General features: G+C 36.3%; 54 protein-coding genes and 3 non-coding genes across 57 annotated transcripts; 29 read left to right on the forward strand and 28 right to left on the reverse strand.

Moving 5' to 3' along the window:
- Positions 1–423: 423 nt before the first annotated feature.
- Positions 424–2,757, reverse strand: BP01DRAFT_354168 (ER oxidoreductin). The gene is made up of 3 exons (XM_025574366.1): positions 2,305–2,757; positions 633–2,197; positions 424–563 (listed from the first exon to the last, which is right to left on the reverse strand). The coding sequence occupies exons 1-3, from the start codon at positions 2,416–2,418 to the stop codon at positions 440–442; spliced, it is 1,803 nt and encodes a 600-aa protein (XP_025433635.1). The 5' UTR covers positions 2,419–2,757; the 3' UTR covers positions 424–439.
- A 1,355-nt stretch (positions 2,758–4,112) lies between these two features.
- Positions 4,113–4,846, reverse strand: BP01DRAFT_290986 (uncharacterized protein; the record flags this gene model as incomplete). Its single annotated transcript, XM_025571629.1, has 2 exons — positions 4,113–4,232; positions 4,295–4,846. 2 exons carry the CDS (start codon positions 4,844–4,846, stop codon positions 4,113–4,115), a joined length of 672 nt encoding a protein of 223 aa, XP_025433636.1.
- Positions 4,847–5,067: 221 nt separating this feature from the next.
- Positions 5,068–6,230, reverse strand: BP01DRAFT_193570 (uncharacterized protein). Its single transcript, XM_025570973.1, has one exon. It carries the CDS (start codon positions 5,806–5,808, stop codon positions 5,191–5,193), a length of 618 nt encoding a protein of 205 aa, XP_025433637.1. The 5' UTR covers positions 5,809–6,230; the 3' UTR covers positions 5,068–5,190.
- A 763-nt stretch (positions 6,231–6,993) lies between these two features.
- On the forward strand, positions 6,994–8,248 carry BP01DRAFT_354170 (HVSL domain-containing protein). Its single transcript, XM_025574367.1, has 3 exons — positions 6,994–7,347; positions 7,491–7,719; positions 7,819–8,248. Exons 1-3 carry the CDS (start codon positions 7,068–7,070, stop codon positions 8,240–8,242), a joined length of 933 nt encoding a protein of 310 aa, XP_025433638.1. The 5' UTR covers positions 6,994–7,067; the 3' UTR covers positions 8,243–8,248.
- A 59-nt stretch (positions 8,249–8,307) lies between these two features.
- Positions 8,308–9,871, forward strand: BP01DRAFT_193683 (uncharacterized protein). Its single transcript, XM_025570974.1, has 3 exons — positions 8,308–8,566; positions 8,686–9,560; positions 9,785–9,871. The coding sequence occupies exons 1-2, from the start codon at positions 8,534–8,536 to the stop codon at positions 9,442–9,444; spliced, it is 792 nt and encodes a 263-aa protein (XP_025433639.1). The 5' UTR covers positions 8,308–8,533; the 3' UTR covers positions 9,445–9,560; positions 9,785–9,871.
- Positions 9,872–10,077: 206 nt separating this feature from the next.
- Positions 10,078–11,682, reverse strand: BP01DRAFT_313596 (putative MFS transporter; the record flags this gene model as incomplete). The annotated part of the gene is made up of 5 exons (XM_025572508.1): positions 11,428–11,682; positions 10,735–11,349; positions 10,429–10,665; positions 10,279–10,362; positions 10,078–10,229 (listed from the first exon to the last, which is right to left on the reverse strand). Coding segments are annotated over exons 1-5 (1,284 nt in total), but the record flags the coding sequence as incomplete, so codon positions are not given.
- A 914-nt stretch (positions 11,683–12,596) lies between these two features.
- Positions 12,597–14,547, forward strand: BP01DRAFT_413998 (neutral amino acid permease; the record flags this gene model as incomplete). The annotated part of the gene is made up of 10 exons (XM_025579029.1): positions 12,597–12,820; positions 12,887–12,949; positions 13,015–13,101; positions 13,153–13,484; positions 13,536–13,676; positions 13,728–13,942; positions 14,008–14,205; positions 14,269–14,310; positions 14,349–14,402; positions 14,461–14,547. The coding sequence occupies exons 1-10, from the start codon at positions 12,777–12,779 to the stop codon at positions 14,545–14,547; spliced, it is 1,263 nt and encodes a 420-aa protein (XP_025433641.1). The 5' UTR covers positions 12,597–12,776.
- A 902-nt stretch (positions 14,548–15,449) lies between these two features.
- Positions 15,450–17,355, reverse strand: BP01DRAFT_380223 (acetyltransferase SAS4-like domain-containing protein; the record flags this gene model as incomplete). The annotated part of the gene is made up of 2 exons (XM_025577211.1): positions 15,450–16,534; positions 16,599–17,355. The coding sequence occupies 2 exons, from the start codon at positions 17,353–17,355 to the stop codon at positions 15,450–15,452; spliced, it is 1,842 nt and encodes a 613-aa protein (XP_025433642.1).
- Positions 17,356–18,092: 737 nt separating this feature from the next.
- On the forward strand, positions 18,093–19,339 carry BP01DRAFT_354177 (dihydrodipicolinate synthase family protein). Its single transcript, XM_025574368.1, has one exon. It carries the CDS (start codon positions 18,333–18,335, stop codon positions 19,269–19,271), a length of 939 nt encoding a protein of 312 aa, XP_025433643.1. The 5' UTR covers positions 18,093–18,332; the 3' UTR covers positions 19,272–19,339.
- Positions 19,340–20,173: 834 nt separating this feature from the next.
- zfpA (putative C2H2 finger domain protein) lies at positions 20,174–22,614 on the reverse strand. The gene is made up of 3 exons (XM_025570975.1): positions 22,605–22,614; positions 21,811–22,478; positions 20,174–21,753 (listed from the first exon to the last, which is right to left on the reverse strand). Exons 2-3 carry the CDS (start codon positions 22,376–22,378, stop codon positions 20,285–20,287), a joined length of 2,037 nt encoding a protein of 678 aa, XP_025433644.1. The 5' UTR covers positions 22,379–22,478; positions 22,605–22,614; the 3' UTR covers positions 20,174–20,284.
- Positions 22,615–25,765: 3,151 nt separating this feature from the next.
- BP01DRAFT_408923 (uncharacterized protein) lies at positions 25,766–26,536 on the reverse strand (the record flags this gene model as incomplete). The annotated part of the gene is made up of 3 exons (XM_025578838.1): positions 25,766–25,795; positions 25,965–26,078; positions 26,153–26,536. Coding segments are annotated over 3 exons (528 nt in total), but the record flags the coding sequence as incomplete, so codon positions are not given.
- Positions 26,537–36,151: 9,615 nt separating this feature from the next.
- On the forward strand, positions 36,152–37,295 carry BP01DRAFT_291183 (putative bis(5'-nucleosyl)-tetraphosphatase; the record flags this gene model as incomplete). The annotated part of the gene is made up of 2 exons (XM_025571638.1): positions 36,152–36,277; positions 36,351–37,295. The coding sequence occupies 2 exons, from the start codon at positions 36,152–36,154 to the stop codon at positions 37,293–37,295; spliced, it is 1,071 nt and encodes a 356-aa protein (XP_025433646.1).
- Positions 37,296–38,613: 1,318 nt separating this feature from the next.
- On the reverse strand, positions 38,614–39,311 carry BP01DRAFT_389586 (uncharacterized protein; the record flags this gene model as incomplete). The annotated part of the gene is made up of 2 exons (XM_025577932.1): positions 38,614–38,634; positions 38,697–39,311. The coding sequence occupies 2 exons, from the start codon at positions 39,309–39,311 to the stop codon at positions 38,614–38,616; spliced, it is 636 nt and encodes a 211-aa protein (XP_025433647.1).
- Positions 39,312–42,987: 3,676 nt separating this feature from the next.
- Positions 42,988–46,710, reverse strand: BP01DRAFT_421403 (uncharacterized protein). The gene is made up of 8 exons (XM_025579512.1): positions 46,547–46,710; positions 45,419–46,474; positions 45,033–45,144; positions 44,805–44,977; positions 44,393–44,745; positions 44,056–44,337; positions 43,235–43,988; positions 42,988–43,178 (listed from the first exon to the last, which is right to left on the reverse strand). Exons 1-8 carry the CDS (start codon positions 46,623–46,625, stop codon positions 43,090–43,092), a joined length of 2,898 nt encoding a protein of 965 aa, XP_025433648.1. The 5' UTR covers positions 46,626–46,710; the 3' UTR covers positions 42,988–43,089.
- A 125-nt stretch (positions 46,711–46,835) lies between these two features.
- On the forward strand, positions 46,836–47,762 carry BP01DRAFT_354183 (putative small nuclear ribonucleoprotein SmG). The gene is made up of 5 exons (XM_025574369.1): positions 46,836–46,909; positions 47,005–47,076; positions 47,282–47,356; positions 47,423–47,455; positions 47,528–47,762. The coding sequence occupies exons 1-5, from the start codon at positions 46,880–46,882 to the stop codon at positions 47,552–47,554; spliced, it is 237 nt and encodes a 78-aa protein (XP_025433649.1). The 5' UTR covers positions 46,836–46,879; the 3' UTR covers positions 47,555–47,762.
- On the reverse strand, positions 47,685–52,174 carry BP01DRAFT_194224 (transcription initiation factor TFIID subunit TAF2). Its single transcript, XM_025570978.1, has 4 exons — positions 49,724–52,174; positions 49,302–49,670; positions 48,461–49,252; positions 47,685–48,391 (listed from the first exon to the last, which is right to left on the reverse strand). The coding sequence occupies exons 1-4, from the start codon at positions 52,040–52,042 to the stop codon at positions 48,062–48,064; spliced, it is 3,810 nt and encodes a 1,269-aa protein (XP_025433650.1). The 5' UTR covers positions 52,043–52,174; the 3' UTR covers positions 47,685–48,061.
- Positions 52,175–52,655: 481 nt separating this feature from the next.
- BP01DRAFT_194068 (sn-1,2-diacylglycerol cholinephosphotransferase) lies at positions 52,656–54,568 on the forward strand. The gene is made up of 6 exons (XM_025570977.1): positions 52,656–52,827; positions 52,910–53,013; positions 53,076–53,201; positions 53,259–53,302; positions 53,355–53,432; positions 53,491–54,568. Exons 1-6 carry the CDS (start codon positions 52,800–52,802, stop codon positions 54,401–54,403), a joined length of 1,293 nt encoding a protein of 430 aa, XP_025433651.1. The 5' UTR covers positions 52,656–52,799; the 3' UTR covers positions 54,404–54,568.
- A 368-nt stretch (positions 54,569–54,936) lies between these two features.
- BP01DRAFT_313625 (putative choline transporter Hnm1) lies at positions 54,937–58,120 on the forward strand. The gene is made up of 13 exons (XM_025572509.1): positions 54,937–55,348; positions 55,444–55,524; positions 55,644–55,694; positions 55,807–55,983; positions 56,105–56,293; positions 56,391–56,578; positions 56,647–56,670; positions 56,736–56,763; positions 56,849–57,061; positions 57,133–57,190; positions 57,258–57,389; positions 57,492–57,676; positions 57,774–58,120. Exons 1-13 carry the CDS (start codon positions 55,237–55,239, stop codon positions 57,941–57,943), a joined length of 1,608 nt encoding a protein of 535 aa, XP_025433652.1. The 5' UTR covers positions 54,937–55,236; the 3' UTR covers positions 57,944–58,120.
- A 429-nt stretch (positions 58,121–58,549) lies between these two features.
- BP01DRAFT_291085 (uncharacterized protein) lies at positions 58,550–59,485 on the reverse strand (the record flags this gene model as incomplete). The annotated part of the gene is made up of 5 exons (XM_025571633.1): positions 58,550–58,622; positions 58,691–58,748; positions 58,807–58,901; positions 58,963–58,988; positions 59,069–59,485. The coding sequence occupies 5 exons, from the start codon at positions 59,483–59,485 to the stop codon at positions 58,550–58,552; spliced, it is 669 nt and encodes a 222-aa protein (XP_025433653.1).
- A 2,488-nt stretch (positions 59,486–61,973) lies between these two features.
- Positions 61,974–63,414, forward strand: BP01DRAFT_354189 (uncharacterized protein). Its single transcript, XM_025574370.1, has 3 exons — positions 61,974–62,405; positions 62,478–62,572; positions 62,642–63,414. The coding sequence occupies exons 1-3, from the start codon at positions 62,297–62,299 to the stop codon at positions 63,017–63,019; spliced, it is 582 nt and encodes a 193-aa protein (XP_025433654.1). The 5' UTR covers positions 61,974–62,296; the 3' UTR covers positions 63,020–63,414.
- A 740-nt stretch (positions 63,415–64,154) lies between these two features.
- BP01DRAFT_290743 (COP9 signalosome complex subunit 1) lies at positions 64,155–65,680 on the forward strand (the record flags this gene model as incomplete). Its single annotated transcript, XM_025571621.1, has 3 exons — positions 64,155–64,218; positions 64,283–64,563; positions 64,640–65,680. 3 exons carry the CDS (start codon positions 64,155–64,157, stop codon positions 65,678–65,680), a joined length of 1,386 nt encoding a protein of 461 aa, XP_025433655.1.
- A 475-nt stretch (positions 65,681–66,155) lies between these two features.
- On the reverse strand, positions 66,156–67,148 carry BP01DRAFT_194326 (putative GPI anchored glycoprotein). The gene is made up of 3 exons (XM_025570979.1): positions 66,872–67,148; positions 66,609–66,796; positions 66,156–66,556 (listed from the first exon to the last, which is right to left on the reverse strand). The coding sequence occupies exons 1-3, from the start codon at positions 67,001–67,003 to the stop codon at positions 66,184–66,186; spliced, it is 693 nt and encodes a 230-aa protein (XP_025433656.1). The 5' UTR covers positions 67,004–67,148; the 3' UTR covers positions 66,156–66,183.
- Positions 67,149–67,711: 563 nt separating this feature from the next.
- On the reverse strand, positions 67,712–69,998 carry BP01DRAFT_421411 (putative MFS transporter). The gene is made up of 2 exons (XM_025579513.1): positions 69,540–69,998; positions 67,712–69,450 (listed from the first exon to the last, which is right to left on the reverse strand). The coding sequence occupies exons 1-2, from the start codon at positions 69,795–69,797 to the stop codon at positions 68,053–68,055; spliced, it is 1,656 nt and encodes a 551-aa protein (XP_025433657.1). The 5' UTR covers positions 69,798–69,998; the 3' UTR covers positions 67,712–68,052.
- A 474-nt stretch (positions 69,999–70,472) lies between these two features.
- hrdA (E3 ubiquitin-protein ligase HRD1) lies at positions 70,473–73,120 on the forward strand. Its single transcript, XM_025570980.1, has 3 exons — positions 70,473–70,595; positions 70,674–70,778; positions 70,858–73,120. The coding sequence occupies exons 1-3, from the start codon at positions 70,572–70,574 to the stop codon at positions 72,982–72,984; spliced, it is 2,256 nt and encodes a 751-aa protein (XP_025433658.1). The 5' UTR covers positions 70,473–70,571; the 3' UTR covers positions 72,985–73,120.
- A 1,211-nt stretch (positions 73,121–74,331) lies between these two features.
- Positions 74,332–78,740, forward strand: BP01DRAFT_291136 (DUF3431 domain-containing protein; the record flags this gene model as incomplete). The annotated part of the gene is made up of 3 exons (XM_025571634.1): positions 74,332–75,551; positions 76,705–78,156; positions 78,218–78,740. 3 exons carry the CDS (start codon positions 74,332–74,334, stop codon positions 78,738–78,740), a joined length of 3,195 nt encoding a protein of 1,064 aa, XP_025433659.1.
- Positions 78,741–80,477: 1,737 nt separating this feature from the next.
- Positions 80,478–81,324, forward strand: BP01DRAFT_414015 (uncharacterized protein; the record flags this gene model as incomplete). Its single annotated transcript, XM_025579030.1, has 2 exons — positions 80,478–81,084; positions 81,119–81,324. 2 exons carry the CDS (start codon positions 80,478–80,480, stop codon positions 81,322–81,324), a joined length of 813 nt encoding a protein of 270 aa, XP_025433660.1.
- A 594-nt stretch (positions 81,325–81,918) lies between these two features.
- BP01DRAFT_291186 (ribonuclease P subunit p30 family protein) lies at positions 81,919–82,935 on the reverse strand (the record flags this gene model as incomplete). The annotated part of the gene is made up of 2 exons (XM_025571639.1): positions 81,919–82,769; positions 82,860–82,935. The coding sequence occupies 2 exons, from the start codon at positions 82,933–82,935 to the stop codon at positions 81,919–81,921; spliced, it is 927 nt and encodes a 308-aa protein (XP_025433661.1).
- A 454-nt stretch (positions 82,936–83,389) lies between these two features.
- BP01DRAFT_371890 (casein kinase II subunit alpha/alpha') lies at positions 83,390–84,602 on the forward strand (the record flags this gene model as incomplete). The annotated part of the gene is made up of 4 exons (XM_025576696.1): positions 83,390–83,504; positions 83,605–83,978; positions 84,031–84,450; positions 84,507–84,602. The coding sequence occupies 4 exons, from the start codon at positions 83,390–83,392 to the stop codon at positions 84,600–84,602; spliced, it is 1,005 nt and encodes a 334-aa protein (XP_025433662.1).
- A 917-nt stretch (positions 84,603–85,519) lies between these two features.
- On the forward strand, positions 85,520–89,387 carry BP01DRAFT_354199 (valine--tRNA ligase). Its single transcript, XM_025574371.1, has 4 exons — positions 85,520–85,946; positions 86,036–86,173; positions 86,259–88,262; positions 88,322–89,387. Exons 1-4 carry the CDS (start codon positions 85,916–85,918, stop codon positions 89,326–89,328), a joined length of 3,180 nt encoding a protein of 1,059 aa, XP_025433663.1. The 5' UTR covers positions 85,520–85,915; the 3' UTR covers positions 89,329–89,387.
- A 198-nt stretch (positions 89,388–89,585) lies between these two features.
- On the forward strand, positions 89,586–90,915 carry BP01DRAFT_313658 (rRNA-binding ribosome biosynthesis protein RPF2). Its single transcript, XM_025572510.1, has 2 exons — positions 89,586–89,660; positions 89,746–90,915. Exons 1-2 carry the CDS (start codon positions 89,647–89,649, stop codon positions 90,719–90,721), a joined length of 990 nt encoding a protein of 329 aa, XP_025433664.1. The 5' UTR covers positions 89,586–89,646; the 3' UTR covers positions 90,722–90,915.
- Positions 90,916–91,175: 260 nt separating this feature from the next.
- Positions 91,176–92,462, forward strand: BP01DRAFT_194615 (Tim17/Tim22/Tim23/Pmp24 family protein). Its single transcript, XM_025570981.1, has 6 exons — positions 91,176–91,288; positions 91,351–91,466; positions 91,544–91,570; positions 91,629–91,842; positions 91,898–92,121; positions 92,181–92,462. The coding sequence occupies exons 1-6, from the start codon at positions 91,274–91,276 to the stop codon at positions 92,236–92,238; spliced, it is 654 nt and encodes a 217-aa protein (XP_025433665.1). The 5' UTR covers positions 91,176–91,273; the 3' UTR covers positions 92,239–92,462.
- A 549-nt stretch (positions 92,463–93,011) lies between these two features.
- Positions 93,012–93,494, reverse strand: BP01DRAFT_290551 (DUF1763-domain-containing protein; the record flags this gene model as incomplete). Its single annotated transcript, XM_025571613.1, has 2 exons — positions 93,012–93,126; positions 93,184–93,494. The coding sequence occupies 2 exons, from the start codon at positions 93,492–93,494 to the stop codon at positions 93,012–93,014; spliced, it is 426 nt and encodes a 141-aa protein (XP_025433666.1).
- A 299-nt stretch (positions 93,495–93,793) lies between these two features.
- Positions 93,794–97,473, forward strand: BP01DRAFT_313665 (DUF2293 domain-containing protein). The gene is made up of 6 exons (XM_025572511.1): positions 93,794–94,372; positions 94,426–94,545; positions 94,632–94,922; positions 95,013–95,765; positions 95,821–97,184; positions 97,253–97,473. The coding sequence occupies exons 1-6, from the start codon at positions 94,238–94,240 to the stop codon at positions 97,377–97,379; spliced, it is 2,790 nt and encodes a 929-aa protein (XP_025433667.1). The 5' UTR covers positions 93,794–94,237; the 3' UTR covers positions 97,380–97,473.
- Positions 97,474–97,475: 2 nt separating this feature from the next.
- On the reverse strand, positions 97,476–98,528 carry BP01DRAFT_354207 (copper metallochaperone ATX1). Its single transcript, XM_025574372.1, has 2 exons — positions 98,002–98,528; positions 97,476–97,853 (listed from the first exon to the last, which is right to left on the reverse strand). Exons 1-2 carry the CDS (start codon positions 98,087–98,089, stop codon positions 97,702–97,704), a joined length of 240 nt encoding a protein of 79 aa, XP_025433668.1. The 5' UTR covers positions 98,090–98,528; the 3' UTR covers positions 97,476–97,701.
- A 110-nt stretch (positions 98,529–98,638) lies between these two features.
- BP01DRAFT_313672 (uncharacterized protein) lies at positions 98,639–102,090 on the reverse strand. The gene is made up of 4 exons (XM_025572512.1): positions 101,767–102,090; positions 100,510–101,703; positions 99,769–100,444; positions 98,639–99,704 (listed from the first exon to the last, which is right to left on the reverse strand). The coding sequence occupies exons 1-4, from the start codon at positions 101,894–101,896 to the stop codon at positions 98,738–98,740; spliced, it is 2,967 nt and encodes a 988-aa protein (XP_025433669.1). The 5' UTR covers positions 101,897–102,090; the 3' UTR covers positions 98,639–98,737.
- Positions 102,091–102,245: 155 nt separating this feature from the next.
- BP01DRAFT_313673 (kinetochore Spc25 family protein) lies at positions 102,246–103,547 on the forward strand. Its single transcript, XM_025572513.1, has 2 exons — positions 102,246–102,539; positions 102,602–103,547. The coding sequence occupies exons 1-2, from the start codon at positions 102,308–102,310 to the stop codon at positions 103,144–103,146; spliced, it is 777 nt and encodes a 258-aa protein (XP_025433670.1). The 5' UTR covers positions 102,246–102,307; the 3' UTR covers positions 103,147–103,547.
- On the reverse strand, positions 102,939–104,815 carry BP01DRAFT_335106 (SKI complex subunit WD repeat protein SKI8). The gene is made up of 7 exons (XM_025573182.1): positions 104,671–104,815; positions 104,564–104,600; positions 104,243–104,503; positions 104,005–104,174; positions 103,858–103,951; positions 103,597–103,783; positions 102,939–103,546 (listed from the first exon to the last, which is right to left on the reverse strand). The coding sequence occupies exons 1-7, from the start codon at positions 104,671–104,673 to the stop codon at positions 103,363–103,365; spliced, it is 936 nt and encodes a 311-aa protein (XP_025433671.1). The 5' UTR covers positions 104,674–104,815; the 3' UTR covers positions 102,939–103,362.
- A 62-nt stretch (positions 104,816–104,877) lies between these two features.
- Positions 104,878–105,709, reverse strand: BP01DRAFT_354210 (mitochondrial 54S ribosomal protein bL32m). Its single transcript, XM_025574373.1, has 2 exons — positions 105,241–105,709; positions 104,878–105,177 (listed from the first exon to the last, which is right to left on the reverse strand). The coding sequence occupies exons 1-2, from the start codon at positions 105,470–105,472 to the stop codon at positions 105,140–105,142; spliced, it is 270 nt and encodes an 89-aa protein (XP_025433672.1). The 5' UTR covers positions 105,473–105,709; the 3' UTR covers positions 104,878–105,139.
- A 141-nt stretch (positions 105,710–105,850) lies between these two features.
- Positions 105,851–107,863, forward strand: aspD (septin aspD). Its single transcript, XM_025574374.1, has 6 exons — positions 105,851–106,281; positions 106,350–106,478; positions 106,538–106,619; positions 106,678–106,815; positions 106,872–107,085; positions 107,138–107,863. The coding sequence occupies exons 1-6, from the start codon at positions 106,152–106,154 to the stop codon at positions 107,474–107,476; spliced, it is 1,032 nt and encodes a 343-aa protein (XP_025433673.1). The 5' UTR covers positions 105,851–106,151; the 3' UTR covers positions 107,477–107,863.
- Positions 107,864–107,974: 111 nt separating this feature from the next.
- Positions 107,975–111,012, reverse strand: BP01DRAFT_371900 (guanylate kinase; the record flags this gene model as incomplete). Its single annotated transcript, XM_025576698.1, has 8 exons — positions 107,975–108,229; positions 108,307–108,509; positions 108,640–108,822; positions 109,445–109,551; positions 109,615–109,894; positions 109,947–110,382; positions 110,450–110,705; positions 110,939–111,012. The coding sequence occupies 8 exons, from the start codon at positions 111,010–111,012 to the stop codon at positions 107,975–107,977; spliced, it is 1,794 nt and encodes a 597-aa protein (XP_025433674.1).
- Positions 111,013–111,412: 400 nt separating this feature from the next.
- BP01DRAFT_335117 (putative DUF814 domain protein) lies at positions 111,413–112,764 on the reverse strand (the record flags this gene model as incomplete). Its single annotated transcript, XM_025573183.1, has 4 exons — positions 111,413–112,239; positions 112,318–112,444; positions 112,594–112,628; positions 112,692–112,764. The coding sequence occupies 4 exons, from the start codon at positions 112,762–112,764 to the stop codon at positions 111,839–111,841; spliced, it is 636 nt and encodes a 211-aa protein (XP_025433675.1). The 3' UTR covers positions 111,413–111,838.
- A 3,604-nt stretch (positions 112,765–116,368) lies between these two features.
- BP01DRAFT_408977 (uncharacterized protein) lies at positions 116,369–117,260 on the forward strand (the record flags this gene model as incomplete). Its single annotated transcript, XM_025578839.1, has 1 exon — positions 116,369–117,260. A coding segment is annotated over one exon (585 nt), but the record flags the coding sequence as incomplete, so codon positions are not given.
- On the forward strand, positions 116,982–117,260 carry BP01DRAFT_290547 (uncharacterized protein; the record flags this gene model as incomplete). Its single annotated transcript, XM_025571612.1, has 1 exon — positions 116,982–117,260. The coding sequence occupies one exon, from the start codon at positions 116,982–116,984 to the stop codon at positions 117,258–117,260; it is 279 nt and encodes a 92-aa protein (XP_025433677.1).
- A 1,246-nt stretch (positions 117,261–118,506) lies between these two features.
- Positions 118,507–121,590, reverse strand: BP01DRAFT_354215 (glycerol-3-phosphate dehydrogenase GUT2). Its single transcript, XM_025574375.1, has 5 exons — positions 121,404–121,590; positions 120,715–121,320; positions 120,394–120,653; positions 118,992–120,320; positions 118,507–118,932 (listed from the first exon to the last, which is right to left on the reverse strand). The coding sequence occupies exons 2-5, from the start codon at positions 121,149–121,151 to the stop codon at positions 118,847–118,849; spliced, it is 2,112 nt and encodes a 703-aa protein (XP_025433678.1). The 5' UTR covers positions 121,152–121,320; positions 121,404–121,590; the 3' UTR covers positions 118,507–118,846.
- Positions 121,591–124,298: 2,708 nt separating this feature from the next.
- BP01DRAFT_290637 (putative cytochrome P450 phenylacetate hydroxylase) lies at positions 124,299–126,070 on the forward strand (the record flags this gene model as incomplete). Its single annotated transcript, XM_025571617.1, has 4 exons — positions 124,299–124,667; positions 124,754–125,511; positions 125,573–125,691; positions 125,763–126,070. The coding sequence occupies 4 exons, from the start codon at positions 124,299–124,301 to the stop codon at positions 126,068–126,070; spliced, it is 1,554 nt and encodes a 517-aa protein (XP_025433679.1).
- Positions 126,071–126,849: 779 nt separating this feature from the next.
- On the forward strand, positions 126,850–126,921 carry BP01DRAFT_t67. The gene has a single exon. It is a non-coding gene; the product is annotated as a tRNA-Ala (tRNA).
- Positions 126,922–128,575: 1,654 nt separating this feature from the next.
- Positions 128,576–128,647, forward strand: BP01DRAFT_t68. The gene has a single exon. It is a non-coding gene; the product is annotated as a tRNA-Ala (tRNA).
- Positions 128,648–129,506: 859 nt separating this feature from the next.
- BP01DRAFT_195094 (uncharacterized protein) lies at positions 129,507–129,954 on the reverse strand. The gene is made up of 2 exons (XM_025570982.1): positions 129,783–129,954; positions 129,507–129,726 (listed from the first exon to the last, which is right to left on the reverse strand). The coding sequence occupies exons 1-2, from the start codon at positions 129,826–129,828 to the stop codon at positions 129,566–129,568; spliced, it is 207 nt and encodes a 68-aa protein (XP_025433680.1). The 5' UTR covers positions 129,829–129,954; the 3' UTR covers positions 129,507–129,565.
- A 501-nt stretch (positions 129,955–130,455) lies between these two features.
- BP01DRAFT_t72 lies at positions 130,456–130,527 on the reverse strand. The gene has a single exon. It is a non-coding gene; the product is annotated as a tRNA-Ala (tRNA).
- Positions 130,528–131,595: 1,068 nt separating this feature from the next.
- BP01DRAFT_380259 (DASH complex subunit DAD2) lies at positions 131,596–132,115 on the reverse strand (the record flags this gene model as incomplete). The annotated part of the gene is made up of 3 exons (XM_025577212.1): positions 131,596–131,708; positions 131,778–131,837; positions 131,899–132,115. 3 exons carry the CDS (start codon positions 132,113–132,115, stop codon positions 131,596–131,598), a joined length of 390 nt encoding a protein of 129 aa, XP_025433681.1.
- A 293-nt stretch (positions 132,116–132,408) lies between these two features.
- BP01DRAFT_195130 (shugoshin family protein) lies at positions 132,409–135,039 on the forward strand. The gene is made up of 4 exons (XM_025570983.1): positions 132,409–132,572; positions 132,635–133,070; positions 133,125–133,636; positions 133,694–135,039. Exons 1-4 carry the CDS (start codon positions 132,524–132,526, stop codon positions 134,851–134,853), a joined length of 2,157 nt encoding a protein of 718 aa, XP_025433682.1. The 5' UTR covers positions 132,409–132,523; the 3' UTR covers positions 134,854–135,039.
- Positions 134,845–135,975, reverse strand: BP01DRAFT_313702 (PPP1R11/YPI1 family protein). The gene is made up of 2 exons (XM_025572514.1): positions 135,628–135,975; positions 134,845–135,548 (listed from the first exon to the last, which is right to left on the reverse strand). Exons 1-2 carry the CDS (start codon positions 135,866–135,868, stop codon positions 135,274–135,276), a joined length of 516 nt encoding a protein of 171 aa, XP_025433683.1. The 5' UTR covers positions 135,869–135,975; the 3' UTR covers positions 134,845–135,273.
- A 294-nt stretch (positions 135,976–136,269) lies between these two features.
- BP01DRAFT_354219 (exportin CRM1) lies at positions 136,270–140,833 on the reverse strand. Its single transcript, XM_025574376.1, has 11 exons — positions 140,401–140,833; positions 140,295–140,324; positions 140,158–140,230; positions 140,031–140,102; positions 139,267–139,979; positions 138,435–139,206; positions 137,917–138,387; positions 137,581–137,810; positions 137,139–137,517; positions 136,915–137,086; positions 136,270–136,863 (listed from the first exon to the last, which is right to left on the reverse strand). The coding sequence occupies exons 1-11, from the start codon at positions 140,464–140,466 to the stop codon at positions 136,623–136,625; spliced, it is 3,219 nt and encodes a 1,072-aa protein (XP_025433684.1). The 5' UTR covers positions 140,467–140,833; the 3' UTR covers positions 136,270–136,622.
- A 2,724-nt stretch (positions 140,834–143,557) lies between these two features.
- BP01DRAFT_371906 (acetyltransferase) lies at positions 143,558–145,751 on the forward strand (the record flags this gene model as incomplete). Its single annotated transcript, XM_025576699.1, has 2 exons — positions 143,558–144,455; positions 144,535–145,751. The coding sequence occupies 2 exons, from the start codon at positions 143,558–143,560 to the stop codon at positions 145,749–145,751; spliced, it is 2,115 nt and encodes a 704-aa protein (XP_025433685.1).
- A 148-nt stretch (positions 145,752–145,899) lies between these two features.
- On the reverse strand, positions 145,900–147,642 carry BP01DRAFT_313712 (porphobilinogen synthase HEM2). Its single transcript, XM_025572515.1, has 2 exons — positions 147,188–147,642; positions 145,900–147,140 (listed from the first exon to the last, which is right to left on the reverse strand). Exons 1-2 carry the CDS (start codon positions 147,404–147,406, stop codon positions 146,238–146,240), a joined length of 1,122 nt encoding a protein of 373 aa, XP_025433686.1. The 5' UTR covers positions 147,407–147,642; the 3' UTR covers positions 145,900–146,237.
- Positions 147,643–219,572: 71,930 nt separating this feature from the next.
- BP01DRAFT_389622 (uncharacterized protein) lies at positions 219,573–220,050 on the forward strand (the record flags this gene model as incomplete). The annotated part of the gene is made up of 2 exons (XM_025577933.1): positions 219,573–219,847; positions 219,899–220,050. A coding segment is annotated over one exon (209 nt), but the record flags the coding sequence as incomplete, so codon positions are not given.
- BP01DRAFT_371908 (replication factor A subunit protein RFA1) lies at positions 219,804–221,924 on the forward strand (the record flags this gene model as incomplete). Its single annotated transcript, XM_025576700.1, has 6 exons — positions 219,804–219,847; positions 219,899–220,050; positions 220,135–220,225; positions 220,274–220,814; positions 220,866–221,761; positions 221,831–221,924. The coding sequence occupies 6 exons, from the start codon at positions 219,804–219,806 to the stop codon at positions 221,922–221,924; spliced, it is 1,818 nt and encodes a 605-aa protein (XP_025433688.1).
- Between the last annotated feature and the right edge of the window lie 61,206 nt (positions 221,925–283,130).

Consider the following 283,130-nt stretch of genomic DNA (forward strand, 5'->3'; position numbering starts at 1 on the left):
AGGAAGAGGAGGAGGAGGAGGAGGAGGAGGAAAGTTGAGAGTGAGAGTGAGTCGAGAGATAACCAGCCAAGCGTGATGGATGGAGTTGGGAGGCGGTGGAGTCATCGTCAAAGAGGAGAAAAAGTCGGCATGTGGTCTTCGGTCGGTCGTTCCGTCGGTCCCTGGGCCGAGGTTGATTGCACCAACTGGTCAACTGGTCAACTGATCTTCCAAAGACTCTCCACACTTTATCTTCCATACGCAGTAACCACTACTCACTCAATCTTTGTATCTCATGGTGCACAGAGCAAGCGGGGATATCTTATTCTAAATCTGCAAATGACAAAATGGCTCCATCCCAGTCAATTATAATACAGCAAGTGGCAAATCTTCAGCCAGCCAGAAACTCCAAAGATGCAAGGATTGTCTACAGCAGGAAACACGACAAATACGTCAGAACCTACAACTCATCGCGGCTTTGCATAGCCTGTCGAGGAGTTTGGACTTTCCATGCTCGTGGCGGTACTGGAAGTCCCAGCCAGTAATTCCACACCCGAGCAATCTCAATCACAATGATTTCAACCCTGGGAGCAATCGTGAGGTTAGTAAAATCCCCTAAGGCGGTTCGCACGAAAGGCACGCTCGCGACTTACAGTGTCTTCGGGACATTTGCCCAACTCTTCAGCACATAAACATATGTATCCCAGACAAGAGAGAATTCGGCCTTAATATCATCCCAAAGGGTGTCGTCGTCCCGACGTTCGCGGACCCGTTCCCAAGGAAGCTTTTCGGCGAGGTACACGAAATCCTCATCGTCGTTCTCGTAGTAGAACGTGGATCCTCCATCCTTCAGCAGGCGCCGGGTTTTCTTATCCCCACGTTCTTTGGAGGAAATGCTGGCGGGGATTGAGAACACTTCGCCGTCTCCTACTTCCATGGCACGGTGAAAGCTCCGAACCGCGGCCACAGCGTGGGAGATGCGACCAAGAGTGTTGACAAGCGCCACTAACTCGGTCCGGCGTAGCAACGGATTTTCGCCGTTCTTGGTCTCGTCGTACTCAAAGAGCACCTTCAAGGCGGTTCCGTATCCGTTGACTTGAAGCTTGCCCCAGAGGCGGCACTTGTCGCATCCAACGCAGTCCATCAATCGGCTAACGTTGCGGAAGCGGTTGCGGAAATCTTCTTTCAGACCGCTGGCGCTTGGGTCCTGAAACATGATGTTCTCATCAAAGATCTGCGGGCGTTCAGCAAGGGTGGCTGTCAACAACGACACCTTATCACGGGTTTGAGTATCCTGTTCCGGATCGCTGGTACAGTAATTGTAGCTCTTGAGATGCTTCTGCAGCTTCGCCACAGCCCGGGAAACCAGGGCATAATTAAAGTAAAGGTTAGAGATGCGCTCCGGATGGTTATGCAAACGCTCCTTGAAACATTGCAGGTTGGGATGCCATTGGCCGGTCGTTTGGTTGAGGTAGTCCCAGCACAGGTGCGTCGAGATAGAGGCATGCATTCCACTGATGAGCCGATGGAAGACCCGCTTCTCAAGGCACTCATTATCTAAGGAAAGGCGGTCCGGACGCTTCAACTCATGCTGCAGTACACTGCGGAAGTCGTTCATGGCCTCGAGGTTGCCAAGTTGGGGATTGGGCGACAGCTCCAGCTGGGTAGCTGGCTTGAGAAAACAGTTCTCACGATAAATTGCGTCCCAGACCTGGTGGGCTCCCATGCCGGCATACCCTGTGAACCGCTCCGGGTTGTCCACCAGACTGACGTAGTCTCCTTTGCTGCTGGCGCCCTCATCCTCGGGGACACAGTAGTCGCGCTCGTCGCATTCGTCGTCGTACTCGACGACACAGCTTTCCCCTACGTTCTCACCCAGCATTCCTTGAAGCGGACGATCCCTGGGTCGCTCTTTTTGCTGCCTGCGACCCGGATGGCCGGCTTTCGGTCCCTCGAGTTTACTCAACTCCTCCGCCCGCCACGTTAAGGGAATGTCTTCCTCGGACTCAATCGTATTCACGGAACATGCGATGTTCCCACACATACTGTTGGCGTCCGACCAGAACGGGCAGACCTTGTTGAAGAGGTTCAGGCGGTAGTATGAGAAGAAATCGGTTTCTTGCGTGATGGATTGGAGGAGAGGGTAGACTTGGTCGTTCAGAGCATCGATGGTTCCATAAGAAACACAGGCGTCAGACACCATTGCGGTAGGGTCGAGCTGGAAGATCAGAGCATCATGCAATCAGTCCTATCGTTCTCTTGGTTGCCGGCAATGAACAATTGCGGAGGAAGCACAAGCTACCTCATGGAGTGAGTGCAACTTACCGCGCATTTGTCATGATGATATTGTAGACCGACTTTGCTCTCGGGGCTCTCAGCATTGGTGCGCGCAGAGAGGGCAAATACTGCCAGATAGAAAAATTTGGCCGCAGCGCGCATCTTTGTTGCGGGCAAACCAAACAGGAGGGGGAGAATGGAGGCGTTGACCACGAGCACTTCGTAGCGACAGACAAAGGCGATAATTCTAGTCAATCAAATGCAGGGCCGCTCCAAAGTATGATGTTTGTGTAGACTGTAGTTGAAGCAAGAATCGTCGAACCGGGGATTGATTGACATTCACATGAAGATCAACAACAGCAAGGGAAAGTCGAGCCGCAGTACTCCGGAGAGTAGTTAGTAATGAACAGACAGAGGCAGGCTCAAGGAACGCTTTGAGGGGCCCGAGCCACCAAATAATTGTAATCGGTGTCACCACAAAAAAAAACACAAGTCAAAACACAACGAAGGATGTGAAGTTGGCGCAGTCAATTCAAGTGAAAGAATGTGTTGTAGATGTTGCGAAGTGGACAAGTTGTCCTTGGGTGGCGCGCGGAGTTGCATGACCCGCAAAGTAGTCATCAATAAGTTGTTAACTTAACTAATAATAATAAGCAAGAATTCAGTCCCCTTCCGACGGTTCAATTAGTTACCACTTATCACTCGCTTTATCTCCCTCTGCCTTGCGCTTCGAACCTCCTGCCTCCGAATCTCTCTGTTGTTCTGATTAGCTTCATCCTTGTCATCCTTATGAGAAAGAAAAGTAATTACTCCTACATAATACCAGTAGATGATAAGCCATTCGTCTCGTAAGGGCACGACTGTCAACTCCATCCGGATCCTGCGTCAGCCCATCCCAAGCATGCCACCATCGCAGAGATCGGCCTGAGACTCGCTGACAAAGAGAAAGGAGGGCTAACTAGGAGGGAGAACAGAACAAAGGAGGTCGTTTCTTATTCATTATTTATTGATACTTGCTTCCGTTGTTCAACACAAGGAAGGGATGCATGCGATCAGGGCCAAGAGGGAAGATCCGCCCCGCCCCCACCACAGCCAATGTTTCGTCCGATCATTGACTGTCATGTGCGAGGAGAGAAAAAGAGAGAGAGAGAGATTGAGAGAGATGGAGGAGAGGACAGAGCTGCAGAAATAGTAATATCAATGACCGACGCAGGATCCGGCACGGAAGATCATCGACCTCAATGCATGTATCGGTACGACCCGCCCCCATTGTTCACATTACAAGGGGACTAGAGGTGCTGGACTCGTACAAGGAGCGTTCCGGAGTACAAGCTTTATGAGGGGTCAGGCTAGTATACTTGATACGTACAGCAAGTACTACTACTCAGTAGATGGTTCCACATATACATGTTCACCAGGTACAAAAACTTCTCCCGCATGAATGAGCGGTGTCCTTGGGCAACGATACGTCGTTCAATTGTAAACTGTCAAGTAACCAGACCGACACAGAAAAATACACAAAAAAAAGGAGGCCACCCAATGTAAACCAGAAAAGTCCCAGATCATAAGAGGACCGGCCCAAGATGCCCCCGAAGACCCCCTTACTCCGTACCTAACCCCTCAGATTAAAAAGCATAAGATTGTCACCGACCTTGTTCACCGGAACCATAGCCGGTAAATAGGGGACAAAGCGGTATATATAACTACAGGAAAAAGGAAATAGACCGCCAAGTTTCCTCTTGGCATCATGTCACCAGACACTTGCGCCTTGACGACTCTGCCCCGGAATCGACTGAAGGAGCACGGTTGTTCGCAGCCGTAACTAATAGTCCGGCGGGTAGTGACTCGTACTTGTTTTAATTCGTTCCTCGACGGTTACGACGCCGAAGACTGAATCTCTTTCGCAGACTGGCAAACGGATTCGGATGAGGGGTATTGTAAAAAGGGTCGTTTTTGAAGTCCTCATCCTTGAATTTCTGCCCGAATGGTTAGACAGGGGATTCGGCAACATTGTAGGAGAAACCAGACAGTGACTTACCATGCCGGGACAGCGCATAAAGTTCCCGTAGTCGTTCATCATGTTACTGCCCTCCTCGTATTCGTATGTATGGCCCTGAGGGTCCGTGTGACCTGGAGGATAGTGAGCCACACCATCGAGTGGGCGATGACTATCGAGGCAGTCGACAATTTTGTCGTGTGGGGTAGCTTTCAGGGCCTCTGCGTTGGAGTCGCGCAGGGCAGCCACTGGACTGAGTTTGTCGATCACATTGCGCTCGGGATAGACCGCATCGTATGGCCCTTCATGGTGGTACTGATACACCCCGGCGTCGTCCAAGCGATCGATAATATCCGGGTTCACCAACTGAGAGTGTCGAGAGAACCTCGGTTGATGGGACTGAGTGCGAGCGTGACGTTGTGAGTGGTGGTGACGACCGGGGCTCGCTTTTTTACGTCGTGGCTCAACAGGCTGATGTTCTGGAGAACCTGCGTAGTGGACCGAAGGAAAGGAAGTAGAACGCTGACGGTTCAAAGTCCGGGTGGGAGTTGGGGAGGAAGACAGAAATTGTTGATAGGGGTTAAGGTTTCCCATCTCCACTTCCGCATCACCCAGCGGATTCATTGAATGCCTGTGGGAGAGGAAGGAGGACTGATATGGATTTGGGAACGATGGGGCGATGACCGCTGCCATAGTGAAGGATAGTGAGAAGCAGGGAGAGAAGGAAAGAGTTGAGGGGCGTAATAGCTTTTTCTCTCGAGATCTCGGACCGGCGTGCTCGAGAGTAATATATAACGATCAATATTCCCAAGAGAGCCTATAAATGTATGTAGGCACCTAATAGTATGGAATACTAGTGACTACCTGCGTTATAGTATGTAACCCACAACTCAAAATGGATGTGGGGCAAGCGGTGAAGTCGTGGCCGTTCGTATAGTTCAATAGACTGTGAACCTTGAATTGATTTGTTTTAACCCGCAGTCACAGGAGTCGAGTAACCAGGAGCAGTGGGTGGTAGGAGTGACAGGGATAGGTGATCTATAGCCAAGCGATGTTTGTGTCAGGCGAGGAGTAATACTGGTAGTAGAATGTAGTAATGTGGGAGTCGTGATCGTGGATTGTGAGTAGTAAAAAGTAATACCAAAAGACAATAAATTTTGGGGGGAGGGCATGCATGAAATAAAGGACAAGATCTGATGCAGTAGAGAGTCATCCATACGAGTCAGTTCACTTGCATTGCTTATCAGTCTCCTCACCATCTTCATCATCCTCTCGTTTTGCCGTTCATGACGTGACAAGTTGCGTATGCTCGGTATGATCCTTTGCGGTGCTCCCGCGGATCCACGCGATCCTGGGGGGCACCTTGAGGGGGGAAGAGCCTTAGAAGGAGTGGTGCTTATCGATAAGCCTTCCCCTTCCAGTCTAGTGGCAGGATAGGGCCGGAAGACTAGACCCGTTCTGTTGCATCGGACCCTCTTCGATGATGAAAAGAAATCCACCGAGGAACAGAGGCGAATATTCGAATCCTCGCCGCACGTCTCCGGTCTAGACTTCATGAACCACTCAGAGTGGTCGATGCTGCCTTAGTGACTTTACGGGACTGCCGGAGGAATCTGGTGGCTCCAAGTGGCTCATGTGGTACCTTGGTGGCAATGCTGCTCGCTTCATCACGATCTTCACGTGTCGTCACGTCCGTATGCTGTGACTGGCATTTGCTGGCTGACTAAAGGCTGACCCTCGTCTGACGTTCCAGTTTTCCTTGACATCATCGCCAGCTATCTTGGGCGCAACACACATGAGAAAAATTTTCGATTTCTAACCGAGCCATGATGTTACCTTCCAGTCGGGACAGTTTGACGTCAGTCAGAGGAAAAGGGTCTTCTGGGTTGAGTTGATCCGAGCTCACGTCCTTTCAGGGTCTTTCAACCTTAAGCTTATCGTTAGTATGCCGGCTCCTGTCAAACCATACTCAAGTAGGACAAGTATAGTCCGGCTTGAAACAAGTTTTGGACTCTGGGAACTCGCCCTGACCGTAGCTCAGTTCAGACTGTTCAGAGGCTAACTAGAGCATGGATGCACGTTCCATCCCGATCTCTCCGCTAAGCCTGTCCTGCCTGCACTGAAAGATGCATGGAAGCCGCTGTTACACCGGGCTCAGGGCCGGCCCAATGAATCATACATATTTCCAGGTACCAGGAACAGGACAGAGTTTTCTTGATGAATTCACTGCACGTATGGCATATTCTCTACGCATCATCTAGTATGACACCTACATTGCTCGATTAAAGACTATCGTTGAACCGTTTGGAGCCTTTCCACGGCTACCAGATTGGCGATGAGAGTCTGGACTCGGGAAGGCTCTGCAGTTGCAACAACAGATATACTAGTTATAAGTTAAGACTATTTGGGTATCCAATCGTATTGCCCTTCAGTCATGCTGCATCTGAGCCACAGTTTGCGATGTGTCGCAGTGGGACAGAAATGTATCGACATGGTTGAAGAGACGGTGCTCGGTGGCTGGGACAAAGTAGGCTTATACGTGATGGTCAGACATCAGATCATAACTACCTCTCTAAAGACGATCATGCACGATAAATAGCATGCTATTCTTAACTCAAGGCTAATTGAAAGAGCACGTTGGTTCTTGACATGGCATTACTGGAAATACACGTATCATTACCGATCCCGCCTCTTTTCGCTCCCGTACTTTAGTTAGTTACTAGCAACATGACAACGTCCCCCGAATGCCCGGTGATAAAGCCAAGCAGATCAACTCTGTCTTCCCATCTAGGGAGGACCGTGGACTCTGCTGGAAATGGTTCTAGTACAGTACTCGGAGTCGGAGTCGGAGTCGGAGTCAGAGTCGGATTCTGAGCCCGTCCACGCTTCTCAACCACCCGCCAAAAGGCTCTGTACCACCAAACCATCGCCGACGCAACAATCCCTTCCTCTACCCCCGCTACCAGCAGCCTTCCATGACCTGTATGCCTCAAGCACTCGTGTTAGTGTCAGGGATGATCCAAGTCTTCACGGGGGTCGTAAACGGGTTATCCCTCATGTTGAGGGCAACTGGCCGACGCACCTGTATCTGGAATGTAAGTCTTCCCATCTGCAGGACACCCAACAACAACTTCCATCGCCCTATCGGAGATCACGAATACGAGAGAGATAGACACACTACAGAGACGGAGCCAAAGCTAATTACAGAAACCATCCCCCCCGGCGCCACGATGATCAGGGTACGCGTCCAAAACAGAGCTTACTCTTCTGAGCGATGTGATACTGCAGATCCAACAAAAGCTGCTCCACGGGAGCAAAACAGAGCTTCACAGCCTGCTTCATAGTGATCTTGGCGCCCAACTGCCTCTGCACATCAGTTTATCGAGGCCGGTGGTGCTCCGGACTGAGCAGCGTCAGCCCTTCCTGGAGGCTTTTCAGTCTGCGATGGAGCAATCCCATTGTGCGCCGTGAGTTGCTGTTGCCGTGAATTTTCTACATTTGTTGGACTGTCCTAAAATCGGCACCCGGTATCTCGGAAACTAGCTGACCGGCCCCTCTTTGTTCAGGTTCGACACCACAGCAGATAGTGTGGACTGTGTATCCAACTACGAAAAGACGCGGTGGTTCTATGTCTTGCGGGTGCGCAGCCCCGAACATGATGAGCTGAACCGTCTGCTGAAGTTATCCAACCGTGCGCTGGCTCGCTTTGGCCAACCGCCTCTTTACGAGGTCGCCGTGCCGCCGTCGTTGTCCCCCCGATTGGGAAATGACTCTGCGGCGAAGAAAACGCGAGTCACGAAGCCGGCCGAGGAAAATGACTACTCGCATTGCTTTCACGTCTCCCTTGCCTGGAGTCTAACGGAGCCATCAGCGGCAGAGAAGGAACAGCTTGCGACCACCGATCTGCACAAGCTGCGCGATCTGAAAATCGGCTTTGATTGTGTCAAGGTGAAAATAGGCAACCAGATATTCAGCAATTCCCTAGCATAATTCTGGGAGGATAGAGTATATATAGATAGAGCCCTGATCATTGGTTCCGAGGGAGTGACTACTGTATTCTAGTACTCTGCACCGTACTCCGTATACCACAGTCACCCAAAGGGTGGGTAACAAACAAAACAGTAAGGTACATTTCGTTATATACCACCCTCAGAAAGCGGTAATAACCTCCCCCGCGAAACCACGCTAAGCCAAACACGCTCCAATACTACCGCTGAGTCTCTCAGTTCATCTACCTCTCTCCCTTCACCCCCAAACACCTTAAACACTCATCAACGCAAAATGCCAAACATTCAGCCACCGCCCATAACACTGGTAAGCTCTAACCTTCAACCTGCATTCAACACGTATCTCTGCGCTCCTCTTCCCAGATGCCCAGGGAGAAAAAAAAAAGAAAAAAAAAAGAGAAAGAAAAACTAATCTCTACAGCACAGCAAGACCTCCAAGCCTTCCAGGCCAAACACTTCCCAGCACATGCTCTTATAGCCCCAACACCAGCGCATTACCTCTCTCGGTTTCAGGCGCAGCAAGAACCCCTCACGAAGCAAGGCCACGCTCCTCAAGAAGGAGACCTCACGGCCAACACCCACGAACACGAGTCCGAGTACGATGGATACGACTACGACGACGACGACGATGGGCTAGGCTACTATCCCGATGGGGTCAAGCGGACGCTCACGGACGAGCAGATTCGAATCTTTAGGCATAGTGAGATTCATGCCTTGTTGAGACAGAAGGAGTTGCGGGAGGAGGCAGAGCGGGAACGGAGGGAGGAAGAGGAAGCAGAGGAGGAGGCGCGGCGCGCCGAAAAGAGCCTTGGTGATGACTGTAGTGCTGAGGCTGAGGCTGAGGCTGAGACTGGGGGCGTTGCAGACTCGGAGGTACTGGGTGCCGTCGATGCTAGTGCTGGTGCTGATGCTGTTGGCTCTGCTGATACTACCGTCCAAGAAGCTGATACCACGACGGAACATCCGCCTACGCATGAAAATCGGTCAAGCGGGCGGAAAAGACCGCGAGACGATGATGCTTCACCGATGGATTATGGGGATAGTGGCAGTGGTGGACAGCAGCAGCAGCAGCATGCTCTTTCTTATTCCGCAGGGAGGAATGGGCCCTCTTCCGATCCTTATGTGGATCCCTCAAGGCGGGCGGCTTTGTTTACAAAGAGGAAAATCATCTCGTATGATGATTGATCTTGTGGATCTGGTTTGAACGGTGCTGCGAGAGCTCTGTCAGTCCACCTGCAAGTGGTCGTCTCTCCGAGTGATTCAGTACACCCTGACCAGTACGTTTGGGTTGTCATAACACGGTAAGTTTCTACATTGTGTTCTGTCAATGGGTTCAATGTTGCCATGCACTCTACCTCTGTCCACTCTATGATGAAAACATCGTATCAGTCATCCTTAGTCGGAACGCCATACCATCTGCGAATGTGTGAGGCCATGACGACTGAAATCTTCTCTCTGAAATTTTCTTCATTCTATATGCTTTTTAGGTCTCGATATGTGGTCTTATGCTAAACAATTTACTTAGGTCACAAACTACTGAGTCGCTTTATACTGATCTCACACTCCACGCGTTCTGCGCAAGCAGCATATACCACCAACTTCTGGTTTTTTCCCTGGCTAAACCGCCATCGCTCGGCCCCATTTGTCCTTCTCCGGGCGCATTCGAGTGAGCATGATGTTGGACTCTGGATAGAGCTCGCACCGCAATAATGCTTCTCGCGATTTTTAAACGCCGGTGCGGCTGATTCATCTTAGGCAGAACGGGCGGTATTCAAGATCCCCAATCTGCCTGGTGACTCAACGAATTCTGGAACTATGCCTGGGGACCAAGGTCCAGAATGTGACAACTCCCACGAGCAACCCCACCATGATCGGTTGCAAGACTTGGACCCCGGCTCGCGAGGCTATGGCGCCCGTCATGAAAGGGAAAGCGGCGGATCCAGCTTGTCCAAAACTCGCGGTAAAACCTGCTGCTTATCAGCATCCTACCAGCGCATTCTCCCAGGTGATGGCCCTTACCCATGGCTCCCACGTGCATTTCTTGGGGTATCACCTTGGTAAGAACGTAGAGCCCAACCGGATAGCATGGCCCGATGAAGAACCCTGGGGTTCGTCATAACTTTGCGTCAGTATCATTCTGTATGCTTCTTGACTTAATATAATGCTCACCCAGGAAGCACACCGTAACAGCATTGACCGTAATGATGGGTACTAGCCAAAACAGCAACTGCAGCGCGATAGCCAATATCATATAGACAAAGACCATCCGTCGCTCCCCAAACTTGTGTGTGATATCTGTTAGAGCGACTCGGCCGATGGTGAAGCCCCCCCAGAATGCCGAGGCTATGTAGCCCACTTTTTCAGGATCACCATGTCTGATTGAAACGAGAAATTGAACGAGCCATCCTAGATGATCGGGGTGTGTTAACCCTCGTTTCCTTTTTTTCCGAATCCATGGGGGAAGGAAGAACATACCACCAGCTGTGACCTCCGCACCCACGTATAAGAAAAAAAACCCGTTCAGAAGCCACACCGTCCGGTTCGTCAACGTAGCTTTCAGGTCACGAGCGGCACTACTGTTGGCACTATTGGTATTGGGCTTGAATAGTCCCTTTCGGAACGTCCACGCCAGGAACGAGATGTTCACTGCCCCAACCACCATCGTGGCAAGGTAGTAATGCTGCCAATAGGGGGTGCGCGCAGCGATGGTGTTCGCTATCAAGGGGCCGAGGATGGTACCAACCCCATACACGGCATGCAAGATCCCTAGCCATCGGTGCGCGTCTTGGACGGTGATCGTGTAGGTGTTCATCTGCGCGTCCTGCAGAGCCACGCCGCAGCCGGTGAAAAAGAAGGCGGCCGCGAAGAGGGGGAACGGTGGGCCCCAGAACATCAGCGCATAGCCGATGCACTGAATGGTGGCCCCGAGGACCAGTGTACCCCCGGTCCCGTAGTGCGAACAAATGTGAATGTTGGCGATGGAGGCCAGGAGCCAGCCGGTGAAGTTGACCAGGTAGATCATGGAGACCTGAAGCAGGCCGACGTGGTAGGTTGGCCGTATGTAGGGAATCAGGACGCCTAGAACGGCGTCTTACCAAGAAACATATTAGCATCCATGGTATGTATAAACTTGGATTTTCGAAACGGAGATAGCATGTGCAACTATACCATTGAATCCGGCCGTCAGCGCACTGAAATTGGTGCTCAGGATCCTGCCCATATCATCCTGTGCTCTTTTAGAGCCGAGGAGAGGCGTCTGAGACGTTGCATAATCCTCTTCATTGGGATACACTTTACCGCGTTCCTCGTCTCTGTTGCTGGCCATTTGGGGTCCTTGCCTCAATTGCTGACTATGTAGCATCATACAGTCAAGGTTCTCCGATAGATCAGGGTCCGCTCATATAAATGTCCAGTGCCTACGAGGTTACAGGGTCGGCAGGAGAGTGCTACAGTGGGCTCAGCAAGTGGGTTAACGCGGCTAGAGGATGAAACAAACGAGCTGAGGGGTAGGAACCCCTCTTTGCTGAGTTCACGCGAGGGATAGTAAGAGGATTGGATCATCGGGGATGTCGGTGAAGCATGATAAGCGTGGTCAAGGGATGGTAGGTGTGGAGCATTAGGCTGACTTGATAAATGGGAGGGTGAGCTGCGTGCGCTCGAGCGGAATAGCGCCGAGTCATTGAAGTCTTGCCTTATGGTCTTTGCAGAGGATCTCAACCTGGTTTTCCTGCCTGTTTTACCTCAAAAGGGTTAACATGCATCACAGCGCAACCCTGACCCACTACTGCATTGGGGGGGTACATACGCAGCTGGAAGTGGGTTGTCCATCAGAGCGCAGGGAAGTTGGGGGACTTTCCCAATGGCCGGGTGACTTTTCGATGCAGCTGCACTGCATCGAGCACTCTTATTCGCATATGCCCATGGAAAGGTCATCCGACAGTGTTACGAATAATGACCGAACCGCCCGCAGAGGCCGGGAAAACGGTCCGACAAGGATGAATCTAGATTCGAGATCGGCCTTGAGCTGCAGATGAGCCGATGTTGTGGAAACCAAGAGGTCAATTCATGCTGTCCTATTTGGAATTATCGCCCTTTAAGTTATGATCAATTCATATCGGTATATATTGCCAAGGGCAGCCGGTCGCATTGTAGTGGTTTGCAGTACCTGCAGGCCCCTCGTGGTGGTAGAGTTAGCTGTATGTACGTTGTAGTATAACAAAGTCGGATATGGTCGAGGTCTAACACCGAGATGAAGAAGAAGAAGAAGAAGAAGAAGAAGAAGAAGAAGAAGAATGCTGGAACTGGAGCGGACTCTTTCTTCCTCCGGAGTCTTACTGGCCAATTCCTTCGTTCCTTCCATACTCCATACTCCTCTTACTCCAGACTCTTCTTCCTCTTCTTCTTTTTCTTATTCCCTCGCCTTCAGTCCCTCTGCCAGACACGTCAACTCTCTCATTGCTTTGCTGAGCCCCCTTGAGATAAGTTACTTCGGATCCTTTCCGTATCCACTGATCAATATGAGCGGCTCTCCAGGTACCCCGAGTCGGCAAGACCAAGCGAAGTTAGTGGCAGACAATGGCACACCACTGGAAGCAGATGAAAGATCCAAGTGCTCTGCGTTTCCCAGGGTACAGGATGCCTTTGGCGATGAAGAGTTTGCCGAGGTCAAATACAAAGTTCTCAAATGGTGGTATGTGATGCCATGTTCGCGGCGACTCAGTTCTGGCCCGTCTAATCAACGCTGGTGCATACTAGGCAATGCGGTGTCCTCATGGTGGCCCAAACCGTTTCTCTGGGTGTACTATCTCTGCCCGCTGCTGTTGCTTCCTTGGGCTTAGTTCCGTATGTCGGTCTCAGGACTGGAGCAGCAGCAATGCAACTAACAGTCACCAGGGCCATGATTGCACTGGTTCTCTTGGGCATGCTGGCTACTTATACTGGCTATGTGATCGGGCAGTTCAAGTGGAGGTATCCCCAGGTCTGCAACATGGCAGATGCAGGGGAGGTGATCGCCGGCAGGATCGGTCGGGAAGTCCTAGGCGTAGACCAGGTCCTGTTCCTGGTATTTATAATGGCTAGTCATCTGCTCACCTTCATCATTGCTATAAATGCCATTACAGGCCACGGGGCATGTTCTATTGTCTTTGGCGTGATAGGCCTGATCATCTCATTCGTCTGCTCATTACCTCGCACGCTGGTCAAGATGTCCTGGCTTTCGTACGTTTGTAGGATTTCATGCCCTCTACACGTTTGGTCACACAGCTGATCTGCAACAGCTTTTGCTAGCATCTTGTCAGCGGTGGTCATCACTATGTTTGGTGTGGGCTTTCTGCACCCCGGAAAAGGCGTCGAAGCCACTGTACCTACCGACCTGATTCATGGGTTTGGGGCCGTGACTAATATCGTCTTCGCCTTCTGTATGTTCAAGCTCACTTGGCACTACCTGTGGCACTAACTGAGATTTCCAGCCGGACATGTCGCATTCTTTGGCCTTGCCGCGGAATTGAAGGACACTCATGATTTTACCAAGGCGCTATGCTTACTGCAAGGCTTTGACATCTCGTTGTACATGATTGCAGCGGTCGTGATCTACAGATACGGTGGCGCAGAGGTGGCTTCACCTGCTTTGAGCTCCGCTAGCCCCATGGTTTCCAAGGTCGCATACGGCATTGCCCTCCCCACTGTGAGTGACTATTATGTCCCTTTAGACTAGTGACAACATCGAGGTGGTGACAAATCGCAAAACAGATCATTATTGCAGGCGTGATCAACGGGCACGTGGCCTTCAAGTACATATACTTGCGCGTTTTCAGTGGCACTGATCGAATCCACAAGCGCGATTGGATTGCAATCGGCTCTTGGGTCGGTATCGCCCTGGGCTTGTGGTTGCTTGCCTGGATCATAGCAGAAGCCATTCCGGTGTTCAGCAACTTGCTTGGCCTAGTCGTATGGCCCCAACCTGCCCTGCATCCACGCTCATTTCTCATGAAGAACTAAGTAGCAATACAGACTGCCCTCTTCGCTAGTTGGTTCACTTTCGACTTCAGTGGTGTCTTTTGAATCGCGGCCAGTGGTTTTCATCACCCCAGAAAGTCGCCCTGACCATGCTCAATATTCTTAGCTTTATTGTCGCCGCTTGCTTGGTACGCACATCCTGTTTCATATCTGATGAGGATAATCCACAATGATACGCATCGGTAGTGCGGTCTGGGCCTCTATGTCTCCGGCAAAGCGATCCATGACCATCCCAGCAGCATGAGCTTCTCGTGTGCAGACAATTCGACCTGAAGGACTAGTGCGTCAATATTGTGTCCTTCGTTCGATTGCATACGACATCCATGATGAGATGAAACACCCTTTCTAACTCTCAGATACTAGGATCTAACTACTTTGGGTGCGTGGTTCCTTTGCTTTTTCCTTTTCCAAACATCCAATACCTGTCGGGACGGAGGACGATTACGCGGAGCTTGTACAAGATATAATCGTCCGCCGTGAGGACTAGGACCAACTCAATGAATGTCTCCGCACCTGGCAGCAAGTGCAATGTAGTCTGCAGCTGACACGAGGCACATGAAAGCCATGGAGCGGCCGGCAAGATAGCTGATCTCAATGGTCCCGAGGCAGCAGACCGCTCTGTAGTTCTGCGATAGGCAGGTGTTATGATTGGTCTATCTCATTAATAAGATCAATAATGCACAGGTGCACAACGCACATCTCGGTGAAGGCCCGTTCCCAGGTCCCAGTGTTGGCTGGCGGGCTATACTTGCAGGGGATTCAGGTGTCGGCTAGTCGTGTCTTCCGCCGTTGTTCGGTTGGAGCTGATGCTCCTTCGAACGGTTACGCGTGTTCGCCCAGGCGCAGGCTCTTTCAGCTAGTGAAGGACGAAATGAAGGAGCGTAGAACAAGACTTCCCTCAGTATACTATGCGGTATTAAGAACTCCCCGAGTGGCAACACCTCGTAATGTGCACCTGGGTTTGAAAGGGCAACGGCGCAGCATCGTTGCTGGATCTCAGCGGCTGGCCGCATAGCAGCTGCAGATTCCATTGTATTTAGGACCGCATTCCCACTCCAAAGCTCCCAATGCCTGCGGGGAAATGCATATATTGGGGCCGCCCTATGCAGGCTTCCAAGATAGGACAAGTCATTATGTTCGTATGCAACACAGCCGTCCCCTCTATAGTTTAAAAATTACAAATCATTCGATCCCCGACTTGCCCGTTTCATCCGCCGCCTCTGCCGGCGACACGAGTCGATGGCCTCTGGTGTTAAGATATCCGGCGGTAACTCAAAGTCATGCACCTGCAAATCAGGGATGCGATGGCCAAAGGCGTACGGCGTCCGGTGGCCCTTCCTATTGGCGGATAGGGCTGCCTCACGGGCATCGGGGTCGGTGAAGAAAGAGGTAAAAGGCTTTTCGGGATCGAGTGGCGGCGGTGGAGGAGAGGTCTTGGTGGACGAGTCCGCTTTCGGCTTGAAGTATGCGGTGATGGTGGTTCGCTTAGGCGCTGTGAGAGTGGTTTTGGGTCTCTTGCCCGTCGGTCCCGTCATGGTCGTAGTGGTTGCAGACCGAGCCTCTTGCAGAAGTTGGCGTGCCGCCCAGGCATCGACGTCGTTAGGGTCCGGCGGGTCACCTGAATATCTTTGGGCGTTCCCCGTTGCGCCGGGATGGCCAGCGCCTGCACCTGCCTCTGAAGGCGCCGTCATTCCGTCATCATCGTCTGCCGTCGCGGAAGTGGTAGTCAACGCTGTTGTTTCTTTCGCATCGGAGTGGACTAGATCGGCGGCTTTATCCTTATCTAGCTTACGGCGCTTTTCTTCTTCCTTCCAAATCTTGAATTTTTGAAGGACGGCAGAGATCTCTCGGATGAAATAGTCGCGTTTGGGCTCGTAAAGCTTCTTATCTTGCTCGGTGTGACTACTGATACCCATTATCCGAAGCCAGTCGTGGCCTTGGAGCTCATCAAGAAGACGGTCAAGGTGTTGCTTCTCATGTTGCGCCCGATCGCGCTCGATATTCCGGAGCTGCTTCTCCTGGCGCTCGTTACGACGATGAGCGCGGAAGAAAATGCTCTCGTCGAGGGGATCTTCGGGGTCTGATGGAGGAGACGGAGAGGAAGGTTCTGGTAGAGAAATCACCTCACAGTTGTTAAGGTTGACAAGCGGGTTTTTGAAAGGACGTTCCAGATCTAGCTCTAGATTCGAGGTTGTCTGCGCAAGAGGAGGAACAGGAAGGTCATCGATGAGTTTGATGGTGGTGCTACCAGCTAGGAATTCTAAAGCAGGTATTGTGAGCTATTGTATGCGCGATGATGTTGATGACGATTAATCACTGCATACCTGTTTTCGGAGGCTCCAAGCTGAGAAGCTCTTCATAGTTTGGGAAATAGGCCGCTAACTCGCTGCGGGCGCGGGAGCCGGTGTCATTGGAGCGGAGGGAGCGCCGCGACTCGCTCGCATTGGGAGGAGATTCGGTAGCTGGCTGGGCAGCAGCCAAGCGAGTGGAGCGGACTGATTTTTGGGCAGCGGCTGGTGATTCTTCCTGAGTAGGTATTGCGTCTGGCGCTGGGGGCGGAGCTGGACGGCGCGAACGACGGGCTGAAGAGCTGGGGGCGGCGGCGGCGGAGAAGGAAAGAGCGGAGGAGCGACCGGCGGGTGAAATTCGACGGGAGACGGAAGGGGAGATGGTATCTAAGGGATCCGGCGATTCACGCTCCTGGTGGAGATAGAATGATGGCAGAGTATTGACGGGTGTCTCATTGCGCAGAATGCGACGCCGGTCGGAGTGGCGCGAAGTAGCCGGGGAAATTTGTGACGTGGTCGTGTTTGAGGAGACCAGCGGACGGCGCGTCGAGATCCGGCGGGATTGCGCTCCAGAAACACCTTTGGCGTGCGGGGAAGGGGCCGACGAAGGGGCGAGCGACGGTGAGGAAATGTGCAATGGTCGAGAGTGCGAGTGAGAGTGTGAGGGCGAGTTGGTGGCGTCGAGCAAATCCGGGGAGCTCTTGCGACGCCGGGATGACGACGATTCGTGCAATCGAGCTCGTTTGGCCGGCGGCGGATCGAGGGTTCGAGGCAGTGAGACACGGGCGGACATATCAGGAGGAGCAGCTCTGAAGGAGGAGAAAGAGGAGGAATAGGCTATGCGACAGGAGCATGTTCTGGTCGGAGGACCAGATTCCCGGGGAATTTTGACAGACTTAAGCTTAGATAGAAGGGATGAGAGCGATAAAGAAGAAAAGATAAAGTGAGAGAGAGAGAGAGTACGAGGGAGAGAGAAAGTCAGAGACTCAAGTCTCAATTGAGTCGGAATGTTTGTCTGTTTCGGTCTCAATTTGTCTCAGACGTGACCATACGTGACCTGTGTTGGTGTATTAATTCTGCTACTACTGCTGCTGCTACTGCTTTATCTTCTGTATCTTCAAAGCTCCTCCTTCATAGTCATTCACTTTTTCCACGGCTCCATTCACATTCATTCATCTGGCTCAAGGACAACAATTTCCTCACAAGAATACAGGAATGGAAGCTTAGTATGCGACCCCCTCATCACCGACATGGATCCTCCTCACATCTGCTTCTCCGCTCCCAGCTGCGGGCGTAGGAACTGCTCGCACATGTTTCCGAGGATGAACGTGGGGGAGATTCTCCAGTGGCTTATATACGGAGTAGGTGAAGCCTCTTTTCCGCCCTGATTGCCCTCGTTTCCTTCATTCGATCATAATTGTGCAAACCTTACAGGAGGAAATCCACTCCCCCCCCCCCCGCGCTGTAGCCTCTTCGAGTGGGGGAGAACGTGGGGGTGGATGGAGAAGCAGAGGGCGATCAGAGCTTCATTCAATCCAATGATCCTCAAGTCAGTGAGTTCTTCCCCTCCACCCCTCATTTACTTATATATGCTCTTTTGTCCCTCTCTCTTTCTCTCTCTCTGTCCCTCCCTCTCTCTTTCCCAACATATTTGCCACACTAGCGGTAGTCTACTGCTTCATCCCCTTATTCCCTGCAATCCACCATTTCACCTAGCTTATAGAACAAAAGATATCAACCAAGCTTCGTCCTCGTCCATCACAGTCCATCATGGCCCGCACTTCTCGCCCACTCACGCCTGGAATTTATGTCCCAACCGTCGCCTTCTTTGGCCCTGACGAAGACCTAGATATTCCCACCGTCGAGCAGCACGCCGCCTACCTCGCTCAATCCGGCGTCACCGGTCTTGTCGTGCAAGGCAGCAATGGCGAAGCGGTTCATCTCTCACGTGAAGAACGAAACGAGATCACAGCGGCCACCCGTAGAGCGCTCGATGCCAATGGCGCCTCCTCCAAGCCCCTAATCGTCGGCACCGGCGCCGCATCCACCCGGGAAACTATTCAACTGTGCAAGGACGCTGCGGCCGCTGGCGGTGACTACGTTCTTGTTCTTCCGCCCTCCTATTACAAATCACTCCTCACGACTGAGACCCTTCGCGAGCACTTCCGACTGGTGGCCGCGGCCTCGCCGATCCCCGTTCTTATCTACAACTTCCCCGGTGCCTCGTCGGGGCTCGACCTGACCTCGGACGACATTCTTGCCCTAGCGGACCATCCCAATATCGTCGGCGTCAAGCTCACTTGCGGTAACACGGGCAAGCTGGCTCGCATCGCCGCGCAGGCTAAGCCAGGCTTTCTGACCTTTGGGGGCTCCGCCGACTTCACCCTTCAGACCCTCGTAGCCGGCGGCGACGGCATCATCGGCGGTGTCGCCAACCTGATCCCCCGCGCCTGCGTTCGCGTCTTCGACCTGTACCGCGCCGGACAAGTTGAGGAGGCCCAGCATCTCCAGGCCGTCGTCGCCCGTGCGGACTGGCATGCTATCCAGGGCGGATTCGTGGCCGTCAAGAGCGCCCTGCAGACCTACCGCGGGTATGGTGCCCTGCCCCGCCGGCCGTGTGTCGTGCCGAACGAAGACCAGGTGACGGCACTGAAAGAGTCGTTTGCCGAGAGTATGGAACTGGAGAGGCAGTTGGAGAAACATGCTTAGGCAAAGAGCATGCTAGCTAGTCAAACAAAGGTTTTACTCCGTAGTATGTTTCATGAATTCACGCAAAGCAATCCTTCTTCCTTCTCACCCTCTTAGTCTCTGAACCTCAGGGTACTATATATCACTTCATATCTGAAGTAGGGTTGGAAGTCGCTTGACTTTCTCGGCCAAAACACTTATAATAATGGGCGACCAGCCAGAACTTTCGTCCGGTTCCCCTGCGTAGATCCGACCCAATTAATGATCACTCAGCGGGATCTCGAAATATTCCCCTCCCCCAACAAGACGAAACAGATGAATGAAGGCGAAAAGGAAAAAGGGAAAGCTCCACGGTTGTCGAAACCTCAGCTAGGACTGTCACGCCCCCGACAGGGACTGTACTAAATGTCTTCGCCAATTGTCGCCATGACTCAAGAACTACGATGCATCATTTCTTTAGTGTCCGGGCTCGCATTACGGTCCGATGCACTGACTTTGATTATTTGCCTGACTCAAAAAAGAAATACCATATGTAGAATCTCCTATCTTTTGTGGGGGGGGGGAGGGCGGTGCATACGATAATGCACACTTGGACTGCGCTCATTTCACTAAACAAACAAACAGTGGTATATCTAGAACGACCGAAGTGTCCGGGTTGGCCCTTGAATAGATTGAGATTGGGACACCGATTTTTTTGTTTTTCCTTTTTTCCGCATTTCAGGGTTCCTCAAAAAGACCCTCGGGCCAGCCTTGGGTTGCTGCTATTCAGCCATCGGCATATATATAAATATGAAAGTAGTAGTACAACATGATTGAAAACATGGAGCCGGCGCTTGAGAATTGGGGCTCAAAGAATCATCGTGCAGATCAATGGTATCAGTCAAGGGAATTTTCCAGAATCACTTAGGTGGAACAACAAATATCAATCCGATCGCTTTCCGAAAGACACAGGTACGCAATGCTGAGACTGTAACAAGAAACGAAAAAGAAACAGAATACAGGACAGAAGGGCATACAGAATATATCCAAGCATTTCAGGGCATTAACTCGTCGAGGTCGAAATAATGGTCCTCATGCGCATAGGCAACATCGGGCAAGGGAATGGCTGGTTGACCGATCAATTGCGTTGAGGGGCCGCTGAGCCACGGCCCGCGCTCTTCGTCGTTGGCACTCAGCACGCCCTCAGCGCGCTTCAAAGTCTCGACGTCTAGGTCGGTCACGTATGCCTCCCGGTTGGTGCCGTCCCCGGCACCACCCGGGAGCTTGAGTCTGACTTCGAACTCGTTATCAAGCATCATCTCATCCTTCCATAGACGGCGTTGGCCGTCGAAGACACAGAGGACGCGCTTCTTGGTTTTAATACTGCTGCTAGGACAGCCCCACGATTGGGGGTATCGGTCCCGGTTGTTCCGCCGCTTGGTCGCCGTTGCACGCATCTTATTGCTGACCGAGGGTTTACTGACAGCATTGCCGCTGCCCAGAATGACGCGAGCAGTACCGACAACGGGATTGCTTCGGGGGACCTTGAGGAGGTTCTTCGCCAATTGCTGATTGGTGCTCTCGTAGAAGTCTTCGTCGTCATCATTTTCATCGCTGTATCGAACTACGGTGCCAGCCGTGTCGAGCAGCATGTGTTTCTCCATAGTCTTCTGCACCTCTTCATCGGCCTCAACCTCGGCAAGCCGCTTCTGGTTGATGGCTTCGCTAGGCTCCTCTTGTTGCACCACACGAAGCACACAGTCATCCAGGTGCTCGTAGAAGTCTTGTGCGTTGCTGAAGGTGATAGAACATGTGGAACACTTGCCCGTAGCCTCTTGGCTATGCATTGACGCGTTCTTGGTGGTCAATGCCACAGGGGTTCGCTTGCGGCAGTTTGGTGGCGTCTGCTCAACCCCGTGCACTGAAGTGAGGTGACGTTTGAAGACATCGGCCCGGTTAAAACTTTTTTCGGCGGGTGATCCGGATCCAGGGCAGAATCCGCAGACCATCGTACCCTTATAGTGGGTGAGGGTGTGTCGGTTCTTGTCGTACTTGCGTGCAAAGCCCTTAATGTGGTACTCGCATGTTGCAATTGGACACTTCTCGGGTCTCTCGGATTTGTGGGTAAGCATGTGGGCCTTGAGGTCCTTAAAAACTCGTCCACAATCAGGCTGCGGGCATCGACCCTTCTCCTTCGTGTCGTCATCCAACTCGGAGTGGCTTGATGCCGGGCTTGACTGGGACTGGCGAGACTGAATTGAAGTCACAGATGACCTTCGCTGATAAGCAGGGACAGGGAGGGAACGAGGAGCGGAGGAAAATGGTGAAGCAGCCGAGAATTCAGCTTGCTGTTGTGTAAGCGGCTGCGTCGTGGGGTAGGTCTCCTCAAGCTGGTAGTGAGATGGATTGGGAGATAGAGGGAAGAAGCTGTCCTGGACGACCATGTAGTCGGACGGCTCAGAGAAGGAGATGGCGGGGGGCGAAAGATGGCATTGTTGGGAAGTAGGCTGAATTACTGAAGGATCTGTCCAGGACTCATAGTCAGCACAAGCATACCCTTGATCTGGGCATAGGCACTGACCGACGCAGCCTCCGAGCCACTTCTTTGGGGAGAAAGCATCCGTGTCCGTGACTCCACCATAATAGTCGCTAGGAAAGAATTCGCCCATAACAGCATCGGCAAGTCCCAAGCCGTTAGTAGTGTGAATCCAGTCCTCTTGAAAGGGAAGGGCTGTTCCTGAGTGAGGCGATCCTGCGGCTGAGGATGAAGCACTCGCAATTGAGGGTCCAGAGGCAGTAGAGAGACCGGGGATGAAGAGGTCAGCGGAGAGAGGGAGGGAAGGAGGCGTGAGGGGCATCAGAGGGAAGTTTGCAGTCTTGGGCAGAGGAGCGAAAGCGTCCGAGTACATGGAAGAAGCATCATAATAGGTTGGTTGCAACGAGGTGGAAGCATCAAGTGTCTGTCCATAATCACACATGCCATCCATCGGGAAGGCGAAAGGGTCAATCAGAGCGGTCTCCATTGTGAGATTTGGGACATAGGCCGTCTGCCGTTGTCTGGAAGCATCAAGTGTCAACATCTTCTTGTTGTCGGTGAATTGGGCCGGGCAAAGAAGCACAAAATCGGTAAAATCTCCTTGGTTCTGCATGTCGTGTCGGCAAGTTCGACAAGGGTGCGCAGTAGCCGGTGTGGCGTGCAGGCCGTAGATGCGGCAGCTAGAATGAAGTAACGAAGAGCGGACAATAAACCTGCAGGCAGATTGAATCAGTTTGAGGATCATGATATTGCGGGTCTCATTCTGAATGACGGTTGGGTTTCAGGGTGAAAGAGGTATATGCTATGGGGCCGGACCGCGGCCGGGCGGGGGGACCTACGATTCTTGATGGTGTTTCCTTGAATGCGACAGAATGTAGACCTGTGTGGGTGCAATGCGCAAATTTGGTCCGAGGATGCACGACAACAGGCAAGGTGGCTGGTGCTCAGGAAGGAGGTGTCTATGCCCGGACTATGCCAACAGATTCTGAGAGAGAGAGAGAGAGAGAGAGAGAGCCAAAGGTAGATCCGGAAGGGAGGGAGTATTTGTGCGTGTGTGATCGTGTGTGTGAGAGGGTGAGAGGGAGAGAAAGAAAAAAGTAAACAATGATATAGTTTACAAAAGAAAGTTGACGAGGGATGGAGGGAGTCAAAGCATTGTTAAATGTTATGTGATTGCTGGCCCTACGAAAAAGGTCGAATGCTACTATTTAGTATTTACACTCATAGTGGATAAGCCTTGTTGGGGGGGGAGGAAAAGGAACTAGGATTGACCAACTACTGCGCACAAACTGAGGAACCACGCTAAAAAAGACCACGACCTTTCATAGTATACACTATACACGATAGGACAGGGAAGTCATTTTTTAGCGCGCATCGAAAATGACTGGGGTGGGTGTGGGTTTGGGGGTGGTGGGTGTGGGTGTGCATGTCTAGACGATGATGATACCGCCGATGATGATGATGGTGATGGTGGGGTGGATGATGGATGAGGGAGGGTGGAGACAAAAAGAAAAGGAAAGGAAAGGAAAAAAAAGGGAAATGAAAATAAAAATAAAAAGAGAAAATAAAAAAGAAAAAGAATAAGAAAAAAGGACACCGAATAGGCCAAGCAAACCGTGTAGTAAACTGTAAAGTAAAGTAAACTAAAGTAAAGTTGGTTCTGTGTGCTGTATATAATACATTCCTTCATATTACATAGTCAAGTCACTAAAGTAACAGGGGTAATTGACAAGAAGGGTGGGTGGAGATCGCCGGGCAGCAAAAGCAAAGCAGCGAAAAGCAGGGGCAGGGCAGCCAGTGAACCGAGCCTGGTATTTTTGGCTCGATACTCGATACGCCCTAGTTACCGCTAAGCCTGCACTGCACTGCACTGCCTGACTAGAACATTGGGCTAGGTTTGGCGATCGACTGCACCAAGAAGATGTCATTGAGGATCCTATGAGATTTGTTTGATTTTGTCAAGTTTCAAAGCAGTCATTCTCGACTTCCCTCTCCCCTTTACCAACCCTGACCCGTGCCTGTTACCTGGTTGTGTGTAGATCATTGCTTCCTTCAAGTTAGTTGTTCTGTGGATAGGGTCGGGAAATCTCGATTGATAATCGGGGGATCTGAACAAGTTTCGTAAGCGGGTTAGGGAGATTTCTTTTCCGGGGTTCCAGGCATCAAGAACGAAGTGACAAAAGAAAGAAGAGGAAAGAGAAAAGGAGAGGGAAAAAACTTCCATATTGAAAGGGAATGAGACCCACCAAGATGGAGATAAAATCGACTTGTCCAAAACCTCCAATCTTGTCTCTCCCCTTTCACCACCACTCCGTATTACAGAGTGGTCTTGGGTCATTTCCCAAGCCAGTCCCCCATGCAATCTATATTTTATGCTTAATTGGAGATCTTATTATTTACCTATTGTTTCGACCGTGAATTCTTGACTCACCTCTTTTTCTAGCTTGGGGTCCGAACCAGTTTCGAGATGTTATTGGCGCTATAATCAATTCAACCAACAAGCATATCAGGAGGGAGAAAAATGACATAGACATGAGTCGGTGAGAGCCATTTTTTTTTTGCCTGTAGACAGTACGGAGAGACACACGGGGTCGCCGGACTTGGGTGCGGGTTTGACATTCGTATCCGCATTTTTCTGTCGGTAAGTCCGTGAGTGGCACAGATCCATGAGAGTTTTAGTCTCGTTCCTTCACAAGAGCTTGGCTAAGCCGATGGCCCGTTTAGCTCGAGGGACACAGCCTTTGAGCGACTGCGCCATTGGCTGGATTTAAACTATTTCTGACATCTCCGCGCTCTGGTCGGCTCTGGATTTAAATGTTATTCTATGATGGTGAGGAGAGAGGGAGAGAGACAAAGAAAGCATCTTCATCGTACTGGTAAACCGTATGGTACGGCCCGTCCGACGTCCACGTCCATTTCATACACACTTCTTGCTCAACTTCCAGAGCACGGAGTAGATTGGCAAGGACTCCCGTCATACAAGACTCTGGTGTCATCTATCTGAATCTGTTATTCTCCCCCGTGATTGACCTGTCAATCCTTATTTTTACATCCCAGATTTGCGGAACACAGCGCAGGCACATCGTCCCGTCAATTCGGGTCAGACTGTCAGATCATCCTCACTCCACTACTCCTTATTAGGATAAGTACTGAGGCATGACTGCAGTCCAAGGGATGATCCAGAAATGGGCTAGCCGCAGCACTAGGGCAAAAGATCTCGGCCTTGGCCGTCAAGTCCGAGTACAATTCGCCAAACTCATGGCCCTGTTGACGATCTTAGTTTCAGCTCCACCCCGTCACAAAGAAAACGTGCATCTCGGATCCTGGACGGTCCATTGGTTGACCGGGAAGGATGCTGAAATGTAGCGTCATTAGCTTGACCTGACGAGGAAACCAATCAGCATTCGGTGAGTGAGTGCGCTTCCGAAATCCGGGACGTGGGACGGCGGAGATCAATCGCTTGAGCCCAATATGGATGATTGATTCATTACTAGGTACGTACTCTCTTCCTCAGAGCCGCAACAAGCTCTCTGTATTGGTATTGGTCTGACAGTGAGTCGAAGGATCCTCCGTCACAGTCATGGGGTCACATGCTCATCCGGATTCTTCTGGGCGGGGCTCAACCCGACTCATTTGGTGAGAACTCGATATGACTACTACTACTACTACAACTACTACTACAATGCAGTCTCCCCAAGGTACAGCCTCCTTGTCAATATCACTGAGTCTGGGCAAAATAGAATCAACAAAAGAATGATATCATTGAAATGACATCATGCTGGCAAGCATGGCGCATGTTACTGTGTACGGAGTAGATACGGAGTTCTAAGAGTTGGGGATGCGGGCCTAGTGTGGCTCAGCTGGAGTGCTGCAGACTGACAGTCCGGAAAGCGGCACCCAAACAGTGACCTCTGGGAAACGCTATGATGATGCAATTGACAATAGTAGAATCCTAGTATGAGGAGCCAAACAACAATAACCAGGAATCACCCTGTAGCCCTTAGGGGTACCATAGCCCTGGGACCTGATCCTGCAAGATAAAACTTAGGTATTGTCCAGAGAGCGACCGAAGGGAATGGACTGGTATTGCCTATAGCAGGTACACTACGGAGACGGAGTGAACAGTCTGCACTCTGCACTCTGCAGAGCTGCCAAGCATGCATGTGCAGGAAGCCACACACATGCTTTGTAGTACCTACATCACCAGCATCGTCACTATCATATTCGTGATCCCAAACCGAGCGGATGTGTTGCCGACGCTCTCCTCCGAGAGTGCAGGGACGGTCGGTGAAGATCGTGCCATTGATACCGAACTAGCGCCACATACAGAGTTGAGCCACACCCCTAGAGCCTATAGCGTGGCAGTCGGCGGATCTCCCCGCCTTACCATTGGAAGATCCCCGTGCATGACGGGCTCTGGGATCCCAACTTGAGGCGCAGCCAGCATGTTTCTCACCGCTTGATCGCGAATGGACCCATCGCTCCCCGGGAAAAGGGGGGCACTTTTCCAGGAAATCTGAAACCGTAGGGGAGAATCCGTAGCCCAGTAAGATTCACCACAAGACGACGCACCAGCCCCCAGAGCCAGCAGAAAGGCCCAAAAAAAAAGCATGCCCCATCCATGCATCTCGAGCCTGTCAAGGTAGGACGCTAGAACACCATCGACGTTTCTATACGAGGTTGTTGAGCAGAGAATCCTTGTCTTTACGTTATTAACCCCCTTTATTATTAATGACAACAAACAGTCTAGCAGTACGGGATAGATACTGTGTCTTTCGAACCATACGATGGTCTCTCGTCTCGGTCTTGCCCGAAGTTCAGACTTGACTACTGTAACCACCAGGGACCGCCAAGCGTCTTGGTAGACAGTCTAGACACCATCACTAACTACAGTTGACCACCTGTTGACCACCATCTCTCTTCTAATTCTCAACCCTATCGCTCGTAAATTTTGGTTGACCCAAAAATACAGAAAGAGGATGACATTGCGGGGCGGGAATCTCAGCCTGCCTTCCAGGCTAATTTTGTGCTTGTTGAGCCCCTTCTCTCTCCCCTATCAGCCATGTCGAACCTGAAACATTCCAGAAATCGCTCGTTGCAGTCTCTGTACTCGGCGTGCATGTCAAATTTCCTGAGCTGCAGATCTGAAACGTAAGTTTAGTGGGCTTGCTTGAGCATCGCCTGATCTGCCTCCAGAGTATCATCGCAATCATTGATAGCCGAGAGACCAAAAATAGTCATCTCTGAATAACTAACTAGTTAGACCCCTAAAGGTTTAGTAATCGCCTAGGTGAGTAGACCCGAGCTCTGAGATGAGTGGACCACAACGGATGTGTCCGTGAACATCGACACGAGGTCCACGGTCACTCAGGCACTGTCCGAGAGTATGACAGCTGCCAACTCGGACAATTCTTATCCAGCACGTGGCATTGACGCCTTGCTAACCGCAGTGGTAACTTAAATGATCCACGGGCAGGTCTGAAATTTATGCTGTCAGATACCGACCGTCCCCCTGTCCTCATACTCAGTGAGATGCTTAAGGGTATGACGAGGGGCCCGGAAATGCATCACCTCGCTTCGTTTGTACAGAAGGAGCCTAGCAGCTGTTTTTCTGCTGGATAGCATTTGACTCTATAATCCCTGGTGATATTTTCTGGGCAATCTTATATTGGAGCCCGACATTTTTCGCGCAAGGGAGGCTGTGTGTCTCATGTATATTTGCCCATGATTTTGAGGTGATCTATCAATCTGTGGGCAGAATATGGGGCCCTAATCACCCGGTAGATCACCATTGCCCTTGAGAGAGACTAGCCTTTGCTCTACAGACATTATATTACAGCAGTAAATGCCAAATTTGTCAAAAGAAGGTAACTCATCCCTGTCTTTCATGTGTTTGAGCACCCAGCAAACCACTATTTACAATACCACGAGTCTAGATCTAAGATGGTTGAGAATGGATAGAGTGTCTTATCTCACCTTATCCTTCTTCGCAAGCATGCATGCATGATGCTAGGAGTCAAAGGGCTTCTAGAAAGAAAAGGCTGCAAGTACTGTACCTGAGATTGACAAGGTACAGGTGATTTTCAGAGTATCACCTTTTCACTTATCAATCGCTGGTTGCATACGAGGAAACACCAACAGCGGAGCATTGTGTTGCCTGTACACTGGCCATGTATGGACTGAAACATGGGCAATAAGAAAAGCAATAGCAGCCTAGTCTACGGAGTACCCATGCCAGATCTCCTCACCCACTTAAACGCCTACTTCTTCAATATAGCAGGACAAGGACAATCCGGCCTTCCCGACCGTGCTCGAACCGTCTCCTTCGATTGCTGTCATTATGACAGATAGTCCCATTCAACTGTACTGTGAATCCCGGCCCCCAATTACCATTACGGTAACCCATCTTATCACTGAATATAGTTAGGGGTAATATAAGTTATAGGGGGTTGGTTAGTGTCGAAGGGACAGCACAAAACACAGGGATTCTGGATTATTAATGATGGCGGAATCCGACCCGACACAACCAAACCAAATCTGACAGACGGACAAGCGCCAGAGCGCAAGGCTATTTTTACTAGTTGGTGTTACATGGACTAGTAGCCCGGGCTAAAGATAGCATAATTGTGATCGAGAAATGAAGAGACTAGAGTCGGTAAGTTAGCAGCTGTTTTGTCTCACGCGCTTGTGTGATACTTCTTTGCTTTCGTTGTTGGGAATCCGCGTCAAACGACATCTAGTCAAGCGCTGGGATGCTGACCCCTCAGGCATCAATGTGGACTCGCGCGTCGAATCGTTCAAGGAAGGCTTCCAGAATATCTGTCTTACCGCTGTTGAAACTGGCGTGAAACGTCAAAGGAATGTGTTGATCTCTGGAGAATAGAGCTAATCTTGGCTTCTTGAGGTTCACTAATAGATACGATTGAAAGGGCGTGCGAAATGGGGAATCTGGCCAGACACTACTGTGTCATTTACAACAATTGAGTCTCCCCAAATCTCTCTCCTGGCAAAAGATTTGTCAGGCCGATACAGTTCGATCATTGGATCCGGTTGCGGGTGAGAAGAATCCCCCCCGTCCATACTCAGACTGACGATCGCTTAATTTTAAGTGTCGGATTAGTCGAAAGGAATAGATTGAGGGGAGGGCCACCATATAGACTTTTAAGTGGGCATTTTGACAGCTGCTCAACTAGAGTCGGGGAGATGCTGTAAGTGGGCCGCGATGCCATGGATCAGGCTTGCCCCACGTTCCCCCGTCACATTGTGTAAGTGTGTACTCCGTATACCTCACCTATTCGTACTCGTAGTACCACCCCGTCCTGATCTTCCCTCTATTCCGGGTTCCTAATCATTCAAATGAAATGAATGATATAATCAAACTGGACTGAAAGAAGCTCCACCATCTTTGCTGCTAACACAGTCTAAAATTCGCCCTGGGATCATAGTGCTCACTGCTCGGAAGGTCCGGAGTCGAGCGGGGAGACCTCGCTGGAGCAATTGGCGGATCATAATTGGCAGCCTGGAATACCACTCTGGAAGAATGATCGCGTCTACTAGTGCTGCCCACTCGCTGGGGTCGAGGCAATCTATTTTAGATTGTCCTTTATTAAAATGGATCGGGTCGTAATTAGGATTGGCAGCTAGTAGGATCACAGGGGAACTTCATTCGTCTGCGCGGAATCTGATTGGCACGACAATATTCCTAAAAGGGGCAAAAGGTAAATAAATAGTATATACTTGCTCGTGAGGAGATTGTCCGTAGCGCGAACTGATTCTGGTCGTTGTCTGGAGGAGGAGGGTCATCGATACATCTGTGCTACAGCTACAGGTTTACCTGTCAGATGTCGGGGGTGGAAGCGGGGACCCATGATCGGGCTTCAACTTAACCAAATTTGCTATGACTTAGTGTCTCCGACACTTTGCACTTCATCTTACTCGTCGTGATCTCCTAGTAAGTGGGTTTTCTACCTTATCTCCATGTTGTTCCTTGGGTGCCTGGCTAGTTAAGGACAAACCCCGGCCTTTGGTTGCCTTGAAAGCTCCTTCAGGGGAAATTTCGCCTATAAATCCTCTTCTGGGTAAGATGGCGAACATGATGATATTACATGATTTTGCCCGCTGCATGAGCTTCTGACACCATCTCCACCTTAATTCTGCGGATATCGCGCAGCCCCGTGTGAAAAGTGGCTCTGTTATCTCGTCCGGCAGGATTTTGTCTTTCTCATTTGTGTTCTAGCCAGATCACATCATCGAAGACTTATTCGGATGCCTCAGAGATACTGTAGTCTTTAGGTGCATGATTTGCAGCTCATGTCCCAATCTAGGGAATTACGTGCACAAACTACCCCGTAATGATACGCTGTATGTTCACAGCTCCGCATTGATATCACCCAAAGTAATGCAGCTTGTTTGGCGATCGTCCCATCGATTTGGGACTCTCCGTACAAACACTTACTGGCCTACCAAGGCATGCATACGACTGTGCTTTCTATTTGCTCACGGGGATCGGTGACCACGGGCTTTACTCCTTGGGCGCGGCCCGATCGATCGCCTCCTCACTGGGTCTTGCCGTATTTCTGGTGACGAGGATTACTACTGGCCCTGCACATCATGCACAGACCGTGACCTGGCCAATGAGTAAGTACCTACCGTAGCCGTAGCTTCCCCTCCCCCCAAACGCCTGAGCAAACCTGTACTTAGGTATCGGCAGATCGGCCGCCGCGGGCAGCTATTGATCTTACCGGATATAGATAGCGGCCTGATTAGGCCTGGTGCTGTATCTTCACTCGCCACTCTCATGAGTACTGACAAAGACGTCTTGTTTGTCTGTGTTCTTGCTGTCGTCGCACTTGATTGACTTTCGCTACAACCTGTGTAAGGTATGGAAAAGTGTGTTGGTTTCTCCTTCATTCCGTCCAGAGCAAGAGGGAATATGTGTGACTACTGCGTGGTTTTCGAGACTCGTTACGCGCATCGATAATGTCATTGTGGCACTTGCCGGCCTCAGAGTCAGTGTCACCCACCCACCGCCATGTATGCCATTCAAAGATTGCCATGCATCGCATCTGGCAGATTCTAGATGGGACTCATGGCGACACTATAAAAACCTGATCCGACCATTTTAGTAGTAGGGTAAAAATTGAATCCTAGATTCTCATTGCTTCAGCCCGCGGAAACACTGGATCTCGTTCATAGGTCGAATATTTCTCCTATCGTTGTACAGCCTGAGAAGACAAATCAATAGGGCGTTAGTGGATATGTTACTCAAAGTAAGCAAGATATCTCTGTACATCATTACTCCGTACAATGATCTGATTCGGTAGGACAATCGGCTCCCAAACATTTCCGTCTGTGTGGTCATGCTGATGTGATCCCCTCTGTACATGTCTCCCTCCCCTCCAACGCCCTGCAGGCGCGGATTGCGTAGATCGTTGTACCAAATACCAGGGCCTTGCACAAGCTAGTGAGACTGACTATAGTTATACCATTACGACATGCTCTTCCGATCGCCGATGAGGATCATGCTTTGCGACGGTGCTACCTACATACTTGTCCTAGGGAGAAGTGTCTCACTTCTAATGGTGTACAGTACAGGTATGTGCTCTTCTGTAGGTGTTGTGCCTGATCAGATATTCTCCATCTAGTACCCGGTCGCGCGTCTCCCATAGGTTCTGGTATGCCATGTTGACTCAATTGAAGTGACACGCCGCGTTGTCCAGGGCCACCACGTCAGGGCTGCTGGGACGGATCATTTCCGGTGTCAGTGGAGCAGACTCGACACCAAGTACAGGCAGCGACGAAGCTTAAAACTCTCCCACAGACAGCGGGCGGCAGGAGCCTACAAAGCTCAGATCCAATCTGTTGATACAGGTACCATCTACTATACGTCTGGCTCTTTCGACTCGAGGACCGAGGCCTACGTACGGTAAGACACCCAAGGCACCATACCCGATTGCTTCAGGCTCCCCAGCTACTCTTCTGGACCCTCCAGGCTTAAGCCCCTCCTTCCCGTCTCGCATGTCGATTTCGAGGTCAACTTCGTTCCCAGAGATCTCTACGAGGGTGCAATTTTTCGGCATACGAGGTTAGAGTCTCACAACCATGGCCTGGGCTATAGTGCAATCCTTGATAGGGCAAGGTCTGACTTCGAGATAGAGTTGTTTCGTATCGCGCGAGGGTATAGATAGCTAGTCGTTGGTAATGAGCAATAGTTACAGCACTCGAGGGCCCTGAAAAGGAGGGTGAGGCGCAGCATATTGAATCCACCTAGTAAGTTATTTGATTGCTACTTCCATATGTTCCATGGTAATGCTTCCGTCTTCTAATTTCGGCCGACTCGACCCATGGTCAGGCTTCGAAGTGACATCTTGCCTTTCCACGTCTTCTGGTCATGCTTATCAAACTCAATGCGCACTACACAGGGCCACTGTATGTTGCTATCAGAACCTCGTCTCTAGTGCAAGTTTCTTCAGGGGAGAGAGGCCTATCTAAGCACAGAGCATGCATGCATGAATGCATGCATGACGATTGGTCTCACGTACTATGTATTTTCTGTCGACCCACACCAGTTACGATACTGGTACTGTACGGAGTACAGTACGTGATGCAGAAACACGGGCGCATGCCTTCGCAAAGCTTTTCCAGTGCCTTACGATATGACTGCCGATGAGGTGTGGCTTGAATGGGAATCTACGATTGACTCTGCGGTCTGAACAACCTACAAGATCAGTCACCCAATCCAAGAAAGGGGAAAATAAATAAGCCGAGCCTCGAGTTCGGGCAATGGGATAAAAATCATGCGGCGGGCTAGACCGCTAAACAAAGGTGGATGGAAAAGTGGGACGAATCCTATAAGGAAGAAAATAGAGAAGAACCCCTTCGGTGTCCACTGTCCAGTCCACTGCCCACGAGTCTGGCGAACTCCGATTGTGGATGCCGAGATAGACTGGAGAGGTTCTCGGAACACACAGAGGGCAAGCGAGCGCGGGAGAGGCAGAGCAACTGCTTTAGTACGGCGTACTAAGGTATTACTTGAGTTAACTAGCGTGTTTTCGTCAAAGTACTGTACTTTACAGCATGGGGGTGGGCGGTGTCACCCGGGTGTATTTAACTAAAGAACCCCTGCCCTGTGGAACGGATGGAGTCCCTTTCCCCTCCTTCTCTCTCTTCCTCTCTCTTTTAATCGCTCCCCGCTTGGACTGTTATGAAGGCTTTGATTTGAACACTGTGGGAGAATCAAACTAAACCCTGGCCGAGGAGAGACTAGCTAGGCGTTCTGTTCTATTTACTCTTAGGTCAACTCGTGGTAATTGAAGGGTAGCGAATCTGAAGGATCTGCCGTTGCGGGCCTATGTAAGATACCTTACCTTGGTTGTCTTTCGGCATCCCCGAACCATAAGTTGGCTAAGAAGAAGCTAACCACAAGTCCGGAGATCATCCCCCTGGCCGGGCCCCATTTGATATCAACCAATATTGTAATTAGCTTAGGAGTCAAGATCATGGGCCAGTAAAGCATAGAAAAAAGGTTCATAGCAACCGGTCAGCGGGTGAGCCTCGAAGCGAGGACATACAACCTTATTACTGACGTGAGTTTTGTCCTTGAAGGGGGCTCTTCTAATTCTGTCCTGATTTTCGCGATTCAGCACCGGCCATCGCGTAGTCTGAATCCAAGAACAAATACAAAAGGTCCCGTAAACAAGATTTTCTTGTCTGCTAACAGTTTTGGCAGGCACTAGGGTCAGATACCAATGCTGTCAACGGGACAATGGGAGTTAGTCTATAGGACTCTGTTTCCCCTTATCGTTCAATACATGCAATCCCTTCTAATGCATACTTATTGTTAGTCTCAACAGTAGAAGGTTAAAAGGAAACAGAAAGATACAGCGAGGAAAGCATTAAAGGGATCATGGATATTTTACGGCGCAATGAACAGTTTCTGCGATAAGGTACTGTCAAAGCTTGGCTAAATTTAAGGTCAAATAAATAGGACGAATTCGGAAGATCCAGCTACCAGCATTAGGTGAAGATAAGAAGCGATGGAGGGTCTGGGGTCTAGGGATGAAGAGCATCGAGGGGGAATGTGGGCGTATCGTTTGCCACAATGGATCCGGGCACTGCGCAGCGAACGACCTGAATACCCCAGGGACTCGGCTCGCTTAGCTTTGAAATGAAGAGACTTATCATTATGTTCAGTCGTCGGCCGAAAGTAACTTAATCTGTTCACTTTGCCCCCAAACGTCCCGGGACCGAGTTTCCCCTTCCTGCACTGACTTCTGGGCCCCGGGGCCCCGATGCTAGGTGGAAATCACGACCGACTGGCTGGGTGGCCCTCCTCCATCCGTTTAAGCCACGCAGCTGTCAACACCACGAGGTCTTTTAGACTCGCGAAGTTGGGGAGCGAATGGGGATTCAGGGGAAGCGAGCCTGAAGCGGCAGAACAAACATTGTATCTTGTGGTTTTTTTCCCCTTTGGTTCTCACGCTTTCCCTGGGCCGATGGTACTCAATTAAATTCAACGATTGGAATACCTACTGTCACTGCTTTACGACTTTGAAATTACTGTTTCCGAGATTGTGGTGGGCAAGGGGGTAGACAAACTCGCATCACCCTCCTTAGTTATCAATAAGGATAAACCATAACTCCTCCCATGATGTCGGCTGCACCGATCGGACATGATAGGCATGGGGGGTAAGGAGGAGAAAGGCTTGATCATACTCCACGAGGGCGATTCGTTTGTGGGGAGAGGGGAAAGTGTTGCGTTTTCTCTGCACTTGCTCTGCAAGAGAAAGTGGCGCTAGATGGTTGAGCACAATGTTTTTGACGATTTCACGAAGTCAGATCACGAACTTTCAAGAGGACAAGGTAGAGTAACTCCCCAGGGAAACATCATCAAGTGTCAAGGTCTCTGTACTGTACCTCATGCATTGGTGGGCTCGTATACCACAGATGGTGGGTTGGAGCAATGTTGCGTTAGCATCAAAGTCATACAAAGAGCCTCATACAGAACAACTTAACATTGATGCAGACCACGTCACTTCCAGCTGGGGAAGACATGACTGAGCTTACCCTATCCTTGCACTGCAACACTGGTTGTTGCATGCAACGGCAGATGCCGAACCACGGCTCTCATTTCACGGCGCAGAACATGCAAGCCCCGGCGCATATATTCAAGGCTCAATTGATCGAAGAAGAGTATCGAGAATCAGCATCCTTTTTGTTTTCCTTGCAAGTTGGTTACCTAAATACGGATGATGATGAAAACAAAATAGAGAAAAAGAATTTAAGAATGGGATTTGCGGGGTCCACTTGTCACATCCGGAGGTGTCAGTCTAACAGTCGTCTACACATAGTTTGGGTAACACATGGCCAAAGGATTAACCCCGGTAAACGTGGCCTGGCATGAAAATTCCTAAGTGGGAACCCACCTCCCCCCCTCCCCTGGCCGCGCCGACAGGCAGAAAAGGATCAAGGAATGCACGAGCCATACTTGTTAGGGTAAAGTGCACTGGGGAGGTGGGCAGAGGCTGGCTGAACAATTCCAAATTCATGGTTCGGCAGTGCCGGATTGGACCTGCATTGATTCCCTGGGTTTAGTGGCTCTATGCATCATTGCTCGAGGCTTATCTGCAGAGTGAAGACGAAAAAGTGGTGGCTGATAAGGTGGCTGAGGGGGCCATTACTGAGAACCAGTTACAAGAACAAAAGTATTCAGGACAGTCTGGATCCTGCACTGAGTAAGGCCTTTCAAGATAATTGAATGAGCATGGTAGGACGACTAGGCCATAAGCACCAAGCATGGGGAGCTGGAGTTTGCTGCCGTACATACAATGTCAACGTCTTTCAATATCAGAGAGAAGAGGCTGGTGACGTCATGGAATCTCATGTTTAGTTTCTCGATCAATGCATGCAATAACATGGCTGGTGTTGGGATTTTATACAGCCCAGGAGATAAGTGCCCCTACTACTAGCTTGATTATTGTCTCCAATTGTGTCCATTACTATTCTGTCCAGGCTCATATCTCCTCTGCTGCTCTCCTGTGAAAGAAGTATAATGAGTATATCATTGACTTGACTTTTTTTAAGTGTATCAGAGGTAGATTAGGTTTGTTGTACACCACATGGCCAGAGACAATAGCGTTTCTGAGTTCAAAAGTTGCAGGCTAACTATTCATTCTATCCTGATAAGCAATAACTGAAAGCATTTCCAGTCTCCAACTCTCTTCTTGCGGCTAGTGGTTCCTGCCCCGCATTGTTGCCTCCTCCCGCCGCCGCGCTGGACCAAGTCGTCTTTTCCCTCTCCAATTCCGCTCTCCGACCGGTCTGTACCGGCACCAGCACCCAGCACCAACACCAACAGCACATTACCCGACACAGCACGCTCAAAACTATGCAACTAGGTCTCTCGGAGAGTCTCCCGACTCTGGTGAGTCGGCGATTCTCAGCTGCCAAAGATGCGGGTCATCTTCTCTTCTCTCCGACTCACCTCACCACACTCCATGCTTCAGGGATGCCGGTAAATCATGCTCTCATGCCTCCCGATCCCAGGCTAAGACCTGCTTGCTAATATCCTCCATTCCACTCCACAGTACCAATTACGTTACTGTCCAGCTCTCGCGAAGAAGTCATCGAGTACACCGAAAAGTGAAAGCCCCAGCGGACCCAAGTTCGACCCCTTCGAGAATCCGTCGCCGGAGCTTTTGATAGCTCAGATTCCCCGCGAGAATCCAACCCATTTCCTGGTCCTCAACAAATTCCCCGTAATACCCAACCATTTCATACTTGCCACCAAAGCTTGGAAGTCCCAGACGGATCTGTTAGAGAAGGAAGATCTCGCAGCCGCATATGCATGTGTCAAAGCGTGGGTCGAAGCAGAGGTTAGCGGCATTCAGGCCACACCCTCGGCGACTAGCAGGAAGCTGTTCGCCTTCTTCAACTCGGGTGATGAGAGCGGCGCGAGCCAACCTCACCGGCACTTGCAGTTTCTTCCTGTGGAAGCAATGGCGCAGCAAGAGCAACACCAAGAAAATCCGAATGACTGGCAGCCCTTAATTGATATCGTGGCCGCCTCACAGCCGGCCACTGGCGGCGGGGCTGGCTACCGGCGGCTGGATCAGGTTCCTTTTGCGCACTATGCGCTTCCATTACCACCAAATCCTTCGAGCGAAGTCCTCTTCGCGACTTACCTTTCCCTGTACAGAGCGGCAGTCGCCGCCGCCAGCAGCAGCACCCACCGGGTTCAGGAAACGACCGGTCCCGCTGCTGTCAGCTATAACCTCGCCATGACCGAGTCTACGATGATTATCTGCCCCAGGAGAAGGGAAAGTGCGCACGTCCCCGTTGAACCGGGCGCAAGTGCGGATGTTGCCGAGGCGGGTGTCGTTGCCTTGAACGGCACCATCCTGGCTGGAACTCTCATGGTGAAAGCAGAGGCCGAGTGGAATGAGCTGCGCCGCAATCCGCAGTCGTTGGGCAATGTTCTTGCGACAATTGGATTTCCGCATTCCCATGTCCCGGAAATCTCCTTACTGTAAGGCCAGGTTCAGTGTCGCAAGAGTACTATGGTAATAATCCCTTGCTCATCCGATAACGGCAACACCATTGCGAACACACCTTTCTACCGGGTCAATTATTGTTTGTATGTTTAGGCCGGTCAATTAAGCGGTCGTTGAAGCTACACTTACATATATTGCATTCAGTCACTGCTTGATAGATAGACTATTAATGCAACAGACTTCTTCTGAGGGCGAGGGGGGCCATAGGAAAGAGAGGACTTGTAGTCTTACAACCTACTGAATGGTAGTTCCCAGTCCTCGTATTCGAGTATTTCCTCACTCAACTACCTACACGAGTATCTTCTTCTACTTCCATCAATCCCACTCATATACGGAACAGGACAAACAAGACACAATGCTCTGACAGTGATCCTCCTCTCCTGTTCTCTCTTCTATTCCTGTTTGTGTTCACCCTTAGCAACAAGTCAAGGCTTCATGTTATGCACCTCACACCATTTCTTCTTGCAAGTCGCATTTCCAAAAAAGTAGGAACCCCCATTCTCGTAAATATAGAGCGCCACACTCTTCCAGGACACCTTGGGCGGTTGAACGGAGGGACCTCGAGACTGATAATCGAATAGGTAAGGGCATGACGACGGCGACAGCAACGGTACTACCTGCCGACCGTGTTTCAACTGGCGTACCGCTTCACAGAGAAGTTGGATCTGCGCAATCAACATGCATACAATCATTATATCTGCACTCCAGCATCCGCCATTTGCCAAGGGAGACGGACAGCGAAACAGGGGAAGGGAAGAGCCTTACATCTTTTTCCAGCCATTGTGGCTTTCGCACACGAGAGCCCTTAGGCTTGGTCAGAGTTCGGTATCGGCCTCGAAGCGTTGATTCGGCCTCGGTGAATTTGCATAATTCCTTGATGGTCTTGTAGGAAAAACCTCGCTGTTTGTACTCAACCAGAAGCCGGTTCCTCCGCTCGGAAACGCATGAAACGGATCGTGTATCTCCTACTTCAGAGACAGACCCGTAGAGGGTCGAGTGTTGCGGGGGAAAGGAAGCAGAAGTCGAAGGTTGGGGCAGAGAAGATAAGGCGGCGTAAACTGATGAGTATCCTTGATGAGAGTGGCTCAAAGAAGGCTGGAAGCAGGTTACATCCTGACTAATTATTTGTCGCTCCGGGTCCAACACTAGGTCAGAATGTCCTGTCCGTCTGCTACAAACACCCGCCAACGAGCTGGAAGTGTCCGACCATCCATCGTGGCTGGATTGAAAACTATCGATGGAAGGTGAGTGATTTGGCACAGTTATCATCTGCTCGAAAGCGCCACGCAGGTCATCATCACTTGAATGGGCTGAGGTGCTGAGCAGACATGGTGTATTGCGCGCGACTGCACTATGTCTGATCTCTTTGCAGTGATATACAGCTTGATAGGCTTCAGGTCCGGACCAGGTGGTTAGACTGGTAGTATCCATCAAGTTCCTCGCATCTCTGGAGCCGGTGTCAAAGCTATAATCCCATGGCACTTCAGCTTTTGGCAGCAGATCTTCAGCAAGGTGATTGCTGAGCGACTCAGGCTCTTGAGCCAAGAGGCTCACGCGATGATTGTCGTGCAAGTGGTCACCGGCCGGATCGTCATATAGAGCAAGGCCGTCTCTAGGGCCCAAGTCTCTGTAGGGACTGGCGAACGGCTCGTCGGCAAGGATGTTGGCTTGGATCTTGACATATGGAGGAGTCTCAGCGGTGGAACTGTTGTCTGGGCATGAGGCCAGGGAGTAGGTCACGGCTGTCTTGTGTGGTAGTTCTGTGGACGGAAAAAGCTGGTCGAAGGAATTGTAGTCTGTTGGCACGGGGCTCCGTTTGGTGAGAGGCACGGATGAACAGAAGGCTTCCGCTAGTGTCGGAAGAGGAAGACCATGAATGAGATATGGCGCCTCTTCATCCTTTCTCAAATCATGCTCAGAAGGATAAACTGGCCAGTAGGAGACGTCTCTCTCTTTGTCCGAGCTTTCTGAGATCATCGTATAGGTGTTTGTCATCTCGCTGGTTTCTGGACGAGGTTGGTCAACCTTTATTGTAAGCCGCATGCTTTTGATAACAGGGCTGATCAGGCTGACCAGGTCAAGGTTTCAAGCTGAGTTGGCGAAGTAGATATCTGACAAAGCACAGGTGTGAGTGTTACTGGGTCTCAGCCCACTTCTTAGGGCCCCAAAGATGAAAAGAAGATGCTGACCAAAGGGTTTAATCTCTTAACTGCAGATCTTCCTCGCTAACAAAGGTAGACAGTGTTTTTTTGTGGATGCCACCCTTCACTTTCTTGCTCAGCTCACCGCTTCGATCTCTTACTACTCGTATAGCCTCCTGGAGCAGCGGACATTGGACCTTGACGTCGGATCATGCGCGTTGTCAGTTGGATCAGGACACCTGCAGGGAGCAATGCGGTCATTCAGTACATCAGATTCTAGACGGAAAGGTTTCACTTGTTGGTGAAGAGTTGCGGTCAACTTACCTAGATGATAGACCAGGCGATTGGTCTGTTGCGCTCGAGGGGCGAGATCCAGTCGGATTGCCTTGATCTTCAATGAGTCCCAATTGACAGACCAGCCCCTACTCTGTCTCGGCCTGAAAGAAACGAGAATGCACGCTGGAAGATGGTGATGAGAGTGACTGATGACAGACAGGACAAGGAAGAGCCCACTATCCGAGGCTGGTCGCTTGACGCCACTCGGTCCAACAGCGAACAATGTCTCAGTGACTGTCAACGCCCTTTGCGGCAAGCAACCTGGCTCCAGCACTACTGAAATTAAAGTGCGCTCTGCTTAAACAATGTCTCTCGTTTCAGAGGCAGACATTGGCATCAGAAGAGAAACGATACCAGCTTCCGGGCCGTTCTTATGCCGAATCCTCTAAGAGATGATGACAACCAGCGATGCGTCCCTTAAGTTGTCTTCTAGACTCCGTATCCCTGACGTCTGCTGTGGTCCTGCGATATGGAAATTGGAATCTTTGCACATTTCCAGCTTTCCGGGAACCACGCGTGTTCCTTGTCCTGTACAGAAAGAACAATATATTTTGCCATTTTGCCCCTCGTCCTCCACTACCCCGGCCTAGTCGATGAAAATTGAGGCATGTTCCCTACAGATGCTTGTCGAAAAAGGGGTTGAGACTCCCCGGAAAGGTCTAAAATCTCGACGACCAAGCTCTAATCCCAGCTGCTCATTACATCAAGTTCCAACCCGGAAGGATCACCCATGGCCTGTACGAAGTACTGGGAAGAAAATCCACAGGTTGTGTGGGGAGCTCATCTCGTGGCGTTCGGCGACGAAAGAACCAGATGGACAAGGATTGGCTTCTCGATTGCTCAGATGCGAATCCAAAATCTTCGTCCGTCGAAGGCTCAGGGTTTTTCTTTCTGACACGTCGGGTGAGTCGCCGCTGAGATTAACCTGGAATTGATTCATGATTGGGTGTGGTTTTTCTGACTGTGCTGGCCATGGATCAATTCGGATACGTACATATAGGGCTTTGTCCGCCGCCCTTACTTCCACCGCGACGTATGATCGGAGAATTCACCACAATTCCCCGGTGGCAGTTCCTCTTTTCTTTCTGCTCCTTTCATGGGTAAACCTTTCAACCTCCCCTCTTGTCTTGTGGCTTGCCGACCAAAAATGCCCTAAACCACCACCACCACCTTTTTTGCTTCGGACCACGGAACGTTCCTGCGTCTGCAAGCTCCTTCCGATCTCTGATCGTCTGCCCATGGCTATTGACAGGGGGAGGGAGGAATGAGAAAAGAGAATATTGATCCCGAAGCACTACACACATGAGAGCACTCGAGAAATAAGATTCTTTTCTGGCACTCGCATTGGGATTTGCGCAACCTGGATCGAAACAACCAGGATTTATCCTATATGTAGGAGGTATCCCCATCGCTCCAATTGAGTACACCTTCAACCGTCCCTGCGTTACCCGACCCAATTAGCAAATAGTCAATGGTGATACGCACAATGGAAGCGGGCAACCCAGTTGGTAGACAGGCAGGCCGATTACGCACGGAAAGACTGAATCCGAGCCCGCATCAAAGAAGCCAGATGAGCTGATGTAGACCGACCTACCCATCCATCGGTCTGTGAGTACGATTTCCAGTTTCTTTTTCCCGCCCCTGGCTCGAAAGTAACGGTCTAGATAGAGGTTCTGATGTCTGGAGTTGTGGCTTGCTTGCTTAGCCAGCTTGCTTAGCTGTACGTGACCTTATTCAGAAGTATACCTTACCTTGCTCCATCTTCCCGCACTGCATATCCGCCGTTAGTTACCTTAGAATTACTGCTGCTGCTTCTGCTGACGCGACGGCACGACATCTGCCGGTAGGCGTTATTTCTCCCCTTCCTGCCTTTCTTCCATCAGAGATGCATCCACCCCCAAGCAGCCCTCCCTCAGTAATTTGCTCTCCAATTATAGAATTCATCCCGGTACCCCCCTCCTTCCTCCTGATCCCTGTCTCGGTGATTCGGACCCAAGGGTGAAGCTAGCGCGTGTTTATCAATCGATCTTTCTGCCTGTACCTATTCATCATCCAACCCCAAACCCATCCTCGGATGCAGGTAATGCGCGATCCGCTGATTGGACCCTGGTAGATACCCATCTGAAACAAGGAAAGAGCCGGAAGATAGAGAGAGAGAGAGAGAGAGAGAGAGGGAGGGAGAGAGTAGCAAAGTAGAACCCCCCATAGCAATGACCACGTGTCTCAGGTAATAGATAGAGGCTTTTTGTACTATTCGCCGTTCTTTTGTATTATTCCTACTCCATACTCATTTCTATTCTTCTCTCCTTTGATACGACTCCTTAATTCCTTAATTATTCGAGACTTTGGGTACCAATGGTGACACTACTAGGGTATCTGTACATAGCTTACTGTACACAATACCTAGTCAATCTGAGCCCGGAGGCCAAGAGTCTTCTATTGATACGTGAGAAATGAGTAGCCAGTCAACTACGTAGGAACTGTACAGGCCCGACCAGATAGTATAGTACATTTCCCTAGCCATGTTTGATGACTTTATCTGAGCCCTTGTAGTCCATATTTTCCGTACTTTTTTCTCTCCCCCTCTTCTTCCAACCCCAAAGTCTGGGTACCCCTGTTTCCCTTTCCTTTTCTCGCCTTTCCCTGCTGTTACTCCCGTGTATGTACTGCACAGTCCATTTGGACCAGTGCTTCTCAGGTCATTCAATGTTCCCTCCACGGCTCGCGCGTTTTCTCCCAGTCTACTTGCCTAGCATGATGTTCCGCCGAAATTCGCAGGGGATAGAAGTGAAATGGACGGAGCTGTTTGTTGGTATCTTCTTTTATGTCTACCCTTTTCGTCATTGTTCGATTATTCGCTTCGAAAAGGAATGGAATGAAAACAGAGAAGAGATACAAACGACACTGTTTTGTTTTTCATGTCTGTTCCCGTCGCTGAGCGCCCGGTTTGCCAACAGACCATCCATCCATCCTAGCCGTCGCAGCCATTGCGACGGTGGCGTATTGTCCATCTGGGAGGGGTTTTTTTTTCTTGTATAGACAAGGACTACGACGGGTTGAGGGGCTATGGCATATTTGCGCAGTCACTACGGGTCGAGCGTGGAAAGTCCTAGAACATGGCGTGCTCTACCCGTGGCCCTTGCCAGCGATATCCCGCAAAGAGAGTGATAGAAACGATCTCGCGCAAACAAAGCGGCGACAGCCGGGGTTGGAATGTATTTGTCACTGCCGTCTTTATGGATAATGTAGAAATGATGGTCCCAAAAACCCTCTTCATGGAACCATGATGAAAACTTCTACCAAAGAGCTCCGAATGAGTGCTTCCATCCCCACTTCGGATTGATGCGCTGTCCATGACGGTCCAGAAATCGGTCGACGAGAAGCACTGAGATCCCACTTTGTCAGTCCATTGAACAGCAAGACAGATAGTGATAGTCTTACCGGTCAGCAGAATCAGCGTGAATGCATAAAGAATAGCCGGAGATGTCATGAAAGAATAGACCAGTGAAAAGTGCCGCGAAAAGCTGATCGAACCGGCTAGAAATATGCCAAAACAGACACGAACTGCCACACTGATAGCGGCGCAGACACCACGGGCATGGCGACGTGTTAATAAGACGAACGCGGCGAAGAGGAACATCGCGAGCGTCGCAACCACAAAATAATAAACATAAACAAAACTTAGGAGCTCCATGTACATCCTCAGTAACCGGTCACTGCCCATTGAGCCGATATGGGCATTTTTAGAGGGCATGATCCCCATACTGGAGAATAAAGCCGCAGTGACATTTCCGACCAGGTTGCTAAGAAGGTCACTAGTGACAGGGAATTCATCAGGTCCATCCGAAGGGCATAGCGGCTGGTAGGAAAGATCATCCAAGATTCGAGAAATTGAGATCTGCTCGTTCACTGCACCCCGGCCATAGTTGATCTCCATATCGGCAATGGTTGTCTGCAGCAGACGAATGGCCTCTTCCGCCCTAGGTCTTGGCTCTTCGCAGGTCCACAGGATCGTCTCAGTCAAGTACTTAAGTTTAAGCGTGATGTCAAGAGTCAAAGCAAGGATCTGGGAGCCTTCGAGCAAGAGGATAAGCACAACATGAAACGGGAAATGAAGCTGACCCCAGATCTGCTGAGCGAATTTACCCATGGGGCGCTGTGGGGAGAGATCGAAGTACACTTGCCACAGGAAATACTAAACCTAAGAGGTCAGTATGTCTCATATTTGACGGTGACGGAGAAGCACATGGCTGGACCCATACCACACTAGTCGTGACCCCCAGGATATGAGCAAACGACCACTTAGTCCATCCTCCCGGCCCGACTGTCTTGTTGACAATCCTAGTAATAGCGATGACGCCCTCGCCAAGGATGATCAGGGTCAGCAGCCCCATCCTTACATTCAAATGAGTGTCTTGAAGACCGATCCCGGCTCTCGCGGAAGACGCCCCCATGACTACCCACATCTCGATGACGAAGAGCACAAACCAGACAATCCATGCATAGGTACCGCTCACGCCTGGACTGCGGAAAGCGAAGTACATCTGGATACTAGTCAGATGACCAATGCAACTTCATGTCTTCACGTCAAGGACTTACCCATAAGTATATGAATCCCGTGATAAATAACGTTGCGACAATGAAATAGACCCTCTTAGCCGCAGACCTCATGCGTTTGCTTAGAAACACGGCGTTGACAGTGTATTGTATAGAAAGCAAAAGCCGACTCACGCCGAGAATCAGGCTCAAAGATTGAAAAGCCCAAACATTCTCTTCTCGCACCCGGGTGGTAAATCGAGTTCCGGCCGATGCAAATCCCACCATCACCGCCAATTGGATAGCCTTGCAGATCCGCTCAAAGATGGAGTCGCGAGCGAATCGAATATCAAACAAGGTCACTTGAAGCCAGGTGAACCAGACCACCCCAAGGAAACCCACATATGCTCCCAGCGCTGCCATAAGTCGTTAGACAGGGTCAAATGAGCTGTCAAGGAAGGGTCCCTAGACCTACCTTCAACGTTGTTGATCTCATGCGTAGCCGTAAACGTTGAGAGATTGGCGACGAAGAATAGGTCGAAGAATAGTTCAATTGCAGTTGCATCCGAGTGATGATAAAGGTGAGGTGGATCTCCATATTTCTCGTCGATAGGCGACTCAATGAAAGGAATCACACTCCGATGACACCTGGGATTTTATTGTCAGTTCGAAGCATAGTCGAGCTGCAGGTTAATTGGCCTACTGGCTAGTTTCTTCTTCGGCACGCTCGGTCTTACGCGACGGCTGATGGGACCAAGAGACAAAGGGTGGCGAACTCATGTTTGAGAGGGCCAACAAGACGTCAAATATTGCTCCTGCAGGCGCGTATCATAAATGGATAAGTATGCAGTCGTGATGCAGCGGTCAATGGGAACATTCAAACACTGGCGTGACAATGAAAATCGCCATCAGGGTCCCGTCCGTCTACCACGGCAGGAACAACAGACGATGTCCGCCAGCAGTGGGCGTCAAGGAGGCAGTTACGCTGTCAAGACTCCTGTTCCGATTCATTTGTCGAAGGTGCTATTGACGCGCCAAGTCCCTCGAGACCGCGAGAGTTCGCAAAATCATTTGCTGCTGTTTGGTTACCATCGACACCGGACGATGCTTCTGCTTCCTGCTTGAGCTTTTCGTACGTATCTCCCGCCTCTTTGATCAAAACCTGGATTTCCACCTCGCGAACAGCTATGTCTGCTTTTTCTTTTCGCAATTCCTCCATGCGATCGATCATCCGGGCTTTGGATTTCTCCAGTATTGCGAGGTTCATACGTAGTCGCTCAAGGGAATGAGCGAGACGTGGAAGGGAGGTCACCTTAGGTGGAGTTCTGGGTCGATCGGTACTGCCGCGATGACTTTGACCCATCGCAGCTCGTGTTTGCTTAGCTTCGTAGGCTGCCTTTTCTTCGAGGTCCGAATCATCCTCTCCAGAAAGTGCCTCGGCATCGTCAATGAGTTCTCGCATTTCTTCGCGTTGCCGTCTCTGCTGTTCGCGCTCTGCCTTCCTCCCGAGAGAGATGCGACCGTCTTCCACAAATTCGTCGAACCCCTCGGCAAAATCCTCGTCATCGCGAATTAATCTGGTATCTTCAGGTTGTTCCCGTCCGCCCTGCAAATCCCACTCGTCATCGTCACCATCGACATTAAGAGAGATAAAGTCCTTCTCCGTGGTCGAGAGACTCCCGTTTTCTTTCGCGAGACGTGCTCTCCGAGCTTTCTTCTCACTAATCTCCGCTTCGCTGGGAATAGCCGTTGGCGCTGATGCCTTTATCACTTCACCGAACTTGGCAGCAACATCGATAATCTTCTCCTTCTCCTCCTCAGTGCTTGTCGCCTTCGGGGTTGATGGTGTCGACTCGCGCAACTGCTTCAAATAGTCCTGACTATAGCTCGGCCGATCTTGTTCAGGTCCCACCCTCAAATAAGGAGGAATACCAGTCCCAGAAGGTGCCAAAGACCTCTGAAAGGCGCTCTTTTCCAGTGCCCGTCTGCCCAGGCCATGCCGCTTCGGCATCACCACCTCACTTTCGTTTTCGCCATCACCACTATGATCCGTCATCGACGTCTCGCCTGGGCCGAAGGAGAGACGCAATTTCGACTTCTGTTTTGCTTTCAAGTTTGTCGGGCGCTTGACCACGGGTCCAGAGTCTGTGATGTAGTTAGGCCTCATTTTTCATATTCTCGGATTAAGGGCGAGATCTCAGTAATGCAACAACATACCTTGCTCCCCACTGTCGCTATCTTCGTCATCTCCTCCAATCCTGCGGGGTTTCCGTCGATTGGCAGATTTTGAGCTCATTGTGAGGATATAACACAAAGTAGAGATTAGAGCACGCCTCGTTCTCTCCTTTTTCCTGAATAATCGAAATAACAATCCAGAAAAGGCGCCCCGACTTGTTGCGAGCTCCGCCGCCCGCCCTCCGCTTTGAAGCTCTCTTGGGAAGAACCTTTCTCCGGGCCAGCTTATCCCTCCGCGCCCGCTACTGTACGTCAAAAGTCCGCAACGCGACAAGCGGGACATAATCGACCACACCTCGATCAAATCCACCCAAAATGCCTCAAGCACAGCCAGAATTGAAGAAGGTATGTACACTCTCTTGGTACCGTTCAATCGCCTCGATTGATCTGTGAATAAAGAAGTTTGCTGACGAAGGGATCCCTTTTTACCTCCAATCTAGTACATGGAGAAGCGGGTATTCTGCCAACTGAACGGCAACCGCAAAGTCATTGGTATCCTACGTGGCTACGATGTACGTCCATTTCTTTGCTGGTGAATCTTTGCTCTCTGTTCGATGGCAATCTTGGTAGTTTGGCAGCGTCATCTCAAACCTACAAGGCCTGGGCCTCGGGCTAGGATGCGGAGCTCGGCAGGCCTCCGTCTTTCGTTCTATCAATTTATCTACCCATTATTCGTAAGGAAAATGGTTTCTGACAATGCCCCTTCGAATGGTACAGGTATTCATGAACATTGTGCTCGATGAGGCGTTCGAAGAGAAGCAGGGTGGAGAGAAGGTTGCCATCGGCATGGTGGTATGTGACTATGTGACTTCAAGGCGCAAACGCAAGGTCAACCGGCTGATGTGGGTTTGTTTCTAGGTCATTCGCGGCAATTCGGTTGTTATGCTTGAGGTCGGTTCTCCTTCCAAGTCCCACTGCCTGTTATCGACGTTGGCGTCGGCTAAATAAGCGTGTTTCATCTAGGCTCTGGAGCGTATAAGCGACAAATGAGAGAAGTCACCAGGCGGTGTTGAAACTGAACATTTTTTATACCTTCACCATGGGATTGTTTTTGAAATACGACAAGGAGTTCACGGTTTGGCTTTGCTCACATGGCATGATCGAGAGCATTTCATGTACTTGACTCTCTGGCTACGAGAATCTCAATACAAATCAAAAAAAAAAAAAAAAAAAACACTGGAAACCTTTGTGGTTGGAACTTCGTGAGGATGAGATTCGCTGGAAGAATAGATCCTCGACAGCTGCGTGATCGTCACTTTCCCAGGCACAACCTGGACCCCAAGTCAAATAGGTAGGCGCGTGAATAAGCTGTTCCTCAAAAAATAATCCAGAATAGAGGATCGGCTCTTCTAAAATATAGAACACATCCATGATCAAAAATAGAATAATGACTCCATGCAACCCCCCCGCCATGCGTCTCCTAACCTGACCCCTTTCCGAAGTCCCAATATGATAAAGAATTAGGCAAATAATGGTATCAAGTTTGATTGGGTATGACTATTTCGGCTTTTGGCCGAATTTCAATTTCAGTTTGAAACCCCCGCCACTAGGTGTAGATGGGGTTGAGGGAGCGGTAGTTGTCTTCGTTGGCGGCGCTTGAGGCGCAGGGGAGGGCATATTGGAGATGTGCAGCTTGGGTGTCGGTTGTGAGCTCGGTTTCGGGCTGTATGGGGTCACACTGGGACCCAGTTTAGAGTTCTTGAATGTTATGCGTGGGGCAGGCGCTGCCATTGCCTGGTCTTCGCGCTTGCGCTTCGCGGTTGCAGAATCTTTGGATGCAGGGGTTGCTGTCCGGATTTTGCTTGATCGGAAGAAGTGTAAACGACCCTGTGTGGTGTTAGCGGGGAATCGCAATCGACTGTACGTGATATGCACAGTTAGGCTGGGGCAACTCACTTTTCCAAGGTGCTTGACGGCCCAATAGCGGGGGTACTTCAGAACGACCATGCGGGACGTGACAGCGTCATATAAGACTCGACAAAGATCATTGAACTCAGAGAGCTCAAGCGCCCCGATGTAAGGAGAGTTGCATGCGGCCCAGAGGGATTCTTTCAGTACCTGGTCGCCGGATAACTCATTCTTTAAAGCCCCCAAGGCTCCGGTAACGGTCTGCCTTCGTGCAAGATCTGCTTGACGGACTTCAGTCGAGGATTCTTGCTCTATAATCAAATTATCGGCGTTGGCTGCTTGTTCTTGGTTCATATCACGGCCAAAGGCGACAGGGGCCAGGGCCTTGCCAAACAGGCCGTGAAGTCGTCGCCGGATCAAAGCCGAGGAATCGTTCGACATAGTAAATATGAACCATCGCAAGAGTTCGGGGCTTCGAAAGAGATCGAGCTCAACAAGACATTCAAATGCATCGAGACGGAGAAGGTCGTAAGTTGCAGCTCGTGTGTAAGGCAAAAACTGCATCAAGTCGAGACTCAGTATGTTGGCTTTCATGAGTTGCACTTGGCAACGTAATGCGGCGCGAGAATAGATGTTCTGGAAGGAACTGGACCATTCATCCATTCTTCTGTATCGATCAATCTCTGCAATGGCGTCTTTCTCCAGTTGGTCCTCTGCTTGGGTCTCAAGCACACGGTCCATATCAAAATCATCCATATCATCCATCCGAGACTCGGCTTTTCCTAACATCGCATGGCAGAGCGATTCCATCAATGTCGCGACGTAAAAATTGTCGGAGTACTGTGATGGTGAGCATAGCTACACGGATGACGAGCATTGGGAAGCTCACCTCGTTATTGGAATTATCGTTGAATTTCAACTTGTCATACAAGAAGCGTTTCACTCTCATCGGCGTCTTGCCATTGTTGTCACGCACTTTCGATATAGCTTCTGGGATGACTAATTGAAGAACATATGCGGCTCTATCGGCGAAGTCGTTCGAGCGAGTCATCGGAGATCCTGGGAGACAGAAAAGTTCCTGAAATGCTCTCTCGAGATGGAACAGCCCTAGCCAGTTGATTTCTTCCTTGGCATGCTTGACTAGAGCCTGGGCCGCAGCCACACGGATGCCGTAAAAGTATCTCCGGTCCATAAGAGTTCTGACAAAGATAGACGAGATCAGCGGATGCTCCCGCTGGACTGCCATATATTGTAACGACTGGTGCAAATATTAGCATACGCGTATATGTGATAGATAAGGGACTAACTGACCTCCAATTGAGCAATGACATCTCGATCTTGCTGAAGTTGTGACAGGTACATGTACCCCGGCATTGCCAATGATAACTTGCACACCCATTCAAAGTCTGCGTCCATGCGGATCCACTCGTATGACTCTTGTCCCATCCGCTCCTCATCCTCTTTGCTCCAATCGGCAAGCTTCCATTCCTGGATCTCTTCTTCGCTCTGCAGTACATCGCCCAGACAATAGAGCAGAACGTCTTCCTGTGTTTCAACATTTGGGTCACCGCCCGATGCCGCAGCTGCACGCTCCTTCTGCCTCTTATTCCTCTTGAGCCGCTTGTACTTTGTGTTGTATGGAATGTCGAACTTGGTGACACCTTCTTTAATTTCCACAATGTGTTCGTAAGGCGTGCCGTCAGCTTCGTGAATTCTGATAGTCATGGACCCGGTAAACACAGGCTGGACGACCCCAGCATAAACATTTCGTATTTCTTCTTTGACATCACGCATGAATGCATTCTTGTCCAAATCACGTGTACTTGAGGGGTCTGCTTGGACTTGTCTTATCATCATTTCAACGACAAGTTTCTTCTTGTTAAATCTCTGCGTAGCTTGAAATCTGGGGCATCCAGCGCCATAGACCCACTGCTGGAAAAACGCATCCAGCTTCGCGTGACCAAGTCGTTCGCAGGTCTTCTGGAATAGAGAACTGGTGACGGCTCCATTCGGTATGTCGCCCATTCGAGAGTTCAAGAATAATCGAGATATGATGCGGGACATTGTTGCCTTTCCACTGGCCTTCGTGAGCCGTCGGTCAAGGATGAATAAAACAAGGGGGGCCTTGAGCGCAATGAAATCGATCTCGGAAGGGTCTATGTGCAAGATGTTCCCCATGTCATGAATTGATGGCCTTTCATAGTCGAGGTCACAAACTCTATCAGACATCTGTTTCAAACGAAAACGATATTCGTTATTACCACAGAGCTTGCGCATAAATGTATCCGTGATATACCACGAGACGCCGACCGTGACCCAGGTATCTGCAGGCTCCTTCGGAACAATATTGACGCCAATCCACTGAGAAGCCAGAGCATGAACCAGAGTACGAGTCGAATCATACATCGGATCAATAACCTCTTCAGGAAACAAGAGGTGACTAGTGCAGATAGAAAGACAGGCTGTTGGCAGTGTGCCTTCAGGCAAGTCATCTACGAAGCAGACCTTGTAACTTGAAAATGGATACGAACCGTATGACAGGGAGAAGAAGTCTATAGCCTTGGCCATAGGAAAGCATGTATTGCGAACCTCGTCCGCTCTCCCTGGGAGACAGAACGCATGCAAAGGAATCGCATTCTGGCCAAGCTGTTCATCTTGATCACTCTCGCGAAAATCGGCGAGATTGACGTATTCGAAAGGACCAACTGCAAACCCGACTTGCTGGGCTGAGAGAGGAGAATAACAAGCGAAGGAGACCGTCTTCTTGCTTGAGTCCGTCGGATCGATGATTTCGTCCGTCAAATCGCCAGAACAAACGACTGCTACATCCAACGCCTCATCATCCGAGGCAATATATGGTCCAGGGGCGTTCGACCGATTTGAACTAGTTGCATTTGACTGATCCTGTAACTTGCGATCGAACATATCGCCCAGCGTGCATGGACATTTTATCGATATCTCCCATGTACAACGTGCAGCCGGGTCATCGACACAGGGGAAAAGAGGACATCCAACTCCGTATCCAAGCGAGTTAGTTGTATAAGCATGAGGATAGCGTCTGTCGCCGCTTTCGACCCCAACAAACTGTAGCCCGTCTCGTATGTTGTCGGTGACGAATTCGATGTACATTGTCAGTGCCGTAAAGCGTGGAAGTGAGGTCTCCGCGGCCTTAGAGCTCAAAGGCCCTTCCGCCTCATCCACCGCACCCGTAGCGCGCAGCGTCATCTGATCCTGGGCTTCAACGGAGAAAGGGTCAAGCTCATCAATTCGAACACTTTTCGGGACCGACACGACCAGATCGGGCTCCGGCGGCGTTTTCAGCAGCCGGTCTATCTTGGCTGAAAGACGCTGGTGATAATGCGGCCCGTATAATTGAAGCGTCTCATATTGGTCCACATAAAGAGGGGGTTTCGGTATCTTCCCACTAAGAAATGTTTGTGTCACCTTGCCTTGCCGGAAATTCAATCGTATTTCGCGAAGATCCTTGTGATGCGGGTGAATTGTGATCTCGGTTTTTCCCTTGAGGCTCTTGGTCGCAAAATCGATTTCAAGTTCAACCTTCTGGTGCGCGACAGTAAAGCCTAGCTCCGGCCTAGGAGCCCCGGCTGGGGGCTCGACGACGCCTGGCATGGCGCAGGGTATACTCAGTCGTGCACTGCGCCGCGAGCGCCACACTGACCATCAACCGTCATGTCCAGGCTCAAAGAGCGACGAGACCAAAACCTGATATCAGTTTCCTTTCACCTCTATCGCGAGTGCGGGATAGTTTTCGGCGGCGGAGTCGAAGAGTATTTTATCGGGTGAAGAGGTAGGACGAGCCCCAACAGCGGGGAAATGAGACGAATAAGGCGGAGTGAGGCGAGTTCAGCTTGAGTTATACTCTTCGTCGCGAGATCAGGAGAAGAATGCACTCTCCAACGGCGGGACCCGGTAAGGGCGTCGAGAAAGAACAACACAGAACACCGAAGACTGAGGTAGGTTCACTTCACTCTCTCTTTCATGTCGCGTTTCCAGCGTCGAAAGCTTGCGGAGCACGGAAGGCAAACACGTGATTCTGTTCCCGTTCCTCTCTTCATCTTCCTTGTGCCCCGGGATCATCCAACTTGGAACCCGAGCCTTCTCCTTTCTTTTTTTGCTTCTGTCCCACTCTGAAATTGTTCTTGCTTCCCAGCAGACTCAAGATAGGACTTCCTGCTTGCCGTTCTGTTTGTGGCTATTATTTTCAGCGTTCAGCACTGCGTAATACAGGCGCTCAATCGGTTATTACGGAGGATCCGTGACTATTTTCGAACAATTTCCTCCTTTCATCCCGCGCAATGCGCCTTATCTGATTATTCTAAGTCCTTTTTTTTTGAAACATTATTCACCATACAAATAACAATCCAGAATGAGCGTAATTTTCAGAAGGATCCAAGGTGTGTCTAAGCAATTCTACCTCAAGTACTTTTGCCCAGCACCGCGCTTGTATAGAGCTAATTGGCCTCGCGCATGTTGTAGCGATCCAAGAGTCGCTTTCCGATGATATCTTAATGCCTCTCAAGAGCTACAAGTATCAGAGCGTCGATAAATCCTTTATCTCGAACTATATACTTAGACATTATGTACAGTTGCCCCTAGACATTGTCCTCGCTCGCTTTTCTGACCCTAACTCTCCCCGAACTAGTGGAACGCATTTGTTGAATTTTTACCGCTCTCGCTGGCGCCGAACATGGTCACACTACTGGGTTTCCTGTTCATTGTTGGCAACGTGATGCTTATAGAGATCTTTGTGCCAGATCTTGTGGGCCCGGTAAGATCACCATCCATCCGGACCTGACTATTCGAAGCTGAACAATTTTGCGTGAAGGGTCCTTCTTGGTTATATTACAGCTTCGCTTTTGGCATGTGGATGTGAGCTTGCATCTCGCTATGAATGTCGCCGACGTCAACTGACCAGATCCAGGTACTCTACTTTGGATAATGTCGATGGAAAACAAGCGCGCAGGACTGGAACCTCTAGTGGCTTAGGAGAGCTCTTTGAGTACGTATCTCTGCCGTTTACAATATATTTTGAGGGAGTCAAAATTAATCTTGGGCAGTCATGGCATTGATTCGTTGAACTGCACCTTAGCTAGTTTGCTGGAGACAGCCGCGATGGGCTACGGTTCGTCAAGATTGGGTGCTTACACAGCTCTGGTTCCGTGCCTGGCGATGTATTTCTCGACTTGGGAAACCTATCATACGCACACGCTTTACCTCGGTTACTTCAATGGTCCCACCGAGGGCCTGCTCATTGCGATTGCAATCATGATCGCGTCAGGTATCTACGGTCCTCAGATCTGGTCCCGACCAATTGTCGAGTTTTTGAATTATCCCCAACTGTTCGGGAATAACTCCATGAAGGACCTCTGGATTCCCATTCTTCTCGGATCGTTCTTCCTCGGTCACCTTCCTGGTTGCGTTCTCAATGTTGCGGCTGCGCGCCGGAAACAAGGTCTGCCCCTTACACCCATTTTCAAAGAATGGGTGCCCATGATCGTGTTCACCGGCTGCAACCTTGCCTGGCTCTTCTCTCCGTATTCGAGTCTACTGGCCCAGAACCGACTGGTTCTATACTGCTGGACTATGTCTTTTGTCTTTGGACGCATGACGACTAAGATTATTCTTGCTCATTTGCTGAGACAACCTTTTCCATATTGGACGGTGCTGCAGACACCACTCATCGGAGGAGCTATCCTTGCGAATTTACCACGTCTGGGCCTCCCACCGGTGAGCGCGTCTTTCGAGCTTTTTTACTTGCGTGTTTACCTTCTGTTTGCGTTTGTCGCATACATGCACTGGGCATTCCTTGTGATTAACAGGATCACCACTTTCCTGGGTATCAACTGCTTGACTATTCGGCGCGATAAGTCCATTGCGAGAGAGCAAGCCTATCGCGAGTTTGGCGAGAACACTCTTGCTCCTCTCAATCCGAGCGCTGACCCCAGCAAAGGCGGTTACAAGAGCCACTGAATGCGTCAACCCGGTGGTTTGGAGTTGACGTGGCTCATCCTTTTCTTCAATAAGCCATTGCTGCCAATGCACAAGCGAACTTTTGGTGGGCTTGTTGGCGACGCTCAATCCACGAGAATGCTTGATCCGACCGACGGGAGACGTATAGAGACGTATGATAAGTCCAGGCTCGATTATCATTCATGTCTTCTTTTCACGTAATGTCCTGCTATACCGATTGATGAACTTATGACTGCGATAACTGGGACACGTGAGCCAGGGCTGAGGATGGACAATCGTCGGTATATATAGATCATAGACAGCATAATAGTAACTAATGATTTTGCAAAATGTCTTCCTCGCATCCTCTGATTGAGATTCAGACCTTTTTACAGAATGAACGCGGTATGGGTTTCAGAACCTCGGTTAGATTCTGGTCCAATGCGACAATGGTCCCATCCTGTAGGCTACTAAGTACTACCTTACTAACTACCTTGAGACACCATAGATACTAACTACTACTTAGTCCAGTCTCCACACCCATCATCCATGAGGCCCCCTCGCCGGACTTCTACTCGGCCAACCGGCAATTGCCCGCCAGAAGACCGGTGTCACCGTCCGATAAGCTCCTCCTCTCAATTATTCGGATAAGAATGATAAGGGGAAATCAATGGCTACTTACCCAGTTATACTCCTTACTCGCTCTCTCTTTCTCTTTGCCCCTCGCGCATGCGTCCCATGTATAACGCATTCTCGCCTCCCTCTTCTCCTTCCTTCTTCCAAAGCCCCAGGGGCAGTCTCTTCCTTCTATAGTATCTCAATCTCTCACCCCTTCAAAGATCCAGGGATACAAAATGGGTGAACTCAAGCGGGGTTCGCCGCCTGCAGCGGCACGACAAATCGACGACTATGGCTCCGGCAGCGTTCAAGATCAAGATGCCGATGAGCTGCGTCTGGCGCAGATGGGTGCGTTTGAAATAGAAACATAATTACCCCCGTGACTTGTGCAGACAATTGAACAGCAGACTGACTGAACTTACGCGGTGCTATCTCCCTCATAGGACATAGACAGGAACTGAAACGCCATTTCTCTGTCTGGAGTCTCATCGGCTTAGCTGCCAATTGTACCATCTCGTGGACAGGTGGGTTGATTTGTTCAACGCTCTGGCACTGAGCGGCTTCGTCCCGTCTACTTTTTTTCAATCTGAATGCGGGGAATGCGTCGATCGGCAAACATGATAATGACTTCTCTTGTCACTAGGCCTTGGGCTAGGATTGATTACCTCTATCAACGCGGGAGGACCCGGTGCATGTATGCAACATCCCCGTCCCTCATCCCAATCCCATGCCTTGAGCCCGGAAGAATAAAGGAGGGAGATGACCTTCTATGTGCCGTGACTGACTGATATCAACTTCCTGTGCAGTGATATACGGGTTCATTCTTGTCTTCATCCTACAATGTTTCTTAGGTACATCATTAGCAGAATTCGTCTCCGCATATCCTGTGGAAGGTGGAATGTACCACTGGATTGCAGCGATAGCTCCGGATCGCTATAGCGATGTATTAAGTTTCGCGACCGGCTGGAGCACCGTTTTTGGATGTATGCACAAGGAGCAAGCAGGACTCCCTTCCTCCCGCAAACCAAAATTCACTACACAGAACCAAAGAGAGGCAGAGAAATAGAACCCGTGAGAAGAAACTGACTCCTTCACATCACATAGGGATCTTTACCACGGCTTCGACGAACCTAGTCTATGCCTCCAACTTCATGGCCCTCATTGCTCTATATGGAACCGATTTCGTGCTGCAGCCCTGGATGACTTTTGTGGCATACCAGGGTTTTAATCTCCTTACATGCGCTATTGTCATGTTTGGGAACAGGTGGATGCCGGTCATCAACAAGTTCTCTTGTGAGCAAGTGTATTCCTTTGAATCGGTTCAAAATATTCTCGTTAGTGAAGCTCTAGTCAGACTAACCTTTCTCGGTTGCATTTTATGATTGATAAGTGTGCTATCTTCAATTAGCTTGGCTTGTCATCCTCGTGACCGTCGTTGCTGCTGCTCCGAAACACAACGATGCTGAGTTTGTTTTCCGCACATGGATCAATGAGACTGGCTGGAAGAACAACGTTATCTGCTTCATTACTGGCTTAGTGAATCCTCTATATTCGCTCGGGGGTCTGGATGGGATTACGGTACGGCCCACACCCTGTGCGCGACATTGAAGTTGAGAATATGCTTCTGACTGACATCCCATACGCAGCATATCACAGAGGAGATGCCGAACGTTTGTATCCTCACTCCATTAGAGGATGCAGAACGTGGTAACTGACTAGAATCATAATCTGGCAGCCTGGAAGAAACGCTCCGTTGGCGCTAGGTAAGTGAACAATCACCATATATCTACCGGAATATGCGTGGTCAATGTCTCGCTAATTGTATGGTGTGTGGCTCTTTTTGATAAGCTTGCACTCTTGGCATAGCATTTGTGACTGGCCTGACCTACCTCCTGGCTCTGATGTTTTCAGTCCAAGACTACTCGAGTCTCGCCAATTCACCCACGGGCCTGCCGCTGGCGGAGATCTTTCGCCAGGCAACCCAAAGCCGAGGCGGTGCTTTCGCGCTTGTTTTCCTCCTGTGGATGGCGGTAGGCCCGTGTATGATTGGCTCTCAATTGAGTATGCTCCCTGTCAATTTTAGACCCCAGTATGGTGTAGGTCCGTGTTAATCTTGCTTTCCGTTCCAACAGGCACAGGACGAATGTTCTGGGCGTTTGCCAGAGATGGTGGTCTTCCATTCTCGAGATTGTGAGTCTTTCCCATTTCAGTCATACGAATGCCAAATACCGAACATAGATTCTGATGGCCTTTCCAGCTGTTCGAGAGTTAACCCAAAGTATGGAGTTCCTGTCAACGCCCAATTATGTGTGGGCATCATCATCGCTCTCCTGGGTTGTATCTATCTGGGATCTAGTACTGCTTTCAACTCCATGATGAGTTCTGCCGTGTACGTGATCTCTTCTCTGTCCTAAGATGGATAAATGCACAGGCCTTAATTTGAGAGTCTCGGGCTGAGGGTTTCAATTCTGACGTAATCACAAAATTGCAGAACAATCAACAATTTCGCTTATCTAGTACCGATTTTCACAAATGTCCTGCTTCGTCGACGAACAATGCACCATGGGCCCTTCACGTTAAGTTTTGCCACTGGGATGACGGTCAACATTGTCACGGTGGCTTGGCTGCTCTTCGCTATTATTTTCTTCTCGTTTCCTTACGAGATGCCTGTGACAAGTAAGTGAATGACCTCGTTGGATTCGGACAAGAGCGTGGTCGTCTGCAGCAGCCTGCTTCGACTAAGAAACCTGAGCTGACAATTGAACTGGAAAAGCATCGAATATGAACTACACGTGTGTTTGTGTCGGTGGGTTCTTATTTCTCGAGCTGCTGTGGTGGCTAATTGCGGGAAAGAAGTATTCAGAACATATGCGGAAGGTAAAGGGACATGATAGCCAAACAGCGCATAACTCAGTAATTGTTGCTGCTGGCGAGAAAAGCTAGCTGTGCTAGCTAAAAGACTGTATAAGATACGACATTAAAAGGGGCTCTGAATTCACCCCCTATGATATGATAAGTCATGAGCACATGTATATGATTAAAGAGACCTTCGACCCTCGGTGATAGAGTTTAGAGACCGAAATTGATGATGTGTTGGGGGCGCATGAAGGCATAGACTCGGGAGGGCATAGTAATTCTCAGAACACGGGGAATTTTTCCTCGAAATTTCCAGAAAGTCACTCCGACATCCGAGTAAGGACAATTGAAATCGGCTCTTTGAAACACTTTTTCAGGTATGGTCGGCGTCCCTTGGCAAAAATCAATATTATTTCAGCGGGAACGCATGGCCATGGTGCAGTTCCACAGAGGCTGTGGAAGTAATAGATTATGCCCAAAATAAAGGCGTGCAGGCTCTTTTGCAATGGCCGCAAAGAACTTCTCGATAGACTTTATTGAGTGTGTAAGCGTCGCCCAATGCAACATATACATGTAAAGAAGATATCAGCTTCATTACTCCGTGCACATGGGTACTTTTATATTCGTTGACGTCGTTATTTCAGAGATGGCGAATGTATAAGAAAGGTCAAAGAGCGATCATTGAAGTTTCGGCTAGCAAGCCCTGCCAAAAAGAAACTCCTTCACTATCGGAGAGCTAGAGAATTCGGGGTTTAATAGGACGCAACTTTAGACTACCATGTTAGTTCTTTCTTCGCATCCGCGGATTTATCTAGCAACCATGATGCAACTCACTTCAAAAAATATTCCAACCCGACGCGGCGCGATTCGAGAAATTTCGGACGAAATTTGACTATAGTAATCAATCAGTAACCCAATGGACTGACCTGTGAAGTTCCCTCAACACATACAGATTACACTCTTAGGTGGCAAAGGAGGTAGGGCATTTTTGGCGTGCGGAAATGATATTATGAGGCGTTGTCGCAAGTCATCGAACTCAGAATACCTAGACATAACAGTTAATATCGAAGACAAGTTCGATTTAGACGAGAGCACCGGAAGCCTACCTCAAGCGAACTGTTATAGGACCACCCTAAAGCGGCTATTAGTACTTAACTGACGTCTCGCCGAGTTAAGAGTGGTGGCGGATCTCCATTGCATGCCAGAACTCACATCAAGTGTTTGTACTTTGCAATTCCAGACTACATACGATCCGATCCCGGTCTTCCCTTGAACAACGACGTAATCATCCACGGAGACGCTCTTAGCCCACAGACCACGGCTGGTTTCACATTCTGGATCTTCCGTGTGATCTTCCAGGGTTATTGCGGGACCAGCGTCAAGAGATATTTGCGAGACTCTAGAGGCAGCTCTATGATGAGTCCAATACGGAGGAACAATGCCAGAAACTGGACGCTCATTGTTCAGTATATTCCCAGCGTAAACAGAGGTAGTCTCTTCACTATTGGTGGAGGCTGTATTTGTGTTGGGGGTGGATTTGTCTATGCTGGAGATGGCCGGCGATGCCGAGGAGGGTGGGATTGCATGCCCCGAAGGCACGAGGCCAGTATCCTCATTCGCTGACTCCATCCATTTAATTATAAATCGACAGATCTAGCAGAGGCAATCCTGACTGCCACTAAGAATAGATCTAGTCAGTCACAACGCAAGCCGAACGCAAAAATGACCAGTAGCGAAGCTTGGCCCGAATTCAGTGAACCGTCCAGTAAGACCAAACAGAACAGCCATCGAAGCATTCCTGGGACTTAGTAGAACAAACAAAAGAAGGAAGGAGAGGATCTGTGTCCGTCCGGTTATGTGAATACAGCTAGATGCATGCCAGATCCACCGATGACTGATCACAATTGGCCACCATGTCCGAAAGTTTTATCGAACAGGATGAATTGGGGGAGGAGGGGGTGGAAGGGGGGGGGAGGGGCAAAAAAGTGCGGGGAGAGGGGGTGGGAGGTGCCCATACCCAGTATAATAGGAACGTGGAAGAATAATTTCACATACATGAATCAAAAAATCCGCTTGGACATATACACTGTAGGTCCTATGAAATTAGCATCAGCGTACCGTAGGGTAAAGTTTTTCTTTGTTGCTGGACATGATTGAAGCAGACGATCATCCTCGGCAGCCTCCGACCAACTCTGGCACCACGGCAGCTCCGGGCAAATCCAAGCAAGCCATCTCTAGGTCACGGGACTACTGTCCGAGAAAGCGCGGCGAGTCATGTGAGCCGAGAACCACAACTACTAGTTAGTCCACAGACTCCACAGTGTGTTAGACTGCATAAACTGAGAATAGTACTCTAGTACAGAGTACTAGGTCCATACACAAAACTCGGCAACTACATTTTCTCATTCATGCCAAGCTCCTATACATCTTTTCTTATCAGACTATCATCTTCTCCGCCTCTACTCCTCTTTTAGCTGACGAGCCAAATAAGTTGACCACAGTAACCGGTAGTAAACTTACACAGTACTCCGTAGTACACTCAGACACTGCAGACTGTCGGCGAGTCGGAAGCAAGAGGACACCTTGAAACTGAAGGAAATTACGGCAAGCTACTCGTGCCAATTTGCAATAACTTCCACTGCTGCTTGAGACCCTGACTGCCTAGTATACTGCTTTCTTAACCTTGCTTGCTTACTTACTAGAATCACGAAGACTGTCTTACTTGCTTATATATATGTAGGAACTGTGAGGGCTGCTTGTTACAGCTGCGGCGACTATAACTTAAGTAATAATTACTATAGTCTATTCTACTATATAGAGCTACTTCAGCTGGAACTTAGATAAGTATATAACTGTAGTCTAGTGGTTAAGATCTTATACTAAAATCATAATATAGTACAATATAATATATAGACAGCTTAGGACCCTATCTACAGAGCTGGATTCCAGTACTAATTAATAAGAGCTTATAATTGGTCTATAGTAGATCTGATTTCTTGCAATTGGAGTAATCTGATTGGCCTTGGCTAAGCTAAGCCTAATCTGGGTCGCTGACGGTTCGACCCCTGCCAGTTCCATGTGATCATTTTATTGCCGGCAGAAGGAGGGTTATTGCAAATTGGCATGAGTAGCCCACCGTAGGAAATTGCCACATTGGGACTAGGCTGCAATCAGGGTCCAGGCTAGAAGAAGCCAAGAGGGTCCAGTCCCAATCAACTCTCGTATGACTGAGACATTTTGTCCGGATGATGGATGAGGAAGACACCGTCCGGCAAAAACCCCTTAGTAAGAGGCAATATTACTACGAAAACTTCGTACATCTATCTTATTGAGACAGTCTCCCACCACCCATTGCGTATATTATCTATCTTGTCCTCAAGAACAGTCAGGATTGCCATAGACGCAACTGCAATGCATTCGAGTGCCAGCCACTGGAAAGGGGACACACATCTAAACATAGAAACGATAAAGGGTGTCTCAATCTACAAAATACACAGTAGTCCCACGCTGTACCGAGTAGACTACGGTATCGGCTAGTGGCCCCCGGATCGACATACTACCAGCTTCTCTCCAGATCCTCACTCCAACTCTCTTCCCTCTCCTCCCCTTGTCTACTTTTCCCACTCCCTAAATGTTGAGGCTGGATGGGAATGCTTGTGAACCTCACTTCACCTCAAAACATAGCCAAATATAACACAGCTTATCTTAGCATGGTCACTGTCCGCCTTCAGCTTCTTTCCAGCCCGGTTTGCCTTCAAACATGACCGCTGCCATGGCAGGCAGCCGGTTAACCAGCTAGTCTGCTTGCCACGGACCGACCTCGGGGTATTGTTGTTGGTGTACTGATTTCCGCCAATTTACGACTAGCAAAATACGACCATCCAGCACTATACACCATCGACATTCTTGGATGGCTGGCTCCATTCGTAGTCCGTCTGGAGCTTAATCAACACATAGCGTCGCCACCTTGACCTCGCTTCGCGTAACAAACGGAAGTGGTACGAGGCAAGATGTTGGACAAACTACATATACTAAGCCTACAGCAGCATTTTCAATCCCCACCCCCCTCCCCCAACCTTCTTCATTCACCCTTTGATCTCTCATAAATCTAAATCTTGGACCCCTGGACCCTTCCCCCCCCTTCCCCTCTTTCGCACCCTTTCATTCTCCAGAATTCGCTTCAAAGTGCCTTCGATTTTAAGACCTCCCACATTCGACCGTGACCCTGAATTGACATATCATCCTTGACCCATCCACTACTGTAAGCACCGCTGCTCTTTCGCTCTTGCACCTGGTCCTCTGGGACCCATCATCTGGCATTTCCCTCCGAAGATCTCCTTCAAGATTCAGGAGATCACCGCTGGAACCCTGCAGCCTCAGGGTTTCTATTCCGACAAGCATCGCTCACCGATTGACAGTCTCCAATTTGAAGCCGTCACTATGCATTTGCTGCGTTCTGTAATCGCTGTTACCTCCTGGGCTTTGCTTGTCAGCGGGCAGAATTCTTCTTACACTGTCAATGTGAATGACATTCCGATCAAGACAAGAGGTATGTTGTCACCTAGATGAAGAAAGAGAGCAGCACAATTGGCCCCAATGCTGATGTTTTTACTTGTGTAAGACCAGTGGTGTGAAGCTCAGACCTCGCAATGCCCGCTTATCTGTCTCCAATTGCCTGGAACCACCAGCCAGCCCAAACAGAACACTTGTGATCCCGTGAGTGATCCCCAATTTCCGTGACGATGCCGGCCAAGCATGTCTAACCATTCGCGTCGCCTTTCTCAGCAAACGTTGTATTATAATTGTGTATGCAGTAATGGCCTCAGTCCAAATGCCTCTCAATACTCTCAGACGATCCCGTACTTCTTGTGCACTGAAGAGAATAATGAGTGTGTCAGCAAGTGCAACGGCAATTCCCTCTGTCAATCAGATTGCCGCAGCCAGCACCCTTGTGGTGCGCAGGATCCCAAGCGAGTCAACGCCACTTCAACATCCAATTCCACTCCTGCCGCCACTGCTGCTTCTACTACCACCTCCTTGGCACCTTTCACTGGTGTGCCTGACGAGGGCGTAGCGCCCCGGTCATTGGCAGACATGGCTCAGCTTTACGGACTGGTGACTGTTGTGGGCGCATTCCTTGCCGGATTCACAACCTTGATCTAGTTTCAACCGGCGCCGCAAGGGTGCCTGATACAGCCGCCTCCACCCGTCGCATTTTTGATAATAGGTGAAACCCTTTTGGCATCCCAGCTTAATATCTAATATGTGTTTATTTTTCTGTCTTGTCGGGAATTAGCTAGTGCTTTGATGTTTTCCTTGGGCCACGATGAAGTGACGCTTTCCTTTTCTCTTGTATCATGGTTACCTTACCTTTAATGATTTAGTTCTTCACCTGAAAGATCTTGATGACCAGCTGTCGATTTCCATCCTTAACTAATAATGAGGGCTATCAGGACAAGTAGACGTTCATGTATAATTCCAGTATGGATCAAGAGGTATACAAAGCTATACGCCCAGGCACATTGATGTACTTTGGGAAAACAAAACCCCAGTTGAGTGTCAATGGAAGGCAGCACCACATAGTCAATCGACAAAGAAGTACTAGGACATCAGTCTATGATTTCTCGGAATATTCCCCGAAGGGTTATGATTGCAGGGCGGTGTTTGAGGCGGTGTATCTGCATCGGAGAAGCGGTGCCGATAAGTCGGGCGGAATGATGCCCCCATAGTGATGACCTGGTGGGAAAGAGAGAAAGAGGTCATCTCACCTGCAACCACCTTTTCCCACCGGGCTTAAAATTTCATATACCCATCGAAAGACTTCTCTTTTGCCACTTGGCGCTAATATCAAATTTGACATACCGTTTGTTCGAACCTAGCAACAAGGGCTTACACCAATGATCTCGAGCCAACCTCCGCTCTAGGAACTTAAACCGACCCAGCTCGTTCTCCACCTCACCTATTGTTGTGCGACGTGCGCTGCCTCACTCGCCCTGCCCCTATTCTTGTAGCGCTGCATCTAAGCACATCAAAATCGCTTGGATCAATTCTGTGGATCTTGTTGCATATTATCTTCACAGTCGGCAGTAGTGCTGACAGTGTGCCGACGACGTGCCGGCGGGATGGATTACCTACCGGAAGGGCACATCGAACCCTCGGCCGCGTATCAGAGCCAAGCGTCAGCTGGTGGTAACGTCGACATGGATTACATGAACCGAGGCCTATCGGGGGTGAATGTAAGAATTGAAGGTAAGGTTTTCAAGTTTTGATTGCCGACATGCTCGTCTGCAAACTGACCATGAGCGTCCATGCCCAAGATCCTCCGAAGTTTGAATTGGAATCTTACATCGCGAATTATACTGGTAAGCAGGATCCCACTTCACTTAATTGTATAACAGCAACAGGCTTATGAAAGTTTCGCCCCAGGCCGGACCAGATACAATCGTCTATATGTCATTGGGACATGTTCGTCATATCTTGCCGTCGAGGCACTCAAAGCCGCAGTAGCCGAAGCCAAAAGTGGCAAAGATGTCATCAGATACGAAAGAGCAGTGCGAGCACTTGCAGAGGTTGCGCCAAATGACCCCGAGGCTACACTTGATACGCACTGGGTAGACCACATGCAGAAAGTCGTCAAGGCCGAAACGGACAGATTAGAGCATGAGCTTAAGGGCTACAAGAATAATTTGATCAAAGAAAGCATCCGGGTGAGAATAAGTCCCTTTTGTTGTTTTCGTCACTACTTGCTGGCTTTGTAAATCTTATACTAACTTTGTACAATAGATGGGCAATGAAGATTTGGGCCAGCACTACCATCTCATTGGCGATCTTACGTCGGCGTCCAAAGCCTATTCTCGTATGCGAGACTACTGCACAACCCCAACTCATATCGTATCCATGCTGTTCAAGATAATCAATGTGGCGATCGAGCGGGGTGACTGGTTGAGTGTCCAATCCAATGTCCACCGATTACGCCATCTGCAAACGAAACAGGACGAACAAGCCAAAGTTCAGCCGAAGCTTTCCACCGCGATGGGCCTCTCACAGCTGCACTCAGGATCCTACCTAGATGCCGCCAACAGCTTCTTGAACACAGATCCGGGCCTCGGTGACTCATACACGGAGGTACTCACTTCCAACGACGTGGCCGTCTACGGCGGGATCTGCGCGTTGGCGTCGATGGACCGCGACGAGCTCCAGCGGCGCGTCCTCGACAATAACTCCTTCCGCAACTTCCTGGAATTGGAGCCACACATCCGCCGCGCCATTGCTTTCTTCTGCAACTCCAAGTTCCGCTCTTGCCTGGAGATCCTCGAGGCCTACAAGGCGGATTACCTGCTCGACATCCACCTGCAGCGCCATGTTCATACCCTCTTCACCCGCATCCGCACTAAATCCATCCAGCAATACCTCATTCCGTTTAGCCGCGTTACCCTGGATTCCATGTCGAAGATGTTCGCTCCCGGGACCGGGACAGGCACTGGAACCGATAGCGGCCAGCAAAGCCCCCCGATCGACCTCACCTCGCCCTTTGTGCAGGAACTGATAGCTCTAATTCAGGATGGCACGCTGGACGCTCGCATTGATCTGGAGCACAAGGTGCTGATTGCCAATCAGGTCGACCTCCGGACAGAGGTACAGGAGGCCGTCTTGGACAGCCTGGCGGACTACGTGCGCGAGGCGCACATCCGCATGCTACGCACAAACATCGTTCGGGCGGGGCTGGAGGTACGCGTCGATGATAAACCTAGGGAGATGCGAAGTAAGAGGTCGGATGGACATGGGTCCGCCACTCTGTCGCGCGGCTCGGGCTTGTTCCAATAAAATTATCTCTATTATGTGGCGCCGGACCAGCAACGACAGGCAAATCAAATTCCGTCCTATATCATTTCTTATCCCTTCATCATTCGAATTCTCCATTGCAAGAAGACTTATTCCTCGTAAACGTTCATTGGACTATCTTTGATAAATATTATATACTCATCTTTATCCGTATATCCAAGATTACGATCCTGCATCTTCGGCAATGATCCCTTGCTTTGAATTCCTCTCTTTTCGACCTTGTCTCGGGAAAGTACGGCAAATAGCTGGGATTGACATTATTCTAAACAGCAGTAGGCATAAAAAACGGGCCTTGTATGTACATGGACCATGCTCTTCCCCTCCATCTCCTTTTTTTCGTTACAGCAAGCACAGCCCATCGCAGGTGGCAGGGTACTTCTCGAAACAATGCAGGGATTTCTCTCTCCCTCTTCTAGACATACAGGCTTAAGAATGTTATATTGGGCCGGTAAGGCCTTGACCGAAAAGTAGAGTGAAGCCGTTGACTAAGCCATGGCCAAGGCCAGCATCATGGCGGCACCTCCCGCAACCCAGCTACCAGTGGCCAAGGGCAGGGCCCCGTTGTCGGTGCTGCTGGCACTAGCGGCAGCGGTGCTGGAGCCGGAGCCGGAGGCGCTGGAACCGGAAGTAGATTTAGCGGAAGAAGAGTCGGTGGACTTGCTTGAGGCAGAGCCGGTGCCTGAGGCGGAAGCGGAGCCGGTGGCGGAGGCAGAGGCATAGCCGGTGATGGTGACGGGAACAGCGGTTAGAGGGGTGGTGTAGACGTCGGAGGAGGTGCTTGGGCCATCGGAATCGCTGGCGCTGGTAGTGCAGCTCAGGTAGGTCGTGCCAGTGCGGGTGCAGCCTTCGGAGAATGTACTAGAAACAAATTGAGTAAAAGTCACTAAATAAAGCGACAAGAGTAACATACGTTCCGCGGTAGGACAGCCCCAAGCCATAGGTGGAGCTACCCACTGTGAGAGTGTAGGTGTCATCTTGCAAGTTGCAGGTTTCATCGTCATCAGCAGAAGCAGCATCAGAAGAGGTGGCAGTAGCAGAGCTGACAGATGAGGTCGTTGAAGCACAGCCCAGAATAAGAGTGGTAAGGCTACCACCAGTCTGTTCGAAAGCAGTTAGATACATATGGGTGGTCGAAATGAACGGAATAGATCAAAGGAGGATCTGGCAACGAACAGTTCCAACCACTTTGCCTGCAAGATTGGCAAGGTCAGCGTCGGGCGGCAGATAGATATCAACAGTGTCAACGGCAGCTGCGGCCGTGACAGAAGCCAAAATGGCTAGCGAGGAAGCGATCTGGAAACGCATGGCGATTGTGTGTAGATGCTGGGATCCGGATGTTATGTTCTGAAAAAGCAGCAAGGGGACGAAGGAACAATTTATAGGCAAGCAAGAGTGTGGAAGATTTCCTTGGAGTGCAGGCTTCAGGAAGAACGAGATTGTCGCTGTATGCAGTTGGAATGCTGAGGATGAAATGGGGTTGTTGGGGGCCAGATGATGCGCGAGGGCCGTTTCTTATAGATTTGTCCCAACTAGTTCCCTCTTGCTGGTGCGACAAAAGCTGAGCCTCGTCGAGGATTGCGCTGGACTGGTTGGGGATGCCATGCGATGCATGCAAGAGGACAAAGACCCTCTCATTTGGGGGCGCAATCTTCGTAGGAGGTTCAGCTCACTGGTCGTTCCTTGACCGATCGTGGTTTTTGGCGATGAGCCATGTCATGGAAGCCATAAACCCATTAGAGTTGGTCCGAGGTGGACCGACGTTTAATTGTCAATGTCACCACGATTTAGCCGCATGGGGACTTGGAGACGAGCAAACGAATGATCGATTGGGGAAGACGGAGCATGTAAAAAACGCGAGTGAGGAGCTCCATGCTAGACAAAAAGACAAACGATGTCAGAAGCCGACCAGGAACTAAAGTGTGCACTAAGTGTGCACTAACACCGGGCGCGCTCTTGGGGGCCGGAACCATCACTTCGCGTATGAAGCAGACCCTTGCTGTGTTCGAGTGGGCTAAGGCGCTCAGCCTTCATGTTTGCAGGTTGGTGGTTTGCCAATAAGCACTAGAGGGTCAGAATCAATCAATTCTTCGAAGTATCCATAGTAAACAAAGAGAGTCCTCCCAACTCCTAATTAAAAACAGGGCCTGTAGGTCGCTGGCAGCGGCACTGCTGGGTATCGGTTTCTCCACGACTTCAGCTCCACCGAACAGACAGAAAAGAGAGAATAAGATCGTCGCAGCCCCATACTTTCACCAACCTAAGCTCCATCTAGAGCATCGCCATGGCGCCGCCATCACCGCCAATCTACCACGAGCCATCCACTATAGCCAGCCATCATAGCTGCTGGCCAGAGCCTAGCAGTAGCGGGTCTTTGAGTGTCTAATGACTCCACAGGCTATTCCCGCTAAGAGCAATACTCCATTGAAGCTTGCCAGGATGTAAAACGGAGCCCCCGATGAAAGGACATCGAATAGCAACCCTCCGACCTTGGTCAGGACCAAAATGCCTGCGCCGCCGTACAGGGAATATACCCCAGCAATAGAACCTTTCAGGTGCGCCAGGGGTTGCTGTGTTCGATTCGGAGCCGAAGACAATAGTGCCTGTTCCTCCTGGTTGCCTCCAGTCCCATCGGCCGACAGTCGGTCGTCGTCGGCCTCCTCACAATAGAGAGTGGATGGCGACGAGTCAAACTCATTCCCTACCGAGCACTGAGCTCCCATACGTAGTACGCCGTTGCTGAGGACGGACAAGCTGCAAACAATGGCCCCAATCTGACCGAGTCCAACTAGCCCCATCACAACGAAAATGCCAGCACTGCCGTCGGCCCCTTTAAAATCTGGACTGGGCAGCAGTGCAAATGTGATATAGCCGACCACGCCTGCCATACATGCTCCTAATAAGGGAATGGGATATCGTTGTGACCGCTCTGACATGTATCCAAAGACTGGCGCTGCCAGCAATGCAATAAGCTGGGAAACTCCGGTAAGGATTGAGGCCAACACATAAGCCTTGCGGCATGATTGCTTGACAGCGTCGGAGCCAACTTTGTTTCCATCGTTATCTTGGCATAGACCTGAATGCCGGTAGTAGTGGTTGACCGCTAGGGGAATGAATAGCGAGATTCCGACTGATGAGGCCCGAGCCACAAAGCCGCCCAAATAACCAAGGAAGATGTCACTGTTGCGGAACCCTATCATGAGTGCAACGCCAAGCTGATGAAAATAAGGCAAGCATAGTTTGCTATAATCGGTGCTTTGCTCTTCATCTGCACCGGAGACCTCCAGCCTTCCATGGGAACCCCGGGCCCATAGGGAGCTCCAGGCTTTCTTGTTCTCGCCGGGAAGGTTCCTCAGCCCTATGGAACAGAAGACAGCAATCAACAGAGACACAAGCGCAACGATATAATAGCTGTATCGAATAGACTCTGGAGGTGACATTCCCCACTGCTGAAGTCGAGATGGTAGGGGCAGGAAGACAACGAGGGCAACTAGTGCGCCGCTTCCAGCGCACATTCCAACATATCCAGCTAGCTTGGAAGACGGTGTTTTTTCCGCGGCACGATTCAAAGCAACAGACCGCAGCCGTGATGAAGACCCTGCTACGGCTGGAAGAACAGCCGTGACCATGGTCGACACCGCCGCACCTCCAAGACTGAAGAGCAAACGCCCTAGGAGAAGCTGGGGATAAACGTTCGTCGCCTGAACAAATAAGATCAGCGCGATAGCGATGATTCCATATCCAGCCACGCAAACCTAGAGATGATTTACGTAAGTAATCATAGTAAGTTAAAGCTCGCGAGTAAATTCTTGGAAGTAAAGCAAGACCATGGAAGGGCTCTCACATTACGAACTCCAATATGATCTGAAAGTACTCCCCAGAGGGGACAGCCAACTAAAGCGAGAAGCTCGTCTGCGAAACCCAGAGTACCGACAGCATCGCCCTCTCCCTCAGCCAGGCCAAGTAGTTCCGTGACCACGAAGGAAACGGATGAATTGAGGAAAACTAGAAATGCAATAGAGAAGGGGCAGACCCCGAGCAAGTAGGTACATATTTGCAACCGATTAGCAGTAAACGTTGATGTTTGTTGGGGGGGCATCATGGTGATGGTGTCGAGGGCATGTCTCGGCGAACAGAGCGGTGACTTAATAACTTGAGTTGCTCGTAGTCCTAACTACGTACTCGGTAGGGCATCCAGGAACGATCTGCGTCTCTTCCTTCTCCTTCACTCTTCCCATCAGAGTTGCTTCAATGTTCGCTGGTTTACCGTCAGCTTTGAGGCTGTGGTTTGTGAAGAAGCTTTCTAGTTTTTTGTGAATTACTGGGATTCTAGACTCGACTTGATAGATCAGTCTGGTGTTACTCCGGAAGCTCCGCAACCGGTCACATGATCCCTATCGAACTGGTGGAGCGCGGGCCAGAATCGTGGAGGTCAGAGACCAGTCAGTAGTAACTTTCATACTCACCTAGGTACGAAATACTCCGTTGTTAATTTCTTACCATTAGTTCCCATTCAGGTGGCTTCGGATTGGCCTCTTGAGAAGTCTTGCACATATATAGCATGAGCCTGTCCTGATACCCATGCAGAGGAGGTAGAATAATCAGAGTACCCTGTGGATTAGTAAGTTGTAATGGTAATGAGGAATAAGGCGGTGACGGCAAGTTGGCAACTGGCATCACCGACTCCGGGGCGGGATGAAGGCCGATTGCTCCAGCTGTCCAGAACTAAGTACGGAGTACTCTCTCACCTGCCAGTCCCCTCCCACGTTTTCCCCTCCTTCGTTCTATACATACATGTTTCGGTCAATGTCCTTCTGAACATTGCGTTTATACCAATGACTTAGAGTTTCTCGCGTGACTCTGTCAATCATTGGCCATGAGGTTCGCCGTCTACGCCGGGGTAAGTTAGCTCTGCTCTTCAAAGAAAGGTTGGCCGTGTGTGCTCGGGCTGACCTGATTCCATCGCAACCACAAATAGGCTTCAACCGCCCTGGCTACTGGTGTATTTCTAAAAGCACTACATCAACGAGCCAACTTCTATGCGGCATGTGTATATCTCTCTCAAAGCAGTGCAAACCTTATGGTATAACTTGTTCCGTCCTTCGCTCCTTGGCTTCATAACGACCCTGTGTAGACTGAGTGAGCTAATCAATCTTGCCTAGATCTTGATGAACGTATGCCTTCTGGCCGTCGGGTTCTTCCTTTTCTGGCTCCAACGTCTACTCTATGGACCACTTCGACCCATCGAGACGGAACAGCTATATGAGAAAGCATGGTTCGCAGTTACTGAGACGTGTTTGGCCATGACAATATTCCGCGGAGAACTCGGAGGCTGGTTTCTAGTTATGTTCGTCTCTCTGCTTGTTGGCAAGGTCTGGGGTTGGATCGGGGAGGGTCGCGTAGAATACCTCGAACAGCAGCCGCCCGCGAATCCGCGCCTCTTCCATTTTCGACTCGCTATATCCTTACTCGTTTCAGTTTTATTCAACGTGTTCATGTTGAGATATTGTGTTCAGACGGTACTAGAACAGGCACGGCCCGATATGATGGTCATGTTCGGCTTCGAGTTTGCTGTCCTGACGATTCTATCAAGCTCAACTGCCGCTCGGTATTCCATCTCTTTGGTCGAGATTTACGTCACCCACCGGCAGTTGAAGGCCAGATTAGAAGAACGCCGTCAAGAGGTCCGAGCTGCGCGGGATGAAGCTCTGCAACAGCAGGTCGACTCCGCAGAGCCAACCACCTTACCTAACTTACCGGCTGAAAACGACGTCAACGAAATGGAGTTAGATGTGCCGGGGTGGGAAGAAAAAGGCCGATGGATCTTCTATCTCGACCTCTTGACAGACTTCCTCAAACTCACGGTATATTTGACATTTTTCGCCATCCTATTCACCTTCTACGGTCTGCCTATTCACATATTACGTGACGTCGTTGTCACGATTCGCTCATTCGGACGCCGCATTATGGACTTTGTCCGGTATCGCAATGCGACACGCGACATGAACGAGCGCTATTCCGATGCTACCGCTGAGGAGGTTGCCCGCGAGGAGGTATGCATTATTTGTCGCGAGGAAATGACCCAGTGGTACAGAGCCGGGCAAGGAGGACAACCTGCACAACAGCAGGGTCGGGCATCCGACAGACTCCGTCCAAAGAAGCTTCCTTGTGGTCATATCTTGCATTTTGCTTGCCTTCGAAGCTGGCTCGAGAGGCAGCAGAATTGTCCGACGTGCCGACGCCCAGTCGTGGCTCCACTTCAAGCACGAGAGCAGGGCCACGCAGACAACCGCAACCCAGGAGCCAATGCTGGCGTGCAGCAGAATCAGCCCTTTGGTAACCAGCCGTTCGGTCGAAATGGTCCAGCAGAGGGATTGCCCCGAGCCCGAATTTATCAATTCGGACCCTTCCGTATCGGCTTCGGCGCGGGAAGAGGCGACCTCTTCCGTAATCTTCAGCAGCAGATTCAGCAGGAAAACATCCCAATGCAGCAGCCAAACGATGCTATTGCGCCTAACGCTCGGCAGATCGGTTTCGGACTCGGGTTTGGGCGACCGCCAGCAACTCCATCAATTCCTACCCCGGCTTCAAGTGTGGCTCACGTACAGAACCAATTGCAGCAAATGGAACAGCAAATCATGCATGAGATCAGTAGCCTTCGGGTCACAGCTGGTCAGCTTCAAGTCGTGCGAATGTTGCAAACAGAACTTCAGCGACTCCGCAGCCTTTCCGCTGATTCTATTGAACCCCAGCAAGGTCTTCCAACTTCCACATTGCCAAGCTCTGTAGCGAATGCAGCTGAGCGCCAACGATTCATGGCAAATCCTGGGACCCTTACCTTGAGGTCTGGCGATGCTCGACTACCCGAGGGGCTGAATCTTCCTGAAGGCTGGTCTCTGATCCCTCTCCATTCACTTGGCCATGGTTCCAGGCAAGAGGGCAATGGCCCCATATTTGCTACTGTCTCGGAGACGATCACGCATGCTGCCCCATTGTCAACCGAGAATGGCGCCAGCAGCCAAAATCCAATTCATGAAGTTGCGGCAGCTGCGGGCTCTCCTGCACCCCGAGACCCTCCACATTGGCATTCTGACGCGACTCCAGCAGTACCTCAAACGGGCATCGAGTCGCTATCTCAGCAGTGGACCGACCTGGCCTCCCAGACACAGCCCGCCGACAAGGAGCGTTCGGAGCGCGAAGAGGAGCCGGATTCACCGTCGGGGTCTCTGTCCAATGGAAAGTCACGAGTCGCAACAGTAGAAGATGCGCTCGATGATGACGAGGTGTGATAGATAGATGTTTACTTTCTTCTTCCATCTCATCTCTTCCTTGTTACCCAGTACATTTCCATCCTACCAATTTTATTTTTGTTCTTGGCTAATGGATCATTACGATGGTGTTGTCAACTTCCCAAGCCCTTCCCTTAGGATGTCTTTTTCTGGCGTTTCCGAAGCGACTCATATTCATACCCAGCTGCCTCTTAAAGTCCGAAGCTTTGCCATGTGCCTCTTCGTGGCTTCTTTCTCATGTTTCACTCCTGGTACCCTGGCACAAAGCAGGGCTAGTTTTCTATTTGTATGTACAGATGCGAAATGAAGCGTTCATGCAGTTGACACCAACTCCTGCTCGTTGGCACCATCAAGTGTGAAAGGTATGCGTTCTTCAGACTCTCCTCAGGCAAAAGTATTTGTTCGTAGAAATATAAGGCGGAGAATATGACTGAAACGGGCCATGGCCCATAGATCAGGGGATATTTAGCCTCTTCGCAGGTAAGCGGAATTGAGCAGAGTATGAGTAAAGTTGAGGTGCCAATACTATGTAGTATACAGCTCAATGGGTGTGGAAATGGGAGCATACTGTGTAGTTAGACATATAGCCTAAAATAGGCCTGGTCTCCCGGGAGAGAAAGTGGGAAAGAGGGTTCAGTTACGGGACGGTCTCATCGTCAGCCCCAGTTGCTGACGCCAGCTCCGCCTCCGCCCGCCCGCTCTTCTGCGCCATCATTTCGCATTCGCGTATGCGCCGATTTTTCCAGCCCAGTTTCATGATCCATTCTGTCTCTCCCTGACCAATCCTTGTCCATGCATGTAGTAACCACTGCACGGTCACTTTGGTGTCTTGGTGTCGTCTTACGGAGTACATTACGGAGTACTTGATTATTCTTAGACTACCCTAGTGGTCTTATTTCGTCCTTCCTTGTGCATGGGCTACTATTTCTGTTGAAGTACGGAGAACTTTGTGCGAAAGGTCCTCCCACCCTCCTACCTCCTCCCCCGAAATTATAGCAACCTACTACTCCGTTGCTCTCGTCGCCATCTCCGATCGCGGGGAGCATTGTCTACAGTATTCCAGCTTTCTGACCGTGTCAGGAAGTTGCACACTTACCAGACCTTCACCCATGGCTGTTATCTTCGTTGTGTAGCCGTCTGGCCTTACATTGTGAGCATTTAGTGCTTTGCCCCCTCCCCGGTGCCTGTCTGCATGTTCTGGAACCAAACTCAGAGGCACCCGAAGCTTAAACTTGTCCGTCCGCGGCAAAGCATTTCTTCTAAATCCATGACAAGATATCGATAGCCTTGCGGTATCGCATTGTCCTACCACTTCTCTCAACGACTCTCCACCTCATTCTGTGCTCGATGATCTCCTCACGCCGGCTTGTGCCCCTTCTCGGCTTCGCCTTCATCCTTTCGGTCCTGTTCACCGTCTACACCCTCTCCTCACAATGGGAGCCGCTGCCGCCTCCCGTTGAACTGAGCAGACCGGTCGCAACACCCTCTCCCACGCCATCGCTGCGCTATAATCTCACCCGAACGCAGGAGGAATCTCCCTCTCGGACGCCATACGCTGCCAAACCACGCTTTCTCCCCGGCGTTCCAAAGGCTCCTGGCGCAATATACAGCAAGATACTCGTTGTACCTCAAGCCGATGGAGAGGACACTAGCTGGATTGAATTTGAACTACCCGAATGGCAGTCGGCCGTTTATGCCGTCAATGATCCGTCAGCACCTCTGCATCCGCCCAAAAACAAGGGACATGAAGTGATGGTCTATCTAAGCTATATCATCGAGCACTACGACCAATTGCCGGACATCATTGCATTCATGCATTCGCACCAATTTGCATGGCACAACGACGACCTCTTCAACGGCGATGCAGCCGAGTTGCTGCGACGTCTGAACCCGGCTTGGGTCATCAGGCAGGGATATGTGAATCTGCGCTGCACTTGGAGCCCTGGTTGCCCTGATTGGTTGCACCCGGGCACCTTAGTTGAGGATCAAACAAAGCAGGAAGAGGTCATGCTTGCTCGCGCCTGGGGTGAAATCTTTCCCGATGATCCGATTCCCGAAGTCCTATCCCAGCCGTGCTGTGCCCAGTTCGCAGTTTCACGCGAGCGCATCCTAGCCATTCCCCGAGCTCGCTTCGTATATTTCCGCGACTGGATGCTCCGGACAGAACTGAGCGATTACATCTCCGGTCGCATTTGGGAGTATCTATGGCAGGTCGTGTTCACCGGTGAGAATGTGGTTTGTGTCAAAGAACATATGTGTTATTGCGATGGCTTTGGAATCTGCTTCGGTGGTGATGACGAGTACAATGAGTTTCGCGACCATAACACTGTTAAATCCGAGTTGGAGGAGGCACTTCAGGGATGGACTGTAAGGGCAGATCTGATTGAGCTCACTCGAATGCATGGACACCTGGGCGAAGAAAGCCGTCTGACCTTTCCCGAGCCCGGAAAGGATATCACCTTGGAAGAACAACTGGAGTTTGAAGAAGCGTTAATCCTTGAACTATTTGTCAATGCCACCGAGCGAGGGCAGGATCCCAAAGCCCGGGCTGCGGAGGTAGGGAGAATGTGGAAAGATGGGGACGGATTTTAATTTGTAATTCATCAGGCGCCGCATGTGCTCTTTAACGCCGTTCCAAATGTGCAATTCTCAAACTTGTTATGCTGGAGTGGATACGAAAATGTGTTACTCATTTGTTTTCAATTCGACTAGTGTTCAGAAATCGGCCATTCATGTTTGATAATTATGGCGAGCGTGTGATTCCTATACTGGGAGATTTACTTGATCTGTGCAGCTTGGCTGGTTCCAACATGGCAGGTCTGTGAAGAGAAGGCTTTGGCTATCAAAATGGAGAATGCCATCATTGTATCACACAATGACCAAGTGTGGGCAATATGGTTTAGTCATTAGCGAAGTATAAGTTAATTACTCGAAGTCGCCGTACTTCACCTAACATGGTACATAGTATGAGTGTGTCAAGGTTCAAGATCAGGTGATCCTCAAGCCCGGCGCTAACTCAAAGGCGGCAGTCGCGACGGGGGAGCTCCCGTCCGTCGTTTCCTGCAGAGTTTGCACTGTCTGTCCTTCCTTCAAACCAGCCAAACAGCGTCATCCTTTCGGATAGCTTCATTGATCGTTGCGAATCGCGCACGCTTCATATTGATCGAGTGGGAGCTGAGCTTCCCGATCAGTCGACGGACCTCCGGGTTGCAGGGAGCCATTCGGCCACCGTCACTGTTCCAAAAGCAAAGCTTGCCCGTAAGTGATCTCTCGATTTCAGGTTCTGCGTCTAGATCCTGCGTGTACACGCTTCCGGTTGTATGAGATTCCTTTGATTCTGCGCCCATAATCCTCCAATTCGACGATATCGCGACCCGATTTTTTCGAAGCAAGCTGCGAAAAGGGCGTAACAGGCTGCGCGTATACCACCATCTTCATCATCTTTACTCAATTGATCCACCAGCGCACGTCTTTCGCTTTTACCTATAGAGACACGCGCCTTTCGTCGAGGATAAGTCTTCGCCAAGGCTTTGCAACAGTACAATTTTATCGGTCAGGGCTTGCGCACGCATAGTTACACATATAATTCGGCTGGCTGTATGCCATCATGACGTCCACATCCACCCCGAATCATCATCAGCCGTCGACACCGGCGGCCGATTTTGCAGGAAACTCTACCACAACCTCAAATGTCGACCCCAACACGCACCTCGCGACAAGTGGATATGCACCTAGCGAAAACCAGCTAGCTGGACTTGTTGAGGCTGCTACAGCAGCTGCCGGTCAAGACGTCTCAGAATGGGCTGCGGCTGCTGCAGTCGCTGCTGCCGCCGGGGCAGCTGGCAATGCACATCACCTAGAAGGCTATGGACCGGACATACACATGGATGATGACAGCTTCGCAGATACGAGTTTCACCACTGGGCTCAATGGCGGGCGATCCCTGCGAGGACCCGGATCAGCTGCGGCGAACGAGCACAATCAAACAACTGGGTTGACAAGAGTTGGCACGAAAAAGAGGAAGAGAAACGAGGACGCTCTTGATCCCGCGTTGACAGGCGGTGCGCATGTTGGCTTAGCGGGTGACCAGCAACCACATCATCACAGTCATCACCCACAACATCAGCAGCCGCAGCAGCAGCAACAACAACATCCGCATCACTATAGTGGTGAGGGCCTAGATCTTCGAGGTACCCCACCACAGTCACTATCTGAAGCTCGTGCCGTAGGCTTACACTCTGCGGCTGCGCTCTTTCGCCAACCTTCTAGTAACAAAAAGTACACTCGTCCCCCCATGTCCAAATTGTTCGCCTCCCTCGAGCTCTCCCCAGAAAACTTCTTGCATCTTCAGGCAGCAGCTAAAGCATACATGCTCGATGATCTCCACCCTGAGCGACGTGACTGTGTAGGCCAGCGCGGGAAGGGAGACACAGAGATGGTCAAGCTACGGCTTTGGAATTGTGTACGTCATTTTCTTGAGGGCGAGGGTCATGGCGAGCGCTTCTTTGGGGAGGATGTCGTCAACGAAGGCATGGGGCCCAGAACATACATCTGGCCTCGGGACCAACAGAAAATCATTGCATTGGTCATACCTCTACTACGGCGGATGGTGACCAATGAGCGACAGCGTCAGTATGCCGTCGAAACTAGAAAAGGTGGCGGGGCAGAGGAGCGACGGCGACGGAAGACGGAGGAGGGTCTTCAAAATCTCAATGCACACACGCCAACCGAAGACCACTTACAATTGCATCCTCAGCCCCAACATCAACATCACCATCATCAGCTTCATGATGACTACACTGCAGTCCAGACCCCGATGTCAGCGTCGCAGCCGCCCCTGGGCTCCACCTCGCAAACCGCGGATCTGGGTTTGACGGAGCTCCTGCTTGACGGCTATTCCACCGATTGGAATGCATTCGCGAAATCTTATGACATGTATAATCAAAACTGTGAACTCGATAATCTCTGGTATTTGTCGGGCTTGCAGCAGCCGGACTGGCGAGGCTTGGTTGCTGCAATCGATAGCCATTACCAGGTCATCCACAATGGTGGATACGATTGTCCCCCGCAGTGTGAAGATGCGAATATACAACGGATACTAGATGCTAATGCTACATCTGACCTACGGTGGCGAATTGGGGGAAACATTCGACAGCCCTCCAGGAACGAGTTGTACGTTGCCCTGCGCTGGTCGCTTTTTTCTTCATCGTACCATGCTAATAGGCGTCTACAGTGCAAGCAGCGTTACTCGCGACATCTCACGCGTGATTCGCGACACTCTTGCTGTCAAGCATGAGCCGCACGGCACATCACACGATCCGGCGTCAGCGCCACAACCTCAGCACTTTCCGCCCCCCAGTAACCCTCCGATGACCGGATCTGCTGCGGTCGGCAATGCCAGACAATCCACGTCGTCTATGTCTGTTTCTCTCCGTATCAATCTTATTCAAGACGGCAAACGTACTCATTCTCGGCTTGATGTGCCCGGTAGCCAGTGCCCTGACCTGGAGACCTTGAAGCAAGTGATCTCTCGCCGTTTTGTAGGGCAGTTGCCAGGGTTTTCAACCGAGTCCGGCTTAGACTCGGCTAGCGGTTGGGCTTCAGGAATCAATTGGAAGCTCAAGGTATGGCTTCCGGACGGATTAACGTCGGTGCAGAACGACGACGACTGGGCCATCGCCCTCCTGTCCGCGGGTAACGTGGACTGGATGGACGATGAACTGAGAGTTTTAGTTGAGTTCGAGGAAGCATCTTGAGAGCGGTTAAGTGTATGTGCCTGTCTGACGACTTCTTATGACTTGATTGTTACCGGAGGAGGTTTTCTTTTCATGTTCTCGCATTCATACCCTTTTGTTCTACTGTCACGAAATGACCATCCATGATTCTCGCTCTCAATCCTAGTAGGTGAATACTGTACAACTATAGTGGTCTCTATAATCATAATATTGATGACATTTAAAGTGTGTGAGGCTTAAACACCTCTAAGGAATAGGTTCTATGGGGTGTCCCAACTTAATCTTGAAATCAACGAAAGTATTATATAATGCGACTTTAACAGTCAATTTAAGGCATGATGAAGCGCCTTTTGCTCACTCACCCATCTACTTATTCTGATAGAGGGTCATTGCACATAAACAAGCGGTGCCGCTAGTGCCAAACATCTAAATCTTATTCTCCAGCACCCACAGCATTAGTTGGTACTACTAGTAGTAGTACCTTGAACGTTGCAATCACCACCACCAGAATTGCACCGGGTGAAACTGATTTCAAAACACTTCTCTCCGACCTCAAGTCGCTTCTCCTGTTTTGCTCACGATCCCCAGGCCGCCTGCATTGAAAGCGAGCTTAGACCTACACACGCTTCAGCCACAACTTGTCTTCCAGGAATTAGAAGGCATCACGCTCATCCTCACTCGCAACAGAGCCATCGCGCACGGCTTCACCGACTACATTCTCCCCTGTCGGATGATCTCTCTCAGCGTGCACTCAAGTCTTGAGGCATTAGGGCTGACTGCTGCCCACCAGCGCACGACTCCGTGATGCCGGGGTCAGTTCCAATGTGGTCAGTGGGTTTTATCACGATCATGTTTTCGTGCCGGAGGGGAAGGAGCAGCTTGCGATGCAGGCGATTGAAGGAATGACGCGGAGTGATTGATTAAGGAACGGGCCAAACCGATTTGGCTGCTTCGAATTTGGATAGAGAAGTGAGGAAAGGTGCGGCTTGTCAGCTCTGAATCCGTTTCTGTTCATTTCAGTGAGTCTTTAGTTGCTGACAAAAGATAGCAGGGGAACAGTGCCAGCTTTAAGGCAATGCGATCGTGCCACTCGAGTAATCTTGGTGCGAGCTATTCCAGGTAAACATGCGTCGGGACCAGCTCGACGTGTCTGCTCATAACTTGAAGTGGTCCAGATTCTGCTACCTGTCCTACCACTTTGTTAACCCACGTTGAGGGTATACTAAGCTAAAGCTCAAAGTACGCCAAGATCATTATCCGAACCTTTAAATTCAATTGAGTTAGATTGACTGACGTCAACCATTCAAGTTTAGTCAGTTCTTAGAAGTCTTACGCTGGCTACTCCCCGAAGGCCTTTAGCTACATAGTTACCCACCCGAGACCTTTTGGCTAGTTAGCTGCTTCCGGGGGTCCTTTAGTATAGACTAGCTTCTTTTCAAGGGTTATAGTTCTGAGATCAAGACGAACGTGGTTTGAAACTCATAGTGAGCTTTGAACAATTTACTAGTTCTTTTAAAAAGCTAATAAGTTTTTTAGCTTTATTTTTTCAGCGGACCACGCTGAGATAAACGTTCAACATGTGTAACTCATGTACGGAGTATATGTTGGTCGTGCTTTAGTCATTAGTAGTGCTTTCGGCCTATCCACAGGAGGAAGAATACACAGAAGCATATACTTAGAGATTTGTTTGACTTGAGCAAGTGAATAAACCCTTTTTGATTACTTGCGAGCGAATACGGAGTATATAGTTTTCGAACAATGAGGCTGACCACTCCGCCACCCGAACAGACGGAGGAAATCCATGTCATCCGACAAGCCGAGATACTCAAAGCGTGGTATTCAGCCTACGACATCTGCATTCAGCACCAAGAGGTAGCCGGTGGTGTCGCTATCCGCTCCCTCCCCCAGCTTCAAGGCAAACTGACTCGCGTCGTCGGGCTAGAACTCCAGGGACCGTTCATGCCACAGGACCTTCGCGAACTTGAGGCAATCTACGCCGGAATACACCTACAGCCGGAAGTCCATTCATGCGAATATGCAGATTCTTCCGTAACACAGGTCCTCGCTGTCGCCGGGTACTTCTCCAGGGGGAGCCTGAGTGTGTACTGCATGGACCTGGAGGATTCGGATGAGCAGCCTATGGCCGAGAGTTCGAAAGAAACGACGACTGTGAGGGTTGGGGAGGTGACTTCGGATGCTGACCGAAAACGATTTATCGCTGCTTCTATCGCAGGGTTCGCAGATGGAGGACGCTCCGAGGAGTTACTGAGCGCGTTGGCGCGTATTGCAACCCTGAGAGCTGACACACGACTCTATATCGCAACGAACAACGCGGGGGAAGATCATTGGGACTGCAGCGTTGGCGGTCTTAGTTCCATATATACCCCGGAAGAGTATAGGATATTTATACTTGGACAGTACTGTACCAGAGTATCGCGCCATGGGCATACATGCCGCACTCATTCATGCGCGTTTGAGGGTCGCTAGAGACATGGGCTTCTGGCTGGTGACGCTGAGTACAAGGCAGGGTAGCGGCAGCGCTAAAAACGCAGAAAAGGTTGGGGTTGAGATGGCATACCGAAAGGAGGTCTATATAAAGACATGACGCGGGGTCACATCGGAGCCTTTCCCACTCGGCTAAATACTAATTGACGAGGCCTGATACTATTGCACCATTATCATCTAATCTTGCAATTATGTGGTTGATTTGGGTTTGCATGACATCGATCTGGAGAGTGCACTTCTTGCACTGGTTCCAAACTTTCACCACAAGTCCAATGACATCCTTGGCGTCATTACCACAGTACACAAATGACTACAATAGACTGATAAGATGCGATCATTATCCTTGTGACCCGACTGAGTCGCTGCGCTGCCCGCCCAGAGCATTCATACTCGGCGGACGGCGAATCGGGGCGGCTCACTCCAGGTACCCGTGCACTGCTTATCTCAAATCTCAGCGCAGAGCTTGCGGCTATCAACGCCACATGACGACTCAAGTATGACCGCTGTGCATGGCCGGCATACTTGCGGACTCAAGAACCTATTTGTGGCAAGGTAGTACCCGCTACGCGCTGCCGATCTGCATCGAAGCTCGTAGATTAGAAAGTTCGGATGCGACAGGGCTCTCGGCAGACGTCTGTATCCCCGCGCAACACGCATGCGGAACAAAGTAAGAGAAAGGCCAGTGCCTTCCTGCTCAAGTGGTTGTCGTGCCGTTCGCATTGTTTTGGCCGCCAACCGCCTCTAGGCGAGCCTTCTTGGCCCTGCGCTTCATTTCGCGTTTTGATAGTGGCTTCTCGATTTCCTCTGTTGCTGCCTCAGAGCCGAGTGATGCTTTTCTTTTTAATCCATCAGATTTGGTCTCTGCGACTTCCCTCGGTTTAGACGACAACCCTGTAACTTTGGCAACAGATTTGTTCCCCCCATCAAGAATGTCGACAATTCCGCGCCAGCTGGTTCGCTTCAGCTTGGCTAAGGCGGTGACCTTTCTAGCCTCTTCGCATACTGCCTCTTTGCCGCGCTCCTGCGACAAGCCCCAGATGCAGGTAAGATTAATCACATCCCATGGAGCTCTCACGCTCAGAGCCTTTCGCGCCTCACTTGACACAATAATTCCTCGACCACGGGTTGCGCGTATCAATCCCATAGCATTTCCGATTAGATTGCGTCGAGCGTCGAGTCCACTGCCCGTCACACCCGGGCTGTAACAGATCTCAAAACGAACTCCACGCGAGATAGCAGCGGAGACCATTTTGAATTTGAAGTGGAAAGGCAGCCGAACGGAGAAATCGAGGGAGATGATATCACACTCCAGGTTGGTGCACGCATTGAGAAGAGCCTTCTCATTCGTTGGACGGAGCGCAACCAGATCGTAGGCCTGAGTCAGGCTCGCAAGGCGTTGGTTTTGCGCAGGGTCGGAGAGGGTCAAATTCAGCCGGCTAAGAAGCGTCAGGTTCCGGGGAATATCTTTGGGTGCAGGTGAGGCAGTCAGGCTGGGAGGTAATTTTCCGTTGATTGTCTCTGACAAGGCGACCGTGGTGTAGCCGACTGGACGTCAGGTCAGCTCTTCATGTGGCTCTGTCAAATGCGCTGTATGCTGCGCCGGTCTCGTGCCTTGGGAGGGGGAACATGACGCACGCTCTGCAAGGAAGTTCAAAGTGTGGGCAATTTCGGAGTCACCCGGGTTATAAGGTATATTCAGATCGAAGAACATAATGGTAACAGAATGGCAATCTGCTGTCCAGTGTCAATAGTCTCAATGTCCCGCGAAGTTGGGTTTGCGAGCTGTCTCAAAATGGACATCTGAGAATCATCCCGCATCAACATTTCGCCGAGGCCCGGGCAGGTGGTTAAGTCTCCATAGGACAAGTCCCGTGACCCGCGAAGGCGGAGCGAAACGCTCTCGGCCTACCTGATCAAACCATTCATAATATTACTATACTCCCTTCTGCTTCGGTTTCTCTGGACGATAGCACGGCTGCGCAGTTTAGACGGGTTTTTTTTCTCCTAGTCTCGCGGCTGCTGTTGTCTGTCCTTCCGATCTCAACTTTGTCGCCGCGCCCCCATCATTCCTCTTTCCTCGGTCCCCTCTCTACCCCGCCGCATTTTATCACTGCTATCCGATTGTGGGCTGACCTCGAGAAGCTGATCGCCCAGCCGCCATCACAATGGCGCGCGTTTACGCTGATGTCAATGAGCATATGCCCCGGTCATACTGGGACTATGACAGTGTGAACATCTCTTGGGGTGTTCTGGAGAATTACGAGGTGGTTCGTAAGATCGGTAAGGGCAAATTTACCCTCCAATTATATTATCATCGCCGACATGGCCATCCTAGCGAGGTTCTTTCGGGCTATATGGACTAACAGCTGCTTTCTGTAAGGCCGGGGCAAGTACTCCGAGGTGTTTGAAGGCATCAATGTTGTCAACTACCAGAAGTGTGTCATCAAGGTTCTCAAACCAGTCAAGAAGAAGAAGATCAAACGTGAGATTAAGATTCTCCAAAATCTGGCAGGGGGCCCCAACGTGGTAGCACTCCTAGACGTCGTCCGTGACAGCCAGAGTAAGACACCGAGTCTGGTCTTCGAGAATGTCAACAACACCGACTTTCGGACTCTCTATCCACGATTTTCCGACTACGATGTCCGCTTCTACGTTTACGAACTCTTGAAAGCCCTAGATTTCTGCCATAGCAAGGGTATCATGCACCGGGACGTTAAGCCTCACAATGTCATGATTGATCATGAAAAGCGCAAGGTTAGTGGATTCCTGATGCTTTGCGATTCTTTCCTCTGTTGACCATAGCTAGCTCCGCCTCATTGATTGGGGTCTAGCTGAATTTTATCACAAGGGCACGGAATATAACGTCCGCGTTGCTTCTCGATACTTCAAGGGCCCCGAGCTGCTTGTCGATTTCCAGGAATATGACTACTCTCTGGATATGTGGTCTCTGGGCGCCATGTTTGCATCCATGATCTTTCGCAAGGAGCCCTTTTTCCACGGAAACAGCAACTCTGACCAGCTGGTGAAGATCGCCAAGGTGCTTGGAACTGAGGAGCTCTTTGAATATCTTGACAAGTATGAAATTGAGCTGGACCCCCAGTATGACGACCTCCTCTCTCGCTTCCCTCGGAAGCCATGGCACTCCTTTGTCAACGCCGAGAACCAGCGCTTCGTAAGCGACGAAGCGATCGACTTTTTGGACAAGTTGCTCCGATACGATCATGCGGTATGTGCTATTCTATGTGCAACATATATGGCAAAAGGCTGATAATGTTTGCCTAGGAACGCCTCACTGCTCAAGAAGCCATGGCTCATCCGTACTTCGCTCCCGTTCGGGCTGCCGAGTCCCAGGCTGCTCGGAACAACAACACCGCATGATCCCAGCATCAGGGTCTTGAACGCGCCTGGTTTTTATCTACCCTGACTTTCTTCTTTCCACCTGATGCTCGCTCTGCCGGTACATCCTACATTGATAGGACGACAACCTCACCAGTGCTAAAACAAGTCTATACCCTGTTTCTCAGAGGATTGGTGGAATTGATTCGGAAAGAGTCATTTCTGAAAGGCCTTGCAGCTTTGGACTGATGCGTTACGCCTGCATGAACTGAAGCGCTGCGGTTGCAATGAGTTATTGAATTTGGAGACGACGACGATGAACAGATGACATACACCTAATATATCTCTGCTTGATCCTCTTGGCATACCCAGTGAGTGATATCTGTCGAATGGTGTTTAGAGAATGGCCTTTACTTCTGATGTTGTCTTTGCGTAAACTTTCCCACCAACCCCTCGCGCCGGTTTACTGGAGCCTCATCGCTTCAGTCGATTATCCTTGTGGTTACTTGGACCGGTGTTTCTGGGAATCTTGTTTGTTGGTTTGCCTTGGCATATTTTCTTTCCCAATTGTGATCCCTTGCCATGCTTCAGCTTCCTTTACCATATGCATGTCAATCCTAGTCTGAATATGTCATTGAAGGAGTATGGTCTAGTTCATGCGTTTGAGATGCTCAACAGGGTGTTTGCCTCGTATAGCATTACCGAGTGGAGGAAGGCGAAGCTTCGAATTAGAGAGGCTGAGTCCGGTTAGATAAGATGATGTACGTAGCAGTAAACCTTGGGAAAGTACCTTATCACCGAATTTGCCCAAATCAAGACTCCACAGGAGGCACTTGCTCGAGTCATTGCTGGGCTATAGTTGATGAATACTAGATCGTAGGTGACTTGCCGTCTCACGTGACGTGACTCACTCTCACAAGAAATGACTCCTACAGTTGTTAAAGCTGCTAGATGTAGATCTGAGACATAACTAACACGAAATCTCTATTGCATCTCGAAAATCCCAGTTAGTTCTGAAAGCTTTGATAGTGAAGGATATCACTTTCCAGTTGGGGATGCTTGGAACTGCCCGATCTCGACTCCACCGCCCGTCAATTGAAATCCACTCAGGTTTCAACTGAAGCCCCGCCAGTCCCGGGCATCCTCTGATTCGTTCTGTTCTTTTGCTCAGAGCCAGGAAATTTGATTGCCCGCATTCGCACAACGACCCTCCCCTCCCCCTCCTTGTCTTCTTTTCTATCACCGTGTCTTGCGTGAGTCACCCGGTGGTCAAGATACTTATCCGTCAGTTAGCGGCGCGAGTGGCGCCTCGGAGATCACCTCCTCTCCCTCAATCTTTACGACCGTTTTCCAGGATGGCTCAACCTTCCGCTTCCCAGAACTCGAGTATGTCGCGACCATCCTATACCATCCCGCCTAGTCGAGCTTCCAGATTGCTCTCTGAATAATGGCTGACCATTTTTGTGGTGATCTAGCTGGTGAGCCTAAAGCTCCCGTTATCGACGTCCCTCCCCAGGCCGACGATGAATTGAGAAACCAGAATGCCGCCGCTGCCTCCAAGCCTGTCGAAGGAGACTCGTCTGCACCTCCCAAGGTGAAGACCGAGAAGGAATGTATGTACGGCATGAGAGCCACCGCACGCAAAGCGCTTGATTCGTCTGCTTGATCTTGTTCTATGCTCACTGGAAATGCTTACAGTGGAACGCGAACGCCGTAAGGCCGAAAAAGCTAAGAAGTTCGCAGAGAAACAGGCTAAAGCCGCGGCTAAGCCTGCTGCGCCAAAGGCTGAGAAGAAAGCCAAGGTTGAGAAGGAGAAGACAACAGACGCGTACGATCCTAAAGTGATTGAGGAAGGCCGCTATGAATGGTGGGAGGAGCGTGGCCTGTTCCTGCCTGAATTTGGCCCTGACGGCAAGGTCAAGCCGGAAGGCTACTTTGTCATCCCGATCCCTCCTCCTAACGTTACAGGCGCTCTTCATATGGGTCACGCCCTGACCAACGCGCTCCAGGACACCATGATTCGCTGGCAGCGAATGAAGGGCAAGACTACCTTGTGGCTTCCGGGTATGGATCATGCAGGTATCTCCACTCAGAGCGTGGTCGAGAAAATGCTTTGGAAGCTAGAGAAGAAGACTCGCCATGACCTGGGCCGCGAGGCAATGATCGAGCGCGTCTGGGCTTGGAAGGATCAATACCACGCCAACATCAAGAATGCGCTGCGAAGAGTTGGCGGCTCTTTCGACTGGACTCGTGAGGCGTTCACGATGGATCCCAACCTGTCGGCAGCTGTCACCGAGACATTTGTTCGGCTTCACGAGGAAGGCATTATTTACCGTGCTAACCGTCTGGTCAACTGGTGTGTGGCCATGAACACCTCTCTCTCTAATCTTGAGGTCGAGAACAAGGAGGTCGAAGGTCGTACCCTTCTCGACGTTCCTGGTTACGAAAAGAAGGTTGAGTTCGGTGTGCTGACCCACTTCTGCTACGAGATTGATGGTACGGACGAACGAATTCAGATTGCGACCACTCGTCCCGAGACCATGATCGGTGATAGCGGTATCGCTGTTCACCCGGATGACAAGCGCTATCAACACTTGATCGGTAAATTCGCCCGCCACCCCTTCGTGGATCGCTTGATGCCTATCGTCGCCGACACAGACGTCGACCCTGAATTTGGTACTGGAGCTGTCAAGATTACTCCCGCTCACGACTTCAATGACTTCAACCGCGGCAAGGCACACAACCTTGAATTCATCTCCGTTCTGAATGATGACGGTACCTTTAACAGCAAGGGTGGACCTTTTGCTGGAATGAAACGTTTCGATGCCCGCTACAAGGTTATTGAGATGTTGAAAGAGAAAGGTCTTTATGTCAAGTGGGAGCACAACCCCATGAAAATCCCTCGGTGCGCCAAATCCAATGATGTCATTGAGCCTATTCTCAAGCCTCAGTGGTGGATGAGGATGAAGGACCTTGCAGAGCCTGCCATCAAGGCTGTCGAAAGCGGTGAAATTATTATCAGACCGGAGTCCGCCGAAAAGAGCTATTTCCGCTGGTTGAACAACATCAACGATTGGTGTCTGTCTAGACAGCTCTGGTGGGGTCATCAGGCTCCCGCCTATTTCGTCAAGGTCGAAGGCGAAGAAGGCGATGACAGTGACGAGAATCTCTGGGTTACAGGTCGCACAGAAGAAGCGGCTCGGGAGAAGGCGGCGGCTAAATTCCCCGGTAAGAGCTTCACCTTGGTCAGAGATCCCGATGTTCTTGACACTTGGTTTTCCTCTGGATTATGGCCGTTCTCCACCCTGGGCTGGCCTCGCCAGACACATGACTTCGAGCATTTGTACCCAACGTCCGTTCTGGAAACCGGGTGGGACATTCTCTTCTTCTGGGTGGCTCGAATGATCATGCTGGGTCTCAAAATGACCGGCAAGGTTCCCTTCAAGGAGGTGTACTGCCACTCGTTGATCAGAGATTCTGAGGGTCGCAAGATGTCCAAATCTCTGGGTAACGTAATCGATCCCCTTGACGTTATGGAGGGTATCAAGTTGGATGACCTTCATGCCAAACTGCTCACCGGCAATCTTGCGGAGAAGGAGGTGGCCACTGCAACCAAGTACCAGAAGAAGGCTTTCCCCAAGGGTATCCCCGAATGTGGTGCCGATGCTTTGCGTTTCGCTCTTGTATCCTATACTACTGGTGGTTAGTGAACCCTACCCTCAATTGGTTTATTATTTCCTTTACTGACGGTGCCTTACTAGGTGGCGATATTGCCTTCGACATCCAGGTCATTCATGGCTACCGCCGATTCTGTAACAAGATTTATCAGGCGACGAAATTTGTGCTTGGCAAGCTGGGCGATGATTTCAAGCCTCGGCCGGCCCCTACAAAGACTGGCAAGGAATCCCTTGCAGAACGCTGGATCTTGCATAAGTTCAACGCTGCCGCTAAAGAGATGAACGAGGCTCTCGAGCAGCGTGAGTTCTCTGCTTCGGCATCCATTGCTTACCAATACTGGTACGGTCAGCTTTGTGATGTCTTTATTGAAAACTCCAAGTTCCTGCTTGCGCCTGAAGTTCCGGCTGAAATTCAGCAGTCAGCCAAGGAGACGCTTTACACCGCTCTTGAGGGTGCATTGACCTTGATTCACCCAATGATGCCCTTCGTCACCGAACATCTGTGGCAGCGCCTTCCTCGTCGTCCTGAGGACAGCACAATTTCCATCATGAAGGCGAAGTACCCCGATTATAGACCCGAATTCGAAGACCCCGAGGCTGAGACCGCTTACGAGTTGATTCTGAACGCCTCAAAGTCTATCCGCTCGATCCTTGCCCAATATGAGATTAAGACAAAGGGTGACATTATCATCCAGACCTACGATGCCACCAGCTACAAGACCGTCTCAGACGAGCTCACAAGCATTAAGTCCCTGGGTGGAAAAACCTTAGGCGAGCTCAGCGTGCTCGGCCCGGAGAACACCAACCCCCCTTCAGGCTGTGTAGTCGCTCCCGTGAGCTCAGAAGCTGCTGTCTATCTCCGTGTCTCGAAGGAAGTCGCCTTGGAACAGGAAGAAAAGGCTAAGGCTAGTCTCGAAAAGGCGCGTGAGACAGTGCGTCGCCAGCAGAAGCTCATCAGCGGTGCTGGATGGAAGGAGAAGGTTAAGCCTGAAGTCCGCGATGCTGAAGAGAAGAAAATGCGTGATGCTGAGAGCGAAATGGCTCGCCTAGAGGAACAGATCCGTGAGTTTGAGAAGCTGCGGCTAGAGTAGACCTCGCAGTCCGAATTCATGACATAGTGGTGTATTGAATCAATGTCGTCTTTTGTGCGTTTCATGCAATAACAGTACTGTCAAGAAGTACATTTGTAGATCATTTCTTTTAGCCAGTCCACGAAAGTTGGAAGTTCGTGACGGTACGTCCTACGGAGGGGTCAGCCTAAGTCTTGACATTAAGCTTATCGATAAGCGATGCCAAGAAGCTTTCCGCCAAAAGTTTTCACTCCGCCTTTTTCATTTTGTTCTCACAGCCCAGTCAGTGACCCCCTTATCACCTCAAAATAAGTCATTCGGTGTTCAGCATTGGTCAAAATGCTTAGAGAAGTGTGAGTGCAGTCTATTGGCTTTTTGTCGTCAACGCTATAAAGTGCCTAAGTCAGCATACTTACATTTAAATCTCTAACACACTAGAAAACCAAAAAATGCGCGCACAGCGCGCATCTTGAAGGCCAAAGAACCTCAGCTCATTGAACCCCCCAAGCGCACGCTATTGTTGCATGGCTCCAAATGCCCGCAAGCACTACACACTGTTTTGAAGACCTTTCACTCCCTGACAAGGCCCAACTCAGTCCTATTTCACAAGAAGAACGAGAATATCCACCCGTTTGAGAGCGTGGAAAGTCTTGAATTTTTGGCCAACAAAAACGAATGTGGTCTTGTGGTATTCGGTAGCAGCAACAAAAAGCGACCCAACTGCGTCACTTTGGCACGTGTATTCGATTCCAAGATCCTTGACATGTGCGAGTTGATGCTACTGCCGCACCCTGATGCGGATCAACACACTGATCTGGCTATGCACATCGGCATCGGATTGCGGCCCATGATCCTCTTCTCAGGCAGCGCTTGGGACGACTCGACCTCAGTGGCACACGTTATGCTGAAGAGCATGTTCCTGGACCTGTTCAAGGGTGAGACAAATGATAAGATTGATGTGGAAGGGTTGCAATATATTTTGATGATTGGTGCCGAGGAATCCACTGAAGGGTTGGCCCCTGTTGTCCATCTGCGGTGGTACAAGCTTCGCACTAAGCGCAGTGGTCACAAGCTTCCTCGGGTGGAGCTAGATGAGATTGGACCTAAGTTTGACTTCAAGATCGGACGTCTACAGGAGGCTCCTCGGGACGCGATGAAGGAGGCTATGAAGCAGGGCAAGAGACCCAACGAGGAGATCAAGATGAAGAAGAACATCAGCATGGACTCAATCGGTGATAAGATCGGTCGCGTCCACTTGGGCAAGCAGGATCTCAGCGGCTTGCAAACCCGGAAGATGAAGGGATTGAAGCGCCGCGCAGGGGTGGAGTCGGATGAGGATGACGAGGATCAGGACATGATAGACGTGAGCGAGATCTCGGAGGATGAAGGACGCAAGCGAACCAAAACGGCATGAAGGTCTTGTTGAAATGCATTGTATTGCGAATTGATTTATTCGACTTACTATATCTATCTAACCTTGCGCACGAGGCGTTTCTGGGGGGGGTTCGGTTTTCACTCTGGCCATGGTCCAGCACCTACCTCATATTTGAACCTGTTCGATACGTGCTTATTTCATATAAACTCGCAAATGAAAAAAGTATTATCAGCCTCACTTCAACTTATCTGAATCTGATCGTCAAGCTGTCCTTCGTATTAGGTTTCAACGGAGGCATAAAAGATGCACCACGTGACCATGACGTTGCGCTCGGCTCGTCTCTCACATGCCGAGGATCTCGTCTCTGGCCTCGCGGATCATCACAGCTCCCATAAATGCCGTACTCCCCCACTCAACCCGAACTGCTCCTTTGGATGTCTTCTAGGTTTGGAGCAGCGTTCTTTGTTGCTCAACAACCCTGAAGTCTCCATGTTCTGCAGCTTCTATCTTGGATTTTGCCGGTAAAAGCAAGTCTGATCGCTACATGCGGTTCGTTTAGTCGGCCGAGGTCCAGTTTTCAAAATAAGCACGATGGATGCTCTTACAGTAAGGTCGCACTCTTTCAAACCCAACCCCGCCAAAACTACGCCGTGCTAAACACTCTTCAGGCTTCTATGGACGCTCTGGTCACCAATCCTGAGCTTGCACCGCTTCTGTCCCTCCTCAAGGGCATTCGCAATGGTGCTGTCTACGGGGCCAAGGTCCGCTTTCCGCATGCTCTGGTGTATGTTCCCTTGATACCCGGCTAGTCGAGTAACTTCTATGAGAAGCGTGGCTGACCCAATATTTTATCCTCCATAGGATGATTTTACTTTTTCGTTCGGGAACGTATGGCAGCCCAGTCTTCTTTCGAGCAAATACAGTCCAGTCATACTAATTATTACAGCTTCCGCGAGAAAGCTAATCTTGTCTTCAAAGCCACACGTCAACATGCTCGGAATTTAGCCACCTTTGCGCTGATATATAAGGGCTCAATGATCCTGTTGCGCAATGTCAACCCAGTTGCTGCTGGGAAGGAAGGGCGATATGACAGTTTCTTTGCTGGATTACTAGGAGGCTATGCAGTATTTGGTCGGCACAAAACCAGCATCACCCAACAGGTACGTGGCTGGCTACTCTACGCTGGAATCGAATATGCACTAACAATGTCTTCAGATTGTGATCTATATCTTTGCTCGTGTGGTGCTTGCTTTAGCCAAACTTGCCATTCGTCCGGGGATGCACCCGCTTTCCTCTCTCATCACCCCAGAAACACGAATTCAGATAGAAAGCAATGCCTGGCCGGTATTTGCCAGTTTGTCCTGGGCATCGGTTATGTATATCTTCCGCTGGCATCCAGATACTTTGATGTCAAGTCTTAGGAGTAGCATGGTGTACATGTATGCTATAACATTCGTTGTCTCGCCTGCCTATTGCAATGCTAATCTTTCTCTTTCAGTTACTCCGATTCCGATCACTGGGACTCGTTCCGCAATTTTTTGATCCACAACAAATGACCTCACTATGAAAACCTGCGTTGTTTTTACCTATGACCACTTCCATTATCTGGGATACCTCTCATGATGGCATATAGATATGGTGCGTTTAGAGTGTTGTTATCTCTTGCACTGAATATCCCTCTACCTTCGTGACTTATTGCTTGGGCAAGCGGAAGCGTGCAGCGGCCGTATCCCTGATGCCCTACTGCAGGCGGTTTGGGAAGTCAAGCACACAATAGAAACTGGGTGCTACATAAAATGGGCCCGCTGCATGCAGAAATGAATCTCAGACCGTTAAGACAATCTGCTCGGGAGACAATCTTCCGATTCATGTGGTGCTCAAGGTTTGTTGACAAACCTCCGCGCGGAACAAGCGAGAAGGGTAGCAAAATGAAACGTCGGCTTCATAAAATCATGTATATCCAACCCAGAAATCTTGGCCTTGACATATGTGAAACTGGGCCTTTAAACTCCAACTCGTATGAGACCAGAGGTCATTTTGACCTCATGCTGGAAATATAAGTCATCATGATCATGTCTCAGAGCAATCCTATGAGCTAACCATTGATCTCCATTGACTTTATGAGGTAGCCCATGATTATGGACTAATGCCTGTGTTGTCGGATAACGCATAAGTGGTAGCGCCCATAGAACGTTTGCATCAAGGCGGTGCCAGGGATGTCGAAGCCTCTGATCGCAGTTCACTGGCATGTTGTTGGTCGAGATTTCAAAGATTTCCATGATTCAGACCCAGTGTGCTGTCTGCCGTCTACGGCCACTGGATGAGGTGTTCATTCCAAACAGGTTCCCAAGCTCTCGTTGAGAAGCTTCAGAGTCAAACTGAACTGTTGCCAGGCGTCCTCTTTAAGTTTAGGATCATGGGGGTCCACGCCTAGACCTTTGATACTAGATGATGTCAGAGACAACACTCTTAGATCTTAACTGGATACAGATAAAACTCACGGTCGGGGATCCCGCCTGACTTTGGGATGTTGCCAGTACTTCATGAACATCAAGTTCCTCATAATCCTGTGCTCCAGGCCTGCAGATTCGGATGCTCTCTGGAGAAATCGAACAGTATTGGCTACTCTCTGTAGATCCAGGTTTCCTAGAGTGGATGAACGGAAAGAGCAGCGCAGGGTGTGGAGAAGGACGTATCGAGCCGGCGTCGAGTAATTCACAGCTTTGAGCCCGTGGCGATACAATTGGCGATAGGCATCAACGACACATTTCGAGTCTCCTAAAGATTTGAAGGGGTGCACTGGAGAAACCATCTCGCTTCAAGTTCGAGTTGGTGCCGCGTACCTGCGTCGACGTACGGAATAGAACTAGCCAAACGGATAGGCAAAATTAGACTACTCGTAGTACAGTAACTAACAGCACCGTACGAAGTACGGAGTACATATATCAATTGCTGCAAGCCGCGCGGGGCGGCGTCGGCGGTTATTGACACTAGCCAGATCCGACAGGCATCATGAGCACCCGCGCGTTAGGCCGCAAAGGGTTTAAGTTGGGTCGGGCTTCTTTAGCTTACTACTATCGTACTGCTCTCCCACCTGTCTGTCTGTCTGTCTGTCTGTCTGCCCATCTGTCTATCTGCATGCTCCGCCCAGCCTGCTTGCTCACTCTTCTTCCTTATACTCGAGTATCACCTACGTGCTATTTCACTTGGCCTCATTTCAAGCTGGTCTTTCTTTCGATATTTCTGGCTCCTCGTGCCGCGTGCATCGGACTTTCTTTTGGGGGACCAGCCGTTATTGCTGCTGCGGAGTACCACCGCGCGTGCCTTGTTGCGTAGAAATATGTGATTTGGCTAACCAGTCTCATCACCTTCTCTCCTTTCATTCAACAACAGGGCATTATCCCACCTTGGACCCCCCTCCGTCTGATGATAGTCCTGTCAAGTTTCCCTCGCTGGGCTGTCAATTAATGCAGTTGGTGCGCGAACGAATTAAACTGATGCAGGTAAAATGAAGGATTGTCTCCTGTAGAGACGTGAGAAGACTCCTTCAGCATCATGGCCAGAGTATCAGGGAGAGCCACATCGGTCTTTGCCAGGCGTGCACCGAGCAGAAATGTCAAAAAAACAGCGCGCAAACATAAAGTGATTCTGGAATCTGTCACACAGGAGAAGAAAAAACTTCGAAGTGTCGTATGTTCTTGGTCTTGCTCACATCTCACGGGCATTTTTGACAATCAAGTTAGATATCGTTCGAAGCAAAAGCCCCTCCCGGTTACACCTTCATTCCGGCAGGAAATCCTCAGCTCACAACTGCCTGTAAGGAAGTCTGTCGAAAGGACAGTTTGAAGGTGTTTGCTGTTTCGGTATGCCGACTGACAGCCATGTTGTTCTATTTATCATCTTCTTTGCCATCAGCCCACGCTTCGTTGTTCTAATTTTCACTTGATAGACAACACCGCATATGCACACACACAACCTCTCTCAGCATGTTCATCGGATAGGATATCACTTTCCCAGTGCAGTTGTCGCAAGAGTCTGCATGGATCTGGGACTCCATCTTACAACAACAGGGAAAGCAATGCCATTTCAGACCGTGGGTATCGACAAGTCTCGCAAACGTGCTAACTCGGATGCGTCTCAGACGACCATCAACACTGAGGCGAGGGATGTAATCAAGGATCTCTTTCCTAATATCCCAGATAATGACCTGAATCAAATCATAAAAACTGCTTTCCAGAAGGTATGTAGATCACAACCTCAATCGAATCTTTCCACCTTCAAAGCAGGAAAGTAGACGTTACAGGGCGAAGATTACTAAGTTAATGTCCAGGGTCAGCGGAAGGTGGGCACGGCGGTAGAGTTGCCTTTGGCCCGCCGCGCCCAGCTAGCAGTCGTAGCCCATATACGTCATATTTACACCGAGTACGATCATTTATTGAAAGCAACGTCGTTTCACGAGGCGAGAAGCGTCGTCGAAGAGCCTACTTTAGCCAAGTTGGTTGAATGGAGGGGTGACGATGAGAATGGAAAGATCGTTCTTGAGGATGTCTTCCGTGAGGTCATTGTGATATCCGATGACGAAGACAGTGACACGGAGGAAGAGGCAATGCAGTCCTTCAATCGTGGACAAAGTGTGGTAGTTGTCTCTAGCCATCCGCGGGCTGAAGAACTACATACAAATCCAGTCACATATGTCGCGTCTACCCTACGCGAAGCTCGGCTGGATATATCGGATGAGGAAGCACCGCCTGGATTCCGTTTCGTTCCTAAAATCCCTAGGAATGACAGGCTTGATCGTCGTGGATTCAGCCGGTATCAAGCGTGGGACCGTGCTATTAACAGGTATAGAAATGTAACAGACGGTGCTAATCCACGCAAACCCGCGGGAAACTCACCCGCCATCCAACAACCATTGATTAGTCGACGGTCGTTACAAGAGACAGCCGGCCTTGGTTCAGAGTCGATGTTCTACCATGTTGAGGATAGACAAATGTTATCTGTCCCATCCCAGATGACGAATGATGTGGAAATATCTAGCACTGCGCCGAGAAGAACACTGGCGAATAATGCATTAGATCATCATGTGAGTCAATTCTGCCAACGCAGCGACCTGAACAATCATTATGCTGACTCTTAAGCTGCCGTATGCATTGCTTCAGGCAACCGAGAGACCATACCAGGTAAACAGATTCTCACCCCAGTCCAGTGGACCCCCCCTGGATCGAGCACAGCTTCCACAGGGAGTAAATCGGATTATTCCCAATGATGAACCAGCGAATGGCCCTGTCTTTGTGAGTAGCCATAGAATCGTATCTGGACACCCGATTGGACAGCAGAGGCGTCTGGAACACCCACACAGCAGGACTATCTCACACCCGGAGGATCGCGCCTTGCCCTCTATAGAGAACCCGTTTCCCGTGGAACCAGGACGCTCCAATTGTGGCCTGGTGGAGAAGCTTACCAAGAGGATGTCTGGAGGATTTGCAATACGCTCTGTAACTCCCACTCGTTTACCTCTTCGGGAAGCCCCTCGTCGTGGAATTGATGAGACCGTCCAATATCAAACAGCAAAGCGCAGACGAACCGCAGTCTATGACCTGACACAAACAGAGAATTCCCGCCAGAGTTTCCCTTCTGCTATTGTGGGGAGTGCTCATCCAGGGGAGCAGTCGGCTCTTTCGACATATATTTCCCCGGGAAGAGGTTCGGTTCAAGAAAATCCTTCTCTCCGTAGGAACTATGCAGCCCCAGTTGTTTCCATTTATACTACTGATCGTCAGCCCGAGGATAAGTTATATCCACCCCATACCCACCGGGTTAACTTCAGGGAAGATGCGATCCCACGTCGCATGTCGTTCCACAACATTGGTAGTGCCGCATGCAATACATTTTCAAGTGAGATACCCACTCACTACAGATCTCCGGCCGAATCCCGTGCTGCGCCATCCTTGCGGTATGCCATCGTCGAGAGTAGAAAGAATGAAGGGCTAGCGCCCATTCAGACCATTGGCATGGCAGAAAACAATCGTGGCCCGCGGGTGCTCAGGCGCGATAATAATCGCCTCAGGCTGCCCGAGGTGGAAGAAACACAGCCAGATGCTTGGAGTGACAAAAACCAACTTTATGCTCCTGCTTCGCAAGAGATGTCTCAGAGAAAGGGCCATTATGCTGAAGACTTTGTTCGTGCCATTGATCTGAGTAATTCCGAACCATTGGAGTATGTGCCGGAACGTCGTCTTCAGGCAATCCACGCTTTAGATACCCGCCCTGGACCTGGCAGGGTTGACCTTGCCCGCGGTAGTCAGCATGTTAACCAACAGGCTGAGCCAGGATTACGAGTCCTCCCCGACCTTGTTCAAGCGAACCCCAGGGGGAGTTCCACTTTTCAGAGATACGGCGTAGTCGATGACGGAAGTCAGCGCTATCGCGGAATGCAAGAAGCTTCGATATCCGCAATGCGCTACACCGACGGACGTTATGAAGGAGCACCAGTGCTTCCACGGTATGGGCAGCCCTCGACTCGTCAAAGTCTACTAAATGATCATAAGCTAACCGAAACAATTGCGACAGAGACTTACCTGAGCTTCAGCGCTACGGCCTACGAACCCAGGAACCATCCTATCCTACATATTTAAGAGAGTCTGAACGACCTCGCCCCTCAATCCCGGATGGTAGAGCCATTGTTATCGTGGATTGATACTTGTTCGTTCTCATTCACAGTGTAAATTTCATTGGTGATGTACATACATATATATTCTTACAGATGCAGCATGCATGATACCCAATTCTACAACAATACAAGTAATAGGTCGAGAAGGCCTACTGCCCTCCATGACGTTATTGGCGTGTATGACTAGTTCATAAAACAGATCTTGTTCGCAGGTGTTGACCCGGGAAAAGAGAACGTCTAAGATGAAAAGCAAGCCGAGAAAAAAATGAAAGTGCAGTCCGTCCCAATCAAGACCATTCCCGAGAACCACTGTCACCTATTGACCTCTATTTCTCGCTAAATGACACGTTCAGACACTCTGGGGCTGCCCATCCGCATTACCACCGGTGACTGCTTTCCCGGTCTTCTTGATCGTCGCTAACACGGTCTCGTAGGACACGGAGGAGTCCGTCACAACAGTCGCAGTTTGCGACTCCAGGCTCACATCGAAAGACTTGACACCTATTGCGTCCTTAGTTTTTGAAAGCGTGCCCAGGGAGGGGAGAGAGAAAGAGCACATGGACCCGAAAGGAAAAAAGCAAGGAGAGACACAGGGAAAAGAGAGAGAAAAAGAAGGCGGAAGCAGAAACAGGAACAAGGCTGGATATACCTTCAAGTCTCTTAAGGACTCGTTCCACGGCTCCGGAGCAGCCACCGCAGCTCATGGTGACGTCGAATTTGTATTGGTGGTCCGACATGATGGCCTGGGTAAAGGCGTGTCAAATCAATAGAGATAAGAGGGAGAATGGCGGTGAGGGTATGATTCAATGATTGATTCTTCTTTTCGTCCCGGCTGGCCTCTTCTTTAGTTCAGTGATGCTCAGAGACTAAATTAAGCAGCCTGTACGGAGTAGAAGCTCCGGCTCTTTGGGAAAGCAGAATTCGCAATGCTGTAAATAAGGATAGATAATGATGGCGGGGCCCAAGTTGGAGACGCAAGGTGGAGGGGTAAATTATCTTGTGGGGCAAAAGGCAATTTTTGTACTCCGTATGGTACCTGAGTTCTGCTCGTACAGGTTGACAGCTCACCGAATAAGAAGAGGGAGAAAGAGGCAAGGTGGATATTTTTACCGTCGACTTTCTTCCCCTTTTCTTTTTGTCTTTGATTCGGGTCGAAAAAAACAGGTAGGAGGGGGAATATTGAGATAGATTGACAAAGAATAGACTCGGAGTACAGCTCCGTCAGTCTATTTATATACGGGAGTCGATGCACAAAAAGAGAAAACGCAATAAGCGCTCATCTTGTCAGTGCGAGTATTTATCGCGGCGGATATCGTGACCGGCTTAAAAGAACTACATGAATACTGTACATGCTTAAAAAACACATATGGCAGATTCATTGGCACCTAGAAGCCCGCTGCCCGCTTCTTCTTCCTTGCCTTCACCGAATTCTTTTGCCCAGTCTCGCGACCACCAAACATACCGCGTTCGATTTGCGTCATCGATACGCTCTCGTCTACCATTTGACTGCTATGCAATCGCAAACTAGGAGGCTGAAGGTTTTCTGGCTGGCTACCCCATGTCCGAGTTGTGTCAGTGGCGACGACAGGTGTGGGAAGAGCGATTGAGCCATCTTGTTGACTGCCATGCAGCGAGACCGTCCTTCGTGATCGCCGACGCTTGGGAGTAGTGGCTATTGTTGCCTGAGTTCCTGCTACATTTCGCTGCCAGCTGTATTCGGCTGGGTTGGCTCCAGGTTGCCAATGCTGCAGGATGTCTGATATGCCTGGATTCATTGCCTGCTCAGATTTGAAGGTGGTGATAGCCGATAAACCGGTGGATGCTAGCGACAAGTCTTCTTGCTCACTCTCGTCTAGCTCGCACGCTAGCCTGCTCGCCATGCTGCTGGGAAATGCGCTTTCGTCGCTATGCTCAGATATAGCAGCTGATAGGCTTTCCTCATTTTCATTTGAGCTTCTTGCAGGTAAGGATGACACTTGTGAACCAACTTGTTCAAAATCCCTGAAACCATGTCCTGGTACCGCGCACCTTATACTGAATTGTGCTAGAATCAAATCCGCTACCACACTCCGGATGATCTGTTCTTTCATGAATCGTGTGCGCCCAGGTGTGTTGGGCGGTAAATACCCAAGCCATTCCCCGACCAATTCCTCATATAGTGTGGTGGGACTCAAGGGTCGATTGACATCAGCTAAAGTGATCGATGTGAAGATATAGGAGACTTGGTTCGCGAAATAGACGAGGTTGAGTAGACCTGGACGGCTCTTGACCGTTCGTGACCAGAATGCTGTCCATTCGTGCGCATTTCGATCGATATCATTCAACACTGAGTGCTCACCAAGAATCTCGAGCCTTGCGTATGGTAAGCCTCTTTTTGCAAAGTAAAGGTTCAAGGAGAGCGAACTCTTAAACTTACCCAGTCTGATTTCTGAATTGGCCACTAGCTTCAGCATCTGCAAGCAATACCTCCAGCTGCTGGATCACCTTGTCAAGGCTATTGCTAACATGTTTCCCTGCACCTCCCCTACTCGATGATAGTCCCAGCCTGCTGGTTGCAACAGCGTAGACCCGTGTATAATCCAGGGTCCACTGCGGAATTGTAAGTGGTGTGATATTAGACATTGCGGCATCTGAAGTTAAGACGCCACTCCGTGAAGTCGACTCGTCCCAGTCATGCGTCACGAAGTCATCTCCAAAGGCAACTGATTGAGTCCCTGGAGCCCGCCTTTTGGCTTTCAAAACACCCAGTGGAAGTGGGTCTCCATCTGCGGCACTGTCACGAGCAAATCCGATATACACAGATTCTTGCACAGAGAGATGTGAATCCAATGCAAAGAGCTTTAGAATGCTGGCTCTAACGCTGGATTCGTTGCTGATTGGTAGTGGCAGACGGCCAGTTGCTCTGAAAATGAGCGTTGAGAATTGCGTACCGTTCGGCGACAGCTGGTGATCTGAAGGGATATCAGACGGTGGAATGTCTAGTATAAAAGGGTCATGTAGGGTTATGGTTTCTGCCTCAGTGTCATGTACATAAGAACAAGGAAAGACAAGTGTGAATGGATTAAGCCGTGAATAGAGCATGAGATGAAGGTCTGATAATCAGTTGTCAGCATGAAGTTAAGCCCGAGTAAAAGCCTGCCGTGCTGGTGAGTATTACCTTCATGTATAAGGAAAGAATGAAGTCGCATTGTCGTGTCTCCCGAGTCTCGAAAATGGCGCCATGACAGTTGAGGAAACACCGCAGGCCTCGAGTCGCCGGTGGCTAGATCTGACGCGGATGCAACAGCCAGCCAAAATATTCGGGATGTTGTCAGAATGAAGACATGGGACACGTTGCTGGCGCTGCGTTTGATGTCTAGGATCCATTCGGACTTTCTCTTCAAACCGAGTTCGATTGGATATGGGCAGACCTGACCGTTTTGCGTTCGATATAACATCAGGCAGCGCCGATCACATACAATAAAGCTGTTGACATCTCTCACCCATTCGATAGCCGCCCATCCGTCGTGATGAGGGCGGTCATCACTGTCTTGGCTATCGTCGAAATCTAGCCATGGCAATGAGCCAGTCTTCACACATGCGGCCATCCAACTACTCCTGTTTTTACTATGTCGACCAGACAGGTCCCATATACTCCATCCTCCTCGCACGTCGACAATACCAATTTGCTTCTGATACCAAGGATTAAAGGTGACGTCTGCATGCGCATACCCTCCGGTTTGTGAGATGGAGATTTCCACCACAGGATTAGCATCAAGGCGAGACATGCAGCACTCAAATGACAGCTTATGATCGCGCATCCGGGCAACCGGTGAAGGGATGGGATTCCGATGGTACTGTGGCCTGAAGATAGTCGTAAATTGAGGTAAACGAGCCGCCATCCATGTCGCTTGCTCCTCGACTGGGCGAGCGAAACAGATCTGGCGAACAGCAGCACCTCTTACAGACCAGTCGGTCCTTTCAGTATTTCCGATGGAGGAAACACGCGCCTTCTGTGTTGTTTCGCATTTTAACTCAATTGTATTTTCCTCGAGTTTTCGGAAAGAAACGACATTTCCGCATTCTCCTGATGCGATGATCGCGATGGGTACTCCACGGGCACCTGACTCGCTATTCTCCAAATCTACGGCGTAACCGAAGTCGAGCAGGGAGGAGACCGAGGGATCACATAATTCACTGGATGTCGTGATGACGTGCGAAGCATTCTCTTCAGACGCAAGAGGCCAACAGGCTGCTAACTCGGGGAAAACGTGAGGTAGAAGGCCCTTGTTTTCAATCAGGGATGACTGGGGTGCGGTCAAAGGCGATTTGACGGCATGCTTATTGACACCGGCGTAAGCAATGGGGAAAGCTTTGAATAGGAGAGGGTCAGTCTTCGCCTAGAGAGGCATATCTTTGGCCCGGGGCGGCTTACTTGGGGCCAATGTCCGTGGAAACAGCCAAGTCTGGGTCTCTGAAATGTATTTCGGTCGTCCCAAGTGCCCATATTGTAGCGCACCTAAGAGTTGTTCATCCATCTGGTCCGTTCTTGCTCCAGGTAACATGTTCTACCTGGGGCTGTCTAGTCGTGAGCATATCGAGCAACACTGATCCCAATTATTTGTTCAAAGTGAGATAAACACGAGTGCATGGGTGAGTACGAATGAGAATCGAAAGCGGCTTCAAGCAGCCGGCAAGTCAATAACCATGCGTCAGTGACATAAAAAAGAAGGTCTCTTATGCAACTCTACGAGATGGTTCGGCCTTGCAAGATACCGCAAGGCTAGGGAAAAAAAGATAGTAGGTACTAGGCTCATCAATGCCAAGCTTGTGACCCGGCGGTTGCGCCGCAACAAGTGCCGACATCCTAGTGTCCGTCCGTGGATATCCTGGTGAAAACAACTACGTTGCCCGATTTCATATCGTGATCATCCCCCCGCTCGCTCTTGGCTCGCTCGTCAATTTCCTTACAAACAATGAATACCACGTTCGATCCCTCGCTGTCGACAAGTGGCATGCGCCCGCCTCTCACGTCGGCTGATGCGCCGTCGATGGCCGACTCATTGCCTAGCATCAACTTCGGATTTGAGGACCTACGGAATCGCATGGCTCAATTTACAGCTCGTTTCGATGCCTTCATCGAGCGGGGCCGTAAACAAGTTCTGGAGGAGAGAAATCAATTCAAAAGCGGATTAGCAGAACTTCAGGGTAAGTACGCCAATCTGACGCGTTGGAACGCGAACATCCTTTTGCTAAATCGCGGCTCCCAGAGGATCAGCGCATGAGACACAGGGATATCGAGATCCTTGACTTGAAAGCACAAACCCATCAGCAGACTCTACAGAAGGAGGCCGCCGAAGCCGCGGAAATGCACGCGGCCATCTCCTCCGTCACCTTGGAACGCGACTCTCGGCTTGCTAAGCGCGATCGCTTGAAGCAGCAAATCGACGAGACTCAGAAAACGATTAACCAAAGACTGGAAGCGCAGAAGTCCCACGCTAAATATCTAGATACACAGGCTCGACTCAACATACCTGAATTGGTTTTCTGGCAAGATTATCTCTGCTTACGAATTGAGGGAGCGGGCCGCGAGGATCGGTTGAAGTTCGTTTACACGCACTTATTGGAGAAAGACTGGGACGCTGAGGCTTGGTTTGAGCTTGGAACCGCGAGCCGGGACTATGATGTCTTCCACACGCGACCCAAGATCAATCGAGAAGCCCTAGAACGGGAACTGGATATCGTAAATGAAGATCGCGATTTTGGGGGTTTCCTGAAGAGGATGCGGAAGTTGTTCGTCGAAACAATGAAATAACGAGCTACTGGACAAGACAGAAATGCTTGATGATACATGCTTATGAATACGACTCGGATGATGCTGCAGGAAAACTAACTGTATGCGGGAAGATGGACTCCCAGCGAAGCCGCATCACCCCCGGGCATTTGGCAAGCGATTTGGAAAATCGGGCGGCTGAAGGACACTTTCCATAAGTTAGAGCCACTTAGTTAGCTTTAGTCAATTTTCTAAAGATCAGCCACCCGTGGCCTCGCGGTAGAACGATATGCTTCTACTTGCTCCCGCAGTGGCAAATCCTTCCGAGCGGCCGATTTTCGGCAGCCATCTCACACTCCAGATAGACTTCTCGGTTTCGGAGTGAGTGGCTACACATGCCCTGGTGTCAATTGACCACACCTTGACTTTTCCATCGAAAGAGCTGTCCGCTGTAAGTATCACTGCTAGCAGGCGTACTACGGGTGTACCTACCCGCTAAGAAGATATTCTCCCGTATTGCTCCACGAGAGAGACATAATCCACGCTGCATGACCTGATAGATTGGCCACTTGTTCACCAGACGATGTGTCATATAACACGATAACCTTCGAATCTCCCGCAGCAGCAAGGAACTTCCCTCCTGGAGAGAAAGCAACTGCTCTGACAGGTTTCACTAGGCCTATTGAGTGTTAATATAATGAGTCGTTAATATATTTGCACCTTGGAGTGATAAAAGTGAGTCGAGTCTCTTACCAGATAAGCTGAATGGCATGCGACCCGTTTCTGTACTGAAGATGTACACGCTACCATTTTCATGTCCACTTGCAAGGAATCGACCATCTGCGGACTATGGGGTAATATGAGCTTCCATCAGCGACAAAGGATAATTTCGCGTGTTACCAGGTCTATGCAGGTGCCGAAACTACCCTTAGTTTCGTAGTCTCGAATCTCTTCACCATTTGCGTTCAGGTCCCAGACTTTGACGTGTCCATCTTGGCTCACACCAGCAAGATATTGCCCGTCCGCGGACAAGGCAATTGCCCAGATGCCCGCAGACCCAGTCGGGTTTACTAAGGCTAGGTTAATAGGGCTTTCGCATTTGTCTAAGCAAGCTAGGCAGACAGCAAGAGTTACTTGCCTGAGGCGGTACGATCTTTAGACCAGACATTGTCGTGGCAGGACCAGATCGCGATCTCCCCCGCAAACCCAATGCTAGCTGCTCGTGATCCCCTGAGATTGGTGACGACATGGTGACAGCCAAGCTTATGGGCGTCATCAATGGACTGGATTAACGGGAATTCGGGATCGAGGGTCGAATGGACTTTGAGAGAAGAGGATCCAGAGGCTGAGAAGCAGAACTTGTCAGTCACGGCCAGCCCGTAGATGTCGGTAGGGTGTGCTATGCAGAAGTGTTAGCACGATTATTGCACAAGTGGCATATGTACTCGGATATATGAACCATTGTCTGCAGAACCGCAGGAAAGGTATTGTTTCGACTAGAACCTCCAGTTTTCGTGTTAGAATCAAGGCTCGCAAAGAAATGTCGGTTTTCAATATGCACATTACCATGACAGATTGTGTAGTCAATGCATCGGTTCTTGACAGGCAGGGACCGATAGAAGCAGGTTGCGAGAAGGGGGATGGGCGCTAGCTGCAAGAGCTGGGTACTGATGAAAATGCAAGACTAAACTACAGTCATTGCGGGACAATCTCACAGGACGGTTGGATAAGATCATGAATAGCGGGTACGCGGAACATCAAGTCACTTCTACCATTACCTTATGTCATAAGGTTTCCCCATCATTTTGAAGGACAGGTGCATAATACGATCCTTTAGATACACGGTAACAATAAAAAGGGTAATCAAGATAAATCGGACAAGAACTTGAAGTGAAACATGAACCCTTAATTTGACCAAACGCCGAATGCCATGCAGCATTTATCCTACATATCATATGGACCCGATAGTTATACAAGCCCAGCCAAACATAAATCAAACATCTATCGTCACTCTGAGCTTCCTCGTCTTGTCGCTTCACTCGGCATTTTTGCGGCCCCATTCCTTCTTGATACCTGAAGATGAGATTAGCTGATGAGACGGACCCTTCAGCCACACTTCACGATAATCAAACTTACTCGAAACACAGTGCGGGCACAGAACATGTGCGCGCTTGATCTGACCACAGCCGGAGCAGGTGCTAAGACTCCTGACATCCTTCAATGCTTTGCCAGCCATCTGCCTATGACGTTTCTTCATATGGGAGGTTTTCTTCTTCGGGACGGCACGGAGGACAGACTCCCAGAGGTCGGTCAGAATCCCAGGGAAGGTTAGCGAAAAGGCAGCCGGCCTCAGGAGAGACTGCGCCATTGCAGAGGCATTGATTGTGAATTGAGACCAGCGATCGGCTGCGGCGTTGGCGAGAGCTGGAGAAAAGAACTGAGCCTGGGATACTGGCCCCTGGGCGGAGAGACGGGAGGAGAGTAGTCGTAAGGTCATTGGGAGGCTGCGGACGATCTCGACGGGGAAGTGTTGGAAAGGCGCACACTGGACGAGGGGAGGTGCGTCAGGACTGATAGGCAAAATGAATTCAATGCGGAAACAAATAAATCTTCAGTTGAAGCTTCAAATTGGCGGCGGATGGCCCGATTGGGGTCTGGAGAGCCACTAATCTGTGTTGGGACTAGCGGTTCCCCTGAGTCGCGACAACAACGGCAATTCAGAGGGAACACTGGAACTTAAGGGGAATGCATCCATCAGTCCATTAGTCCATCTTTCCCTCTCTTCCTCTCTTTCTCCCCTTGTTCGTTTCATCAGTCTCGTTCCTTCCTCCAATTCTTCCTCCCACCTTGTCCTCTCGTTGGAGAACTGCTGTTCGCCTCTCTTTTTCACCTCGGCCTCGCTCCCTGCTTCTTCCCTGTCCTCCCCCACCGACACTTTGTTGGAGGCTGCTACTCCTGCTATCTAGATACCAATCTACTATCTACGACCACTATCAACCTATTCTCCACACCCCACTCCTTTTCCATCTTCTCTCCATTCCAGCGCAATGGCTGCCGCGGCGAACTCTACCCCTGCGTCCGTCTTCCCCCGTAGTCATGTCGGTTTCGACAGTATCACTTCTCAGATTGAGCGGAAGCTCTTGAAGCGTGGATTTCAATTTAATGTGATGTGCGTCGGTGAGTTTCTGCATGCCCGGGGACAGCCGTACCTCCTATGTGCGGCGTACACTGATATACATGCATAGGACAAACCGGCTTAGGAAAGTCGACCTTGATCAACACTATCTTCGCGTCTCACCTGATGGACTCCAAGGGTCGCCTGGCCCCCAACGAACCCGTTCGTTCGACTACTGAGATCCAGACCGTCTCGCATAGTATGTCCTCTGCCCATTGCTGATCTGCCTGGTCATCAGACTAATGATTGGCACTTCAGTCATTGAGGAGAATGGCGTACGTCTCAGGCTAAACATCGTCGACACCCCGGGTTATGGCGATCAGGTCAACAATGACAGATGGTAACCGGGCCAATTGATCCCAGTCACAGAAGTCAAACTAACAGGTCGTATTGGTTAGCTGGGATCCCATTGTCAAGTACATCAAGGATCAACACTCCGCATACCTCCGAAAGGAGCTCACTGCTCAGCGTGATCGCTATATTCAAGATACCCGCATTCACTGCTGTCTCTTCTTCATCCAGCCATCTGGTCATGCGTGAGTCTCATAATCTTGACGTTAACCGCCTGGAAACTAATAGATTCTTGAAATAGCCTCAAGCCAATCGACATCGTCGTCCTGAAGAAGCTTTCCGATGTTGTCAACGTGGTTCCTGTCATCGCTAAAGCCGACTCGCTTACCCTTGAGGAACGCCAGGCATTCAAGGAAAGAATCAAAGAGGAGTTTACCTTTCACAATCTGAAAATGTACCCCTACGACAACGATGAGCTTGATGATGAAGAACGTGCAGTCAATGCTCAAATCAAGGTCAGCCGCCGTCTCAGATCCCGTGGTATCTCTCCCTCTAATGTCAGAATAGGACATTATTCCATTCGCTGTAGTCGGCAGTGAACGCACGATCGTTGTCAACGGCCAGCAGGTTCGTGGCCGCCAAAATCGTTGGGGTGTTATCAACGTTGAGGATGAGAATCACTGCGAATTCGTCTATCTCCGGAACTTCCTTACCCGCACCCACCTTCAGGATCTTATCGAGACAACAAGCCAGATTCACTACGAGACATTCCGTGCTAAGCAACTTCTGGCTCTCAAGGAGAGCAGTGCTGCTGGCGGCCATCCTGGTAGCAGCAGGCCCATTAGTCCCTCCGCGGACAGGGAGCTTAGCCGCAACTCGCAACGCATGACCATGAATGGCTATTAATAGGGTTTAGAAGATTGCTAGGCCTTGCTGCTTTGTGAATCAGTCGTGGGCCTTGAGCCAATTAGGGTGAATTTTTTTTTTCTTTTATTTCCTTAATGTTTTAATCTCATAGCACCAACTTCTTCTCGGCATACTTCTACAGATATCCTGTTTAACTTGACAATTCCTTCATCGTACACCTTGTCATGCAACATCTTTTGTGAGGGTTGGGTGACCTGACTAATCGTCTATTCCTTACGGAGTCGCCATTGCAAATTAAGTTAAAGCTTGCAACGAAGCGCTAAGCGTCTATTGCCGTTTTCATGTATTTAGTTTTCTTGCCTCCAGTGAGATGGATAGTGTGGACCAGTGGTCAATGCATGAGATAGGTAGCACTGTAATCATTCCGTATGCCCTGATCTATATCAACAAGAACATCCAAGTATGCTATATAATCGTTATGAGCGTCTATCAGATAGATAGTAGACGTGCCCGTCACACCAAAGCTAGGCACCGAATCTATTCCCTTTTGACAATGAAGTCCCTCAGTTCAGCATAAGCCTTTTCCAGGTCGTCATTAACGACTATCTTATCATGAGCACCAGGCTCCTTTGCATACTCGAGCTCGTTCTTCGCCTGGGTAAGACGCTTGTTTAAGCTTTCTTCCGTCTCAGTTCCTCGCCCTCGCAACCTCCTCTCCAGTTCCTCCACCGAGGGAGGGGCCAGGAACAGAAAGCGCGCATTGAGGTCAGTGCGTTTCACCTGCTTCACGCCCTATTACGAAAACGATGTAATGTCAGCAACGTTCGTCTGAGGTGCCCGATCCAGCGCTTGTGGGAGGAGCAACATACCTCCATCTCAATATCAAGAATACAGATTCGACCCTGCTCCGCAATATTCTTCACAGCTTGAACACTGGTGCCATAGTAGTTGCCGCCAAATTGCGCATGTTCAATGAATCCATTCTTGCTGACCAGGTCGAGAAAATCTTCCTTTGTTGTGAAATAATATTCGCGTCCATCTTGCTCACCGGCACGGGGGCTTCGCGTGGTATCTGAAGGGGAGATGCGTCAGAGCTCTAGACCTTCTGCCTCCGAAGCGGGGGGGGAGGTGTGAGGTTGGGCGGAAAAGTCGGACACAGTGTGGTGTATAGGAATGAACAGGAGGCAAGGTAATTTACATACGCGAGATCGAGAAGCCGAATGTGTCCGGAAATTCGGCAAAAAGCCTCTTCAGGAGAGTCGACTTTCCGGTTCCTGACGGTCCTGAGACTACAACAGGGCGGAATTTGTGCACTGCACTCGGGGTCAGTAGAAGGAAGCCTCGCTTCGATAGAACCGACGATCTTACCAGCGCTGGAAGCCATTCTTGAGGAGTAGTAGAATTTGCGCGAGAGAATTCTATTCTTGAAGGGGAGATGTACACGCGGTGTCGCTAAGCAATTCATGGTATGCAAGGAACCTTGATCGTCGGATTGACAATTCGGTGAATAGTTGCGGCAGAATATTTGGCGGTGAGTATCACTGAGGGGCTTGTGCTATCAGAAAGGGGCAGCAGCCTTAACTATGATATGGCATAGCTTATCTCATGCTAGCACGCGGTACAAGATCCAGCAACAAGCAGGGTATGCCAAAGACCCAATTCATATACACAGGAACAGTAATCAGGCCAGGGGTCATAGACCATTAGTCCTAAATGCCGACCTAGTTTCACTTCGAATGTGCCATCTCCGCTGACTGTGACTCCTGTTCCAAGAAATTGGACCACAACTCCGCCAATGATTCTTTACTTGCATTTCCGTTGTCAAGTAATTCTGATGCCAAGGTTTGACTGCTTGGTGTACGATGCATTGTTGTACTTGGGACTCTCAATTTGCCGGACATGCTCGATGTTCCTGGACGCGCCAGTCCGGCCTGCTCACGCTGCTCTATGCAGATCGTCAGTCATAATGATAAAAGTGAGACCACATTGTAATGATAATCTACTTACCATCGGTCCATCCGAGGAGCGCAGCAATGAGTTGCAAAATTTGGAATTTCTTGGGGTCCGACCGGTCAAGAGCAAGGAAATGTAGAAGATGATTTGTCACGATATGTCTAGAGATAAATTAGTTCATGCTAAAGCATCTCGACGAACAGCATTAGAATACAAGGACACACCTGTCCACGTTGTCTTCCGGTTTGCCTTTCTTGAGGAACCGCAAAGCTTTTGTCAGGTGGTCGTTGAGCGTCACCGCTTCGTGCCTTAGCTTTCCTATCAATAAATTCTTTTCTTTGACCTCCTTCTCAAATGGCCGCACTCTTTCGAGCTCAGATCGAGCGTCTTGAAATGATTTCTCGGCCTCAGACGCTTTTCTGCTTGCTTCCTGAAGGCTCTGCTTCAGTTCCTCGAGCTGAGCATCAGAGTTCTCTACCAACTCACGAAGCTCTTGCTTCCGTGCTGTTGATCATTAGTATTGTTGTGTTCTTTCAAAAATGATTGACATGCTCACCTGTCTGAATTTCCTGCAAAGCTCGCTGCAGTCCGTCTACCGCAGCCACTTGAGAGTCACGTTCTGTAGATGCTTTCTCATAGGCATCTTTGACGCTTCCAAGTTCTTCCTCCAGATCAACCATCCTCTGTTCGAGAGTTTCTCTGATAGACCGCTCTTCCATAGCGAGAACTTCCCAGTTGTGCATGGCCTCCTTTGCTTGCTCGAACTCTGATTGAAGATAGTTTCCATGTTCCAGGAGCTCTTCCTTCTCTTTCAGCCAGTTCTGCTGGGACAGATTTGTGCGATCTCGCAGAGTCGAAAGCTCTTGGAACATTTTTTTATTATCCTCAGACAACAGCTCGAGCTCACCACACCTAGCTTGGTATTCATCCTTGATGCTTGAAATTTCCTCCTCCAACTCCTCGATCTTCGATTTAGCTTGAGCGAGTTCTTCCTGCCATGAGTTACTATTTGTTAGCATGCCGTAACAGCCGATCGGGACACGAGGGTGTAGGTCATACAGCATCTTCCCTCAGTCTCTCGCCAAGTTGAGATTTGATTGTGTTCACTCTTTCCAGCAGTTTCTGGAATTGCAACTCTGCATGGTCTTTTTTGCTTTCGGCGTCATTTAGCTTCTCTTGCAGAGCTTCCATCTCCGCATGATGTTTCGACTGGATTTCCTCCAATGACTTGCGCATGTCTGTCACTTCCGCACGCAGAGTGTCCCGGTCCCGAACAAGCGCATCAAACCGTTCATTGGACTGAAAAGTCTCAGAGCTAGTAGCATGGCTTTCATAACCTGTAAGCTTAGTCGAGTGGCTAGCAGAGGTAATTGTTCCATCATCAGTCGTCTCAGTCGGTAAATCAGGGGTTGGCTTGTCTTCGCCTATGTTGTCTTCGTTCGTCCGAGAGTCGATACTATCAGGCTCATCGTTGTAAACTCCCTATCTCGCCGATAATTAGCTCAAGTGGACATTGAGGGTAGGGAGAGTAGAGGTGCCCGGGCTTACGCTTGTTTGCGCGGTTTCTTGGGTGTCCTTGAGAGCTCTATCATGAATACTGCCTTGGCATTCACTAGAAGCATTGCCTCCTATATCCTTGGGTCCGACAGCACTCTTGGCCTTCTTTTTGTTCTTTGACTTTGTGCCTGGGGTGGGGGTTTTAGCGTAAAGGGTCGGGAGTGAAGAGGGTTGCGTATCTGCACAATTGAAGACAAACCTTCAGGCATTTTCTTTTTTCTGAGAGTAAGTACTCAAATGAGTCGAGCTTGTATTTGCGGCAGGTGTTTTAGACAATGTACTTGTTGCGCAGGGGTGCTGTGATGAAGGACTGACCATAGCTGTCAACATCGCTAGCGCAGGGAGGCTGCTTCCGCAGTCCGCAGCGCTCGCTTAGCTACGCCGAGTTACCACACCCGACAGTATGGTCCAGTTCTACGAAAGTACCTAATGTGGGTCTTGGGTTTCCCTTTAATGTATATGGTGGCCCATGCTACATTTATACTAAAACCCATTTTCTCTCTATGATATCCCGAGTTCCACGCGATGTACAGCTTGTATGCACATCGGGGTGTCCCTTAAGTGAAATCCACATTTACCCCACTGTAATTTGCGAAACGGCGACAGAAAACATGGGAGTTTCCAGCCATTCTTCAATACCAGCGCCATAGCTCTATTTCTGATATGCGAACCTTGAGTGTTTTCACCAGTTCTAGGCCTCGTACTTCCCAGTCAGTTGGTGTAGGGTTTCGTGACCACGAAATAAGAAACTTCTATATCCCGCTGATGTACCCTGAAGGGGCGTCGACAATGAGCAGGGGGTGTGGTTGCATTGCCCGAAGGTAGAGCATGCGACAAGCGATAGTAGAGTTCCAGAGACGAGTCCACAGTCCACTGCCCAAGCCCTCTGCTTCACATGAAGTCATCATAGAAGTCAGAGTCCCGATCTTGGTTGCTGCTTGCTTGAACGTTCTCTTCGCTCATTAGGTCATCATAGGCATGCTCTTTCTGCCATTTCAGCTGATCACGTTCTCTCCTTTCCTGTTTCTCTTTGATCCGTTGTTCCTCTCTCACTTTGCGTTCCTCTTTGTTTTTCTTTTTCAGGAATTCGTCTTTCTCGGCTTTGAGATCGGGAAATTTTTCAACACGGGTTTTGTTTAGACGATTGACAATGGGGTTTTCTCGCTGCCGAACGAACACCTTGCGGACCAATTTATGGTTGTGGAAAGAGACCTGGCCAGCTGCCATGGATCCATCCTTCATCAAATTGGACCAAGGTGTATATATCACAGTGATGTTGTCCTTCTTGTTCCCTATAAGCTTGTTCAGTGCCCACCGTTGATTCGCTTGTTGTTCTCATCGGTATCTGCCTATAACGACTCAAGTCTGACCTTCGATTGAATTCGCCTTCGTTAGCTGGGCGCAATCTTCTAGAAGCGCCTGAGGAATCTGCTCCCAAGATTCTCCGTCACGGAGACGGAGATACACATGTGCACTTGATAAATTATCCACGTGGAACTAGAGACTGAGTTAGGCAGTCTTCAGGAACTATATTGCGGCGCGATGAGGGAAGACAAACCCTAACAGAGACGCCAAGATAAACACTACCATTAGCACCCACTTCGTGCGCCTTTCTGGCAGAATAGGACAAGGCTGTATTACCAGACATCGCTCTCTAAGCCGAATCTGATTAAGTCCTCATCTGTCCGAGCATTATGTTAGCTTTTCAGCACAACATATTTCACATGGGATGGCCACCGCGTACTTTCAAATTTATCCTTGCCAACATAGATGAAAGCTGACGGCTGGATCACATTCGATGTGAAATAATAAACCATTATGACATTGACCGCTTTGATTCTTGAAGCTCAAGCGATTTTGTTTAAATGCAAGGGTTTAGCGGGGCGAAAGATTGAACTTCGGTTCCCGGGAGCGATTAACTTACCGCCTGCGGAACTAGGAGGTACGGGTAATCACGCTCGGCTAATTTACGATTTTAGTAGGTACGTAGTTTGAACTGACAGCCAGGTGGATTAGTCACTGGTATGGAACGGCAACTAATTGGGCCACCAAGCAAGTCGATGGATAGATGACAGGTTCAGGTCATATTGAAATGTTTGCACATGCCTGCCCGAGCAGGTATCTACCAGTTGACGAAGAAAATAAAATAAATAGGTCGCGCAATTGTGGCGGTGTACAATCTTTTGATATAGCTATTGACAGGCTTATCTGTATAGTGTATAACACGTTCCCTTTCTGATAATGGTCTCAAGGGACAATGTATCATCCTGCCTGGGAATGAATGAGCTTCCAAGTACTCTCACCAGGCTTTTCCAGTCGACCATACTGTATACATCTTACGCTGATATCTATCTTGGCCGCCAAAACTCGAATGGCGTTCCGACTACGGCTCCGTACCTCAAAGTAGCTCCTGGATCAACCTCCGATGTTAAACTGACCCCTCAATGGCAGAGACAAGTCCGGCATCCGTCAAATTACTTTCGCGGTTTCTGTCGTCGAAGCCCATGATCAGATGATATCTACCATGCACTTATTCTGGGTTTGGATAGATTCGTCTAATGGAGGCTGGAAAGCTTGGGTTAGAGCATGGCAATTGTATTACATGGAAACAAGCCAAATTCCCCAACCTCGAGGCAGAAACCAAGCTTGCTACACCAGAGCAGTTTAAGTTCAAATGACTGCAATGCTACTAATTGAGATTGTAGTGGGGCCTGTCGGTCTCGAGGCGACGACGACATAGCGCGACGTGTTCGATTTTGCATGGAAGCAAGAAGGCAACAAAGGGGGGCAGTAAGTAACTTAGAGAAGAAAGACAAAACCACAAAGATCAGGAAGTACGCATACAGGGCAGTTGAACACATGTGGCACGGTTAACGGCAGAGCAAACAGTATTTAACTGCACCGGTATGGGACAATCAGTGGTTCAGCGACTTTGAACGGCGATACGTAACACCTAAGTTCTACGGAGTAAGTAGTAGGACTCAGAGCTCTGACTACCCTGGGTACTTCTGGGGTTTAGCCAGCATTAGCATAACGCCGTGCACCCTTTCCGACCTGGTGCAAGCCCGTTGAAGAAAGAGAGAGAGAGAGAACTTAAAAGGGAGATAAGAGCCACACACTAGCCAAGACCCATAACAGCAAATTGCCAGGGTTCTGATTGCCTGCATCCGGCCGGTACGGGGTCGCTTGGGAACACAGGACCCCTGATCATACGAGTAAACGGGGTTTGATTATTAGATTATACACTACTCCGTAGGTTGCTGCCGGTTACATCCACGAGTACTTGCAGGTTTGTTGCTTGTCGGCACAGTTTAGACTTTGCGCGTCTGTGATTCACTGTCAATGCTGACCTATCACTCGGAGGGCGAAAAACATGAATAGCGGAGAGAAACTGAACCTGATAGTGGACTGAGGAAATATTCCAGTCATGCCCAGTTCCCATAACTACTTAGCGGTTGGTAGTAGTAATTGAATACTGAGACACTACAACTAAATGTCTGTAGCTGTTTGGCTATCTGCAACATTAGCGACCAAAACAATGTAGCTTTGCCTGTCAGCAATGTAAGGATTATTGGTCATCACTGCGGCATTGATGCCATGGAGATGCGAGTCATTTTCACCAAAGCGCCCGTCCAGCCTGCCGCCGGCCAAATCGCCTCGCAGCAAACTGCCTGATCCCCACTCAACTCATGCACCGGACCGGGCGGGTCTGTGGGCGAATTTTACGTTTCCACAGTCCTGATTCAGAAGACGTGGTAACCAAGACCCCAGAAGCTCCGAACCGCCCGACAGCAGCAGTCTCTCCCAGTCTCACTCTGGCCTCCACTGTTCCTCGAACTTCCCTGAAGGAAACCCGCGCATAGCAAGCCACTACATGAGAAGGCTACTCTGGAAGAATGTTTCCTGTTCAGAAACCTCAGAAAAAAGAAAAGAGAAAAGAAAAAGACAAGATAGTAAAGAAAAAGAAGAAGAAGAAGAAGAAAAGAAAACAAACCATACATAAGAATGATACTGTGCGGCAGTCCATAGTAAGTGATGGAAGTATATACTGTATACTGAATTTTTATGAATAACTTGAGATCCTGGGAGCAGAAAGGTTAAGGATAGACTCTCTCCTCTCCATCGGCCCATGCAGGTCCATCAGGTTGTTCAACTCTCCGTGTTTAGGGCGTTACGTAGTTCATTCTCCGATAAAGTTTTCCTGAGTTCCTAGGTTCCCGAACGCTTCAGAGTTTGGAATTTGTCTTTTCTCCTTTCCCCTTTTTCGATTTTCCTATCTCCGTTTTCAATTTCCCTCGCCCCCCCATCACTTTACGGTATGTACTCCGGCCGAATTCGCCGGGCAAAAAGAAAGTCAGTCAGTCGGTCAATCAAGAACAAACCAAATCAGCAACCGTCGGGGCGTCACTTTCAAGGACGGAAAACGGAACCTGGACTTACTTAATTCGTACAAGCGCCGGCTGTGCCTAGGCGGATTACCCGTAGTTACCGGACGTCCACCGATCGGTGGTGATGAGACTGTAAATACGTAACCACTACCAAGTTACCAACATCCAACTAATCATCACTACGCGGCTTGTTTCGGCCCAGATTCTGAAGTTCACAACCCTCGGTAGGTACCTATTGTACTCCGAAGTGGTGTCGAGTTCCACCTTTGACCGGACACCTTTCCCAACTCGAGAAAAACCGAGGTCAGGACAAAAAAAAAAGCCGTTACGCCAAGGGTTAGGTCTTGATGCTGCTACAGCGGGTGAGCCCGTACGAAACCCCACCTGCCACATGGCCAGACAACAAAAAAGAAAACCAGATCTGGCTTTTTCCTCCTCCTCGACGAGTCAACATGAGCAATTGAGTGATTTCCAGGAAGAATCAGTTCACAGTCCCAGCAAAAAAGGTGATGGGCAATAGAACAAGCAAGAAAAACCAAATGCGTGCATGGTAGCAATCAATCTATTGCCACGAAACGTTCGTGGTTCGAGCATCGGCAGCTGCTAATAGTAGTTAGTAGTCTAGTAAGTAGTAGAGTACATGTGGTCCAACGCCGCCTCTTTCACAACGGTCACAAACTCTAATCTAAAGAATGACCAGGGGAGGAAGAGACACCCACAGCTTCTCCATATGCAATCTCCGAATGCCTTAACCCCAAGATTATACAGCCGAAATGTCGCCTAGATTACGTGCAGACAAAAAAACATGAACAATGTCTGGCTTATGCAGCCTTCTAAAAAAAGAAAAAGAAGGATGAAGTAAGTAGGAAGGAGAAAGGAGGGCTCCGGGGAGCGTAGAGCCACTCTCCCATGCCAGGATGTCAACTAATCAAGAAGGCAAGTAATTATGCAGGTGCAGATACTTTGCTGAATAATACAAGGCTTTTCCTGTCAAGGGGTCCTAATGATTGAGACCTGTACATCTTCCCATGTCTATGACGTCCCTTTATTCTTAAACCGACACAACAAGTCCAGTGGTTTTTCGTGTGAAATTGGGAATGGTAGGTATGGAATAACAATAGCTTCTTGGCTGATCAGGATTTATTTTCAGACCCATCCTTTTTATTACTTTTATTTTATTTCTTCCTGCTACGGACGGCTCCAAGATTCCGATTTCAGTACTGCTGAACTACTACTACTTAGTACTGGTTACCACCACCATGGCCTTGTCAGAGATACGATCCATGATTGCCCACCTTTTGCACAATGCAATTTCCCCCCTTCTCCTCTCTGGCCCTCCACAACAACCCCCCCTCCCACCCTCCCACCCTCCCACTTGCCCCCCTGCTCCACCTGCTTTGTTAAATTGGGAGGGTCGGAGCTTGCCAAAGATAGTCCAGTCCGTCCAAAAAAATTTTCCCTCATCTGTTATCAAAGGACCCAGGAACATATTTCTACTTCCTGTCTCCCTCCCGCAGTCAATCTGCGCGCCACTAATGCACAATTTTGCACCACTCATATACACCATTATTATTTTCTTTCCTCCGCACCTAAAGTTTGCGAGCCGATAAACTGTTGAATCCGGAATTCCGGTCTCCTAGTCATCAATGGCCGATTCAGCGTCTTCTCCCGAAGTGCGGCAGGCCTTGGAACGGGGTCGGGACGGTCATACCGATAAGGCAACGAATGACATCTTAGAAGCAGCCATTACAAGCCTCTGGAAGAAGATAAATGCACAGAAGGATTATGTGCTCGACCGCGACGAGTTTGCTCTATTCAATTATTTCATATATCGCTACAAGGGCAATGTTGTTGCACAACGGACCGTCGCACGGTTCTGGGACCATTACCGAGGCGATCCGAACGCGACTGGAAGCAAGACATAGTGTGTGCGCAATTTGCCTCTCTTTTCTTTTGGGTCTCTTATCGGGTGCAACCATTTTCGTCTTGAGGAGGCATCGCATCGAGGAGTTCCCCGCTCATCTTTGAAGGCATCATTGATTTTCTCGGACTCGGATGTTCTGGCCAGAGGGCTTGAATAAGATCATGTCTCAAGCATATGAATACGCATCCCGGGCTCGACAACACCACTTGAATCTTCAAAATCGCTCGAGGGGTAGAGGTTGAGCATTTCTGCAGACATGGGAGGGCATGAACAAAGTCTTCAGGGACAAGTGCGACCATTTACGAGAGATTGCCCATGCGGAGTCGTAATGCTCTGAACTTCTGGCGCGTTTGACGAAAAGCTGGTTGATGACTATTCCAGACATGCCCGGCAAACGCCGAGCTGCCTTCCTCTACATTCATTCGCTATAAGCGGTCTTGAACCCAATATGCGTACGAACAAACCAATTTCTCGGGTACGGCCGATGCCGGTCTACTTAACCACAACCAAGTACTCCTTCTACCTGCACACATGTGCGTGGTCGCGGACACTCCAATGTTTCAGCGACCGGGTACGCGCTCTTCACCTCTTGGTGCTCAATACCCATCGCTCCCTGATCTCCTACTTTCGAGCAGTAATCACCGGGCCTTACCTTCTCCTTGTCTCCCGTTTGCGCGAGTAGCGGTATGATCTTGTCCTCGGGTGGGAAATGGGTAATGCTGCGCACATCTTGGAGCCTGATTCATTCTTGATCAACTCATATCATCATCCTCGCGTGACTTGATCACCGTGTCTCTTTATCGCTTCCGCTGTCACGATCATGTGAGGACAGTCGATCAATGAATTATTTTAAGTCTAATTTGTGCAGCTTTTGCTACATATCCTATCACCATGTCCGATGTCTAATCATCATACATATATTTGAGCATATCTGGCTGTTGTGATCTAGGCCATGATCTGCGATAATCAGCTATTAATGGACTACCCTACATACCGAATCCATCATATACGTTTCTCGTACCCATTATCAGAAACTTGTTCCGCGCGGGGCAACCTTCATGCGGAAATGTAATACCGGTTTCTCCGGCGTTCAACACAGAGAAAACAACATTTTGGCCTGTAGTGGTCTTGCCGGGCTCAAAACCAGACGAAATGGTTAAATAACACATCTACTCCCTCAAGTGGTGTGTCCAAACGCCGAATGAAGAGCATCGGTGCCGTCATTCTCGGCTCCAGCAGACTGATAGTATTAAGGTTAATGACTACTGGCATCAGTGAGAACTGGCCCTGTTACACTCAGCTAGCCTTCAACGAAATGAGGCAGGCAGGTGACACCCAAAATCCTTGACAGAAAGCCCTTCAGCCATCCGGCCGAGGTGTGGTCACCAGTAAACCGGATGATTTCTGTTTTAAGAACGAAAACAAAAAGCGCTCCTGTAAGCTAGCAAGCTTGAACAACGCAAGCCCACGTCTCCCTTTTTCCAAAATGACAAACCAAGAGATTGTCGGAGTCAATAAAACATAAGAATATGCCAATTATACACTTCCAATTATTTATACAAGATAGCTCTATGGTGTGTGACTGTTCTATTTGTTAGCCGGTGAGTCGGGTTCGATCATCTTGTTCGATTCGGATGAGAGGTTGTCGTTGTCAAGCGCATCCGCTGACGGATCTTTACAGTAAGACATCTTAGCACTGAGGTCGCTTACTCCAAATATTTAGGAGACTTACCTGTCCTGGAGAAAGCTGCTCGTTGCGCGATATCAACCTGCTTAACCTTGCCGGCCTCGACGTCCGCTCTGCTCAGACCAAGGAAGTTCTTGGGAAGTCCCATTGAGGACAAGAATTTGACGCTCTCCTTCCACTCAACATCCTTTCGACCGCTGTCCCAGTTCAGCTCTTCGCCCATGAGATCAATGACACTAGGAAGGGCTTCTAGGGCTGCTTCAGCATTTAGGAACGCTAGACGAGTTCTGCGTGCAAGAACATCGACAGCAGTTTGTGCGTACTCGTGGCGAACAGCGTAACGAACTTCGCCATCAATGAAAGGATAGAGGGTGGATATACGCTGGCCTCGAACAGGAAAACGAGCATTGGTGGGTGAAGACAAAGCCGCAACCTGCCAGGCTCGATCACCGTAAGATTGGGTGAGGTGCTGTGCCACATCCGTCTCGAGGCCATAATGTTGGATGAGGTTGATAAAGAGGGTCTTTGAGTAACCATGAGCACCAATCAAACGGACCTGATGGGTTTGGCAAGAGCCATCAAGGACAGCGCCATCGGCGACAAGTCCACTTCCACCAACGCCGCTGATGTCGGGCGCATCGGTTACTTGACGGGGCTTCAGACCGAAAACCTTGACAGCCTCGTCAACTGCCTCTTCGGCCATCTGCCGATACGTAGTCCATTTTCCACCAGCACAAGTCAACAAGCCAGATGGGGATACGGAGATGAGGTGGTTTCGCACCAAAGCCTCGGAACTCTTGACCTTGGGATCGCGTACTAGAGGACGAATTCCTGACCAAGCGGCAAGCACATCACTTCGTTCAACATTGATATCAGGGGCCAAGTATCGACGAACTTCCGTGAGAATCCAGTTGATGTCTTTCTCAGATGGTTCGGGCTGGGTCGTGATTTCAGAGGGCTGATCCGTGGTGCCAGCAATAGTGTTTCCTTGCCAGGGCAGGAAGAAGATGACTCGGCCGTCAGATGTCGACGGATCGATCAGTCCCATGTCTGATGGGCTGTAGTACCCGGGGAGAATGACATGAACACCCGAGCTAGGAGCTACAATTTCCTTCACATCAGGTTCGTCCATCTTTCTGATCGAGTCGGTAAAGGGCCCAGTCGCATTAATAATACCCTTCGCCTTAATGGTGAATTCTCCCTCCTCCTGGCCGTTTCTCCCTGGAATCACGTCCTTAAGGTGGGCACCGGTCAGCTTGCCGGATGAATCCTTGGTCAAGCCAGTAACCTGCATGTGGTTGACAACAGTGGCACCGTACAGTGCAGCTGTCATTGCCAGGGAAACGTTCATTCGAGAATCATTGTGAGCACCGTCTGAATACACGCACTATTAGCGAATATCCCAGATTACAGTGCAGCTGCCATCGTCTTGTGAGACAATACATACCGTAGTAAACCATAGCACCGATCAGATTATCCTTTCTAAGCATCGGAAAAGCATCAATGGCTTTACTCTTGGTCAGAAAGTAAGAGCTCTCGATACCTTCTGATCCAGCCAGAAAGTCGTAAAATTTGGTGCCTGCCCAGAAATAGGGTGCCTGCCACCACTTCTGTACCGGTACCATGATTGGGAGCCAGCTAGAAAGATGGGGGGCTGTGTTTAGAAAATACTTCCGTTCCCGCAAGGCTTCCTTGACAAGTGCGTATCTGTGGTAGGGAGCTGTTAGATATCTCCTGGAAAGAAGGAAAGAATTTTCGGTCGACTGACTGATTATAATCCAGTTCCCATACCGCCTTTTCGAGGTAACGCACACCCCCGTGTACAAGTTTCGTGCTTTTGCTGCTAGTTCCGGCACTGAAATCATCCCGTTCGACGATGGCAACCTTCAGCCCTCGAGTTGCGGCATCAAGAGCGATTCCTGAGCCAGTGGCGCCACCGCCAATGACTAGCAGATCATATTCTTCCTCGCCCCCCTTTGCAGATCGCTTGAGGTCCTCGATTTGTTCCAATCTAGACTTGATCCGGGGAAAACTAGGCGGCACCAGGCGGCCTTCGTGGTAGCCTGGGGGCGGGACCGCAGGGGCCTCGGAACCAGGGATATTGCGAGGGCGGTAAGAGATGTAAAGCACTCCAGCACCCGCAGCCGTGGCGAGTGACGTATAGAGCAGCGGTCGCAGTAATTTACGCGAATGACGGGAAGCCATGGTATGTTGCGGTCGGGATACTGGGTGACTTGTGACTTCAGAAATGAGTCTCACTGGTGGTCTATCTCCCAGGGCAATGCCGAATCAGAACTGCCGATGGAATAGATGGCAGGCGAGTGTCAGTTTGAAGATATTATATATATGGATAGATGCTAAGATATCCAATAGTCTGGCCGGTCTGAATTTAGAATCAAGCCAAGATCGCGCTGGTGCAATTCTACACACCATATGAGTTCTTTGACAATGACTTACCGATGAAGAATGGAAAAAATGTGGTGAAGAGAAAAGTCGAGGAGAATGGGACCGGGATAATTCTAAATGTGTAGGTGGAGGGTAGTGAGAAATCCGAGGGCTTGAACTGGAAGATGAGAGATGGGAAGGAAAAGAGAAGGGTTGAGGAGTAAAATGAGGAGGAGAGACAGGACGAAGGGAAGGAAGAGTGAGAATGATACAGAAATATGTTTAAGAATAATCCGAATGTCGGACTGCTGGTCCACTTTAGTACTATAACAGTTATGTTGTCGAGGGAGGAATGAAGGAACAGGATTATGGAAGTGTACCCGTGTCAGCGTGGATGATCAGCTCAAGAAACCGGCTAACCTTCCAAGTCTTTCATTAACTGCTGCACTTTTTCTTCCGTTTCCTTTTCTTTTCTAAAAGGAAAAAGAAAAAGAAAAAAGAAAAAGAAAAAAGAAAAAGCAAAAAAAAAAAAAAAAAAAACTTTCTCTCTTTGAGAAGACCAGCTGCTGCAGTAGTCAGTGCGTCATGATCTCTGCCTCTTTTGCGACAGACAGAATCCGGGAAGGGAATTGGAGGGAAATGGAGGTGGATCACGATGACGGCGCCGCGGCGTCAATCAGCATTGTCCCACCAATTAGAACCTCGGCAGCTTCGGCAGTGGGTAGGTCTGGGCGGTGATTTGGCAGTCAAGGCTTGACTCCGTGCCCGCATGTGACCATCAAAGATTTCCCGCTAGATTGGACCACCTGCAATCCTTTTCCCCAATCCATTCTTCTCCCTCCTCTTTCCTCCTTCTTTCCCCTTTCCTCCCCAAGATTATTTACGGAGTACCTCCCCTCCCCCCCCCCCCCCACCCCCCCAAACCCCCAAATTCCCTTCCTCGTCCAAGCTCCCCTCTTATCCTCGACATTACTTCGTATATGGCCCTAGACTACGGAGTACAAAATACACCCTTTCCCCCTTGTTTCGGTCCGGCCGGGGTCTAGCCCGGCCTGAAGCACTGTCGGCTGCAGACTATGTGTTCTATTGAGTAGTTAGTCTCTCGGTAAATTTAGTATCTAGTAGTCCGACAGCTAAGCCACTATGTAATACGTACAGATATATAGTCATGGTAGGGCACTTTCCCTTTGGACAGAGACATGGGTTTTATAGATTTTAGCTTGGAGTATCTTCTACTAATACCACGAATATTGCTATACAAGGTGCAGGCGATCACCAGATCACTGTTTACCGCTTTCGAGGTTCTATTTCTTGTAATTGCTTCCACAGACCTCAAAATCCACTTTACAGTAGTCCTGACTACCAAGAAAATGAGTTACTCAAAATCTCAGTCGTGGGTGTTGAAAACATCCTCGCGCGTTAGGCTTGATCCTCGGGTTGATGATGTCTCTCTTGCTCCACTTATCCAGCCCAGACCCTGGAAGGTGGGTAAAGGTACTCCGTAGTCCGCAGTACGGACTACTACTGTGTACTCGTTCTCAGGTACTCGGGACTCCATTGGTCTGGGACGTCCATCGGAGTCCAGGGTAGTAGACCGAACAACATGGCGTAATACCCACCAGTCACTGAACGGGCTTGTTCCTGGGTGGCCGATAGTTGACGTCAATTATTCCTTTACAAATCTTGTTTGGATGCTGTGCTTTTCTCCTTGGGAGGATGTAGTTCAACCAGCCATAAGCAGTCATTAACCTCTCCTAGCCCTAAGGCACTGAATAGGTACCATGCTCTGGGAGGTATTCCCACCGGAAAAAACAACTTGAAATAATTCCGGCCCTACCCGCAAAGCTTCTCTTCTGCACAGTCCATCGCAATACCTAGCTGTGAGCCCCGCATTTGACGAATCGACCGGAATATTCATCACAGGCAGACACTATCAGCCACATGAAATTAACCCCGGAAGCTTGATCATACGGGTTTATGCTTTGTACCTGCCGACAGTTCCAGGCGATCTTCGAGATCACCCCAGTCGGTAATCGGTGCTTACACATACGTGGTATGTACCTACTTGACCAGGTACAGGTTTCTTCGGGAATGTCATGGTAGCTTATGGCGTCAATGAGCACTTCGGGGCTCAACATCTTGACTCCGAGAGAAAATATTCTATCAGTATGATTGTAACCAGCGCATTCTATCGGGATGACTGTTAAGGACATGCCTGGTCAGATACGCACCTCATCCCGGACTCAAAGGACATGACTCTGTGACAACTTCAAGCGCGGGTACAAAGCCACTCTTCTATCTCAATAATGGAAGCCTTGTGACTATGCTGGTTGAGTCTGTACATGCTCTGCGCAATACGAAACCTTTATGCACATGAGCAATACTTGGCTATTTTAGTCGGATATGTTTGCTGATCGACTGTCGGGGGGAGGCGGTGCGCTTCCCTTTATCTTGTTCTCAAAACCTATCCAGTTTTTCATACACTACCCAGTCCACTTGCCACGCGTGCTATTTGTGGCTTCTTTGCGTCAACTATGTCCCGCAACCGCCGGCACTGCCAAAGAAAAAGTCTCAACCCCGCAAAATCGATCGAAAGTACACTGAGGCGGGGGCGGAATATGTCCGAGTGCGGAATCTCGGCTATTCCGCTCTTTGTGCCTGTTCGGCTTGCACACCACTGTATCCTTCGCTACCAGGTTGATCTACCCTGATTATCTCAGTCAGGGGGAAGTGTCCAGCTTTCTTCTGAGGGAAAAGACAATGTCATTGGGCAGGTCGAAGTCTCATTTACACAACGGAAATGTTCCTCACAAGGGGAAGAGAGCGGAGTTGCAGGAACTATCACGTGGGGAGTCATCATGCGTCGCTAACTGTTTAAAGTCCTGGCAAGCACCAGTTGAAATCACAAGTTGCTCTTTGGCCAGTCATCCTGAAGGTAAAGGTTGATCATATTCGTCTTCCTTCATAATGGCCATTGCAGCAGCCCTCTCTCTTCTACAAACCTATATCATACAATCGCCCTTGCGGACGCTGGCACTCTTGTTGCTCACTATACCTATTACCTATGTCATCCTCAATGAGTTCACTCGGGCTTCATCACGAGTGCCGGGGCTCAAAGGTCCTCGCGGCTTACCGCTGATTGGAAACCTTGCCCAGATACGCAAGAACGCCGCGGAGCAATATCGTATCTGGTCCAAAACATATGGGCCGGTCTATCAGATACAGTTGGGAAATATCCCCGTGATTGTAGTGAATTCAGCGGCGGCTGCGAAGACTATCTTCGGTCAGAATGCGCAGGCCTTGAGCTCGAGACCAGAGTTTTATACTTTCCACAAAGTGAGACCCTTCCACTTCTCGCCCACCACTAACTCCTAATACCCTGTTAGTTTCTCCAGACTTCCATGCCTAATTATTCAATATAGATTGTTTCAAACACAGCAGGAACCACTATCGGAACCTCCCCTTATAGCGAGTCCTTGAAAAGACGCCGCAAAGGTGCAGCTTCCGCGCTCAATCGTCCCTCTGTGGAATCTTATGTGTCTCACTTGGATGTTGAAACCAAAGCCTTCATCGAGGAGTTGAACCGTTATGGGAACGGTGGGAAAATGCCGGTGGATCCCATGGCGATGATTCAGCGTTTGAGTTTGAGTCTATCCTTGACTCTTAACTGGGGAGTGCGCGTTGCGTCTCAGGAGGAGGACCTGTTCGATGAAATCACTCATGTTGAAGAGGAAATCAGCAAGTTCAGGAGCACGACTGGTAATCTTCAGGACTATATACCGCTTCTACGGCTAAATCCTTTTAACGGAAACTCGAGGAAGGCCAAAGAAATGAGAGATCGGCGGGACAGATACCTCAACGCGTTGAATCGAGACCTTGACGATCGCATGGAGAAAGGTATACACAAGCCTTGCATACAGGCAAATGTGATTCTTGACAAGGATGCCAAACTGGACACCGATGAACTCATCTCGATCAGCCTGACAATGCTATCCGGGGGGCTCGATACAATCACCACCTTGGTGGCCTGGAGTCTTTGTCTTCTATCGCAACGACCAGATATTCAGGACAAGGCCGCGAAAGCTATTCAAGGATTGTATGGCCAGGAAATGCCGCTTTGTGACTCCGGAGATGATCAGAAATGTGCCTATGTTGCTGCTCTCGTTCGGGAATGTCTAAGGTATTCTACATGATTACTCTGATCCTGATATGCATTGCCAACGATGACTTTTTACCCGCAGATACTTCACCGTCCTCCGACTTGCACTTCCACGAACATCCATCAGAGACATAACCTATAAGAAGACTGTCATTCCGAAGGGCACAGTTTTTTTCTTGAATTCCTGGGCTTGCAATATGGGTCAGTAGTAGTACTCACGCGAAGTTCAGATGTACCTTAGTTCAAACGCTAATTCCATGGAATGTACCTAGACCCCGAAGTCTGGGACGACCCCGACGAGTTTCGACCAGAGCGGTGGTTGGAGCAACCAGATGCCCCTATGTTCACATATGGGATGGGCTACCGCATGTGCGCGGGCTCCCTTCTAGCGAATCGCGAGTTGTATCTGGTTTTCATGCGCACGTTGAACAGCTTCCGAATTGAAGCGGTTGAGGATGTCGACTGGCATCCTGTAAGGGGTATGTCAGATCCAACCAGCCTTGTGGCAATCCCTAGAAGATATAGAGCTAGGTTTGTGCCGAAGGACATAGCAGCCCTTGCGAAGTCCCTGGCTCAGTGATTGGTAACGTGGAAAAGGAGAGAAATTTGATGGATCTGACGCTTCTTACAACTTTCTACTTGAGCACAGCTAGATTGTTATCTACTCATGTGGGACATTTACTCCGTGAGAATTGCCGTCTTCCACACGCTAGATTTGCTCAGTCTGTCTTGATATGCGTGATCATTGCGCCATCTGATTTATAGCTTAAGCAAATTGACCCCAAATCCGTTCCGATTGTACCGTGGCATCCCAATATATGGAGTCTGTTTAACTGGTCTTCTCGCCATCTCGTTTTCTCCGGCTTAACGTATCGTTGAACACCTTGGGCATCGGACGACTTGTGGTCGCCGAATAAAGGTCGTGGAGAAGCTCGTGGTACTCTTTACTGCCTTCGAATTCCCTATTCAGCGGAGTCATAAGCTCGTGCTCGGCAATCAAGTATAAAAGAAGATTGAAGTCAGCATCGTCCAATAGAAGCTCCATGCTTAGAAGATGTTATGTTTGGATTTCTATTCAGGTCCGGCGTCATGCGCTATTTCGGCGGATAGGGAAGCGAAGGCCGCAGAGCAGTAGGCTCTACAGGGAGTCATGTGGGCTTCTTACCACGGGAGCTTCCTCTTTATTTCTGATGCCATGCTTTTCTAGCACTCAGCCGTAGTGGGGTTGTCATGATGAGACAAAAATTCATTTCTTCTTGGGCATGGAGGTTCAGAAGCCGGGAGTGATCGAAGGCAGGACAACTATATCGTTATGTTTAGGTCAATTTGTACATATATTGCGTGATTGAAAATATAGTAGGGGCTGTGGTTTAGTGGTATAATATTCCCTTAGCATGGGAGAGGTCCGGGGTTCGATTCCCCGCAGCTCCATTTTTGGCGCGTTTAGGTATGGTAAGAGTCATATAGCACCATCATCAGTGAGGCTTGAGGAGGGCCGACCGACCGGCCCCTCGACTCCAATTTTTGGGATGTTGGTTGCAAAGTGCGTCGCCGGTAGAAAAATACCTACTGTGTTTACGGAAAGGTTCGATGGTTTTGCCCGGGCTCAATATATATAAAGGTTTATTGTTGATTAAGAATCCGCTGTTCTGCTTCGTTGAAGTGAGAGGCTTCAGTTGTCATGGCGATAGAAGAAGTGCGGATTATAGTGATTCATCATACAATGTGATTCCTTTATGAAAGGATGTCTGAGCCAGGCGACGGCCGGTGGAACCTCGGATATGTCAAGGTCTGCGAACTAACTAGAGTCGGCTTATCTTCTATGTATACAGTGGTCACATAGATGATCTACGAAGAAGTTTCACATTTGAGTCAGACAAGGGGTTTTATCTACGGAATAGTATGTATGAAATACCATTTACTAAAATACAGATCCTTGTCTCTGGTATAGAGTCATAGCGCTAGCCTAGAGGTAGCAGGAAACTGGCGGCAGCAGAATCTCTGTCTGAGGTTTTTTTCTTCAAAATCAGGGCTACCAGCTCGGAGTCGCTTGGAACCTGGCGCGAAGGGGTCAGAATGCTGACTGTAATCTTTAAAGGCTTATTTACCTTTATATAGCTAGTCTGAAATTCATATATAGACCCTAGAACCCTTATAAGAGAACAATAATTGAAGGTATTCACTAATGTATAGTTCGGAAGTGAGACTATTCGACCCTCAAAAACCTTGATTGAACTACTATAAGAGGAAGCTTGACGTTTCTCTTTAGGCTTTTACAGCCTAGAAGAACGGTATATAATAAAAACGCCTATGGGGCTAGGAAGTAATATTTCCAGGAAGCCCGGGGGTGTTCAGAAACGGTCTAGGCATTTCTGACCCCCGCTCCCTGGCGCCTCCCCCGCGCCAGAGCTGGTACCGTCGACAATTCCGGGCACCCGTAAACAGTAGAGAAAAGAGGCGGTCAGTGATTGGGCATAATATAACTATATTGAAGTACTTTTTACTCGGTAATCTCAGAGTGAAAATAGCCTACAAACGAGGTTAGCTACTTTCCTCTTTTGATACCTGTCGGGAAGCTTTATCACTTGAGTCTGTGAGACGGGAGTGTAGTTCGAGCCGAGTAGTACATTTATTTCCGTGTTTGTTGGTCGTTGCAGTATTGGTACTTAAATTTGATTTTTCAGTGCTCGGGGAATGTCAAAGCTGCTCAGCTCTCCAGACACCAACATGGTAAGATCTGCCTTTATCAGATACCTCACTACATACAGTGTACGTACACCAGGAAGCTACTTGAAGCAAGCCCTCAAGCAGCCTAGGAGCTACTCTTCTTCCAAATTATATACTATGATATGCACCACCTCCATTACGCTCTGTGAGCCAGTCTACTTCCCTGACCAGTAATGACATATGGTTATAAGGTAGACATAAATGATATATCCGGTTGGGAGACGCATATTTACATACATAATCTGTATTTTGGGGGATAGCTCACAGACAACCATCTTCTGGGTTGGTGGCTGCGGTTCGACACACCCATTACAGCTTCAATGTAATGTGATTTAATCAGATTTAATCACTATATGGAGGGGCTGTGGTTTAGTGGTATAATATTCCCTTAGCATGGGAGAGGTCCGGGGTTCGATTCCCCGCAGCTCCAATGTTTTTGGACCAATATCAAGGTCAGCCAGCATTGTAGCCAGCATTGTATATAAAATGGGTTTAACCTTTCCTCCCTGGGTCAAGTTGGGCGGCCCACAAATTCAACTTGAAACGGTCCAGCTAGAGCTAGGGTTGATAACCATAGCAATCAGAGAACACTGGTCCTAGGTAAGGTAACCTTTATCAAGTAGGCTATGGTCACAGGCGGGCTGATGTCGGCTCAAAATGCGCCTGGATCTGTTCGGACGGTGGCTACTTGTTTGGGGCTAGATGCCATAGATTAGCGTACGTAGAAGCCGTGCTCAACCGTATCATAAATAACTTTGAGGGCAACACATCCGCACTGAACCTTAACTACCTTGAGAGTAGGACTTGTGGAATCTTTATGTCGACGCTGCTACTTACTAGGGAGCACCGGCAGCTCACTGTACAGATATCTTAATATTAGGATTCCTGGTGTTTCCGAAATCAATGATACTTACTGCTTGGGGTTTTCGTTGACTGGGGATCCCCTCGCTACTATTTTCATTGGGGTTTTCTGGGCACCAAATCAAAAGCTTCGAAGCTATGCGTATGAGTATGATCCAGAGTCTTTTCAGTGTCTTGGGGTACACCACATATTGATAGATAAGTAAACATCAATATTAGATATTTATATCAATTTTCAGTGTAGCCAATAATTACTAGATCACACATAATATCACCGGCATCAAAAATAACAGGATTGAGGTGATTAAGCGAGCTGATATACTAGTCCCTATGTATGAGTGAAGGTGTCTGTTGTGCAGCTGAACGGTACTGCTTATAGCTCAACCATGATGAATCGAGGCTGAAGGGAAGTGCAAGGCCAGTCTGCCTTACAATCATCCTCCCCCAGGCAGTCGAATCAAATCAGCCAGGGTCAATAGGTCCGCCGTTAGGACCAGTCCATGGAATGAATCGGGGCCGCATGTAATAGACGGCTTAGTGAACTGGTCCTGGAATATAACACAAACCCCTTTACCACACCTACACGAAAAGAAGAAGATGACAGAACATCCCAGCGACAGCAGAAATGCGATAGCTGCACTGCACACACTATATTCACATATGATTTAGCAAACCAACCATCAGCTGGGTATATTGGCACTAACCTGCGTACAGGCCAACAAAGGCAGCAAGATACTGTTTGCTGCACATCTTTATAGCACTGAACAGTGAGCAGTTCGTTATGGAGACCAATGGAGGATGTATGCGCAAAAGGGAGGTATATGCCACAACAGCTCAGTAATACTCCAATGATTTCAGATCTCCAGTATCACACGCACCCTGCCCAGAGCCTGACTGGCCAGCTCACCTTAGGCGGTAAAAACATATACTCGGCCGGTGTGGTGGTTCAGCTCCGTGGGTAGACTGCTGCATGTTTCCACCCCATGGCATCCTTTCGGTATGGCTAATTATGTACTCTATAGCTACTTGTTAATCTGTCTATCCTACAACACATCGACACATACAACAACACTTACTCGCATCTATTGCAACATATGACAGCGGGAACCGTGCTATATCTGTATGGTAATTGCTTATAGTAAATACCTCGAAACAACCCATAAGAAGGCATGAAATGTTTATTTTCTTCACTTCTTTCTACATGACGGTTGCCATTTTCATTGGGGCCTAAAGGATCAAGAAGAAAAGCCGCATAGAATTAATCCAAAAGTTCCATGTATTAAAATGTTAATATATGTAGGCCGAGGTATACAGAATTCGACACATTGAGCCTCACGCACAGTTGGAACAATACTCCGTAGGGAGTGAAGCAAAAAATGGAGCTGCGGGGAATCGAACCCCGGACCTCTCCCATGCTAAGGGAATATTATACCACTAAACCACAGCCCCATTCTACATACCAATGTGATATTCCGAGAACGTATAAATCAAGCCAACCGTTGGTACTGTGGGCCATCATAACCTATTGCTAACGAGAACCGTGACCGGCCTTTGCGCATTGCGCACAGGAAACGTCTAACCCTCGACATAGAGGCGGCTAAGAAAACGCGGGATGGTGTGGCGAGGGAATGTATTTCACTAGGGAAGTTATACAGATTTTAGGTAATGGATCTTGTGCGATGCATGGAAACAGGCGACTGGCAGGAGGTAGTCAGTGTGTCACACTGATACTATGACCTCACCCAGCCTTGACTGAAATCTCAAAGCCTGGATTCCTCTAGAGTCTGATATAAGAGCGAGGAAAATTGCAGTGGGAGAACTAACAAAGATGCCCCAGTAGTTGTGTTTCCAACAAGGACTCAACCACTGCACAAGATGAATAGGCAGATAGGCTTATTTGCCCAATTCTCTGTTGCTGGTCTCACATCGTTAGCCGTAGCAGGGTATCCTCATTCAAGAAGCATTGTCATCGACACCAGGTGAAGAATGGCGGCTCAATAGTAATCCAGCGAGTTTCCAGGGAAAAACCGACAGACAAACAAAAGGCTTGGAGGCAGAAGAAAGCAAGAGCTGGCCCAGAGTTAGCTGTAGTTGTCCATATAGCCTTGCTCACATGCCTGGCAAAGACAGCGACGGGACCACAGGGAAACCGCGCACAAGATTCAAGAAGCTAATACGATCGAGAGACAACGGTCTCGACACGTACCTTTGGGTACGCTAAAGCGTCAAAATACAGCATTCAGCGAGCGTGCCACGACATTCTCGTGAAATAGCCCCGAGCTGATTGCCTTCCAGGGAACAAGTGGTCCATGCTTCGATAGCCTGGCGCCTTGAGGGACCAGAGCAACGGCGAGGTCCATCATGGCAACGCCCGCAGTACGAGTCATGTTCCACTGTTATTTAGAGTTACCGTGACCGGGACCTAGAGGCGAATTCTGCCCGGCTAATGACGGCAACTTGTGCTTGTGTAAAGATGAACAAAAAATCGTCTATGCCATGTTCAGCAACGAGCAACGATCACGGGTCACCTGATGTACGATGATTTTCGAAGGGAACCCGCACAAGGGTTGCGGGTAGTTGCGAGTTATTAGGCACGCTTTTGCTCGTGGCCCCAAGGCCGGCAGGATTTACTATAGTTGGAACAATTAGCACAGTTCATCCTTATATATGACCCAGAATGTCTAGACAAGAGTACTCACCGGAGGCCATACTGATCGCGCGCAAAACATTATCCCAGTTCGCAAGAACACACGCAACAGCTAGAATCACAGAACGGAAAGAGTCAGAAGCAGCCCTGTCTATCCTGGCCTGGCAACGCACCTTCGGTCCCGTCCTTAAGAGTCCCGATCTTGACCTCAAGAGCTTCCATCTGTGCCGCCAATACACCGCTCATGTCTCGAAGTTTCCTCAAGTTCTCAAGCTCAGCTTTCTTTGAGGCTATGCGAGCAGCCAGGACCGATGACCGTTGTTGCACAATGGCTGATGTGTGGTTCGGCGGACGAAACGACGCTGTGACGGAGGTACTCGATGGCAACATTGCGACTAGGGAACGCAACAAATCGCGAGATCCAGTGTATCTGTGCACAAATACAAGAGGCCCTTCGCAGTCAGTGATTCCGGTGTTATGAGCGCAATTGATCAGCATCAGCTTGAACCGAATTATCGTTGTATTGAACACCGGAGAACGGTCACGTCAACTGGATTTGACTGCTGGGTGCCGAAGAGGGGCCAGACAGGGCCGCCACCACTAGGCCATATTTGGACAATTGTCAACAAGCTAAACCGTATCGTGTTTACATCTTCCGAGGCATCTTAGCCCAAACTTATCCTAAGCAACAAGAATTCCATCACGGGCTCTCGTTTCCCACACCTCCGATACGCTCTCTGATTCGGTCATGATTCAAGAAGGAGTTTACTAGCCGCTGCCTTTGTTCATTACATAAGTATGGCTCGATTGAATGATTTAACGACGTCGACAGAGTCCATTGAAGGCTGTGAGTTTGTATCCAAAGCCCAAGATCACTTTTCTTCAGAGGAGTCATCTAACAAACGCCAGTAAAGAGACGATTTGTGCGGCAGAACCGCGAGATTGCCCGAGTCAACTCCATACAGTCCCTCCGCATCCGTAGCCTGGAGTCGGAGGTTTCACAGTTACTCGCCGAAAATGTTTCTCTACGGGAGCAAGCAATAACACTCAAGCAGGAGCTTAAAAGATGCCAGGCTACCAAGCTACTCCAGGACGGGGTATATAGCATCAAATCAAAACTAGACGCCAAGTTGATGGAACTGAGCACATTGGTGACTGAGCTTGGTGAGCTCCCGCGTGACTACAACAAAAAGCAAAGTAGCGCGCAGATGACGAGTTCGACGCCGCAGTCAGCTTTAAGCTGGGAGCGCAAAATAGCTGACATGGAGCGAACTAATACTCATGAGGAGGAAGGAAGACTTCCGACAATCCTCGAAGACAAGTATTTCCCAAGGAAGACGCTGGAGTAATGATATCATACTGCAGATTTTGATTTCGTATGTACGCTAACTACTCTCAGGCTTCACAGTATACAGGGACTACTCAACAGCGATCACATTGATCCCGAGTCCCCGGCAGGTCTTGAGTCAGCCACCATACACACGAACAATTTATTCCCCGCCAAAGAAGAGATCGCAGTAAACGAGTCGCTAGTAACCCACATGAAGCGGACAGATTCCCAGATGGTCCTTCAACCTACATCTGACCCCGGGACAGAGGAAAACGAAGATGATGCGACAAAACCACAAACTCGCTTCGCAGCTTGTGAGGCAACCACTGAGCAGGCACACCCACAAACTGAACCTGGCCTTGGCGCAAAGCGAAAGTTCTCATCAGCTATCGAAGATAAATTAGAGTGCTCGGTAGATGATAACGACGACTTTCAATACCGGCAGACTCGTTCGCCTCCTGGCCAGGGGGAGCTGATGGACTCAGCAAGCGGCGGAAGAGGCTCTATCAAGGAAGATGTACATCCTCTTGTAGAGAGCAAGAAAATTAACAAGCAGGCAAGGCGAAGGATACTTAAGCCAAGTAAGCTCAAACGTCTCTTTATGGCCATGCACCTCGAGAGCTAACTGCAATGTTTAGAAAGCAGTAATACCAGCGTTCACTCCCCGAGAAATGCCTCCCATGAACTCTCCGATGATATGCAAGAGGATCTCGTCATGTCGGCGCTCGAAGTCAAGGGTCATACGACAAGCCTCGTAGAGGCTACATCATGCACGCCGCATGGGGGTGGGACACCCGGCGGACCGCTCAAGCACCCTACCCCCGGCGCGTCCTGCGGCGGGGCAGGGATTGCGAATGATAAACACGAATTAGTAAACTCAGTGTCCCTGACCCAAGATCGGCTCGAGCAGCCGACACCAGGGACGGACATAAGGGGTGCAGTGGCATGTGGAGCCACCGGATCATCCAGACCGGCAAGACGCCAGAGGGCTATTGTAAGTTATGCGGAGCCTAATCTACGTGATAAGATGCGTCGACCTACGGATGAGCTAGTAGCGGCTGTTGGTGATCAAAAACGGAGAACCTCTGGCACAATGAAAGCCCTGAGAAGCACAAAAGAGGACGAAGATGCGTGTCCGCGGCGCCGACCGGATGCAGTGAAGTCACCAACTTTGAATATGACAGGAACGGGTTCGCCAACTCCTGTGATGAATCTTACTGGGGATTCTCCCTCAAAGAAATTAAAAATGGTGTCCCAAAGGAGGCGCAAGGCCTCTCTTGCAAGCAGATATGACCTTGCAATGACCTATGAGGAAGCGCAAGGAGGCAGTGAATGTTCCGATTTGATGCTGACTGGAGTCGAAAATAATGATCACAAACTCGAAGCTCAAGACAGCGCTACGCATCTACCAGATGTTGGATCCGACGAATGCTTCGGAACGCGACTAACAGAGGCCACAGATGGCAATACGAGCAAGACATCGTTGGATGCATACGGGCAACAACAACGTATAGCTCGACAAGCAAACAGACGCTCGACCGGCCGTAGAACTTTCAATGAAGCCACATCCAAGCGAGGCGAGGCAATCCTAGCGGACAATGAATCTCCGCGTTCCGGCCCAGATAATTCAAGGGTATCACCGATCAAGTCCCATGACTTCCTTGAGCTATTGGATCATGAAAGGCATGCTACAGCGGATATAGTTCGAATCCCTGCAGCTGAGTCTGTTGCCACAGAAACAAGGCAGATTGGGCGGTCTCTGCGTGCCGCTGCTAGGAGGAGAAGTATGATGTTGTAAATTCTGAAGCTCTACAAGGCAAACAATGCTATGTATATAACATCACGATCAGACTGAGTCTCATACGGGAACATGGCATATTGCGCACCATGCTGTTCCATATGATTTGAGTCGTAATATGATAGAGATAAGAAGTCTTGAAAAGAGCAACGCCATCGAGGGTGAGCTACTTCAGATGTATATGCCTTAATTTCTGAGACTATGTCACGTTGGCCTCCAAGAAAGTTGATCGCTTTTTTGGCCATGGTCGATTGCTGGACCTACATTGGCAAAGTAACCAACCCTATGCTAGGAAAAGGCGTGATGTGACAATTTCTGGGCATGATTGTAGCATGAGTTGAAGCGAGTTCTGAATTCCCTTTTCAAAAATCAATGGTTTGCTGCGAATGTAGGAGCTCCCATGGAATTTTCTTGATTTGTTCAATGTCCTCTGGTAGTCCTAGACATCCTCTCGTAGGCATTCGGGCTCGGTTTCCTGACTTTCGTCTTTCTATCATTAGGTGTCCGTTTTGGTGCTGTACGTCTGAGGCGCTCATGATTACAACTCCCGTCACGACAAGACTGCTGCTCGTCTTTACCGCGAGTCAGGTTGTCGGCATCGGAGTCGGAGTCGGATTCGGAATCACTGGAGTCAGATGATTCCGATTCTGAGCTACTTTCACCGACAGGTCGAGCTTTATGGTAGATACAGCAGACTGCAACGAATGAGCAATTTAAAGTCGATTATAATGAGGTTATTGGCCTGGCTAATGGAGCGGACGCATGCTTCCTTACCTTTGGAGCTTTTCCTTCCCATTCCTTCGTTGTCTATAACATCATCCCTCCATTGTATACGCCGAATTGACCTTTGATTCCCACCATGCTCGCTAGGATTGGGAGGATTATCTGCACCTTCTGCACGTAGCCTAAGAGTCGCTGATATACGAGTCGTTGAAGAACTTGCGGTAGACTCTTCTGATGATTCGGTTCTGGAGCCACTAGTTGAAGTTGAAACTAGATGATGAGTCTGGGGCATTTTGGCGGGTCAAAGGTCGGCTCAATAGGGGATACCAGGTCAAGGATCTTGCAACAATTTAAATATTTCCGGGCGACCAGGCCAGACATGTATCATGGGCTACGGCCTTTCTGGCTTATGATCTGAAAAAGTCGCTGCTGTTCGTACCGTCCTATGTCAGTTGCTGAGTAAGCAATATTAAGATAAGTCGCCCAACTAATCAACTTCGCTTGGCGCGCCTATCTTGCCTACTACGTACCTTGGGCACAGATTAGGTGGTAAGAACGACTAACTGCGCACATGAACCATTATGCAGACTAGGCCGCGCAGGGGATAACCGGGTTTGTGAAAGCATTGAATTCACAAGATTGTTAACACAATACACTTTACAGGGAATGGTATACATCCTTGAAAAAGAGATGTTCGTCTTTCAATTTAACAAGGTATCAGATTGTCTGGGCTTCCGCTGAAACGTAACATTTGAAGGCAACAATTAATTGACGGCTGATATGAATCATGCCAAGGGGTGCTCCAAATTGAAGGAATATAGAATTGGTCTACCCTGAAGCATAAACACTGAAGTAGAAGTAGGCACAGGTGGTTGAGGTGGTGTTGCTCGCGAACGGGTCAGTTTTGGATATGATATGTTGTTGGGCGTTGGTCGATTTCAGAACCCATAATACGACCAGCCATCAGATGGATCACTGCGCGCTAAGACTTCAGAGTCTCCGGTCCTTGTGAACGGAGATAACTCCTCACGTAGCTCCTTTTCAAGTCAGATTTCTTCATCCTGATCCATTTCGGACGGCTTCAACAAGCCTCCAACTTTCAGTGCACGATCCCGTTCGGCGGCCTTGGCGTCTCGCGCTGCCTGCTCCCTTTCGTCTGCATACAATTCGGCGTTGTCGCCTGCATTTTCTTTCAAGGAGATTAAGAAATCTCGCAAGTGTGTCTTGAACTTGTTGAAATCATCGTTGTAGGTAAATAACCCGACGACAAATTGTTTGGCTGGAATTCTGATCCAACGGTCAGCATCAAGACATTCGAAGATAATTAGGAGCACATACTCTTGAAGGTTCTTGAATGCGTTGTGTAAGGTGTTCGCCAAATACCCTTGCAAAAAGTCTTTGTTGGGTGTTCCCAAGGGCGCTTGGTCAGGGGAGTAGATAGGCTGTTGTACTTTGCCCGATTCAATGAGGTAGAACATGCGCGACAGGAGCATAGCCTGAGATTTGAAACCTTCAGCAGAAAGTGAGTATGGTCTCGTGACAAGCGGGACAGTGGTGCGTACCGGCCTTGTGGTCACTGTCACAAAGTACATAGAACACATCCCCAAGGATCTGAAGAAAGAACCGGTGAAAGAATGCGTTCGATGTTTGGATGTCCGTTTCCGCCATATTGTTTATGAGTTCAAGGCACATTGTAAGGCCGGTAGTCTCAACTTCACGATTGACATGCTTACTTGCCCACATGCAAGAGTCAATGACAATCTTGAACTGGGGGGGCTGAAGCTTGAGTAAGGCTGGAAAGCAATACAAGTTGATCGCTTGCAGCAGTTTGAAGAACTGCACGCGATGATCCGGATATTCGTAGTAGTCCTTGTTAATCATTTCCAAGGTACATTCGAATACACTCTCCATGATCATGGGAACCTTATCCTCCATAAGATTCTGTAGTGAAGATAAGTCTTAGCGAACATAGTCATCTGTAGTAGGGAATAGGACAAGACGTACGTGTAGCTTATGAATAATGGTAGTCATAACGTTCAGTACTTCTGCCTCACGTGCGTCTGGCACATTGTGGTTGTAGTCCACGAGAACAGCCTCAAGTAATGGTGGTACCATGCTCGAATTTACCATCTCCAAATCATCAGCCTTCTGCACGTAAGTGTCTATGAGCTTCAAAATTTCCTTTTTGATGGTCCTGAGGCCCCTGACTTTGGGAGTCTTTGTTGCGATTTCACCTGAGCAGTAAATCAGACATATGCTTCAAAAGGACAAATGTGACGAGTATGATCAAGCACAAGCAAGGGGATTCAGGCTTAATTCCAGGAATGGGGTAGTCGTTACCATCTTGTGCAACAGCAGTGTTAATGAGCTGACTGGATGCCCGGTACATGTTCAACATGTCAAGGTATATCCGTCCGAGTTGAGAATAGAAGTATGTTCCAATCGAAGAACAAGCAGCCACATTAGTTTTCATGATGTTGCCAACGATTTTGATTGTTTCGCCATCTTCCAGGACTTTAGGATCTTGTGATGCCTGTGCAATGATGGAATCCCAAGCGACATTGGGCAACGACATGAGATTCTCAATTAGTCGGTCCTGCAGACCTTTCTGACCTTGAGCGGAAATCATATAACCGCAAGCCTCATAGAAAGTATGCACTTGCTGGGGTGAGAGATCGCAAGTGATTTTTCTCATATTGCGAACTATTTCCTCGATAAAAGGTTCGTTCTCGCCTGGCTGGAGAGCAACGAAGTGTCGTCGGCATTTGTTGGCGATCTTGATGAAGGTATCGCAAGCCATATCCTGAACACCTGCACGCTATCAGAAGGGTTGTCCAGCGCGGTATGGCCACACTCACCTTCGTGCGTTTCATGCATGAACTCGAACAACTTGTTGACCACCGTCTTCAAGAATTTCCAGTGCGCTTTCAGAAACCTCGGGTATTGTCCCACAATATACATGATGTTACTAGCAACAACCGCTTTGTTATCTTTTCCGCGCTTCATCTCGGTCAGGCCGAGAAGATCCTTGATGACGTTGACGAGGAATCTCTTCTCAGTCTCCTCGTTCATAGCTCCAGAAATCGATCCAATTGCCCAGCAAAGAGTATTGCAATTGTTCCAAGACCACTCGGACCCGTCAACCTGCTTGGCTAGCTTCTCAATCATGATATTCTCTGTATCGACCACGTCTAAATGAGTGAGGTAAACGAGGCATTCGCGAATGGTCTTGTAGAGCTGGATTGTGTCGCTTTCCTTAACGAATTCGCGAACAATTTCACCCTCGTCATTCTCCACGACGAGAACTTCTTCGGGCCGAACAATTTTCTCAATCATGACGGTACGCAGGCTGGAGAGAACCTCCTCGTATTTGTGTTTGCGAAGAGCGTAGTTGGCCAGTGCACTGGGATGAGGGGCGCCTCCGTTTGATAACCCACTTACACCCATGCTCACCAGGGGGTTTATGTCAGTAATTGGAAGCTGTTGCATCTCTTCATAGAGTTCTTGCACGAGTTTTGTCCAATATTCCAAGCAGATCTTGAACACCTCCCTATCGTCGATTTGACTAATACGAATCAGGTAAAAATGGGCGTGAGTTAGGTAGTCACGGTTCGGAAGCGTCTCAATAAGCTTAACATGTAAACACATCAGGGCCTGAAGGAGGTGAGAAGGGAGGTGGCGAGAACTCACATTGAGATGAGCACTAAAGAAACTGCAAAGGAAAAGAGCCAGATTGAGCACGAACTCCTGATCTCGTGAGTTGCTCTTTGAATATGTCTGCTTCAAATCCAGCGATAAAGGAATGATCTCTGAGACAGTGTTCAAAGTTTCCGTAAACATGCGAACCAACTGATCGTCGTAATTATAAGGGTTACCAATCTGGAGTCCACCAATCTCTGTAAGGCATTTGAGAGTTATATTGCGGTACTCTGCATTGCCCAGAAAGCGAGTGAGAAGGGTAGTAATGATGTTCGTTTCGAAAATGTATCCGAGCGGAATCCAATTCAAAAACCTCAGTAGTGTCTCCAGCGTAGCTTTAATCAAGCTCGCCTGGTTGGCGTTATCCAATACCTGGCTGCACAGTTGAAAAATGGAGGAAAACTCTTGGGTCATAGAAGTCTTCAGGTTCCTCGCTTTCACGGAAGTCATTTGATCTTGAGAGAAATCGAAGACTTCTTCGGACAACAAGCGAAGGATGGCCATATTGTTCTCGCAAACCGAAAGACTCGAGTGGCACGACTGGATAATATCATTGATGAATGTTGGCCAGTTGTGTGGCCATTCTTGTTTCAAAATCGACACAAGCACCAGGTTAAGCTTGTTCAAAAGGACGCGTTGACTCCTTAGCTTCTCCTCTGTTTCGGAGGCTTGGAGGATAAATTGAACGATAAAATTTCGAATGCCTAACGATCTTTAGCAAGTCCCTCGTGCAACTGGAAAGAGATAAGATTTACCTAAGCATTGTTCTTTAGGTAAAATCTTCCACCGTGTCATGATCACATCGTCAAGAACTTGAAGAGCAAGATCTGAGACAAGTCAGTATCTCGCTACCTTCGTTGATCATCATGTTAAGCACCGCACATTTGGTTTGTGGATATGAGGACTCTTGGAGGATATTTGCTGCAAGCATCCAGGCGTCTTCATTTTGTTTGAACTAGACATCAAGTACAAATCAGAGAAACCCGCTCCAAAGATGTCCATGAAAATTGCTCACTTACATCGGTCAGAGTCTGCTGGGCTTGTTTTTGCTATGTGTAACAGAATTGACGCAGATTAGCACTGGTTAGATCCCAGAAGCTTGCATGAAGAAGCAGCATAGCTTACCAGATCGCCTTTGCCTTCGTAGAAGGCTCGGACAGTGTTGTCCAACTCCTGTATGGAAACAGACATCGCGCTCGCAAGTCTGATGTTGCTGTGCGTCACACACCTCGGCCTTCGAGCAGGATACCAAGTGGGTCGAAGTCACCCAGAGAGACCGTGGGTTAATAAGGTGTTAGGTGGTAGCAGGTGGGCAAGATGCTTGGCGGGGTAGAGGCTTCTTTGGAGGGGTACGACGGAGGTAAGGAGAGCTTGGAGCAGAGTACGATTTTAGAATGCACCAGTCACAGGAGAGAAGGGGAAAGTGGGGTGGCTAAACTGCGAAGCAGTAGTAATTTTCACTGAGATCTTTGGCTTTAGGATAATGATATGATGTCTGAGGGTGGACTAAAACTAGCAGTTGCCTGGCGGTGAGAAGCAGCGCGTTCCTCAGGCTGTTGGTGGTTCATTTCTTGGATTAGCTAAGTAGCTAAAGAACTAAGTCATTACCACAAGTTAGCTGGCTAGTAGTTGACTAGTGAGATTATTCAACTAACTCAAGGTTGATTTAACTAGTTAGACTGACTGGTCAGTGAAAAGCCATTAACTGACTGAACAAGCCAAGTCACTGAAGTATCAGGTACCTAGTAACTCATAATTATGTTGACTTAGTACCTAGTTATTTAGGAGGTTAACTTGGTTAGTTAACTCGAGTTATCCGGATGACTAATATATGTTTCCTAACTAAATCACCTTAAGACACAAATAACTGGTACTTCCCCGCTCGCAAAATAGCTTCAGCAGTATCATACATGATTTGCATTCCGAGACTCGATGATATAAGCTTGTCTGTCTGTATGTTATAGTGTACCTAGTCTCTGAACTACCTCTATCAATGCTCATCAATTGTTCATAAGTCAGCAAGCTACGTGTTGCTGAGCATACTGATTTGATATAAGCTGCTGCTGAGGAGTTTAAGACTATTCAGCCCTAGCGATTTGATTTTAAGAAGAGCAGTCGAGTAATGTGAACAGACTAGGAGTAGTTGTCAGACATTCTGCTGGACAGATACTCCTGCTTACTCTCTCACCTTCTGCTCAGCAACTGAAAGTGAGACAGTGCTTCTTACTACCTGTGTGACTTGGTCTTTGTCTAGATCCAGCTGATTTCTAGTCCACGAACTACTCCGTACTGTGCCCATGCATGTATTGTACAGTGTTGGCCGCGTTCACCTCCCTCCTGCTTGGCGTAGCGGCACTGCTAACAGTGGAGAGGTGGCTGGAAGCGGAGGGCCAGACGGTACCTAGTAGTTACTTACTATACAACGCAACTACTTAAGTAACTGAGCTACCCAAGCGGTGGAAAAGGCTGACCGGTCTTTCCGTCACTTAGAAATTCAACTTGCAGGCAACCCCTTCGGTCCACTAGCCTACCTGACCGCACAGGCAGATAGTAAATGCTGATTGTACTGTACGTACCTAGATGGGGTTGGAAATGGTCTCCTAACGGTAGTCTAGGTGACCCTTGCCGCGCTTCCCTCGCGCGGAAAGCGATGAGACCAAAAGCCACTCGAAGGCCAAGGCAGACCCCGGGGCCCTCAGCTCTCCGAAGGTGAAATATTGCCTGAGCGCGCGCTATAGTTCAAAGACCTCTTAGTTCGCTTCGGGTTGCGGCCATGAGTCTGAGATCATGCACTCCAAGGATTTTGTCACCAACATATATTCCAGTTGATGTTGCCGTGTCCGAACAGGATAGCCAGCTTGGGATAACACAGTCGGTAAGTGGTCTCGCGGTACTCGATTATCTAAAAAATATCCAGGTGCTTCGCGCCGCCCATGGCCGATCGCGCGCCAACCCTGTCCGAGCTTTCCGTCAACCAGCTGGCAGCCGCGCCCTTTGGCTTTGAACATACATAAAGTATGTACAGTAAAATGTCATTTAAGGTACAGTAGCCCGTACATACCTACTGTAGCGCACTCATGAAGTGGTAATAAAGACAACCTCCAGCTCTCTTTCTAGTACCCTACTGGGTCCAGGGTCTTGCCAGTAACTTTAAGGCCTATGGGCTTTTCCTATATTATACACCGCCCTCATTCTCCCACGCCCCCTTTCGCCACAACAACTCATCACACCTTGTAATTCTTTCCCTCCTGTCAATCAGGCCATGGAAGTTTTCATTCATTACTCTGTAGTACCGCTGTCCCCCGAGCTCCGATTCACATCAAGTAACCTCGACGGCCGTCGGCGATTACTGTATCCTTGGTTCCTGCATGAAATGACTTGCTTTTCTGGCTCCGTCACTCGGCGGCAAATAGTTTTATACTAATGCGACTGTCTCGACATCTTACTCGCTGATTTATAATTACAATCGCTTACTTCCACCTTCATCCATTCACTACCCTCCTTACTGCATACCTACCCCCCTCTCACCTGATTTGATGTTCTTTCTCCCCCCCTCCTCTCTCTCCTCTTTCCCTCTCCCATACTAAAGTCGCTTACTTACTTTACAGTCTATGCTCCTCAAGGCGCCGCCCTCAAGCCGAGAAATAGACCGGGTCTTACCATATTCTCTGTCCAACCTTCTCAATTCCAGCATAGGTCATCACCACCACACTTAATCTTTGTTCACGTTTTTGTTGAGCCCACAACCATAGAACAGAGAATTACACTTCTTGTCTGTTCATGCGATACCGCATCCTGATCGGAATCCACGTTTCTTGTTCCGTTCTAGGTTTTTTGTACATCATACATATGCTATTCCGACACTTCTCTCTCTGAGGCTACAGGGAAAAGTCTCTGATAACCATACAATTACTCATTCGCGGACTGTTGTTTACCTTTGCCTCGCCGACAACTGGGTATCGGTAAGAGTCTATGGATGTCTTGCTAGTCACCTGGACCTTGCCGTCACGCAATTCGGTTTGAATACGCCGGCGAACTACTTCCTTGGAGGCTTGGGCCGCTACAAAAACTGGAAGGGAATCTTGGTGTTCGCTTAAGCTGACCATGATTCTCAGTAAGTGAATGGTAAGTTTCACGAAAAATCAGTGACTGGCGTCGTATGTTATGATAATATCTGAACGACTACGGATATTTTCTCGACTTTCGGATCTCATCAAGCTCAGCATCTTGATCTGTTTTTCACTGTCTGTTCGGGTCTGATCCAGGCTACTACGGTTTAATCATGGCTACCGTGGCATCCGCATCGGCAATGCATGACCAGGAGGCCGAACAGGAATCTAAAGCTGAAAGTAGCCCCTTTCGATTTACAGCGGTCAATGGCAGAGAAAATGTGACCAGCGGGGCAGCAATATCCACCACAAGCACTAGGAGGCTGTCTACGCATGAGAACCAGGCCGCCGAAGGCCCCGTCTCCATTTGTTCGCCCAAGATTGGCGCTGATTGTGTGTCTCGATACGATGAGACTAAAGAGAATTCTGGGTATGCGGAGCGGGACAACATGGAGCGGAGTCAGGATGACCAAAGATCAGGGCGTACGCTTTCTTCACCGGAACCTCTCGGCAGGAGTAAACGCAAGAGATCGGAATCAAGGGAAGAGCGCCGGGGAAACGGTGCGAGTCATAAGGTACTCAAAAGTCCAGACCCACGCCTAGACGACAGCATAGCTTCAAGTATTCAGCGGTCGCCGCCGAATGGCGCTGTCACATCTCAAGGAGAATCTGATGCCAAACAAACACCTGTTCAATCTCGACTGGACGAAAATGGAGACGCTCGCATAACATCTGGGAATACAGTGTGGCATGAAATTGATTCTCACTTGGTGAAACAAGCACAGCGTGTGCAGCACCTTGACGCTTCGGACGCTCAACTTGCAGAGGCACTTCAGCGAGAAGCAAATGGCAATGACCTGTCGCCAAAAGGCTGGAACACTAATGACCGTCCAATCGAAGGTTCTTCGCAAAGTGAACAAGCCACCTCAGTCCCTAGTATTTCGCAGGAGCGGCCACATCCTGCTGTACAAGTTGCACCTAAACGGAAACGTGTTTTTAGTAATAGAACCAAGACCGGTTGCATGACTTGTCGCAGGAGGAAGAAGAAATGCGATGAGCAGCACCCTGCTTGTAAGTTCTAGGAACTATCCCGCTCTATTGCAGTATGAGCCATGTCATTGATGTCTGCTGTTCGTCTAACACTATGTAGGCAACAATTGCATCAGAGGAGGGTTTTTGTGCGAAGGCTATTCCTCCCGGAGCACATGGCAGAAACCGTCAAGCGCAAAACCACCCGTTCCTCTGCAATCGAAAGAAGGATACAGCGACATGAATAGTCAATATCTGCATGACATCGGCCCGCCACATGAAAGGCCCCAAATCTTGACAGAACATATAGAAGCCACCAAGATGAGACCGATTGTCGTCGAGGATGCCGACCGTTCTACTTCACAATTTAGCACCAGCCCCACAGGCGTTAGCTCTGGTCGTGGGTGGACCAAGAGGGCTTGGGGAGGGAGCGGGCATCCGGCGTATATACCGGATCATCTAACAAAGTCAGATTACCGTGAAGTTCCGTCCATCCATGAATTGTCTCGGGAGGGACATTCGAAATCGGATTATGCCATGGTACCTCCAATCAGAGAACTTTCTCATGGTAACCATTCAAAATCGAGCGCTTCCCTGTTTCAAAGTGGGGTTGATCAACGACCAGCACACAGCAGCAATCTAGACACCAGCAGCCCGCAAGCCCAGGCACGCATGGCATTAAGTATTGAACATCAATTGTCTGCACGCACTGTGTCCGGAGAAGAAACAGAGAGGGAGAAAATGATTCGTGGTGAGCTTTACCGGCCTTACGATGTCCACCTTGTAGAAGAAAGGGACCGTTGTAAAGCTGCCCTGTGGAGATTCAACAATGCCTGCAATCCATTGTCGGGCCTAAGCACCAAGGAGCAAATGCGCCTGCTGAAAGAGGTTTTTATCCCTCCAGTCTCGGTGTCCAGTTCGCCCTCAGGTGCTCCCGCACCTCGTTCTTCTGGAACAATCGGCCAAGGAGCAGTTGTTGAGGCACCTTTCCACTGCCATTATGGTTACAATGTGCATTTAGGTGAGGATGTTATGATTTCCGAAGGCTGCCTATTTGTGGATGACTGCCCAATTACCATTGGAGCGCACACGTGGATTGGGCCTCGGGTTACCATCCTCAGCTCAACCGCTCACGCAAATATGCAAGAACGCAAAGGCTCTCAGAGCCGCTATCAAGGGCGCTCTGTTGCCATCGAAGAAGACTGTTATGTTGGAGCTGGCTGTACGATCTATCCCGGTGTCCGCCTTCGCCGCGGTGCGTATGTTGCGCCGGGTGAGGTAGTGAAGTCCGACATAGTAGCTTATGGCTTTCAGGGGTTAAAGCCTGGGTATATGTGATATGTACAGAACAACTGATGCGATGACGGGATGTATGTCTTGAATATTGAACTATACCACTAAAAGGGATCAGCTGCAAGTTGAATAGGACTGTAAACCTCGTCAACTAAACCGAGCTCACAGCAATATAGTATAACTAATGTTTCAACAACAAACCAGGCTAACACCAATCGCAGAATTTACGCTTTTTCGTCAATACCTAATCTTGTCCGGCAGGAATCTGATTTCTGTATGGTTGAGTTTGATGTACATTGTACAAGTACTGTCTACAAATGCTGTCATTTGTATAACGAAATGACCTATTGCAGATTATCTTTTCCTGTCAACTCAAGTTTTCAATCAAAGAAAGATAACACAAGCGGGAATGGGTCTCTTTAAGAGACGGTCTGAAGGGAGAGGGATGTCGTCACGTGGCAAAGTATGGGGCGGATTAATAGTTTACCTGAACACGCGATAAAGCAACCTTACGGTCGCGCCAGATAGTAATCATAGCCAATCCAGAAACTCGGGAACAAAGTAGCTCACAATAATACCTGCACCAGCTCTTAAGATGCCTTCTGTACTTTCAAAAGCCATAGATCTCAGGTCGAAAACCCCCGCCTTTGCCCCTGCATGTATCATGGCATATTCACCACTAACTTGGTAGGCTGCAATGGGCATGTCCTTTGCAAGCTCCTTTGCATCCCTGATGATGTCCAGGTAACTGCTCGCGGGCTTGACCATTATGATGTCAGCGCCCTCGGTTATATCCCGCTGGATCGCTCTCCGCGCAAGCCCTCTACCTCCCGGGGGTAGCTGGTAGCATCTACGATCACCAAAGGAGGGGCATGATCCTGCTGCATCGCGGAAAGGACCATACAGACAACCACTGAACTTGGCGCTATAGGACATAAGGAGGACTCGATGAGCCATGCCGGCCTCGATCAATTTGAGTTTGATGGCACGTACACGTCCATCATTCATGTCCGATGGAGCAACACAATGAGCGCCAGCCGCTGCGTAAGCCAGAGCGACATCAGAAATACGATCCACGGATTGCGCATTATCCAGTGTGCCGTCCTCGCGAAGGATCCCACAGTGACCATGAGATGTATATTCGCACAGACAGACATCAGTGACGATATAAAGCTGCGGAAAACGCGACCGAAGGAGACGGATGGCCTGGACTACAGGCCCACTAGGATCATCCGCGGCAGTTCCGAGAGCATCCTTCGCGGATGGGTGCAAAGGAACTCCAAATAGAATTACGGAGCGCAATCCTTTGTGGACGAGAGGTCTCAAAAATGGCACAAGACGATTCAGCCCCCGACGGCATTGATTTGGGAGTGATGGAATTGGTGTCTCTTCATCTGGATTGTCGGTGATGAAGAGCGGATATATGAGCATTTCCTGTGGCGAGTTAGGAAATTGTATCAATCTCTTACTGCATTGCTGACCTTGGTCAATTGCTTTTCGGCTTGCCATGATCTGCTCAAAGGATGACTGTAACCGGAGTGGAGTTGGCTAGAGATATCACCGGATATGCTGACGCTGGTTGCAGCTGTACTGGTATAAGAGCGAGCAGTAGCCTGGGTTCGGGCGTGGGATATTTGGGAACTATGGTCGTCCTGGACATCCCGGAAGGCGAGATCTGACACTAAATTTGAGAAAGACATAATGCTGACAGGCTGCGACCTCAGTAGCAATACCAATTGATGGTCTGGAACGATGTAGCCTGTAGCCGATGGGTTGTGGTGTGAAAGGAAGGCGATCACATTTCACAGATAATGGGATTCAGATACAGTGTAAAACAGGTAATCATGGAAGTTGACAGCTGAGGACACATGTGATTTCTTAGTCATGGCATTACATATCAGAGAACATGATTTGCTGGTAGCACGGGAAGCATGTGGCGGTCCTAAGAAAACAAGTTCTAATTGTCGTGGAGTTGCCCATGGCTATAGCACGGCGCTGGTTCGGCTTGGTGGCCGGCTAGCTCTGCCATCTGTTCCCGCCTTTGGTGGACACCTCATTAACATAACTGAGCACTGAACTGTGGAGACACTGTCAGTAACTGCAGCAGTCTGCTGCCACCTCACTGGCTACCTTACTGAATACTTTACAAAGCTATTTAGAATTACTAGAAAGTATTATATATATTAACTCTTATTATTTTCCTTAACTACTTATATTTTCCTCTCTCTCTCTATATACATATATTCAATAATAGATTAGTAATAATCTTTTGGATAAGATCAATATTAATTCTTGATATGACATACATAAGCTAAATTAAAATTTTCTCGGTTTATTTAAATATCTTTATCTTTACTATTATATCTTTACAATTATCTCTTTACTATTATCTCTTTACTATTATCTCTTTACTATTATATAAGAAAATTCTGAATTTTTTCCTCTAAATTTAAGATCTTAGTTATTTTTAGATATATTATTAAGAATAAAATAGTTCAGTTAGGGATAGAATAGTAGTAGTTTCTATTTTTTAAGACTAATTTTTACTCTTTAAGAGAAATTATAAGTATCAAAGATGTTAGTAGAGAGACATTCTGTCGCCATTTCGCGGTTTCCTCATTGGGCGACTTCTGTGTGATAGGATCTACTTGTCAGGGTAGAAAGCCTGTCGACTAGGTAAGGAATCAACCACTAAACACCATGGATTCGTCTAGTAATAACAAAGGTAGTCTATATCCATAAAATAGACTGATCCTTGAGGAATCAGTAGCCTCCTACAGAGGAATCAGTATCTTATAGATATTAGAAAGATATAGATTTACTATTAATAATCTTATAACTCCTATAAGTACTTTAGTATATTATTCTAATAATCTTACTTCTAATAGTAGCTATTCTATTATAAATAGTACTCTTTTTTATAAGAATAAGTTATCTAGCTTAGATACTAGAGATAAACTTATATATTTTAACAAGCCTTGTATCCTTGCTTCGCTCGGCGGCTCGAAGACTGGGGCCGCCGGCTGGTCCGTCACATATATTCCTAATTGGGAATACATACGCATTGTATGTGTTGTTGTAGTATAATAAACTAGCTATAGATATCTTATAAATACTAAAATATCTATTATCTAATATCTTCTATATTCTACTACTACTATTTATCTTTTTTTTTAATTTTTTTAAAAAAAGCTGTTTCTTCTATAAATATTTATATTATAGACTATTAAAATTCTTAAATTAAATTACTTTATTATATTATATATAAAAACTAGTTATTATAGATTAGATTAGTATTATATAACTATTTAGTATTATCTAAGAATATAGATAGTAACTAGCTAAATACTACTACTATATAAAATAATATATATTTCTATTATAATTTTAAATTAATTTAGACTATAGTTCTAAGAGAATAATAAATATTTAATAATTTAAGTATATAAATATATATAAAGATAACTTATAGCTATAGTAGTCTTTATAAGAATATATTTTTTATAAATAATATTATCTTATCTTCTTCTTCTTCTTTTAGTAAGTTAAAATTAATATAATTATATAAAAATAGATACTTAATATAATCTATAGTATTTCTTAATATTCTCTCTAGTTCTTTTACTATAAAGCTCTGGGTTCTAGTTATTAACTATAATATAATTAAGTAAGTAGTCTCTAGACTAATAACTAAGCTTACTACTAATTATAATATAATTGTGGCGAATGTTGCTGATATGATGTTCTGCCGTCCGTTTGTCTGGCCGCCTTCCTGGCCGCCTTAGCGGGAGAACTTTGTTCCCACCCATCTTGATGTCTTCCGTCTTCAACTAACTAATAACATACCTATTTATGAATTATCTATACTATAACATATAGTAGCATGTCCCAGTTATTCAGAATATGATATATATTACTAAGGTCTATACTAGTAAAATTATTATATTCTAACTTTCTATATTATTTCTTATCTTCTATCTTATTATTTACTAGGTTATCTATATCAACTTCCTGGTATCTGTATCGCTGATCGTGAGGTATCTGTATTCTGGTATTCTATCTATTACTTCTGCTTTTCTTATTAGCTTAAAGTAGATTACTTGATATCTTCGATTCTTACTCTGATTTACTTATTAATTATCTAATCTATATACTATCTTATCTTTATTAAATCACTACTATTATATCTTATCTCTATTTTCTGTATTCTAGACTATCTAATTATTACTTTATTCTTAAGTTTCTATTTAATTATCTACTAAATCTATATATTATTATTTTAATTACTTTATAATAATTTTAATATCTATATCTATATATCAGAACTAGGACACCAAATCATCTAGTTCTATATATATTCAGAAAGTCCACTATATCTATATCTTAATATAGATATATTATACCAGGCCTACTATATTATATCTATTACAGACGTCTTTCTCTCTTAGAGAAGTCGATTATATCCTTAGTCTTAGAATATTAATAAAAGTATAATATATAAAGATATTATCTAGTTCCTTATCTAAACTAATTTATTAGTATTAGATACTATATATATTAAGTAGTTGACTAGTTTGGATATTTAGTATATTCCTGAGAGCCATGTTAAGCCTGCTCGGCTGTTAGATTATATATAATCTTATATATTAATCTTAACATCTTGGTCTATATCTTATATCTCTATATCTAAGCCTATTCCCAAGTCTATTTCTTCTAATATACTAATAGCTCCTACCCCAAGCCTAATTACTAAAGATATTTCTATATTAGACATACTATCTGAAGATATTAATACTAAAGATATTAATATCAAAGATATTAAACTAGTAAATACTATTCTAGTTATTATCTTAATTAGTTATTAATTATCTAAAGTCGTTACTTCTAAAGTACTGAGAAGTAATCTAATTACTCCTACTATATCTTATATATCTTATTATATCCCTGAATCTATATATCTAACTACTATATAGTTAGTATATTTACTCTTATCAGTATTTTATTCTTTGCTTTTATATTCTATATCTCTAACTAGACTATTCTATATTACTTTACTATCTGGTATTCTTTCTATATTTAGTGAATTCTTATCTTTAATATTTAATTAATATTAAGAGTCTAAAGATTATTATTTACTATATTAGAAGATACTCACCTTTTCTAGTAATTCTCTAGATATCTATTCTTTTAATTAAGAGACTAAATATCTATATCTCTTATTCTATTAAGCCTACTCGCCTAAGCCACCTGTCAGGATGTATAAATCTAGATATACTAATATATCTGATATTATAACAGGGCCTAGTAGTACATCTTCTAAAGATACTATTAACCATCTTAATACAGAATATATAGAATATACTATAACTAGTATTCTTAAATATCTTAAAGTAATAGATAATTATATAAATAAGTTTACTACTAATAAAAGATATAGCTATTCTTAAAGATATAAATTCTAAAGATATTCATCTTATTTATCTAAAGATAATAATAGTCATGAAGTTATATCTAAAGCTATATATATTAAGGATCTTAAACCAGAAGAAATTAGTTTCTTCTATCCTAATATAGCTAGTAAAGATACTATAAAGTAAATTAGTTATAATATATACTATAAGAATATTAATATCTTTATAGATTATATTAAGGATATTATATAGTATTATAGTAAAGATACTATAAAGCTTAATCTTTAGGCCTGTATATATAGTACTACTTTAACCTGGTATACTACTAGTCTTAATAAATAAGAGAAGTATCTAATTACTAATATCAACTTAGAGCTTAGATAGCTTACTAAATTATTAAAATACTTTAAATCTAGTCTATATATTATAATAACAAAGTTAAGTAGCTTGTTCTATACTATAAATAATATCTAAGCTGGAAAATATATTAGTTAATTCATCTAAGAGGTAATTTATTATACCTATACTATATATATAGATAATCTCTTTAATTAATTAATCTATATCTAGGATTATCTTGATCTATATCTTTATATACAACTAAGATACTCTATATAAGATACTATAATTAATAAGTTCCTTAAAGAGCTTAATAAATAATAGTATAATTAAGAAGTTCTTACCTGGATTATTAAAGATAAAAATAAGTATAGTAATATCTCCTATAGAAATTATAACTCCTATAGTTAAGAATATTAAGAATCTCAGAATTATCTAAATCAGAATTATACTAATAATAGATGCGATTTTAGGAATAATTATTATAGAGGTAATTTCAACTGGAAGCCCCAGAATTATTAAAACTAGAACCTAAACCAGAGCTGATAGATAAACCAGAATCAGAACTAATAACAGCCTCAATAGCAGTCTCAGTAGAATAGTCAGCCCTAGTCTAGACCTTATAATACTTATATTAATCAAACCCCTACCCAACCGCCCATAGTAAATATGTCTTCTAGTAATCAAGATAATTATTATCTATAGAACTGAAACACCCAGACTTAAGGTCAATAGAAAAATCTAGATTATTATTAGTATTAATTCCAGAACTTAATATCCTAGTTATTCCAGAAGGGTGGTTCTTAGAACTAGTATATATATACTATCGCTACAAACCCTTCTATATCTATAGAAAAGATGTATTATACACATAATGATTATCTATAAGATACTTAGTATTCCAAAAATCCCTACCAACAAGTACTGAATAAATTATATAATAATTATAATATAGATCCTCCTTATATCAAAGAATATAATTATAATTAGTCTAGTGAAGAAAATCTATTCTATAAAAACTATAATAAGAGTAATAATAAGTATATTAATAATACTTATATTACTAAGGATAATAATATCTTATTTATATCTATATAATAGTATCCTATCTCATCTTAAGATATTTAGTCTTAGATTATTTAAGATCAACTGTCTATTCTATATTATAACTATAATACTCTATATATATCAAAGAATAAGCTCTATAAATATCTTGTTTTATATAATAAGTATTCTTCTAATCTTATATCTACGAAGTAAACTGTCTCTGTTATTAATAATATCATAGAATCTAAGTACTTTGAAGATGTTGAAGTTACTTTAGATAAGTAACTACTTTATATATAGTAATCTACTACTACTATAGTTAGTCTTAATATAACTGAGAAATATATATCTATCTATCTTAACACTGGATGCTCTGCTACTATTATAAATATAGATTTTACTAGATTATTAGATACAGAAATATACTATACTAAGACACCCCTTAGTATCTCTAGCATTGATTTAAGATATTAAGTAATAGAATATATTATATTTAAGATGTACATCCCAAGATAACTATATAAAGATCGCTTAGTATGATTGTATGGTTATCTATTATATACCGCCGTGACTATTAAGGCCTATTTGATTAAGAACCTCTGTTTAAATCTATTAATAGATACAGATACTATAGAATAAGAAGAAATTATTCTAGATTATAAATAATAGACCACCTCTATTTATAGTTGTCAGAATTTCATCTTTCCTATTTAAACTTAAGTCAAGCCTAATTATATTAATACCCCTGTATATATAAAGTATATAGTTACTATATCTCCTTACTCCTATGTTTTAGTATCTATTTATATTAGTATAAACCTTACTAACACTAACTATATCTTCTTATCTAAAGATAATACTAGTATATCTATTTATACTTATTTAGTTGATATCTCTTTCTTATTAAAGTAGTTAATAAAACATCTACTCTAGTTACTATTAGTTACTATACCTATATTAATATCTTAACCAATAATAATTTTATAACTATATATTATATTAATACTAATATTACTAAATTAGAATATTCTTATACTTATATTAAAGATAATCCCTATACTCTATTATATTTAAAAGATAATCATATATCTAGCAGCTTATACTATTACTATATCTTAGAAGTCTTAGTATATATTACTAATTTGTCTTCTAAGAGTAAGAGTATACCTAGAATATCTAAGTATCTATTCTAGTTAATTTATATTCATATTCCTGATATAAAGGTCAACATATCTAAACTATCTAACAGAATAACTATCTATAGGGATAATAATACTATCTACTATCTTAAGTCTATTCTTATATCTTATAATATTTAAGCTAATCCTAATAGCTCTAATATTAGTATAGCTAATATTCCTAAAGATAAGTAGATGCAGATATCTCTTAAGAAAGATTAGGAAGAATATATATTTAAAGCTTAAGTATATTAAGTTCCTTAAAAGGATTAGAAAATAATAGACATAATATTTAATCCTCTCTATACTACTGGGAAGATATTATATACTAAGATATATATACCTTTATTATACCTAGTGTTTGTTGTTTGGTATATAATTAATAGTCAGCTGAAGGATCAAGCAGTAGTTGATCTGTATAATATTAATAAGAAAACCAAACCTAACTATTATTCTATTTCTCTTTAGAAAGAGATCCTTAAAATACTTCTTAGTAAATATTTTATTACTATTATTAATACTATTTATTACTTTTATTAATAGCTAATTACTTGTAAGTATCAAGATCATCTAGTAATAGTTATATATTATAGACAGGAAGTTTTCTATATCTATATTATAGATTTTATTAATTCAGTCCTCTATATCTAGTGTCAGATAGACCTAAATCTGGCTGAATCTCGTGAATTCTATTATATATATATTAATAATATTATCATTGTATCTATAACTCTAGAAGAGTATCTTAGACATCTTAATATTATATTTAGTTACTTAGAATAACTTAATCTAAAGCTAGAGTTAACCAAAGCTTTTATTAGTTTTCTATCCGTTACCCTTCTAGGGTAGAGAGTTGATAGTCTTGGCCTAAGTACTCTAAATAATAAGCTATAAGCTATTAAAGGATTATTATTCTCTAAGATCCTTACTAAGCTAGACTATTTTCTTAGATTAATAGATTAGCTTTGTTATTATATTTCTTAATATTCTTAGAAGACATCCGTTTTACAAGAGTAAAAAATACTACTTCTAAAGAACTATTCTAGTAATAGATAAGACTATATATCTTATACTATCTTTATTAGAACTCTAGAAGAATATCAGGTATTTAAGATATTATAGTATAAGTTTACTAATTCTAAGAAGCTTATATATTATAATCCCAAAAGACAGCTATATATTAATCTTAATATATACTATAATAGTTATAGAGTCATAGTCTACTATATTAATAAAGATAGATCTGAATATAAGAACCTAAGTAAGCTGCCTGCAAGAATATATATATAACTAATCCTATTTCTAAGTTAGATACTGACCTCCGCGGAATAAAACTACTAGTCTACTAAGCTGGAAGTCTTATATCTTATATAGATACTTTATAAACTATAATATATAGTATAAGCTATACTTCTATCTCTTTCTTCTATTATCTATATTAATTATTCTAGTATTATTATGATTTCTAAGTAGACTATATTTAATACTATGGCTATGGAGTACTTAAATCTTTACTTAGTATAAGTATCTTAGTATATCTAATAGTACAACCTTTATATCTTTTATTACTTAGGAATAATAAATACTATGGCTAATATATTATCAAGATTACTATATTTAAAAGACGTCCTGTATATATTAATAGAGTATAATCTAGAAGATACTCCTATTAATATATTTATCTTATACAGATTATCTTATATTAAAGTATCTATATATACTAGTTTATCTATTAGTATCTATACCCTTAAGCTAGACGAGAATTTTATAAAGTATATTTAAGAAGAATATATATCTAATCTAAGAGTATCTATAATTATTAATATTTTAAAGTCTAACTGTGATACCGCTCTACTATACTTTATAAATAATAGATTACTATATATAACTAAATACATTACTTATAGTAAAAGCAATAGAACTGCAGTATCTAACCCATCTAAAGATAATATTAAGAATAATAATATTATTATTAAAGAGCTATAGTTATATCTATCTTATTTAGTAGTACTGGAAGTTTTTAAAGCTATTTATAATAACCACAATTACTAAGATATAGATAAATACTATATAGAACTTACTGGTTTAATTATCTATCAAGTAAGAAAGCTTCTTAATAACTATATTACTTACTGCTCTGACTATCTCAACAATCATGTGTGTAAGTATTATCTATATAGATAACTTCAGTCTATCCCTGCTCCCGCTATTCTATTCTATATACTAACTATAGATTTTATTATTATGCTTTCTAAGTTATCTGGATATGACCAGCTTCTTATTATAGTTGATAAGTTCGCCAAGTATCTTAGTCTATTACTAGGTAGATTAAAGTAGACTATATCTCAATAGGAAGTTGCTCTTGTAGACTATATATAAGTATATAATTAGAATATACTCTAAATATTTTATTTCTGATTAAGATAGCTGATTTATATTATTATTCTAGAAGAGTATATTTAAGTAAATATATATCTAATAGTTTTATTCTACAGCTGTATACCTACAGACTAATGGTTAAAGTAAGTATATTATTTAAACTATTAAAGTTATAATATACTATAATACTATATAAGATATTTTAAACTGGATTACTCTCCTATCTAGTATTATTATAACTATTAATTCTTCACCTAGTATAAGTACTAGATAGTTATCTTACTATCTAATATTTAGTATATCCTTAAGACAGCCCTAATTAATAGTAAAATCCTTACTATAATATATTAAATATCTTAAAGTATTTATTACTAATCTAGTTCTACTAAAAGATACTCTATCTTCTACTTCGAGCTATCCTTATATAGAAGTAGTAATTCTGTCTAGTAGTAAATAGAAAGAGAAGAAATATATAAATATAGCTAAATAAGATTTCTCTATCTAATATAATATAGAAGAAGTACTTAAGTATACTACTATATATATAAAATATAGCTATAATACTTATTATATTCTAATAAGTTTCTATCCTGGTAATATAATCTATTTATATCTATATAAAGATTATATACTTTCTGCTATTCTAGAATATACTAAGAAGAAGTTGTCTTAGCAGTATACTAGACTATTCAAGATTATTAAAGCTGTTAAATACTATATATACTATCTTATACTACCCAACTCGTGGTATATTTACCTAGTTGTATCTATTATACAGTTAGAACCTATGTCTACTAGTTCTAATTTCTTTAGTTAAATCCTCACTAAGCCATCTAAGATTATTAATAAGTATTTTCCTGATAAGAATAGATAGAAAATATTAGAGATTTATAATAAATAAACTATCTTCTATAATTACTACTAAACCCCTATCTTACAGTATCTTGTCTGCTAAAAGGGATATAGTCCTAAAGATAATATATAGATCTATATATCTAATATTACTACAGACGATCTAATCAAAGAATTTAAGAATTATTATATATCTTAGATAATTTCTTATAAGCTGTCTTATTATTAACTACTTTATATCTTATACTATTATAATCTTATATTCTTATATCTTTTCTTATATAATCAGATTATAATACCCTGTCTTCTCAACTATATTAATTTATTTATATATATAGCTTCCAGGGACGTCAGTCTTAAAGACCAGTATCTATAATAAATATTACTGATATAATATTCTGCTATCTATTTGTCTAGCTGCCTTCCTGGCCGCCTTAGCAGGAGAACTTCGTTCCCACCCATCTTGATGTCTTCCGTCTTCAACTAACTAATAACATACCCATTCATGAATTGTCTATACCATGACAATAATCTATAAGTCTATTATCTATACTGTATAGATAGAATACTTAGTCTACTCTTTATTATCTATTAAACTAGAAGTCTATCTAGATTTAGACTACTAAAATAGTACTAATAGATACTAAGAGTAACTAGATACTCTACTTCTACTATTTAATAGACTATAGACTATAGATAGATTATATTATTTTATTTAGATTTCTAGAAGATTTCTATATAAACTATTACTTTAATTTACTAGAATATTACTATATTCTCTATTATAAATTAAAAAATAAAATATTAAATAATCTAATAATTTATATAGACTATAGCCCCTATTTCTACTACTAATTAGAAAGATAATAATAAAAAGAATAATCATAATAATAATAAAAAGAAGAAGATCTCTATAGATTATAAGTCTCTTAAGAATCTACTAGTCTAATTTCTTATTAGATATTATATAATTACTTTTATCTCTATTATCTATTCTTCTATTAAGAATATAGTCTAGTAGCTTAAGATCTCTATTAATAGTTAGAATACTCTAGTAACTACTTTCTGGGCTACTATAGCTACTACTAATACTATAGTAGTAGCTACTAAGACCTAGACTAATATTATCTATTATCTAGTAGCTATTTCTTATTCTTATACTACTACTAGTCTAGTAGATAAGAAGAAGAAGAAAGGAAAAAAGAAAAAAAAATAAGAATAAAAATAAGAATAAGAATAAGCTTATAATCTAAGAGCTGAGTCTTTAAATTATTATATTTTTAAATAGATTATATATCTAGACTAGTTATCTATATAATTAATTAGATTTTCTATTTCTTAGCTAATTAATATATAGATATTATAGTAAATAAATTATTAGAGTAATTTCTAATCTAATATATATATAAATAGATTAACTAGTAGATTTTCTAAGTACTTTAGTAATTAATAATATATTTAATTTAAGAATTATTAAAGAATCTTTTTATATATAATATTCTTAGTAGTAGTTATAGTTAATTAATAGAAAATAACTAATCTAATTATATTTATTATATAAGAAAGTACTATATATAACTATCTATAGAAGTATAATAGAAAATAAAGATCTATAACTATAATTTATAAAAATTAGTTTTAGATATAATTAACTATTATTATAAAGTAAAAATAGACTAGAAATTATCTATAAATAAGAATAAATAAAAGTTTATTCTTATTTGAATATAAAATAATCTATAGAATTAACTATTTTAAACTAATATAATTACTAGTTAGTATCTTAATCTCAATTAGTTATAATCTTAATATTAATGTTAATAGATATATTTTATTATATAGACTACTTAATATACATATATTTCTTAAATAGATAATAAATATATCTAGTTTTAATTATAAAACTAAGAAAAATAGACTAGATAAGTTAACTATATATTAAAACTTATATATAAATTTCTTAGTATTATTACTAATATTCTCTATTAAGATTTTATTAACTATATAAATATTAATTATATAATCTAATAGTTTATTAAGATAATAATTATTAAACTTATTTAAAGAAATATTATAAATTATAAGAATTATATACTTAATAAAGAAGCTAATATCTAAGTCTTTATAAAGATAGACTATAGAAAATATATATTTATAGAGATTCTTAATATTCTTAGTCTAGTATATACTAAAAGATAGACTAATCTAGCTATAAAGACTATAATTATATAATATATTAATTAACTAGATAATATATACTTTATTTTCTAGTTTTTTCTCTAGACAGTAGTTCTTATAGAGCTATAGAATATAGAATAATTATTATAGAAAGAAATATTATAAATAGACTATAGTAATATCTAGATAATATCTCTTTTTTATTATAGATAATATTTATATAAAATTATTATTAAAAAGAACTAAAATACTACTAAATAATTTATTAGAATAATATATAATATTACTTAATATCTAATAAATAGTCTTAAAAGTATAGTAGTACTATATAGAAATCTTATTCTAGATAATTAGATCTATATTCTATAGCCTAACTATAAGATTAGATTATAGACTAATTAAATCGATAAATATTTCTATTGATTTAAGACAAATATAGTACTTAGAATAGATTATATAACTATAAGATAGAAATAGAACTACTATACTAGATAATACTATATAAATAATCTTCTTATTTAATAAATATAGCTTCCTATATATAATATAGTATAGAAATATTTTTTTAGTATTACTAGTATTTTAAATAAAGTAGTAGAATAGTAGATCTTATATAATAGTTATTATAATAGTATTAAAAACAATATATTATAGATTACTTAGCTAATATTCTAATTTCTTAGTTGAAAAGATATAGTTAATTAGTTAAGTAGCTAATTTCTAATATTTAATAATATTCTTAGTCTATTTCTACTAGCTAATCAGAAGAGAAAGTTAAAAATCTATAAATAAATAATTCTTAGTTCTAAGTAATCTATTTATAAGAAAAAGATTATAATTAATCTTATAGTTAAAAATAATTAGAGACTTCTATATCTATAAGATCTAGTAGATAAGATTATATATAAAGAATATCTTAAATTTATTCTATAATATATTTAGTTTATCTACTAAACTAAATAATAGAATTATTATAAATAGAGACTATAAGATAAATCTAAATATAAAGATTATTATCTTCTAGAATATTAGATACTACTCTTTATTATTATTAAGTAGACCTAGGGTCTAGTAGACTATTTAGAATATAGAATAAAGTATAAAGTATATTATTAATAGTATAGAGATTCTTAAAACTAGTAGAGTTTATCTTATAGTTAGAAGAAGCTATAAGTAGAACTATTCTTTTATATTAGAATTATATTAATATATTTAACTAATTATAAAATCCTACTACTATAACTACTATAGTTTTATATTCTTTTTTATATTCTAAGTAAATATTAAGATATCTCTATATACTAGTAATAGATATATTTAGAATTTGACTAGACGATTTCTATATTATATTTAAAGAAGACTATTAGTATACTATAGAAGAACTCTAGATAATCTATAATCTACTATATATCTATATTCTTAGAAAATAATATAATCTACTAATCTAGAAGATAGAATATTAATACTATAATTAGTAGATACTTCTTATAAATATAGAAGTAGAGAAGATATATAATAGTCTTTATTAAATTAATATAATAACTTTTAAGATATTAATTTACTTTATTATAAGTCTAAAAATATAATATAGTATAATCTAGACTTTTATATATATACTTAGTAATATACTTAATTATTTTAATATTCTAATAGACGTATATATTAATATAATAATATAGTTATAAAAGAGGAAATAAATTATATTATATAATTTATATATTTTTAAATTTGATCTCTTAACTATAAATTATCTTTTGAAAACTTATTCTAGACTAGTACTAATAATAATAGAAAGAATATTTATTTTCTTATAGTAATATAGTCTTCTAATATACTATTAGAAAATATTTTATATACAAAATCTTATTAATATTTAGATTGTTTCTATAATAAAATATCTAAGAATTATATAATAGATTATAGAAATTATAAATTATATATATATAAATAAGTTTATTTAGCTTTAGCTTTATTTTTAGATTTAATAGCTTAGCTGAAATAATTTTATCTATAATATTTAGATCTAAGAATTAATTATAATCTATTAAGAAGATAATAAAATAATATTAAAATAAACTATATTTCTAATACTTTAATATTTAGAACTATACTAGTACTAGTCTAAAAATCTTAGTATTCTTAATTTAATAAAATAGTGTCTACTTTTTTAACTTATAAACATAAATAATAAGATTTAGCTTATTATCTATAGATTAATTATAGAATAGTTTATTTTAAATCTCTAGTTAGTTAGAATTTAATATTATAGTAATAAAAAGTAATAGTAGACTATAAACTTATATAATAGTTATAGTAATATAAAAAAGCTATTATATATAGTATAGACTATCTATATAAATAGATGGTAGAATTATTCTATAGTTTAATTTCTTAGCTATAAAGTTGATACTATCTATATATATTATTAAATCTATTAATCTACTATATAAATTAGTCTATAACTTATTTTAATTATATTTTATCTATTTTAATTTATCTTTTTAATAGTTATCTATATATCTATTAAATACTACTCCTAAAAATATCTAGTCTATTATAAGATATTAAAAATATTTTTATAAATAAAAATATAATATATATAAAATACTTAGACTATTACTCAGTTATTTTATAGTCTAGATTATTATTAGAATATAGAGTAGTATTCTTATAAAGCTATAGATCCTAGTATCAGTCTAGATTATTATATAGATAAAGAAGAATATAATATAGAGTAAGATAAGAAGTATAGAATAGATTAATATAAATTAGTTATAGCTATCCTTCAGTAGTATATAAATATAGAATTCTATCTTAAAATATATAACAGCTATAATTAGTACTTATATCTAGAATAAGAATACTTATCTTAAATAATATAGAAAGATTATACTACTAATAATCTATATCTTTTTCTATTATAAGATTAATCTATAATACTAATATAATATTAATTAAAGTAGAATATAGTTTAGTCTTATATAGCTGTTTCTAAATAAACTAGTATATTAGAATATATAGATTAATATTCTTAAGTATCTTAACTAATTAATCTAGTATATAAGATAAAAGATCTATATTATATTAGATATAAATATTATTACTAAATTCTATATTATAAAACTAAATCTATATAAAGAAAGATAAATAACTATTATTATATTTTAATAGTTTATATAAGTAAATTAATTCTTCTATAATATTTACTAGAATATTTTTACTAGTAATATATTTATTAATTTGATAATTTATAGATATAAAGACTACTATACTATTATAATAATAAATTTTTAATATAAATTAATATCTATTAGAATCCTAATATAGATAAATATCATAAAGAATTGAGAATAGTATATAGACCATAGATAGAACTATATTACTCTTTATATAATACTTTATAAATAGAGAAGAATCTATAAATAAACTATAAGTATATTTATTTAATTAATATAGAGTTATATAGAAGAGATATAGTATATCTATATAAATAAGATTATATAATTTAATAGATTATTTATAGAAATAGTAGATATATAATATATTTTATACTAGATTTTATAATTATCTCTAATACTATAGAGATCTTCTATATAAATAAATAGGATTATTTCTTTAAATAATATATAATTAGTAGACTATATTATTAATAAGTATCTAAATAATTAGAAAGAATTTAGAAATTTAATTAAGAGTAGATATTCTTTATAATCTATCTAGTCTATAAGATAAAATAACTAGAGATTAAGTAGTTATATAGTAGCTATAAAAATATAACTAAGAAATAAGATAAATTAATTATAAACTAGTAGAAGAAGAATAGAAAGAATACTTAATAATTAAAGTATATTTTAAAAATATATAGATCTAGAGAACAGTCTAGAACTATATATTAAAAGTAATCTAGTAGATACTAATAGTAGCTATATATATAAAGTATATTAATCTATAAGAAATTTAACTATTCTAGTAATAGAGACTATAATAGAGTTCTATAATATTAGAGAACTATAGAATTATAAAAGTAAAAATAGATAAAGCTATAAATAAGTATATAAATAGGAATAATAGACTATAGTAAGATTTAGCAGAGTTTTTTTATATAATAAGAGCTATTAGTTAGAGATTAATAAGTTAGATAAAAATCGAGTAAAGTATTTATATAAGAAAATATTAAAAATAGTATTTAAAAAATCTATAAAAATTGAAAAATAAATATTTAGGACTAAGAATAGTATTATACTATAGTAAAAAACTTAAACTATTTATAGAGATTTGAATTTCTTAGAAATTATAAATATTAAGGCTGTAAAGCTTATATATATAATATTTTACTTTGTTCTTAATATCTTACCTATTTAGGCAGGTAGGGCCACAAATTTAATATAGAAGTAAAGATAGAATCTTGCTATATATTTTAAGTCTATTTTTAGAAAATTATATTGAGATTTGACTGAGAAATCGACTTTTTAATTAAATTGTGTTATGTTAGTATATAATAGTAGTAATTAGAAAAGATAAAGACTTTGTAATAAAAGATAAGAAACTTATAGAGTAGATAATATTAATAGAATTATATATATTTCTATATAAATTTACTAGTATCTAGTTATAGTTGTACGATATCACGAGGTCACGTGACACCGGACCTCACAACACCTCAGTGATCCGAGTGTTACACTAACTGAATACCAATTAATCATTATATCAGTCATAGGTTATAAGTCCTTATAGTATTATTTTACTACTAAAAAATACTACTTTTTTTAGTTTTTTAGTAAAACTCCTCTTATATATTAATATTCTTAATATTATTATCTTTTAAAGCTTCTTTTTTATTATATAGAAGATAGAGATGTCTCTAAGATATTCTTATTAGCTTAATATCTAAGTCTAATCTCTATTATTTATTCTCCTACTATATAAGTAGTATAGTATCTATTCTATAATATTATTATTAAATAATTCTTTTAATATTAATATTTCTAAAGTTATTCTAAAGCTTAAGAGCTAGTCTAATTAACTATTCTAATAGAGAAATCTATATAATTATCTAAAATCTAAGACTCTAGAAGTTTAGGAATTACTTTAGAATAATTATCTAATTCCTAAGAAGTCTAGTCTATATCTAAAAAACTATAATAAGAATATTTAAATTCTTATTATCTATATATTAGAAAATAGAAGTATATCTATATAGAAAGATCTCTAATATAGTATTAAGAAAGCTAAATAAAGAAATTATATCTTAATAGCTATGTATAATAGTAATATATAAAAGTAGAATTAACTAAATTACTTAGTTTTTATTATTCTAGATATTATATATAAGACTAGTTCTATAGTATATTTCTAGAATTATAATATAGCTACTAAGATATATAAACTTCTTTAATAAGTCTATAAGACTATTAGCTTTACTATTATTATTTATTTCTATAATAAGTAAATATTAATATACTATAATTATATAAATAATTAAAAGTTTTTTTTATTAAATTTATAGATATTCTTAATAAGCTATATAGTATTAAGATAATTAATAATATAACTAAACTTTTATAGTTCTTTACTATAATATAGAATATTTCTATATTATAGTTATTTATTATTAACTAGTATATATTCTTAATAGATAATATAGTTTTCTTATCTATATATACTTAATTTACTTAGTTTAAATATATTTATAAGAACTAGTTTAGCTAGTTATCTATATATATTATTAATAATAAGTCTATAGACAACTTTAATTATAATAATAATTATAGTATTAATTATAATATTTAAGACTATAATTATAGATATAGCTATAGATATAGTAATATCTAGTTATATAGTAGAGATAATACTAGTTCTATTCTATTTAAATATAAATAACTAGATACTACTAATATAAACTCTATATTCTATATATTTTATTAGTATAATAGAAATTATTTCTTAAATAGGTATTTATTAAATTTAGCTAATAAGAAAGATATAAGTACTTCTATTAATATTATATCTATACTAGCAAAGACTATACTACTATTAGAATTATTATTTATAAATATAATTAATATTAATTTTAATTTACTTAGTATATTTATTATTTTACTTTATTTTAGTATTACTACTATAATAGATAAAGATATATATCTAAATTATATTTATAAATAGATACTTAACTCTAAAACTATTAAAAGTATAATATATTTAAAGTATTACTTTTTAATCTTTATTCTCTATAAGTACTAGACTAGAACTACTATAGATAAATACTTTAAGACTATTAGCTAAGGTATTATATTTATAAAATTTACTAATAAGAAGAATATATTATCTAATCTTCTTAAACTAAATTATATTATATTTATACTAGTACTATTATATAATCTTATCTTATATAAGTAGCTTATATATCTTAGAGTTTAAATATATATTAAGACTAATAATATTACTATTCTTATAAAAAATAATAAAAAGATTAGTAATACTATTTCTAATACTACTTAGTATTTTCTATATATAACTATTTAGATAAGCTATAAAGCTATTTATAGTCTATATAGCTATAGAGCTCTAACTTACTTATTATCTATTAATATTACTATCTATATAGTCAAGAAGCTACTTCTATTACTAATCTTAATATATCTAGTTTACTATTATACTATATATATCTCTAAGTAAAAGATTTATAATATAATTTAATATATTATTAACTTTAATATTAAAAAGAATATCTTAGTATTTTTCTATAAGTCCTATCTTTATAGAAAGAATTAGATATTATTTATCTTATATAATAAACTATATAATCTTAGTTTTTAAGTTAGAGATCTTATCTATACTAATATTTATAGTTTATTTTTTATATATAACTAGACTAGTATATATTACTTTATTACTTTTACTAATTATATTTCTTAATACTACTAGGTATTTCTACTTAAAAAATATAGTAAAGTCTATAATAAATTTATTATTCTATAGAACTATCTAAGATATTAACTCAATATTAATATTAAATATATTTATACTAATAATATATCTAAATACTAGTCTTTATTAATATATTACTAGGAATAAGATATTATCTAGAACTTTATATCTTTTTATTATTTAAATCTTAATCTAATTATTAAAATTAAGAATTATCGTCTTATTAAACTAGTTATGTTAATTATAATAAATAATTAAGTATTTTACTTTCTCTAGAATTATATTATTCTTATAATCTACTATATTTAAGATTATCTTATTTATAGTACTATTAGTAAGATACTATATAAAGTTCTATATAGTATATAATTAGATCTCTTCTAATAAAGAACTCTGGATTATTACTACTAGTATCTTATATCTAAAAAGACTTATAATAAACTAGAAGATTATATCTAAAAAAATTATTTTATTAGCTATAGTAGATCTATATATAAGATATATAATATTAAGACTTATTAAATTATTTATATATATAATATTATCTTTAATAAAGAACTAATCTCTTAAATATCTATAATAATACTAGTATATAATCTTAATTTAGTATATTATAATACTAAAGATATAGAAGAAGTTATTATAGATAATTCTTACTACTAGTTTCTACTTACTATACTTTCTAAATATTAAGAGTATATTTCTATTAAAATCTTAGTTATTCTAGTTAAGAAGAATACTAAAAGTATTAATAATTTAGACTAGTTGATTAAGTATAAGTAGACTAGTATATTACTACTACTAAGCTTTTTAAATAATATTATCTATAATACTTCTACTATATTAAATTATAATATAATTAATACTTTTATTTATAATACTACTAATATTCTATCTTCTATTATTAAGAATAATAAGTCTAATAATAAACTTATTATACTAGATAGACTAAATAATAGTAGATTCTATTTAATATCTATAATAATATCTAAATAACTACTTTATTAATTAATATATATTTATAAATTCTTATAAGTACTTCTTAAATTATTAGACTTATATATTATTAATATTAATAAGAATTCTAATATAAATATTAACTTACTATTTTTACTTTTTATTAATAATTATTTTATCTATACTATTTATCTTAATACTATAGCTACTCAGCTACCTACTAAACCATCTTTATAAACTAAAGAGTCTTATTCTATAAAGAAACTAATACTATAGAATATTAGTTATATATCTACTATATATATCAATATAATAATCTATATTAAAGTAGAGAAATAGTATAAAGCTACTTATTATAAGATAAAATAATAAGTTATATAAGATATATTCTATATTATTCTATATTTAGTTAATTTATAACTTCTTCCTCTTAAATAGATATAGAAGATTAAAAATAATAATATATATAAGATATATCTTATTATTAAAAACTTCTACTAGTATACTAGAAAGGATGATTAGATTAGTAAGATCTATATAACTATTATAAAAAGTATTAATTTTCAGATCTTTATTACTCTTATAACTATACTTAACTAAATTCTATATAGTCTTAATATTATTTCTATATTTCTTAATACTAAATTATATAAACTAATATATATTAAATTACTAGAAGACTTCTAGAAGAATAATAAGTATAATAAATTTATTAAATTATTATATAGTCTTAAGTAGACTCTATATAAGTAGTATAATATATTATATAATTTTCTTACTATAAATAGCTTTAAGTATCTATATATAGACTACTCTATATTTATTAGAGAGTATCTTTTTATACTTATTTATATTAATAATCTTCTTCTACTAGTATAGAATATCTCTATAATTAGTTTCTTTAAGAAGCTACTTAGTAAATTTATTAACTTTACTAATAATAATATCTATATTTACTTTCTTAGAATTAATATTATATATATAAATAAAGATACTTATCTTTTATAGAAGTTATATATAAAGACTATCTTAAGTACTTTAGTATATTAATTTATAAAATCTCTTCTATACTATTTAACTATAAAAATCCTTTACTAAAATATATAGGAACTATAAAGTTTAATAATATTAACTTGTATTAGAAATATAATAGTATACTTATCTAGATTATATTTAATATATATCTAAATATTATATATATAACTAGTAAGCTATTATTCTTTACTATAAACTTTAATAAGTCTTATATCTAAGTCATAACTCTTATCTAGTATTATTTTACTAGTTTTCTAAACTATTATTTATTCTATTACTATAGAGATTCTAATCTTATTAACTACTATAATACTAACTAGATAAGTCTATACTTACTTAATACTAACTTAATATTAGAATATATCTTCTAACTTACTAATAGTCCTATATTATAGAGTTTTAAATACTAAACTACTATTATACTATCCTCTACTAAGAATAAGTATTTTACTTAGACTATTACTACTTGGAAACTTCTCTAATTTTAACTACTCTTTACTAAACTTAATATCTAGTATTTTAAGACTATACTAATACTAATAGCTAAGTCTACTATAATCTATATAGATAATTAATTTACTATAGTCCTTGCTAAAAATCCTGAGTTCTATATAAGAATAAAATATATATCTATTAAGTAGTACTTTATATAGTATAAAGTATATATAAAAAATATTAAATTTATCTATATTAGTATAACTAAGTCGACTACTAATAATCTTATAAAACTATTTAAATATATAATATATATCCACTTTATCAACCAGCTTAGTATAATAGATTATATAATCTAATTTCTCTATATCTATACTATATCTTCTTTCTAGTCTAGAAATATAAGCAGCCATGAGTCATATCTTTCTTATTTATATATAACTTAGTATCTGATATTCTTAGTTATAGGGGGTGTCCAATATCACGAGGTTATATGATCTCGGACCTCACAATACCTCAGTGATCCGAGCGTCACACCAACTGAACACCAATCAATCATCATATCAGTCACAATAGTTATATAGATAGATTTATTAGAAGAAAGTATAAATAAGAGAATTTATTATATTATTATTTTTGTTTCTTCTTTTTATCTTCTTTATCTTTTATATTATCTATCTCCTAGTTAAGACTTAAAGTATTTTATTATATTTATTTTATATTTAATTCTTTAAGATTTTATCTTTTTTATATAAATAACAAGCCTTGGATCCTTGCTACGCTCAGTATATGAAAGGGTGGGCTGCCTCGCAGGCTTGCTCGCAGGGCTGTTAGCAGGGCCGTTGGCAGGGCTGTTGGCAGGGCTGTGGGCAGGGCTATTCCTAGGCTTATTAGTAGGCTTACTTATAGACTTTCTTACAGGGCTATTCGCAGGGCTATTCCAGAGCTATTTGCAAGCTATTTGCAGGACTGTTCGCAGGGCTGTTTATAGAATAATTAGTAGAGTGGTTGGTAGAGTTTCTCATAGACTTGCTTGCAGAGCTATTAGCAGGGCTGTTGGCAGGGCTATTCCTAGGCTTATTAGTAGACTTACTTATAGGCTTTCTTACAGGGCTATTTGTAGAGCTGTTGGCAGAGCTATTCCTTGTAGACTTACTCGCAGAGCTGTTGGCAGGGCTGTTGGTAGGGCTATTCCTCACAGGCTTACTTATAGACTTACTTATAGGGCTGTTAGTAGAGCTGTTCCTTACAGGCTTCCTTGTAGGCTTATTCACAGGGCTGTTAGCAGAGCTATTCCTTATAGGCTTAATTATAGGGCTGTTAGCAGAGCTGTTTCTTATAGACTTACTTACAGGGCTGTTGGCAGGGCTATTAGTAGGACTATTTCTTACAGACTTACTTATAGAGATATTAATAGGGCTGTTAGTAGAGCTGTTCCTTGTAGACTTACTTATAGGACTATTAGCAGGGCTGTTAGTAGGGCTATTCCTTACAGGCTTACTTACAGGGCTATTAGCAGGGCTATTAGTAGAACTATTAGTAGAGCTATTAATAGAGCTGTTAGTAGAACTATTAGCAGAACTATTCCTTATAGACTTACTTATAGAACTATTAGTAGAACTGTTAGTAGAACTATTCTTTATAGACTTATTTATAGAGCTGTTAGTAAAACTATTTCTTATAAAATTATTTATAAAACTATTAGTAGAGCTATTTCTTATAGACTTATTTATAAAGCTATTAGTAGACTTATTTATAGAATTATTAATAGAACTATTTCTTATAGACTTATTTATAAGATTATTAATAGAATTATTTCTTATAGACTTACTTATAGAGCTATTAGTAGAACTATTAGTAGAGCTATTTCTTATAGACTTTCTTATAGACTTATTTATAGAACTATTAGTAGAACTATTTCTTATAGATTTACTTATAGAACTATTAATAGAACTATTTCTAGACTTATTAGTAGATTTACTTATAGACTTCCTTATAGAACTATTCATAGGACTATTCGCAGGACTATTTATAGAACTATTTATAGAATAATTAGTAGGATAGTTGGCAGGGTGGTTGGTAGAGTAGTTAATAGAGTAGTTAATAGAATAATTAGTAGAGTAGTTTATAGAATAGTCTATATATAGATAGAGTATTAAAATTATATAATTTAGAGCTAAAAGTAGAATAGCTGTACTTATAGTATATATAAATAATTATAAAAGAGAAGTAGATCTATCTACTCTATAAAAAGAAGCTATAAATTAGATAAAAATTTAGTATAATTTAGAAAATAATTATTAGAACTTAGGCTTATTTTTTCTATATAAAGATATATTTTAACTAAATTATTTTTTTTTAAGAAAAAGAATAAACTATTAGTATAGTATCTAATTCTGAAAAAAAATATATCTTTTTTAGAATAACTCTCCTAAACTAATATAGAAAATCCTACGAATAGGCCCAAAAATCTAATAAACAGTTAGATTTCTGAAATATCAAAAAGTTTTAAAAAATGTTGAGAATTGGTTAAGTTATTAATGTTTAAAGTCAAAATCTAAAAAATTGATATTTTCATATAGTATATAAGATATTAGATAGAGTAACTAGTACTTATTATTACTATTATACTTTAATAATAACTTAGTTATATTCTATATATATTATAGTTATTAAATCTTACTAGCTCTAGTATATATACTATTTAAGAACTTCACTAAAGGACAATTATATTTTCCATTTATATATTCATTATTTACATTAATTTACATTTTTTTTGTAACTTAAAATTTTAAACCTAAGAATATAAATATCTAGAAAGCTTTTTTAATTACCTATATTATAAATAATAAAGAGTTAATTGTCTATTAGTAGTATTATAAATATTAGAATAATTATAAGATAATAGGAATTTATAAATCCTCTTTAATATACTTTAATTAATATACTTAGACATCTATAGATATACTAAGTAATATAACTAAACTAGTAAAGTTTTTAGACTAGTATTATAATTACTTCTTTTATAAAAATAAAGATAAGAAAAGTAAAGCTCTTATTAATTTTGATAAAAAGGTTTTTTAAAATAAATAAGTATATAATTTATCTAGAAAAAGATTTTATATAGATAATAGTAATATACTATTAATATTATAGTCTATTAATAATATGGAAAATAATATATAAAAACAGATTTATTTAGTAACTACTATAGTAAGATTTTACTAGTAATATAGCTAATTATAAAGTATTTCTAGCTTATTATTATAAAATTAATAGAATAGATATAGAGAAGCTCTATCTTATATCTAGAGATTCTAAGTATATTCTTTAGATTTTAGCTAAATAGTTATTCTATACTAATATCTCAGCTATAGTTAGATTTTAATTTAAAGAAGAATAATTAGATAATATTCTTAACTAGATTATTAAAGATTTTCCAGTTATCTTAAATAAATTATAAGAATAACCTATATTTAATTTTACTACTAAAAATATATTAAATTATAGTCTTATAAGAGTTTTAGTATATATATATAATTTATTATCTTATAATAGTAAAATTAATATATTTATTAGTATATTAGAATATATAATAAAAATCTATAAGATATTATATAATTAGATAAATCTATAAGATATAAATCTAATATTTATAATTATTTAGTAGTATTTTACTAGAATTTAGTTAAATTTTTTTTTTTAGTATTTTCTCTAGTAATCTCTAACATATTCTTAAATATTTATTATATTCTTATTAGAAATCTATTAATTATATTTACTTAGCTATATCTTTTATCTAATTAAGTAGTAATTTTAGTTATTATAATATTAATAATCTTTAACATCTTTAACTTTCTATTTATCTTTATTATCTAATTTTAGTATTAGAAGTAGTTTTTTATAATTTTTTTCTATATTCTATAGTTCTAGTAGAAAAATATAGAATATATTATAAATTTATTTGTATTTCTCTAAGAAATATAAATAATATACTTAGATCTTGATATATTTAAGAATCTAAAAGAATACTATAAACTTTAGAGTTAGTTTTCTTAATTCCTTAAATTATAGATTCTGGATTAATAGCTTCACTAGATTCTTTTCTTTAAAATAGAATAGTTCTCTATATTTATTATAGTATTTCTTTTATTTTTTATAGCTATTTATTATATCTTTTATAATTAATCTTTTACTTCTTAAAGTCTATTAATTCTATCTTATACTATTAGAATCTTCTTTTATTAAGAATTATTCTTATTTTAAATATAAAAGTCTAGGAAATAGCTATATAGAATCTAGTTAAATAATTATCTAATAATTATATTATTTATATTATTATAAGTAAATTAAGTAGTTTATAGTATTATAGACTAGTTTATTTTAAATAAATTCAAATAATATCATAGATAATATTCTAGTATCTGATTTATTCTTTCTATTTAGCTATTAGTTTAAGAATAATATACTATTAAAAGCTTTAAGATAATATAGCTATTATAGTATAAATTTAACTAGAATTTATTAATAAAGATAGATTCTTAATTTAATAATACTATTAGATAATCTAAAGATGAGTTTAACTTTTTGATAGAAGAGTTTGGTAAGATCTAGAGTAGTAAGATCTAGAGTAGTAATCACGAATAAAATTAATAAAAAAAGAAAGTATTTTAAAAAATAATCTACTATAACTAAGATAATATTAATAGTCTTTCTAAATTAAATAACTAGAAATAGTTTTATAATAAAATCTATTACTAATTTCTTAAAATAATAGAATAATATTAGTAGTAATTTAAATTTCTTATATAACTAATATTATAAAATAATATTGTCTTAATATATTAGATAACTTTAAATATACTAGACTATATTATAATATAATCTAATCTAGTAGAATTTTCTATATAATAATATCTTTATTTAGATTTTTCTAAAGTATTTTACTAAGCAATTATTATAATATAGATAAATATCTAATATAAGATTTCTAAAGATAATATATAAAAATAATTCTTAAAATAAATATAATCTATAGAATTAATATTCTAGTTCTTTTAGTCTAATTAATTTTATTTAATAGTAGTTTTTTATCTTTATATCTCTAGATCTTTATTCTATAAATATAAGATTATCTTCTAAAGCTTAGAACTATATATATCTAAGTATGAAGCTTTTATAGTATATATATATATATATTGCTATAGATTAGAGAATAAATCTCTCTTAAGATGAGTTCTTCTAAATAATCTAGTTAGCTATCTCTATACTAGTTTAACTATTAGAATTCTTTAAGCTTAATATTAGATAGATATTAAATCTAGAGTATTTTTATATATCTTAAGATTTAAACTAAGATTTCTCTTTAACTAGATCTTTAACTATTAAAGATAATATATCTATAAAATATTCTTAAATTAAAGTTAAAAACTTTTTTTTATAGAATAAATTTAACTTTAATCTTTTATAAATATTCTAAAAAATTTATCTACTAGATTAGACTTTTCTATTCTATATTTAATAATAAAGTTAAAAGATATTAAAAATATGAATATTAGACTTATCTTTTATTAATCTTAGTCTAGTATATAAATAATTATAAATTAGAATAATTAAATAAAACTTTAATGATTTAAGAAGTATCTTTAAGATATTATTTCTATTATTTAAATAGATAAATAATAGTAAATAACTCTTAATCTAGAGTACTATAATTTAGTTTAGTACTAGAGAACTTATATAACTAGAAGATAATTAAATAGAATATATTTTTATTATTAGATTAAGATAAAATTCTATTTATATCTTTTTTAGAAGTTTTAGTTTCTAAATATTAGAATTTTATAGAATTAAAATATAGTAAAAGAGATACTTATTAAAAAATAGTAATTAGATAATAGAAAATAATCTTTTTATATAGATTTGAATAAATTTATCTAGATTTTTATCCATTAACTATTCTATAAAGTAAAAAGATAAGAGATAATATAATATAAAAATAGTCACTAATAAATTATTAATAAAAGTTATAGAATTTTTAAAAGACTTAAATATTATAATAACTCTTAGATATTAGCTCTAAAATAATATTATTTATATACTAAGAGTCTATAGAGACATCTTTACTATTAATAATATAGTCTAGAAATTGTATATAGAATTAATAAAAAGAATACTTTAAGAATTTAATATAAAGTTAAGCTTCTTAAAGTCTCTTATGTACTTAATAAGAATATTTTATATAAAAATCTTTATCTAATAAAAAAGATAAGATTATTATCTAGATATACTATATAAAAATTATTAAGAAGTCTATAAAGTATAGTATATATATAGTGTTAGAAGATTACTAGAGTATTAGTTAATTTAAATAGTATAATTATATACTTAAAATAACTATATTTTATATGGAATACTATCTTATATTTATCTTTCTCTTTGGTATAGGAATTTATTTAGTAGTAGATATCTTTGATATTAATTTTAAAGAAGTATTTACTTCTAGAAATTCTATTGAAAATATCTAAAATAAGAGATAAAGAATAATAATTCATCTTATTAAGATTTCTATAATTTATATAAAGATATAGACTATTATTTTTTTAGAGATAAATAAGATAAAAGCTCTAGTAAGACTCTTAGAAGATTAAGTATATTTTAATTTAAGATTCTTATTGATATAATTATATAGAATCTTAAGCTTAGTTCTAGATAGAAGATATATTAGATTATCAAGAAGTACTTTACTAGTCTTAAGACTAATAATATAATCTATAGAACTATAAGATAGTAATTACTAGAAAGAATTTATAGAAGATATATCTTAGAACTCTTAAAGCTTAAATAATATTAAATTAGAATTTAGAGATAAATTATAAGATTTATTCTTAAACAACTAGATATCCTTAGAAAGCTTAATTATAGTATATATTATAGCTTAATTCTAGATTACTCTAATAAACTAGATAGTAGAAAGAAGTAAAATAAATAATATACTAAACTACTAGTAATAATTAAAGAATAATAAATTAATATGTAAATCCTGCAGAGTAGTTATTAATAGTAGAATTAGGCTTTCTTTAAGTGAAGAGTCTTAGTTAATTTCTATATAATATTATTTAAAAGTATAGATACTCTCTTATAAATTAATAGTAGTAATAGGGATCTTCTATATACTATAAATAGAAGTTACAGTCTAATTAATAATTTTAATTCTAGAAGCTGTAACTAGAGTATATTAGAGATAATATATCTTAATAGACTAGTAGCTAATAATATTTATTTTAGTATAATTATTAAGATTTATAAAGATTTTAAAATTATTTTAAATATAAATAGAAATATAAAAGAAATTTATAGTCTCTACTATAAGTAAGAAAGTTAAAATTATAGAAACTACTTTAATTTTTTACTTTTTTCTCTAATTCTAAAGAGAATAAAAAGGCTTTAGTAGATTAAATCTTCTTAATTTTAATAGAATAATAATTTATAAGATCTTAAGTACTTTTATATATAAAATAATAGAATTAGTTACTATTCTTTCTAATAGGATTCTTTTTATAATTTTAAGTATTATTCTTAGTTAATTTATTATTATAATCTTATAACTATTTCTATAGCTTATAGCTATTAAATTAGTTATTATCTTATTTATACTTTCCTTTATCATTCTAGAGTTTATAACAATAAGTAGTAATAGTTACTATTTTATTCTATTCTTTAGATAGATAAAGAATATATTTCTAAATATAATAATTTAATTCTAAATGAAGTTTAGTAAAGTATAATAGAATTTTTCTTCTTAGTTTAATAGAGAAAATACTATTCTAAGATATTAAGATAAATATAGAATTTTCTTAGATTCTAGCTATATTACTAGTATACTTATTTAAATTAAGCTATTATATTAGACTAAAGTATTATAATATTTTAGATTAAGATAAGAATCTAGTTTTTAAATTAAGATTATAATTTCTTAAAAAGTTATTTTTCTTCTAAAGTTTTATTAGTAATAAATTAGTACTATTTTTATCTTTATACTAGATTTATATAACTAATAGTAGTAATAATCTTATATTTATTTAATAAATACTTTCTAAGAGCTTTCTAAAATATATATTCTAAATTAGTAATCTATTTTCAATAGTTCTAAACATTAAAATTTAATATAGAATAAGAAATATTCATGAACCTAATTTTCTTCTTATTTTTATTTAATTTAGAGAATAATTAGTAGTATCTTAATAAGATTTTACTTAAGAAATACTTTTCTTAGAAATAGATTATTTTTAAGTATAGATTATTAGTCTACTTTAATTTATATATATAGTTCTTAGGTATAGTTCTTAATAATAGAAGTTATATTTAATAATAATTCTATATTAATTTAATTATTAATTATCTTTAGTTCTTTATTATCTTAATATACTAGTATCTTTCTTAGATAGTCAAAAAGAAAAGATTAGAATATAATAGAATCTACTTATTAGAGTAGAAAATCTATTAACTAGATAAGAAATCAACTACTAAATACTAGATTCATCTAGTAATAATAAAGATAGTCTATTTCTATAAAATATACTAATTCTTAAGAGATTAGTAGTCTTCTATAGAGAAATTAGTATTTTATAGGTACTAGAAAGATATAGATTTACTATTAATAATCTTATAACTCTTATAACTACTTTAGTATATTATCCTGATGACCTTACTCCTGATAGTAACTGTTCTATCACAAGATCTAATAATAAAAGATAGAGGATTTATAAAGTATATAATTTTAATAGAGTTATATATATTTCTATATAGATTTACTAGTGCCTAGTTATAGTTATATAAGTAGATCTATTAGAAGAAAGTATAAATAAAAGAATCTATTGGAGTTTTAGTTCTTTTCAAATAGAACTTATTAGGACTTCATTTAATTCTACCTTTCCATACAAACTGAGTGTAGAAGTGAAGTCAAAGCAAGATCAAAGTCAAAGATAATAAAAATCAAAAGAATTAAAGATATAATAAATAAGGAAATAAATAAGCCACTAATTTTAATATATATCTGGTTAACTGGTTCAGGATGATTTGAGATGATCCTCAGGAAATAATAAAGTAGACTATTTAAGCTAAAATCCTTTATTTATTAACTTTCTACTTAGGAAACCAAAATATTCAGAATACAGGGGTAAGAATCCAGAGTAAGAATACAGAGGTAAAATAGCCAGGGATAGATTAGACTGAAACAATGGTTTAAATAGCTTAATCCAGTAATTAGGGCTAGGATTTGGTAGTTAGGCAATCTACTAGTCTAATATACTTCTATAGCTTTAAAGAACTATATAGTTCTATTAAAATTAGAGTAAATAGACGGGTAAATATATTACTAAAATAGAAAAAAGATAAATGATCAAGCGCTTACTATATTAAGTTATTTAATGAATTACTAGTATTTCTAATCTCTAAATTATATAGTTAGACTATTAGCTTTTATTTTATTAGTTAAAATCTAATAAATATTAATAGTCTTATTTAGAGCTTTCTATCTAAGCTAGTAATATGTAATATTTATATATTTTACACTAGTCTAAAAAGAAAAGATAGGACTAGTTAGTATTTAGACTATCTAAGTATTATTACATAATATAAAAAGATAATATTTAGAGTTAAACTCTATTTACTTAAAAATTATCTTTACTAAAGTAGTTACTTAACTATAGTAGTTAGAGCTAATAGCTTAGTCTTAGTAGTAGAAAGAGTTATATAATATTATTTCTTACTCAACTAAATAATAGATCTATCAAATAAGTAAATAATATACTTTATTAAGCTAGTATATTATTATTAAAGCTAATATTACTGGTTATATAGAAAACTATCTAATTAGAACTAGGGCTATATTTAATAGCTAGATTCTTTATTTCTTACAAATAGAAAATCAAGTGGTCTACTGCTCTGAGATATTTAGAACTTAGATTAGTCAGATATTCTATAAATAGTTAATACAATTTAGCTATATTAGATCTAATTCAAATAAAAGTAGATTCTTAATTAATTTCTTAGAAGTAGAGACCTGAAGCTTTAGAGTTATTTTAAATTAAATTTATTAATAATTTTATTAATATAGATTAATTAATTAATCTATAGCTTTCAGTTTAGATAATTATCTAATATCTAGATATTAAAAATAATATAAATTTATTAAGATTCTTTATATTAAATAATATTATTAGTTTCTTCTTACATTTATTAAATTTCTTATAATTTGATTAGTAGAATATATAGATTATATTATCTATCAATATTAATAAAATTAAAGAATTATTAATATAGATATATTAATTCTCTTCAATAGGACTAAGTCCTAGGACTTTAAGCTTTACTCTAAGAGTCTTCTATTAAAGAAGAAATAATTATCTTAGTCTATATAGAGTCTTCTATAATAGATAAACTATTCATTTATTTTCTAATCTAAAAAGTAGATCTATATAGATCTTTTTCTTAATAGAGCTATTAAAAAAGGCAGTAATAGTATCTAATTAGTATATTTCTAGATTAAATATAGTAATTAGAGCTAGAATAATTCTAAGAAATTAAGCTATAAATATACTAGTATATATTCTTAACTAGTTAGGGATCTATAAATCTCTCTATATATATATCCAGATCTTAAATCTAGTTAGAAAATCTTTTTTATTAAATTTATAGATTTATATCTATTTCAATAGTAGAACTTTCTTGCTGTTTATATTATATATTAAATAAATAATCTAAGTATCTAAGATATCTAATTAATTAAGTTCTATCTTTAAAGCTTAAATAAATAAATTAAGATAAATAGAAACAATTTATTAATCTCTTCTAGTTAGTAGATAGTAGTAGAAGCTGGGATTTATTAATAGTAGAGATTTCCTTCTTATTAATATAGTTAACTATTATTTAAATAGTCTAAATTAGATAATTTAGATCTTTATCTTTTTAATTCTCAAATTGGTCCTATATCAAGAAAATCAATTTTATTAAAAGTCTTTTAATTAATAGTAGAATTATTAATAAGAACTATAGATAATAAGATATAGTGAGTCTTTAGAAGTAGAAGATATATTACTAAGAACTAGATTCTCTAAGAACTCTATATAGTTATATAATTCCTCTGGGTTATAGAAATTCTTCTGGATTATGAGATTTCTCTAGATTATATAAATTATCTAGATTATATAGTTTAACTAGATTATATAATTTCAGCTTAGAGATATTCTTAATACCTAAGTTATCTAATAAAGGTAATTCTTATTAATTAATTTAATATCTGATTGTTTAATTTAGATTGAATTAACTATCTGGGTAAGCTGTTGATTTGTTAATATACTTTCTAATTTAGAAGTTTATTTATAGTTAGACTCTTTATTAAATATAATATTATATATAGATATCACCTATTTAAGAGTAGGAATCTATATTTATGATATGAACGATTCGTTCTGTGGAAGAAGATAGTTGTTCAATTCATCAAGATGAGGATACAGGAAGCTACTATAAACGGCCAGTACCAAACACGCGAAGGCAGACACGGCGAGCCATCACTCAGAGGTAGGTATAGTGAGTAACAGTTATAATTACCCCGGACAAGAAAGAACATGTCGTCCTCGACATCTATATAGTATATATAGATAGATATATATATATATAGATAGAAATATATAAGTATAATTATATATTAATATAGATAAATAATAAAGTAAAAAGAACTAAAAGACATAGATATAAAAGATAAGAAAATAAGAGAGTAAAAGACAAAAATAAATATAGATATTAAATAATTTATTCTTTGTAATTGCGAATAAAATCAGGAGAATTAAGACTATAGTTATATATTTACTAATTATATTCTAGACTATATCTAAGTTATTAGATAAGATATTCTATATATATAGGTCCTCAACTATATCAATATATATATATATATTAAGAATTTATTTAACTTTCTGTTTATTAGCTATCTTAATAACTATAGGAGATTCTTAGAGCTGTTAACTAAAGAAATTAGTAAATAGATTATCTTTATCTTTGGTATCTTTATTCTTAGAAGCTGGTTTCAACTATATAATAGATATAACTAGATATATATAATATATTTTTAGTAGTTCTAGATAATAGAACAAGTATCTAATATATTTAAGAATATGGAAAGAGTTAGACTACTAGTATCTAAGCTTCTTAGAGATATCTTTTACTAAGATAATAGGAATATTATACCTCTTATAAAGATAGAGATATATCTTATTACTAATATTAAAAGATATAGATATATATATATAGTTATACTAATTCTTTATATATATAGTAGTATACTTAATAGTATCTTCTATATTGAGATAGAGAGATATAAAGTCCTGCTTCTCTTATTAATATAGTTAATTAAGTATCTTAAATAAGTACTATAGTTTATAAAGATTAATACTATATATAATATAATTAGATATTAAACTAGTAGATAAATAAATAGAACTATTAAAAGATATAATAAGAAAAGAAAGCTGTAATAACTATAAAAGATCTTTAGTTATAGTATATTAAAGTATAATCTTAAGTATCTAAATAGTATATTTGATACTTCTATTAGTTTAAGAATAGTATATAGTACTAAAGAACTACTATAATAATAAATTAGAGTATAAACTATAAGATAGATTAGTTATATAACTATAAATATCCAATAAAATTTTTATTCTAATTAAGAGCTTTCTACTTTATATTACTAGAAATATATTCTACTCTTTTAGTAAACTTATCTACTAGAATAAGTAATTAATTATACCTACCTGTAAGAGGAAGATTAGTAATAAAGTTAAGTATAATAGTATAGAAGAGAATATATAGAAATACTATAGATTAGAATTTACTATATAACTTATACTTAGAAACCTTATATGGAAGATATAGTAGATGATAAGTAAGATATTAATAGAGTAATTAATATTTTTAATAAAATATAAGACTCTTAAGAGTATTAAGATATTTATCAAGATTAATATAGTACTAATTATTATAGATTACTATAAAAATATCTTAAGATAGTAAACAGAAAAGATAGAGCTAGAGATTATCTATAATAATATTTATTCTGTTATTTATCTTATACATAATATACTTAAGTATATAAAGAAATCTATTATCTTTAATATAAGATAAAATAGTAGGATTCTTAGACTTAGTATTACTATATAAGATATTTAAGTTTTAGTTACTTAAGAATTAGATATATAACTATTTCTAATATATTTTTTAAATTTATTAGATAGATAGAGTAATATAGTAATTATTCTTAAGTCTACTTAAATAGAATATCTAATTAGATTAATATTATATAGACAAGATTTACTATTAATATAAAGTAGTCTAGAGAGTATATCTATAATAGTATTTATAATACTAGAATAGTAATATATATAGATATAGTATTACTAGATAAACCGTAATATATAAATAAAATATATATTAAGCTTATTAATGTCTACTATATTATATATAAAGCCTTGGATACAAAGACTAATAGTAGATATACAGTCAGTAAAAATAATCAGGGGCTTATTTATATTTATACTATTAATTATCATATAGAGTTTAAAGATAGTCTATATAAGATAAGTAACTTCTATTTCAGTAGACTAATAGTAAGTCTTAGTAAGGTATAGAAGATAAGATATAAAGAGAATAGACTAGATTCTTATATATAAAAAAGAAATAGGCTTTTATTTCTTAGGATTACTAGATTCAGGAATAAAGTAGTTAGAAATATAATATACTATAATACTATATTCTCTCTTTAACATATCTAGATTAATAAATAACTATTTATTAGAATTAAAATAAACTAGTATCTAGGAATTTATTAAATTATATTATAAGATATTAAAGAAGTTGAGCTCTTCTTTTATAGAATTTAGTAGTATTTATACTAAATAGTCTTTTTAAGAATAATCTTTTATTAAACTACCTCTTAATAATACTATCTTATATACTTAAAGAGAGGCTGTCTTCTATATATATTAATATATCTGATATCTAAAGCAGCTGGTAAGACTAAAATACTATTTTAGTTTAGTAATAATATATAGAAAAATTAAGATATATAAAGCTTTAAGCTTTAACTTAGATGTAAGTAAACTAAGTATATTAATATAAAGACTAAGTACTTTAGTAGATAGAAATCCTATAAATAATTTCCTAGATTTAATCTTAAGATTAACTACCTCTAGATAACTAAATAGAAAGTCGAGGTGTTATAGATATCTATTAGAATTAAAATAATTAGAATAATTAGTATTACTATTAAATATCTTAGAGCTAGTAACTAAATTATTAATATAGATCTTAGTAAAGAGTAGATCTTTTAAGAAATAGTTCTATATATCTTTAGGTATAGAAGATACTATTTATCTATTCTATTATAGTAAGAGTAAAGATTCTTAGCTATAATAACTAATAATTACTAAATAGTCTTAATAATTATAAATAACCAGCTACTAATAAAAGTATTCAGTAGTATTAATAATACTTATATATTTATATTTATAAAGAAGTTTATATATTTACTCTCAATAAGAAACTAAGTAAATATTAGAAATAGCTTTAATATTAGTACTATATAGATTAATAATAATATAGTCCTTATATTTATATTTTCTATTAATCTATATATCTCTTCAGATAATAATGATAAGATACTTAGATAATATATATATGTTAGTATATTCTGTCTTATCTTATTTATATAATAGAATAAAGATATTATTAATTACTTTTTAATTATAAAAATTAATACAGTAGATATAGGCTTTAAATATTTATATTTTCTATTCTTTATATAGAGGGATTAATATCTATTTATTCTTAAGTATTAGAGTAATACTAATATTATTACTAGACAGTGTGGTCTATATATTATACTAATCAACTATAGCTATAAGATATTCAGTTTTACTAGATATCTTACTATTATATATAGTAATACTATTTAGTATAATAATAATATCTTTTGTAGTAGATAATATAAGTAAAGTAGATTCTAAGTATAGAGAAGTTAACACAGGTGAGTTAGACTGTGTACTGGATGTTTGGGTGTTGATATATCTGGATGTGTAGCAGTGAATATATATATATCAGTGAGATTATCATTAATATAGTAATAATACTTGGCTGTGTCAGTAACTAAGGATATAGAGTCTATTTATACTAATAATTTGAAGATATTAGTATAGATAAAATTAGACATATAAGTATTAATATAAAATATAGCTATAAACTTATTATTAAAAAGACTTCTAAGTTAAAAATATCTTATAAGAATAATAGACTTAGATATATTATTCTTAGTCCCAATAATGAAGAAGTTATAATTAATCAAATGAATATAGAGAATAATACTAATAGTTTGGTTAGTTAAATAGAAAATTATTTTATAGTCTTTAAACAAAGTATCTTTATCTTTAGTCTTTACTTTAATAGGAATACAGATTCTAAAGTATAGTAGAATAACTATAAATTATATTTAGTAGATAGATAGATATAGAAGTTAGTTATTAGTATTATAATACATAGAGAAGATATATTTATTACAGCTATAATTAATATTAATAGTATATTTAGAATCTAGAAGTATTTCTTCTCTCTTTATTGTATTATCACTAATAAGTAGATTTAGATATATATTTAGAAACTAGCTAAGTATAAATAGTAATCTAAGTATATAGAAGAGTTCTAGATTTCAGATTAAAATAGAAAAAATTAAGATAAAAGATACTATATTATATAGTATAATATCTAGAATTAATTCTCTTAATACCAAGCATCTTATATAGATATATATTAATATTAGGAATTATCTTAGTAAATACTTTATTTATAATAATCCCAGAATAGCTAGAGTTAAGATAGATATTTATTAAAGACTTAGTAGTATTAAGACTAATACTTATAGTACTTAGATAAGATGTATATAAGTAAATAAGGAAATTAGGATTATATATATTCTCTTTAGTAAAGTATAGAGATACTATAATATCTATAGAAGTAAGTATATTTATAGAAAAGATTAAAATAGATTTTAGAAAATTTATATAAATAAATACTTATATAATTGATTTTTTAATATAAATAAAGCTGAGTAATAATAGTAATAAATAATAGAGTATCTTAAAGTATCTATAATTTCAAGTTAGATAGTCTATACATCTGTATCTATATCTTTAGAGCTTAATATATCTATTAAGTTGTTCTTAACAGTATATACACGCGAATAATTAATCAGAGGGATATTCAGAGATTTATATTAAGAATAATGGAATGTCAGAGTATATAAGGCTATAAGCTGATTATATATCAAAGTATCTAGAATAAAAAATAATTATTTATAAGAAGAGTAAGAAGAAGAGTTGGTATAATTAAAAATAATTTATTAGAAGAAAGACTAGTATTAGTATTATAAATATACTACTGATATAGCTTCTTTTATCTATATAACTTCTTATTATATATCCTATTCTATAATTAATAATTTTATTAGTTTTAATAACCCTAACTATTTATAGGAGGCCTATTCCTATAGAAATAAAATAACTAGGCAGCTTATTATTATTATTATTGCTGCTAATATATCTAGTATTATAAAGATAATTAATTCTACTGGTATTAATCCTACTAATACAGCTATTATATATATCAAGATCTTAAGAAGTTAGTATTATTAAAAGCATCGGGATTTATAGGAGCTGAATAAGCTGAATATCTAGACTATTTAATATATTGATAATAAGAAGTCTAGTTTTAGTTCTAGATTAACTTATCTTTATCTTTCTTATTATAATTCTTATTATATTACTTACTATAATCTTTATATCTATTATTATATTTAGCAGCTTTGTCTTGTTATTAGAATATCTATTACTCTAGTTATTAAAGAAAAGTTAATAGAAATATATATTCCTTAGATTCAGGAATATTATCTTATAGATCAGAATCAAGGTATTCCTATATTATATATAACTGATTATATATATTAGTAATTTTAGTAGACTAGGCATAAAGTAATACTTCTTATATATAAGTAGATATAGATTAACTGGTATAAATATTAATATATATAAAAAATATATAATTCAAATATCTAATAGCTTTATAAATGATTAAATAGAAATATTATATAAGTTCTTAAAACCAACTGTCTTTAAGATTTAATATATAAATAAGATACTTCTCTCATATAGAACTAACTAGATATATTTAGATATTTACTTTAATTATACTTTTATCTTTATAATTAATAATATTATAAATATAGTTATTAAAGTGTTATAAATTTTAATAATATATCTTTTGTTTATCGTTATAGTAATTAGTAATAAGATTAATAGATAGATAATCTAATCAAAAATAACTAATCTTATCTATCTTTTAGTAATAGAATAAATACCCAGAAATATCAGCTAGAGGACTATAACTATTTCTATTATTATTAAATTTAGGGTTAAAGAGGTCTTAAGTATTTATATATTAACTATAATAACCTCTATAGTTACTTAGTATAATTATTCTAATAATTATTTAGAGAAGAAAGATTATTATTATTACTAGAGCTAGAATTACTTAAATTATTACTAAATTAATAGGAATAATATCTATTAGATTATCTATTATTCTTGATATCTTAATATCTCTGTCTTTTAGAGTATTTTTTATTCTTAATATCAAGATATCTTTTGTCTTATAGTAGAAGTAGATTATTAGAACTAAGATATTCTTTAATATATTTAGTAGTATTCCTCTTATCTAGATATCTATTGATATTAGTAATGTAACTATTAATATTTTTTATAGAGAAATATATTTTAGTCTATATACTAAGAATTAAAGTATATGATTTGTCTGAAGATATTTAATATAGTATACTTAGAAAAGATAAAGTAACAGAAGAAATAAATAGTCATAAATTAATATCTACTAATATAGGATTTACTATAGATAATATATTAGAAAGTCCTATATTAAAATAGAATACTAACGTGTTAAGAGGGATAGACTTTTTATAAATTATTAATAGATAAAATATCTTTATCTTTAGCTGCTTTAGATTATTTATTATTTTTTATTTTTTATTATATAACTTGATTTATATCTAATAAACTAAAGTAACTAGTATATTTAAAAGTATAGTAGTTGGGTTAGAAGAGTTAAACTATTCTAAAATAGATTATATAGAAGTTGTTTATTTAGAAATACTAATGAATAATAGGCTTAATATAAATACTAATTAAGAATATAAGATAGAGATAAAGATGTAGCTGATCAAATTAGTTATTATATATAGATTATAAGTTCTTTAGTAATTTTGTATAAAGAATATATAGACTAGATTATTAGATAGACTAAATACTAGATAATAGAATTTAATAACTTCTTTTTATAGATCTAAATAATCTAAGTTCTATAAAGAAGACTACTAAAATAAATAGTTTATTAAGAGTAATTCTATATATAACTATATAAATTTAGTATAAAGAAGAGTATTATTATTAATCTAATAAACTTAGAGAGCTTAAGAATAGAGATAAAAGTTTTAAATCTAATATACTAGTTCTATAAGATATTCTCTCTTTTCTTTATTTGAATACTTATGTTTTATTAACATAAAGACTTTTGAAATTAATAAAATATAAAAATAAAGAGATTAAGAAATTAATAATATTTTAATATTAGATAAAACGATAGACTATTTAGTTATTAACTCTAAAAAATACCAAAATAATTAACTAACATATAAAGAAGTATTAATAATAAGAAAATAAAAATATCTAAAAAGATAATAGATAAATAATCTATATAAGATAGACTTGATATTAAGAGAGTAGATAATACTATACTAATAAAAGACTAGAAGATATAAATAAATATAGAGAATATAGAATAAGAAGAAGAAGTAGAGAATATAAAAATCATATTTAAGATAGAAAATACTAGAATCTACTCTATACTAATAAAAAAATACCATCAATAATACTTTTAGTAAGCAGAAATATAGTATTAGTAAGTATATTACTAGTAAGGAGAGAAGAGATAATTAATAGCTTACTAGAGATCTAGAAATCAGTGGATTAAGACTACTTATATATATAAAGTAGAACTATTTATAGAATATAAAATAGAAGATATATAAATATAATATTAAGAACATAAGGATTCTTAGATATACTAAGGAATTAAATTTTAAAGACAAAGAATATACTACTAATTGATATAAATAATTTCTTCTATAGAAGAAGATAGTTGATTAATTTATTAAGATGAGAATACAGAAAGCTACTATAAACAGCCAGTACCAAACACACGAAGGCAGGCACGGCGAGCCATCGCTCGGAGGCAGGCACGGCGAGTGGTGGCCACAATTTACTAGATATTTAAAGCTCTATATCTAATAAGGAATCTAATAAGAGCTCTGGGCCCTAGTTTATTCTCTTTTAGTAGATTACTGATCTGGATATACATATATGATCTATACTTTCTTAAATAGAAAAGATCTGGTTTCTCTAAGAATATTAGAAATAGATTATAAATTTAGAATATATGTTTTAAAAAATCTCTAGAAAGTACTTATTAGATAAATATAAGATTATTATTATTATTAATTATATAGATCTAGTATATAGAAAGAACTTATATATATATATCTATAGTTTTATGAATATTCTATTTAATAATGTATATATTTATTTAGTATAGTATAGTTCTAGTATAATATAGAATCTTAGAAAGTAGTAAGATATTTATTAGTATTCTAATATCTATTATTTATTATAAACTATACAAAGAAGATTCTTTAAAAGATAATAAAATATATCTAATTAAGATTTAGCTTAAATATATATTTTTCAATATATTTAAGCTAATTTAATAATATCTAGAGAAATTATAATATTCTTGAGTATATAGAATAAGCTGTCTTTAAAACTATATAATAGAATTATTATAGAATTATTTCATAATATTTAGATAATATAAGATATTTATATATCTTTACATAAATATTATAGGTATATTCTTTGAAATTATCTAATAATAAGATTATTAAAGTACAATACTCTATTCTCTTATAGTAGTAGATATATTATCTATCTAGTAGACTTAGAATACTATTATTTTATATAATTACTAATAAAATTAAATAGTATATATAGTATATCTTTAGTAGAAAGTTAGAATAGTATACTTACTAGACTATTTCTCTTTTTGAAATATATCAAGATTAATATATAGCTATTATTTAGATTAGAAGTATACTAGTATCTAGTCTACTTTCTTATAAACTTAGTCTATAGATCCTTAAATATAATAAGCTCTTTAGATATTGATTTCTATATAATCTTATTAAAGTATATATCTTAGTTTTAATCTTTTCAACTTAATAAGCTTTTTGAAAAGTATAATCTTCTACTTCTCAAGTAGTTATATATAAGTCGTATATTATAGTATTCTATGTTTATGATAGCTTATAATCCTAAGATATTACTCTAAGACTAATGATATACTAGAGAATAATAGAGACTAAATAACTACTAGTTTTTTTTTAGAAATAGAAAGTTCTAGACTATCTATATGTTATTCTAGAAGCTATATTAACAGAAATACTATAAAAGTCTTTATTAGCTCTAACTTAATATTTATTATCTATAGATCTCTAAATACTTAATATGGATACTTGATATACTAATTTAAGTAAATTATCTCTACTATTATATAAGAAAATGTTATAATTTAATTTAAAAAGTCGATTTCTCAGTTAATTCTTTATATATTCTTCTAAAAATAGGCTTATCTAATGCAGAGAAAGTCCATCTTTTATTTTATATTTATTTTATAGCCCCACCCGTCTAAATAGACAAGTTATTAAGAAAAAAGTAAAGAATTATATATATTAGCTTTCTAAACTTGATTTTTAACAGTTTTAAGGAATTTACAATTCTATAAATAGATTAGGTTTCTTATTATAGTTTCATACTATTTTTAGTCTAAAATATTTATTTTTGACCTTTATAAATTTTTTAAATACATATTTCAGTATTTTCTTATATAAATAGTTTACTCTATTTTTATCTAACTTATTAATCTCTAACTAATAGTTCTTACCGTATAAAAGAACTCTACTTAATCTTTCTATAATTTATTATTCCTATTTCTATACTTATTTATTACTTTGTCTATTTTTTCTTTTATTTTTCTATAATCTCTTAATATTATAGAACTCTATTATAGTTTATATTATTAGAATAGTTAAATTCTTCATAGATTAGTATACCTATATCTACTACTACTATTAGTATCTACTAAATAACTTTTGATATATATTCTAGACTATTCTCTAAAACTACATATTTTTTAAAATATACTTTAACTACTGAGTATTTTTTCTATTTCTCTTTTACTAATCTATGATTAATCTATCTTAATTCTTGATTATATCTTTATAACAATGGTATAATCTCTTTATCTCTAGTTGTTTTATCTTATAGACTAGATAGATTATAAAGAATATCTACTCTTAATCTAATTTCTGAATTCTTTCTAACTATTTAGATACTTATTAATAGTATAGTCTATTAGCTATTTATTATCTAAAGAAATAATTATATTTATCTATATAGAAGATCTCTATAGTATTAAAGATAACTATAAGATCTAGTATAGAATATACTACATATCTATTATTTCTATTAATAATCTGTTAAATTATATAATCTTAGCTATATAATATAATCAGATAGTAAACTAATATAATAGTAAACTAGTAATTCTCTTAAAATTCTTAAAATCCTTACTACTCTTAATATTTATAAAGCTTTAAGACAATACTACAAAGACTATTTATTTGAATTCTTAGTATTTTTAATCAGATACTTTAGCTGATTATATTGCTTACTTCTATATATACTATAGTAAGTGTATCAGTATGTCTTAGAAAATGTTAATATTAAAGTTAAATAGTCTTATTTTTATACTTCTATATAATTTCAAAGTCTTCTTAATCTATTAGAGTATCTCTATTCTATATAAATTTGAATAAAATCTTTTTCTTCTCTTATTTACTTATATATATATTTAGTTTATTCTCTTTTTCTTATATACTTTTAATAGAATAATCTAGCGATTAGAAGTAAGATCATTGAAAAAATATACTATAGTAGTTTTAGGAGTTGTAAGATTAATAATAGTAGTTCTATATCTTTCTAATATCTATAAGATACGAATTTCTCTATGGAAGACTACTAATCTCTTAAGAATTAATCTATTTTATAGATATAGGCTATCTTTATTATTACTAGATAAATTTATAGTATTTAGTAGTTAATTTCTTATCTAGTTAATAGATCTTCTACTCCAATAAATAGATTCTATTATATTCTAATACTTTTTTCTTATTTAAGAAAGTTACCACTATATTAAGATAGTAAGTAACTAGAAATAGTTAGTAATTAAATTATTATAGAATTATTATTAAATATTATTTCTACTAAGATATTTAATAACTTAAGAACTTTATTTACTAATTAAGTAGATTGATAATCTATAATAAAGAATAATCTATTTCTAAGAAAATTATTTCTTTTGTAAAATCTTATCAAAATAAGGAAAAAACTAAGTTTACTAATATTTCTTGCTTTATATTAAACTTTTATCTTTAGAACTAATAGAAATAGATTACTAATTTAGAATATATATTTTAGAAAGCTTCTAGAAAATGTTTATTAGAAAAATATAAGATTATTACTACTATGGGTGATATAAATTTATTATATAGATAGAAACCATATTACTTTATTACTAATAAGATTTTAGAAAAAACATAACTTTTCAAAAAATTATAATTAACTTAAGAACTAGATTCTAATTTTAATTAGAAATAATATAATATTTTAGTTTAATATAATAGCTTGATTTAAATAAGTATACTAATAATATAGCTAGAATCTAAGAGAATACTACATTTATCTTAATATCTTAAAATAGTATTTTTCTTATTAAGCTAAAAGAGTGAGAATTCTATTATACTAAACTTCTTCTAAAACTAAACTACTATATTTAGAAGTATATTCCTTATCTATCTAAAGAATAGAATAGAGTAGTAGCTATTAATACTTATTATTATAAACTTTAGAATAATAGAGAAAAGTATAAGTAAAATAATAATTAATCTATAGCTGTAATCTATAGAAATAGTTGTAAGATTATAATAATAAACTAGTTAAAGATAATACTTTAAATTTTAAAAAAAATCCTTTTAGAAAAAATAGTAACTAATTATATTATTTTATATATAAAAGTATTTAATATTTTATAAATTACTACTCTACTAAAGATAAAAAGATTAAATCTACTAAAGTTTATTTATTCTTTTTAGTTTAGAAGAAAAAGTAGAGAAGTTAAATAATCTCTATAATTTTAATTTCTTTATCTATAGTAGAAACTATATATTACTTTTATATTTCTATTTATATCTAAAATAATCTTAAAATCTTTATAGATCTTAATATTTATACTAAAGTAGATATTATTAGCTATTAGTTTATTGAGATATATTATTTTTGATATGCCCTTATTACTAGTTTTAGAATTAAAACTATTAACTAGACTATAATCTCTACTTATAGCTACAGAAGATTTCTATTACTACTACTAATTTATAAGAGAGTATCTATACTTTTGAATAGTATTATATAGAGATTAATAGAGATTCTTAAAGAAAATCTAATTCTAGTATTAATACTACTCTTTAAATTTATATATTAACTTATTATCTTTGAATTATTAGTAGTAATTTAGTATATTATTTATCTTCCTTCTTTCTATTATTTAGTTTACTAGAATAATCTAGAATTAAGCTATGATGTATACTATTATTAAACCTTTTGAATTATCTAATGATCTAAAGATAAATCTTATAATCTATGTCTAAATTCTAATTTAATACTAATAAAACTTTAAGAGTTCTAAGATATATTTTCTATAGATTCTTTCTAATAACTACTATCTTATAGTCTAATAAATTATACCATTAATTTTAAGACTAATAAGATCTTTTGTATAATCTAATATATTCTTTATCTAGAATTAGAGCTTAAGATCTTATATATTTATATGAATAAGAATCTTAAATTAGAATATATTTGATCTTTTAAAAGCTCTACTAGATTTTTCATCTTATATATTTCTAAAAAGAATAATAATTTATATCTTTATATAGATTATAGAGATCTTAATAAGATTTGTATTAAGAATTACTATTTTCTCTTCATATTTTAGATATTTTATTCTTTATAGAATAAGACTCTTTAGTTTATAAAGATGGTTTAGTGGGTAGCTGAGTAGCTATAGTATTAAGATAAATAGTATAGATAAAATAATTATTAATAAAAAGTAAAAATAGTAAGTTAATATTTATATTAGAATTCTTATTAATATTAATAATATATAAGTCTAATAATTTAAGAAGTACTTATAAGAACTTATAAATATATATTAATTAATAAAGTAGTTATTTAGATATTTTTATAGATATTAAATGGAATCTACTATTATTTAGTCTATCTAGTATAATAAGTTTATTATTAGACTTATTATTCTTAATAATAGAAGGTAGAATATTAGTAGTATTATAAATAAAAATATTAATTATATTATAATTTAGTATAGTAGAAGTATTATAAATAATATTATTTTAAAAAGCTTAGTAATAGTAGTATACTAGTCTACTTATATTTAATTAGCTAGTTTAAATTATTAGTACTTTTAGTATTCTTCTTAGCTAGAAAGACTAAGATTTTAATAGAAATATACTTCTAGTATTTAGAAAATATAATAAGTAGAGATTAGTAGTAAGAATTATCTATAATATCTTTTTCTATATCTTTAGTATTATAATATACTAAATTAAGATTATATACTAGTATTATTATAAATATTTAGAAAATTACTTTTTTATTAAAGATAATATTATATATATAGATAATTTAATAAGTCTTAATATTATATATCTTATATATAGATTTACTATAGCTAATAAAGTAATCTTTCTATATATAATCTTCTAATTATTTATAAATCTTCTTAGATATAAGATACTAGTAGTAATAGTCTAGAACTCTTTATTAAGAGAGATCTAATTATATACTATATAGTACTTTATATAGTATCTTACTAATAGTACTATAGATAAGATAATTTTAAATATAATAGATTATAAGAATAATATAATTCTAAAGAAAATAAAGTAGTTAATTATCTATTATAATTAATATAGCTAGTTTAATAAGAAGATAATTCTTAATTTTAGTAATTAGATTAAGATTTAAATAATAATAAAATATAGAATCCTAGATAATATCTTATTTCTAATAATATATTAATAAAAGCTAATATTTAGATATATAATTAGTATAAATATATTTTTAATTAATATTTTAGATAATTCTATAGAATAATGAATTTATTAAAAATCTTACTATATTTCTTAAGTAGAAATATCTAATAGTATTAAGAAGTATAATTAGTAAAAGTAATAAAGTAATATATATTAGTCTAATTATATATAGATAATAAACTAGAAATATTAGTATAAATAAGATCTCTAACTTAATAACTAAGATTATATAATTTATTATATAAGATAGATAATATCTAACTCTTTTTATAAAGCTATATAGAGCTTATAAAAAGATACTAAGATATTCTTTTTAAGATTAAAGCTAATAAATAATAAATTATATTATAGATCTTTTATTTAGAGATATATATAGTATAGTAGTAAACTAGATATATTAAGATTAGTAATAGAAATAGCTTCTTAACTATATAGATAGTAATATTAATAGATAGTAAGTAAGTTAGAGCTCTATAGCTATATAGACTATAAATAGCCTTACAGCTTGTCTAACTAATAGTATATAGAAAATATTAAGTAGTATTAGAGATAGTATAGCTAATCTTTTTATTATCTTTATAAAAATAATATTATTATTAGTCTTAATATATATTTAAACTCTAAGATATATAAGCTACTTATATAAAATAAGATTATATAATAGTACTAGTATAAGCTAGATATAGTCTAGTTTAAGAAGACTAGATAGTCTACTCTTCTTATTAATAAGTTTTATAGATATAGTACTATAGCTAGTAGTTTTAAAGTATTTATCTATAGTAGTTCTAGTCTAGTACTTATAGAGAGTAAAGATTAAAAAATAATACTTTAAATATATTATACTCTTAATAGTTCTAGAGTTAAGTATCTATTTATAAATATAATTTAGATATATATCTTTATCTATTATAATAGTAATATTAAAATAAAATAAGATAGTAAATATATTAAATAAATTAAAATTAATATTAATTATATTTATGAGTAATAGTTCTAATAGTAGTATAGTCTTTACTAGTATAGATATAATATTAATAGAAATACTTATATTTTTCTTATTAGTAAGATTTAATAAATACTTACTTGAGAAATAATTCCTATTATATTAATAAAATATATAGAATATAGAGTTTCTATTAGTAATATCTAATTATTTATATTTAAATTAAATAGAACTAGTATTATCTCTACTATATAACTAGATATTACTATATCTATAGTTATATCTATAATCACAGTCTTAAATATTTTAATTAATACTATAGTTATTATTATTATTAAAGTTATCTATAGACTTATTATTAATAGTATATAATAAATAACTAAACTAGTTCTCAAAAGTATATTTAAACTAAGTAAATTAAGTATATATGAATAAGAAAACTATATTATCTATTAAGAATATATAATAATTAGTAATAAATAATTATAATATAGAAATATTTTATATTATAGTAAAGAATTATAGAAATTTAGTTTTATTATTAACTATCTTAATATTATATAGCTTATAAAGAATATCTATAAGCTTAATAAGAAAAAACTCTTAACTATTTATATTATTATAGTATATTAATACTTACTTATTATAGAGATAAATAGTAGTAGTAAAACTATCTTATAAACTTATTAAAAAAGTTTATATATCTCTATAATTATATTATAATTCTAGAAATATACTATAGAACTAATCTTATATATAGTACTTAGAATAACAAGAACTAAGTAATTCAGCTAATTCTACTTTTATATATTATTATTATATATAGCTATTAAGATATAGTTTCTTTATTTAGCTTTCTTAATACTATATTAAAGATCTATCTATATAGATATATCTCTATTTTCTAATATATAGATAGTTTAAATATTTTTATTATAATCTTCTAGATATAGACTAGACTTCCTAGCAATTAGATAATTACTCTAAAGTAATTTCTAGACTTCTAGAGTCTTAGATTTTAGATAATTATATAGATTTCTCTACTAGAATAGCTAATTAGACTAACTCTTAAGCTTTAGAATAGCTTTAGAAATATTAATATTAAAAGAATTATCTAATAATAATATTATAGAATAGATACTATACTACTTATATAGTAGAAGAATAAATAATAGAAGTTAGACTTAAATACTAAGCTAATAAGAATATCTTAGAGACTTTTCTATCTTCTATATAGTAAAAAAGAAGCTTTAAAAGATAATAATGTTAAGAATATTAATATATAAGAAACATTTTATAAAGAAACTAATAAAAGTAGTATTTTTTAATAATAAAATAATACTACAAGGGCTTATAACCTATGATAGATATAATAATTAATTAGTATTCTGTTAGTATGATGCTCGGATCACTGAGGTATTGTGAGGTCCGAGGTCACGTGACCTCGTGATAACGTACATCTATTAGTATAGATAGAGTACTCAGCCTATCCTTAATTATCTGTTAAATTGGGAGTCTGCTTAGATTTAGACTACTAGAATAGTACTAATAGATACTAAGAGTAACTAGATACTCTACCTCTACTATCTAGTAGACTATAGACTATAAGTAGATTATATTATTTTATTTAGATTTCTAGAGGATTTCTATATAAATGATTATTTTAATTTACTAGAATATTACTATACTCTCTACTATAAGTGAAAAAAGTAAAATATTAAATAATCTAACAGTTGATATAAACTATAGTCTCTACCTTAACTACTAATAAGAAAGATAATAATAAAGAGAATAATAATAATAATAAGAAGAAGATTAATTTTTAGTGTTTATAATATCTAATTCTAAGTCTTATTTACTATTCTAATAAAGTAAAAATAAATCAAGAACTAATATTATAAGAGAATAAAGAATTAATTACTCTTTAAAAAGTAAAGAATAATCAATAAAATTAGATATATAATTCTAGTATAATTATCTATTAAGACAATAGTCTTAAGTAGATAATTATATATAATCTTAATTAATAAATATATTCTATTATATAGACTCTTACAGATCTATATATTTTATAATAGAATAATAAATATACTAGATTTTAACTATAGAACTAAGAATAGAAGATTAGATAGATTAATTATTTAAAAATACTTTTATGTAAACTTCTTATTATTATACTCTATATTATTTATTAGGGCCTAATTAATAGTATAATAGAAAGTTATAGGATCTAAAAGCTAATTAATATAATAATTATTGAATTTATCTAGTAAAATATTATATATAAACTATAAGAATTATCTATTTAATAAAGAATATAGACTTAGAACTAGTCTATAGTTATACTACTAGAAATATAGATTTATATAGAGTCTCTATATTGTCTTTCTATTTTATAGATAATAAAAGACTTATATAGCTATATAGATCTTTACTATAGAATAATTTTATTAACTAAGTTAATATGTATCTTATTTTATAGTCTATTAAATAAGATTTATTCTTATAGAGATATAAAATCTAGAAGTTCTACTAAAGAAAGAATCACTACAGATAAATAACTATAAAATTATTATTAAAAACTATAATAATTTTATTAAATAATTTATTAGAATAATTATAAATATCTCTTAAAATTTAATATATAGTTTATAGATAAAATAATAGTATATAGAAATCTTATTCTAGATAATAAGATCTATCTTATAAAGATTATTTATAAGAGATAATTACTAAATAATATTATATATTAATATTCTATTTACGATTAAGAGAATTTAAAAGATAGAATAAATTATATAGTTCTTAGATAAAAATAGGATTATAATTCTAAAGAGTATTATATAGAGAACTATCTTTCTTAGAAACTATAAATAATTATATACTATTCTATATAGAAATATCTTATCTATACTACTAATTTCCTAAAGAAAAAGAAGTAGAAAAGATTATTTTTCTGTATAATACTATAAATAGTTATATAAGCTACTAGAGCTTATTTAATTATTGCTTGAATTTAGTAGTAAGTAGTTTAAAATTAGTTAATTAACTAGCCTCTATTAGTATAATATTTTCTATATAGATTCTATTTTACTAGTCTACTAATAGTAGAAGATTATAATCTACTAGAGAATAGTCCTTAGTATATAAAAGTTCTATAAAAAGAAAAAAAAATATAGTTAAGTTTATAATCTAGTATATTAAAAAAAATAGCTATGTAAATAATAAGATATAAAAAATTATTAGCTAGCAAAATCTTATACTTACTTTATAGAATTAATAGATTACTTAAGAAGCTATAAAGTAGGACTATAATAAATAAAAATATTAGAATAGAGCTAATTATAAAGATCTTAGTTTTATTAAAAATAAGAAATTACTTCTTATTATTATCTAAGAGCTTTAGTGTCTAGTAGATACTCAAGAAGATAAAATATATATAATTATTTATAATATATAGATTCTTAAAGCTAATAGAAATTTTTTAATAATTAAAAGAAGTTATATATAGAAGTATTTCTCTATATTAAAACCATAGTAATATATTTATCTAATTATAAAGTCTTTCTAATAGAACTACTAGAGTTATTCTTACTAGTTCTATATAAATACTATAGTATATTAGAATATAGATATCTTAGCTATTCTAGCTATAGATAAACTATCTTTATATTTTAATAGAAAAAGACTATTAATTTATTATTTAATAACTCTAAATAATCTATTATATTCTATGCAGTAGTCTTATATAAAAAGAATATAGTCTACTAATCTAATAAATAAATTAAAAAAAAGATTATTAAAGAATATTTCTTATAAATATAAAACTATAGAAGTCTTATTATAGTTTTTATAAAACTAATATAATAATTCTTAAGATATTATTTATATTTATTTCTAAGATTAATTTATAATATTATCTAGTCTAGACTCTTATATATATATTTAGTAATATATTTAATTACTTTAATACTACAATAGATCTATATATTAATATAGTAGTATAAAATATAGAATAGAAATAGATTATATAAAATTATTTAGATATTATTAATTAGAATCTTACAGCTCTTAAACTTCTTTATAAAGCTTATTCTAGATCTATAGTATTTATAATATAGTAGATATTTATTTTTAACTAGTAGAGTATTAGATTATAGAAGAACTAGAAACTACTTTATATGATTACTATAGTCTATTATTATAATATAAAACTATAGAATTATATAATAGTCTATAGAGATTATAGATTATATAAGTATAGAGAAGATCTAAAAGCTTAGAATTAATAGCTAAATTAAGAAGCTTTATAGAAACTATCTTATTAATTATAATTAGATTAAGAAAATAATTATAGTCTATAAAAAGAATAATTAAGTAATAATAAAAAAACTATAATTTTAATCTCTAAGAGTTCAGAAATAGACTAGTATAGAATTAAAAATACTCTTATTTTTAATTAGAGTTATTAGTTTATACTTCTTTAATTTAAATATTCTAATTATAAGATCTAAATAGTTATTAGTTATTTAACTAGATAGAAGTTTATTAGTAATCTTAGATTAGTAAGAATTAGTTATTATAATAATAGATAATAATAATAGACTATATATCTATATAATTATTATTATATCTTAAAATAGCTATTACATATAATAAGAGCTACTAATAAATCTAAATAATAAAATGATTCTATAGTCTAGCTTCTCTATACTAATAGAGCTATTCATATAAGCTATAAAATCTATAAGATTATAATATAGATTAGATTATAACTTATTCTAATAAAATTATATCTAGTTTAATTTTTCTTACTTAATTATAATCTAGATATCAATTAATTATTATTACTAGAGATAACTAATCTATAGAAGAGTATTAAACTTACTATTATAGTTCAATATCTAATAAATATAAAAAAATAGATAATAATTAATTAATAGTAGTCTTATTTTTCTATTCTAATTATTATTATCTTTATTACTATAAAGCTATTTACTATAGAGCTATAAGTTCTAATATTAGTTAATATTACTATATAAAAATAGTAGAATAAAATATAAAACTAAATATAATCTATAGAAAAGATTAATTTATATTAAAGAGAATAAAGTTCTATCTTTATAAAGATATAAAAGAATATTATAGAATATATTATATTTATAATTAGATTCTATATCTAAAACAATTATAATTATCTAATATAAAAATATTATATTAATACTAGTCTATATTTTTCTCTATAATAAGCTTAATATAAGAAGCTAATATAATCTATATAGACATTAAATAGCTTTTAATCTTAAGAAGCTGCTTCCTAGTATTTATATAAAGTAGAATATAGAAATTAATATTTTCTAATAATTTAATTAATTAGCTTAGAATATATAATTAAAGAATAGAATTATACTAGATCTATATACTATTATTATACTTAGTATTATAGAATTATAGCTATATAAACTATAGTCTATAATTATTATTATTTAAAAGAGAACTATACTAGTAGAATAGCATATTTATAATACTAGACAATATAATTCTACTAATTATATAAGTATCTATATAATAATTAGCTAATATAAAATATAGTATACTATTATAGTAATAAATCTTTTTAATAAAGTATAGACTATCTAAATCTATTAAATCTAATAGATTTTATAGAAATAAAAAGAATATATAGATTAGAGAAAATATTATATAATTCTTTATATAATATTTTAAGAATTATAGTATAATTTTATTTAATCCCTAATATTACTTAGAAATCTAGTATTAGATCTTATAATTAAAATATAGTATATTTATATAGCTAAGCTTATAAACTCTAATAAGACTATAATAGAATAATTAGATCTAAAGAACTAATGATTAAGAAATAATAGAAGAACCAGTTTTATTTATAGAAGTAGTACTTATAGATATCTAAGATAATATCTCTATAATTCAGAAGAATATATAGAAATATTTTTTTAGTTAACTATAGTTATATAGTAGTATAAAATTACTAGAGCTAGTCTTAAGTAAGAAGACTAATATAAACATTATATAGCTTTAGAATTATCTATATAGATTTCTATATAGACTTAGTATATCTGAGATAGACTATAAATAAACTATAGATTCTTTATATAAAAAGAAAGAGCTATTTCTTTATAGTCTACTATACTAGTAATCTATAGAACTAGCTATAGATATAATAGGACTTACTATCTCTCTTATCTAGATCTTACTTATCAGCTTTAATAGTCTACTATACTAGTAACCTGTAGAAATAGCTATAAATACTATAGGATTTGTTGTCTATCTTATCTAGATCTTACTTACTAGCTTTGGTAGTCTACTACACTGGTAATCTATAGAACTAACTATAGATATAGTAGGGCTTATTATCTATCTTATCTAAGTCTTACTTATTAGCTTTGGTTGTCTACCACACTAGTGACTTGTAGAACTAGCTATAGATATAGTTGTACGATATCACGAGGTCACGTGACCTCGGACCTCACAACACCTCAGTGATCCGAGCGTCACACCAACAGAACACCAATTAATCAATATATCAGTCACAGGTTATAAGCCCTCGTGGTATCATTTATCATCAAAAAACCACTGCTTTTATCAGTTTTTCGATAAAAACTCCCCTTATATACTAATATTCTTAACATCATCATCTTTTAAAGCTTCTTTTTCACTACACAGAAGGTAGGGAAGCCTCCGAGGTGTTCTCACCAGCTTAGTACCCAAGCCCAACCCCTATTATTTGTCCTCCCACCACGCGAGCAGCATGGCACCCACCTTATAATATCATCATCAAACAATCCTTTTAATATCGATATTTCCAAAGCCGTTCCAAAGCTTAAGGGCTAGTCTAATTAGCTATTCTAGCAGAGAAATTTACGTAATTATCTAAGATCCAAGACTCCGGAAGCCTAGGAATTACTTCAGAGCAACTATCTACTTCCTGAGAAACCTAGTCTATATCTAAAAGGCCATGATAAGAATATTCAAATTCTTACTACTTATACATCTGAAAATAGGACTATCTCTACACAGAAAGACCTCTAATATAGTATTAAGAAAGCTAAATAAAGGAATTATACCTTAATAACTATATATAATAATAATATATATAAGTAGAATCAGCTGAACTACTTAGTTCTTATTATTCTAGATACTATATACAAGGCCAGCCCTGCAGCACGTTTCTAGAACTATAATATAGCTATAAAGATATATAAACTTCTTTAATAAGTCTATAAGACTACCAGCTTCGCTACTACTATTTATCTCTATAATAAGTAGATATTGATATATTATAATAGTATAAATAGTTAAAAGTCTTTTCTTACTAAGTTCGCGGATGCTCTTAATAAGCTATATAGTATTAAGATAGTTAATAATAAAACTAAACTTCTACAGTTCTTTACTATAATATAGAATATTCCTATATTATAGTTATTTATTACTAACTAGTATATATTCTTAACAGGCAACGTAGTTTCCTTGTCTATATATACTTAATTTACTTAGTTTAAATATACTTATAAGAACCAGTTTGGCTAGTTATCTATATATACTATTAATAATAAGCCTGCGGGCAACTTTAATAATAATAATAACTATAGTATTGATTATAGTATTCGAGGCTGAGATTGTGGACGTGACTATAGATATAGTAATACTTAGTTATATAGTAGAGATAATACCAGTTCTATTTATTTTAAATATAAATAACTAGATGCTGCTGATAGGAACTCTATATTCTATATATTTTATTAGTATAATAGGAATTATTTCTTAAGTAAGTATTTATTAAATCTAGCTAATAAGAAAGATATAAGTACTTCTGTTAATATTATATCTACGCCAGTGAAGACTATACTGCTATCAGAACTACTATCTATAAATATAGTTAATATTAACTTTGACTTACTTAGTATATTCGCTGCCTTACTTTGTTTTAATATTACTATTATAATAGATAAAGACGCACATCTAAATTACATCTATAAATAGATGCTTAACTCCGGAACTATTGAAAGTATAATATATTTAAAGTATTACTTCTTGACCTTTACCCCCTGCGAGCGCTGGGTCAGAACTACTACAGATAAATACTTTAAGACCGCTGGCTACGGTACTGTATCTATAGAACTTACTAATAAGAAGAGCAGATTATCTGATCTTCTTAAACTAGACTATATCTGGCTTGTATCTATACTATTATATAACCTTATTTTATATAAGCAGCTTGCATATCTTGGAGTTTAAATATATATTAAGACTGCTAATATTACTGTTCTTATAAAAAATAGTAAAAAGATCAGCTATATTATCTCTGATACTATTTAGTATTTTCTGTATACAACCGGTCAGACAAGCCGTGAGGCTATCCATAGTCTATATAGCTATGGAGCCCTGACTCACTCACTACCTATTAATATTACTGTCCACGCGGTCAAGAAGCCACTTCTATTACTGATCTTGATATATCTAGCTCACTACCGTACTACACACACCTCCAAGCGAAAGATCTATGATATGATTTGATATATTATTGGCTTTAATATTAAAAAGAGTATCTTGGTATCTCTCTGCAAGCCCTATCTTTGTAGAAAGGGTTAGGCGTTATCTATTTTATATAATAAATTATATAATCTTAGTCTTTGAGTTGGAGATCTTATTTATACTAATATTTATAGCCCACTTCCTATATATAATTAAACCAGGGTATATTACTTTATTACTTTCACTAATTATACCTCCTAATATTACTAGGTGTTTCTGCTTAAGGAACGCAGTGAGGTCCGTAATAAATTTATTATTCTATAGAACTATCTAAAATATTAACTAAATATTAATATTAAATATATTCATGCCGATAATACACCTAAATACTAATCTTTATTAATATATTACCAGGAACAAGGCATTATATGGAACCCTGTATCTTATTATTATTTAAATCTTAATTTAATTACTGAAATCAAGAATCACCTTCTTATTGAACCAGTTATATTAGTTATAGCAGATAATCAACTGCCTTACTTTCTCTAGGACTATATTATTCTTATGATCTGCTATATCTAAAATCATCTTATCCACAGTACTATTAGTAAGATACTATATAAAGTACTATATAGTATACAACCGGACCTCTCCTGATAAAGGGCTCTGGGTTGTCACTGCTGGTATCTTATACCTAAGAAGACTTATAATAAACTAAAAGATTATATATAGAAAGATCGCTTCGTTGGCTATAGAAAGTCTATGTATAAGATATATAATATTAAAACTTATTAAATTATCTATATATATAATATTATCTTTAATAAAGAACTGATCTCTTAAATACCTATAATAATATCAGTATACAACCTTGATTTAGTATATTATAATACTAAAGATATAGAGAAAGCTGTTATAGATAATTCTTACTACTAGTCTCTACTTACTATACTTCCTAAATATTAGGAGTATATTCCTATTAAAATCCCAGCCTTTTCAGCTGAGGAGAACACTAAAAGTACTAATAATCTAGATTAGCTGATTGAGTATAAGCAGACTGGTATACTACTACTACTGAGCTTCTCAAATAACACTATCCGTGACACTCCTGCTATACTAAATCATAATACAGTTGACATCTCTATCCATAATACTACTAATACCCCACCTCCTATTATTAAGGACGACGGGTCTGATGATAAACTTATTATACTAGATAGACTAAATAATAGTAGATCTTATTTAATATCTATAATAGCACCTAAATAATTATTTTATTAATTAATATATATTTATAAGCCCTTGCAAGTACTTCTTAAATTATTAAACTTATATATTATTAATATTAATAAGAATCCTAATATAAATATTAATTTACTATTTCAACTTCTTATTAATAATTATCTCGCCTATATTATCTATCTTAATACTATAGCTACCCAGCCATCTGCTGAACCACCTCCGCAAACTGGGGGGTCTCCTTCCGCGAAGAAACTAATACTATAGGATGTCGGCTATACTCCTACTATATACATCGACACGATGGCTTGTATTAAAGTAGAGAAATAGTATAAAGCCGCTTATTATAAGATAAGATAATAAGTTAAATAAGATATATTCTATATTATTCTATATCTATCTAATCTACAACTTCTCCTTCTTAAATGAGTGTGGAAGATTAAATATAATAGTATATATAAGATATATCTTATTATTAAAAGTTTCTGCTAGTAAGCTAGAAAGAATTATCAGATTAGTAAGATCTACACAGCTATTATAAAAAATATTAGTTTTAAGATCTTTATTACCCTTACAGCTATACTTAACTAGATCCTATATAGTCTTAATATTATTTCTGTATTCCTTAATACTAAACTATATAAACTGATATATATTAAATTACTGGAAAGCTTCTAGAAGAATAGTAAGTATAGTAAACTTATTAAATTATTATATAGTCTTAAGCAGGTACTGTATAAGTAGTATAATATATTATATAATTTCCTCACTATGAACAGCTTTAAGTATCTGTATATAGACTACTCTGTATTTATTAGAAAGTGTCTTTTTATACTTATTTATATCGATAATCTTCTTCTACTAGTATAGAATATCTCTATAATTAATTCTTCTAAGAAGCTGCTTAGTAAGCTTATTAACTTTACTAATAATAGTATCTATACTTACTTTCTTAGAATTAATATTATTTATATAAATAAAGATATTTATCTCTCGCAGAAGTTATATATTAAAGACTATCTTAAGTATTTTAATATATTAATCTATAAAACCTCTTCTATACTATTTAACTATAAAAATCCTTTACTAAAATACATAGGAACTGCACATCCTAATAATATTAAGTTATATCAGAAATACAATAGTATACTTATCTAGATTATATTTAATATATATCTAGATATTGTATATATAACTAGTAAGCTGTTGTTCTTTACTACAAACTCTAATAAGTCTTATATCCAAGCCATAACTCTTATCTAGTATTATCTCACTGGATTACTAGACTATTATCTATTTTATTACTATAGAGGTCCTGGCCTTATTAGCTATTATAATACTAACTGGGCAGGTCTATACTTACTTAATACTAACTTAATATTAGGATATATTTTCTAACTTACTAATAATCCTATATTATAGAGTTCTAAATATTAAACTGCTATTATACTATCTTCTACTAAGAGTAAGTATATTACTTAGACTATTACTACTTAGAAACTTCTCTAGCTTTAACTATTCTTTACTAAACTTAATATCTAGTATTTCAAGACCATACTAGTGCTGATGATTAAGCCTACTATAATCTATATAGATAATTAATCCACCATAGCCCTTACTAAAAATCCTAAGTTCTACACAAGAATAAAGTATATATCTATTAAGTAGTACTTTATATAGCACGAAGTATATACGAAAAACATTAAATTTATCTATATTAGTATAACTGAGCAGGCTGCTGACGGTCTCACGAAACCACTTAAATATATAGTATACGCCCGCTTTATTAATCAGCTCAGTATGATGGACCATATAATCTAATTTCCCTGTATCTATACTATATCTTCTTTCTATTTTAGAAACGCGAGCAGCCTCACGTCTTCCTTGTTTATATGTAACTTAGTGTCTGACGTCCTCGGTCATGGGGGTGTATGATATCACAAGGTCACGTGACCTCGGACCTCACAACACCTCAGTGATCCGAGCGTCACACCAACAGAACACCAATTAATCAACATATCAGTCACAATAGTAGAGCTTATTATCTATCTTACCTAGATCTTGCTTATCAGCTTTGGTAGTCTACCACACCAGTGACTGGTGAAACTAGCTATAGATATAGTAGGGCTTGCTGTCTATCTTACCTGGATCTTACTTATCAGCTTCAGTGGTCTACTGTGCTACTGTCCTGTGGAATTGGCTATAAATACAGTAGGACTTACTATCTATCTTGTCTAGGCCTTGCTTATTATATTTAGTAGTCTACTGTGCTGCTGTTCTATAGAATCAGCTATAGTTAGAACTATATTTACTCTATACTAAAGATTATAGTAGAAATTCTAAGAAGTTAATAAGAGAAAAGAATATAATATAATTAAAAAGAAAAGTATACTTAATAATTAGAATAGGATTCAAAGATCTTATAGTTATATAACTAATCTAGACTTATAATAGTAAATATATTAGAAGAGTATTATTTCTTATATAAAAATATAGAGATCTAATAGATTATAAATTTTTTCATTATTTAGAAAAGATAGAATTATATAGAATTCTATAGTATAGATTAAAAGATATAAATAATAGATAGTAAAGTATAGACTAAAAGTAGAAATTATATAAATTATAGGAATTATATAAATTATAGAGACTATTTAAATTATTTAAACTATATAGAGATTTTACTTAGAATATAGAGAAATAATAGTACAAAGCACAGCTATACTTATAGTATATATAGATAGATATAGAACAGAAGTAGATCTATTTATTCTATAAAAAGAAACTATAAATTAGATAATAATTTAGTAAAGTTCAGAAAATAGTCTTTAGAACCCAGCTGTATTTTTTCTATATAGAGATATATTTTAACTAAAGCATATTCTTTTTCTAAAGAAAAAGAGCAAATAATTAGTATAGTATTTAATTCTAAAAAAATATATTTTTTCAGGATAACTTTTCTAAATAGAATTTAAGAATTCTAAAAATAGACCTAAAAATCTAATAAATAGTTAGATTATTAAATCCTTAAAAAGTTTCAGAAAATGTTAAGAATTGATTAAATCATTAATTTTTAAAGTCAAAATCCAAATATTGATATTTTTGTATGGTATATAATATATTAATTCAATTCTTATAATAGTTATATTCTTGTCACGGTGCAACCCCAGAGGGCCTACCCGCCCTGTTCAACCTAACTGACCTGTTCGACCTGCATAACTCTTCCTACCCCTCGACTACCCTGCACGTGATCCACAACCCCCTTAACCTCCTTCCTACTTCTGATTCTACTTATAGCTCTGCAAGCTATATTTTATCTATAAATCTAAGAATAGTCTGACTAAGTAGCTAGAAGATAGAATCTAGAAGATTTATATTAAGAGACCTCTAGCTGAACTACTAGTTCTATTATCTTGCCTATAATTAAGCCAGTCAGCTAGTCTATATCTTAATATTATATAGCTTTTATCTATAGAATTAGCAGCTAGATAAGATACTGACTATTCTACTATTCTTTATAAGATTTAATATCCCTAAAGAGTTTACTTAGTATATAAATAAATACTCTAAATAATAGTATAACTATTATAATTAAGTTTATATCTTTACTATAAAAGTAGATTAAGACTACTTCTATCTCTAATAAATAATATAGATCTAATAAGAAATCTCTATATATTAGATAAAGTAAATTCTAGAATTAAACTACTAATTAATAAAAACTACTACTATTTAGAAAATTATACTGAAGAAACTTAACTAAGTCTAGAAGAAGTATATAAAAGTTATTTAGATTACTACTCTAGTAGTAAATATTTCTATATAAATCTTAGAATCTACTCTAGTAGCTAAAATACTATAGCTACTCTAGTAGAAGTAATTATATTAATTAATTCTAAGTCTTTTATCTCTATTCTTCTATCTAAATAACTATTCAACTCTAATAAATTTAAAGATAACTATATTACTTTCTACTACTTTACTAAGTAGATCTAAGAAAAAATAAAGATTAATATTAATTACTATACTATTATTATTATCTATAAGATCTATATTATTAGTTATCTTAGAAAAAGATCTTATATTTAAGTATAATTCTATATTAAGAATAAGAAGTATACTCTATAGAATTATGCAAATATTCTTATATTATTTAAGTACTTTTTAGTAATCTTAATAAAGAGTAATTAATTTAGATTAAATTATTTATATTCTATTAGAGATACTAGAGCTTCTACTTTTATTTTATAAAATTCTAAAGACTAGTTTATAAGGCTAAGATATATTTTAATATTCTTTAACTAATATTTAAATAGAATATAAACTATAATTTACAAATTATACTTATTAATAATACTTAATACTTCTCTAAAGAAAAATAACTTAATTCTAGTTTATTTTCTATAAGATCTTAAGAACTACTAGATATAATACTTCTTTAAGACTAGATACTGTACTTAGAGACTAAATAATAATCTATAGATATTTATATTCTCTAGAGATATTTTATAGAAGTCTTCTATAGACTTCTTTAATTAAAGATCTACTATACTAAACTATAAATTAATAGACTTATCTATTTTCTATTATTATTTTCTCTATTAATAAGAAAATAACTATAGAAAATAAAAGAAATACTTCTACTGTAGTTTAAACTACTATTATATTAAGAACTATTCTAAATTGAAGATCTATATTTTCTATATTATAATTAACTACTTCTAGTTTCTAAGCTTTATATCTACTTACTCTCTTAAAGTACTATAGAATAGATATCTAAGAAAAGTTTCTATTCTAGAATTCTCTTAGTATTTTAGTCTTACTAACTAGTCAAATTTAAATAGCTATATTTATCTAATTCTAGTAAATAATTAAAAAGAATAAATCTATTCTAAGTTACTAGTAGAATATTGTCTTTATATAATTATATACTATCTCTAAAATAGTAATTAATAGACTTTCTATTAAAGAAGAACTCTAAAGAATTAACTTAATAGTAATCTCTACTACTTTTAATCTAAAAGATATAAATATTATAATGTTTATAATAATTAATATTAGCTACTCTATATTTTGAGTAGTAGATAAGAAATAGATTATTATCTATAGATTATATCTATATCCTCTAAGAAATCTAAAGACTATAGTAGAATTTAATAGTTAATAAGATAATATTAGATATATTATTTATTATATTTATCTAATCTTAAGAATATATAACTATATTAAAATTATTATTCTATTCTTAATAATCTAGCCTATCTTTTATCGAATTATTCTTAGATTTTTATAACTAAAAATTTATAATTCTTATATAAACTTTATACAATATATACTCTTGTTTACTAGTCTATACTATTATAGATATTATAATATCTCTTAGAAATCTATTAAAATCTATATTCTATATAATATATTATAAAGAGTACATTCTAAAAGCTTTAATTTATAAGAGATTCTCAAAAACTATAACATTAAGTAAGTCTCTTTAGTAGTTTATATTATATACATATATTAAAAATACTAGAAATACTAAATCTTTATTACTATCATTAAATAAATTATTTAGATATTAAAGAAATAGTCTAAGTTATTTGAAACTATTTTATTAGATAAGTTTTAAGATTTTATAGATATCTTTTTACTAAAGATAATAGAAAAGCTATCTTTATATAGAGAGATAATTATATTATTATCTTAGAGAATAAAAAGATATCTCTATTTAGATCTCTATATAGAATATTCTATAATAAATTAAAGATTCTCTAAGAATAGCTTATAAAGAATTTATAAAAGAGATTTATTTATCTTAGCTTCTTATCTATTATCTTACTAATTTTATTTATTAAAAAGATAGATAGTAGTCTATAATCTTATATAGACTATTATACTCTAAATACTATAATAATTAAGAACTACTATCTACTTTTATTTATTAAAGAAATTCTAAAAGATTTATAAGAAATATACTATTTTATAAAGATTAAAATTATTAGTATATTTAATAATATCTATATTAAGTAAGACTAGAAGTATTTAATAGTCTTTTATATTTATCTAGAATTATATAAATTCTTAGTTATATTCTTTAGAATGATCAGAGCTTCTACTATTTTCTAGAGATATATTAATAATACTCTATATAAATATCTTACCATATTTTATATTATTTATCTAAATAATATTCTAATCTATAGCTAGATATATTCTAAAATATTCTAAGTATTTTAAGTATATTCTATAGAAGCTCTACTAAGTAAATCTTTATACTAAACTATTAAAATATAAATTTATAGTTAGTAAGATAAAGTTTCTAGATCTAATTATTATTTATATGAAATTCTGTATAAACTCTAAGAAAATAAAGATAATTATCTAATAGCTAATTCTAATTTATATTATTAATATTTAAGTCTTCTTAGACTTTAGTACTTTTACTAATAATTTATTTATAACTTTTTAAAACTTACTATACTACTAGTTAATTTAATAAAAAAAGGATTTTCTCTAAATAGATACTATTCTACTAGATTATTCTTAAGACTTATATCTTAGACTATATATTTAGACAAATTCTATTTTAATATAAAAATAATAGTTTATTATATTCTATTATATTCTTTTTAAAGAAATACTTATTAATAGAATATAATTATAAGATATATAATAAGAAACTTCTTTTTATTATCTAATATTTTAAGAAATAGTATTCTAAGTTAGAGAGAATACTATTACTAATTTAGATTATTTTTAATTACTGAAATCTTAAGTATTTTATTTTGATTAAGCTAGTTAACTAATAATAGATTTATTTCTAAATTTCTATCTAGATTTAACTTTAAGATTATATACTATCTTAGAAAGTATAGCAAAAAATCTAATAATCTAATTAGAGAATAGATAATCTTTTAAAGAAGAGACATAAGTATCTACTATATTAGAGCTAGACTATTCTAAAGTATCAGAATCTAGATTTAGCTCTTATTGATAATCAGAAGATTCTTATAAAAGACTTATATATATAGATCTATATTTCTGAATCAACTAAATACTAGAAGATTTCTATATAAGACTTATATAAATAGACTCTTACTTCTAAGCTAGCTAATTACTAGAAGACTTCTATAAAAGATTTTTATAGATAAATTCTTATCTCCAAGTCAACTAAATATAAAGACTTATCTAGATAAAAGCTAGAAATACTAGTATATATTACTAGAAGCTATTAAAATATTTTATTAAAGAATAAATAGAAACTTTAGCTACTACTAAAAATAAAAAAATCTGGAATATATATATATAAGAGATAATTAGATTAAAGAAATACTTAGAATACTTAGCAAAGAAGATAACTACTTCTCTATAATATTTCTAGTCTTCTATAAAAGAAGAGAAAGTCTTTTATATTATAAAAATAGACTCTAAATTCCTAATAATAATTTAGATAAAAATAGATCTAATAAGACTAGTATATAATAAACTAGTATTTAGATATCTTAGGCAAGTCTATATATATAAACTTTTAGTCTAAGAATACTATTAGTCTAATATCTACTAATATATAAAATAATAAATAAAGAATTATTATATCTACTACTAAATTATCTTCTCTTAAGAAGCTAGAAAAGAGGTTTTAAAATTACTATTTATATCTAAAAGAGTATAGTAGAATATATCTATAGATTCTCTTATATATTTACTAGAGAACTAGGGCTATAATATAGTTCTAATAATAATTAACTATCTATTTAAGATAAAATATCTAGTTTTCTATAATACTACTACTAATATACATATAGTGGGAGCTATATATATAGTATATATAGAAACTATATAATCTATTCTAATTAGTCTTCTTAGATAGAGACTTTTAATTTATTACTAAATTCTAAAAATACTTAATCTAGTAAATAAATATTATCTATAAGCTTTCTATAATATACTATTCTAAGATAGATAGATAGACTAAATAAATTAATATAAATACTTTGGTAATATCTATATATTTATATAAATCATTTATAAGATAATTAGAGCTAGTAACTTCTTCTAGCTAATTTTATATTAAATATAATATACTTTAATCTGATTAAGACTATCTTATTCTTTATAAACTATAATCTTTACTTATATATAGACTTTAAGCCAATATCTGTAGTAAATAATCTAGTAGTTAGAGATACTGACTAGTTTATAGCTAAGATATAAGTAATTATAGAATTTACTTAGATTAAGATAACTATAGTCTAAGTCTACTATACTAAATAAGCTAATAAGAGAAGATACTCTATAAGATACTTTAAAGAAGAATAAGAAGTATAGCTAAATATCTATTATATTAGAACTCTATAGCTTAGTAAAAAGCTAGACTAGAATATTCTAGATCTATATAAAGATAAGAAAATTATAAGTTTATATATCTACTAATTAACTCTACTATCTAGTATAAAAATATATTCTATATTTATTATTAGTCTATTTATTTTTATTAGTAATAATTCTATATCTAGATATTATATTCTTCTATTATCTTATATAGAAGTTAATAGACTTAAGAAGTAGAAGATAGAAGATATTCTTAACTCTATATAGAACTACTAGAACTTTAGATATCTCCAGCTAATCTATATAGTTAATAGATAGGATATTCTAATTCTACTATAAAGTCTATACTATATCTTAAGAATACTTACTAGATTATTTAGAATTTCTACTACTATTATTCTAATAAGCCTAGACTAGCGTCTTAATAGAGCTCAGCTTAAGAAGAAGAGTATACTATTATAGTATAATTCTAGAGAATCTATCTATTCTATTTAATCTAATTAATTTATTTAATCTACTAACTCTTTCTATTTCTTAACTACTCTATATATAATCTGCAGTTCTCTTAATCTTCTTTCTACTTTTGATTCTATTTATAGCTCTTCAAGCTATGTCTTGTCTATAAATCTAAGAATAGTCTGACCAAGTAGCTAGAAGATAGAATCCAGAAGATTTATATTAAGGAACCTCCAGCCAGAACTGCTAGTCCTACCACCTCGCCTGTGATTAAGCCAGCCAGCCAGCCCGCACCTTGACAATTCTTAATTATATTTATAATAGATATTATAAGATTATTAGATATAGTAAAATTAATTCAAGTAGTATATAATTAGTATTATAGCTAATAATTATCTTAGATAATATTTAGTAGACTTGCTATAGTTTACTAATATAATTCTAAAACTATTTACTATCTCTAGAATTGATATTTCTACTCTTTATCTTATTCTAAGAATAATTAACTTAAACTAGTTAGAATATAGAGACTATAGCTATAACTATAGTTTATTCTATTCTAGTATATTCTATCTATTCTAAAGGAGATATTTATTATTTTTCTAGTAGTTAATGTAATCCACAAGCGAGCTGGCCGCACAAGCGAGCCGGCTTCCGCGCCCAGCGAAATATGCTTCTATAAAAAGATGAAGCTATTATAGTCCTCTATATCAATAAATAACGTGATTAATTCATGTTTTGATGTATTGGATATCTTGTTCTTTTATACCCAACTATATTATACTTGCTGCAGCAAGATAGTGCCCGGTGGTAAGATTATTTCTTACCTGTAGCTGATTCTATAGACTAACTTCTACTAGTCTAATTAGCCTTACTAGTCTAATTAAATATATTTCTTGCCTCTTTAATAGTAAAACTACTAAGATTAGCTATTTAATAATAATAAGATCTCTTCTTCTTATTATTCTATTTTTCTAATCTAGTCTATAGATTATTAACTTTCTACTTAAGTAAAGTAGTTTAGTTAAAGACGATTTCGTATCTCTTAATAATATAAGATAATACTATTTTTATCTATAATAATAAACTAATTATATATTTATAGAGAAGTCTTTTAATTATACTTTTATATCTCTTTAATTATCTTATATTCTTAGGTATTTTTAGTACTATTAATACAGTAGAGATACTATTAGTTAGAGTAGACTTATAGAACTATATAATCAGCTTACTAGGAATCTTGTCTAGCTAGAATAGAACTAATTCTAAAGCTCTAAAGATATTATATATAGTTAATTCTTTAAAGATAAGAGAATATACTTCTAGATATATATTTAAGAAATTAATCTTATCTATATAGTAAGTACTCTAGTAGATCAGCTATTCTACTAAGCTATTATATACTTATTTTAATAGTATAAAGTAAGTAATATTAAGTAGTTAATAAAGATATAAAGAATATAGAGATATATAGATAAGAATAATACTATTTTAGCTATATATATTATTAAATTCTAGAGTTAGATAAGAGTTATATCTATTAAGAATTAAGAGACTATATTATCTGATTTATTAATTCTTTATAGAAGAAATAAAGTATTCTTAAAGCTAATATAAACTAATCTTATTAAAAGTCTAATTATTTAGTAATAAGTTAATATACTAGTTAGCTAGAATAAGATCTTAGAATTATATCTTAATATAGACTTTACTCTTAAAATTTAAGTATAGTCTTAATACTATACTAGTAGTATTAATATACTTAATTAAGATTATCTATTCTTAATTCTCTAATTAAATAAGAGATAGCTTATTTATATAATCAGATCTTATAATTATATAGGCTGTAGCTACTATTCTTATTATAAAGCTAGTTTTATTAAAATTCTAGATATCTTTATTAAAAATACTATATTTCTTCTTTATAGCTTTAAACTGGTTAAACTACTTATTTAAGAGCTTAGAATCTTTATATATAGTATATTAGATATTATATCTTTAAGAGAAATAACTTTTTAAAGTTAATATATATTTAATAAAGTTATTTATCTAGTTCTTATCTACTAAGACTATAGAATCCAAGTTATATTTTTAAAGAAGAATAGTAGCTATATTCTAAATATATAATATTAAGAATAAAGTCTATATTTAATAAATAAAAATATCTAGTCTTTTAAGGCTTCTTCTTTAAGAATAGTTAATTTTATAAAGTTAGTATATATTTTAAGGTATAATTTAACTCTATTAAGTTATTATTATAGAGTTAAATATAGAATATTAAAAATCCTTATAGCTTTATTTATAAGCAGAATTTTACTAGTTTAAATAGTCTTAACTGTAAGGCAGATATGGCCTTCTTGTTCTACTAAATAATTAGGTGATCGAGGTATATTTGGTGGTGTTGTTGGTGACTGAATTACTTTGAGTTGAAGAACACGAAAATAACACGCGCGGAAGCCGGCTCGCTTGTGGATTACGTTAATATTTAGATTTATATTAGTAAATTAAGACTTTCTATAGTTAAGATTATTATACTAGTTATAACTATATTAGAATATATAAAAGTCTCTAAAAGAATAGTTATTATAGTAGTTTCTATTATATTAGTTTCTCTAATATCTCTAAGAATTATTATATTCTTAATAATTATTATTAAAATAATCTTAATATATATTAATATATAATTCTAGTAAGAATATTCTTCTTAATAGTTATTTATATAATAGTTAAGTCTATATATATTAATATCTCTACTAGACTTTCTATTTATTATTTAATTATTTTTACTACAATAATATCTTACTATTTAGATAGTAAAGAAAATTAATTATTATTATAATTTATATAAATGAATTAATACTAGTAGTAAGACTAGAATAAAAATATATTTATATTAATATTAATCAATTATAGATAGTATTAATATAGAAGATCTTATAGTTATATATAATATTTTAAATATATATTCAGATTAACTTATTTTAATATATATCTATTTATCTATAGTTACTAATTACTTATAGATAAATAAAAGCTAAAATCATATTAGACTTAAAGTAAATATATAGATCTTTAAGTATTCTATCTTATAAATATATATATACAAATATATATCTTTCTTATATTTACTAAGTATAAGATACTAATTCAAAGCTATATTATAAAAATAATTAGTAATACTTATATATATTATTAGTTCTTAGTATACATAAATTATATCTTTGATTAACTAATAAAAAGATTGATATTCTTAAATATATAATTTATTCTTATTATTTAAAATACTAGTCTATTTTTATATCTAGAGAAAAATAACTAATATTATTAGATGTCAAAGCTTAGATATATTAAACTAATTATTAATTATTATTATTAGTATTTCTACTTCTATAATTATATTACTATTCTTTATATTTATCTCTTATATATTCTTTTTAATTATATTAGTTATAATCTTGATTAAAGTTAAAAAAATACTAATTTATATTTCTTAATTTTAGTATAATTTTAGTAAGCTAGAATTAAATTATATTATTATACTTATTATCTATTAGACTATATAAAGAACTTAACTTTTATTATTATTATAATACTTAAATTATCTTATAAATAAGATTATATAGATTCTATAGACTTTTTAATCAGTAGAGATAGATTAAAAGATATAAATAAACTAAGTAAAAAAGAAGTAGAAGAAAAGAATATAACAGAATCTAATAAAAGATAAAGAGAGAAAAGTAGCTTCTCTAATTATCTATTATTATTAGAATATATAGAGAACATATATTTATTAAATAAGCGAGAAGATAGTAGAATTAATTCTAGAATAAAAAAAATACTTTAGGAATTAGTTCTAGAGTAGAGAAAAATATTTTAGATAAAAATACTATAAGTACTAAAAATATAGATTTAGAAGATACTAGAAATATAGATTTAAAATCTACATATAATATTCTTAAGATAGAGATTTTATAAAAATAGTAAGACTAGAGCTTAATAGAAGTACTTAAAATTTATATAGATAGTATAAATACTTCTAGAACTAACTATCTTAGTATCTATAGAGTTAGATATTTAGATATCTTATTAATATTCTTCTATAGAGAATCTATAGAGAAGAAGAGAATTAAGTTTTATCTAAAGAAGATTAATTCTTCTAATATCTAAGATTAGAATCTTGATCTTATATATCTAAGAAGTTAGTTTAGATTAATTCCTAGAATTAATTATTCTATGAGCTAAGATATATATATAGACTCTAATAGTAGAAATTTAGTAAGATATCTCAATTCTCTAATAGTCTTGTTTAAAACTAGATAATTAATATTCTAGTTAAAAGAATAGAGAATAGTATCTACTAATCTAGATAATTTAGATATTCTAATGATATAGAGAATATAGTATATAGTATCTTTATCTAATTAATAAATATATTACCTTTTTAATATATTATAGAATATTATAATCTAATAGTCTAGTTCTATATACTATAGCTATTTCTATATAAGATAGATAGTTAGAAATCCTATCTTTCTTATCTAGTAGTAAAAGAAAAGAAGAAAAGATGGGTATTAGAGAAGTAATCTCTATACTCTAAAAAATAAATCTAAAGAAATCTAAGATTATTCAGAATAGACTACTTACTTATAGTTAATATATTAGATCCATAGTTCTTAGAATACTGAGATGTTAAGATATTTTTATTATATAAAGTTATTTGTTTCATTCTCCCCCCAGCTACACAAGATTAAATACAGATTGACGGAAGACAGAAGGACAAGGAAGGAAAGGGTCATCGTAAGACAATACGAGGAAGGAAGGATGTCCAATGATAACTTCCTCATCTATTTCACTTCTCGCATATAGCGATATACCACAGCAGAATATTGTGGTAGTGATATCAGCAATATTCGTCGCCAAGATTCTCCATTAAAAAAACCTAAAGATAATAAAAATAATAAATTATTAAGAATAAGTAAATCTTTTAACTTTGAATTATTATTTAATTATAGTTACTATAGAGATATACTATATTTTATAAATAATTATAGAAGAAAAATTAGAATTATTAGGAATAAATATATTTATCAAATATAAAATAATAGTAACTTCTATTCTTAAGATTAATTCTTACTCTCTAAAAAAAATTACAAGATTCTAGATTAAATATAGAAGAGATTTTAAGTTATTAATATTATGATTATTATAATAAGAATATATGGGTAGACTGACAGCAAGCTGATATGGTCACAGCGATTATCCATGACAAAAGCAAGCAATTGAAGGTAGTGCTTGTGGTTCTATTAAGTATACAAGCAAGATCGAGAAAGCGGTATATTAGGCGGTCAGGGCACCAAGCAGTGGTGGGAGTTATTGCAAATTGGCATGAGTAGCTTATTATACTGTCTATACTATCTAGTCTACTATTATATTCTGTATTTAGATATACTTATAATAATAATAATAATAATACTAAAATAATAATAATAATAATATGATAAAGAATAAGAATATTATCTGTGATAATAATAGCAGTTCAAGTGTGGATACATTGGGCCTGCTGAGATAACCTAATATCTTTGTAAGCACCCCATTCTGTCAGACTTCCACCTACGGCACCAATGATGATTTACAAAGCAAGCTTTGCAACTCTATGAGGGCATGATCACAGGTGATGCATGATGCTTAGCTACCTTCAAATATAGTTCCTAGGTTTTGATTAGCTACCATAAAGTAATTTTAATATAATTTCTAGATTTAGAAAATTAACTAAGTACTACCTAGTCTGATTGCGGATGATGGTTAACAAATGGCTACTTTTAGAGGTAGTTTTTAGGGTCTGATTAGCTACCGCAGAAAACAGTAATATTACTTCTAGATTTAGAAAGCCAGCAGCTATCTATTACATGTTAGAGTAGAAAAATCAGAGTTCTATTTTCCTATTGACATGAATTTGTATAGCAACCTATCGTTAACTTACCTACTGAATCTAAGAACACCCACAACCACCCCAGTATTTCTTTCCTAAGTCAATGATCTAGCGGTCCTGTGATTAAACCTACCCCTATGTAGCCGCCCAAAGGGGTTAGTGCGTTTGGAACGCCTTTGGCTGAGGGGGGTACCCGCAGACTGGAAGGCACTTGTAAACTTAGAGTCTGAGGTCCTAAAGTCACCTAGTACTAAGTGGGGTCTGATTATCCACACGCGCTTCTGTACGCCGTAGGCTGATCGCGTCACGCGTCCTGTACTGTTTTATCCTCTTTCTCCTGCTGTCACCTATTCGCCAAGTGCAACCAACTCTTCTACACTATTTATTTAATTCCTTTTCTCTTCATTTCAAGTCCTCCCTACTTGGTCAACTAGAGTCACCCAACATCAGTCACATCAGGTCACTGGCTACCTGACAGACAAGTCAGGTCACAAATCATGGCTTCCGATTCAGCATCGCAGGTTTCAGTCGGAGCCCTCAGGTGCGTCCATTTCTGAAGGTCACACTCACATGCTGATCTTGTATAATAAAGCGCCATATTCGACGACACAAAGCCCCAAGTACAAGAACCTATTCTTCAGTGTGTTCAGATCAAGCCGTTGCCTCCGCAGCAGAACAACCAAGAACGCTTTAGAGCTGTCTTCAGCGACATCTCTAATTATGTTCAAACTATGCTTGCTACTCGTGAGTTCCAAGCTTTGTGGACCTTTCTACACAGCGGTTGCTCTGTCAAGCACATCTGACAACCCTAATTCTTGTTCCATGCAGAATTAAACCACAAAGTTACGAGTGGCTTGCTTCGCAAAGGATGCTTTGTTAGGCTGAAATCCTTTCAGGCGAATGCAGTGAAGGGGAAAAAGTTGTTAGAATTACATCATCTTGCAAGTTGTAGCTAACCGCTATCTAGGATTCTCATAATACTCGACTTAGATGTTCTTCAAGAACTAGGTGAAAGTGAGAAGCTTGGAGAACCGCGTCCGTTAGAAAACAAGACCGAAGATGAGGAAAAGCCGCAGCCAACAACTATCTCAAGCAATGGATTTTATGGCTGCAAGTCTCAAGCTTCCTCTGTGCAGCCCAACAGTCGTCCGCAACCAGCTCGCCCAGCTTTACCCTCAGCGGCTCACACTACGATTTACCCAATCGAGGCCATTTCACCATATTCGCATAAGTGGACAATCAAGGCTCGTTGTACTAGCAAATCAAACATAAAAACCTGGCATAACAGAAATACCGAAGGCAGACTGTTTAGTGTCAACCTGTTGGACGACAGCGGCGAGATTCGCGCAACGGGTTTTAATGACCAATGTGACATGCTTTACGATATCTTCCAGGAAGGCAGTGTCTATTACATTTCGAATTGTCGTGTTCAGATTGCCAAGAAGCAGTTCACAAATCTTAACAACGACTATGAACTTACCTTCGAGAGAGACACCGTCGTTGAAAAGGTGGGTGAATCCTAGCGTTCAGGACGGGGATAAGTCTAACAAAAGTCTCAGGGAGAAGACCAGAGCGACGTGCCACAAGTGCGGTTCAATTTCACCACAATCAGCGATCTACAATCAGTGGAGAAGGACACTACCATCGACGTTATCGGTGTACTGAAAGAAGCTGGAGAGGTATCACAAATTGTCTCGAAGACCACCAATAAACCCTACAACAAGCGAGAATTGACTCTGGTCGACAATACCGGATACTCCGTTCGATTGACTATCTGGGGCTCTGCAGCACTGAATTTTAGCACTCTACCTGAATCGGTAATGGCTTTTAAAGGAGTGAAGGTTTCCGATTTCGGAGGCCGGAGTTTGAGTCTGCTGAGCTCTGGTTCAGTAACAGTAGACCCTGACATCGAAGAGGCCCACAGGCTCAAAGGCTGGTACGAAGCGCAAGGCAGGGATGAAGGGTTCAAATCCCATGCTTCTATGTCGGGCACAGCAACATCCGCCGCCAGACCTGATCACTTCAAAACCATAGCTCAGATTCGGGAAGAGCAACTTGGTATGTCCGAAGAGGCAGTCTACTTCTCACTCAAAGCCACCGTTATCTATATAAAGCAGGAGAATATCTGCTATCCTGCCTGCCTCTCAGAGGGCTGCAACAAGAAAGTCACCGAGCTTGACCCTGGTCAATGGCGGTGCGAGCGTTGCGACAAGACGCACCCGCGACCTGAATATCGCTACATAATGCTTGTCAACGTTAGCGACCATACCGGTCAACTTTGGTTAAGCTGCTTTGACGAAGTGGGAAAGGTGATGATGGGCACTTCCGCGGACCAGATAATGGACCTGCGACAAATGGATGAAAGGGCGGCTGGTGAAGTATTTCAAGATGCCAATTGCCGTACCTGGAATTTTCGATGCAGGGCCAAGATAGATCACTTTGGTGATCAACAGCGGTAAGTTTGAGCATTGCGCCGCAAATCATGACATCTCAATACTGATAACCTCTCTACATTTCTCATCAGAATTCGATACCAGGTCTCATCTGCTAGACCCATCAACTACTCCGAGGAGGCTTCGCGCTTGGCAGAACAAATTGATTTGTATACCATTCCTTAGATACAGTGTTGCTTTGTCTTCGGTTAGTATATGTTTTTTTTTGGTCAATGGTTCAATATTTACCTTCTATCCGCCGCTGTGGGCTTACCCATCATGAGAAGAATGAATACGTCCTCCTAGCGCTCCCAAAGATTGTCATAACTGCGCTTCTAATAGAATTTCGATCACATCACAAAGCCCCTTGCTGTGAATTTGTAGAGTGTATTGTGTATGTCATTCAACTAGTGGATCATTTACACCACAATTCAATGATCTACATAGTTCATACGAGGGCCTTCTCTGCACGTGCCTCCCTCAGACAAAGATGTTGCAAAACATGCTCCCTTTTGGCGGATACATGCGACCAATAGACTTCCAGGTCAAACCCTCCGTGGAAGAGAAAAATCGTCAACTTGTGGTAGATTTCGTCCTGTTTGATATTCTACTGTTGGTTTCTGCCTTCCAGCATCTTTTCAGTTGAAGTATCTCCCATCTTTAACCTTTATAATAAGTAACAACTTTATTACTACTATATTGGAATATGATATCTTAAATAATAAATAATATTATATAGTAGTATATATCACCTTTTATAGTAGTATAGAGTTTTCCTATAGATAAACTATTTATTTTTATATCTATGTATTATTTCTTACTATTCTTACCAAATATCCCTATATTAGTCTTTTATGATATTCTTAATATTTTCGATTTTCTAATTATATTCTTATTTATTTAAATATCTATTTCTAGATTATTTATTTCTATAATATTCACTATAATATGTATTAACAAGCCTTGTATTCTTAACGTAATCAGACACCGAACCGCTGAGACACCGAACCGCGGCTGTGGCGGATATCGCTTATATCGCTGATATCGCTGTTCTGCCGTCTGTTCGTCTGGCCGCCTTCCTGGCCGCCCTAGCAGCAGAACTTTGACTTTCTCGATCCTGACGTCTTCCGTCATTAATCAACTAACTTACTCACTCATGAATCATTGTCTAATACTATAATATATGGTAGCATGTCCGGTCGTCCAGAACGTTAAATGCGTTACTAAGGTCTATACTAGTTAAATTATTATATTTAATTCTCTATATTATCTCCTGTCTTGTTATTTACTGGGTCATCTATATCAGCTTCTTAGTATCTCTGTCTGCTGATCGCGAGGCATCCGTGTTCCGGTATTCTGCCTATTACTACTGCTTTTCTTATTATTATTATGGATTACTTAATATCTTCGACCCTTACTCTAGATTTGCTTGATAGTTATCTAACCTATATTCCTATATTCTATTTTGTCCTTATCAAATCATTACTTTTACTATTATATCTTATCTATTATCTTCTATATTCTAGACTATCTAATTATTGCCTCATCCTTAAGTTTCTATCCAACTGTCTATTAAATCTGTGTATTGTTATTTTAATTACTTTATAACAATCCTGGCGTCTACATATCAGAATTAGGACATCAGATTATTTAGTTTTATAAGTACTCAGAGAGTTCTCTATGCCTTTATTTGGATACTAATACACTCCAGTAAGTTTACTACCTAGTAATTAATACAAATCCTCTATTATCTCAAAAGAATCGACTATACCCACTGTCTTGGGATATTGATAAAAGTATTATATATAAGAATATTATTCAGTTCCTCGTCCAAACTGATTTGTTAGCATCAAGTACAGCGTATATTGATTAGTTGACTGGCCTGAACATCTAGTATACTCCAAAAGATTACATTGAGCCTGCTCAGCTGTTTAATTATATATAATCTTATATATTAATAGAAATATCTTCTAAGAAAATATTTTATATCTCTATATCTAAATCTTCATCTATACTAACTACTATTCCTATTAAAACTCTTAGTATCTTTATTACTTCTATAATCAGTCCTATTACTAAAGATATTTCTATATTAGATATACTCTCTAGAGATACTAATATTAAAGATATTAAGTTAGAAGATATTATCTTAGTTAAGTAGCTAAGAATTATTACTTCTAAGTTATTAAGAATAGATATTAATTCTACTACTTTTACTATATCTTATATATCTTATTATATTTCTAAATCTATATATCTAACTACTATATAGTCTATATATTCTCTTTTATCTATCTTTTATTCTTTACTTCTCTATTATATATATATTATACCTATATTAACTATATCCCTATCTGGCGTCTTCCCTATAATTAGTAAATATCTATCTTTAATATTTGGTTAAGACTAAGAGTCCAAAGATTATTATTTACTATACTAGAAGATATATACTTTATCTAGTAATCCTCTATGTATAGTTTCTTTTGATTAAGAGACTAAATATCTATACCTCTTACTATATTAATTATTACCCCGCTTGCCTGAGCCGCCTGTTAGGATATATAAATCTAGACGTGCTGACGCCTCTGATATTATAGTAGAATCTAGTAGTGTATCTTCTAGCAGTGCTACTAACTATCTTAATACAGAATATATAGAGTATACCATAGCTAGTATTCTTAAATATCTTAAAGTAATAGATAATCATATCAACAAGTTCACTACTAACAAAAGATATAGTTGTTCTTAAAAATATAAATCCTGAAGATATTTATCTTATCTATCTAAAGATAATAATAAAGCTGTATCTAAAGCTATATATATCAAAGATCTTATACTAGAAGGAATTGGTTTCTTCTATTCTAATATAGCTGGTAAAAATACTATAAAGTAAATTAGTTATAATATATACTATAAGAATATTAATATCTTTATAGACTATATTAAGAATATTATATAGTATTATAGTAAAGATACTATAAAGCTTAACCTCTAGGCCTGTATATATAGTACTGCATTGACGTGGTATACCACTAGTCTTAATAAATAAGAGAAGTGTCTAATTACTAGTACTAATCTAGAACTTAAATAGCTTACTAAATTATTAAAATACTTTAAACCTAGTCTATATACTATAATAACAAAGTTGAGTAGCTTGTTCTATACTATAAATAATATCTAAGCTAGAAAATATATTGGTTAATTTACTTAAGAAGTAATTTATTATATCTATACTACTTATATAGATAATTTATTCAATTAGTTAATCTATATTTAGAATTATCTTAACTTATATCTTTGTATCTAACTAAGATATTCTATATAAAATACTATAATTAGTAAGTTTCTTAAAGAGCTTAATAAATAATAGTATAATTAAAAAGTCCTTATCTAAATTATTAAAGGTAAAAATAAGTATAATAATATCTTCTATAGAAATCATAACTCCTATAGTTATAGTTAAGAATATTAAGAATCCTAGAACTATCTAAACTAGAATTATACTAATAATAGACGCGATTTTAGGAATAATTATTATAGAGATAATTCCAACTAGAAGCCCCAGAATCATCAAAACTAGAATCTAAACCAAAGCTGATAGATAAATCAGAACCAGAACTAGAGCTAATAGTAGTCTTAATAACAGTCTTAGTAGAATAATTAGTCCTAGTCCAGACCTTATAATACCTATACCAATCAAACCCCTATCTAACCGCCTATAGTAAATATATCTTCTAATTACTAAGATAATTATTATCTATAGAACCGAAATATATAGACTTAAGATTAATAAGAAAATCCTGGTTATTAGTATTAATTCCAGAATATAATATCCCAGTTGTTCTAGAAGAATAATTCTTAGAACTAGTATATATATATTACTACTATAAATTCTTTAATACCTGTAGAAAAGATATATTATATATATAATAATTATCTATAAGATACTTAGTATTCTGAAAATCTCCACTAATAAGTACTAAATAAACTATATAATAACTATAATATAGATCCTTCTTATATTAAGGAATATAATTATAACTAGTCTAGTAAAGATATAAATTATAAAGACTATAATAAGAATAATAATAAGTATACTAATAATACTTATATTACTAAGAATAATAATTCTATATCTACTTCTATATAGAAGTCTATCTTTTCGTCTTAAGATATTTACTCTTAGATTATTTAAGATAAACTGTCTATTCTATATTATAATTATAATATATTATTTATATCTAATAATAAGTTATATAAGTATCTTATCTTCTATAATAAATTCTCTTCTGATCTTATACCTACGAAGTAAACTGTCTCTGTTAATTTTATTAATAATATTATAGAATCTATAAATTTTAAAGATATTAAAGTTATATTAGATTTAGATAAGTAACTACTTTCTCTAAGATATAATAATAATAGAATCTACTAGATACTTTATTATTCTTAGGATATAGAAAGATTATATCTTCTATAAAAGTAACTAAATATTCTAACTTAGTAATATAATCTTTAATATAATATATAGTAATAAAGTTATTATTAGTTAAGATATTAAGATAGAAATAATATTTAAGTATTATAGATAATAAAGTCTTATTAATAGCTTTAATAAATAAAAATAATATATCTACTAGATGTATATATATTAATATAGTAGTATTATCTTTTAGTATAAAAATATAATTAGTATTAGTAAGATTAGTATAGATCTTAACTAGTATATTAGTATAAGAGTATAGAGAAATAGTAACTATTTATATTAAGTAAACAGAAGTATTAATATAGTTAGATTTAATCTATATTTTAATAGAAAATATAAAATCTTAATAATTATAAATAGTAATAATCTACTTCTTAATATCTAGAATAATACCTTCACAGCTGATAGTATCAGATCTAATTAACAGATTTAGATATATATCTTTAATTAAATATACTTTGATAGTAATCACAGTATAGAATAGTTGACTATATAAATAAATTAGCTAATTATCTTAAAGCTAATAAGGAATATATACTTTAAATACTATATATATATTAGAATAATACTTAGATCTAATACCTGAGATATAGAGGGGCGCCTTTATAGAGTATATCTTAGTTCTAAGAGATTGACCAAGGTTAGTGTTTATAAGGGTTGTTCCACAGCTAGTATTAATATAGATAGATATATATTCTTCTATAGTATTAAGGCCTACCATAGTAGTAGTAGATTATTATATACAGAGATCCTGATATATACTATAGACCTGTCTAGCAAGAATTTATCTATATTAAGTTAAAGTATTCCTAAGATAGTATTCTTATATAAATACTCTATTTAATCTATTTATATTAACTTATCTACTACTCTAAGTATTAAAATTACTAAGCTTATAAATAGTATTATTATCTATAGTAGTTCTAAGACTATTTATTATCTTAAGGAAGTCTTAATATCTTATAATATTTAGATATCTCTAGACAGTTCTAATATTAGTATAGCTGATATTCTAGAAGACTAATAGATATAGATTTTATTAAAAGAAGAATAGAAAGACTATATACTAAAAGCTTATATATACTATATTCTATAGTATAATTAAGAAGTAATTAATACTATCTTTAAACCTCTATATACTACTAGTAAAATATTATATATAAAGATTTATATACTATCTTTATATTCTGTATTTATTATTTAGTATACTTTAAATAGCAAATCTAAAGAATATACTATTATTAATTTATATAGTATTAATTATAAAACTAAACCCAACTATTATTCTATTCTTATCTAAGATAAAATCCTTAAGATACTCCTAGACTATAAGTATATTACTATTCTAGATATTATATATTACTTCTACTAGTGATTACTAAAGTAAGAATACTATAGACATCTTACTATAGTTATATATTATAATTAGAAGATCTTTTATATATATATTATAGAATTTATTAATTCTATTTCTTATATTTAGAGGTAGATAGATCTTAATCTTATAAAGTTCAAGGAGTTTTATTATATATATATTTATAATATAGTTATTGCGTCTTATACTCTTAATAAGTATATTAAGTATCTTAATCTTATTCTAGAATATCTAGAGTATTTAAATCTTAAGCTTAAACTATATAAGGCGTTTATCGACTTTCTGTCTATTATACTTTTAGAACAGAGGGTAGATACCTTGGGTCTGAGTATATCTAAAGATAAACTATAGACTATTCAAGATCTTCTATTTTCTATTAATCTTACTAAACTTAATTACTTCCTAGGACTAATAGATTAGCTTTATTATTATATTTCTTATTATTCTTAAAAGATATTATATCTCTAAAACTAAAAAATATTTTTATTAAAGAACTGTTCTAGTAGTTATTAAGACTATACTACTTATAGAATATTTATTTCTACTAATAAGAAGTATCTAGTATTTAAGATATTAAAGTATAAATTCACAGATTTAAAGATACTTATATACTATAATCCTAAATATTAGATATATATTAATCTTAATATATACTGAAATAGATATAAAGTTATAATATATTATATTAGTAATAGTCCTAAGTATACTAACTTGAGTAAATTATCTACTTATATATATATTCAGTCTATTCTTTTCTTATCACGCACTCTAACTCCCACTAAATATAACTATTAATCTACTGAGTTAGAGATATCTTACTTTATATAGATATTATAGAAACTTTATTATTTTATATAGACTATATCTCTAATACTTTCTATTATTATCTATACTAACTATTTAAGTACTATTACTATATCTAAGTAGACTATATTTAATATAGTTATAGTTAAATACTTGAACTTATATCTTACTTATATATTATAGTATATATAGTAATACAAGCTACTTATATTCTACTATTCTGAAATCTTAAATACTATTATTAATACTTTATTAAGACTCTCTCACCCCAAAGATATTCTATATACTATAGAAAATAACCTTAAGAACACCTCAATTAATATATTTATATCTTTAAAGATATCTATATATATTAAATCCTCCGTATTTCATATTACTTATGTTTTAGAACTTAATAAGTTCTTTATATATTATATCTAAGATAGATATACTTCTAATATCTATATATCTAAGATTATTACTATTCTATAATCTAACCCTGATACTATATTACTATACTTCCTAGATAATAGTCTTTTATTTATAATAAAATATATTACTTATAATAGTTTAAATAGGTCTACTATATCTAATATCTCTAAAGATAATATTAAGAATAATAATATTATCTCTAAGGAGCCCTAGCTATATCTTCTATATTTAATAATACCTGAAGTTTTTTGTACTATTTATAATAAATATAATTATTAAGATCTTACTAAGTATATAGTAGAATTAAATAGTCTTATTATTTACTAAGTATATAAGCTCCTAAATAACTATATCTTCAGATATTTAATATATCTAAATAACTATATTTATAAGTATTATCTCTATAGTCAGTTATAATCAATCCCTGCACCTGTCTTGCTATTCTAGACTATAATACTAGACTTTATTATTAGTCTATCTATATTAAATAGATATAATCAGCTTCTTATTATAGTTAATAAGTTTACAAAGCATCTTGGTCTATTATCTGGAAAATCAATCTAGATATTCTAGTAGTATAGTATTGCCCTTATTAACTATATACAGTCCTATAATTAGGATATACTATATTATTTTATATCTAACCGCGATGCTCGCTTCATGTTAGGATTCTAAAAGAGACTATTTATATATATAAAGTATTACTAGTTCTATTCTACTATAGCTTATCTATAGACTGATAGTCAGTCCAAGTGTATAAAGACTGTGGAGACGATGCGTTATAGAATAACTTAAGATATTTAGAAATAGATATCTATATTTTCTAGTATTATTACTACTATTAATTTATCCCCATCTGTAATTACTAGTTAATCACCTTATTATCTTATATATAGTATGTCTTTAAGACACCTATAGTCTCTTATTAAGAGCTTATTATATTATACTAAGTATTCTAATATCTCCCTTACCAACTCTGTAGTTCTGAAAATATCTAATATAAAAGATATTCAAGTTATTATTCTCTATAAGACAATTCCAGATCTGTCTCTTATCAGTATTGTTAATATATATATTACTAAAGATATTAAATAAGACTTTACTTACTATTTTAATACTAAGAAAGTATTAAAGTACATGTCTATCTATATAAAGAAGATATATAATATTAACTATAAACCTCTATATTTTATTTCTAGTAATTATATATATTTATATCTTTATAAGGGTTACACCTTGCCTACTATCCCTAGATAGATAAAGAAGAAGCTATTACAGTAGTATACTAGTCCTTTTTCTATAATTAAAGTAGTTAGTTATTATACTTATTACCTCTATCTTCCTGACTTATAGTATATCCACCCCATTGTTTCTATCTCTCAGCTTGAACCTGCCCCTACCAGCAAAGATCTATATAGCTATACCCCTACTAAACTATCTTATATTATTAATAAGCACTTTTCTAATAAAGATTACTGGGAAGTATCTGAAATTCTTGATAGATACACTATCTACTATAGCTGTCATTATACTCTGGTTGTACAGTACCTAGTCTATTAGCTTAGATATAGTCCCGAAGATAATATTTTTTTTTATACTTTAGATATTATTATAGATAATCTAATTAAAGAATTTAAGGATTATCTTATATCTTAGATAATTCTATATAAGACTATCTTTATTATTAATCTTATATCTTATACTATTATAATCTTATATTCTTATATCTTTTCTTTATAGATTATGATATCCTATCTTCTCAACTATATCAAATTTATATATATAGCTTCCGAGGACGTCAGTCTTAAAGACCGGCATCTGTGGCGGATATCACTTATATCACTGATATCACTGTTCTGCCGTCTGTTCGTCTGGCCGCCTTCCTGGCCGCCCTAGCAGCAGAACTTCGACTTTCTCGATCCTGACGTCTTCCGTCATTAATCAACTAACTTACTCACTCATGAATCATCGTCTAATACCATAACAGCGGCGGTCTGCTGCCGCCTTGCTTCCTACCTCGCTGGCTGCTTCATAAAGCTATTTAGAACCACCAAAAAATGCTATATATATTAATTCTTAGTATTTTCTTGATATTTCAACCAATTATATCCCTCTCTTCTATATATACTGCAATGGGCCGGCCGGTGTGCCTTGGATAGCCTTGGTATTAAGGCCTTAATTTCATATATCCAAGCTATATTAAAATCTTCTTAATTTATTGAGGTATCTCTATTCTATATAAAGTAATATAAGATCTTTTTCTTTTCTTTTTTCTATATCTAAGTATACTAAACATTCCAATTTAGTACTAAAGTAGAACTATATTTTATATAGACTATTCTATAACTTTTATTATTTTTTTAATTACTTTCTAGAAAACTATTAATACTAGATCTTAATCTATAAGTTCTTATAGTTCTTATTACTCTTTTTCTAGCTTATATAGATTTATAGATATTTTTCAAGATAAAAAGTCTAAGTAGAATATAAGAATATTAATAGAATTAATATTTTTAAGTAAATCTATAGTAATACAAGTATCTTTAAAAAATTTAAAGAAATAAGATCTATAGTATAGAATCTACTAAGAATATTAGTACTTATAAAGACTTTAGTATATATATATTATTATAGAACTATAGGAAATATATCTTATTTATAAATCTATTTCTATACTAAATAGCTTTATAAATATACTAACTTTATAACTTCTTTAATAACTAAAATAAGTAATATTAACCGCCCTCCAAATAGGAGGTCGTGGTCTGCTCGCTTAGCTATCACATAACTGATGCCTGAGGCCTACTATATAGATTTCCCTTCGCGACTATACACAAAGGTTGGAAGGGTTGATCCAGCCCTTATATTTATAAAGATATTCTCTTTTTAGTCTACTATTTGTATACTTTATATAGACAAAGAATATATTTAATTATAGACTTAGAGATCCTAATATCTATATTAGTATATATTATAGAAATCAAGGCTTTCCAGCTTACTTTTAGTGATTGATGAACTATTAAAAAGATATAATAATATATAGAATAGCTAAGCTTTTAGAATCCTCTACTATAAGATAAAGATATGACTTAGTAGTAATTTTAAAAATATTTGTATATATAATAAATTATTAAAAATTATATATTCAATTTTTAAACTAGTTTAACTAATAATTACTTTATCTTTAGTCTAAAAAGAATTACAGAGTATATTTTAGATGAAAGTTTATAAGAATAGCTGTAATTTATACTAAGTTCAGTACCAAATGACCTCATATTGATGGTTTAGTGGGTGGTTGAAGTTGTTGATATTTCTGACGCGTCGGGCGCGGAAGTGGAGTGTCCTGAGACTTTTGGTTACTTATTATAGTAAATTTATCTTAATTTATATCTATAGTCTTTATTAATATTCTACTATACAAGAGAAATATACTTTCTATAAAGATACTATTTACTTCTAGTAGTCTTAGCTTTTAGTAGAATAGTAAGAAATAAAGATTAATAATTTACGAAAGAATAATATATAGATAGAATATTATCTTACTTAGTCTAAGAATATCTATAAAATCATTAATAAGATATAAATAATTATTATTATCATAAAATTATAATACTATAAATTATTTTGATCAAAAAGTTAAAATAAAACAAATATATAGTATAATAATAATCAGCCGGATGAAAGTAGGGCAAACTATTTGTATAAGAAAAACCAAAATTTATATTTAAAAAACTCAGAAAAATCGAAAAATAGAGATTCTAGGCTATAAATAGTGTTAGACTATAGTAAAAATTCTAATCTATTTATAGAAAATTCAATTTCTTAAAAATCTTGGGAATTAAGGCTGTAAAGCTCATGTACGTAATATTTCTCTTTTTTCTTGATATCTTGCCTATTTAGGCAGGTGAGGCTACGAATTTAATATAGAATAAAAGGTAGAATTTTGCTACACATTCTAAGCCTATGTTTAGAAAATTATATAAAGATTTGACTGAGAATCGACTTTTTAATTAAATTGTAACATTTTCGTATATAATAGTAGTAATAATACTTTATATTTTTAATAAGAATAATAAAAAAAGCTATTCTTCTACTACTAGTAAACTAGATTTCTTTGAAATTCTTAATTAGAATACTAAATATCTATATTTCTTGGAATAAAGATAATTAACTACTTAATTCTAGACTAGATATAGATTTAGATAGTTAAAAAAATTATTCTATTTTATTAGTTCTAAAGCTATCTATTAACTATATTCTCTATTTTAATAAAGTATCTAAATCATTCAAAACTTTAGTAATATCTCTATCTATCTGGATTAAAGAAATAGTTAAGATTAGTATCTAGAAGCTTTCTAATATAATTACTTAAATACTTTAGATATCTATTCTAGAGATACTATCTAATCTATTTATATAGAACATAACAATCAGACTTAGTCTATTAAGATTAAATAATAGATCTACTCTTTTATCTAAATAGATACTCTTATTTATATAGAAGACTAGTATTAGACTTAGTCTACTAAAACTATCTAGTAGTATAACTTATACTATAAAAAGAAAGATACTAGTATCTTTAGTCTCTAGCTTTACTAAATATTTTAGATTTATATAGAAGAAGATAAATAAGATAATATTCTAGAAGAATATTAGATATTAGAATCTAGATAATACTATCTAAGATAGAGTTGATAATTTAAATTCTTAAATAAATTTATACTAAAATAGTATATTATTCTAGTTCTAGAATTTTAATCTGACTATAATTATAATTATCTCTACTATTATATTAATTAAAATTGATTTAATATAGATATTATTAATCTATTACTTTAGACTAATAAGAAGAATAAAAGATAATAGAATACTAATTCTATAGAAAATAATTATATTCTTATTCTAAGTTCTATAGTAGCTATTACTATACTTAATTAGATAAATAAAATTATTTATACTACTAAGCTATACTTATAGAATTTATACTTATTATTAATTTTCTTAAAGATATTCTTAAGATTATTATAGATAAATAGTAAAAGAATATAGATATATCTTAGAAGAATTATATAACTATATTACTTCTCTAGTAGTATAAGAATATAACTATAGTAGATAATAATAGAAATACTACTAGTTTTTATCTTATTTCTAAGAATAGCTTTGTTAAAGATACTTATTACAAGAACAACGTTACTAAAGATAATAATTATAATAATAATGATAATAATAATAATAATAATGATAATAATAATAATAATAATAATAATAATAATAATAATAATAATAATAATAATAATAATAATAATAATAATAACTTATATTATTCTAATAAACTTATATAGTAAATTATACTAAGAATATTATAAAATAATAAGAAGACTACTTATTGAACAACTTTTCTTTCTTATATCCATACTAATTCTTTCTTTCTTGTTCTACTGTCTTCTGTTAATCTGTATTTAGGATCTCGCGTAGCTTAAGGGACAATGGAACGAATAACTTCGCATGATCATAATGTCTTGACGCCTCGGCGTCTAGGGAGAGAGGGCTTCGGTCCCAGTGTATCAACTATATTTATATATCTCTATAACTATATTATAGTCCTAGAAATATACTATGGAGATAATCTTATATATAATACTTAGATTAATAAGAATTAAGTAAATTAGTTAATTCTATTTCTATTAATTACTATTATATATAGCTATTAAGATATAATTTCTTTACTTAACTTTCTTAATATTATATCAGAGATTTATTTATATGGATATATTTCTATTATCTAATATATACATAGTAAGAATTTAAATATACTTAATATTATCTTCTAGATATAGATTAGACTTCTTAGAAATTAGATAATTACTTTAAAGTAATTTCTAGACTTTTAAAGTCTTGAATCTTAGATAATCTAATAGATCTCTCTATTAGAATGGCTAATCAGACTAACTCTTAAGTTTTAGAACTATTTTAGAAATATTGATATTAAAACAGTCTTCTAATAATAATATTATAGAGTATATACTATACTACTTGTATAGTAGAAGAATAACTAATAGATACTAGATCTAAATACTAAGTTAATAAGAATATTTTAGAGATTTCTTTATCTTCTATATAATAAAAAAAAGCTGCTAAAAGATAATAATATTAAGAATGTTAGTATCTAAAAAAGGTTTTTTTAAAAAACTAATAAAAGTGGTATTTTTAATAATAGAGTCATTCATTCTACATGAACTTATAAGCTATAAGATATATATATAAATATTATTAGTATTATTACTACTAAGAATACTTGATTTCATGTAAGATATATAGAAGTCCGAGGTCATATAACTCTGATATCGTATAAATCAAAGATAAAGTTTATTTTAGATTAGTACTAAAATCTTTATAAGACCTTTAATATTGGTATTTCTTACTATTATATAGAGAATATTTTAATATAACTTATTATAAACTAAAATAATAATATAATAATAGTTATATAATACTATTAAATTATTAGATTTATTATTATAGACAGACGAAATAAGATATATATAATTATTTTTATTTTTATAGTCAAACAACTAATTGTTATAACTATTACTATAATAGTTACTATAATATATATTAATCTAATCCTTATAATAGTTATACTTTTTACTATAGTTATAATATATATTATTAGGATTATTTCATATAGTAGAATTATATAAGAGTAGTATATAATTAATACTATATCTTATATAGATACTTAGTAGACTTACTATAGTTTACTAATATAGTTCTAGAACTACTTATTATTTCTAAAAATAGTATTTCTATTCTTCATCTTATTTCAAGAATAATTAGCTAAAAGTAACTATCTAAAATATAAAGACGATAGCTATATTTATATCTATAGTATACTCTATTCTAGTATATTCTATCTATCCTAAAAGAAATATCTACTATTATTTTAGTAGCTAGTACTTAGATTTATATTAATAAATTAAGATTTTCTAGACTTAGAATTATTACACTAATTATAACTATGCTAGGATATACAAAAGTCTCTAGAAGAATACATACTATAGTAGTTTCTATTATATTAGTTTTTCTAATATCTCTAAGGATTATTATATTCTTAATAGTTGTTATTAGAGTAATCTTAATATATATAAATAAAGTATTCTTAGTAGGAATATTCTTATTAATATTTTTCTACATAATAGTTAGCCGTATATTAGTATCTCTACTAGATATTCTATCTATTATCTAACTATCTTTACTATAGAGATATCTTACTATCTAGATAGTCAAGAAATTTCATTATTATTATAGTTTATATAGATAGATTAATATTAGTAGTAAGATTAGAATAATGATATGTTTATATTAATATTATTTACTAGTAAATATTATTAATATAGAAAGTATTATAGTTATATATAATATTTTAGATAAATATCTAGATTGATTTATATTAATATATATCTATTTATTTATAGTTATTGATTACTTATAGATAAGTAAGACCTTAAGTTTTATTAGATTTAAATTAAATATATAGATTTTCAAGTATTCTATATCATATATTTATATATTTATATATATGCATATCTTTCTTATACTTACTAAGTATAAGATACTAATTGAAAGCTATCTTATACAGATAACTAGTTGTTACTTAAATTGAATTATATTTAATTTAATTAATAAAATAATTAGTATTTTTAAATATATAACATATTCTTATTATTTAAGATAGTAGTCTATTTTTATATCTAGAAAGAAATAACTAAAATTATTAGATTTTGAAGCTTACATATATTACACTAATTATAAATTATCATTAATATAATTAGATACTAAACTAGTATAATACTGAACTAGTGGCTTTCTCTACTCATACTAAAATCCTAAACATTCCCAATATCCTCAATCATCTTAATTATCTTAAAGCCGAAAACATACTTCAATTACTAAATTACCAAATTACACAATTTTTATTATTTTATAAATATAACTAATAAGAATAAATATATAGTTCTTACTATTAAGACTTTTTAATATAGAAAATTCTCTATAAAGACTATATATACTATATAGCTTTTCATGTTAAGATTAGTATCTTTAAAGAATACTTAAATAGTATTGAATCTTATATTTAAAGAGATACTAATTATAAGAAGCTATTCTTAATGAAAGAGAATACTTTAAAATAGTAGTTTTCATATAGTATACTATAGATTATCTCTTAGAACTTATAATACTCAATTCTCAGCTAAACTACTTATAAGTAAAAATAAAGCTAAATTAATATAAATTTATATCTAAATACTAGATTACTTTATTAAATAATTATTCTAAATTATACTCTAAATTCATCTTCAAATATAATTATTAATCTACTAAATATAAGAATTCTTAGCTAGTTTAGAAGTAGTTCAAATTAGTATATTCCATAATCTAAGAATATAGTATTCTTAATAAAGATATCTAGAATATAGATAAGACTAGAGTTTAGATATAAATAGCTTTAACTATATATATAATCTATAGCTTAGAGATATAGAGTTATAGATAAAGTATTTACAGTCTATAAATTATAAAAAGATAACTTTAATTATTAGAATTTTAGTCTTAGAAATAGTTTTACTATTATAAATTATCTTTATAGTATAGAACTATTAATTGACTTAGTATAAGATCTATTTAAAGTCTTGATATTTTAATATTAGTAACAATAGATAGACTACTAATAAACTTAATTTTAAATAGCCTTGAAATATATTTAAATAGTTTATAGTCTAATAAATAGTTAATTTATATTAATTATTAATTCTTAATAATCATAATAGCTATATAATATAGTAGTTTAATTAGTTCTATATAATGTATAACATTATATCTTTATATATATCTTTTTACTTATATTATAAGCTTTAACTACTTAATATTATATGCGTTAGACTATTAGAAAAACTATATAGTAGATTTATAAAGCTATTTATAATAATAAAAATTTAATTAATAAGATTAATTTCTCATAGTACTATACTACTATATATACTAAGATCTTCATTAAAGTTAATATTCTTGGTAGTTTTTATACTATAGATCTTATTCTATTTTATTCTAAGAAAATTCTTCTGGAATATTATATATAATCAAAATAATAATTCTATTAACTTTCTCAAATTTTCGAATACTTATTCTATCTTAGAAGAATATCTAGTAATCTATATAACTTAAAGAAATAGAAAAAAAACTATAGGAACTTATAAATCAAGATCTTTTATTAGTAATTATATATAAAGTTATTAAAAAAGTAATAAAGATAATATAATAATTAATATTGTTAATAATTTTACTTTAATATAGTATTAAATAACTATAATCAATATAGATATATAAATAAGAAAAGAAAAAGATCTGATAATAATTTATCAAAAATAGAAGTACTTTAATTTAACAGATTAAGAAGATTTTAATATTATCTCGAAGTATAAAAATAAGACTATTTAGACTTTAGTATTGAGATCTTTCAAGATATACTAGTAGACTTACTATAGTATATATAAAAGTAAGTAATATAATCAGCTAAAGTATCTAATTAAGGATACTAAGAATTAATATATATAGTCTTTGTAGTATGGTCTTGAAGCTTTACATCTTAGATATTAAGAGTTGTAAGAATTTTAAGAATTTTAATATAACTACTAATTTAGTATTATATTAGTTTAGTATCTAATTATATTATTAATATTTATATAGGAATGAATTTACTATAAGATAGAGTCTTTCAGTAAGTATAATAAGCTAGAATAATAGATTTAGATATGTTATTAGATACTTTAATAAAGAAGAATTTATAATTTACTAAATATATATAGAGTATAGTATTACCAGTAGATATAGTAGTTATAGAATTAAAGATATAATTCTATCTAGAAAGAGTCTTATATATCTTAATCTTAATAGAAAATATAAAGCTTCAAGTATAGTAATATAACTATATACTTTTAGAATACTATATAGATCTTAATATAGTCTTATTATTCTATAGATTAGAGTCGAGATACTTTTATATCATATATAACTAATTATATATATTATTAATATAGATAGACTATATATATAGTAAGATCTCATAAGTAGAAGTAATAATTAATTAGTTGCCATAAATACCTGCATATAAGTATATAATACTACTAAGACAGCGAATAGTATTATATATATTAGAATAGAATTAATATAGTAACTTATAGACTTAATTATTTTTAAGACTAGAAATAAATATCAAGTACTTTTTATAGTTAATAACTTTAGATTAATACTCCTATAATATAGTATTAATAAGATATATTTAAATATTTATCTTAACTATAGTTTTATCCTTGTAATTAATAATATTACAGAGATAGTTAATCTACTTAAACTATCTTCTATAGATAGCTATACTCTAATTATTAGCTATATAAATAATATTTATATACTAATATAAAAGAATGTAGTTCTTAAGAACTATATTTATCTATAAGACCTCTACTAATATACTAAGAGCTGATAATTTTAATATATCTTAATATTCTTATCTTTAAAGTATAGCTTAAATAATAGAGTAAGAAGTCTTCTATATATAGAAATATTCTGTGCTATACAGTTACACAAGTCCTTAACTATTATAGATATAATAGTTTAATATAGAGTCTCTGTTATTCTAAGGTTTTTTAAATCTAGAACTAGTAGAAACTATTTTATTATATAATTAAAAATCAAAGCTACTCAGCTTATTATAGTACTTTTCTTAATTATAAACTCTATTTAGAGTATTTCTACAATTAATCTCTATTATATATATAATACTATTATACTTCTATAGCTACTTTTTAAGTACTCTATCTAGTTTATCTAGAATACCTAGGACTTCTAGAAGTCAGCTACTAATATTATAAAGTATTTTAAGAGTATCTAATATAAGATTCTATACTAGATAATCAGAATCTTTATATTATTATCTAGACTATTCTTAAAGTCTATTTTAATATACTACTATTATAGATTCTTATAAAATATATTATTAAGAATATCTATTTCTAGATTATAGTATTACTATTCTACTATAGAGTCTTACTATTTATCTACTAAATATACTCTAGAAAATACTATTCTAGTAGTTTAGAAATTAATTTAGCTATATTACTACTTAGTTAATTAAAATACTACCTAGCTAAAGATCTGAAGCTTAATCTAGATATACTAATATTTATAAAGATTATTAAACTAGTAGTAGTTTCTTTATAGTAGAAGTCTTTATCTATAAATATTACTAATTCTATAGAGAAAATTATTTAGAGATATACTCTTCTATCTTCTACTATTCTTTCTATATATACTAATAATAGTAGTTACTCTAGTAGTATTAGAACTACTATAGTAATTTATAATAAGAATTATATTTAACTAGTTAGCTGTAATAATATATATATAGTATATACTACTAAATTTACTAATATTAAACTAGTTCTAATTCTTACTAAGAGAAAGCTAGAATACTTTATTTATAGAAATATCATTCTCTAGATAAGATTAACTATAGCTACTCTAAAGTCTAAGTTAAAAGTTATTCTTTCTAATAATTAATAAAGCTATTATTTATATCTATATAAAGTTAAGATACTAATTAGACTAGAAAATTATTAAAAAAATTATTAACTAGTTAAATTATATATAGATTACTAGTTAGTAGATATATCTCCAGTAGCTTCTAAGTTATAAGAATATACTAAGTAATAAAGTCACTAACTGATATACTAAGACTACTATCTCTTAGGCTATAGATTAACTAGTTAATATTCTACTAATTTCTACTATATACCAGTGTCTGCGGGAGTTAGTCAACTAGTAATAGAAGACTAACTAAGCTAGTAATCTATATAATTATTATATCTACTATATTTTCACTAATATAATAGAGAATAAGAAGACTCTTAACTTATATACTAGTCTTTATTAGATCTGGTTCTTAGTACTAGTTTAGATACTAACTAATAAGATTACTCTAGGTACTTATCTAGATACTATTAGAATTACTAAATTAATTAAATATCTTTATAGAAAGAAATCTTGATTAGTTAGATATATTTTCATTAAATATCTAAGATATAACTTTCTCTAGTAGAGTATACTCTAAGCTAAGAGAAAGCTTACTGACTTCTAGTATATCTTTAGTAAGGAATTAGTATAGTAAGTAATCTACTTTATACTATATATCTAATTACAAGACTAATTCTATAGCTTAACTAATACTATTCTAAATACTATAATTACTAATTGTTCTACCCTGACTACCTTAATTATCAGACCGAGGTAACTAGAAACCTATAAGTAGATCTAAGAATACTAGTCTACTTATAGACTAACTAGTCTTTCTTACTAGATTTAAGACTAATCCTCTTAGCTAACTAGCTTTCTTTAGTTAGCTAGCTTTTATTTATTATATTAAGATTATAAGATCCACGGGCCTTTAGGATAACTAGTAAAGAAATACTAAGAAAGAACCTGGGTACTAAACTATATAATAAACTAGTGACTATAGTAGCTGCTAGTAGAAGAAAGTATACTATAAGATAGATATAGAGATAAAGTATACCTAGTGGCTACTAATACTACCAGTTTACTATACAGTGAAGAAATCTATATAGGACTATAACAGACTATATAAGAGTTGGAACTTTGAAAAAAAAAGAGGCCAACTAGCCAACTAGCTGAATATTCTATTTGTATATAATTTTAATACCTCTACAGCCAGCCCGGCTGCAGGACAGGGACCTGCCGCCACTCGGCCTCTAGGGCTGACATATGCGTGTATGAACCAATCAATCAATCAATCAAACTACTACTCTATATTCTAATAATAATTTAAACTATAAAGATAACTAATTAATAGTCTTGATATTTTATATATATTATATTTTTATCTACAAAAATAATTCTAATATACTATAATAAGCTGAATATTTATAGTAGTAGTATTTAGTAGAAATATAGATAACTATTAATAAGTTAGAGTAGATAAGATATAACTAGAATAAGTAATAGATTAATTTATATAGTAGACTAATAGATTTAATAGTATATATAGATAGTATCAATCTTATAGATAAGAAATTAGACTATAGAATAGTTCTATTATCATTATATAGATAACCTATACTATATATAATAGCTTTTTTATAATACTATAACTATTATATAAGTTTAGAGTCTACTATTTTTTTTACTACTATAATAGTAAATTCTAATTAACTAGAAATTCAAAATAAACTATTCTATAATTAGTCTATAGATAATTAGTTAAATCTTATTATCTATATTTATAAGTGAAAAAAGTAGAAACTACTTCATTTAATTAAGAATACTAAGATTTTTTAGATTAGTATTAGTATAGTTCTAGATATTAGAGTATTAAAAATATAATCTATCTTATTACTATTTTATTATCTTCTTAATAAACTATAATTAGTTCTGAGATCTTAATATTATAAATAATATTATTTTAGCTAAGCTAAACTTATTTATATATATATAATCTCTAATTCTTATAGTCTATTATATGATTTTTAGATATCTTCTTATAAAAAGAATCTAAATACTAGTAAGGCTTTATATGTAAAATATTATCTAATAGTATATTAGAAGATTATTACTGCTATTATATACGAAAATATCACAATCTAATTGAAAACTCGATTTCTCAGTCAATTCTTAATATTATTTTCTACAAACAGACTCATCTGTTGCAGCAAAATTTCGCCTTTTATTCTATATTACATTTTAGCCCCACCTGCCTAAATAGGCAAGATATCTAGAAAAAAGAGAAATTTTATATATATAAGCTTTACTGGCTCAATTTTTAATAGTTTCAAGAAATTTGAAATTTTATAAATAGACCAGAATCTTTACTATAGTATAATCTTATTTCTAACCTGGAATCTCCATTTTTCGATTTTTACGGATTTTTTCAATATAAGTTCTAGTGTTTTTTTATATAAATACTTTGCTCTACCTTTATCTAGTTTATTAATCTCTGACTAATAGTTCTTACTATACGAAAAAGCTCTGCTTATTCTTTCTATAGTCTATTACTCCTATTTATATTCTTATTTATAGCTTTACTTATTTTTACTTTTATTTTTCTATAGTTCCCTAATATTATAGAACTCTATTATAATCTATATTACTAGAATAGTTGGATTCCTTGTAGAGTAGTATACTTTGTATATACTACTACTGTTAGTGCCCACTGAATTACTTTTAATATATAGTTCTAGTCTATTTTCTAGATCTATATATTTTTAAAATATACTTTAATTATCAAGTATTCTTCCTATTCTTCTTCTACTAGTCTATAACTAATCAATCTTAATTCTTAGTTGTATCTTTATAGCTATTATATAATTCTTTAATCTCTGATTATTTTACCTCGCGGGCTAGGCAGGCTATAAAGAATATCTACTCTTAATCTAATCTCTAAATTCTTTCTAATTATTTAAGTACTTATTAATAATATAGCCTGTTAGCTATAGACTATTCTAAGAAATAACTCTATTTATCTATATAGAAGATCTCTATGGTATTAGGAATAACTATAAGATTTTATGTAGAATATACTATATATTTATTATTTCTATTAATAATCTATCAAACTATATAATCTTAGTTATATAAATATATTATATTTCTTCTATACAGCTCTATACTAGTTAAATAAATATATCTATAGTTTATCTATAGATTCTCCTCTATTTATAAAGTACTATATAAAGAGTAATATAATTCTATCTATAGTCTATATACTATCCTCTTTTCTTTATAATATTTATCTTTATTAGAATTCTAATAGCTATTAATTTATATTCTAAATTTATTATTATAATAGTAAAGTAGCCTTTATATCTATAAATTATTAAATTAATAGATATATTACTAGTAGAAATATTTTAGTAAATATTATAGAAGAATTAATTTACTTATATAAACTACTAGAATATAATAATAATTATCTATCTTTCTTTATAAAGATTTAGTTTTATAATACAGAATTTAGTAATAATATCTATATCTAGTATAATACAGATCTTTTACCTTATATACTAGTTGAGATACTTAAGGATATTAATCTATATATTCTGATATACTAATCTACTTAGCAATAGTTATATAAGACTAAACTATATTCTACTCTAATTAATATTATATTAGTACTATAGATTAATCTTATAATAGAGAAAGATTCAGACTATTAGCAGTATAATCTTTCTATATTATCTAAGATAGCTGCTGTTATTCTAGATATAGGTACTAATTACAGCTACTATATATTTCAAGATATAGTTCTATATTTATATACTACTAAAAACAGCTATAGCTAATCTATATTAATCTATTCTATACTTTCTATCTTACTCTATATTATATTCTTCTTTTTCTATATAGTAATCTGGACTGATACTAGAATCTATAGCTTTATAAGAGTACTACTCTATAATTAGATAATAATCTAGACTATAAAGATAACTAATTAATAGTCTAGATATTTTATATATTATATATTTTTATCTATAAGAATAATTTTAATATACTATAATAGACTAGATATTTATAGTAGTAGTATTTAGTAGATATATAGATAACTATTAAATAAGATAAGTTAGAGTAGATAAAATATAATTAGAATAAATTATAGACTAATTTATGTAGTAGACTAATAGATTTAATAGTATATACAGATAGTATTGACTTTACAGCTGAGAAATTAGACTATAGAGTAGTTCTACTATCCAGCTATAAAGATAGCCTATACTATATATAATAGCTTTTCTATAATACTATAGCTATTATATAAGTTTATAGCCTACTATTACTTTTTATTACTATAATAATAAATTCTAACTAACTAGAGATTTGAAATAAACTATTCCATAGCTAGTCTATAAATAATTAGCTGGATCTTATTATCTATATTTATAGATCAAAAAAGCAGGAACTGCTTTATTTAATTAAGAATACTAAGATTTTCAGGCTAGTACTAGTATAGTTCTAAATATTAGATTATTAGAAATATAGTCTATCTTATTATTATCTTATTATCTTCTTAATAGACTATAATTAATTCTTAGATCTAAATATTACAGATAAGATTATTTCAGCTAAGTTATTAAATCTAGAAATAGAGCTAAAGCTATATAAGCTTATTTATATATATCTAATTTATAATCCCTGTAGTCTATTATATAATTTCTAGATATCTTACTATAAGAAAAATCTAGATACTAGTAAGATTTTATATATAAAATACTAATAGTATATTAGAAGACTATATTACTATAAAAGAATAGATATTCTCTCTATTACTATTAATACTAGTCTGAAATAAGTTTTAAAAAGATAATTTATAATTAGAAGATTAAAATTAAGAATATATAGATTATGCTATATAATCTATTTCTTCTTTCATAGCTATATTATTATATTAATATATAAGTCTACTAGAGTATTAGAGTAATTAAGTATATTACTAAGTATATATATATGAATCTAGACTATACTATATTATCTTTCTAAACTAGTAGTAAGATAAACTAGTATTTTAAAAGTTATTATATTAGTCTAATAGAGACTATTATATATCTTCTCTACTTCTATATTTATAAGAAGTATATATTAGTTATAGTACTAGTAGTTTATCTTCTAAGCTAATAAATTATATTATTTCCTAAGAATATAGATATATAGTAAATTATAGACTATCTAGAGTTTTTCTATAGTATATTAATAGTCTTCTTTGAATATAATATAGAAATAGTCTAGTTAGATTCTAAATATATTTATTATTAGTATATAGAGATATCTTGATACTTTATTTGGAAAAGAATATAATACTATAGTAGTTATAATAGTAGAGTTTTATAATTGGTTAAATATATTATTATAATTCTAATATAGAAGAATAGTTCTATTTATAACTTCTTCTAACTATTAAAATAGACTCTACTAGCTTTAAGAATCTCTATACTATTAATGATATACTTTATTCTATATTCCAGGTAGTCTACCAGGCCCTAGGCCTGCTTAATAGTAATAAAGAGTAGTATCTAATATTCTAGAAGATAGTAGTCTTTATATCTAGATCTATCTTATAGTCTCTGTTTATAATAGTCTTATTATTTAGTTTAGTAGATAAACTACTAGTACTATAGAATAAACTTAAGATATTCTTCATAGATAATCTTATCTATTAGATCTTATAGATATAGAAGTCTCTAGCTATTCTTAACTATAAGATCAACTATAATCTCTTTCTTATAGATAGACTACTTAGGACTAAGAATTGATTGATTGATTGATTGATTGATTGATTGATTCATACACGCATATGTCAGCCCTATAGGCCGAGTGGCGGCAGGTCCCTGTCCTGCAGCCGGGCTGGCCGTAGGGGTGTTAAAATTATATATAAATAGAATATTCAGCCAGTTGGCCAGTTGGCCAGTCCAGTTGGCCAGTTGGCCCCTAGTTAATCGGCTTCTTTTTTCCTTTGAAATTTCAACTCTTACGTAGTCTTTATAGTCCCACATAGATTTCTTCTCTATATAGCAAACTGGTAGTGTTAGTAGCCACCAGGTATACTTTACCTCTATATCTACCTTACGGGGGTTCTTCCTACTAGCGGCTGCCACAATCACTAGTTTACTACATAGTTCAGTGCCCAGGTCCTTTCTCAGTATTTCTTTACTAATTGGCCCGAAGGCCCCCTGATCTTATAGTCTTGATATAATAAATAAAAGCTAGCTGACTAAAGAAATTAGACTTACTAGTAGATCTTCTATTATCTTAGTCTATTAATTAAGATATCTGAAGTAGATAAATTAGTGATTATAATATTTTGAATAGTATTAATTAGATTGTAAAACTGGTCTAGCAGCTAGATATATAGTATAAAGTAGATTACTTACTATACTAACTTCTTACTAAAGATATACTAAAAGTTAATAAGCTTCTTCTTGGCCCAGAGGGTGCTCTACTAGAGGAAGTTATATTTTAGATACTTAATAAGAATATATTTAACTAATTAAGACTCTTATTTATAGAAGTATATAGTTAATTCAGCAGCTCTAATAGTATCTAGGTAAGTATCTAGGGTGATCTTGGTAGTTAATATCTAAATCAGTACTAAGGACTAGATCTGGTAGAGACTAGTATATAAGCTAAGAGTCTTCTTATTCTCTACTATATTAATAAGAATATAGCAGGTGTAGTAGCTATATAAATTACTAGTTTAGTTAGTCTTCTATTACTAGTTAGCTAACTCCTATAGACACTGATATATAGTAGAAATCAGTAGAGTATTAACTAGTTAATCTATAGTCTAAGAAGTAGTAGAAGATAGAAGAGTATATCTCTAGATAGTCTTCTCTCTAGAATTAGTAATATCTATAGATAGGGGCTCCTACTATAGAGGAACTATTACTAGTTTAATAGTCTCTATAGATATTAGTATATTTAGATTAAGCTTAAGATCTTTAACTAGTTAGTATTCTAGCTAGTTAAATAGTAATATAGCTGGATTAGTTTCTAGACTATTAGAATAGTATTTCTTAGAATATATTTAGTAGATAAGTAGTAAGACCCTATAGTAGAATAGTAATACTATAATTTAGAAATAGATATTCTTAGTAATATATTTTATAAGAATCTATAGTAGTAGTATATTAAAATAAACTTTAAAGTAGTCTAAATAATAGTATAGAAGATTCTAGCTATTTAGTATAGAATCTTATATTAGATACTTATAAAGTACTTTATAATATTAATAATTATCTTCTAAAACCCCTAGACACCCCAGATAAACTAGATAGAGTATCTAAAAAGTAGCTATAGAAGTATAATAGTAGTATATATATAGTAGAGATTAGTAATAGATATATTCTAACGTAATTCCCGGTCGGTCCGCCCACCCCGATCGTTCTGCCCACCTCATTGAGTTTTGACGTGTATAATTATAATCGATCTTCAAACAACCACTATGCCACTAAAAGCGTGTTAATTATCTTAAAATTTAATAGAGTAAGAGAGAAGACTTTAACTTATAATAAGAGCTTTAAATAATAGCAAAATTCTAAGTATTTACTATACTGTAGAAGTTTATAATATATCTTATTTAATACTCTAAGATTGATTATTAGATTATTAATTTTAACTAGAATATTATAATACTAGATATCGGCTATCTAAGACTTAGAAAAAGGTCTTAGTTAAATAAATAATATCTTAGGATACTTATAGAGCAGCCCCTAGACTAAGCTAGATAAAGAAAATAACTAATATTCTTCTTTAAGAAGAATCTATATCTAGTTAATAAGCTATAGAAAAGAACTAGATTATAGAGTTTATTAAATACTATAATAAGATCAGAAGTTAATTTATAAGAAGATATAACTATTAGTAAGTACTTTATAAGAATCCTAAGCTAATAAAGTAGTAATTTAACTATCTAAAGAAAATTTAGATATAATATAATATCTCTACTAAAAATATATATAATTTTAATAAAACTAGCTTTACTATAGGTCTTATAGTAACTACTAAGATAGTTACTAGATTTAATATATCTAGTAGATCTTATCTTATTTAACTAGAATAGTAGGAATAGGTTACTATTATTAAATATATTAATACTAGGGGTTAGAGCCTTTCTATATATATTATCTTTAAAAATAGAGTCTATATTAAGGTATAATTTAAAGAAACTAATCTACTATTATTCTAGAGAATTAAAATAAGTACTAATAACTAGACTATAGATAAGATAGGCCTTTAATAGCTTTAAAATATTTTTATTCCTATAATAACTTTCTATATAGTTAAAAAATATTAATTACTAGTTCTTAATAGCTATAAGAGCTATCTTATATCTTAGTTTAATAAACTTTATAAAGATAATTATATTATTTATCTATATATATCTTCTTATTTATCTTATCTTCTATAACTACTAGATATTAATTACTTTAGTCTATTAAAATAAGTATATAGTCAGCTTATTAAGATAAAGATATAACTAGGATTTAGCTATATTAATAAGCTTTCTTCTTAAAAATATATCCTATAGCTTATTAGATAGTCTTTATAGCTTAGAATATTTAGAGTAGCTTTACTATAGCTAGAATAGAGTCTTTTAAACCTTACTAAATATTTAATAAGCTGAATTACTTACTTTTAACTCTATTACCCCCTTTTAGCTATAATAATATCTTAATAAGCTTCTTAATAGTTACTATATCTTATATAATTTATTATCTATATAAAAAGACTTTATTAATTAAGAAGATTCTATATAGAGGCTCTAAGAGCTCTTTCTTACTATTAAAAAAGTAGTTTAATAAGCTAATTAAGAAGTATAAATTTATAATATACTAGGCTATTTTTATATTAAAAAAATTATAAGATCTCCGCGCAGAAAGTTAAGTTTAGAAGTAGAAAAAGAATTAATCTAAGTACTAAATAACTTCTAATTAAGATCTTTTAAGTATAAGAGGCTAGAGATATAATTATATTAAGAAATAAGTAATTAAATAAATATAGTAGTAGTTTGGATTTCTTTATAGAATCTATTATAGAATCTTTATAATTACTAAAATATACTCTACTAATATATTCTAATTATTATATTTAAGACTATAAAAGAATAAGCTGTCATAATTATCATTGTAATTAGTTTTATTAATTTTATACAGTTAGTGGTTGATGGAGATAGCTTCAAAGTTGTCGAGTATATAATATCGATGAGGTGGGCGGAATGATCGGGGTGGGCGGACCGACCGGGAATTACGTTAGATAGGGCCTATAATTAAGAAAAGTACTATAGTAAGCTGAATAGCTTTGACTTCTAGCTATATAAAATAAGTAGTTTCTACTAGTTCTGGATCTAAGAAGACTCTAAGATATAAGAGACTCTATATTAGTTTAACTATTATATTTATAATAGTTAAGAGCTTGTTTAACTATATAATAGAGAGTATTTCTATATATAAAAGATCTCTTACTATATTAATTAAGCTATACTTTAGAGATAAGAATACTAAGATATGTTAATATTACTAATTCTTAGTATATTAGTAGAGATCTTATAGATAGATATAATTCTTAAGAATTATATCTTTCTATATTAGTATATAGATATTATTTATATAGCTAATAATTAGAGTATAGCTATCTATAGAGAATAGTTTAAATAGATTAGTATTATAAAATAAATAGAAAATAGATAAGAATAGTAAATTCTAAATAATATCTATAGCTACTTCTCTCTTCTCTATAATTTTCTTTTATATAGTAATAGTAGTTTACTAATTGGTAAAAAAAGAAATAGTCTAGTTAATAGTTTTAATTAGTATATAGTATTTCTATAGATTATAAATAAGATATTAATAGATAATATTATTATAGATATCTTAAGTATCTACTATAAGTAAACTAGCTACTAAATAGCTAGACTATTATATAGTATAGATCTATTTAAGAATAAGATATAAGATATAGTTATAGAATTATTTCTAGTATTTATTAATATAGTACTCTAAAAGTAAGCTTAGAGCTTTTATTATATAAAATATCTAAGAAATAATAATAGTCTCTAGAATCTTATCTATAGTATTAAATAGTATAATTAGATAGTAGTTTTTAGATATAGTATAGTTATTCTTATTTAGCTTATAGATAATAATAGTAATAGAGCAGTAGAAGTACTAAGAATAGTAGTCTATATCTAGATATATATTAAAGATCTTACTTAGATATTCTTCAATAAAAGAAAGAACTTACTAGAGAACTAGATTAGATAGTCTATTAAAACTAGAGATCTTTCTAGATATAACTTATTAAATAGCTTAATAGATCTTCTCTAGAATTATCTAGAATACTTTATAGAACTTAGAATATTTAAAGTCTTTAATATTAGTAAGATCTATAGTACTAACTACTAGAAATAGAATCTACTAAAATAGTTTAGCTTTAATCTCTGATTTCTTAACTAGTTTACTAGTTAGTATTTATAGTATAGATATAAATATTAACTATAGATCTTTCTATATATAGATCTAGTAGACTAATTTCTAAAATCTCTTAGTAGAATATTCTCTATCTTCTACTCTTTCTCTATAAAGCTAATACTTCTACTTAGTAGTCTACTAGTAAAGTATATTATAAGCTCTACTATAAGCTTTAAAGTCTATATTATAACTAGATTTAATCTACTATTTTATTTACTATATCTAGTACTTTAGTTTCTTTATTTTCTTAGTATAGCTGGACTATATATAACTTATAATTATTTTTATTAGTATAGTAGCTTTAGTAACTATAATTAGAGTCTTAATAAGATTCTTTATTATAGTATTAATAGTAAAATTAGTCTAAATAGTTAGTATATAAATAGTTATAGCTATAGATTCTTAGCTAAGACTTCCTAATAGGCTTACTAGTTAATATTTACTTAGTCCCAGTGCTTAACTATAGGGGTGGGTACAGGACTAAAATCAAGTATAGTATAGATTAGTATATAATTAATATCCAGCTACTAATTCTTCTATAGAGAATAGTAGCTGAAATATTTACTAAGCTACTATATAGCTTATATAAGATTAATTATAGTATAAATATTATTATTTTTATATATAACTATTTTCTTAGATAGAAGTAGTTCTAGATTCTTATTAATAATAATATTAAGCAGCTAAAAACTATCTTATAAATATAGTTATATTCTAATAGATTTTAAAGTAGATAGTATAGATTAAAGTTACTAAGAACTATATATTTACTTAATTTCTATAATACTATAAATAATAGTTCTAGAACTAGATTCTTCTTCTCTTTATAAAGATCTTTATCTTTAAATATAAATATAGACTTAGACTTATTAGTTTTATAGTAGTTACTACTCTTACTAGACTAGTATATATTATAGATATAAATATATCTAATATCTAATATCTATAGTATAAGAATATAGAAGAACTAAGAATAGTATTAGATTATTTATATTTTTAGATTAATATATCTACTTATAAAGAAGTAGATATATAGTACTAGATCTATACTAAGTATTAGTTTTATAGTTAGATAGAAATAGTCTTCTAGAGTCTAGAAGTATATAATTAGCTGACTACTATAGTAGTTTACTTAGAACTCTTAAATAGTAATAAGTTCTATATTCTATACTTTTTTTTACTAAAAAGATATATTATAATATTATTAGATTTCTAATAGTTTATTTATATAATTTTAAGCTACTTATAGTAGTTATATATTACTAATAGTCTTAGTAGAATTAGTAGTATTAGTAGTATTAGAGATAAGAGTACTAAGCTTATTATTACTATTCTTATCTAAAATAATAAATTTAGTTATAGTATTAACTATAGTAGTAGTTTATAGACTTTATAGTATCTAGAATATTCTTAAGACTATATACTAAAGCTACTATAGACTTTATTCTAATCTATATTAGAGTATTATCTATAGAAAGACTTTAACTATAGATATTAATTTCTATAACTTTCTAATTATTCTTCTTATAGTATTACTTTAGTTACTTACTATAGAATATTTCTATCTTAGTAAGAATCTTTATAGCTAGAATCTCTATAATCTTTAGTTTTATAATTAATTTATAGCAGCTCTTACTATAAGTTGTCTTAGTCTTAATCTTTATAGTTAAATAACTATAGATATATTATAATTATACTAGCTTAGAGCTTAGCTCTAGAATAGTATTAACTAGCTTAATTAAGATAGTATTACTACTACTAATATAAAGTTTAATATATAATATAGATATATTTAGCTAGTATTACTAAATAGTCTTAAGGTATTTCTTCTTAATATAAATATAATTAAAGATAAAGTACTTTAAACTATAGTTTATATACTTAGTATATATCTTATTATTCTTAAATATATAGTCTAGTAATTTATATAGTCTAGTATAATATATATAGATCTTATTTCTTTAGTAGTATTATTTAATATAGTTATATTTTTAGTATTTAAAGTATTATAAGAGTTACTAATTATAATTATAATAACTAGTATTAAAATATTTACTATTAAGTATAAAGTCTCTCTAAAGAAGAGTATTTACTATATTTAGACTATTAAATTTAACTACTAGTATAGAGAACTTACTCTTTTTAGTAATAGTTTTCTATAATTATATTTAATTAATATATATAATCTTAATAAATATTATAATTAAATAACTAGTATTAATAGTTTTAATCTTCTTAATTAAAAATCTCTATAATTTTATAAAGTCTCTATTACTAATATAGTTAATATCTATACTATATATTATAATTAGATATCTATACTATTTAATTATTATATTTAGACTAAGTATCTTAACCTAGAGTATTTATATATAGATAAGATATTTAAGATTCTTAAGATTATTAGCTATAAGAATTATAATATTACTAGATAATATAAATCTAGTAAGAATTCTATAATAAATAATTATTTTATTCTTTATATTAATAATACTTTTATTAATATAGTTTACTAGAATCTTATTATTATACTATAGTAGATTAACTACAGAGTCTATAGTCTTATATATATAGATAATAAGATTCTCTATAAGTACTAGCTGTATTAGTAGGCTACTTAAGCTAATCAACTTATCTATAGTATTAATTATATTAGTTTAGATCTTAGCAAGCCAGTTGCTTATATATAATCTAGAGATAATAGTAGAGACTATATAGTAGATAGTATTAATATATAAGTATATTTTTAGGGTCTCTATAGGAGTAGTAGCTAGCTATGGGTCTAGTACTAAGAGTATTTATAGTTTTAGTATTCTATAGCTATTAATTTATCTATATTTAGAGAATACTTTTAATCTTCTTAATATTCTTATAGATAGTATTTACTAAGAATATCTCTATAACCTGACTAGTAAAATTAATAAGATTTTTAATTAATAGAAGAAAAACTAACTTTAATAGATTATTATTTATCTTTTTCTACTTTTCTTTATATTACTTAAGAATATTGTTGATAGCTATTATATATATATATAAATTTTTATAATAGTAGTTAGCTCTAGTTTAAGGCCATATTGGCTTTCTAGAGGATATTTTAAATAATATCCAGCTATTATACAACCATAAGGGTTGGAAATGCTGTTAAAAAGCAATAGATCAATAGAGGATAGAGTTATATATATAATCTTCCACTCTTCCTGATCGATAATTCAATGGTGGCGTGCTGTTTGGTGTAGCTGGCGCGGTTTTCGCCCATAGCTTCTTAGGACTAAGAATTATTTATTTATAGATTTTTAGCTTTCTCTTCTAACTAGCTAATAGAAATAGACTAAGAGTATTACTAAATGTTAGAAATTAGCTACTTAACTGGTTAACTATATCTTTTTAACTAAGAAATTAGAATATTAACTAATTAATCCATAATATATAGTCTTTAATACTATTATAACAGCTATTATATAAGATCTACTAGTCTACTACTTTATTTAAGATACTAGTAGTACTAGAAAAATATTTCTATACTATACTATATATAATAAGCTGTATTTACTAAATAAGAAGATTATCTATATAATATTATCTAGTATAGTAGCTCTATACTTAGACATGCATGGCTTAATCTTTATCTAAATTCTCTAATAATTTAAGAAACCGCGCCAGCTACACCAAACAGCACGCCACCATTGAATTATCGATCAGGAAGAGTGGAAGACTATATATAACTCTATCCTCTATCAATCTACCACTTTTTAACAGCATTTCCAACCCTTATAGTTGTATGACAGCTTGATATTATCTAAAACACCCTCTAGAAAGCTAATATAGTCTTAAATCAGGGCTAACTACTATTATAAATATATATATATATATATAATAGCTATTAATAATACTCTTAAGTAATTTAAAGAAGAGTAGAAAAAGATAGATAATAGTCTACTAAAGTTAATCTTTCTTCTACTAATTAAAAATCTTATTAATTTTACTAGTTAAGTTATAGAGATATTCTTAGTAGATACTATTTAAGAAGATCTTAAAAAAATTAAAAGTATTCTTTAAATATAGATAAATTAGTAGCTATAGATTACTAAAACTATAAATACTCTTAGTACTAGGCCTACGGCTGCTGCTTTTATAGGAACACTAAAGATATACTTATATATCAATACTATCTACTATGCAGTTGCTACTACTATCTCTAGATTATATATAAGTAACTAGTTTACTAAGGTCTAAACTAATATAACTAATACTATAGGCAAGTTAACCAGCTTAAGCAGCCTACTAGTACAGCTAGTACTTATAGAGAATCTTATTATCTATATATATAAGACTACAGACTCTATAATTAATCTACTATAGTATAATAATAAGACTCTAATAGACTATATTAATAAAAATATTACTAATATAAAGAATAAGATAATTATCTATTATAGAATTCTTACTAATTTTATATTATCTAATAGTAATATAGTTCTTATAGCTAATAATCTTAAGAATCTTAAATATCTTATCTATATATAGATATTCTAGATTAAGGTATTTAGTCTAAATATAATAATTAAGTAGTATAGATATTTAATTATAGTATATAGTATAGATATTAGTTATATTAGTAATAGAGACCCAGTAAAACTATAAAGATTCTTAATTAAAAAGATTAAGATTATTAATACTAGTTATTTAGTTATAATATCTACTAAGATTATATATATTAATTAAATATAACTATAGAAAACTATTACTAAGAAGAGTAAATTCTCTATACTAGTAGTTAAATTTAATAGTCTAAATATAGTAAATACTCTTCTTTAAGAGGACTTTATACTTAATAGTAAATATTTTAATACTAACTATTATAATTATAATTAGTAACTTTTATAATACTTTAGATACTAAAAATATAACTATATTAAGTAATACTACTAAAGAAATAAGATCTATATTTACTATATTAGACTATATAAATTACTAGACTATATATTTAAGAATAATAAGATATATACTAAGTATATAAATTATAATTTAAAGTACTTTATCTTCGACTATATATATATTAAGAAAAAGAAATATCTTAAGACTATCTAGTAATACCAGCTAGATATATCTATATTATATATTAAACTCTCTATTAGTAGTAGTAATACTACTACTTTAACTAAGCTAGTTAATATTATTTCAGAGCTAAGCCCTGAGCTGGTATAATCATAATATATCTATAATTATTTAATTATAAAGACTAAGACTAAGACAACTTGTAGTAAGAGCTACTATAAATTAATTATAAAACTAAAGACTATAGAAGTTCTAGCTATAGAGATTCTTACTAAGATAGAAATCTTCTATAATAAGTAGCTGAAGTAATACTATAAGAAGAATAATTAGAAAGTTATAGAGATTAATATCTATAGTCAAAGCCCCTCTATAGATAATACTCTAGTATAAACTATAGTAAAGCCCACAGCAGCTTTAGTATATAGTCTTAAGAATATTCTAGATATAGTAAAGTCTATAAACTACTACTATAGTTAATACTATAATTAATTTATAGTTCTAGATAAGAGTAGTAATAATAAGCTTAGTATTCTTATATCTAATACTATTAGTTCTACTAAGACTACTAGTAATATATAGCTACTATAAGTAGCTTAAGATTATATAGATAAACTATTAGAAATCTAATAATATTATAATATATCTTCTTAGTAAGAAGGAAATATAGAATATAGAACTTATTATTATCTAAAAGTTCTAAGTAAATTATTATAGTAGCTAGTTAACTATATACTTCTAGACTCTAGAAGACTATTTCTATCTAGCTATAAAACTAATACCTAGTATAGATCTAGTATTATATATCTACTTCTTTGTAAGTAGATATATTAATCTAAAAATATAGATAATCTAATACTACTCTTAGTTTCTCTATACTCTTATACTACAGATACCAGATACTAGATATATCTATATCTATAATATATATTAGCTTAGTAAGAGTAGTAACTACTATAAAACTAATAAATCTAAGTCTATATCTAGATCTAAAGATAAAGACCTCCGCGAAGAAAAAGAGAATCTAGTTCTAAAACTATTATCTATAATATTATAGAAATTAGATAAATATATAATTCTTAGTAACTTTAATCTATATTATCTACTTTAGAATCTACTAGAATATAACTATACTAATAAGATAGTCTCTTAGTTATTTAATATTACTACTAATAAGAATCTAGAACTACTTCTATCTAAGAGAATAGTTATATATAAAAAGAATAATATCTATACTATAATTAATCTTATATAAGCTATATAGTAGCTTAATAAATATCTTAGCTACTATTCTTTATAGAAGGTTTAGTAGCTGGGTATTAACTATATACTAATCTATACTATACTTAATTTCAGCCCAGTACCCACCCCTGTGGTAAAGTACTAGGACTGGCTAAATACTAACTAGTAAGTCTATTAGAAAGCCTTGGCTAAGAGCCTATACCTACAGCTACTTATATACTAACTAATTAGACTAATTACTATTAATACTATAGTAGAGAATCTTATTAAGATTCTGACTATAGCTACTAAAGCTACTATACTAATAAAGATAATTATAAGTTATATATAGTCTAGCTATATTAAGAAAATAAAGAAACTAAAGTACTAGTTATAATAAATAAAATAGTAGACTAAATCTAGCTGTAATATAGACTATAAAGCCTATAGTAGAGTTTATAATATACTTTACTAATAGACTATTAAATAAAAGTATCAGCTTTACTAAGAGAGAATAAAAGATAGAGAATACTCTACTAAAAGATTTTAGAAACTAGTCTACTAGATCTAAATACAGAGGGACTTATAGCTAATATTTATACCTATACTATAAGTACTAACCAGTAAACTAGTTGAGGAACTGAAGACTAAAGCTAAGCTGTTTTAGTATATCTTATTTCTAGCTATTAGTACTATAGACCTTACTAATATTAAAGACTTTAAATATTCTAAGCCTTATAAAGTACCTAGAGTAATTCTAAAGAAGATCTATTAAGCTGTTTAGTAAGCTATATCTAGAAAGACCCTTAGTCTTAATAGACTATCTAATCTAGTTCTCTAGTAAGCTCTTTCTCTTATTAAAGAATATCTAAGCAAGATCTTTAATATATATCTAAATATAGACTACTACCCCTAGTACTTCTACTACTCTACTACTATTATTATCTATAAGCTAGGTAAGAATAACTATACTATATCTAAGAACTACCGCCTAATTATACTGCTTAATACTATAGATAAGATTCTAGAGGCTATTATTACTTTCTAGATAAGCTATATAGTAGAAGCCCTGGGCTTACTTTTAGAATACTATATTAGTAGATATTAGAGATAATCTTATAACTATATCTTATATCTTATTTTTAAATAGATCTATACTATATAGTAGTCTAGTTATCTAATAGCTAGTCTACTTACAGTAGATACTTAAGATATCTATAATAATATTATCTACTAATATCTTATCTATAATCTATAGAAATACTATATACTAACTAAAATTATTAACTAGATTATCTTCTTTCTTACTAACTAGTGAACTGCTATTACTATATAGAAGAAAATTATAAAGAAGAGAGAGATAACTATAGATATTATCTAGAATTTACTACTTTTATCTATTCTCTATTTATTTTATAATATTAATCTACTTAAACTATTCTCCATAGGCAGCTATATCCTGATTATTAGCTATATAAACAATATCTATATACTAATATAGAGGAATACAGTTCTTAAGAATTATATCTATCTATAAAATCTCTACTAATATACTAAGGACTAGTAATATTAATATATCTTAGTATTCTTATCTTTGAAGTATAGCTTAATTAATATAGTAAAAGATCTTCTATAGATAAAAATATCCTCTACTATATAGTTAAATAAGCCTTTAACTATAGTAGATATAATAGTTAAACTAATATAGAGCCTCCAGTATCTTAGGGTCTTCTTAAATCTAGAACTAGCAGGAACCATCTACCTTATACAGCTAAAGATTAAAACTACCCAGCTTACTATAGTGTTTTTCTTAATAATAGACTCTACCTAGGGTATGTCTACCATCAACCTCTACTATATATATATAATTATTATACTCCCGCAGCTACTCTTTAGATACTCTACTTAGTTTATCTAGGGTATCTAGAGGTTTCAGAAGATAATTACTAATATTATAAAGTACTTTGAGAGTATTTAATATAAAGTCCTATATCAGATAGCTAAAGTCTTCTATACTACTATCTAAGCTATTCTTAAAGTCTATCTTAATATATCTCTACTATAGATTCTTATAAAATATACTACTGAGGATATCTGTCTTTGGATTATGGTATTATTATTCTATTATAAGGCCTTACTATCTATCTACTAAGTATACTCTGGGAAATACTACTCTAATAGTCTGAAAACCAACCCAGTTATATTACTACTTAACCAGCTAAAATACCAACTAGCCAAGAACCTTGAACTTAATCTAGATATACTAATATCTATAGAGACTATTAAACCAGTAGTAGTTCCCCTATAGTAGAAGTCTCTATCTATAGATATTACTAATTCTAGAAAGAAGACTATCTAGAGATATACTCTTCTATCTTCTATTATTCTTTCTATATATACTAACGGCAGCGGCTACTCAGATAATATTAAAGCTGCTATAGTAATCTATAATAAAAACTATATCTAACCAGTCAGCTATAATAATATATATATAGTATATACTACTAAGCTTACTAGTATTGAACTGGCCCTAATTCTTATAGAGGAGGAGCTAGAATACCCTATCTATAGAAAAGCTATTCTCTAGGTAAGATTAACCACAGTTATCTTAAAGCCTAAGTTAGTAATTTTTCTTATTAATAACTAAGCTGCTATTTATATCTATACAGAGTTAAGATACTAATTAAACTAGAAAATTATTAAAAAAATTATTAATTAGCTAGATTATATATAGGCTACTAGTTGATAGATATATCTCTAGTGGCTTCCAGGCTATAAAGATATACTAGATAATAAACTTACTAATTAATAAGCTAAGATTACTATCTCTTAGATAGTAGACTAACTAGTTAATACTCTACTAATTTCTATTATATATTAGTATCTATAGGAGTTAGCCAACCAGTAATAGAAGACTAACTAGGCTAGTAATCTATATAGCTATTATATCTGTTATATTCTTACTAATATAGTAGAGGGTAAGAATACTCTTAGCTTATATACTAGCCTCTATTGAGCCTGGTCTTTAGTACTAGTTTAGATATTAACTAGTAAGATTACTCTAGGTATCTACCTAGGCACTATCAGAGTCACTGAATTAATTATATATCTCTATAGATAGGGGTCTTAATCAGTTAAATATATTCTTATTAAATATCTAAGATATAACTTTCTTAGATAGAGTATCCTCTAGGCTAAGAGAAAGCTTACTAACTTTTAGTATATCTTTAGTAAGAAGTTAATATAGTAAGTAATCTACTTTATACTATATACTCAGCTACTGGGCTAGTTCCATAGCCTAACTAATACTATTCTAAATACTATAATTACTAATTTATCTACTCTGGCTATCTTAATTAATAGACTAAGGTAATAAGAAGTCTACTAGTAAGTCTAATTTCTTCAGCTAGCTAGCTTTTATTTATTATATTAAGACTATAAGATCTAGAGGCCTTCAAGCCAACCAGTAAAGAAATACTAAGAAAGAATCTAGATACTGAATTATATAGTAAACTGATAACTGTGGTAGTTGCTAGTAGAAGAAAGAACCCCCTGTAAGATTAGTATAGAGGTAAAGTATACCTAGTGGCTGTCAACACTACTAGTTCGCTATATGGGGAAGGAATCTACGTGGGACTATAAAGACTACGTGAGAGTTGAAATTCCGAAGGAAAAGAAAAGCTAACTGGCCAACTAGACTAGTCACTGGACTAGCCAACTGGACTGGCCAACTGGCCAACAGGCTGAATATTCTGTTTGTATATAATTTTAACACCCCTACGGCCAGCCCGGCCACAGGACAGGGACCTGCCGCCACTCGGCCTATAGGGCTGACATATGCGTGTATGAATCAATCAATCAATCAATCAATCAATTAGTATAGTAGCTCTACTTCTATCTCATAGCTGTATAGTCTATTCCAAGTTCTATATTTCTCTTAAATTAATAGAGATATCTATCTATTTAATTAGTCTATAGTCTAATCTTATAGCTAAGCTGTAGAATATAGATCTAATTATTTAGAATAAGATTTCTATATAATACTACTATATTTTTAAGACTATTTACTAGATATTAGATAATATTAGATATTATTCTAATAAACTATTTAGTAGTATTCTAATTCTCTTTAATAGTAATTTTATATAAATATTATCTATAATAAAAAACAGATATTATCTAAATATTATTATAGTCTACTTATAATATTTCTTTCTATAGTAGTTATTCTATATTCTACAGCTCTATAAGAACTACTATCTATAAGAGGGAACTAGAAAATAAAGTATATACTATTTAACTAACTAATATATTATATAACTATAGTCCCTATAGCTGGATTAGTCTATCTTTTTGTATATAATTAGACTAAGAATATTAAGAATCTCTTTAAGTATATATTCTCTATAATCTATTTCTATAAAGATCTGGATACTAGCTTCTTTACTAAATATATGATTCTTATAATTTATAATACTTCTCTAAATAAGTTTAATAATTATTATCTTAATAAGCTACTAGATTATATAAATAATATTTATATAGCTAATGAAGTCTTAATAGATAATATTAGTAATAATACTAAGACATTTATATATAAGTTTTTATATATAGTGAACTTATCTAGTTTATTCTTCTTGGTTTTATAATTAAAACTAGATATATTTATTATCTATTTAAAATATATATATATATTAAGTAGTCTATATAATAGAATATACCTATTAATATAGATATTAAGACTATAGCTAATTAAGACTAAAATACTAACTAGTAATTATATTAGTTTAAAATAGTTGATTCTATAGATTATTTTATATTTAAATTAGAATCAACTTCTATTTATTCTTATTTATAGATAGTTTCTAGTCTATTCATTTATTTATTATTTATTATTACTGGAAAATCTACTAACTACTATTTATACTCTCTCTTCAACTAAATTAGAATCTTATTTATATAGTCTATATTCTGAATATCATCTAAACTTATATATTAAATCATCAGATACTATAACAGCTATATTTACTTCTTTTAGAATTATATAGATAGTACTGTTCTACTCTAAGTATACTATATAGTATCTATCACATCTATACTATTATCTATTAAGAATTATTTATACTCTTCTTCTTAGGATCTTGATAAATTATTTCTATATAAAGATATCTATATCTTTCTTAAATATACTAAATATCTTACTATCTCTAAAGTATTTATTACTTAGGTTTAAGATAGTCAGTTCTAGTATCTATTTAAAGACTTTATTAAATTATTATATTCTTTAAATTATATATACTTAAGAGTCTCGATAAATACCTTAGTATTATTATTATTATTAATTTCTAAACTAATTTCTAAATCAACTTCTATACTCTAAACTTCTGAGATATTATCTAAAGAATTAGTTATACTAATAGATATCAACCTTAAGATATCTAAATATTAGATTATTAAAGATACTTATATTAAAATACCTTAGATCTTAAGATATATTATTCCTAGTTTATTTCTACTTACTAAATAACTAGAAAGAATAGTAGTAACTATACTACTACTACTATCTCTACTATTTCTAATAACTTAGAATTCTTATCTTATTCTAGAGCTAAGTAGTAATTTATCTCTTAATAGTAGTAATCTATCTCTTAACTATTCTAAAGTTCTTACTTTTAACTTTAAGACTAGACCCTAAACTTTAAACTATTTCTTATTATTATATTATAAATATTACTTTACTAAAAGAATAGTTAATAGTAGTTTATCTAGAGTTAGTCTGTCTAGAGCTGGTCTGTCTAATATAATAGATATCCTATCTAGGGATGTTCTACCCAATCTACTAGCTATAATACAGCAGATACTTACTTAGTTGCTTGGATATATAGATAATTTTAAGAAATACTTTACTAATAATAATAATCTACTATTATATTATATTTATTATATTAAAGTCCCTATTAATTCTCTAAAAGAAGACTTAAATACTTATATAATATATATTAAGAATATAAAGTCTAAAAATATTAGTTTCTTTTATCTAGATATAAAGAGTAATAAATCTGTAAAGTAAATTAGCTATAATATATTCTATAAGAATATTAATATCTTTATTAATTATATATATAATATAATTAAGTATTGTAGTAAAAAACTTATTAAAAGTAATTTATAGACTTATCTATATAATACTATTTTAATATAATTTATCTCTAGTATATTAGAACTTGAAAAGTTAAGGATTTTAAAAGTAAGTCTAGAAAATAGATGACTTAAAGATCTTCTAGATTAATTTTACTTTAGTTTATCTATAGCTCTGTTAAAGCTGGACTATATATACTATATATTTAATAATATAAATACTAAGCTAATTAGATAATTTACTTAAGATGAAATATAGTATATATATACAGTCTATATAGAAGATCTATTTAACCAGTTATTATATCTATAGAATTATATTAATACTTATCTTTATATTATATTAACTAAGCTAATAGAATAAATATCTATAGAAGTATTTCTAAAGGAGCTAAATAACTAATAATAAGAATAAAAAGATCTAGTCTATATAACTAATAGATATAATAACTATATATATAGTAATATTCTCTAGAACTAATTCTATAATAACTAAGAACTCTATAATCAAGAATATCCCCAAGGATAATATAATAATTATTTAATTAATTATAACTACTATAATAACTATTTCTATAATACTAATAATATCTAAAGATACTCTTCTTTCTTATTCTAGAATTAATAGTAATTAAACTAGTAATAGAACTTATGGTAGCTGAGTAGCTAGTAGTAGCTGTATTATAACTAGTAATAGTACCCCTATTAAGATAATTAAATATAATACAGCTTACAGCCGCAGCTATCGAATTAAGATATAAATAATTAACAACCCTGGAATTAATATAATAATCATCTGGATTAGAGTTAATAATATAAAATCATTAGAATTAAAATACTAACTATAGAAATACTAAATACAGCTAGTAAGACACCTAGTCTAGTAATAGTAATTATCCTAGGAATTACTCTAGCTGCTACTATAATAATATATATATTACTATAACTAACCCTATCTTATCTAAAGATATTAATAATCCTATCCCTAAATAGTATACTAGTCCCAATATCTATAGTTCTTCTAAAGAAAGATTATCTACCGGTTCTTCTAATTATGTATATAGTCCTGAATACCAACATCCCAAATACTAATATATAGAGAATAACCTATATAGTAATTACAATTAATATAAAATAGTTACTAGTATAATAATCCTTATAATAAAAGTAATATATCTTATAAGAATTATAGTAATACTTATATAGCTGAATATATTAAGAATAACTATATTAAGACTCTAGATATAGTTTTTATTACTATATAAGATAATATATCTTTTATTCTCTAAAATAATTATAATATATCTTTCTTCTCTAGTAATAAGCTTTATACTTATTTAAAGTAATATATTATATCTTCTCTATATATTAAATCTACTAAGCTTATTATTAAAGATAATTCTATTATTATATTAGATTAATATAACCAAGAAGTTATAGATATTAAGATAGATAGTTTTATTTTATAGTCTTCTAAATCTACTACTATAGAAGTTGATTTGAATACTATATTTAAATATACTAAGATCTGTATTAATACTGGTTATATAATTATTATTAGTAGTACTACTCTGCTTTACTTAGATACCCTAAATACTCTTAGAATTAAAGGAATTGATTTAATACATATAGCTAATTAATATATTATTCTTAATATCTATTTTTCTAGATGTGAAGATCAAGATACTTAGTTAATTTTATATTTATATATATTAAGATATATATTATCTTAGTTAAAAACCTTCTATCAAGTATTCTTATTAATATTAATATTATATATTTTAAAGAAATAATTCTAGACTATAAAAAGTAGACTATTATTATATATTTATATAATAACTTTATCTTTTCTATCTAAATAATTATTATTCTAAATTATCTTATAAATACTTCTATCTATACTACTAAATATATAATTATTTCTTTCTATTCCTATATTAAACTACTGATTAAGAAGATTAATAGCTTATATAAAATTAACTATATCTTTAATTCTAAAAATAGTACTAGATTATTAATATATAATTATCTTATTAATACTAATTTCTTCTCTATTAAAGCTATTAATAAGTCTTTATCTCTAGTAATAATTAATTATTATTTATAAATTAGAATACTAAGTAGTAATAAATATATTATTATCTTTAAAGTAGAAAACTATATTACTAAACTAAGTTATTTAGATTTTTATATCTTATAGTCTTCTTCTACTTATAACTACTATTACTATATCACTAAATCTCTATATACTATAGAAATCCTTGCTGCTACTAGTCTTTATTCTATAAGAGTCTATAGAGCTGCTCTAGTTGATATCTCTAAAAGATAAAATAAGTTATCTCTAGATTAACTATCTATATCTACTATTACTTATTTATTCTCTATATCTTAGTCTAAAGCTAAATACTCTTCTAAATCCAGATCTAGACTACCTGAATATATATCACCACTTAAGGTAGAATATACTAATAAAGATAGAATATTTATTTTTTCTAATAGTATAGTTATTTATTAAAATAATTATAAGAAATCCCTAGTATTATTAGTTATATTCTATAATATATAGACTAATCCTAACAGTTCTAATATCAGTATAGTTAATATTTCTAAAGATTAATAAACATAGATATCTCTAAAAGATAGCTGGTAGAAATATACTACTATTTATAAATCTTATATTTATTATCTTCTAGAATAAGACTATAAAGTTATTAATTCTATCTTTAATCTCTTTATACCTCTAGTAAGATATTCTATAAAGATATATACTCTATCTATATATCCTGTATTTATAGTATAAAAATATATAAATAGTTAAGTAAAGGACTATCTAGTTATTAATCTAAGAGCTATAAATTAAGAAACTAAGTCTAATCTCTATCTAGTACTAATATAGAAAGATATTCTCTATATAGTTGAAGATTATAAATATATTATTATTATTAATACTACTTAATTCTTCTACTAATAGTCTATATATATATATTATTATAATCAGCTTGCTGTTATAATATATTATAGATAAGAGATTTTCTATATTATTCTAATAGATTTTATAAATTCTATACTGTATATACAGTACTAAATAGACTTAAATCTATACAAGTTCTATATATTTACTAATATATATATTAATAATATTATTATAGTATCTTATAGATATAAGGAGTATCTTAAGTACTTATCTTTAGTTTTTAGTAAATTCTAAGATATAAATATTAAATTAGAACTGATTAAAGTATATATTAGTTTTCTATCTATCCTACTACTTAGATAATATATTAATATATTAAATCTATTAATACTAAAAGATAAAATCACTACTATATCTAAACTATCTTTTCTAAAGATACTTATATAGTCAGATCAATATCTTAGTATAACTGGTTAGTTATATTACAATATAAATTACTATAGTAGTAAAGCACTTCCTCTATAAGAATAGAAGATATAATTACTTTATATCTAGACTTTTATTAGAGAATTATCTATAGATTTATTATAAGTAAATAACTATAAGATAGAATAACTTTAGTAATATACTTAAGCTTATATATTTTATTCTCTCTAAATAGATATATTTAGATCTTAATATCTATTATAATAAATATAGAGTAATACTCTACTATATTAACAATAACTATAAGTATAAGGATCTGTTAAAGCTACTTCTAAGAATATATATCTACTTAATACTATTTCTCAGCTGTGTATTAATATTAATTAAAAAGAACTACTAGTCTACTAAGTTAGAGATCTCTTACTTTATATAGATATTATAGAAACTCTATTATATAATTTAAGCAGTCCTTATTCCTCTAATTATCTATATTAATTATTCTAATATAGTTGCTCTTTTAAAGCAGGTTATCTTTAATATAATTACTATTAAATATCTTAATCTCCGCCTCGCCTATATAAGTCATATATCCAGTAGTTCTACTTGATTGTATATTACTATCCTGGTATTACTAATATAATTATAGATATATTATTACAGCTGCTATAAAAAGATATCTAATATATTTTAGATGATTATAATCTTAAGAATATCTTTATAAATATATTCTTAGTCTTTATTATTAAGATTACTAAAGAATTTAAATAGTAAATTTATAATAATTATATCCAAGACTCTTAGATATTTAAAATTATTAAGACTCTTAAATCCAACTTTATAGTAGATCTTTTCTATATTATAAAAGATAGTCTACTCTATATATTAAAATATATCTCCTGTAATACTACTGTGGATGATAGTTATACTATTATAAAGAAATTCTAGATCTATATTTTATATATATTTATATCTAAACTTTTTAAAATTATTTATAATAAAAGATACTATTAAGAATTTAGAAAGTATCTTATAGAACTCTATAGTCTTATTATCTATAAGTTATTAAAGTATCTTGATAAGTATATTAATTACTATTCTTAGTATCTTAAGAACTATATCTATAAATATTATCTATATAATACTCTATAGCTAATTATTCTTATTTTTAAATCTTTTTATATCTTAACTATAGACTTTATTATATCTTTATTTATAAAGAATAATTATAACTGAGTTCTTATTATAGTTAATAAATTTACTAAGTATATTAGTATAATTTCTAATTATTCCTATATAAAAGTAGATAATTAGAGTATTATTATTATTTAGTATCTCTAGAGCTATAACTAGACTATTTTTATTATTATTATCTCTAAGATACTTACTTTATATTATCTTTCTAGAAAAGACTGTTTTCCTACCTATATATTAGTTAATATTATTCTACTATAGTTTATTCTTAAACTAATAGATAGTCAGAATATACTATCTAGACTATTAAAATAATAATAAGATATATAATTATATAGTAGAAATTATAATTATTAGCTATTCTATCTATTATTACTATTATTAATTTCTTACTATCTATAGCTACTAAAAAGTCATCTTACTATCTTATATTTAATATATCTTTATATTAATCCTAGTATTTAATAAAGATAATTCTTAACCATCTCTATTCTAATAGAACTAATAATATTATTACTAGTACTACTTAGGACTTCTTATCTTATTTTAATACTAAAGAAGTACTAAAATTTACTACTAATAGAATAAAAAAGACTTATATTATTAAAATATCTTTCTATATTTCTAGTAACTTTATATATCTACATCTATATCACAGTTATACTATATCTATAATTAAAGATATAAAGACTAAGTTAATCTAATAATATATTAGACTATTTAAAATTCTTAAACCTATTAGTAGATATATATATTATCTTAAGCTTCCTAAGATATAAAAGATATATTCTATTATATCTATAGTACAGCTCAAACCTATTCTATATAGTATTAATCTCTATAGCTGTGCCCATGCAGAACCACCTTATTTTAAAGATAATATTTTTAGAAATAGAATAATTAATAAGAAGTATCTACTATTCTAAATAAATATATTATTCTATATATCTAGTACTAAACTATAGTCATATAGTATCTAGTATAGTAGAAGGGGTATAGTCTATAGTATAATAAGTAGATTTATAAGAAAGATCTTACTACAGATAATTTAGTATATAACTATAAGTATTATATTACTAGTAATATCTAATTTACTTTCTTACTATATTATCTATAACTATCTGCATATATAACTTCGTAAGGACGCCCAGTTCTCAAAAATATAATATCTATAATGGTTTTCAGCCCTGTGGCTATTCTACTCTTAGTTTCCGTCTTTAGGTGTTCTTTCGACGGAGTCGATTCCTGTCTTCCGTCTTCCGTCTTCTATCTTGATCATCAACCATATTATCATAATGAAGATTGCCTCATGACGAATTCAGCTGATCCATAACAGATGGTGTCAGAGGCGGTATAAGTAGAAATAGTAGAATTATCTATACCTTACTACCAAGTTAAGATAAAAGATATAATTAATATATATTTACTAATATTCTTACTACTATTACTATTATTACTATTTTATATATTTTTTATTAAAAGAAATCTTAAATTAATAAGTCTTAACTTTTATAAATTTTTCTAGATTTATTATATCTTCTTTCTTCTACTATATATATTTTAAATAGTCTTAAATAACTAGCTAGAGTACTAAGCTGCTCATCTATAGTATAGTAAATAATTGTGGCCGCCGCCTCCGCGGCTTGCTGTATAGAAGCAGACCTCTGTGCCTTCCTGGCGTATTGAGGTCTCCGTCCCTTCCTATATCGCCTGGATCGATGCTGTGGGATATAACCCTTCGGCCTCCCAGACCCTCGATAGAATAAACAACTTCCTTATGATCACTTCTCGCATATAGTAATTAATTACAGTTAGTAGTATGTCCTACAGTACATATACTTGACTACTTCATTCTATAGTATATCTAAGGATTATATCTTTTCTTTAATATTATAATCTATATATCTTTCTACTTTATAATATATAAAAGTATATTAAGACATATTATTCTTAAGTCTTATCTAAGAAGCTGATTACTTATTTCTCTATATTTAATATCTATTCATCTGCTTAAATATCTTATACTTAATCCTAGTAATCTATTATTATAATATCTTTTATTTTCTTAACTACTACAACATCTTCTTTCTTATTAAGACTAAATAGTTCTTTCTTATTAAGAATAAAAAATTAGTTCTAGATAGTTCTAATTTTCTTTTTTTCTTATTATCTTAACTATAAGATAGAACTTTTATCTATTATAGAAATGTCCTGAACTTTGTCTATTTATTATTTCTATATCTTTTAAATCTGAATTTTTTAATACTTTCAAATTCTATATATTATATATAACAGTCGTCTGGTTTTTTAATCTCTATATTATTAAGACTTTATAAGAGAAAGTAGTATTATTTTATTAATTATACTAAATTATGCTCTTTATCTATAGATAATCCTCTTAATTCTTTAAAAATATCTTAGATAAGTATAGAGTAAACTACTAAATCATTAATATCAAAGCTACTTTTAAGTAAGAGTATCTTACTAAGTTAGCTTACTAGCTATAGAACTTTTAGCTTTATACTTAATATAAGTTTATACACTAGCTTAATAATAATATTCTCTAATAAGCTGAATATATATAACTATATATATCTAATCTACTTTAAAATCATGACTTCTAGTGGCTACCAGACTAGTCTATAGTTTATCTATCTCTAAATAAGACTATCTCCAAGTTTCTATATCTTATATATTATATCTTAGATCTACCTAACTATTATATATAGCGAGATAAGTATAAGTTAGATACTAAATTTAGAACTAAAGTATTAAATCCTCTAGAATATATATATTTCTTATTAGTTATAAGTATAGTATTAGTTACCAATCTAGTATATTCTATTATCCCTAAGGTATCTAGCTAATTTAACTTATCTAATTCTATATATATATTATCTACTATATCTCTAATAATAGTACATTATCAATATACAGAGATTTATGATACTAGTATATCTAGTATATCTAGAATAATAAATACAGAGCAAGCCAACCCTAGTAAAGTACTATCTAGTAGTCTAGCTATTTAAATATCAGATAATTTAATAAATTCTATTATTATTACTAATTCTAAAATATCTTATTAAAACTCTTTATAGAAAGATCTTTATACTTTAATTATTATACTATAAGGTGAAATTTATACTACTAATAGAGATATTAATATATATTTTAAAGATATTAATAGATATCTAGATATAGAGAATATAAGATATTAAAATAATAAAGTCTCTAGATATATTAAAGAATACTTTAGTTTTTATAATAATACTATTAATTCTCTAAATCTACTTCTATCTTAAGATATGAGATATCTAGAGACTAATAAAAGATATTTAATATATTAAGACATTAATAATAAAAGATATTTAATATATTAGGATTATAGATATTTTAAAAGATATTATTAATATTAATTTAGTAACAATTCCAGTGATCTTAGTTTAAATAATAAAAATAATAATAATAATTCTCTTCTATCTTCTTTAAATAACTAATATTAAGATAGTTATAGTAGTAAATATAGTAGTAATAATAGATATTATAATAGTTAAGATAAAGATCTTCTTAATTCTAAGTATAATAATAAATATAATAACTAAGAATCTATATCTAACTTTTCTAAGTATTTATATTAGTAGAAAATTAATAAGATTAGCTATTTCTAGTCTAACTATCTCTCTAATAATTTAATAGCTGATTACTATAAAGATCCGAATAGTTAAAAGATATATTACTAGAATATATATCTATTTATCAACTATCTCTATAATATTATTGATTACAAAGATAAAGCTATAGTTAAAGTAAATATTTAGATATATCTTATTAGTATTATATTATAATAGTATTAGTTTAAAGTTACTAATTAAAAGAAGTACTTAATATATATTCTTAGTCTTAAAGATAGTTAGTTCTGTAAGTTACTATATTAATTCTATTTTAATATATATAATACTATTTACTGTCTTAATAGTATTATATATTTATATAAAGATATTTATACTAACTAATTAGTTAGTACTTTTATCTAAGAGATCTTACTATACACGTAGTCTATCTATATTAATAATATATATAATCAGCTGTATATAATATAGGAGTATCTTAACTCTAATCTATAGGATAATATATCTAAGCCTAAGAAGTATACTATATTATTAATCTTTTTATAATATCTAGAGTATTTGATATCCTAGTAGTAAGATAAAGTTACTAAATATAATAGTTATAGAAAGAATTATAATAGGTATTAGAATAATAGATATAATAATAAGAAGAAGAACTATTAAGATAATAAGAAATAGCTTAATTACTATAATTAAAAAGATAGAGATAATCGGCTGTAATATAGCTGGAATTCCTATTCCTGGACTCCCTGTAATAGATACAGATAGACGAATATATTCTGTGTGTCTAACAGATCTTCTAGTATATTATATGCCGCGAATACTACTAATTAGTACTCTAAACTATAATATTCTTAAGACTAGTAGTAAATCTTATATTAATTACTACTATTCTAGTATTAATTGTACTCTTAGTAATAATCTACTAGAGAACTTTATTCTTATAGAAATAGAACTAATCTAATCTAATATTAATCCTTGAATTATCTATTCTAAAATAGTAATAATTATGAGTTGTAGAACTGTTAAGATAGTAGACTATTCCAGTGTATATACAGTATTAATATTGCTTCTAGTGATCAGACACAGCTGCTACCAGTAGATATACTATTCATACCTTATAAATCCTACTAAGCTAAGTATACTTCTCTATATAATCTGTCTTATAACTAGCTATATTTTAACTATCCTCTGTATAACAGTTAAGTATATATTATCTAAGATAATTCCAGTTTATCTCCCAGCTCTGAAATAAATACTAATAAAGATACTTAGCTAATAAGTCTTAAAGATATATTCTAGATATAAGTTCTAATTATAATATATTATAATAATTATAGAATTAGTTTTATATTAAATAATTAACTATATAAATATCTTCTCTATAGGAGTGCCCTATATCCAACTACTCTAGTTATATTATTACTAGTATCTTCTGATATTATTAAGTCTACTTAATTCTTATTAGAAGAAATATATAGTTCTAATTATCTAGTATCTCTATATAACTTCTATTCTACTACTACTAGTATTAGAATCAATAGTACTAATATACTATATAATATATATATTAACTCTAACTATTCAACTATTATTATTAGTAAGAATTTTGCTAAACTAACTACTATTAATATTTAATTATTATATAAGATACTAAGTATTAAAAGCCTCAGTTCTAACTACTATATAATAAAATATATGGTTTTTTAAATAAATTTCTCTTACCTAAATTTCTTGATTAGAATAATCTCTATTTATCTATATTATAATCTAAGCCTAAGTAGTACTAGGTATATGTCCCAATCTACTTATAGAAAATAATATTACTAATTAAAAAGAAATTATTTCTAATCTTAAATATAGTATATATATAATATACTTATATTAAAACTTTATATTTATATTTTATTATAAAGCTATAGACTGTATTAAGATCTATATAGTATTCTAAAAGTATATAGTAGTACTACTATACTTAAAGATTTATATCTCTATTAAGATTAAGATATCTAAGATTCTTTCTAAGTATAACTATATCTTTAGTTCTATAGATACTATATCTACTAGTAATACTATACTATATATATATCTAGTAGATTATGAATTCTTCTTTATTAAAGTATCTAATAAGATATCTAAACTTATTATTCTAGCTTATTATACTTACTTAGATATCTTATCTAATAGTAAATTTATTATTATATATTATATTAGTTATAATTATACTAAATATCTATATTTATTAAGATAATATTAAGATACTAAGCTATAATATAGTTACTAACTTAATTAACTATAACTACTATTACTATATCTCTAGGGATTTGGCTGATATATATACTGTAATTATTAAGACTACTAAAGATAAAAAGTTAATAGATAAATATACTAAAATACTAAAAGATATTCTATAATCCAAGACTATCTAAGAGATGATTAGTAATTAGTATCTTACTCTTAAATATATCTATTAATCTAGTATTTTTGCTACTCCTAATACTAATAATATTACTATCTTACTAAATAGAGTAACTATATATAACTATAGTAAGAATACTATTAAGTAACTAACTAAAGTTATTAATAGCTATAATATTTAGATACTATCTAGTAGGAGTAATATCGGATTAGTTGATATATCTAAAGAATAGTAGATATAGATATCCCTATATAATAGATAGAAAGATTAGATTTCTAAAGTCTATATCTACTATATAAGCTCTTGAGACAGAAAAATAATTAATAATGTATTTAAATCTCTATAAAAGTAAGATAAGCTAGAATTTAGTAAATTCTATATACTATTTTACTATTCTATCTTTATTATTTAAAAAGATGTTTAGACTGAAGACAGTAAATATAAGTATAAGAATTATATAGTAATTAATCTTAGAGATACTAATACTAAAGCTATTTAAGATATCTATTCTATTTTCTATTTAGAAGATATATATAAGCTTATTTATTACTATTAATATATTACTATTATTAATATTACTAAGATATTTTATTAGTAGTCTATATAATATGATTATTAAAACTATCTTTCTATTCTAAATTATTAAGATTAAGAAATCTTTAATATTACTATTATAGAATATCTTAATAGTATTATATATATTTAGTATAATATAGATTTACTTCTAAATAATTTACTATATACTAAGATATATATAGATGATTTAATTACTAATTCTAAGATCTTTAATAGTATTGTTAATAATAGAGAGTAGAAGAAAGATAAAGTTAATTCTAATAGTTATCTATATTATCTATATAAGATTTTCAGATATATAAAATTAATTAATCTAAAAATTAAGCTAAGAAAGATATTTATTATATTCTCTTTAGTAAAAGTACTTAGTCTATAAGTTAATATTCTTAGTCTTATTATATCTAAGTCAAAGCTTATTATACTATATATTCTCTTATTTTCTTATACTCTTACTAAGCTAGAATACTATCTAAATCTTACTAGCTGCTTTTAATATTAGATATATTAATATATATAAAAAGCTGTACTACTCTAATAGTAAAAAATATTCTTACTAAAAGGCAGTTCTACGAAGAGATATTCTAGAAAGAACTACTTAGTATATATACTAGTTAAGTCTACTAAGAAAGAACTTAATATATTTAAAGTATTCTAATATAATCTTACTAATTCTTATATACTCTCTTATTTTAATTCTGATAATTAGTTATATATTAATCTTAATATATTAAAAAGAGACTATAGTATTATAGTATACTATACCCCTAAGTATCTAATTATTCTTAATAAGAAATTAACTCTGTCTCCTTATACTAAGATATAGCTAGTTGTATTTATAAGTCGTCTTCTATATCCTACAGAGACTCACTACTGGTCTACTAAGATAGAAGTCACCTGTTTTATATAGATAATCTATAAGCTATATTATATAATTAAGTCTATATTTAAGCTATCTATTATCTTTACTAACTATATATTTACTATTAGTATTTATACTTATAATACCACATCTCTATATACTACTATTACTATTAAGAAGTTAAATCTATATCTTATTTATATCTTATAATATATATAGCAGTTTACTCTCTGTATCTACTATAGACTAGATATTATAAATACTATAATAGATACTTTATCTTATCTTTTCTAAAAGAGAGATAACTCTCTATCTTATGATATTGATCTAAATAATTATATAGAAGACATATTTATTCTTAATATTAAAGATAGAATATCTATTAATAAAGATACTAAGATATTTAGTCTAAATAAAATATTTATAATATATATTAATATTTATTTGCTATATTCTCATATATCTAAGATTCTGAATATCCTCTGTAGTAATATTGAAGCAGTAAATCCTATTATTTTTTCTTATATTAAATATAATAGTCTTCTATATATACTTAAATATAGTATATTTTAAGATAATAAAGATAAAGATACTATATTTAAATAAGAAGTTATAACTATATTTATTATATAGTCTTACTTAAGATATCTTCTATATAGTATATAATAATAGATATTATTAAGATCTAGAGAAGTATCTTAATATCTTAAAAGAATTAATATTCTACTATTATTAATATCTTCTATATAACTATATACTTTATTATTCTGATTATTATCTATATTGAGTTTCTAAATATAAGCTATATAATAATTTATAGTCTATTATCTTATTCTTTATACTATTTTATACTATTACTCTTGATTTTATTACCAATCTTTCTATATATAATAAATTTAATTAGTTACTTATTCTAGTAGATAAATTTACTAAAAAACTAGAATATATTCTAGATAAGACCAGCTAGAAGATATTTAAATAGAGAAGAGTGATTCTTATATATTTATAAATCTATAATTAGAGTATATCTCACATATAAATTTCTAACTAAGACTAATACTTTATTACTAAGATATCTTATAATCTATTCAAGAGCTTAAAGTATTAATAGCTATTCAGTACTGTATACTATTCTCAGATAGATAATAGTTTGGAGTGTATAATCCAGTTCCTGGAGATTATACTATAGTATACTACTGTCAAAAGACTATTCTAGATTTTATTTTTATTAAACTTTATTATATTCTTTAATAGATCTATCTATTTCTTAATAAACTATATATATAAAGTTATATATAATATAAAGCTTAATTAACTACTTAGTTTACTGAAATTACTTATACTAATATAAATATACCAAGACTTTATATCTATATATCTTAATACCGAAGATGCTATTAAATACACTGTAGTCTATATAAAGTATAAGTATAATACTAGATATAAATCTATACAGTTTAATATAAATAATAAGATGTATTTAAGGTTGTATAAGAGATATGCAACTGTGGCCGCTGCCTCCGCGGCTTGCTGTATAGAAGCAGGTCTCTGTGTCTTCCTGGTGTATTGAGGTCTCTGTCCCTTCCTATATCGCCTGGATCGATGCTGTGGGATATTACCCTCCGGCCTCCCAGGCCCTCGATAGAATGAACAACTTCCTCATGATCACTTCTCGCATACAGCGATTAATCACAATAATTATACTAATAATTAATCAGTACAGGCAGTGATTGAGGCCTATACTATAGCTTAGGGACCCTAGCTAACTGGATACAGAACTGTGATAAATCATCTGCTGTCCCCTCTATACCAGTAAAGTACGGCTGCGGCCGCCCCAGGAAGGTCTACTATAGCTGGTCTCCTACTACTACTACTACTACTACTATAATAGGTATTCCCCTCCTTTCTCTAATACTAAGAAGCTGCTGGTATTTATACTCTTAGAATTCTAGAAGACCTCTTTATAAGTAATATAAGAGCTTATAGATTAGAGTATTTACTATAAGCTTAAATACTATAATCTAATAGCTATTCTTTTTTTTATCTCTTAGTCTAATTATATATCTATACTAGAATAGATAGTAGATAATCTCTATAGTAAAGTAGTAAATATAAAGAATAGATAATATAAATATTATATATATATAACTAAAATTTATTTAAGAACTATATAATTATAGAAAGCTTTTTTAGTAAGATCTATACTAACTATATTATATATATTAAGATATTATACTATTCTCTATACTATAAATAGATTATAATATATACTCTAAATTAGTTCTATTAAATATTATTAATAATTATATAGTTTTTTCTAGTAGCTGTAAGTAGTACTATAAGATAATAAAGAAGAAGAAGAAGAAGTAGAAGAAGAAAAAAGAAAAGAAAAAGACTACTATTATTATTATTATTAATAAGATTAGCTATAGGTTCTTATTTAGTAGTAAGAACTCTATAGCTTTTATTAGCTATACTTTTACTTCTATTTATATCTTTTTCTCTATTATTCTCTTCTTAGTCCTCTGGTATAATCTAACTAATATAGCTAATATTAAAGCTGTATAGTTATTAGTATAGATATTTATACTTACTACTACTACTACTACTACTACTACTAATATCAAGGCTATTACTACTATGGTCTATAAGAGGGCCCTTATATACTATATATATACTTATAAGACTAAGGGGATTAAGAATAAAGAGTAGAAGACGGCTGGTAGGGTTCTAGTATCTAATAGTAATACTATAGATACTATTAATACTATTAAGCTTCTATACTATTAGCTTGACTTTATTAAGTTTTAGTATTAGAGAACTACTACTACTACTACTACTATAAGCTCTTAGAAATAAATATTAATTTTTTTATATAAAAAAAAGAAAAGAGAAAAAAAGAAAATCTAAGATATTCTAAGTCTTCTCTCTAAGGAGGAAAAGAGAATATAGAAGATTTTCTATTTCTTATAAATTATTTTTAGAACTAGCTACTCTTAAATAGATTATTTATTATCTATCTAGATTATATACTAATTATAATATAGATCTCTACTATAGTATAGATATCTATAATTACTATAAGAGTTATTTATAGAAAGAAAAAAGAATCTCTAAATATACTATATTCACTATTATTCTACTATTAGATAATTAAAGAACTATAAGTCTAGCTATATCTATTATTTAAAAAAAAGTTATATATAGCTAACTATAAAAGAATATAGAAAACTAAAGATTAATCTTTATAGTCTATAATATCTAATTCTAAGTCTTATTTACTATTATAGTGAAGTAAGAATAAATTAAAAACTAATATTATAAGAGAATAAAGAGTAGATTATTCTTTAAAAAGTAAAGAATAAATTGTAGAATTAGATATATAGTTCTAGTATAATTACTTATTAGAATAATAGTCTTAAATAGATAGTTATATATAGTCTTAACTAATAGATATATTCTATTATATAGACTTTTATAGATCTGTATATTTTATAATAGAATAATACATATACTAGGTTTTAATTATAAAACTAATAGTAGAAGACTAAATAGATTAATTATTTAAAAATACTTTTATATAAACTTCTTATTACTATACTCTATATTATTTATTAGTCTAATTAGTAGTATAATAGAGAGTTATAGAATCTAGAAGCTAATTAGTATAATAATTATTATTTTTATCTAGTAAAATATTATAAATTATAAAAATCATCTACTTAGTAAAGAATATAGACTTAGAACTAGTCTATAGTTATATTACTAAGAATATAGACTTATATAGAGTCTTTATACTATCTATCTATTTTATAGATAATAGAAGACTTATATAGCTATATAGATCTTTATTATAGAATAGTTTAATTAATTAAATAGTATATATCTTATTTTATAGCTTATTAAGTAGTTATTTATTCTTATAGAGATATAGAATCTAGAAATCCTACTAGAGAAAAAACTATTAAAGATAGATAATTATAATATTATTATAATAGCTCTTCTTAACTACTAGTAGTGTTTATATAAAATTATTATTAAGAATTATAGTAATTCTATTTAATAGTTTATTAGAGAAACTATAATATTCTCTAAGATTTAATAAATAGTCTTAAAGATAAAGTAGTACTATATAGAAATCTTATTCTAAATAATAAGATTTATCTTATAAAGATTACCTATAAGAGATAATTACTAAATAATATTATATATTAATATCTTATTTACTATGAAGAAAATTTAAAAGATAAAATAGACTATATAGTTCTTAGATAAAAGTAGAATTATAATTCTAGAGAATATTATATAGAGAACTATCCTTTCTAGAGATTATAGATAATTATATATTATTCTATATAAAAATATCTTATCTATACTATTAGTTTTCTAAATAAAGAAGTAGAAAGAATTATTCTTCTTTATAGTATTATAAATAGTTATATAAGTTATTTATTAGAGCTTATTTGATTATTTCTCTAATTTAATAGTAAATAGTTTGAAATTAACTAAGTAACTAGTCTCTATTAGTATAATATTTTCTATATAGATTCTATTCTACTAGTCTACTAATAGTAGAAGATTATAATCTACTAGAGAACAGCTCTTAGTATATTAAAGATTTATAAAAAGAAATAAGACATAATTAAGTTATAACCTAGTATATTAGAAGAATTAGTTATCTAAGTAATAAGATATAAAAGATTATTAGCTAATAAAATCTTATACTTATTCTATAGAATTAATAAACTATTTAAGAAGCTATAAAATAGGATTATAATAAATAGAGATCTTAGATTAGAACTAGTTATAAATATCTTAATCTTATGAAAGATAAGAAATTACTTTTTATTACTATCTAAGAGTCCTAGAGTCTAGTAGATACTCTAAAAGATAGAGTATATATAACTATTTATAATATATAGATTCTTAAAGCTAATAAAGCTTTTTTTAATAATAAGAAGAAGCTATATATAGAACTATATCTCTATATTAGAACTATAGTAATATATTTATTTAATTATAAAGTCTTTCTAATAGAGCTATTAAAGTTATTGTTACTAGTTCTATATAAAGTACTATAGTATATTAGAATATAGATATATTAGCTATTCTAGCTATAGATAAACTATCCTTATATTATAGTAGAAAAAGATTATGAATTTATTATTTAATAACTTTAAATAATCTATAATATTCTATATAGTAGTCTTATATAAAAAGGATATAGTCTACTAATCTAGTAGATAAACTAGAAGAGAGATTACTAGAGAATATTTCTTATAAATATAAAATTATAGAAGTCTTATTATAATTTCTATAAAACTAATATAATAGCTCTCAAGATACTACTTATATTTATTTCTAAGATTAATTTATAGTATTATCTAGTCTAGACTCTTATATATATATTTAGTAATATACTTAATTACTTTAATACTATAGTAGATCTATATATTAATATAATAGTAGAAAGTATAGAATAGAAATAGATTATATAAGATTATTTAGATATTATTAATTAGAATCTTATAGTCTTTAACTTCTTTATAAAGCTTATTTTAAGCCTATAGTATCTATAGTATAGTAGATATCTATTTTTAACTAGTAGAGTATTAGACTATAGAAGAACTAGAAACTACTTTATATAGCTACTACCACTATTATAATATAGAACTATAGAATTATATAATAGTTTATAGAGATCATAAATTATATAAGTATAGATAAGATCTAAAAGCTTAGAATTAGTAGCTAAGTTAGAAAGCTCTATAGAAATTATTTTATTAATTATAGCTGGGTCAAGAAACTGATTATAGTCTATAAGAAAGATAATTAAATAATAATAAGAAAGACTATATTTCTAATATTCTAGAATCTAGAAATAGACTAATATAGAATTAAAGATATTCTTATTCTTAATTAAAGCTATTAGTTTATACTTCTTTAATTTCAATATTTTAACTATAATATCTAGACAGCTATTAGTAATCTAATTAGATAGAAGTTTATTAATAATCTTACACTAGTAAGAATTAGCTATTATAGTAATAAATAACAATAGTAGATTATATATCTATATAATTATTATTATATCTTAAAATAGCTATTATATATAATAAAAGCTACTAATAAACCTAGATAATAGAATAATCCTATAATCTAGCTCTTCTGTACTAACAGAGCTATTAGTATAAATTATAAAATCTATAAGACTATAATATAGATTAGATTATAACTTATTCTAATAAAACTATATTTAGTTTAACTTCTTTTACTTAATTATAGTCTAGATATTAATTAAATATTATTATTAGAAATAGCTAATCTATAGAAGAGTATTAAACTTACTATTATAATTGAATATCTAATAAATATAGAAGATATAAATAGTTAATTAAGTAATAATAGTCTTATTCTTTCTATTCTAATTATTATTATATTTATTACTATAGAGCTATTTACTATAGAGCTATAAGCTCTAATACTAGTTAGTATTACTATATAGAAATAGTAGAATAAAATATAGAGTTAAATATAATCTATAAAAAGAGTTAATTTATATTAAAGAAGACTAAGTCTTATTTTTATAGAGTTATAAAAGAATATTATAAAATATATTATATCTATAATTGATTGATTGATTGATTGATTGATTCATACACGCATATATCGGCCCTATAGGCCGAGTGGCGGCAGGTCCCTGTCCTGCGGCCGGGCTGGCCGTAGGGGTATTAAAATTATATATAAATAGAATATTAAGCCAGTTGGCCTTTCTCTCTTTTTCAAATTTTAACTCTCATATAGTCTTTTATAGTTCCATGTAGATTTCTTTACTGTATAGTAAACTGGCAGTATTAGTAGTTACTAGGTATACTTTATCTCTATATGTATCTTATAGTGTGTCTTCCTTCTACTAGCAGTTACTATAGTAGATACTAGTTTACTATATAGTTTAGTGTCTAGATTCTTTCTTAGTATTTCTTTATTAATTAACCCGAAGGTCTCTAGATCTTATAGTCTTAATATAATGAATAAAAGCTAGCTGATCAAAGAAAGCTAGTTAGTTAAGAGAATCAATTTTTCTTAAATCTAGTAAGAAAGACTAGTTAGTCTATAAATAGACTAATAGTCTTAGATCTATTTATAGGCCTCTAATTATCTTGGTCTGTTAATTAAGATAGTCAGAGTGGATAAATTACTTAGAATAGTATTAGTCAGGTTATGGAACTGGCCCAGTAGCTAGATATATAGTATAAAGTAGATTACTTACTATATTAACTTCTCACCAAAGATGTACTGAAAGTTGATGAGCTTCTTCTTAGTCTAGAGAATACTCTACTAGAGGAAGTTATATCTTAGATACTTAATAAGAATATATTTAACTAATTAAGATCTCTATCTATAGAAGTATATAGTTAATTTAGTAGCTCTAATAGTATTTAGATAAATACTTAGAGTAGTCTTATTAGTTAGTATCTAGACTAGTACTAAGAATTAGATCTAGTAGAGATTAGTATATAAGTTAAGAGTCTTCTTATTCTCTACTATATTAATAATAATATAATAGATATAATAGTTATATAGATTACTAGTCTAGTTAATCTTCTATTATTAATTAGCTAACCCCTATAGATACTAATATATAGTAGAAATCAGCAGAGTATTAACTAATTAGTCTATAGTCTAGAAGATAATAATCTTAATATATTAGTTAGTAAGTTTATTACTTAGTATATTATTATAGTCCAGAAGCTACTAAAGATATATCTATTAACTAATAATCTATATGTAGTCTAATTAATTAAT

Source organism: Aspergillus saccharolyticus (assembly GCF_003184585.1).
Source record: "Aspergillus saccharolyticus JOP 1030-1 unplaced genomic scaffold BP01scaffold_6, whole genome shotgun sequence".
Classification (NCBI taxonomy): domain Eukaryota; kingdom Fungi; phylum Ascomycota; class Eurotiomycetes; order Eurotiales; family Aspergillaceae; genus Aspergillus; species Aspergillus saccharolyticus.

Coding starts and splice junctions, on each gene's coding strand:
- BP01DRAFT_354168 (XM_025574366.1), bottom strand. CDS start 2,418: ATGCGCGCTGCGGCCAAATTTTTCTATCTGGCAGTATTTGCCCTCTCT. Junction 2,198..2,304: donor ATCATCATGACAAATGCGCG/GTAAGTTGCACT, acceptor CTGATCTTCCAG/CTCGACCCTACCGCAATGGT. Junction 564..632: donor GCAAATGTCCCGAAGACACT/GTAAGTCGCGAG, acceptor GATTGCTCCCAG/GGTTGAAATCATTGTGATTG.
- BP01DRAFT_193570 (XM_025570973.1), bottom strand. CDS start 5,808: ATGAAGTCTAGACCGGAGACGTGCGGCGAGGATTCGAATATTCGCCTC.
- BP01DRAFT_354170 (XM_025574367.1), top strand. CDS start 7,068: ATGGTTCTAGTACAGTACTCGGAGTCGGAGTCGGAGTCGGAGTCAGAG. Junction 7,348..7,490: donor GACGCACCTGTATCTGGAAT/GTAAGTCTTCCC, acceptor CACGATGATCAG/GGTACGCGTCCAAAACAGAG. Junction 7,720..7,818: donor GAGCAATCCCATTGTGCGCC/GTGAGTTGCTGT, acceptor CTCTTTGTTCAG/GTTCGACACCACAGCAGATA.
- BP01DRAFT_193683 (XM_025570974.1), top strand. CDS start 8,534: ATGCCAAACATTCAGCCACCGCCCATAACACTG. Junction 8,567..8,685: donor AGCCACCGCCCATAACACTG/GTAAGCTCTAAC, acceptor TCTACAGCACAG/CAAGACCTCCAAGCCTTCCA.
- BP01DRAFT_354177 (XM_025574368.1), top strand. CDS start 18,333: ATGGCCCGCACTTCTCGCCCACTCACGCCTGGAATTTATGTCCCAACC.
- zfpA (XM_025570975.1), bottom strand. CDS start 22,378: ATGCAGAACCAAGGAGATTTTACCGATTTTGTGCTTCTTTGCCCGGCC. Junction 21,754..21,810: donor GTGGCTCGGAGGCTGCGTCG/GTCAGTGCCTAT, acceptor AGTCCTGGACAG/ATCCTTCAGTAATTCAGCCT.
- BP01DRAFT_421403 (XM_025579512.1), bottom strand. CDS start 46,625: ATGAGCTCAAAATCTGCCAATCGACGGAAACCCCGCAGGATTGGAGGA. Junction 44,338..44,392: donor CGGGATTCATATACTTATGG/GTAAGTCCTTGA, acceptor ACTAGTATCCAG/ATGTACTTCGCTTTCCGCAG. Junction 43,179..43,234: donor CACGCTGATTCTGCTGACCG/GTAAGACTATCA, acceptor GTGGGATCTCAG/TGCTTCTCGTCGACCGATTT.
- BP01DRAFT_354183 (XM_025574369.1), top strand. CDS start 46,880: ATGCCTCAAGCACAGCCAGAATTGAAGAAG. Junction 46,910..47,004: donor CACAGCCAGAATTGAAGAAG/GTATGTACACTC, acceptor CCTCCAATCTAG/TACATGGAGAAGCGGGTATT. Junction 47,077..47,281: donor GTATCCTACGTGGCTACGAT/GTACGTCCATTT, acceptor CGAATGGTACAG/GTATTCATGAACATTGTGCT.
- BP01DRAFT_194224 (XM_025570978.1), bottom strand. CDS start 52,042: ATGCCAGGCGTCGTCGAGCCCCCAGCCGGGGCTCCTAGGCCGGAGCTA. Junction 49,253..49,301: donor ACGATAATTCCAATAACGAG/GTGAGCTTCCCA, acceptor TCACCATCACAG/TACTCCGACAATTTTTACGT. Junction 48,392..48,460: donor CCGTCAAGCACCTTGGAAAA/GTGAGTTGCCCC, acceptor AACACCACACAG/GGTCGTTTACACTTCTTCCG.
- BP01DRAFT_194068 (XM_025570977.1), top strand. CDS start 52,800: ATGAGCGTAATTTTCAGAAGGATCCAAG. Junction 53,014..53,075: donor ACTATATACTTAGACATTAT/GTACAGTTGCCC, acceptor TCCCCGAACTAG/TGGAACGCATTTGTTGAATT. Junction 53,303..53,354: donor TTCGCTTTTGGCATGTGGAT/GTGAGCTTGCAT, acceptor GACCAGATCCAG/GTACTCTACTTTGGATAATG.
- BP01DRAFT_313625 (XM_025572509.1), top strand. CDS start 55,237: ATGGGTGAACTCAAGCGGGGTTCGCCGCCTGCAGCGGCACGACAAATC. Junction 56,579..56,646: donor GGGGTCTGGATGGGATTACG/GTACGGCCCACA, acceptor TCCCATACGCAG/CATATCACAGAGGAGATGCC. Junction 57,062..57,132: donor TATGATTGGCTCTCAATTGA/GTATGCTCCCTG, acceptor CCGTTCCAACAG/GCACAGGACGAATGTTCTGG.
- BP01DRAFT_354189 (XM_025574370.1), top strand. CDS start 62,297: ATGCATTTGCTGCGTTCTGTAATCGCTGTTACCTCCTGGGCTTTGCTT. Junction 62,406..62,477: donor CATTCCGATCAAGACAAGAG/GTATGTTGTCAC, acceptor TACTTGTGTAAG/ACCAGTGGTGTGAAGCTCAG. Junction 62,573..62,641: donor AACAGAACACTTGTGATCCC/GTGAGTGATCCC, acceptor CGCCTTTCTCAG/CAAACGTTGTATTATAATTG.
- BP01DRAFT_194326 (XM_025570979.1), bottom strand. CDS start 67,003: ATGCGTTTCCAGATCGCTTCCTCGCTAGCCATTTTGGCTTCTGTCACG. Junction 66,797..66,871: donor CAGGCAAAGTGGTTGGAACT/GTTCGTTGCCAG, acceptor GCTTTCGAACAG/ACTGGTGGTAGCCTTACCAC. Junction 66,557..66,608: donor GGGCTGTCCTACCGCGGAAC/GTATGTTACTCT, acceptor ATTTGTTTCTAG/TACATTCTCCGAAGGCTGCA.
- BP01DRAFT_421411 (XM_025579513.1), bottom strand. CDS start 69,797: ATGATGCCCCCCCAACAAACATCAACGTTTACTGCTAATCGGTTGCAA. Junction 69,451..69,539: donor ATCATATTGGAGTTCGTAAT/GTGAGAGCCCTT, acceptor AATCATCTCTAG/GTTTGCGTGGCTGGATATGG.
- hrdA (XM_025570980.1), top strand. CDS start 70,572: ATGAGGTTCGCCGTCTACGCCGGG. Junction 70,596..70,673: donor GGTTCGCCGTCTACGCCGGG/GTAAGTTAGCTC, acceptor AACCACAAATAG/GCTTCAACCGCCCTGGCTAC. Junction 70,779..70,857: donor AAAGCAGTGCAAACCTTATG/GTATAACTTGTT, acceptor AATCTTGCCTAG/ATCTTGATGAACGTATGCCT.
- BP01DRAFT_354199 (XM_025574371.1), top strand. CDS start 85,916: ATGGCTCAACCTTCCGCTTCCCAGAACTCGA. Junction 85,947..86,035: donor TTCCGCTTCCCAGAACTCGA/GTATGTCGCGAC, acceptor GTGGTGATCTAG/CTGGTGAGCCTAAAGCTCCC. Junction 88,263..88,321: donor TGTATCCTATACTACTGGTG/GTTAGTGAACCC, acceptor GTGCCTTACTAG/GTGGCGATATTGCCTTCGAC.
- BP01DRAFT_194615 (XM_025570981.1), top strand. Junction 91,467..91,543: donor CGCTTTCCGCATGCTCTGGT/GTATGTTCCCTT, acceptor TATCCTCCATAG/GATGATTTTACTTTTTCGTT. Junction 91,843..91,897: donor AAACCAGCATCACCCAACAG/GTACGTGGCTGG, acceptor CAATGTCTTCAG/ATTGTGATCTATATCTTTGC.
- BP01DRAFT_313665 (XM_025572511.1), top strand. CDS start 94,238: ATGGCCAGAGTATCAGGGAGAGCCACATCGGTCTTTGCCAGGCGTGCA. Junction 94,373..94,425: donor AGAAAAAACTTCGAAGTGTC/GTATGTTCTTGG, acceptor CAATCAAGTTAG/ATATCGTTCGAAGCAAAAGC. Junction 94,546..94,631: donor TGAAGGTGTTTGCTGTTTCG/GTATGCCGACTG, acceptor TTCACTTGATAG/ACAACACCGCATATGCACAC.
- BP01DRAFT_354207 (XM_025574372.1), bottom strand. CDS start 98,089: ATGTCGGACCACCAATACAAATTCGACGTCACCATGAGCTGCGGTGGC. Junction 97,854..98,001: donor AGTCCTTAAGAGACTTGAAG/GTATATCCAGCC, acceptor AGGACGCAATAG/GTGTCAAGTCTTTCGATGTG.
- BP01DRAFT_313672 (XM_025572512.1), bottom strand. CDS start 101,896: ATGTTACCTGGAGCAAGAACGGACCAGATGGATGAACAACTCTTAGGT. Junction 101,704..101,766: donor TCCACGGACATTGGCCCCAA/GTAAGCCGCCCC, acceptor TCCTATTCAAAG/CTTTCCCCATTGCTTACGCC. Junction 99,705..99,768: donor CAATTCAGAAATCAGACTGG/GTAAGTTTAAGA, acceptor ACCATACGCAAG/GCTCGAGATTCTTGGTGAGC.
- BP01DRAFT_313673 (XM_025572513.1), top strand. CDS start 102,308: ATGAATACCACGTTCGATCCCTCGCTGTCGACAAGTGGCATGCGCCCG. Junction 102,540..102,601: donor CGGATTAGCAGAACTTCAGG/GTAAGTACGCCA, acceptor CGCGGCTCCCAG/AGGATCAGCGCATGAGACAC.
- BP01DRAFT_335106 (XM_025573182.1), bottom strand. Junction 103,952..104,004: donor TCGGCACCTGCATAGACCTG/GTAACACGCGAA, acceptor ATTACCCCATAG/TCCGCAGATGGTCGATTCCT. Junction 103,547..103,596: donor GGAGAATATCTTCTTAGCGG/GTAGGTACACCC, acceptor TACAGCGGACAG/CTCTTTCGATGGAAAAGTCA.
- BP01DRAFT_354210 (XM_025574373.1), bottom strand. CDS start 105,472: ATGGCGCAGTCTCTCCTGAGGCCGGCTGCCTTTTCGCTAACCTTCCCT. Junction 105,178..105,240: donor GTGCCCGCACTGTGTTTCGA/GTAAGTTTGATT, acceptor TCTCATCTTCAG/GTATCAAGAAGGAATGGGGC.
- aspD (XM_025574374.1), top strand. CDS start 106,152: ATGGCTGCCGCGGCGAACTCTACCCCTGCGTCCGTCTTCCCCCGTAGT. Junction 106,282..106,349: donor ATTTAATGTGATGTGCGTCG/GTGAGTTTCTGC, acceptor ATACATGCATAG/GACAAACCGGCTTAGGAAAG. Junction 106,479..106,537: donor GATCCAGACCGTCTCGCATA/GTATGTCCTCTG, acceptor TTGGCACTTCAG/TCATTGAGGAGAATGGCGTA.
- BP01DRAFT_354215 (XM_025574375.1), bottom strand. CDS start 121,151: ATGGCTTCCCGTCATTCGCGTAAATTACTGCGACCGCTGCTCTATACG. Junction 120,321..120,393: donor CGGTGCTATGGTTTACTACG/GTATGTATTGTC, acceptor GCGTGTATTCAG/ACGGTGCTCACAATGATTCT. Junction 118,933..118,991: donor AGCAGCTTTCTCCAGGACAG/GTAAGTCTCCTA, acceptor CTTACTGTAAAG/ATCCGTCAGCGGATGCGCTT.
- BP01DRAFT_195094 (XM_025570982.1), bottom strand. CDS start 129,828: ATGTGCAGCAAACAGTATCTTGCTGCCTTTGTTGGCCTGTACGCAG. Junction 129,727..129,782: donor CTTTGTTGGCCTGTACGCAG/GTTAGTGCCAAT, acceptor ATGTGAATATAG/TGTGTGCAGTGCAGCTATCG.
- BP01DRAFT_195130 (XM_025570983.1), top strand. CDS start 132,524: ATGGCTCGATTGAATGATTTAACGACGTCGACAGAGTCCATTGAAGGC. Junction 132,573..132,634: donor GACAGAGTCCATTGAAGGCT/GTGAGTTTGTAT, acceptor AACAAACGCCAG/TAAAGAGACGATTTGTGCGG. Junction 133,637..133,693: donor GCGAAGGATACTTAAGCCAA/GTAAGCTCAAAC, acceptor TGCAATGTTTAG/AAAGCAGTAATACCAGCGTT.
- BP01DRAFT_313702 (XM_025572514.1), bottom strand. CDS start 135,868: ATGCCCCAGACTCATCATCTAGTTTCAACTTCAACTAGTGGCTCCAGA. Junction 135,549..135,627: donor GGGAAGGAAAAGCTCCAAAG/GTAAGGAAGCAT, acceptor CATTCGTTGCAG/TCTGCTGTATCTACCATAAA.
- BP01DRAFT_354219 (XM_025574376.1), bottom strand. CDS start 140,466: ATGTCTGTTTCCATACAGGAGTTGGACAACACTGTCCGAGCCTTCTAC. Junction 139,980..140,030: donor ACCTAAAGAACAATGCTTAG/GTAAATCTTATC, acceptor AAAGATCGTTAG/GCATTCGAAATTTTATCGTT. Junction 138,388..138,434: donor CATGCATGAAACGCACGAAG/GTGAGTGTGGCC, acceptor GATAGCGTGCAG/GTGTTCAGGATATGGCTTGC.
- BP01DRAFT_313712 (XM_025572515.1), bottom strand. CDS start 147,406: ATGTCTTTCTCAAATTTAGTGTCAGATCTCGCCTTCCGGGATGTCCAG. Junction 147,141..147,187: donor CCGAAAAGCAATTGACCAAG/GTCAGCAATGCA, acceptor AACTCGCCACAG/GAAATGCTCATATATCCGCT.